We start from the raw sequence: 288,358 nt of genomic DNA on the forward strand, positions 1-288,358 counted from the left end.
ACAAAATGTTTTATTCCACTACACTATCTACCTGTACCAAAATATGTCAGCTTTACATTCCTGTGACTGAACGACCTGAGAAAATAATTATATATATTTTAAAAACACAAGTAGATTTTAAGAACTAAATGCTTGCTGGCCAGAATACTTGTTGATCATATCCAAATTTGCTAGATATTGTCAGATGTTTTTAAATTCAGTGGGTTTACAGAAATAGCAACATTTTAAAGACTTGAAGGAAATGGACATGATAGCTGAAAATACAAGCTGTAAGTAATTATTTATGTCTTAATAAAAGGTCTTTTTTCAGTTGTTTGAATTATTTGAACAAAGATGCAAGAGAAAGTATAAAGAATGCAGATTTTAAGTAACCGTGTTTGTCTTTCATAATAGCTGCCAGTTGTTAAACCCCATTTAAACAACAACCTTTGACATACATTATTTCTTTTTCTTATACTAACCAAATAAAGCATCCCATTTTACAGTGGAAGACATTCAAGCCGAGAGAGGTTCAACTTGCCCTAGATTACTTGACTAATAATTGCTAGAAGTAGGCTTCAAACTTGCAAGGGTATGACCTTAAACTTATTTCAACTTGCTGTCTTCCTATTGCTGTAGCCATTAAGATCTATGTTCAGTTTACTTTCTATATTTTCTAAGATTGCACAGAAACAACCTCTAAGCATCCTCAGAAATTGAAATTTTGACAAGAGCAAAAGCATGCCACAGATTGAAATGGAAATAGACTTTACAAAGCAGACAACCTAAACAAAGGGTTATGGACCAGGGAAAAACATTTTGACGTTTTCCGTGAAGAATTCAGAATCTGAAAGCACACCAAATAGACAATATTTATTTACCAAGGAAACCTAGGGGAAAACTGCCTTGCAGAGTAGGTAAGTAATAAATATTTGTTGGTTTGATTTTTTTTATTTGAAGGAAAAATTTTAAAATTTTTTGGTTAATCTCTCCTGAGAATTCTACTTTTACAAAGAGTTGATTTATTTTTGCTAAGCTAACAATTTGGTGAAGGTTTCTATGTCCTTCCTCCCAATGAATCTAATGCAAATATGAGATCTTAAATTTATATGACATTTTCTATCTCATTATTAATCCACAGATTTACAACTGCATTTTCAAAAAAGTAATAATTTTATTATTCTTTCCTATTTAGACATTGAAAATGGATCCCATTGGCAATATAACATAAGATTGCCTCGTGTGGTTTTTGGAGAATTTAGGTGTTTTTGTATGTTAACCTAATATGTCATTTATATGTATGACTTCAAAAGAGGAAAAAAATAAGATTCATATTAATTTTTTAAATATTTTCTAAATTTTCTTTTAGTTTTTCGGCAGACACAACATCTTTGTTTGTATGTGGTGCTGAGGATCGAACCCAGGCCGTACGCATGCCAGGCGAGCGTGCTACCGCTTGAGCCACATCCCCAGCCCCTCATTAATTTTTAAAAAAGGACAATTTTACATGTATAATCTGCATTTACGTGAACAAGATGTACTACAAAAGGTATTAGAAAGAAATAAGCCTACAATATCAAATAAATAGATGCATCATACATTATTGCACTTTGTTCCCTATTACTTTATACAGTAATATATGCAATGTATCCATTTATTTGATATATCTGATTATTTAATGCACAGTGTCCATTTACTTGCTATTTATTGTGTGTCTGTCTTTTTATTTTAAACAAATAACACCAAGAAGGATACTCACTGAAATGTTAATGAGGTTCCCTGCAAGTGGTAGGATTCCAGATAGTTTTTATTTTTTCTTTATTATTTTCTGAGTTATTTTGAGTTTTTACAATGAATGTGTGTATTTTTACAAAAATAATAGCTTTTCCAAAAACAAAAACAAGACATTATGGTACCAAATAAGCTATTCCAAACTCTACCTCAAGCAAACAAGAAGCATACATTGAATAAAACTATGCCCAATGCATGGATACCATCCATGTTGCTTTCCCAACTCCAACTGTTTCTTCATGAATCCTGCATATAGTTCAATAGCAGCTTGCACTCTTGTCTTCCCAAAGCATCATTCTTAATTTTTGTAGAAACAAAAACTGACTTTTTGTTTTCATAATTAATTTGTTTATATTCAGTCCAATTATAATAATTACATTAATAAGTCTAAGAGGTTGATAAGCACTAAGTAACTCAACATATGAGAGCAGAAATGAGTGGGTGGCTTAGATCAGGTTCCCAGAAAACAGATACTGAGATGGAATCTTGGAGATGAGGAGTTCACTGATAATTGTCAGTAAAAACATCAGTAAAAAAGAAAAGAAAGCCCAGAATCGGGCAGAGGGGAAAATGTAATGCAGTAACAATGGAGGCCCCCATCAATACCAAGAAGGGTTCTAGAGCTAAGATGATTCTTTAAAGTTGTACCAAAACAATGCAAGGATCATAAGCTCCTCTGTCTACTGACTGGTCTTTAGATGTGGGCTGCCTCTGGGGCAGGAGCATAACTTGAGCAAGGCAACTTCCTTTTCCTAAGGACAACTGCTGGAGAGGAATTCAACAGTGAGCCTTTCAACACTCACAGAAGCTCTTGGGATGGGAGCCTGAGGCCTGGAGATTGACAAGAGTTGTGCCCACAGCAACCACAATAGTCCAGGCTCACATTTGTTGGATCTACTTGCTTCATATAATGTAATTACCTTATATGGAGATGATTCCTCCAGTATTCTGATTGGTTTTATTTCCTGAAAACTTTATAAAAGGAAGGTTAGTGGAATGAAAGATATCTGCCACCATCACAGCTAATCTCAAGGCCACATCTGTTACTCATAGTCTCCTCTCTATTTCTCAATCTAGATTCTTCTCACTGTCTCTCAACACCTTGATCACTCCAGTGGCTGATATCTTGTGGCAACCCAGACTTTCATTCTAAAATGGACTGGATCCTTGTTAACATATCCTTCCTACTATATCCTTTGTCCATCAAAGTGAACAGAGGAGTGCTAAAGAAAAAGAAATATTCAACGACACTTGCTAAAGCATGATAAAGCTGACTATTCTGGAATATCATGATAGGTATAGGGACCAAGTGGAAATTTAAGGCTAAGGATCAGGGTAGGGATCAGTGTATGTACAAAAATTACTAAGAGGAAACTCAGTCTAAAGGGGAAATTCTGGCTGAACTGATATAACTAGATTCTTGCTGAAGACAGGCCAGATTGATTAGATGGACAACTTGGAGATAATGGGGGATAATGGACCAGACCAGAGATACAGGATGACCAGATATTGAGGGAGACGGGATCTTGCTAAACTGAGTTATTAGGATTCTTTGTTAAAACTGGATTTTATAAAGAAGCACAGAGATGGGTCTATGAGAAGTTTCAGGAAACTGATTAAAGTTTGGCCAAGCAAAGAATCTTTATCAAAAGTACTAAGAAATGCTTCTGTGGATTTCTTAGGTGTAAAAATTACTGTTTCCTGCTTTGGTTATGAAACATAAGTGCTATTTCCTTCTGGGAAGTAAGTTCAATTACTCTTTAGTAGGTTGATTCTTTGGTTATCTACTAAACTTTTAACACAAGGAGCCCTAAGTGACTGGACAATACCTGTAACTGGATATTTACTGGTTGATAATAATTCACCTAATGGAAGCTTTGAGTCACCTTTGAGAACCAAAACCTTTAGACCCAGACACAGCCTGTCATTGCAAGGAGAAGAAGGCTAAAGGCAGAGGCCAGTGTTCCACTCTGGTTCATCGTCTCGTCTCATACAGCCGACTTGCTGGGAACACAGCAGTATATCTGGTCACTTATTTGGGGTGCACACTGTGTCCTGGAATGTGGAGTTCCTTATTCACAGAATATCATGTGCAAGCTGACACATAGCTTCCCCTTCAAAAGACCATTTTATTATTCTCTTGGATTGGCAGCTTCTGGATGATGTGGCTTATGAGAGGTCCAGTAAATTAGGTCTCTTGTTCTGAAAGGATGTAGAGAGACTAGGTTGGTTATTTTAAGTTCAGATACTGGTGCTGGCTGAGGTCCTGTGATGAGAAAGTCAATATATGTCCAGAATAGATCTGGTTCCACTAAAGATAAACAACTTGTCAACAAGTGTTCAATTGATCTTCTTGAGGGATGATGCTGTATTGGGAACTCACCTTAGGTCTATCTGGATGGAAGGTTAAACTTTTTTTGGCCTTGGTAACTGGAAACCCATGGTGAGGGGCCCATGTATAGTTTTCTTTGCTGTCATCGTAGTCATTCAGTTCCTGAAGGCAATGTGCCACCACTGGGCTGGGTGGCTGAGTGATAGGCTGCCTGACATCAACTGACCTGGTCATTTTGTGCCTCCTCCATAGTGGGTACCTTCTGGGGGGTATGAACATGTAATACAAAGATATTCACACTTCATGCCTTATTCAATAGGCTTGCCCAGGTGCTTCCCCTCCAAGACTTCCTTCTTTCTTATTTTCTGAACTGTGTCCTTCCTGACTTCCCAGCTAAACTACACCCATGGACTTGTTGTCTATTTTTATCTTCAGCCCACCCCTCTTACACAAAGACAATGACAAGGTACACTAATTGAAGCTCTCCTCAATGTTTCCATTCACTACTGTTTAGGAGTTCCCCTGATTTAGGTTTAACCCAAAATTTAAAATTTTTTTTAGTTTACCTTTATTTTATTTATTTACTTTTATGGGGTGCTGAGGATTGAAACCAGTGCCTCATACATGCTAGGCAAACACTCTAACACTGAGCTACAACCCCAGCCCCAGTTTAACCCAAATTTTAACTATTCTTTTCTGCCTAAGATACTCCTAAGTAAGTAAAGATACTAGTCATAGACTGTAGAAAATATTGATCATAGACTGTAGAAAATACTTGTAAATTACATATCTGACTTATATAAAAATGAATAAAGAAATTTGAAAACAACAGTAAGCAAATAACTCAAAACAAACATGGAAAAATTTTTAATAGATACTTCACCAAAGAGGATATTAGGATGGCAAGAAAGTACACAAAAAAAAAATCAATCAATGTCATTTGTCCTTAGAGAAACACAAATTTAAATCACAGAGAGATACCATTATGTACCTGAGAACAACTCTAGAATGGATTCTTGATGATGTCAATACAAAACAAAACAAACACTGGGAATACAAGATGGTACAGGCATTTTGGAAAACAGGTTAGTGGTTTCTTATAAAGTTAAACAATACATTTAATCATTGGCCCAACAATCTCACTCAGATATTTTATTAATGATCACCCTGAATTGGAAGCAACCCAAAAGTCCTTCAGTTAGTGAATAAGCAAACTGTAATCATCCACACAATACAAAACTACTCAGTAATTTAAAAATGAACCACTGGTACAAATAAGTAATGGAACAATTTCAAAAGCATTTATATTCTTTGAGAATAATCCAGAGTTAGAAGACTAGGTACCACATGATTCCATTTATATGACAATTTGGAAGAGACTTTCAAAGCAGTGGTTGCCAGAGGCCCAGGGTGGAGAGTAGGGGATTGAGGGAATGGAGTGATTCTGCCTCTTGATTTTTGTGGTGGTAGCATGACTAAATGCATTTTTCAATACTAACAGCTGATGCTTTTACTGGCAGTAATCCACTATTTGATCTTACCTGAAAACCAGCATCTTTAAATCTGTTGCTATATAATATAGACCATCTGTTTTAAAATAGCTTTCTTATGATGTCACTTTTAAATATTGGTATGTCTAGAAATATATAGGAAATAAATTAGACTTGACCTCAAAGGGCCTACATGCTTAATTGTATTTCTTTCCCTTCATACTTGGAAAAATAAATTTAAGTGACAGATAGAGAAAAAAGATCATTCCTTTGTAAACAGTTCAACCATCCACCCCCGCAGCCCACCCAGTATTCTGGGGGTGACACAGCTTCCATTCTTGCAAAGTTTCCATGTCTTTCTGAGCTCTTGTCCCCAAGGAGGAGTATGCATCTGTTTGGAGGGGCTCACACACAACTCCGAATGCTTCTTACAGAGCAGTGGAACCCAGGACTCCTCCTCCATCCTGGAAAGTGTTCTGCTCAAGTCCCATGCAGGTTTATAAAGGTAATGGTATAACTTTCCAGTACAGTAGTCCTAGTGACCAGAATGGCTTTGTACAAAGAGCAAAATCTTGCCAGTTGCCACCCTCCCCCAGCTACTCAGCATATTTTGTTTTTCAGACTTGGATCAAGAGTAGGAACCGAATCTCTGTAGTGGTCTTCATATGAGGAAGTTTCCCTCATCTAACGATCCCTCATCTACGGGATGTTCATAATCCCTCAAAGCAGAGAATCATCCTCAGCAACTTCTGGTATCAGAAAGATACAAATAATAAACTGAATAACATTTCCCTCCCTTCCATTCAGATGTTTGTTAAATGCTTTGTGCCAGAAGCTTCGAAATATAAAAACTGCGACCCAAGTTCTCTAGCTCTAGCATGCTGATACCCCAGGTGTCCCCCTCCCAGGGATCTCCAACGGGCTCTGAGGCGGCTGGCCTTCCCGCCGCCGGGCTCCGGCCACCAGGGGGCGCTGCGGCCCGCTCTCTCGGGAGCGGCCGAGCCAGCCCGGTGGGTGTTTCTCTCTCCCTCTCGCGCTCTCTCCTCCCGGCCTCACATCCGGGTCTGGAACGCGGCCGCCGCTGTCAGTGTTGGTGCGGGCGCGTTGGGGCCGGGCCGGGGCTCAGTAAATGGCGGCGGAGGGAGGCGGAGCGGCGGCCACGCTCAGCCCAGAGCCACCGAAACTTTAGACGCGAATCCCCACAACTTTCCGGGAAGTGCTGCCGCTCCGGGGGCGTGGACGGAAGGGGAAGCCGAGGCGGGAAGTCTTGGGGAAGCGGCGGGGAGCGGGGAACCTCGAACCCGCGGCGGGGGCGGTGGCTCAGTCCGCCCGTGCCTCGCGCCGCCGCGGCCCCCGCCTCCTTCTCCGCGCTTCGCGGCTGCTGGAGCCGGGGCCGCGCGCCGTGCCTAGCCCGGGACTGCGCGGGGCCTCGCAGGCGGCGGCGCGCGGAGCCCAGCCGAGCCCCCTCCTCGCGACCTCCGGGCCCTGTTGCTCGGGCGCAGCCGGCTCGCCAGAGGCCGGGGCTGAGGCTCCGGGCGTCTGCGGGGACCGAGGAGGAGGCCGGGCCTCGCGGCCACGCGCAGACCCGCCGGCCCGGGGTCGTGGGGCCGGGCACCGGGTGTTGCATGCGGGGCGGGGCAGGGCGGCCGCGAGCTGGAGGCGAAGATGGAAGGCTTAACGCTGAGCGATGCGGAGCAGAAATATTACTCGGATCTCTTCTCCTACTGCGACATTGAGAGCACCAAGAAGGTGGTAGTCAACGGGCGGGTGCTGGAGCTGTTCCGGGCCGCGCAGCTGCCCAACGACGTGGTCCTCCAGGTAACGCCGCGTCCCGGGTTTGGCCGGCCGCCGAGGGTAGCTTCCCCGCGGCTCGGGCCTCCAACCTCCTTCCTTCGGGAGTGGGAGTGGGCGCCGTTTCCAGAAGGGCTGGTGGTGAGCAGGTTTCCCCCAGCTTTCCAGCTGCGGGCAGGGGCCGCAGGTGCCCGGGTGGCCGCGACTTGCGCTGCGGCCGAGGGGGAGGGGTCGTTCCTAATTAAAAGAAACTCCTGCGATGGAGGTAATGGTCTGAGGAGCCCTGACCTCTCATCCCTTGACTGCTCCTGAATCTTTGTTTTCCGAGCACTGGAAGAACACTTACCATGAAGAATCTTGGGTAGTTAATGTGTTTGAATCTTAGATTCTGGTACATGCATAGCTCTTCAGTTTCTGCAGGGTAGGTTATCGATATAGGCGAAACGTTATTTTAATTCTTGAAAACCATGATGACCTCATAACGTGATTTTTGTAGATTTAAGAAGATAAAAAGCAGTTTTTAAAAGGAGACAATTCTTAGGGAAATTAAGAAGTTCGAACTTTCAGCTAATTGTTTACAAGTAGATTTAAAAAAAAAAAAACTTGTAAGTACTCATAGAACGCGTGGCTGATGTAAACTGGACAGTGTTTTCCAGTGGACTTTGGATTATATTTGTTGAAATTTGTGGATTTAGGTTGGGAGGTAAGTATTCAGTAGCTTGAAGTGGAATGTCCATGCTTGCTTCAGTCTGTAGCCTTGGAGGTAAGCAGGGTAAGTTAAGACTTCTTTACCATATCTGTTTTTAAAGCAGGAGGCTTCCTAGAAGTTCTTATCTAGTGTATGTGGTGAACATCAATGTTACTGTTTAATGATTCATAGCTGCTAGTAAGAGTCTCACTACACGTCTAGAACATGTTTTAAGCTTTTATTGATCCAAACCAGTTTTTCAGATCTCCAAAACTGCAAGCCAGACACATAGATGTAATGCAGTGGACTGCAGTAGTCTTGAGGCCTGGGTCTTTGACTTCACCTCTTGTCAAGTAAAATTGTGACTTTGGATCAGGCACTTTCCCTCTAAGAGCATGAGCACTATATGTTCATTTGTAGAATAAAAGTCGCTTATCTTCTAATAAAAATTATGTAAAATATAAAAATATCCACACATATACTTCTGATTTAGAAATTACCTGTGCCTTAACTAAGTTTGATCATTTTGCATAATCTTGTATGTTTTATATTGAATTTTTTAAAACCTGGGGAGAAAAAGTTGAGTTTGTTAAGTGCTGTGAAGGACAGGTAGAAGGCCTAAATTCATGCTGTTGGAGAGACAAATGGTAAATATTTTAGTTGTCATTGGCTACATATCGTCTCTACTTTTTTCTTTTTTTGACTTTTAAAAATGTGAAAACCATTTTTAGCTCAGGAACATAACAAAACAGGGTTTGTAGTATGCTGACCCTGCTAAAGAATGGTGGTAGTGTGAATAACTGCACTGTCCCCATATAGATTTGAAGTAGGACTTAAAGAAGTCTGGTCAGAACATGCTCGCTAATGATTCTGCTCTTTTTATGGAACAAAACATACCTTCAGGTCAGTTAGGAACTAAAATGAGAAACCTCCCATGTTCTATTTTGGTTTATGTCTTTGGGGCAGGAAGAGTTGAAATAAACTGACTTTTCATCTTTTTAATGGTGCACAAGACTTGATGTTCAATATATTACTTAGGACAGACAAATTAGCATCAATTAACCTTTACTTGAAATATATTTAGTCTAATTAATCCAAATTATGTTTTGCTCAATTTTATTAACATTCAAAAATTAATTTGTCATCTTTTTTATAAAGCATTAAATTGTTTTACTATTCAGGATCCAGTGACAAATCAGAAGCTATAGTAATTCCCTGAAGAAGGACTCTTGTGGTAATATATACAGTTAAGCATCTGATTTGAAAAATCCAAAATGATCCAAAACTTTGAGGGCCAATATAATACCACAAGTGGAAAATTTCACACCCCAAAACTTTGTTTCATGCACAAAATTATTAAAAATGTTGTATACAGTTATATTCAGGCTATGTGGATATGGTATATATGAAACAAATTCATTTGTTAGACTTGGATCCCATCCCCAAGATATTATGTATATGTAAATATTCCAAAATCTGAAAAATAATGAAATCTAGACCATTTCTGGACCTAGTCAATGTAGATAAAGGAAGGATACTAACCCTGTACTAAATATCAATCTGGGCATTTTGAAGGAAATTTACTCAAGAGTTGGCCTAAGACATAAATGTGAGATAAAAGGAAAATATGAGTCCTGTTTCCCTTAGGGAATTGGGATTTTCTGAAAAGTTCTCCACTGCTTTCTAAATAAGTTATTTGGGGCAACTCACATACTATACTGAGTACTCAGCAGGACTAATGAGGAATAAGAAGCTCTTAAGGATCTTGTAAATTGTGGAAATAGTCATGTGTAACATAAAGTAGAAGGTGAAGAGAGGGGTGCAAAGTATTTTGTAAACACAGAGGAGATATGACCAGAAAGGGTTTCTTGATTTAATTCAGGTGGGCTTTAAGTTGGTGTGAGGGAGAGGAATACAATGAAAAGGGCTTCCAGGCAGAGAAAAAACATGACCAAAGGTGCACCATGGTCCTTTTCAAGGACTAGTAGATAGGCAAGTTTTCAGGATAATGGAACTTAGAGGCCATTTTATAGAAGACTGAAAAACAGGCAGGAGACTTCATATGTATTTTAGTAGGTATTGGAGACCTATTGAAAGTTTTTGAGGGTGAGGAAGGAGGCTTTTTGAGAGGTCTGGAAGGATGGTAGATAATGGCAACCAAAGGAGAGTAACAGCAGTATAATAGAAAAGGAGGAACTGGTTGAAGAGCTGCTGGATAGTCATTATATGAAGTGCCTTGTGGGAATAATGTTTAATTTTTAGGCCAGATTATCAACACTGTGTGGGTAGCTTTGAACTAATTGTGAGCAAAGGTAGTAGATTTAAGAGAAAAGACTGAATAGGGGTACTTTAAGAGGCCTTTGTCAGTGCCATGGTAGTTAGAGGAAAGCAACTGGACGGTGACTAATGTGTGGGCTGATTTTGTATCAGATATGAAGTAATGAGGAGTTGGACCAGTGGCACTCAGACATGGAGTGAGGGGTGTCATAGAGATTGATTTTTGCCCCCAGCCAAGGTGGGGCATTTGGCAATGTCTAGAGACATTTTCGGTTGTCATAACTGGAGAGGGGAAGGCCGAGTTCTACTACTGGCATGTGGTTAGTAGAGATCATAAATTCTACTAAATATCCTGTAAGGCACAGGATAGCACCCCACAACAAGAATTATTTTCTCCAAATGTCAGTATTGCTGACACTGAGAAATCCTGACCTGGATTCTGATGGTAGCAGTGGAACAGAAAATGAGGATAGAGATACAATAGTGATTATGAAGATAAACTTGATAGGTTGGTTGCCTGGCATTATTTAGGTGGGAGAAGAATGGGACAAGAATTATTCAGTGTTGGGTACCACTCACAACTAGAAAAGGGCAAGAAGAAGGCCTGACTTTTTAAAAGAGATAATGGTGAGTTTGATGTCAGGCATTTTGAGGTGTTGGTGCAAATCTCCAGAGATAGTTAGGGGATTTGTCTATGATGAATGTTATTTCTTACAGTGAAGTTCACATTTGGGGCGTCTTCCTCACGTAATTGTTGGGGGTAGGGGCTAGACAGTGTCTCACACAGTGGGCATGCACACACACATCAGGGCCTTGATTGATCCAGTAGTTCTTAGTATTGTTAATAAGCATCATGAGAGAGGGCTGAGTCATCTGGAGGAATGAGTGTAGGGAACAAAGAACTTAGAACCAGAGCTGGCAGAGGAAGGAGCTGGCATTTATTGGGTAACTAGAGTCCATTTATCAAGCAAATCATTTTCATTCTAGAACTCATTTGATCCTTGCCACCAACCCTGTGAAGTGGGTCTTCTGGTTCATTAACCAGAAACTTGATAGGCAGAGAAGTTAAATAACTTGTTTATAAGTAGTGAGTATTTCTCTCTTACTGTCATTCATTGTCAACTTCTAGCTCTATCTTCCCTTCACTGTTAATGTGATTCCGGGGCAAGGTGGGGAATAAAATTCAGTTAGATTTTGATTTGCCCATACTTTTTATGAAGAGTAGGGATTTATTTGGTTTTGAGTTATATGTGAATTTCCTCTTTTGCATAGTAAAGAGTTTAATGTATGAAAATGTCTTGAAACACAACAACTTCAAAGAAAGAGGGAGATTCTTGTTATCTTGGGTACACATAGAGACACAATTTTATATTATAGCTGTCAGACATCTTAAGGTATGTTCATTACACTTGCTTTAAAATAGCAGAGTAAAACTTATTTTGGATTAAAGGGTTGAATTTTGAAGATAATGTCAATAGACAAAATCAAGGAGTTAGCACTTTGTAAAATTGCTCCATGCCACAGAGCTGAATAAGGGGGAGAAAAATCTGGCTCATAGGATTTAATCATAAGGAATTTTAATGTGCACTGAACAAGAAAATATTTAATGTTGTGTCTTAAAACAACTTTTCAGAACGAATTTACTTTTTAAAGATTAGGAAAGGTATATTATTTGCCATATTATCTGTTTTCTTAGCTTTCACTCAAAAAAAATCTATTCTCTATTTTGGGAAATATCTTTAAACTGCATACAGACTTTGAATACCTAATAGCTTGATAAAAGGTTCTAGTACTAACTGTTCTTTATTGAAGTTTGTAAGCAGTGTACTCTATTAATGAAGCTGAAACTCTTTAGATCATTTGTGTTGAGCAATATCTTGGTAACATTTGAATTTTATGTATAAATTTAATGGGTGAAGGCAACAAGAACAAAATATAACCATTTTGTCTTTCCTGAAACTTGTTCAAGTTGGTTATAAGTTCTGTTCATTAGTGATAGGTCTAAAAATAGGGAAGCACAGTTTCATTTATGCATTGAAAGTTATAAACATTAAAAATGTCAGATGTGTTACTTTGAAGTAGTGGGTTTTTAAAATTTGTAATTCCCAAATCACTAAAATAATTGTAACAAAATTAAAAAATAAAATTATCTTAATCAGACATTTTCCTGTGTACGGCTGAAAAATGCTGTTTGAGAAAGAAGTCACAATTAATGTCTTTATGCACTGTCATTTTTACTTTTAAATTTTTCTCCATTTAGCTTCATATCATGATAGTTTTAGTTCATATGTCCTCCCCCCATCCCTCAATATCCCAGAGTTAGAGTTTTAGTATTTGGGGGAAATTATGCTGAGCATTTTGACAAAGCTACAAAAGAGCATAAGAAGTTGGTAAGAAACACTAAATAAACATGGGAGTCCTGGCTTTAGCTAGCTTTATGGACCTTGAACAAATCACATAATGTCTGAATTTAGTTTTAGCACATGAAATGATTGGGTTGGATTATTGTGATTTCTGACTCAAATGAATGTCATCGTGTAGGGGTGGTTACTCTTTTCAGACACACCCTAAGAAAGTGGCACAGATTTGTAATTAGTTGATTCATTATTTTAACACTTCATTTGGCTTCTTCACATTTCTTTGAAGGATTTAAAGAGGAAAGTCTTAAGCCTAAAATTTTGTAGTAATTATAAGAGGAAACTGAGGGAAGGGTCCTAAACTCCGGGTGTTTAATTCTTCAAGGTGTCAAACTGGAAAAAATTTGAAATAGGTGATAGAATTTGGCATTTCTGATACTTTTCTTCAGATAGGTTTCATTTTCTATAGCTTTTCCTGGGACAGATACATCTTTTCATTCATCTCTTCTGCCTTTACCTCATTTGTTTCATGGAAGTTAAATCATACACCACATGTATTTATTTGAGATTTGGTAAATTACAGAACTTTGGGTTTTTAAAAATAATACATCTGTTTTGTTTAAAAATGGGCTATATGTTGAAATTGAGTTCTAAATTGTTAAATATTACAGCCAGAATTTATTAGACTATAACTTTTGGGTTGTTGATTCCTTCGAGAGTCTGGTGCACATACTGGATATTGCTTATAAAACATAATTGCACAAAATTTTGCATATTATTTGAGGTTGTCGACCTCCTCCAGCCTAGTCAAGCTTGTCTCATTTGTCTCTACATTAGTATTAAGACAGAACAACTGGACCTGTGAAATGCTGAAGATAGAACTTTCTTAAATCAGTGTTTGTGATCACTATTTATATTCAGAGTATATATGTAGTTTTGAGAAATGTCTTCACTCCCTTCATGGATTATAACTGTGCTAACGTTAAAAAGGAAAAACTGTACAATAATAGAAAATCATTGGGTAAGGAGGCAGTGGGGACCTACTTGTATACAAGGGAAGGCCTCTCAAATGAAGCATGGACAGGGACGGGAGTGGGAGAGAGATGTTTTTAGTATAGAGAAAACTATGTGGAAGGGCTGAAACTGTGAAGAACTTAATATGTTTAAGGAAATGAAAAGCTAAAGCATTAGGATATGAAGGGAGAATGATATGGACTGCATATTGCATGGAGTTTGGATTTGAATGGGATTGTATAAGAGTTTTTATTCAGGGAAGTAGCATTGTTGGATTATATTTTTAAAAAGATCACTCTAACTGCTGTGTAAACAAGGAATGCTGGGGCAAGTAGAAACAAGTTGGCCAGCAGATATGCAATAATCTGCAGGTAAGCTAGAAGTGACTTAATTTTAGTGTGGTGGCAGTTGGATGGAGAGGAGTGGATATATTTAAGATTACTTGAGGTGATAGAAATAGTAAGGCATGGAGATGGATTGCATATAGAACTTAAGGGAGAAGAACTCAAGGATGTTGTTGCAAGTTGCCATTTTGTAATGTTTAGGAAAGGAATAGGTATTTGGAGGTTTTTAAGTTTTATTTTGGTGGATGGATAATGGTGAGTTCAAGAATTTCCCTTTGTTCATTTTAAATTTAGAAAAGCTTATGAGATTGTCAGTTAGGCCTTCACCATGGAGGATCTACAAGTCTCAAGGAGATATATGGCTTGGAGATATCAATTTGAGGACTGTCTGTACACTGGTGATTGTGTAAGCAATGGCAGTAGATAAAATAAAAAAGACTTTAAAAAAGAAAGGATTGTCTATAAATGGAGCTATGGAGAACACTGAACATTTCTAAGCTGGAAACAGGAAGGCCTCCTCTGGAAAGGGAGACTAAGGATAATAGGAATCGTTGGAGGACAGTGGGGGGGGGGGTGCCTAATGTAAATCATATCATGGATACCAAATGAAACAAGTGTTTTAAAGGAGGGGACAATCAACTGTATTGAGTTTGGTTGAGAAGATATGACCAGAAAAATGTGGCCATGGAACTTGACAACCTAGAGGTCATTGATAACTGTAATAAATCAGTTTCATGAACTGGATACCAGATTTAAGTGACTTGAGAGATAAAATGATGGCGGAGGAACTAGAGATGTGATGTGTAAATAGCTTATTAAAGAAGTTTGCTTATGAAAGAGAATAGATATAGAGCAGAAACTGGAGGTGAATGAGGGTATAAAAGAAATTTTGTTTACTTTATGAGAATAAGGAATATTGCAGCATGATTTTAGTTAGAATTGATAAAGGAAGGAAGGAAGCAGACCTTGAGAAAGCAAGGATGGTCAGGATCCGGATTCCATAGAGTCCTTTGATGGGAAGGGCACCATTTCCTCAGTTTTAACAGAGGGGAAGAAAAGAACAGGAATTCAGAGACAAGTAGTTATGTAGATTTAGTTGGGGGAAGTGATTTGGATGTTCTGGACTAATATCTTCCAGTTTTTCTACAAACTGAGTCAAAATAAACAATGTAATAGTGATATGAAATCTTCATATAATAGTAAAAAAAATTTACAATAGAACCAAAAGGTTGGAAATACTTAGGAATAAATTTAATAAGAAAAGTACCAATTTATTAATATGGCAAACTACAAATCATTACTTGGAAACCAAGATTTAATAAATGAAGAGATAATATATGTTCATTGAATGTTGAGATGGTAGTTCTTACAGTCTTTATCTGTAGATTCAACAAAATCCTAATTGGACTTTTTTTGTAGAAATTGTTGATCTATCCTGAAATTGATAAGGAAATAAGGACCCAGAATAGTTGAATTAAAAAAAAAATAGGAGACTTGTCCTACCCTATTTTAAAACTGACAAAAATGCTGTAGTAATCAAGACAGTGTAATTGGCCTAAGGTTAATAAACATGTAGATAAGTGGAACAAACTGAAAATCCATAAAATGCCTGACATTTATCATCAGTTCATTTTTGAAAGTACCTGAACAATTCAATGGGGAAAGGATAGTCTTCTCAACAAGTGGTTCTGGTACAGTCGGATATCCATATGTTTAAAAAAATATATTTAGACATGTTGTTTCTACTTTACACCATACACAAAAGTTATCTCAAAATAGATCATGGAGGCTGGGGTTGTGGCTCAGGGCTAGAGTTCTATCCTCAGCACCACATAAAAATAAAGATAAAATAAAGGTATGTGTCCAATTACAACTAAAACAATTACAACTGAAACAATAAATACTAAAAAAATAGATCATGAACTTAATTGGGAAATTATAAAACTGCTAGATGATAAAAACTAATAGAAGAAAAATCTTTGTGACCTTGGGTTCAGCTGAGTTCTTAAATACGACACTAAAAGCATGAGCCAAAAAGAAAAAACTGATTAACTGAACTTTATCAAAATATTTTCAAACTTTTGACACTTCAGAGGATACTTAAGAAAGTAAAAGACAAAGCACATATTGAGAAAATTTTGCATGTTATAAACATGATAAAGATCTCTAATCTAGAATATAGTTAAAAATCCTACTATTTCCGCTCTAAAGAGAAAAGGAGTTTAAAATGGTCAAAGTGGATGTTTCACCATAGAAGATAATATGAATGGCCAGTAAACATATGAAAAGATGTTCAACATCATTAGTCATTAGGAAAATGCACATTAAACCACAGTGATGTATTGTCACATACCCAGTAGAATGACTATAATTTAAAAGACCTGTAATACCTACTATTGGTGTTGTGGAGAAACCAGAACCTTTATACACTGCTCTTGGAAATGTTAATGGTGCAGCCGTTGTGGAAAACATTTTGGCCATTCCTTTTCTTTTTTTTTAGCCATTTCTTAAAAAGTAAATATACACATACAAACAAAATTGTTTGTAAATGTCTGTTAGCATTATTCATCATGGTAAAAAACTAGATAATTAAATGTTTATCAGGTGGTGTTTTAATAAATAAAACATGACATATCTATAGAATGGAATACTACTTTGTAGTAAAAAGGAACAGATTATTGATATATACTACAACAAAGATGAATGTTTAAAACATGCTAAGTGACAGAGGCTAGGCACAAAAGATTACCTATTATGTTGCTTTTATATGAAATGTTTGGAAAAGACAGATCTATAGAGATAGCCAAACAGTGGTTGCCTGAAGCCAGTGTAGGAGAAACAGTCTTGAGGGAAATATTTGGGGTGATAGAATAGGTTGGTGTGATGGTACACAACATTATACATTTGTTAACTCAGTAGGTTGTGCACTTATCATGATTGAATTTTGTGTTGTATAAATTGTATCTTAAAACAATAAAGTTAGCCAGGCATGGTGATACACACCTGTAATCTTGGCAACTTAGAAGGCTGAGGCAGGAGGATCACGAGTTCAAAGCCAGCCTCAGTAACTCAGCAAGACCCTAATTCTAAATAAAATACAAAGAAAGGACTGGGGATGTGGCTCAGTGATTAAGTGCCCCCGAGTTCAATTCCTAGTATGTATGTATGTGTATATATATATATATGTATATAAAGACAAAGCTGTAAATTTTTTTTTAATTTATGAAATACCCATCCTGAAGAATGTGAAGTTCGAGTGTGATGAATGAAGGACTTTGTACTGCATATATAATTGTAATTTAAAAACTGCAACATAATTTAATGTAATCTGGCTTTTGGTAAGGGACTTGTATTTTGAAAGGACAGATTTTATGTGTGGAGAAGATTGTCATATAAAGAGGGATTATAACTGAGTATATTTAAATGAAGCACCTATAATAATTTCAGTTAACATTTATTCATCTCTTTTTGTGTATCAGGGATTATTCTGTGTTTGTTACATGTATTAACTTTTTTTAAGACAGAATGTTGAAATGTTGCCCAGACTGAAACTCCTAGGCTCAAATGATTCTTCTGCCTTAGCCTCCTGAGTAACTGGACTATGGGCTATTAGCATGTGCCACTGAATCCCACTAACTTTTTTTTTTTTTTTTTTTTTTTTTTGACAGTACTGAAGATTGAACCTGGGTGTTCTACCACTTAGCTATATCCTCAGCTATTTTGTTTTTTATTTTAAGATAGTTTCTCACCAAGTTGCCAAGGCTGGCCTTGGACCTGTGATCCTCCTGCCTCAGCTTCCTAAGTAGCTGTGATTACAGGCGTGTGCCTCCACATCCAGCTGTGACTAATTTATTTTTTATAAGTATATTGTTAGATTAAAAGTGGCTGAAAAAATAATGAATTAAGGTCAATTTCCATCTATTGACTTTGGGTGTTATGCTGAATTTATGTACAATTAAGTTGAATATTTGAATTTTATGGGAAATTATAGAACTGTAATGCCTCAAAAATAATTTGAATTTGAATTAATCATGTCTGACAAGTAATAGTTTTAATGAAATAGTAATTTCAGTCCATAGAACTGCTTAGGGTTGCTTTCTTCCACTGGAGTGATTACTGTCACTATCATGATTATTTTTGAAGTCTAAAAGCTTCTGTTGTTACTTAGAGGAACTGATTGAAGTCTCTATATTTCTAATGGATGAGTATAAACTAATAGCTAGAGTTTGGATTCAATCCTTTAAATTCTATGAGCATGTTCCTTTGGATAAAAATCATTGTAAAGAGTACTGATCAAATAGTGATTATTGCTTCTTTTTGCCTGTGGATTATATGAAAGGTTGTATGTGGAATTTAGAAATATCTGTATCTTTGAAAAAAGAAATATTGTCTAGAAATTATTCAAGAGTATTAATGGTTTTTCCTTGATGTCTCATTGTGAGTAGGATGATTAGGGGCCTTACTATTTTGAATTTTATTGACATATTATTAATAGAAGAATTCATGGGTTTTTCTATTTTTCTAGAGTACTTCATTATATTTCATATAAAGCATTTAATTAAACACCCTTCTAATTTTCTGTGACAGTAAGCATTGAGTTTAGTCAAAATAGCATAGACTTTGGAATGAGACAGTTCCAGATTTGAATCTCTACTTGGTGCTTATAAACTTCTGATTTTTTTTTTCTTTTAGTACCAGAGATTGAACCCAGGGATGCTTAGCCACTGGGCCACATCCTCAGCCCTTTTTAATAATTTCCTTAGAGACAGGATCTCAGTTGCTTAGGGCCTCATGAATTTGCTGAGGCTGGCTTTGAACTCCCCATCCTCCTGCCACAGCCTCCCGAGTTGCTAGAATTACAGGCATTTGCCACTGTGCCCACCTAAACTTCTCACTTTGAACATGAGCATTTTACCTATGAGCATGTAACTTAATCTGTCTTGAGACTCGATAATACTCAGTCTGAAGGTTTTATAGTACCAAACTGAAATGTAGTGACAATTAGCATAGTACCTGTTGCTTAGAAGGTGATCAGATAAGTTTCATTTGCTCAAGTTCTACTCTACATGAGAAAACGAATACTTTATAGTATTTTGGTTTTAATGATAAAAACACTGTCGATTTTTATTCACACCTAACTTTATGCCTTTTGTGGTGTTAACTTAATGCTGCCCCAATCCTTTGATCCAGTCATTTGCATTTTATTTTTTCCTTTTACTGTGTAATTAAGTTGAGGGTTTGTTCTTCTGAAGTCATATTTACCACCAAAGACACATATAAAAGATGCTTCTGAGGTTTTCAGCCTATAGAGCTTACAGAATAGTGATGCTATAACAGAAATCAAGAAGTGAAGGGGAGGGTCTGATTTTGTGGGGAGACAGCATGCTGAATTTTGAACATTCTGAGTGAGATGTAATATTCATTTCATTTGGGCAACAAGGGTAGGTGGACATTTGAAAGCATGAGAGAAGCATTTGCGTAGCTTCAGAAGCTTGGGCAAAATTTGTTCTGCAAATGAGGCCATTTGCTGAAAAAACAAGAAATGCAAACTTAACTTCATTAATATTTGAAGTGTCCTGCATTTAGGCAATTAATTCAACTATTGCCTTAGTGCATTCCTTGGAGCATACTATTTGTTGAATTAATGAATGATGTAAATACAGGATATTAAATTTTTAAAAAATTAATATACAGAGAATAGCAATTCACTGAAGCCATCTCAAAGGCAGCATAGTGCTACAAGATAACTAATCCTCAAAGAGTTTGTATACAAACCTTCAAGAATCTGCCAGTTCTTGAGTGTCATAAAGAGCATACATTTTCTTATAAACAAAATGGGGATACCAACACCTGTCAGGCTTATTAAGATTAAATGAGATTCTCTCTGTCAAATGGGAAATGTAAAGCTGCATTGAATGCTGATGCCAGAGTATGGGCTAGACTTTGCTATCTATAAAACTCAATTCTCTAAGTGCAGTTTACTAAGTGTCCAGGGTTTTAGGAGTTACTTAAATAGCTAAAGCCTATTGTATGATTAATATCTATTTCCTACTTCCATCCCTTATCTTTACTCTCTAACATATCTTTAAAGTACTCAGAATCTTCAATTTATTTATTTATTTTTTAAATATTTATTTTTCTAGTTGTAGTTGGACACAATACCTCTATTTTGTTTATTTTTTTTATGTGGTGCTGAGGTTTGAACCCAGGGGCCACACATGTGAGGCGTGCGATCTATCACTGAGCCCCAGCCCCAGCCCTGTCAAATATAAATAAATAAAATAAAGATTTCTCAATAATTAAATTTTTTTTTAATTAATTAGACTTTTACAAGTCACATGGAGGGGCTCATTTGGGTGATGTAGCACTGTTGACCCTGCTTACAGAGTTTCTCAGAGTTATTTTGAATCCTGTTAGAATCTAATACTGTTTGTTGAATTAATGAATCCTCTGTCTTGTCTTGTCTGAACATGTCTTAGAACATTTTTAGATAAATCTTAAAATAGTTCCTTTTGCTACATTTATTTGGATGTCACTGATTATTTTTAATAATTTGCAAAGTAAATTAATTTTATTAAAATAAAGAGACAGTATTTAAACTTTAAGGACTGAAGTTGTGACTCAGTTGTAGAGATCAACACACATATAAATAAATGAAAATAAAGGTCCATCAACAACTAAAATTAAAAAAAAAAAAACTTAGACACATAACTTTTGAATTGATTGTTAAATAGAATTCTTTGTTTCAGCAAAGCAAAGTTAATCCAGAGCTACTTCAGTAAATCTAATATTCATTCATTTGTGTGATGAATTGTTAGGGATTTAATGCAGGGCCTCAATGCAGGCTGTGCATGGGCTCTACCACTGTGCTACACTCCCAGCCAGTTTGACATTTTTGAGGGTCTGCTTAGATCCATAGAAGACTGAAACTTGGGAGAAAGTTCCATAACATGATTTGGATATCCTTAGCATGTCGATGGCAGTTTATGAATAAGATTAGCCAGGATGAATTTGTTGAGTGAAAGAAAGGAGAGAATGAGAAAGAGCCTGAGGCAGCTGCCTGAGGCATTGGAGGGAAATGAGCAGAGAAGCAAGGAAAGGGTGTCATAGAAAGAATAGTTTGTCACAAGAAGCACAAGTCAGTATTGAACTTTTTGGAGGTATACCAGTGAGAGATTGCTTCCTGACAGTTTTGCATATTACTCCTTCAAAAATATTTTTTATTTAGACTTTTGACTAATTCCTACTACATTTTCCCTTACATTCTCTATACTATTAACTGAGGTTTTATTGAAACTAATGTATCTTTCTTGAGCCAGAGCAAATCCTCAAATTATATTCAGATACTTACAGACCAATTTATTTTTACTTAGTACTTAATTTCCTTCATAATTTTTACCCCAGGTATGTTTATGTAAATAATCTGAATCATTAAGTAACATCTGTATGAGTGTTATATGGCATTTCATGGAATTAGAAAGGTTTTTGAAATATTTAAATACTTTCATTTTAACAAAATTTTAAAATAATTTTATTTATAGTGGCATTAAGAACATTCACACTGTTGTGCAACCATCACCAACATCCATCTCTAGAACTCTTTTTTTCTTCCAAAATTGAACTTGGTATCCATTAAATAATAACTCCCCACCCTCTTCTTCACCTAGTCCCACATAACTTATTTTAAATTTTTTCATATAAAGTACCATGTTTTTGTTGTCATTGTTGTTGTTTGCTTATTTGATGTCCTGTTTTTTGAACTTTTCCCTGATCATTCCAACCAGATAACCCTTCCTCCTCCTGTAATCTTCCAGCACTGTCCTATGTTAGCACTTGTATATATTTTTTACTTTTAGGGTCCTCTACATGTATCTCTGTTTTCATTGATAGGTGGCAAACAACTTGAGGGCAAGTTTTAATTTAGCCTTGTTTTTTCCCTCAGGTCACTTTGTTTATGATAGGGCACCAAAAGCCTGTTAAGACTAGTTATTTGGTGCTTTAGAACTTCATTCCTTTAGTCTGATGGTGAATATGCACACTAAAGACTTCACCTTAAGGTATTGTTACCTCAAGGCTGTTTGCTTTATTTTATTTTTTAAAGATGATAAACTTCACTTTATTATTTAACTCACATGAGTTTTTTTGTGCTTCAAAGACATAGTTTTCAGTTGTTGAACTTGACAATGAGCAAGTAGAGGTAGACAAATAATGTAAATAAGGAAACAGGTCAATGGAATTTCTCAATTTAGTTAACTCTGTTGGAGGAAAAGTGAAACATTCTCTTAAAATACATGGTGGGAGGGAGAGCGTATCAAATCTGGCAGTCATGCCTACTCAGCCTTAAAAGCTTCTGCCAGTTCAGCCCCACATCTCAAGTCTTATTTCTGATTATTCTCCTAATGTGAACTTTGTGTTCCAACCAGCATATCTGTTTTCTGTTTCTCACATAACTTGCTTATTCTTTATCAGTTTCTTTTCATTGTTTTGCTTTCTTATCCTCCATACTCTCTCCCTACTTCTATGCTTATTCTTCCCTCCTTTTAAAAGCAGGACTTAACCTTAGACTTTGGAAATCCTGATCTGAACAACCTCAGTCTCACTCTGAGACTACTTGCATCCTACCCATTCTTTTATATATGTTTTGCATTGTGTTGATTTTTATTCATTTATGCTGTTGCCAATTTATGCCATTGACTAGATGCTTCTCCAGTATATTTACCTCAACAATATTAGAAGAAGGTTGTGAATAAAATTCGGACTTCTTTCCTCTCATGAACTCATGATGTTGATTGAGAGCAGCAAAAGCACAAAGAAAACATTGACAGTTTCTTAGGGCAAGCCAGTTGCTTAGCCTTGCTATATTGCTATGCATTCAGACAGGAGTGGAATGATAAAGTTAAGGCAATTGTGGGCTCTTCACCCAGGGGATTAAAAAATTGGGGTAGTGAAGTTTGCAGCCTTGAATGTTCCATTGCCTGGCACTGTGAGTACTCTTTCCCCACCCCAATCAACATTCTGGGCATGAGGAGAGAAAGAGGCAAGAACAGGAATAAATAGCACTGAATTCTGTGAGCTCTGACTTTGCTGGCAGACATTGCCAGTTCCTCCTCCTCCCTTTCCAGAACTAACTCTCTCTCTCTCTCGCCATTTTTTTTTTTTTAATAGTAGAGTGACTATAAAAAGTTTTAAGATAAGCAAAACTATGAGTTTATTGGCAACTGAAAATATAAATTAGGGTAATAGCTGAATATCTGACATTTATTTTCATTCACAGAATGTAATAGAGCACAACCTCTGCAGAGTTCTGTATTACCTGGCTTCAAGTGCAGAAACATAAATCAACTTAGAGATGAAGGTACACTCTTAACTCTTACCTGGGATCACAGGGAAAGCACATTTCCTGGCACAGGCCATTAGACTTGTGCCTTGTGCCATGTCAAAATTACATATTGAATTATTTGTTAAGTTTGTTATAAGTCTCATAGGAATATGAGAAACTGCAGTGATCCTTTGAAATCTAAGAGTGTATTGTGTTTTCTGTTTGCCTTCAAAAAAAAAAAATGATGGCTAGAGGAGTTAAGGTTAGTTTTTCTGTTTACTACCCACATTTTTGAACCCCTAGAGATAGAAATCTTTTACTTCTCTAATCACATTTTCCTCTAAGACTTGATCCTGGAGTAAATCCAAACCTAAATTTTCTCACTAGCTCTAACAAATGGCAAAACCAGGAATTATCATAGTTACTAATTGTATCCTGCTTATTTTCTACATAGTGTTCTTTTTGCTTCTGGTGTTATTCATTTGACCCTGCACATCCATCTGCCTTCCTATTTTTCCTTTATCTGCAGAATAATAAATGACCCAGATTTCTTCTTTCCTAGCCTGTACCCTGCCTACTCTCCTTAAGCACTTATAATTTAATATTTAAAAAAATATTAAACAACCCACCCCTCCAACTTTTAAAGGTATTTATAAAGTTCACTTTTATCCTACTCACCAAATCCAGAGACCTTTTATTAGGTCTTATTCTGTTTTACCACCTCCCTGGCAGTCAACACTGGATAACATCTTGGTGGATATATCTTTTTGTTCATTGTGGTGTTAAAGTATGATTGTCTTCATATTCTTCCTCTTACTCAGAATTGGCTTTGACGCCTCCTTCCCTTATATTCAGCTTGCAAAATCCTGAGATTCTTCAAAAGAATTCAGCTAATTGTTATTTTCTTTTCCTGTCTTTACTGTTATCCTAGCCCTGATCACCTGCATGCAGTGGCCTCTTAAATATTAACAGAGTTTTTCTGTAGTTACGAGTAGAATAGACAGGTGACTTAAAAATTATGTGATAATTTAAAAAAATGTTCAGGAAGATTAGCTTGGCATTTAGAGCCCTCCCTAGCTAGCTCTAGTTTACTGCCTAGTCCTCTCATCCCCGCTGCCCTGCCCCTCCCCAACACACACAACCATTGAATTTTCTACCTTGTTTTGACTTCCCCAAAACCTCCCCTGTACTTAGAATCAGATCAGATCAGGCTCCTTTAAGCAATTTTTTTCCCTAACCCATATTAACCTTTTAGTTCTCAGAGTAATAAGTACTAACTGTATTGTACCTATCATGAACCAGACATTGAGCTATTTGGTATAAGTTTAAATTTAGAGATAGTTATTTTCAGTTTTCAGCTATAAGAAACCTGGAACTCTAGAGAGGCTATATGCTCAACATGAGCTGGAATTCACATCCACCTCCATTTTATGGCAAAACTTATGTTCAAGACACTAAACACTTTGATTCTTAAAATTACAGCCTTATGTTATGGCTTTTTTAAAAAATCAGATTATGTGTTATTTGCAGCTAGGTAAGATTTTAGGGAATAGGGTTGTGTATTAGAACTGCATTAGAACTTTTTGTGTGTTTCCCCAGACCCAGTAGGTACTTTGAATATTGTATGTGAAAACTTAAAAACAACATTTTTTAGAAATTTCTAGAGTGCTGCTAAGTGTAATAATTAGTTCATCTATTTATCCTAGAGCATTTGATAAGATGTTTGGAATACAAGAAAGACTGTAGATATAGCTGCATACTTAATCAAAGGGAGGCAGCAGAGTGACCTTATGTTGTTTTCCAAAGTGTGAGATGTACCCAGCAAGATGTGAAAGCTTTTCCCTTTTTGTTTTTCAAATCTGATTATTTAAGGAGAAAGTTTCAGCTTGGTGCTAGTAAGTTAACACCTTTCTAACACAGGTTACTGTTAATAAAGGACAGGTAGGCCTTGATGTAGCACATTTAGCAATTGATGGTATTTGGCTGAAATTAAATAACAGTTTTGTTTTCATTGAGTTTATTATTTTTAAATTTTCTATTTCAGGAGATATTCATTTTCCATTTACATTATTTACAAAGTTTCTTTCTTGATTTAAAGAATAAGTATTAAGTCCATAGCAGTGAAGGTGTTCTATAGGCATGGCAGAATTCATGAAGGGAGGATGCAAGTATCTGAAGTTTGAGAAACACTGGCATAGAAAAGAAAGCCAGGCATTAGAGTTATATAGAGAAAAAACACTCATGTCTTGGTCCTTCTTGTTTCTAATTTGTGACCCTCAGGCAAGAATGCTTTCTTCCTCCATTTTTTTGATTTATAAAGTGAAAATTATGATGCCTACTTTTTAAGGGTCGTTTGAAGATTGTCTTAAATAAATTCTAGTACGCTACTCCATAAATGGGAGCTTTTAAATCATCATTTTTGTTATTCATATATTATTTCTCAGCTAAAAATCTTTGATAGAATTTTAAAGTTGCAGTTTAATTCTTGGGTGTTCTTACATTAAGTAAGTACTTAAATGGTATAAACCTTTTTCTCTTGAATATTGGGACTTATCACAGCAACTACCTCATAGGATTATTTAAAGATTAAATGAATTGGTAAAATAACAGGAATAGTGCCTGGTACGTGGAATAGTACTACATAACAGTTAACTATTATTATTTTTTCCCTAGAAAGAATAGATTTTTGGAAGACTTTTTTCCCTTTGTTCTCATCATCCTGAGTTGGAGTTGTTTGTATATGTTCTTTAAACACCTACTGAGTGTGACATGTTAACATATTGCCACTATAGTAAATAAGCAAGGGCCAATAAGATCAAAATTTCTTTAAGGTATTATTTGCATGGTTACATTTATTACTATTTTTGTTTTATAATTTTTATCTATTTTATGGGATACACCTAAGTTTAAGGACAAGAAGTGTTTTTTTTTTTTTTTTTTTTAATTTTGAAAAGTTTCTAAAATGTCAATTGTGAAACAAATGTGAGAAGCCAGACATTTTCTTCTTTGTTTTTTAGTAATTAAATTGGTGTTTTCTGTAGGGAGAATAATTGGTCCTAGTACAAAACAAATCACTTACAAAATACAAATGATTGAATTCTGTGCAGATATTTTTTTTTTTTTTTTCTTTTGGTACCAGGATTTGAACCGAGGAATACTTTACCACTGAGCCACATCCCCCATCCTTTTTTTTTTTTTTTTTAAATTTTAAGACAGTCTCACTAAGTTGCTTATGGCTTTGTTAGGATGCTGAAAATGGCCTTGAACTTGTGATTCTACTGCCTCAGCCTCCCAAACTGATGGGATCACAGAGGTGTGAGCTACCATGCCCAGCAGTATTGTTCCTTTGGAACTTGTTTTATTGGACAAGGTTTAGCAAATGACTTAATAAATTCTACATAATTTCCAACATTGTTGAATGTAATTCTTTGTTTGTTTGTTTGTCATAACTATTCATATTTAAGTATACACCTCTTTTTGTTTTGAGGGTACCTGGGATTGAACTCGGGGGCACTTGAACCACATCCCCAACCTTATTTTGTATTTTATTTAGAGTTGCTTTAGCACCTCGATTTTGCTGAGGCTGGCTTTGAACTCGTGATCCTCTTCTCAGCCTTCTGAGCCCCTGGGATGCAGGCATGCACCACTGTTTCTGGCACCTCTGTCATTTTCAGAGGATAGTTTGTGTTTTTGTTATATACATCATATGAAATTTGCATTCAGGGAAATAATATTTGCACTACACTAGGTCTTAATTATAGAATCCAACCCTTTGATTTTTTTTTTTAAGAAAGAAATTTTGGAATTATGACACTGTATTAATATAGCAAGCACCTATCAAAATTGAATTCTGTTTCAAGGTCCTGGTTTCAACTCCCAGTACCACAAAACAGCAAAACAAACTTGATTCAAAACCAGGTGTGGCGACACATGCCTATAATCTCAGGTACTCAGGAGGCTAAGGCTGGAGGATCAAAGTTCAAGGCCGGCCTTGGACAATTTACTTAGTAAGACCCTGTCTCAAAAATAAAAAGAAATGGCTAGGATATAGCTCAGAGGAATGATACATTGGATTAAATCCCCAGTACCACAAAAAAATGTAGTTAGGTAGGGCAGGTTGGATTGTAGCTCAGTGGTAGAGTACCCCCAGATTCAGTCCCTAGTTTTGATTCTGAAACCTGTGCATCAAAAACTTAACTTGTATTTTATGATATAACACAGTAGAACTCTTATAATGTAGCTTATAATATGTATGTACCACTGGGAAAATCATATCCCTTAAAGATCCCTTTATAAAATTTCTTATAAGGTAACACAGTAATGAAGAACATGGGTTTCCATCCAAGTTCTGTTACTTTCTGTTTGTTCTTGAGCAAGTTACCAGAGGGTCAGGTTTTTCTTCTGTAGAACAATAGCTAATCTCATAGCATTATTAAGATGATTGGATTAGTGAATGTGAGCATTTTATGAAGCTTAGAACAGTCCTTGACATGTTATATACATAACAGTTAATGTTAACTTTTACCATAATGGGTCTTTTTGGTCCTCATCCTCACCCTAAAGCATAGGTTGTTAGTGCATTCTCCTAACACCAGAATAAATAGGTTTCTCTTTATCAAAAGTAAATTCCCAGGCCCATGTTTGCTGCTGCTTGACTTCTGGTAACAAATATATACACCAGAAATTGTAACGGGTGCTTAATTCTGTTTGTCCCTAATCTGCTCTTCTCACTTAACTGTATACACTTCGTAGCTCACCTCTATTCTGTGTATTCATGAAAAATAGTGGGCACTTAGAGGAGTGAAAGTGGCAACAAGTTGCAATATGAACTCCTTCTGAAAGAACATGCTCTGGAGTCAACCTCATCACTGTGACCGTGGGTGGGGATGCTTCAGTTTTCTTATCTGAAAATAGGGATAAAAGTCCCTTTCTTTGGGAGTTATAAAGTGCCTGGCCCTCTTACTTAAATATTCTATTATGAACTATTATTATTTTTAAAAAACTTTGATTAACTAGGAGTTGTGGCTCTGAAATAGGTTTCCATGTAAGAAAACAGGGATTTATTCAGGTGTGGTGGCACACACCAGTGATCCCAGAGACTCAGAAGACTTGAGGTTAGAAGGATTGTAAGTTCGAAGCCATCCTTGGTAATTTAACAAGACCCTGTCTCAAAATAACAAGAACTAGGAATGTAGCTCAGTAGTAGAAAGCTACTGAGTTCAATCCCCAGTACAGAAAAAAATGGGGAAGGGGTGTTTGAATACTAGTAACTGATTTCTGAAAAATATTACTCATTAATCGGACATTAATATTTTGTATGGCATATTATTAGGAAACAGATTCTAAGTGTTACCTTATGCACTTTTATTGGGTAAAAGGGATCATATGTCTTCACTGGAATTTTAGAAGTACAGTTATAAGTCTAGTTTGTTTAGATTAGTCCCTGCTTGTGCCTCTTGTCCAGGTATAATTATAAGTAGTGTCCCTTTCACTCTTAAAAATGTCCAAGGTTTAGGGTTGGAGTTGTGGCTCAGTGGTAGAGTGCTTTCCTAGCATGTGTGAGTCACTGAGTTTGATCCTCAGCACCACATAAAAATAAAATAAGGGCATTTTGTGTTCACCTACAACTAAAAAATATATTTTAAAAAAAAGTCCCAGTTTAGATGTAAATTTTCTGGTTACCCTAAGTATAGTTTACTTATCAGATTTATTTTACTGGATGGTTCTCATGGCCCAATATTATCTTTAAAAGAAAAATAATAATATTTTATGTTTAAGTTTTAGATGGTGTATAATCTTTTTCAAATCCTTTTTTGTGATTTTTTTCCCCTTAACATTTAGAGTGTAATTGTGTGCATTTTTAAGTCCTTTTTGTCGTTGTTAATGTCAATAATACAAAGAATTATTTTAGTTGGAAATTTAAGACTTGGATTGAACTACCAATAAACTCAAAAAGTTATATTGTCATCCTCTCCCTACTGCTTGTAACCAGCTTGTTTCATAGTGAGTTATTTTTCCTGTGTCAGTAATTACCCATATTTTTGTTAAAAAAAAAAAAGTTCTTATTTTTGAAGCTTCCAAAGTGTTTTATTTAAACATCCAGTGACTGTGATACTAATGATAAGCAATTATATATATATATATATATATATATATATATATTTTTTTTTTTTTTTTTTTTTTTTTTTAACCTGTCTGAGGTTTTATTAGTAGGACTGTAGCAGCCAGTCACAGAAGAGAAGGGGTGGAGAGAGAGAGAGAGAAGAGAGAGAGAGAAAGAGAAGAAACAATAAAATATTTATTGCCCTATATGTACTATTATCAAGAGTAGACTGTCAATGGGATCTTGTATTGCCTGAAGCAAGCATAATTTTCATTTAGAGACAGGGCCTCACTAAGTTCTTGGGGGTCTCGCTAGGTTACTGAAGCTGGCTTTGAACTCGCAATCTTGCCTCGGCCTCCCAAGTCACTGGGATTACAGGCATATGCACTGTGCCTGGCAGCAAGCATAATTTATTGCCAAAGAATTAGAAGTCACACCTTGCTAAGGGGAATCTCTGCTATCTCATTCTAGAAGTGTACAGTCAAGAACTCCACAAACATTAAAAAGCTGTTTTAATCCTCTTTCCTATTGATTATTTGACACAACACATTCCTTATGGTTCCTGTCCTTAGCATGTAGAATAAAATCTGCCTTCCAGATATTAAGCTTCTTTGTCTTATAGCAGTGGTCTGTATTTTGATGGTGAGTTCTTGATAAATAGTAGGGGTAAAAGTAAAATAAAATATTCAAACTTTGTCAGCTAAAAAGTCATAGTAGACATTTGTAATTTTTCTTTCTATTGAGAAATATACCTTTTATATTTCTATTCAGATACTTATATTAAAAAAGTTATAATTATCTTTTGTTGGTGCTTTTTTCTTTGTTCATTTTTATTTTTTATGTCTGCTTTATTTTGAAGTTCACAAATAGAATTTTTATATTGTATAGAGCATGTTGTTTTGAAATATGTATATGTTATGGAATGGCAAAATTATGGCAATATGCATTTCTACTTTTGTGTGTGTGGTCATATTTCTGTATTTCATTGCCTGACATTAAACAAGAAAAGTCTGATGTTGCTAGTTAGCTCTAGTAACTCTACTAGGACAGATTTTATACATTTCTTTTTTTTAGGTGGTCTTTAAAATAATGTACCTCCTTTTTCAACATCACAACATATAAGCAGTTTATTATATCCAAGGACATACTGTTGGGGAAAGACTTACCCACACTGAAATAGAAGAGTGGTTGAAATGTAAAATGGAAGTTACCAATAAGGGTTTGGGTGACAGAAAGAATGTTTTTATAAATATTAAGATAAAATTGAAGCAGGAGACAGAAAAGAATATAGTCTCGATCTACAGATTTGAAAGCAAAGATCACTTGAGTTATGTAAGCAAAGGAATCAGGAATTAAAGATTTTGGATAAGAAAAAAAGTGAAAATGAGGTGAGATATTTGCTCTGCTACAATTGATTAAGTATCTCAGAAGGGTTGGGCCAATCGCATTTCATGTTAGAACTAAGTTTATTTTTACTTATTTACTTGTTACTGGAGATTTAACCCAGGGCACTTAACCACTGAGCTACATTCCCAGCCCTTTTTGTTTTTTATTTTGAGACAGGGTTTCACTAAGTTGCTGAGGATGGCCTTGAATTTGTGATCCTCCTGTAGCAGCCTCCCATACCACTGCAATTATAGGCATGGGCCACTGCACCTGGTTTAGACCTAAGTTAAAAGGAATTTGGCAGTGGAGTTGGTCACCAAGGGATAGCAAAACATCATTTAGGAATGCAAACATGATTGTGAATGCAGTAATGGATATGAGTTATCTGCTTAATTTGGTGGATTGTGCTTAGTATTTAAATTAAAAATATTCGAGATTGGTGTGTCCACAAAGCTAAATACTAATTTCTGTTTTGACAGCAGAAAGAAAATTAAGCCATTTTGGAGTAACCTGAGTTTGATGTTATTTCTTTTTTTTCTTTTTTCCTTGACCCATTCCCTTTGCAACAGTGTATTACAGTGCTGTCCATTCCAACCTCTGGGGGCTGGGGATGTGGCTCAAGCGGTAGCGGTAGCGTGCTCGCCTGGCATGCGTGCGGCCCAGGTTTGATCCTCAGCACCACATACAAACAAAGATGTTGTGTCCGCCGAAAACTAAAAAAAAAAATAAATATCAAAAAAAATTCTCTCTCTCTGTCTCCCTCTCTCTTAATTCCAACCTCTGGAAGCATTTTCCCTCTTTTCTAGTAGTTTCATAGTTTCACATGTGGAATTTCACAAAGTTGTGTAGAAGTTGAGTAGATGGCAGTTCTCAGAGGCTGGGAGAGAAAGAGAGGGGGAGATGAGGAAAGATTTATCACCAAGTTTTAAGCTATGTTAGGAGCAAGAAATTCTGGTGTCCGCAATAGGGTCACACATGATAGTAATCTGCCGCATTTCAAAAAGCTTGAAAAAGGCTTGTGAAAGTTTTCATCATAAAGAAATGATAAATATTTGAGAAGATACATATGTTTAGCTGAATTTAAACCTCATGCAATATATATGTATTAAAGCATCACATGTTATCCTATTAATATGTACAATTATTATGTTTTATGTACCAGGTAAAATAAATTTTATTTTTAAATATGAAAATGTTACAGAAAGTAGAGGGTCATAAAATGGGTTATGATGGAAGGGTATTCTTTAAAAGGAAAATGTGGGTATAATCTTGTGAGAGGGAAAAGGAAAACTACAGAGTCTGTGGAAGAGCCTAACCTAGATTGATTTTAGAAAGATTAGGAAGGAAGTTTGGTGTTATAATATGACTACTAGACTTAGAATTTTGTTCTTTAAAATTTAATAAAATTATTTGTAGCGATACTTGAGGACTATTGATTTGGTAGGCTATGTGTAGGAGTGAAGAGATTACAACAGAATCAATCCATAAATAACATTGATTCATTCTTTTTTCTAGCCACAAATATAAATTGACCCTGTCAGGAGTTGTTCTGGGTGCTAGGGATGTAAGTGGCCTTCCCTATTCTCTAGAGTCTTATTCTTTCAGGAGATACAATAAATAAGTTAACAGTACAGTGTTCAGGGAATCATCTGAGATCGTTGATATTTGAGCTGAGACTTGCATGACAAAGCAGCCAGCGAAGCAAAGATCTGAGGGAAAACATACTAAGGTTGTAGCAAGTGGAAAGGCCAAGAAGCAGGAGCAGTCTTATACTAGAGGAAAGAGGGTTTTTTTTGTTGTTGTTGTAGATGGACACAATGTTCTTTGTTTTATTTATTTTATGTGGTGCTGCGTATCGAACCCAGTGCCTCATGCATGCGAGGCAAGTGCTCGACCACTGAACTACAACCCCAGCCCCCAAAGAGGTATTTTAAAATGTACACTGTTGGAATATGTCATTAAGTACATATTCCAATGAGGGATATTTTAGAAATTACTGTTCCTTGGGTTTTGTGCAGTTGTCACAGTTCCTTGAGTTCACTATGCCAGATAAGATCTTACATAATATATAGTAATTCATTGGTGGTACCAGATAACAAGAGTTTACATAAAGCTAATAATATATAATAATTCACTGATGAGTTAAGAACAGTTTTTTTCTTGGGCATCCAGAATCTGCCATTATATAAGTAGGACAGTTTAATATAAAATATGCATACATACACATATATGAAGGATTACCTTTCATGAAACTTGGTCTCACTTTCTTTTCCCAGTCTACCTTTACCTACTCACTAGAGGACATGAAGGCCCAGTGTGGGAATTTCACCATTTATTTTATTGCTTTTTTTCCCCCAGTATTGTAAAAGACCCTGTGGGATAAAAAGTGTGGACCTGTGGTCCAAGTGTTTTGTTTGGTCTGCATAGTTTTTTGAGTCCACATTAGCATTTGAAAAATGGGAACAGAATAGTCTAGATATCTAGCTTTTAAAAAATCTGAAGATGGCATCGCGGGGAAAATGTTTTTGTATGGAGGCGTCTCTCTTTATACTTGCACTTAATTCACTGCTTTCCTCATCTGCCAATTTCATTAATTTATATTAATTGCTTGTATCCATAGACATTGTGTTTTGGGAGGCTATTCTAGATCAAAGTTCTTCTAATCACTTACTATACTCCTTTTTTTTCTCTCTCTCTCTCTTTGTAAAAGAAGAGGGTATGGTCTATAATAGCATTTTTCAAAGTGTGGTCTGAAAGTCCCTGTTCTGTGAAATCAAAACAATTTTTATAAAAATAATAAGACATTACTTGTGCATCCAGAATCTTTTTATTGTTTTGACTCTTGGATTGATGATGTCAAAGTAATGGTAGATAAAACTGCTAATTCAGTCAGGTGTGGTGGTACACACCTGTAATCCCAGCTGCTGAGGCAGGGGGATCACAATTCAAGGGTGGACTCAGTTTATTGAGACCATGTCTCAAAAAATAAAAAGGACTTGGGGGGCGGGTAGCCCAGTAGTAGTGTGTCCTTGGGCTCAATCCCCACTACCACAATCAGTTAATATCAGAAAACACTGCTGGTTCTTTAAGCATAGAACAAGGCAGTAACTCCGTACTATACCTGTATGGGATCCTGTGCTGCCATGTAGTAAAAAAGTCAGTTTCACTTAATTATATCCTTTATATAGCAGTGAAAATTACCAATTTTATTAAGTCTTGACTCTAAGCATACATATTTTCAATATTTTATGTGATTAAAAAGGGTATATGTGCATAAAGTATTTCTCTCCCATACTGAAGTATGATGATTGTCTTAAGGAAAAATACTTATTGAGTTAAATTAACCATTGAGCTAAACAAACCTTTTAATTTTTGTTCAGGGAGCATCAATTTTCTTGAAAGAATAGCTGAATTGGGTTTAGGGTATATATTTTCTTGAAAACGAAGGAAGTATGCTTGTTACTTCAGGGAAAATAGCTGATGCTCTTTATTGTTAATGATAAAATGCAAGCTTTTTGTGAAAATTAGAATTTCAGAAAATCTTTTATCCATCACATGTGTTTGACTGCTTCTCAGTGCTTAATGATTTAATTTTCTGATGAGATCAGTGATATTAACAAATATGATTTGCAAAAATATTTTGTAAGTGAAATGTGTCATATTTGGGAAGTCTCCATAATTCATTAGACCAGTAATTTACAAATGGTCAGTGTAAATGCAGTGTACCAAGACACACATGAATTTTATCATCAATGTATGCAAAATGTTTATTGATGTGGCTTTGGACTTTACATTGAAGCTAATGTGTAGGCAAGTACCACTTGTTGAGTTTTGATGTACTTTTTTGTTGTTGTTGTTTTGATGTACTCTTAATGAGTAATATCAGAATTATCTGAAAAGGCTACTTAAATACTTCTTTTTCTAATGTGTATCTGTGGGAAATTAATTTCCTTTTATACTTTAAACAAAGCAAATAAAAAGGGCTGTGGAGGTAGCCCAGTGGTAAAGCAATTCTGGGCCCAATCCCCAGTTCATATTAGAGTAAACTGAATTCAGAAAAGAGATAGAATATTCCAAACCAGGCATTGAGAAAATGTACACATAGGTGAAATAAGGCATTCTTCTAGCCTAGGTTTTGTTTTTTATAGTTTTATTTTTAAAGTTTTGGGAGGCAGTTATTTTCCTATGTGATAGGATTATTCTTGTTTTTAAAATGGATTTATAGATGTACTTTTGAAATTCACTGATTTAAATTATAATATGATATGTCAGTAACTAACACTGACAAAAGACATTTAGGAGGGAGTCTTAGTAATTTAAAGGATGCTGAGACCCAAAGGATTGAGAATTGTTGTTAGAGTCTACAATATTTATTCCCAAAGGGTTAAGCAGAGGGTCTAATATATGGATCACTGGTTCTGAAGCCTTTTCATAGGCCTTAAACTGAAAATGGATTTGTTTCTAGGCAAGGATTTTTTTTAGTGCCTTGTATAGAGTAAAAATGCATTCTGAAATCTTCAAGGATCTGTAATTTACGTCAACTTACTCAGCTATAGAGCTTTCAACTTGACTGATGTTCTTTGGAATAAATTTTGGAACTACTGCTCTATAAAGATACCACTGTAAGAGTTCTGACTAAGTATCTCCTGGAGGCAGCTGAGACAGAGAAGCTTTCAACCTCAAACTATACTGACTCCACATCTTGTTAGCTTCAGTTTTCTTTCCTATGAAATGGATTAAGGCAGCCAACATTAGAGAATTGTTAAATAGAATAACAGGTAAACGCCCTTCCTAAATAGTGAGTGCTCATTTTTAATTATTCCCTACTTTTTAAGTAGATACAAATCTCCATTACAAATATTCCCCATGTCACTAAAGCTAGTGAGTCACAGAGAATTGTAGGAACCAGCCTAACAAGTTGGTAGAACAGTAAAAGTTACAGTGTCTGGCTAGTCCAAATTGTTCAGGCTTTTGAGCCATCAAAAAGCAGCATATCCACTGTCCCTGTCCCATTTAACCTGAAGAATTTTTGCAAGAATGAAAGCAGTAGTGTCATCTCATTCTTAATCTGATAATAATTGGAATGGGAAGATCTTATTTTCTATTATACTTTATTCATTTTGGAGTTTTTTGTGTTTTTTTTTTTTTTTTTGGTGGGGGATCCACTAGAGATTGAACCCAAGGGCACTTAACCACTGATTGAGCCACATCCTCAGTCTGTTTGTTTGTTTGGTTTTGAGATGGTCCTGCTAAGTTGCTGAGGCTGGCCTTGAACTTGTAATCCTCCTGCCTCAGCCTCCTAAGCCACTGGGATGAGAGGAATGTGCAGCCACGCCCACAGAGTTTCATTTTGGAGAGCGATTGATAGCTTACTGGAATGATTCTATCATAGTATTATGTACAGTTTCAGAGTATTCCTCATTCCATTTTTTGAGTTCTTATTTTTCGTGATTCAGCTCATGGATTCAAAGTCATGCAGATTATTGAGTGTCTACTTCACTTCATCTTTTCTCATCTTAATTAAATAATTTCCATTGGGGGAGGGAGAAAGGAAGGAAGGGAAGTATTGAGAACTGAAATGGAGCAAACTTTGTTATATGCATTTATGAATGTCAAAATGAACCCCACTATTATGTATAAGTAAAATATACTAAGAAAAACATTTTTTTAAAAAAAGAAATAACTTCCATATACCTTTATTGTTAACATTCCCTGCACTCTGACATTCTGAGCATAGCAGTAGAGCATATTTCTGTACTTTACTACTCTTTGTTAGTGTAGAAGAACAGAAGCATGTTGTGGTAGAACAACAAATATATATATATATATATATATATATATATATTATCAAGATATTTTTTAAAAATTCATGTATTTTACTCCTTGGAAAGTTCCTTTGGTCATTATTCAAGAACTGTTTATTCTTGTTTTATACAGTTTAAAAAACTTGTTTGTGTGTGTGTGTATATATATATATACACACACACACTATATATATACTATATATAGTAGTTGGACACAATATCTTTATTTATTTATGTATGTATGTATGTGTGTATGTATCTTCATGTGGTGCTGAGGATCAAATCCAGTGCCTCACACGTGATATGCAAGCGCTCTACCACTGAGCTACAACCGTAGCCCACTTTTTTGTATTTCTAACACATAGCATACAAGGCAGAGGGCAACAACTAGAGACTACTGATAGAGCAAAAAATTATAGCTTGGCAAACGGAAAAAGTCACACATTATAACAAAGATAATAAACTTTGTTTATAGTATTATTCCATTATGTGAAAAAAAAATTTGATTTTTCTTTAAGACCTTGAATATACAATTGAAATACAGTGTAGTATGCCAATATGTGTTGCTTAAACCAGAAGTTTAGAATATTTGTGAAGGCCTTAGAGCATCTTATATTTTAGAAGGCTTCCCATCAAAAATTATAATAAAATTCAACTGGAAATGTAGCTCAGTGTTAGAGTGTGCTTAACATGCACAAGGCCTTCAATCCAATCCCTAGTGTGCAAAATTATAGTAAAGTTCCTGTGCTTAAAGGCTCTCAGGGAAATATGGTTTTCAAGAATGACTTAGTATTTAGAGTTCCTAACTATATGAAGTCTATTGTGGTTAGTGTAGTAAATGAAGAGTAATAGTGGTGATATTTGTGGACTGCTTTATTGAATATAGTTTCCTCACATCAGTAACCAAAGAGATCATATACTCTTTTTTTTTTCATTTTATATTTGAAGAAACCAAGGCACAGTAAAGTTACATAATTTAAAGTGTAGTCTCTCTTTTACCTAGTAGTTAGTGAACTATGGGACAGAACATTTAGAAAATAAGTCAATACTAACTTACATAGGGAATGATTCTTCTTGGTGGAGCCAGTAAAGCTAATGAAAAACATCTCTGATCATGTAGGTAGGATTCTGTGCTGGTCAGTTAAGTATTATAGACAAAAGTTTTTAGTGCCTGGCTGTGTTATATTTTAAAGCACATTCTGTGTCTAGAATTTTGTCCTGCAGTTAGTTGTACAAGTAGACAGAGGTATGTACACAATAATGTTTTTATTATTTGTAGTACAAAACTGACAAAACTCTAAATGTTCCTTGTGGGGGATTAGTTAATTTGTGACAGATACATCTATGTGATGAAATGCTATATAAGAAAGTGAGAGACCTATATATGCTGATATTTGTTGACCATTCGTATTATATATGTGCTTGTGTGTTTATATACATGTAGAAAACATTAGAAAAACATAGGAAAGGAATTATTAATTCTGATGGACTTGTAAGAACTTTAAACTTCATATCCTTAAGTACTGTTTTATTTATTTTACTATGATTATGTAGATTTTATAATGTCAGGAAAATAAAGCTTGGTGGTTTTCAGTAGCTATCAGTAATATACCAACAACCACTAGCTAGCCCTGGATTTTCTAGGTGAGTTAGAAATCTTAATATAACAGAATCTATGGTCAACAGAATCTATATCCTAATAAGTACTTCAAGTATTCTTCATCTTCAAGGTATTTAACTTTGCTAGACAGTGAGTATGCACATATATTTGCATAATTAAGAGGAAATTACCATAGAGAGGAAATTAAAAGAGTAAGACTTTGAAAGATGCTAAATTAATATATTTCATAATTTTAGAGATGATAAATGATTCTCTAGATTATCAAATATTTTAGAAATAAAAAACCTAGCTAATTTCAAATAACATGAAAGAAATGGAGATACCTATCAGCCTAGCCTGTAATCATAGGTGAATTCTTTCAGCTTTTCATGGAATGCATAATTTCTGATCTATTTAAAATATTTCTGAGCAGAGAGAAAAGAAGTAAAGCTTGCTAGTTAGGTTCACGAAGCCATCATAATTCCAATTAAAAACCTAACAGATTGATTTGTTCTAACAAAAGTTTAATTGTGGACTGGGGATGTAACTCAGTGGTAGAGCACTTGTCTAGGATGCTTTAAGCCCTGGGTTTGATCCCTGTTACTGCCCAAGAGAGTTTAAAGATTATGGTTAAAATGTTATAAATGTTATTTTTAAAATGTCATACACCATGATTAAATGAAATTCCTTCTAGGAACCAAAGGATAGCTCCACATTAAGAAATCTGTTAATATACTTATTGATAGACTAAAGGGAAAAATCTTGGTCTTTTAATTTTCTACCCAAATGCAAATGGTAACATCTATATTTGGTTTTTGAAAATATGAACCAAAACCAAACTCTTAGGAGAAGAATGGAACTGAGTAACATAACAGATATTAAGAGTGTTATACGGTATTATGCTTAATAACAAAACACTAGAGTTAATCTTGTTTAATTTCAGAATAAGACTGTAGAGTGCCATCCCAAGTAAAATCTCAATTTATTCTAACAAATGATTCTGAAGATTACTTGGAAGAGTATATGACAATATTTTATGTGCTTTATTTTACAAACAAAATTATCTTAAGATGTGTAATGATCCCCTCCGAGGCATTAGGTGGGCAGAAAAGAGTAGTGCTAAAGATAGTAATCATAATAAAAATGCCTGCATGGCGATAACCCTGTGTGGCCTTCCTTTGTTAACTCTGCCTTGTTTTTTTCATAGTTCCTTTAATGGTTAACCTGACTCTTAGAATTTCTTTTGCCTTTTTCAATTTCCTCAGAAGTACATGCCCCTTAGTGGCAGAACTAGGAATTTTTTCCAGTGCAGGTCAGTCAACAGATATAACTTTTCTTTTTTCTTAAAGACCCTGGATATATAACAGTGATAACATTGACAGGTACTTTTCTGAAATTCTTTATATACTTCAAACTTAATACTACAACATCTCAAGTGTACTTTAACTTCATTTGAATTTGAGAAAAAGAAAATCAGTGAAACATACCAATAATTTGTTTTCTTGGAAAAATGTGACAAGGATACTTAGTTCTTATTTTAAGATTAATTTATAATATTTGTCTAGCAAAAATTATACCTTTTAAAGTTATTATTTAATCTCATAATCTGAAATCCTTTTTGGGATATTGTAGTAGCCAGTTAAAGAAGTACTTGTTAAGAATAACTAGAATGATCAGTGTAGGTCCTTGAAAGCTTTTATGCTTAAAAAAGGGAAAGGGAAAAAAACTTTGTGTTTCAATCAAAGTAGTATAACTATATTAAACAAAGGAAAAAGACCCTGCTATTTTTTATTTGTCCTATTTTAGATACACATGACATTAGAATGTATTTTGGCATGTTATACAAACATGGAGTATAACTTATTGTAATTAGGATCCCATTCTTCTTGTTGTACATAATGTAGTGTTACACTGTATATTTATATATGAACATACGAAAGTTATGTCCAATTCATTCTTCTGTCTTTCCTATTCCCATCTTCCCTCCCTTCCCTTCATTCCCCTTTGTCTAATCCACTGAACTTCTATTCTTCTCCCCTTCCCCTTCATTGTGTGTTAATATCCACATATCAGAGAGAACATTGGGCCTTTGTCTTTTGGGGGGATGCATGATAGTTTCTAGTTCCACCCATTTACTGTCAAATGCCAAAATTTAGTCTATCAATAAGTATATTAACAGATTTCTTAATGTGTATATAATAATATATAATATTATTACGTATATGTACCACATTTTCTTTATTCATTCATCTGTTGAAGGGTACCTAGGTTGGTTCATAGCTTAGCTGTTGTTAATTGAGCTGCTGTAAACATTGATGTGGCTACGTTACTGTAGTATGCTGATATTAAGCCCCTTGGGTATAGTGCGAAGAGTGGTATTACTGAGTCAAATAGTGGTTCCATTCCAAGTTTTCTGAAGAATCTCCATATTGCTTTGCAGGGCGGTTGCACCAATTTGCAGTGCCAACAGCAGTGTATGCGTGTACCTTTCCTCCATTCTTGCCAACATTTATTTATTTTTTTTGTATTCTTGATAATTGCCATTCTGAGTTGAATGAGATAGAATCTTAGTGTGGTTTTAATTTGCATTTCTCTAATTGCTAGAGATGTTGAATATTTTTTCAATATTTGTTGACCATTCATATTTCTTCTTCTGTGACTGCCTGTTCAGTAAAGCCCTGCTATTAATCTTGCCTAACAAAATAGCTGATAGAATTTTGATAATTTCCAAATTTGTTTTTCTGTGGTTATAATTGTATACCTTGATTTTTTTCCTCCACTTAATATATCTTAGCATTCTGCCATGTTATCTTATCATTTTATAACCTTATTTTAAATGGCTGTGTAATAAGCTACTGGTTGCATGGTACTGTTATATGTACAGTGCTTATGATGAAGAGTATGGATGATATATTTCTAAAAAACAATGCGAATCTTAAGGAAAAATCATTACTCTAATAAAAGAAAATCGTTTACTACATGGATTTTGATAAATAGGAAAATGATAACTTTCTTATACAATCAGTTCTTTTTTGTTTTCAAACATATGAACCTGAAACTTGAAAAAATTGGTTACCATATATTAGAAAAGTATTTTTGGAGAAGTTACAAACAAGTAGGATAGCTGCTTATTTTTGAATGGAGAATTTTTGCCATAAATCTTAATGTTATCATTCTGTTCTTTTATAGATTATGGAACTATGTGGTGCAACAAGACTTGGTTATTTTGGACGAAGTCAGTTCTACATTGCTTTGAAACTTGTAGCTGTGGCCCAGTCTGGTTTCCCGTTAAGAGTAGAAAGTATAAATACGGGTAAATATGCATCACACTAGTAATTGAAATGAAAATAATCCTCCTACTTTCAAATGAAATCAATAGGACCTTTGAATCTTTCTGATATTTTAATAACATCTGTGACCTTTAAAATATCACAACTTTTTCTCACTACCTTGCATTTCTCACTTGAAAATGTTAGAAATATATGTCTAATATCTGTTAGGGCATAGAGTATGTACATCATATATATTTGATGATAACATTCAGATGGTAATTTTTTCAGAGTTAATCCACTAAAAATTGCTTAGAAAGAATTTGGATAATTCTATAAAGGTAAATGATAATTGTAGTGACCATCTTCTCATGTAACTTCCTTATTGTCTTCTTTTCTAATATAATAACCTTTTACTTGTCCTTTTGTTGTTGTTGTTTGAGAAGGCTACAGAAGCTCCATTGAATTAAAAAGTATCAGTTAATCAAAATTTTTTTTGATTAATAGAGATAATATTGAAATAATTGGAAACTGAAACCCGGTTACAGACATCTTAGCTACCAGTAATTCATTTTCAATTATTTGGAGGGTCGTTGATGTGGAAAAAGATAGAAATTCTATAAAAGTAGTTGCTTGTATGTAGAGGGTTCTATAGTTTTCTTAGAGAAAAGGGGAAAGGGAAATTTTTTTTTTTTTTTTATTGGTTGTTCAAAACCCTACAAAGCTCTTGACATATCATATTTCATACATTAGCATACATTAGCTTCAAGTGAGTTATGAACTCCCTTTTTTACCCCAAGTACAGATTGCAGAATCACATGGGTTACACATCCACATTTTTACATAATACCAAACTAGTACCTGTTAAGTTTTCTTTAATGTCAGAATTTTTATACTTTTAAATGTTAGCTCAGTTGATTGGTAGGTCAGAGGTTTTCATCGTGGACCTCTGATTTGCTACGTATTATTCTTCTAGTGTTGAGAATTTGCATTCTTTTCAAGTGATTTTGAAATCTCACATATATACTAAATAAAGTTAGTTATTTCCCTCCTTCAAGTGATGGTTCTAAAAAGAAAACAAAAGGGAGTTGTTGATGTAGCTCAGTGGTGTGGAGTACTTGCCTAGCATGCATGTGCACAGGCTTTGGGTTCAATCCCCAGCAGAAAGAAAGAGACAGATAAACAAAGGTAATCACATAGTAGAGGCAATGTACTTTGTTCCAAAAATGATTCTGCAGCTGTATTATTCTACCCCAAAAGAATAAGTTATGGTTGACCTGCAAAGAAGTTCTGTTTTTCATCTCCTCTGCTTAAGATTGATACCTTGATACCAAATAGGATACCTGATGTGGGAGAGTCATAAGCCAGACTAAAGGGGATATATAGAATTCCATCTATCATGTCCTTGGTAGACAAGCAAGATATTTTCAGGAATTTCTATTATAAAAATGTCTAAATTAAATTAAGCTAGTCTCAAACTTAGTGACAAATCTTGTGCTTTACTTAGAGCTCTAAAATCTTACTTTAGAGACCCAGTATGAGTAGAAGCATCCTAGGCTTTTAGTCTAATTGACTTGGGTTCAGATTCTGTTACTTGCTACCAGTGTGGCCTTGACAATCTCAGCCTTAGTTTCCTAATCTGTAAATAAGAGTGATGTTCATTGGGTTGAGATGAATATAAAGTGACAAGTAAAAAAACCAGACATACAGTGGACATTTAATAAAGCTGTTGTTGTCAATCCCTTAGAAGGACAGTTTGACTTCTTTCTAAGCAGGAGTCTCCCTAAACAATCTCAGCCATTTTATGCCTATTGTTTCTCTGTCAGTTTTTGCAAAAAATGTCATATCTAATTTCACTTTTTAATAAACGTGCCCTTTTAAATTTTAAAGTAATGTGGGTGGAACATCCCTAATGTAAACTCCAAAACCCAAAGCTTTGTGGGCATTGACATGATACCCAAAAAGTTTTGGATTTTGAGCATTTCAGATTTTGAATTTTTTAAATAGGGATGTTTATCTTGTAAATTCTATTCAGATATTCCAAAATCTGAAAAACTCTGAAATCTGAAACATTTCTGGTCTCAAGTATTTTGAGTAAGGAATACTGAGCCTGTAATTATTTTTGTTGTTAACAGTAAAGGACCTTCCTCTGCCAAGATTTGTTGCTTCGAAGAATGAACAAGAATCTCGCCATGCAACCTCATATTCTTCAGATTCTGAAAATCAGGGGTCTTATTCTGGTGTGATTCCTCCTCCACCTGGCAGAGGGCAAGTGAAAAAGGGATCTGTAAGCCACGATATGGTTCAGCCTCGTGCATCTGCAGATCAACAGGTAATCACATTCATGTAAACATTATTAGTTGAAGCCCTGTATAGGTGTTTATACTAAAACATTTATTAGCACCTGAATAGTTAAAATGTCACCTTATTTTAAAAATAGTTGTAAAATAATTATGTTCTTCCTAGGAACCTGCATCCCCAGTAGTTTCACCACAGCAGTCCCCGCCGACCTCTCCACATACATGGAGGAAGCACAACCGTCATTCCAGTGGGGGGAATAATGAGAGGCCTCTTGTAGGACCTGGGCCATTTTGGTCTCCTTTTGGTGAAGCACAATCAGGTATTTGAGATATTCCATGAGAATTATTTAGAATTTTCAATTTGACATTCTTTTAAGAACTGCTACCAAGATAATTTTTAATTGTAAGATTGATTTAAATAGAAGCAAAAGCTAGTAACAAAAATTTGTAAGTAGATACATTGCTTTGAAAAGTTGTGATTACATTTACTTAATATAGATATGATACTAGAAAAATATATGGATAACATTATCTGAAGGTAAAGTAAGTAATCATTTCCCAGAAAATTGGGAAAGTTTCGTTATTGACCAAAAAAGCAGAAAATGACTAAAAAGAGTTAAATGAGATAATTTTTAATTGAACAGAAAAGATTCCTTAGGAAATTGTATCATTTCTTTGAAGTTGGAATTTGACAGAAAACTTTTTTTTATTAGTGCATATTAATGATACAGAATAGTGGGTTTCAATGGAAAGAAAACTTTAAAAATGCAAGTGGTAGTTTGTTACATTCTTAGCTTAAAAACCTATTTTGTTTTGTTTTTCCCTTCAAATATGATTCAATGTGTTCACCAATTTTCCTCCTAGGTTCTTCTGCTGGTGATGCAGTGTGGTCTGGGCATTCTCCACCTCCACCTCAAGAAAACTGGGTCAGTTTTGCAGATACTCCACCAACCAGTACTCTTTTAACCATGCATCCTGCTTCTGTCCAGGTGTGACATTTTATTGGTATTGCATTTTTATTTGCTTCATTCAGAGTATTGCTGCAGTCATTATTTTTATATTTTGCTGTTGCAGATTTTATAAATGTAAGTTGACTCTTATTTAAAAAAAAAAAAAAATCCAGAACTTCTCTGTGTTATTTTTCAAGCCTGTTATCACTGGAATGTTTCACTAAAGGTTCTGGCTGATTTATTTGTTTCTAATTTCCTGGTAAAGCTTGGAAAGGTTTCTGCATCTGTAAATATATTTGCTTGGCTTCCTTAGCACATTTTTCATAACTTTCTGTTGCTTACATAATTGCTATCATTCTACACATTTATATAATCATTGTGCAACAACATATCCAATAACCTGGCTCTAACTAATGTGTGATTTGCTGATGACTTCTTAAATTTTAAATATCCACAAAAAAGTAAGTTTTACTATCAAGGATGAGTAACCTAGCAATCTTGGTCCATATAATCATATAGATAGATACTGTACTGAGGAAAAAATGTTTCATTGCAGGACCAGACAACAGTACGAACTGTAGCCTCAGCTACAACTGCCAATGAAATTCGTAGGCAATCCAGTAGTTATGATGATCCCTGGAAAATAACAGATGAACAAAGACAGTATTATGTAAATCAGTTTAAAACCATTCAGCCTGATCTAAACGGATTTATTCCAGGTGAGTTGTTGAAAACAGAAGTTCTCCTAGATGGGACAGGACAATCTCAATTTTATAATCTGAAAGACATTGTTTTATTGGTCCTAGATTTTAATTATAAAAGATCATTAATTCTGAGATTATTTATCTAAAAAGTTTATAATCACTGAGGACCAAAAATATGACATATTCACAATAATAGTTACCTTTTTCCCAATGAGAAAAAGTCTAAAATTCTTACCTCATATTCTGTTTTTAGATCTATACATTCAGAATAACATTAACACTGTTTTAATATTTCAGGATCTGCAGCTAAAGAGTTTTTTACCAAATCAAAACTTCCTATTCTTGAACTTTCTCATATTTGGTAAGTGTGGTATATCATTAGTTGGGTAACATGGGTTGTTTCAAAGGAGTTTCCAGCAGGTAGATTTCAGAACCTTAAAACTATGAGACTAATCCGTTCAAAAATGTTCTCAAAGAATTTAGTATGGCCTTACAATAGCCAGTTTCTCTCTCACTTTCTAGGAAAGAAATAAGTGATAGTGGACATCCTTTCATAGTAGAAATAGGTGATATGGAAATTTTTTGTATATTGTAAAATTCAAACAATATTAGCTCTTCTTGTTGCTAGCATAATGAATGCATAGAATAAAAACTAGTATACATGGTTGTTGCTTATCTCTTTTGGTTTTGGTTTTTATCAAGTTTAATAAGGTCTAATGAGAGCAGGCACATTCAGGGTTGTATGGCTATAGACAACTAAGTTCTATAGCAGGCCATAAGTTGAAAAGCAATGCTTAGCTCCTATGTTAAACATAGACTAAAACTCTCTAGATAGCTGCCACATAGTTGGAATTGGCCATTGGAACACAAAATACAATTTCAAATTATGTTTTGAAACTAATGACCAGATAAACATTATTTCTACTTGGTATCAGTATATTTCTCTGTTTTCTAAATTATTTTGTAAAAGATTTTTAGTAGCATGTAGAGTACTATAGTAGGAAGTAGGTAGATTATGCTTAAAACTGAGATACCAAGAACTAGCATGCCCTTTATAGATAAAGGCAATAAATACAAAAGTGGTGACCTTATATCTAAGAAGTGGTAGGGGACAGCAGTGTGGGAGGCCGTATTTTTGTATTGAGTGTTGTAGTTTTATTCAGTGCTTTAAAGTGCATACATGTTGAACTTTTATGATAACAGTAAAAACAAAATTTTAAAGAATGTCCATGGCTTTATATACAGCTTACTTTAAACTTTATTACTTAAATACATGGGCTAAATTAAATTAGGTCATTTTTTGGTGGCCTTAATTATTGGCACTATTTTTCAGCATTTTATTATGAGAATTTCAAGCATGTAAGAAAGTTGAAAAATTATAGGTACCCAGATGCCCACCACCTGCATTCTCCGATTAACATTTTAATTATATTTGCTTTATTACACATCTATGGGATTTTTAAACCTCATGACTTAGTAATTTTTGGAGGAAAGAACATCTCTTTCCTATTTTTTGAGAAAAAAAAAAAAAAAAAGGAATCCAAAGCAGAGTATGGTTGTGTTCATAGTAAGTTTGTCTTCTAGGGAACTCTCAGACTTTGATAAAGATGGTGCATTGACACTGGATGAGTTTTGTGCTGCTTTTCATTTGGTGGTTGCTAGGAAGAACGGCTATGACTTACCAGAAAAACTCCCTGAGAGCTTAATGCCCAAACTGATTGATTTGGAAGATTCAGCAGGTAAGATTGGGAGCCAGAGGGAGTTGTTTGCATGCCTTGATAAATAAAATTCTTGATTTAAAACAAAATCAAGATATATGTTAAAATGTAGCTTAATAGCTTAGACTTTCCATTAGGAGCAAATAGATTTGCCATTAGAAAAGACAAGTAGACTGAACTTGGATTTGTTTTAGTCAGCTTTTAAAAATAAAGAGGGGGTTAGAGTTGTGGCTTAGTGTTAGAGCACTTGCCTGGCACATGTGAGGCACTGAGTTCAATGCTCAGCACCACATATTAATAAATAAATAAATGAAGGTATTGTGTCCACCTACAACTTAAAAAAATATATAAATAAATAAAAACAAAGAATATATACCATTGTTTCATCTTTAACTTGTTACTTGCTGAGATTTGAAGAGCATTTCACAGTTTTGACATTTATCTTCTATTTTAATTGTATTATATATTGTCTGGAGTGGGTATAATCTGTCTTTGTTATAAACATCTTTCTATTTAATGCATCTTAATTTGTTGAAAGGAAATCATCTGATTTATCTTTAGACCTTTGCAATCACAAGCATTTTCCTTTAAAACACCAAACTTTTTTTATGCAGATTGTAAGGAAATCTGGAAGTTTTGAGTATGATGTTAGATAATATTATTTTGTTAACAAGAATGTTAAATGATTGTTTTTACTGATAGCTTTCTTTAAAAGCACATTGAATACATAAATAGGCACTTAAATGACAGAGCAGGTGGTTTTTAACTGTTCTGTTTCTATACACACTGATCACGTGTATCTGTTTGAGATACTGAAAGATATAAAGGGATGTGTTTCCTGTCTTTTCCTCCATAATCATTGCTGTACACATTAAACATGGGCATGTTTCATTGTTTTATCTATAGTGCATAGCTTATATTTCCCAAACTCTAAATAATGTTTTTTTTTTTCAAAAATCAGGGGTAAAACTTAGCATTCTTAAATTCTGAATGAATAAAGGGAAATTTGTTACATTAATAAGCTTCCTTAAAATCATTTTATTATCTTCAGTCTTCCCTTCTAAATTCAGAATTTGGCTTTCAAATGAACATTTATCAGGCAATATCTCTTTAACCCAGAAGTGTGTATCGTCTAATTTTATTGTCTAAGTTATACCAAAGGAAATCATACATATGATTACTTTTGTGAAGAGAATGACTCAAGAATATGAGTGTGCTTCTAGTTTTGCCAGTTATGTCTGTGACCTTGGACAAGTTCCAACCAAATACTCTACTTTTCCCTCTGTTTCTCTACCTAATATATGAAATAGATGCCATTCACATTGACCTGTACACTGACCTTTTGTCAACCGGTAGGTCGTTTAAAGAGTTTAGCATTGATTTTATTTTTTTAGGAACATTTTTTTTTTAATGAGAATCCTAAGGTTTTATTTCAGATACTTATAAAGTATCATTTAACCTCTAACTTGAACTAATGCTAAATACTCTGTCTTTATTTATGTGGTTTTGTTTCAGAGTACTTGATTTATCTACTTAAGAAATAAACAAATAACTCCTTTGTTTAGCTCAGATGATAGTTGCCAAAAGAAGAAATTGCAGTAGCCTCAGACTCCTGGTATTATTTGGTTTAAAAATTAAGCCTTAGGACAGTGGGTGTAGCTCAATGGACGAGTGTTTGCCTGGTTATGTGCAAGGCCCAGGGATTGATCCCCTGCACCTTTAACCAGTAACAACAAAAAAAAATTTGAATCTTGGATATAGAGTTTTTATATGACTGAAGCTTTTGAAAACTGATAGTGTAGTAATACAAGGAGATGATTTAAGTTAACTTTACTCTTTTGTATGTAATTTTCTAGAGACTTGTCTGGTTTTGTCATCTATATATGTAGGTAGCTGAATCTGGCTTTTGCATGTAATTAGTGGGTTTTTCTTTTATTTAATTTGAATAATATCATTGCCTTAGTAAATATCTACTGCCGAATTTTAAGGCAAGTAGTTCTTTTCTGGGCATTTTGTCCAATTTTATACTTGTTACATCTATTTAATTGTCTTTTTGTCCAACTTTATACTTGTTACATCTGTTTATCAGAGAGGCTAATATTTTGCCTGCATGTGTCTGTGCATTATTGCTTTTTAACTATGATTTTAGAGGTATCACAGGCTTAAGACTAAATATAATACATGGTTTTCTGATTAGCTTCTTCTTTTTTTTTTTTTTAAAGAAAGAGTGAGAGAGAGTGAGAAAGAGGGAGAGAGAGAGAGAATTTTAATATTTATTTTATTTTTTTTTTATTATTTGCCTGACACAACATCTTTGTTTGTATGTGGTGCTGAGGATCGAACCCGGGCCCCACGCATGCCAGGCGAGCGCGCTACCGCTTGAGCCACATCCCCAGCCCCATGATTAGCTTTTTTTAATAAACATTTTAACCACATAGATTCACATCTGTTTTGTCTATTTATAAATGATAAGTTTTGGAATTCTCTTAAGTTAGGGGTTGTAGGAAAGAAGTATATCTTTTTTTCCCACCTATGATAACCCTAGGATTCATATGACACAAAACCCGTTTAATGTAGAAATTGTCCTGTGCTACTATGGGTCAGTCAGTGTCCATAGAAATTATAAATAGCTGTGTTTTTAGAAGTGCACAAGGGAGAAGTAACCAGATAGTTTCTTCTGGCAGATCACAGTTATACCTGCTTTAGAGCTGTTTTGACTATTGGCCAAGGTAGTTTCTCTGTTTGATTTCTCATAGCATCTTTGCTTACTTTTCAGAATAGAATATATCACTCTGAATCTTGTTTCTTTCTTTGATCTTCCCCCCCACTTTCAAATACTATACTTTGAGCTTCTTTTTTAAAAAATGTATCATATTCATTATTAAGTATCTTTAGGAACTGGAGTGTTAGCAGCCATATACTAAATTGCTCAGTAAAGAATTATTAGAAGATTACTGCTATTAATGTGTACCATTTTCAAAGTAAGAAAGTTTTGTTGATACTTTCTGACCTTGAAAATATAGCAGTTTATTATATTTGTGATGTTGGGACATACTGAAATATTATCTGTACAAGTGTTCTATACTTAGAATTTAAAACTCTTAAGGGGTAGGGGACAGCTCAGTAGTAGAGTGCTTGCCTAGCATATTTGAGGCCCTGGATTCAATCCCCAGCACCAGGTAAATAAGTCCAACAGTCAAATAGATGGTAAACAGTGGTAACTTGAATTACAGCTCCTGGGAGTAACAAGTTGGCTTTCTTCAGATGTGTAGACATGGGTTGAGGTAAATATATATTTTTCAAAAATAATTTGAGCAGGTTTATGGGATTAAATAGCAGATAAAACAATTACGAATCAGAGGTAGAAGTACTTATATAGACAAATTAAAATATGTACTGTCAGCCCTGAATTTGGCAACTAAAATAGAGAAACTTGATATTTGTTTTACAAAAAAAGGCATGTAAAAAATTCATCCGCAGAAACAGTGTATGAAGCTGAATTCAAGAATGTTTATCTTTAAAAAAATATTAAAATAATCTACTAGCCTGCTACTGTATTGTTTCTTAAGGGGAAAAAATGTAGAGATGCTGTACATCTTAAATCCAAGTCTCCAAAGAATAATCTTCTTTGTAGCACAGATGCAGTTTTACAGTTCTTTTGTGATTGTATGATACATTTTCATCTCTCTTTCAAACTAGACTATAAACTCTGGGGATAGTAAGTGGATTAGTTTTGTTTGTTGTATGTCAGCACCTAGCAGAGTGCAAATGGAATACATAAATAGACAGTTACATTTTTTAAAGGACATTGACAGAGCAGCAGGTAGTTTTTAACTGTTCTTTTTCCATACACACTGATCATGTAAGTATCAATTTGAGATATAATGCATTATCTGTTTGAGATATTGAAAGATACAAAAGGGGTGTGTTTCCTGTCTTTTCCTCCATAATCATTGCTGTGCACTTGAAACATGGGCATGTTTCTTTGTTTTATCTATAGTGCATAGCTTATATTCCCCAAACTCTAAGCAGTACTTCCATCATGAATATTTTTAAAAGCCAGGTAAGAGAAGGCATGTGATACTTCTCATGAATAGTTTACTAGAAATCTATGTAAATTGAAACTACCTTTATTCAAGTTAATTACTGTGAAGAACTTCTCTTGTATACATCAAAAAAATTTTAACAAAACAGCCTAAACACACGCCCACACACATATCAATAAAAGTAACAATCTTGGTTTCTGAAAATTCATTATCCAAGTGCTGTTAATTACAGAGAAAAAAATAATGAAAATATGTACTAATACTCATCATCATTACATTCAAGGAATTATTTCTCAAACCACTCCATCAACACACACACACATTCTTAACTGTCATTTCTAGGTACTTATTATAGCTGAAAAATCAATACAATAAATTACAAATATTGGCAAAAAAGCACTATGTAATGAAATTGGTGGGAGTAATTAGAATTTCTCAACTGTAAGACATTGACAAACCAAGCTAGATAATACTTAAAGGAGAAAAACTATGAGGATAATTACAGTCAGGACTTTAAGAGATTATAGTTTCAGATCATGGAAATAATTAATGATCCCCGTAATTGTTTGTTTTTGCAGAAATGACTTTTTTATTTATTATTGTGCTATGAAAGTGAAAAGGGAATAAAAGGCAGTTCTGTTTTCTCTTAGAGAACTCTGTAGGAGAGGTGGCCTTGTCTTCTTGCTTAGTACTATATATATCCCAGGAGCCTGGAACCTTAATAGGCTCTCAGTAAGCATTCATAGACTCAATTAGTACTTTTTAATTTTGCCAAATTACACTCAGAATTAACATTTTTCATTCTTTGCTCTTAATACTTATTTCCACAATGTTCTGTGTGTTTAATACAAAGCCCCAATTATATTTCTTTTCCTCTTTTTGAAATACTAGTTCTTATTTTAAGTAGTTTAAATTAAATGGACTTTGTTCATTTTAAGCTGCCATTTGATAATGGGAACCTCTGCTGTATCTCTAGTAGAATAGCTGAGTCAAATTGTAGGTGCTATCACATATTCATCAATATTGTGAAAGAGTTAGCAGATAAAATATAATTAGAATTTTGGGTGTATTGTTTTTCTTTCACACCTAGTTGGGCACTATTTTATTTTCATTAAAAAAAAAAGCTTTGATTTTTTTTTTAAGTTAAAATGGGTGGATTTCTACATAGACCTTCTTAAGGTCTGTTTACTGAAAAAAATTTCCAATTTGTTGAAGTTGGAGCGAAGTGGAGTTCATTTTTAAAACAGAACTTAGTTTTTTGATGCCAATACAATCACTCAAGACAAAACAGAGCATATCTTAAATTCATTCTTTAATTTCCTCTTGCATATGCATTGCTTTTATCCCTGCCTTTTAAGTAAGAATGGAAGAGTTGCTATCAGTACATTTCCTCAAAAGCTTAAAATTCAGCTAAATCCATTTTTTCTTTATTTTAATTTTTTATTATAAGAATAATATTTATTTTGAATAAATAGTAGATATAGTTTTGCCTTCATGAAGCTTTTAAATGAAGTTGGAACCTTGAGCCTTCATGACTGAAGAACTTCCTAGATTTGTTTGCTGCTTGAAAGCAGAATAAATTTTAAACTATAAGACTTCAGGGGAGTGTATATATTTGTATAAGACTAATGAGCTGGCAGTCACTTTTGAAATAACTTTTAATATACTAAATATAATATAAAAATAAATTTAGGCTGGATAGTTACAAACTTAGAACAACACTGAAGTTCTCTAGTAAAGAAGCTTTCAGCAGGTACATTGTATTGGACTGAACCTATGAATTTTCCAGATTCTTTGAAAGGTAGAAGGATGAAAACTGCTGCCAGTGTTAATAAACCAGATATCATTCCCCAGTATGATCATACTAGTTTGTCTCTTCCTGACAAACCAGTTTTATACCTGGAGAGAAACTTTCTTTGCGTAAAAGCCCTTTGGGGGTTAGCTTTAACAAACAATTTAGGCTCATGCTCTTCTTTTTCAGCCCTGACGCTCTGATGGTGTCAGGGCAGAGCAGAACCCTCAGGAGGAAGGCAGGGTTGACACAGTGTTCCAGCAGGAGGCTAGGTTGGAACACTGCATCAGGTAAGAGTAAAACTACATCCCTGCCTCCAGAAAGATAGTCTTGAAGCCTGACTTGTGGGTGGGCAGTAAGCTCTTTGCTCAAGTGTTTACAGGGAGCAGAATTGAAGGAGGTGCATCCATATCTAGTGCTTCTCCTCAGATTCATGATTGTTGGTTTCTAGAATATAGGTAGTTTGCTCAATTTGCTCTTTGCCTACTGCTGTTTGTTGTTTTATATATGAAGTAGGAAAGAAACGATGTATAATTTTGCAAATTTGTCCCAGAAGTACTTTTTGGATTTGCTAGGACAGGAATTTTTTTCAAGTTATTAATCTCGGGACCCTTTTTCCTTCTTACAAATTGTGCCTCAGGAGTCTTTGTTCATGTAAGATCTATTAATAGTCATCCTGTTAGAAATTAAAACTGATATATTTTAATTTTTTCCTATCTCCCCAACCCCAACATTTAAAAAATACTTATTACTTAAAAACAACAGTAACACACTCTGTACATATTAGCATAAATATCTTTAGGAAAATAACTATTCTCTAGAATACAATTATGAAAAGAGTGACATTGTTTTGTATTTTTTGCAAATTTTTTTAATATCTATCTAATATAAGTCAACTAGATTGTCATATTTATTTCTGTGTTTAGTCTTTTGGATATCTTACTTTGTTTGAGGTAAATCTGGGCTCCAAACACCAAGCCTTGCAGCTCAAATCAAATTTGTTGCTTGTTTTTGTATACTGCACAAATTGAGTGGGTTTTTTTAATCATTGAAAAAAAACAAAAGGCTAATATGTCATCATACATGAAAATTATGTGAAATTCGTATTTTAGTGACCATAAATAAAATATTAATACAGCCACACTCATTCAATTACAAATTGTCTGTGGCTGTCTGTGTACTATAGTGGCAGAGTTGAATAGTTGTAGTAGAGGCTATATAGCCTATAAAACCTAAAAAATTTATTATCTAGACCTTTGCTTAAAAAAGAAAAGTTGCTAATTCCTAAAATACATAAAGAAAATCTAGCTTTGCATAGAAAAAGGAAATACTATTATATACTGCTTTCAGAGATTGTTGACTGTTCTTAGGTACTACATCAAACACAAATGGTGAACTGGGGGTGTAGTTCAGTTGGTAGAGCACTTACTTATTATGTGCAAGACCCCAGGTTCGATCCCCAGTACCACCACCAAACACACACACACACACACACACAAATTGTAATTTCTTAAAAGTTATTTGCAGTGTGAAAGCTGAAACCATATTAATGAATTTTTTGTAACGTTAATGTTGTACTTTGAATGAACCCTTTATCCATGAATGATTTTGTATCATAATATAGTGGTTATTTATAAAAATAAGAGTTTATTGAGTTATACAGATCTTTTACATATTGAGATGTTTCATTATAAAATATCAAAAATATTTTCCTTTTTTTTTTTTTTTGGCAGTACCAGGGAATGAACTATGGAGTACTCCACCACTGAGCTACTTCCCTAACCCTTTTTGAGACAAGTTCTCTCTTAAGTTGCTGAGGCTTGTGTCTAACTTGAAATCCTCCTGCCTTAGACTCCCAGATATCTGGGATTATAGGTAGGCATGACCATCCCTGGCAAAAAAGCATATTTGTTAATTTTGTAACTTGTCTCATCAGAGAAGTCTTTATGTGCTAGGAAACACTTAAGGTTATGGATATATAAGTTTTTCCTAAAAGCTTAAAATTTGTCATAAGTAACAAATACTGAAAAGAGTTGCTTGGGGCTGGGGATGTGGCTCAAGTGGTAGCGCGCTCGCCTGGCATGCGTGTGGCCTGGGTTCGATCCTCAGCACCACATACAAAGATGTTGTGTCCGCCGAAAACTAAAAAATAAATAATACAATTTCCTCTCTCTCTTTCTAAAAAAAAAAAAAAAAAGAGTTGCTCACTTTATTCATTTGAGAAAATGTCTGCCTAATACTCAAATCCAAATACTTATAGTTTATAAACTGTTCCCTCAAGATAAATGGTATTCTATGAAAAGTGATCAGTTCGGCTTACAGCTGAATCACATAGATATTTTTTGTTTGAGACAATCATTGTACCCTGATATGCAACAGAAGTGCTGTGCTTTATATATATTTCCCATTTTGTCACAGAGTATTATAAAGGTGTGTTTTTAGTGCTAAAATTTATCAAAATTAAATATTATTTGCTTCATTATGAAATTCTTCAGTGAGAGCAACATGCATTTTTTTGTATTATAGTAAAAATTTTGAATTTATATATGTGAGGGTGAATAATACATTTTGTCATCACTGCCGTGATTCTTCTTGATGAACCAGTAGTGCTTTTAACCACTGTTGCTTTTCAGAATCAGTGTCAATATCAACACAGGAAGAAAAATTACTAATATTATTACAAGAATAATTTTGACTTTTTAGGAGCCCCCCCCCCCAAAAAAAAAAAGAATTGTAAAGATTCCCAAAAGAAGTCAGTGATCCATTGTTTGAGAACTAAGATTGTAAGAAAATAATCATTGAAATGATAATAATTACTTGGGTGAGTAGTATTTTATTTCTTAGCCTTAAGAGGCTAGACCCACTGTAGCTTTTGTACCACTGATAGAGATTATCTGAAACTCTTCCCAAATTATAACTGCCTTGAGGTCAGGATGTGGTATAGTCTGTCCCTGAATTTGTAAAACAACATCATGAGAACTGAGATCTGAAAGCCAAATCAGAGCCTCAGAAAGCCCTAAGATGATGTTGAAGAGAAAAGAATAGAGTCTGGCTTTAAATTGATTCTTTTGGAAATTAATCCCCCTAGAGTTAATACTATTTAATTCTATTTATTTTTCTTTAATACTTAAGTGCTTTGGTGGGGGGCAGGGATCTCTCGTAAAGACCTTTCTTCATTTTCTATGGCCCTGGTAACTTTCACTTTTAGCAAATTTCATATTTTTAGCAGCTATCTTTCTTTCCTTAGTTTCCTTTCCCTTTGTTATGATGCGGGGGAGAAAGGTTTATAATGTAGGTTCCCACAAAAAAACACCAAACTATCCAATGAGAAATGACCTATTACTGTTTATTCTAAATAATTTTTCCACTAGTTCTCTAAGAACTTTTGAGTTCTGCAGTCTTCATATAACAATAGCTGAAGCCTTCCTGCCTCTGATGCTCCCACACTATACTGTGAATGTATAGGACTCAGAAAGAAATAGGAACATCTTTTCAATTTATAATACAAATAGAAGTCAAAATGTAATGCTAGACTGTAAACTAGAACTTGCAATGTAGTATAATGATAAAGGTATAATTACAGGGTACATAAAAGGGAAATATTTTGAGAGAGTCATGAAACACAGCAGGTAGAAGGAGAATTTTGAGACTTTTCCCAACTATTAGTTGTGATTCTAAGAAAATGACAGTAATGAAGAACACAAAAAGCAACTTACTCAATAAATACTTGAGTGCTATTCTGTATTAGATCCTATGTTAGGTACTAAAAGGTAAAAATTTATGACTAAATTGAAAGATTAAAAGCTATATATCGGTAGGTTTATTATATGGCTATATGCTTAGAAATCTGAAGTATAGAGCTAACACTTAATACCAAGTATCTTTCTTTCTGGTGGAAAAACTTGGGTATTATTTTATTTAACTTGTCCATGGTCAAATAGAAAGACAAAGACAGATATTGGAATTGTGGATGATATGTGGTCTAAACAAATTACATACTCCCTATTGATTGGGATTATATTCAAAGCTGTGTAAACCTTGGAAAAATTAGGGAATTTGGTTACCTTTGAAATTATATATTTTTAAGTGTAGCTTTAGAGAGATTTTAAATCAGGGCTTAAATAGAATTAAAATTATAGTATGATACTTTGACTTACATTAAAAATCATTTTGAATTAGTGTCATGGATTTGTAGCTATCGATAAGATAGCAGTGAGTGTAATGACAAAAGTTTTAAGGGCTGGGGGTATAGCTTAGTGGTAGAGGGCATGTGCAAGGTCTGGGTTCAATCCACAGGACTAAAAGAAAGGTTTAAGTTTCATATGGGCTTATGGATTTTTTTTTTTTAATGACTGGGAATTCCTTTTATTTTCCATTTTTTGGTATCAAGAAAGATTTGTAGAGGAAATGTGATTAATGAGTATGAATCAGCAGTTCCCAAAGTATATTTCAAGAGAATATTGAAGAATTTTATTTGATGAAAAGCATTTGTGTTTGAGAAAAACTGACTTACAAATGTTAAGTTTATTTACTATTGGACATAAGTAGTCTTGATATGCATGGGAGTTCTCCAACAGGAAATTAATAATATCCCACAAACTTATTTGAGCAAAAAAACCCCTAATTTTTGAAAGTCACCATAGTGATTAGTATTACAAGGAGTATACTTTCGGAAGCTGATAAAAAAATCCATCCCTGATATCAGAAACTGAGTCAGAGCATTTGACCTCTTTTATTATCATTGTGTAAAATAAACGTGTATAACACTCTTCTGCTTATTCCTAACTAGATTTTATTTTCATAAAAAGTTAAAAACCTGTGGTTTCAGGTAGACAGAGTACTATGAATGAGTATTGTCTGATGGTTAAAATGTTTATTTTGGGAACATAAGAAAAATCAGTTTATAAATTACTACTTAGGAAAATCATCTGCTAGCTTTTTTATAAGTAAATATTCTAAACTAAAATATATTGTTAATAGAGGATTCTTCTGTTTTTAAATTACAGATGTTGGAGATCAGCCAGGCTCTCCTACTGAAGCACCTCCAAGCAAGTCACCATCAATGCCATCACTAAACCAGACTTGGCCTGAGCTGAATCAAAGCAGTGAGGTTAGCATAGCTTTCTTTTCTTCTCTTTCTTCTCTTTTTTTTTTTCAATTAAAAATTTGCATTTTTAAGGTAAGACATTTAAACAGGTTAATGTCAGTATAAAGCTCTTTGAGCATGCATGCATAGTTAATATAACTGATAAATAAATGTTTGTAATGATGTAACTTTTGAGGTTTTTAATGTGCATACACTATCATTTGGTTTCCATTGTTTATCCCCACTAAAATATTGTGAATTAGTTGGGGCAGGTGAATGAAGTTAAAAGTCAAAGTGAATGACTTGGCCAAGATCTCATTTCCAGGAGATTTGAGAGCTAAGATTTTAATACAAGTCCTTTGATACTAGTCAGCTGCCTTGCCTAGTGAGTCATGCCATCTGAGTCCTTAGGTACATGATAATACAATTGGAATCTTGGGATTGGAAGTGATGTGATGTCACTAGGCATGCCTTCCACAGGAATAAGATATTTTCTGTGACCTTATTCAATATAAAATGGAGTGGTTTTGTCTAAATGTGACCAAACATAGTATGCAAAATAGAATTTGGGACAAATGCATTGTTCTTCAGTGACTTCAAAGTTTTATCATGTAAAACAATAAAAGGATCACTTTGCTTAGAATAAAGGAAGAGGGCCTTAGGCCCCCCTCTCCTGAAGCACCTCCTGAGGATGCTCTCTTGAACTTTAGTGTTCTGGAGGACTCCATTTGGAAACCACTGTTCCAGCCTAAGAGCATTTCTCTTTGTGAATAAATTATCTTTTTTTTTCCTTTAGGTAGTACTGCAAAAATAAGAATTTGTTAACTTTCAGAAAGCTTCTGTGCTTTCCATGTTCTTGAAAGCCAGAAAAATACTAGATTAAAGAGTACCGTAGTTAATTTGGGACAGTTGGAAAACAGAAAAGTAACTGGCAGTTTTATACTATTTTTACTGCTTTGTAAACACCCAACCACAGCCAAGACTGTGTCTTAAGCATTATAACATTATACCATATGTCCTACCATCAGATGTAAACCTATTAATATGTTTTTGTAGAGAAGGGGATTAAGCCCTTGAAAAATTGGCCAGTAGAACGTTTATGGAGAGTAGATAAGTGTTCTTGAAAATATTACTTTCACTGCATTTACATTTCTATCATTTTTTAAAGGCACAATCAGAATAAAAGGAGTATTGTTAGCCTACTTTTATCAGTTTGTAAATAAGAGCAGCTCTATAAGAGTCTCAACTCCTAAGCCCATGTTCATTTTAAATGAAATCACATGCAATTAACGCGTTAAAAGACGAGGGCTGGAAGTCCCTTCTCAATTCTGATTCCACTAGTTGCTGTCTGCCTGCTTGAATATTCCTATCAAGTTCTATTTTCTAGTATTTGCTAACAATACCAAAAAAGTGGTAATTTTTTTTCACTTTATATGAAATATCAAAAGCTAATAAAACATTGGTTTTAAGATGTATTAATGATACCTATTTTAAATGATACCTATTTAGCTACTTAGGATATAAAATTTAGATTTTATTTTCATTGTCTACCACCAAAACACTAATATTTTTTTAACTTTAATTTAGCACCTGTGGATATGGATTAGGTAGTATAGGGGATAATACTAATGATAATCACTAACATTTGTTGAACACTTAACTCCTTAAATCCTCAGAATACTCCTGTGAAGTAGATACTAATTTCATGTTACAGATGGTGAAACTGAAGTACAGAGAGGTTATGGAATATAACTGGCCCAAGTTTGCAAAGCCCAAATAGGATTCCAGTAGTCTGGTTCCAAAGCCTTGTGCTCTTAACCATTTACTAAAGTCATGAAGAGGAGAGTCTCGTCCCTCCAAATTGCTTACAGATAGTCTTGTAAAACCACGAGGACAAACCTCATGACACCCAAGCAGGGTGTTAGTATATATGCCTTCTTTTTGCCAAAGTTTTCTGTATTTGAACTTTTTTCAGTGAATTAGGATTTTAAAAATTCCTTATGAATCCTGGTGACAATAATTGTTGAAGAAGAAAACAGTTGTATTAACAGATATTGTAAAGTCACGTCCTTGAACTGATGTCTCCAGAAGTGAGTTATTATGGCTTTTCTACCTAAAATACTTTGAGTGCATCATTATTTCTGTTTATCTTATTTTTCAAGCTAAAACTAATCTGCAGAAAAAATCGATGAATGATTGTATTGCCCATTTCTGTAGATAATTTTTAATAGTGCACTCAATTGCTAACTTCTACATGTCTTCTCAAATTGAATATCAGTATTTTAAATAGTAAATTGAACTTTGAAGCATAAAACTGTACTTTCCCAAAGTGAATTATAAAAAGAATTTTGGTGAGTGGGTAGTTGTGTGTCTGTGTGTAAACATTTGTTTGTATATATTGTATATGTGTAGATGTTTTTCCCTCTTCAGAGGATAACTGATAAATTTTAAGAATCTGATTTAACTGACAATTTTAATATAAAAATTCTGTACCATATTACTAAGATCTCTACAACAAATGGAATTTACTGTAATTAATATTGAATTATCCACTATTTTAAGAGGTATGATATTTCTTTGTGTACCTCTTTTAGATACGTAATACTTCATATACATCTTCTATATATAACACATACTCAAATGCTTGATTTGCTCTCATTGTGGCTGCATTCTGATTTTTCTAGCATGGGGAGGGGGGTGCCTGATTGGCGATTCCATCTTGTGAACTAGCATGGCCCTGTTTGTTGTGCTGATTGCAGGGGTTGACTTGCTACAGGTTGACATAAGCGCAAACATATTAATTCCAGAATTCCTTGCATTTTATCTCAATTATATTTTATTAAATATCTATGCATATGTATAAAATATGTGCACGAACATAATAGAATCATCTTTCAGGGGTCGCACTGGCAAGTCACACTGACTTGCTTTGTTTTAATCAAAACTTTGTTACCATTTACCAAATCAATGCATTAACGTTTGAATTTTAAAAGAAGGATTATTCTTTCTTCCAGGCAAGACAAACCCCTTTACATTTTCACTTGGTAGCCATTTATATCACTCACAATATGGTCCTTTATTATGTTTTGAATCTTAATTCTGTAAGGCTGTGAATCTCTTTAGTAGAGATTGCAAAAAATTATTACTATTCAGTTGATATCTGCTTGTGACACTGTTTGCCTTTTATTCAAAATGACCCAAGATAGATAAGTATAAGATGTTCATGGAAAAATAGAAGTTACATAATAATGTTAGACCTATGAAACACAGCTTGCAGTGCAACCTCTGAATTACTTTGCTAAATCTTCTCCAGTGATCTTTTACTCCATCTTTCTCATCATGCTGACTTGTCTCTCCTCTGTCTGTTCAGCAGTGGGAGACATTTAGTGAACGCTCTTCAAGCTCACAAACTCTGACCCAATTTGATTCTAACATTGCACCAGCTGATCCTGTAAGTCAATCACTTAGCTTGCTTGTTTGAAATTAATTTTATTAACCCAAATTTCCATTCATTATGGTTTTTTAGCCAATATGCATGATTCAGTGTAGTGCTTAGAGGGAAATGTTGGCAGACTTTTCAATTTTTGTGTGTTTAATGGTGGAAAGAATTTTTTTTTCCATTCCTTGTATCTAGTTATTTTGGTGAGAAAAACTATGCTTTTTAAATCTGATACATGTGTCTAAAGAAGCATTTTGTGATAATTGATTTGGTTAACCATGTTGTCATTTGCTAATTAAATGTATGTTTTATTTAACATACTATGTATTTCAATGTAGTGACACTTCTGTAAATATTATTTGTATGCTTATGCATCATGTAATATGTACTGTGTATGTAAATATTTATGCAGTGTCATCTTTTTAAAAACGCTTCAAATGATAGGCTTTTGTTTAATTAGTATGTTAAGTTCTGTTAGATAGAATCAAGTTCAGTAAAACAATACATAGCTATTTGTCAAAAATTTCTCTTGTGCAAAGGAACCTGTCTTGTCTTCCTGTGGTTTACTGTGTTTTTTGAAAATGCTACAAAGTTCATATCCTGATTGTAAAAATAAATTTTATCTCTATAAAGTTAATTTCATCTATGCCCCTCCTGTCCTTGAAGTTGTTTGAAAACTTCAAAACTTTAAATTATTTTTCTCTCTGTTCATTTCTCTGCCTTTGCATGCTCGTGTGCATGCTCTCTTGTGCTCTCTCTCTCCCCTCCCTCCCCCCCTCCATGCTAATAAGCACTTTCCAAAAACAAAAGAGGAATTAAGTAGTAAGGGAAGAAGAGTGTAAAGGTAGGGTTTTTTTGGTTTTGTTTTCTTAAGTGAGCTGAGTAGAAAGCCATGTAGAAAGTGACACAGGCATTCTTAGATTTAGCAGCTGGCAATTAATAATTAAGTATTTAAATGGCTTCATCATTTAATATGGATTTGGAGAAGTGGCTTTAAAGATAAAATATCTTCAGTTTCAATCAGTGGATTTTGGGTGCCTATAAAATTTTAAAGAATTTGTATTGAGGGCTCAGTGAGGCTCAGTGGGAGAGCACTTGCCTGGCATATGTGAGGCACCAGCACCGGGTTTGATTCTCAGCACCACATATATAGAAATAAATAAATAAAGGTCTATCACCTAAAAAAATTTTTTTATAGAATTTGTATTTGAAACATAGAGGATGCTGTTACAGTCATTTAATTCAAACATAATATATTTTAAAAATGTTTATAGTCTATTAAAATATACAGGGACCAATTTTATATGTAGATCTTCTGTGCCTTTTACTTCTGTTAGTATATTTAAAGCATTTATTTTTTACTTTTATCTGAAAAGTGCAAGAGAAATAAAGCCAACAGTTGAAATTTTTGCTGCTTATTAGCAGCCATAATTAAGATCTTTTGGGAAGTGACAAGTTTTAAGCTTTAAGAGTTCCCTATTTTATTTCTACCTGCTAATTTTTTTAATATATAGTCCAGTTAATTTTGTTTACTTAATGAAGGTATTTTATAGAAAAAAAAATCATCTTAATCTCTTTGTGAAACAAAGGAAGAACATTATATATAAAAATCTAGAGCTCAGAGGCAAAATAAATTGACTCATGACTGCCAGGAAATATAGAGGAATGTTAAGCTTATTACAAGTGATGTTCTTACTTGGAAATAATATCCTAATTTATGAGTGTTTAAAAGTATGCTTTGTTATTTCTAGTGTGGTAGACAAGAGACTGTAGGAAAATAAAGAATGCTTGACATTTTAAACTTGAAGTTAGACTTCTGAATTTGATCATTTTAATTGGCATTCATAGCAGACATGGCTTTCCCTATGTTCATATGTGAATACATGACCAGCTAACTCCATATCATATACAATCACAGAATGGGAAAGTATACTCCATATATGTATAATATGTCAAAAGGCACTCTACTGCCATGTATATGTAAAAAGAACAAATGAAAAAATGGGGAAAAATTAAGTTGACATTCTTAAATATTTATACTCTGACATCTAGAAAATCTTTTTTCATTTATGTTGGTAAGCTTAAACCTGAACTTTGTTCTCTAACCTGTAATCTTTAATTTTTCAGTTGGGAGAATGCCTTCCTTTCTCCTAATTGTGTGCTTTAGAATCTGAGTTTCTTAACCTTCATTTAATACTAACTGAAATATTGACTATTTATAGAGCACAGCCTGGAGCCACAATCCCAGATAATCCTTTGCAAGGCTTATATAAATAAGGATTTTAAGTATGTAAAAGAGACCCTTTCAGATTAGAAGGGAGAAGATAAAAATAATAAAACTTAAGTTTTCATGTGAATTTAACTTACCTTTCAGTGATATATTTAGTGAGTTAGGGGATTGATCTCAAGTTATTACTCATGCTAGACGAGCACTCTACCACTGAGCTACAGCCCAGCCCTTCAGTGTTGAAAATATATAATGGAATATTAAAAAGGAACTAAATCTTGGTAATTAACCCTTTGCTCAATAAAATAAAAAATCTCTGAAAAGCTTCAAACTGATCTGTAGCACTTACATAGCACAGTGCACTTTCATGTGCACACTGGGATGGTTAGTTATTAGACTTTCAGAGTTCCAATGAAATTAAGCTTCTAATTATCTCATTTTCAGCTGAACAAAGCTGTAGGCAGAGAAAGGTTGGCTATGTGGGAAGGATTTCACAAGAGGTTGTAGTAGTATGCTTAGTCTTCACTGAAAATAGACATTGACAAAATGGACAAGGGTAGTCCAGGCAGGGAGAGTATCATAAGCAGGATCAGTTCATTGTGGTCATAGTATAGGGTGCATATACCTATGGAGGAACAGTGGGAGCTGAGGAATGTAGTTGAAAGTAGATTGAGAAAATCTTCATAAACTAGAGTAAATAGCTGAATTTCACCTTACAGGGTGATAGCACCAGGAGATAACACAGAGTACCTGAATGAGTGGGCAGGGACAGTAAGGGGAAGATCACTTAGGCAACAATGTGAATTAACTGAAGCAAGAGGGATCAAGAGGTCTAATACCTAATTCCCTGACATGAGAATGAAAAGTAGGCAGGACTGGATTCAGGCAGATAAGAATAGTAGCATTTAAGGCATGTAGAAAAATTAGATCTATGAGATACATATATATATAATTCAATAAAGTACTGCATTATATAAAATCACACCAAATACATAGCACAGATGTGCCATGAATGATTAGAAATGGATTTCCTGAAGGATTTGGGTAATCTGACTAGATAAGAAGATGTTGGCCAGTCAATTTTGTTTCCTCCTCACTATTTAAAAACACTAGGTTGGAGCAGAGAAAGTGTTACTTTGGCATCTTACGGCACATGTGTCTTAGGACTAAGAGATTTGTATACATTTTGGTTCTTCATATGGATGCTAAAATGCTTAAAGTGAAAGCTCCCTATCTTGCTGCACATGACAGTCGTAAATGCAACTTCTGATATCTTAATCTGAGGTTAGACGTGGTCATGTGTGTCAAGTTGATCAAAGCACTACCATGTTCTGCTGTCAGTAGATCCACTGTACTAAAGCCATTGTAGAACCACAGCAACCAGTAGTTGTATGAATACAGTGTGCTACAGAATATTGATTTGTTGGTACAGAAGACCTGAATGAAGTTACAGAACATTCCTGATTTTCTTGACCTCCCTTTTTTATACCACAAATGTATACAAATACTAGTTAATATTTCCAACTATTTTAAATTTTATAAATCTGATTTTATACACATAGAATATATATTAGATAAATGTTACAAATTTGAAGCATCTAAATTTGACATTTTTTTCCCTCTGATTTGTTTGGGTTTGGAATCAGAAATTATTTTCACATGTGCTATCATTTCTTTTTCCTTGATCTTGTCTTAGAATGGTGAATTCTGATTCTTATAACACTTATTTATGCAACTAAAATTGTAAATATACAGAGCTATATTTTGCCTAGTATGTACAATTAAATGACAAAATGCATAAGTTAAAAATACATAAAGCGAAAATTAACTAAAAGAAAAGTAGAAAATCACCTTCAGAGTCAGGTTTACCTATTTTAGCAATTTATATATTAATCAGTCAAGTAATCTATAATTTGTAAGTGATTAGAATGATATAAATTTATCTAAGAATAGAGTGAAAAATACATTGCCCAAGACTCTAGGCTACAGATTTTTTTCAAGAACATTTTGAGAGGAATAAACAAAACTGAACTTAGCTGCTTTCCTAGCATCACGTTTAAAACAAAAACCTTTCCCTTCTGATACAATAGTAAATGTAAGGGCAAGATTATAAAACATTGAGAAGAAGTCATGTATCTTTTAAGACTTTGAGAGAAAAGAAAAAAAAAATTTAAAGGTACCACTTGCACAAACTGTTTTTAAAAAACAGTTCATTAGGGCTGGAAATGTGGCTCAGTGTTAAAGTGCCTCTGGATCCAATCCCCGGTACCAAAAAAAAGCAGTTAATTAGGCTAAATTGAAATTATATATCAAGAACATAATAAAGGAAACTCAGTAACAAGAATATATTTATCATACACTGAAAAAAGCGAATGTAGAATGTTTTGAAGCTCCTGTGCATCAGAAAATAAATGAATACAGAAGTGTGTAAAAGACGTGCAGATTGCAAGAAAGAAATATACAAAAGGACATTCAAAACCATCAGCTTAAAAAAGTGTATAACTGGGGGTGGGGCAGTGGCTCAGTGGGAGAGCACTTGCCTAGCATATGTGAGGCACTGGGTTCAATTCTCAGCACCACATATAAATAAATAAGATAAAGGTGCATTGACAACTAGAAAATATATTTTTTTAAATATATAACTACAAAGAGAAACAGCTCACATCTACAGATTAACAAAGATTGAAACTCTGACATTATAAGAAATTATGAATTAAGAAAATAGTCATGTATAAAACCATGTTGTGAGTGTGTATTTACTTTTGTGGTGCTGGGGATTGAACCCAAGGCCTTATGCATGCAAGGTGAGCACTCTACTCCCAACCCCTAAAGCCATGTTTTTTATATTGCAACTATAATTTAAATAGTATCTTAAGTGTATTATTATATTTTGAGAGTCACTCATTATGAGAAGTCTCAACTTTGATCCATCTGTAATGTTGGTCTTTATAACTACAATTTTAGGATGTATAGGGGAAATATTAGGCTTCTTGGATAAATATTAACCCTATTTAAAATTCTCTTAGGTATAGGAGCAGGAAATTACTTTGAATGACTTTATCAAGATAGTGGCTCTAAAGAATTTGTTATAAATTGAATTTTAAGGTGATGAGAGTAAGCCAAGGAGGCTGGTCCAGTAAGAGACCATATGCAGGAACATAACTTTCCCTCTCAAGGTCTTGGTGTTAACTCAGTATTATCACCAAAACAGTGTCCAGTATAAACTAAAATTCAGCATCCTCTACACTAAATTATAAACTTAACTCATTAATAGATATTTGAAATTGAAGGGTCTCAAATTTGTTTTTAACTGCAGCATGTACAGAGTATGAACTGATTCCTCATAGGAGGAGCCAAGCTCCCTTGGCCATGTTTTTCAGCAGGTCTGTTGCTGTGAATTCAGATGCTTGACCTGGTTCTGATTCCTCTACCAGGGGTCAGGACGAGGCTTCTCCGTGTCCCAGGGAACCTCACTCTTCTCCCACCCTTTCTGAGATGTCTCCATTAGTCTTCGTCCTCTTCTTCCTTACCTTTGCTCTTTCATTATTTACAAAAGCCTATACAAATAGCTTCTTTATGCCTCTAAATCACCACTCACCAAGTTATATATATTGCCATCATGTAAATGGTAGGAAAAGTATTAGCAGATTAGACAGGGAGTCTTACTTGCTTTCTGAAATAATCAGTTCCTTTGTGGAAGTCTGAGCTAAAATTTGAGGCACTCTGTTTTTAACAATTTGAATTATTCCATAGAAAGGATGTATTGTACCCACTATCCCAATTAAATTGACAGCTCATTATCTTTGTTTTATAGGTGAAAAAAATCATCAAATTTTCTTAAGTAGTCTACGAAAATGTTTTTAGTCTGGGTTTTCATGAAATAATTTACTTTAACCTCGGGATTTAACAGTTGTATAATTTCAACAGACCATTTTAAATTGCTTTTGAATATTGTCGTGAACTGTGTTTTTATAAGAGAATTTTTTCATGTAAATGTTTAATCACTCAATTTAAGATGTACTTTTTATAAAAGAAATCAGATTATTTGACTTGATAAAATCAACTAAGCTTTTGATTATGAAAATTTATTTTCATCTTTACCTTAATGTAAGTGAGAAAATCTTTCTACTAGTTTTTGCATTGTTGTTAGTTTTGATTATTTAATGGTATTAACTTGACATTTTAAAAACAAAATCTATATTTACTCCCATTATCTTTAGGATACTGCTATTGTTCATCCAGTTCCCATTCGTATGACTCCAAGCAAAATCCACATGCAGGAAATGGAACTTAAAAGAACTGGCAGTGGTAAGGAAGATGTTACTAGATTGTATTTTAATTGCTTATTTTCCAAATCTAGTGCTTTCTAACTATTGTGTTTGTAGACACGTGTGTTTGCTTATATTGCAGTTTTTTGTTTTGGTTATGGTACTAGGGATTGAATCTAACCACTGAGCCACATCCCTAGACCCCCCTTTTTAAAATTTTCTATTTTGAGACAGGATCTTGCTAAAGTTGCTTGCAACTGGCTTTGAACTCTGATTCTCTTGCCTCAGCTTCAAGCTGCTGGGATTATAGACATGTGCCACTGCACTGGCCTATGTTGCAGTTTTTTAAAGGAAATTACTGATCTTAAAGTATAAGGTTTTAGAATAAGGGCATGTGGAAATGTGACTTTTCCAATAACCCTGGATTTATGTGATCACCATCATGAATTATTTAAAGTGTGTTCAGTTTTTAACTAAAAAAGATATGTAAAAGTAGATTTTGGCCTTTGTATAAGTTTTTAAATTGTCTGTTTTACTTGAACTTCTGGAATTTCCTGTCAGTTTAGACTAAATATTTTGGTTAAAGTTTCTGAAAGGTAGATTTTTTTTTTCTTGTGTGAATTAGTATCATTAATTAACTTATCTGTAGCCCAATATATATGGTGTTTTGTTTAAGCAATTGCACTACCAAGCTAAAATTGAACGTGCAGATAAATTCTTTCATTATCAAGTATCTTATTATGGCCAATGACGAAATTCCATATAAACAGGTTTACATTTATTTTTATTAAAAATATTATTTTGTCTAATATCTCATGGATTTATTTGCCACTTTTTTAGAATATCTAAATGAAGTTTTATATTCTAAACTTTATGAATTTATCAATTCAAATACTAGTATTTGTATTTTTACCTATTAATTCTCCACTAGATCATACTAATCCGACCAGCCCCTTACTTGTGAAACCATCTGACCTTTCAGAAGAAAATAAGATAAATTCATCTGTGAAATTTGCTTCTGGAAATACTGTAGGTAAGTAAGTGAAACATTTGCCTCACACTTTCCATTTGAAGTATATTAAGTGTGGATGTATTTAAAAGTCTGAGTGCTTCAAATGTGTAGCCATTTAGTGCTGTCTTCACTGAGTAAAGTAAAAGATAGTTAACTCTTTTAATCATCCTACCCTGTCTGTGAACAAATGGCCACCTTTCATTGCCACCTGCTTGAGGCAAGGCTGCTCCCTCCCAGCTTGGTCCATTGGCTCTTTTCTATCAACATTTTTTCTTTGTGTCTCACAAAACATTGTGGATATGTTTATTCATTCAGCCAGTGCTAATCAGATACTAAGTGCCAAGTTTTGTTCAAAGTACTGGGAATTTAGCAGTAAACAAAAAAGAAAAAAAATTTTTGCCCATATAGAGTTTATATTCTGTAAGAGAGATAAGATAATAAGAGAGAGGGAAGCTCTTAAATTAGAAGGTAATTAATACCATGTAAAAAAATAAGGCTGGAAAGGGAAGAAGGAATGCCATTTTAAATAAAGTGTTTTAAAAAGGCCTTACCAAGTTTTGAGTCAAAACTTGAAGGAGAAGAGTGATTCAGCTGTTTGAATCCTAAAAGAAGGATGAATTAAGGCACAGGAATTAGTAAAACCTTAAGAAAGGAAACTTGTTCCTGTTGGGACCGCAAACAGATGTGTAATAAAAGGTTTGGCAAGTCAGAGTAGTAAGTGGTAGAATAGTAGCAAGGAGCAGTGCAAGACTTTGACCTTTACTGAATGGAAAAGCAATTAGAAGATTCTGAATAGAGAAGTGAAATAATCTGAATTTACTTTAAAAAAACAAAACCAAAAAAACGAGGTCACTCTGGCAGTTCTAATAGTAATAGACCAAAAGAAGGCAAGAGAGACAGTTCAGGAGAGAGTTATAATAATTCAGGCAGGAGAAGAGAGTGGCTCAGTTTAGAGTGGTAGCAGTGGATATACTAAGAAGTAGTCAGATTTGGGGCTGAATTTTGAACATTTCCTAGAAAGCCACAGAGTTTGCTTACCTCTGTGGTATAAGATTGGAGAGAAGAGGCAGGGGTAATTTTGGGGCTTTTTATCTGTAGCTGGGAAATGAGGAAGGCTGTCATGATAGTAGGTTTGTGGGGAAAGAATTAAGACTTCAGTCTTATACATCTAAAATTTGACATATATGTTAGGACAGCTAAGTGGAAATATGTTCATTTTAGCATCGTTCTTTTACCAATTAAGTAATTCCATTATATGGCAAGAAAAAGTAAAAGGATAAGTTTTGAAATGAAATTAAACCTAATAACCAGTATCCTTAAAAGTGTATATAGTTTTCCTTCAGATTATACCTTGAGTTTCTATTTTAATTTTTTTTTTTTTAGTTGTTGATTGACCTTTATTTTATTTATTTATATGTGGTGCTGAGAATCGAACCCAGTGCCTCACACATGCTAGGCAAGTGCTGTACCACTGAGCAACAAACCCAGCCCTCCCTGCTGCTTTCTAAGTCTTTGAGGACATAGAAAAATCAAGGACCCCTAGCTAAAAAAATTTATTATTGCCAGCATATGTTACTTCAGGTTGTTTTATTTTTCACTTCAACAATTTTAAAGTTCATTTTCTTTATTTTAAATATTTTAAAATTTATTCTTTGAAGGTGACTTTTTTACATTACAAAGCAGTTCACATTTAACTGCAAAAATGTAAAAGATAAACAGAAATAACAAAATAACTATTCATACTCTATTTTACAAATGACCATGGTTAACAAAGTCATCATTAACTTTAGTTCTTATTCTGTGTGTGTATAATACAGGTTGAGCAATCCTAATCTGAAAATCAAAAATCTGAAATGTTTCAGAATCTCAAGCTTTTTGATTGCCAGCATGACACCACAAGTATAAAATTCGACACTTAAATTCATGTGATAGTTTACAGTCAAAGCACAGGAACACTAAAAAATATATATAATTACCTATAGGCTGTATGTATAAGGTGTATATGAAACAGATCTTATCTTTAAATATCCCTAAAACATCTCATTATATACATGTAAATATTTCAGAATCCAAAACATTGGAAACAAAATATTTCTGGCCCCAAGCATTTCAAATAAGGCATACTCAATCTATAGTTCTGGTTTTGTATAATATGAAATTGTAACATATATAACATTTTGTGACTTATTTTGAATAATTCTGTATCATTAAGTATTAAGTTTCTAGATAATGATTTGTTGTATACATATGCATGATTTATTTGATTGATACTTAATTTTTTACAGTTAATAACATTAGGATGAACGTTACCTATTAGCAGTCTTTGAATATTTTTTGATTTGAAACAGTCTCTCACTTATATTTGTGTGGGTTAGAGCAAAAAGTAAAGAAATGATTATTATTAAATAGGACATATCCCATTTATCAGCAGATGGTTACAGTAGTTCAGACTCTTTTACTTCTGACCCAGAACAGATCGGGAGCAATGTAACTCGTCAAAGGTCAGTATTTCTGCCAATTAAAAGTGTTAAAATATTTTAATGCATTTTTTTATTTTGATGCAGTTTAATACTTAAAATCATTTGGAACCACATACACATTATTTTGTTCTCTGAAAGTTGTTAGGTTACTTTTTGGTAATATGTAAAAGACAAGTAATTTTCATTCTTTCCAACTTAATTAGAAAAATCAATGAAATTCTGTTTTGTTTTTTTCCACATGTATTTTGTGGAAGTTCTAAAGGCTGATAACTTCTTCACAATAGAAGCTTAATATAGTCCTTTTTGTAGAGAAACAGAGTCTAAAGAAATAAATGAATAAGTTATGGCAAGTACCAAAAAAATTCTGTTTTAAAACAGCATCCAACACAGCCCAGCAGTGCAAGCCCCTGACCCTAAACTTCTGTGTTACATTAAAGCTTAGGCACAAACAATTTGTGTGGGATAGGGTGGGAGGATGGCAAGAGATTTGTCTGTGAAGACTTTGCCATTCACTAAAAGCTGTTCAGAACAGAAGCATATTTCTCTCCCCATAAATTAAGTCTGCTTGCTTCTTTCCAATTTTTCATGTAGTTCTTCCTGTGTTTCTTAAGAGTTTTCAGTCATCTTGGTTTTATTCTTTTTATCCCTATATATGAAGACCAGATTGCCAGTATCCATGGAGATCCTTTTCAGAAGAAGACTGAAAGTAGCAAAGACTTCAGTAGCAAAGAAGTGAATCTCTAGGGCGAGTTGAGCTCTTAAGTAATATGGTCTTTGATGAAACAGAATGGGCACCTCAGATAGTTTACCCAGGTTTGACCTCAGCTTACCAGACTCCAGTTTTTAATAAGTTTGGAAGATAAATAAACCAAGTTTGATAGTAGAGTTTCTCTTTTTGTAAAATTAAAATTTTAATTTTTTTTATTATTACCTTTAGTTGAATGGGAAAAGCAGCCTATGGTTTGCAAGTTTAGCTTGAAATCATGTTGACAACTTCTCCAAATTTTTAAAATACTGTTTATTGTTTTACTTTACAACATTTTAAAAAAACCACTTGTTTAGGACACATAATAGTGCTATCTTTACTGATGGTTATATTTAAATAGGTACTGCTTGAGAAAATGTCATGCTAGTAGGGTCATTTGCTGCTTAGCCAAGTTTGAATGCTTAAAAATTTTTCCAATATGAATAGCATGACCAATTGTTATGGGGTGAATTTTGCAGGTCTCATTCAGGAACTTCTCCTGATAACACTGCACCACCACCTCCCCCTCCAAGGCCACAGCCCTCTCATTCTAGATCATCATCCTTAGATATGAATCGGACCTTTACAGTCACCACAGGTAGGGGCCAAAGAAGCACAATATATATTATCATTTAATTTTAAAGTTAATCCAAGACATACAACATTTTATTTCCATTCTTGTTAATATGTCTTATTTATTGTATTTTTATGAAGAAAAAAAATCTGGATGTAAAGATACATCAAATAAAGGGGATGTTTTTTCTTAGTAACTCTCTTTTTGTGTGTTTGAATGGAAATAATACATATAGAAACCTGAGGTATAACTCAGGAAATTTGAAAAGAAGATGTAGTGATATCAGGGGTGGGAGAGTAATAGGCCTTCACTTGGCTAATGAAAGGGCAAGAACAGTCATAATTTGTTAAAATTTCAACTGACAGTATTGCTATTACATTGATTGAAATAGAAATGATGGGCAAAGGGTAATAAGGTCATGTTTTAGTCATTGTGAGTTTGAAATGGTAAGGAAAAATCTAAATAATCACCAGGTCACTGGATCTTCAAGCAAAGAAAGATCAATGTAATGTTTAGAATTATTTGCATAGAAATGGTAGAGTGAAGTGTTAAAAAGAAAAATTGGAAGTCTTTGTATCTGATAGCTAACAAGCAATCAGAAATATAGCAGGAAAAGATGAGAATATATTCTAGTATGGAAATAGGAGCTTATCAGGAGTCTCTCATGTAATGCAGTTCCCAAGAGAAATAAGGTCTGAGGAAAAGTCAAGAGATTTGGCCAATGGGTGACCTATAGACTGTTGTACAAGATAGTATTCACTGTCCTATAATTATCAAGCATTCTTAGAAATGTTTATCATGTGGTCACATTGATTCAGCCTGTTTTTTCTATTAGCAAAGTGACTATATATTTGCTAAAAAGAAGACTTGCATATTCACACAGGACAACAACAGGCTGGAGTTGTTGCCCAACCTCCTGCAGTGCCTCCAAGACCACAGCCCTCACAGGTAATTCTCCAGGGTACTCATTAATAAATGTTGGCTATTATTTCCTCCTGATCAGTTTGTCGGTTGGATATTCAATTCTATTATACATTTATTTGGAAGGTCAGGAATCACCTAATAATTATCCTTAATGAGTATTTCATTCAATGAAGATGAGGATTTTGGAAGAAAAGGATTTCAATAATAATATGGGTTATTTCCTGAAAGATCCTTTAAAGTGAAGTCAGTGAATTTGCTGAGAAAGAAATCAGGAACACTGTTCCATTCATAATAGCCAAAAAAAAAAAAAAAAAAAGGAATAAATCTGACAAGGTGAAAGACCTCTCTACAATGAAAACTACAGAACATTAAAGAAAGAAATTGAAGAAGACATAAGAACATGGAGAGATGTCCCATACTCATGGATAGGCAGAATTAATATTGTCAAAATGGCCATACTATCAAAAGCAATATACAGATTCAATGCAGTCCCCATCAAAATACCAATGGCATTCTTCACAGTTCTAGAAAACACAGTCCTAAAATTAATTTGGAAGAATAGACTCCCAGAATAGCCAAAGCAATTCTAAGTCAAAAAAGCAATGCTGGAGGCATCATAATATCAGACTTCAAATTATACTACAGAGCTATAGTGACAAAAAGTGCATGGTACTGGCATAAAAACACGTACATAAACCAGTGGCACAGAATATAAGATATAGAGACGAAAACCACACATCTACAGTCATCTGATCTTGATAAAGATGCCAGAAACATACATTGGACCCTTTTCAATGAATGGTGCTGGGAAAACTGGTAATCCATGTGTAGAAGAATGAGACTAGACTACACCCTTTTCTCTCACCCTGCACAAAAGTCAACTCAAAATGGATCGAAGACTTAGGAATTTGACTAGAAACTATGTAACTCCTAGAAGTAAACTTGGGGTCAACAGTCCAGCACAGGCACAGGCAATGACTGCCTCAGGAGGACTCTGTTTTACAAAAGGCACAAACTATTTTCTAAATCTTGGGGAAATAATACCCAAAGTTAATAAATGGGATGGCATCAAATTAAAAATCTTCACAGCAAAGGAAACAACTAGGAATGTGAAAAAACTGGAAGAAAGTTTTTGCTAGCTACTCTTTTTAACAGAGGATTAATATCTAGGAATTATGAAGAACTCAAATGCCAAAAAATCAAATAACCCTATTAATAAATGGACAAATGAACCAAATGACATTTTCAAAAGAAATATAAATAACCAACAAATATATGAAAAAGTGTTGAATATCATTAGCAATTATAGAAATGCAAATCAAAACTACACTGAGATTTTGTAAGTGTTGGAGAGGATGTGAGAAAAAGGAACAATTTTATATATTTGTGGGACTGTAAATTAGAACAACCATTATGGAAATCACTCTGGAGGATCTTCAGAAGACTAGGCATGAGAGTTTGGGATATAGCTCAGTTGGTAAAATGCTTGCCTCGCGTGCACAAAACCCGTGGGTTCAATCCCCAGTACCAAAGGAAAAAAGAGGACTAGGCATGGAACCGCCGTATGACCAGCTATACTACTCCTCAGTACTTATCCTGAAGAAGTCATACAAATGCCAGATAGTACACTGTGTCTACATGTAGGTAATTTTCTGCCCACAGAATACAGACTAATTAATTTGCTTATATAAGGCTTAAGTTTATGGTGTGGTTCTCCAGCCACTTGAGCTAATGAACTGTACATAAAAATAATGTCAGTTTAGGTGCAAAAAAAGTACAATCAGCCCTTTGTATCCATCTGTACTGCATCTATGGATTCAATTAATCATAAGTTGAAAATATTTGAAAAAAATGTGTCTGTACTGAAAAAAAAAATTAAAGTTGTATACCCATGTTTATAGCAGCACAATTCACAATAGCCTGGTTGTTCATCAATAGATAAAGGAAAATGTGGTATATAGACATCATGGAGTTTTAGCCATCAGCCATAAAGAAAAATGAAATTATGTCATTTGTAGGAGACCATTATGTCAAATAAAGTAAGCCAAACACAGAAGGCCAAGGATTGTATGTTTTCTCTCACGTGGAAGCTAGAGAGGAAAAGGAAAAGAAAGGTGGTGGTGATGGGGGTGTCTCATGAAAATCCAAGGGAGATCAGTAGAGTAAAGGGACAATGTGTAGAAGGAAGGGAGTGGGGAGAAGAGATAGGGAGTGATATTGGCCAAATTATATTGTTAGATTGTGTGTATATACGAACATATGATAAGAAATCGCATCATTATGTATAGCTGTAATGTACCAATAAAAATGTGAAAAGAGAAAAAATAAAAATGCATATACAGAATATTACTCATTGTACATTTTTTATAATGAAAAAAAGTTGGAAAAAATTAATAATCCTATGAATAAAGCAATTTAATAAACTTGCAATTTAATAAACTTTTAAACTTAAATAAAGTGAAGCAAGTAATATATCTTGATAAATGAGGGCTTAGGAGAAAGAATAACAGATTTTAGGAGATGGGAGCTGTCTGTCCATTAATATTCTGCAGTCTGGCATTTACAAGAGTAATCCCACTGCATCTTTCTGGATGTGTTCTTACATAAGTGGAAGAAGTGTTAAAGACCTCTGCATTCCTTTCAGGGAGAATTGAAATGCTGCAGTAGATATATTTATAAAATGCTTTGGAACAGACTTAGTGGCTAGTAAAATCAAGATTAACATTGAGAAGGTAAAGTAAAATGAAGGAAGAAAGATTTGAAGAGGGACTTGAAAGATACAGTAGTATTTACTGGGGGGAGGACATGTGCAGTAGCCTGGCTTTCTTTGGGGGGAAAACCAGTTAGTTCACTATAACTGGAGTGGACATGTGGAATAATGAAACAATGAAACTAGAGAGGAAGGGAGGAGGCAGAGTATCTTCTAAGTGATGGAAAAATTTTAAAGGGTAAATAGGAAAGAGACATCTAAGATATTCCTGTAGCATGTTTTAATTCCTTGCTTGCTTATTATCTCTTATCCTGTACTGGACTGTCACCTTTATTAGTGGATGAGCCTTGTTTTCTTCCCTATTATATCCGTAGTGCCTGGCACAAAGTAGATACTCAATAAATATATTTTTATACTGAATATTTTAGTATCATTGGTGTGGTGTAGGACAGATTGAAAAGAAGTGGGAAGTGCACTTGATCTTGGGAAACTAATTCTTTTGCACTTCAAAAATAATGACCTTTTAAAAATAATAATAATAATAATAATAATAATGACCTTTTAAAGAAACATAAGGAAGCATTTTTAAAAGTAACTTTTTAAAAGCATAAACTATTGTGCAATATCCCAATTAAGGAAAAAAAATATGGGACTAGAGTTGTGACTAAGTGGTAGAGCACTTGCCTAGCATGTGTGAGGCATTGGGTTCAATTCCCAGCACCACCATAAAAAATAAAGATATTGTGTCCATCTACAACTAAAAAAATACTTTCTAAAAAACTGCAAGAAGAGGAGTTGGGTAGGACCAAACCCTCTCCTGTCCTTTAATGTACTTTTAAGTTTTTTTTTAAATAAAAACTTTGTGGTATTGGTATCCATGTGTTCTGACAACTAATTTTTGTCCCAGTATTGAAAAAAAAAAAATAGTGGGGGAAGGGACAATAGGATCCTATAAATTGTACATTTGAAAAATTTATATAAAATTATAAAATTCAAACGTACAATTTATAAAATTCTTCAGATGAATAAAAAACATTCTAATAAAAAAACTTTGAAAAAGTATTTTTATTGGAGCTTTATCATCTTAATGCTTTTGAGTGTCTGCTTTTCACTTATGAAGGCTTATTTATAACTAAATGTCATAGTAATATACACCATGGATTTATAAATAATATACTATTTATTATAACACAGTTTAAAATATATTACAATACAGCTAATATGTTGTATTGTAATATATTTTACAACATATTTTCAAAGAAAAAGTAGACTGTTCTATGGTATTAATATACCCCCCCCCAAAAAACAATGTATGTTTCTCTGTTCTAAACCATTGTCCAGGCTCCTGGTCCCACTGTACATCGTCCAGTGGATGCCGATGGCCTAATGACTCACACTAGTACCTCACCTCAGCAGATACCAGAGCAACCAAATTTTGCAGATTTCAGCCAATTTGAAGTATTTGCTGCATCAAATGTAAATGAAGAACAAGATGATGAAGCTGAGAAACATTCAGAAGTCTTGCCGGTCAGTTTTCAAAGGCTTAGCTAATTCATGGATTCTCTTCCCGTGTCATTCTCTTAAAGCCTCTCTGTGAACAAGAACTCCTGATAAGGCAAATAGTAGATGGCACACCATTGAGTAAAATATGTGCTGCTACCTCTTTGGGAGGATTCATATTCACTGGGTCAGTGTTTCTCAACTTTTTTCTTGCCCTCTTAATACCTGCTTGTTGCAGTATAATGCTAAGAATTTGAATCTGGTATGGTATGAAAAGACAGAAACACAACTAGCTGGTCCTGGATGAAACATTTGTCTGGAGGTTCAATGTTGAGCATCTGATTGTATGATTTAGTGAAGATTTCCAACAGAGAAGAAGCCATGGTTACTATAACATATACCCAGTTTGTGTAAGTCACCTTAGTCAGGTAAACTTACAAACCATATAATGCCAAAATGTGATCTTAGCAGATTGCATTCTAGGAGACTGTTATAGTTCTAGTGGCAAGGAGCATTAGTAGGAGTGTCTCAAACTACTAGGAATAAATATGAAGTGGAAGGGACTAGAAGAATTCTGAAATCTCTGTCCTAATTGTTGTTTTAACCCATATTGAGCCTCTCTGTCAGATTAAAAAGCCATGTTTATTTGACTAGCATGGCTTAGATAAAGGTTTTCTATAGATTTTATCTATGGAAAATTTCCTACTGGTCACTAATTCCAACATATAACTTTGTGCCTGGCCATTAGGTGAAAGGGCTGCACCGAGGAAGACAGGAGCAGGTCTGAGGGCGAGTGCAGATGTGTCAGAGTACTGGTACTCACATCCCTGGGTGGGTGAATTCCCTCCCCAACCGAAGAACTTTCCAGCCACCACCTAGATATTCAGTACAATGGCTGCATCCTTATTCACCCTTCCCTCCTTCACGGATGTTGACCTTCCTCCTTTGCTTCCTTTTAGTACTAGAGAAAGGACATTTAATGTGGTGTTTCCAAGTTCCTTCTCATCTCTGAGCTCTCATTTTTCTTGTCATAATATTTTCTTGAAGTTTTACTCTGATTTGTTACATATTCTATATTTGTGCATAATTATATATTATATATCGTTAAAATGGTAATGTGTTCATCTTAGGTTGAAAAAGCTTCTGATCCTGCAAGTTCTCTTCGAGTTGCCAAAACGGATAGTAAAATAGAAGAAAAGACAGCTACTAGTGTTCCTGCCAATGTGGTATGCAAAAAGTATTATAGAGAAAGAAATTTATATTGTTCATCAATAAACCCCATGTTGATTATACCATTAACATTTTATTATATTTGCTTTCTAATATCTTTCTCCATTCCTCTTGTAAATTCTTCTCCCTTGTGCATTTCAAATTGTAAATTCATTCATTCCACTCGAGGGAACAATTTTGGTAACTTTTTTTTTCCTTTTATTATTCATATATGTCCAAGTTATTTAAAACAGATTGTGTTGCTATAAAATGCTTAAATTCTGCTTTTTGGACACTTAATTTTTTACTATGTTAGTACTTCTGTGATATTTTTAAATAATTTTATTTTTTATCAATTTATCACAACAAATTTTAAAAAGCACTTAAGAGATGACAGTTGACTCTTTTTTTAATTTATTTACTTAATCAGGTTATACTAAACATTGAAATACTCTAGTGTTAATGGATTCTATTGGAGGCAGATTCACAATCCCCAAAAAAGTGTCCACTCATTTTCAAGAGTTATAATTACTGTGCATTTTAGTGGTATTTATTAATTATGTAGCCTTCCGCATGTTCATAATGAATTATTTTATTCTTAAAGATGTTATATTTTAGTATTTTTGAATAGGATTTCCTATGTTGAAAATGAATATTTTTGGAGATTTTCTTTACTGAATTGGTATATGTTGAATATGTATCATATTTATGTTAAAACTGACTTTTACGGTCTTTTATCAGATTTGGACTCCAAGGAGCTTATTTTACTCTGTTTAAAAAATTTGTTATTGTAGATATATTCCTGATTGTGGGATCAACTAGAAGCATCCTTTCCTGTTGCACTTTAAGTTAGCTGCTGACAAATAGATGAATTATTTTAAAGTAGGACAGCCAACTTTTAATTGTTTTAAGAGCAAGTAGCTTAAAGAAAGCAAACAGGGTTGGCAGAGTGTTAGCTAATCATGAACATCTTCAGGAAATATCCATTATTAATGGATTTCTTGTCTTCCAGAGCAAAGGCACAACACCTCTTGCTCCACCACCTAAACCTGTTCGAAGAAGATTAAAATCAGAAGATGAATTAAGGCCAGATGTCGATGAACACACACAAAAGACAGGTGTCTTGGCTGCTGTTCTTGCATCACAACCTTCTATTCCCAGGTAATCAGCATTATTCTTAAACATTTAATTACTAAGAACAAAAAGCACAATAATTAAAACACCAAACTGAAAGAAATTAATGGTCAGACTAATTCTCAGTTTTTAGTTTTTCATTCCTGAATAGGTAGATCATTCTTCCTACGTTTTCCCCCCATTATTATTATTAAATTCAATTCCAATTCCATTTTAACACCCTATTGTAAACTCTGGGGTGGGAGTTTTTAAAAACGATAATGTAGAATGAAACTAATATTTTAATTCTGGTTGTTTAAGATCAGGGTTTGGCAGACTGAAACTCAGGGGCAAATTCAGACCATGGCCTATTTTTGTATAGCCCATGAACTAAGAATGGTTTTTACATCCTTGTAAAAAGAGAATAGAAGGAAAAAGGGGAAAAAATAGAGTATACAACAGAAACTGTATGCCCTTAAAGCCTAAAATAAGTCTGTTTACAGAAAAAGTTTGCTGGGGCCTGCCCTAGACTGTTTAACTTTAAACTTGGGATTCTTGCTGAGTGCGGTGGCTCATACCTGTAATCCCAGCTATTTGGGAGGCCAAGGATCACAAGTTCAAGGGTAGCTGTTTAACAAGACCCTATTTTTCAAAACAAAAGTCGAAAGGGCTGGAGAGTTATAGGGCTGGAGTTGTGGCTCAGTGGTAGAGCACTTTCCTGGTATGAGGAGGCACTGGGTTTGATTCTCAGTACCACACAAATAAATAGATAAATAAATAAAACGAAAGTTCATCAACGACTAAAAAAAATATTTAAGGGGGGGTGAAAATGTGATTCAGTGGGAGAGCACACCTCGGATTCAATCACCAGTACGATGCAAAGGAAAAAGATGGAAAACAGAAAAAAAAAAAATCTTGGGATTTTCAGTAATTAAAACAATAGCAAAAATAAACAAAAGCTTCTGAAGCTTATATGTTTTTAGTTGATCATTGAAACTGACTAAGTGAGGTTTTGAGCTGTGTTAATAAGGAAAAAGATGTTCCCTGTTCTTTCCATGCTCAAAAATATATCAGGGAACAATGAGTTCAGGTTAAAGAAATAAAGGTTTTGGTTTTTGTCCTCTTTACTTCCTCAGATCCATTGGGAAAGATAAGAAAGCTATTCAGGCATCAATTAGACGCAATAAGGAAACCAACACAGTTTTGGCGAGATTGAATAGTGAATTGCAACAACAATTAAAGGTAATATAGTTTGTGATATGTTATTTGGGAATTTCCACAGGCCCAGAGTTGTGGAGGAAATTAAAGAGAATCCAACAGGTTTTATGCTTGCATGAAATCTCCCTCATATCAAGAGAACTGTATATCTAAAATGTTGTATTAGCCATTGAATTTTTTAGTAGTAAAAGAAATTTTTGAAACTCAATTCTGATATACATTGCCTTATCCTATATAGATATAAGAATTACAGTTCCTATAATGTTCCTTAACTTTCATATAAAAACTTAAAAGAAACCCTGTAACCTCAGGCACACCATACATCACATACATAGCTCTTTGCATTCTAAGTAATTATTAGATGATTTGACTGCTTGTAGTTTATCTTTTTACCAAAAACAACTCAGATTATATTAAAGGAACTTAAAGATGACAAGGAGTGGAGAAAATTTAGATTATCTTACATGTAGAAATAGAAAAGACAGACCTTAAATAAAAATGATATTTCCATGTAATGTGTTCTACTGTTATCTAATACTTGAGATGAATGAAGGGTTTTTCCCCATTATGCACTATGATTTATTTGAATGAATAAAATAATTATACTCAGAATCACTCACATTATTAAGCCCTCATGTCTTATAAACCAGTGGTTTATAAACTTTAATGTGTATATAAATAATCTAGGGTTGTATTAAAATGCAAATTCTGATTTAGTAGGTCTGGGATGGAACCTGAGAATTCTACCTAAGGTTCCAGAGAAGAAGAAAAAATTAGAATTTGTGGCTACTTGAAAAGACTCCTCAGAATCTGGGTTCCAGATTCTTCTCTGGGTTCCAGAGAAGAAGAAAAAATTAGAATTTGTGGCTACTTGAAAAGACTCCTCAGAATCTGGGTGCAAAATGAATTTTTCCTTTGGGGACCAGAACTTAAGATGGGATCCAGAAGTTGCTATAACTGAATGACATCACTAGGGAAAATAATCTTTGTTAACTAATTCATCTACAGTTTATTCAGGAGGCTGGCTTTATATAAAATTTTTATAGAAATACCCATTCTTTGCAAATGTTAACTTTCCTCATAATTGGCTTAAAAACATTTCATTACCTGATTTACATAGTAAGAAAGATTTAAGTTACTAGGATCATATTTTCAATGTATAAAGAAACTACCTTTCTAAAGTGATGTATACTTTCAAAATATGAATAGTTAGTTGTCCATTAGTCTCCTTGACCAAAGCAAATTGTTTTCAGAGTTGTTGTTAAGTGTGTCTTTGTTTTTATATATTTTTGAATATAACTTGGACTTGATGTCTTTTTCAGGATGTTCTTGAGGAGAGAATTTCCCTGGAAGTTCAACTGGAACAACTTCGACCATTCTCTCATCTATAAGCCAATTGCCGTTAACTGTGAACATACCCCATTTTTAAGCGGTTTTGGGTTCAAAGCCAATTTGGAGGCCCAAATATTCAGCTCACTGCTTAATTCAAAATTAAATTTTATGATTCTGTTTTGCCCTGTATGTTCACCATTGTATTTAAGTATCTCTTTTTTTTTTTTTTTTTAAATTTCAACAATAAAAGGGTCAGGATGACTTTTTCTGGAGGATACATTGTGTTTGTTGGCATATCCCACCTCTGCTCTTTTGCAGCATCAGGAAAATATAATATTGGTTCATCATATTTATATGGCAAAACCACATACAGATTTGATTGACAGTATGGGCTCAAGCATACACTCAGAAATCTTTGCAATAAGGAAATAAGGAAAACAAAAATAAACTTGATTTATCCTTTTAGGCTTAATATGTTATATAAAACGTCTATATTCTGTAAAAAAAAAAAAAAAAAAGCTTTAAAATTAGTTTTCTATTTAATTTTTACTTCAAAGGACTACGTTGGATAAGATAGTTTTTACCAGAAGCTAATTTACTGAGCAGAGTCCTCCTATCTGCAATATTCTACTTTCTTAAATACCCAGGTGATTCTTTAAGCATCGTTTATATATCAGTTTGGGGGTCAGGTAATAGTTTTCCTTGTCATATTTTGACCAGTTTCATCAGAGACTTAGAATCTTTCAGCAGCAATCATAGAAACTTATCAGCTGTCTATAAGGTGGGTCTTTTAAATTGTCCCTTCAAGATAAAGGAAAACTGTGAAACCACTCCATAAAAACTGCCCATTCAGAAACATTGTCATGTCAATTTTACATGATTGATGCTGTCAACTTTTTTAGAAGTTATTACCGAGATTATTTTAAATTAATGTGCTTCTAAATTTCCAAGGATATCAGTTATAGAAGAAATGGAAATTCCTTAAGATTTCTTGTTTACCTTTCACTATCTTCTCACTTGTTCTTTTTGCCATATAGATAGGTTTTCCTATTACAAGTTTCTGGAGTATACCCTATTTGGGATAATATACTATCTTACAGTTTGTTTTATATCATACATTGGGATCACATGTGTAAATTTGCATTCTTGCTAACAACAGATATTGTCTTTAAAGTTATTCTGTCTGTTGGATCATAGATGTTAAACTACAGGGCTATATCATAATAGAATCAGAAGTGTGATTTCACACTAAAAAAACAGTACATACGTATTTTAACTTTTGTATATTTTTCATAAGAATTTAAATTTTTAAGAATTAGAAGGAATTAGTTTCATTGTTTAACCCAGGATAAAAATCCTAAACTGTACTAGTAAATTTTATTACTTTATCAAGCCAAAAGGAATTTGGCAACCTAAAGCTTCCAAGATTATATAACTTTCATTTATCATTAAGTAGATATAAATATTACTACTGCATACATCAGCTAAAGTTTCCAGGTGGCCCCAAGTTATAACCTTTATTAGCTAAACATGCTAATAAAGGCTTTAAAGGCCCAGGAAACTTCTGTTTTGCTGTTTCTTTGTTTTAAACAGAGCTGTCTTAATTTATTTGTTTTTATTAAGCTAAGTCCCATTACAGGCAGTTTCACTAGGTTTCCATTTATTTTTGTTTCTTAAAAATGGCTTATTTTTCAGTGGCCTTCTAATTTGACAATATCAACAGTATTTTTAAACCTCCTTATTTGGATATTCTAAGTTTTGCAGCAAAAAAAAAAAAAAAAAACTAAATACAAAAAAATCTAGTGCTTTGTAATGGTACTTTTTTATGTTTGCTAGAGGATTGCATTCATATTAAGGATGTAATTAACAAGTGTTTTAGAAAGTTGTCACTTATATTTCTTATGTATTTTTTAATCAGTAATTGTTCAATGAAAATTTTAAAGATTGCAAATCAACAAATTAAGCTTTCTAGAATGGTCATTTAAATTTTTCATTCTAGTGTTTTTTCTTTAGATGATTAAAAAAAAACTTTGCACAATATGCTTGCTCTCTTAGGACTCATTACATCAGTCAAATTATTTTAAATAATGTCCAGGAAAAATAACTACCAAAAGAAATGGTTCAAAAGTTTAAACTGATTGTTCTTATGTTACACATGACTGTGTTATAATAACCTATTTTTTTTTTTTTTTTTTTTTTTTTTTTGTGGGGGTGGTGGTACTGGGGATTGAATCCAGAACCTTGTGCATGAGAGGCAAGCACTCTACCAATAGAGCTATCCCCAGCCCCACAAAACTTTATTATAGATAATGAAGTTCAAAAGTTGGAAGGAACCTTATGGGTCATCCTAGTTCATCTTCTCATCATCCACAACAGATAATCATTCTGCTTTTTACTGGATACCCTAAAACAGAAGAACAACATTTTCCGTCTTTGCCAGGGAGAATTGGCACCCCTGATGTTTTCTTCAAGTCCAGTCTCACTTGTCCATACTGCTTTTGATCGTATTTTGGAGTACTGACAACCATAGGAATTTGTCATCCTCTACTTCAGTAGCACAAATCCATTCACATTTTGGACCTTGAAGAATAAATGCATTCTTGACATCTGTGAAAGCATTTGAGGTACACAAATTATTCTTTACAGTAACAAAAAGAGAAAATGTTTTAAATTTCAAGGACTGACCAAGTCATCTTTAAGAATTCTTTGAAACCTAAAATTAAGGGTTCAACACAAACACAAGCCTAGTTTAGAACATAACTTCCTGAAATTAATGATTAAATATGTCATAATCTAAAATAATCTTTATAATTAGCAATTATTTGAAAGACTAAATGGTAGATGATGTGGTATTCTTTAATTCCTTAATCTCAGTCACTCCATAAAAAACTGGAATTGATAAAGATCTTTACTAATAGTTACTATAATTAGACATGCTGAGAGCTAGACCTAGACAACTTTGTTATGAGGTGCCAGTGACAAAGCCAGGTACTGTACTTAATTCAGTGCCTGCCCACTGTTAGGTTATATAACAGTGTCACAGAGAATAGCTGGTTATCATGAAAGGAAATGAACTGAAGAAAAGAAACGTGTTTCATACACTAACCATACAATATGATTATGGGTAGTTAACCCTTTTTACCTTCAGATACTTTCTAGGTAGAAATATTTATTCCCACACTTGGCATTCTTTTTTCCCTAAGGCTCAGATTTAGAATGGGGATGAAGCTATTGAGAAATAGTTTTTTCATTCAGGTTAATTTCTTCTCTAAGATCTTGATTCCTGCTTTAACATTAACTCCTCTCTTTACGTGCATTGGAAAATATTGGAATGAGAGTGTTACATTTAAATTGGCCTAATAAGTATAGGAAAGAGATTGGTCCTTTTAAGTTAAGAAGTAGAGTGCAGGATAACTGAAAGTAGGCATAACAGGTTAAGTAGGATTTCTTTTTTGTGATTTCCATTGGAATTAGTATAGATAAACTGTTCAAATTACTAAGCAGCCTATGCAATTTTGTTAATTCCTTTATAGAAAAACTCCCAACTTCAATGTGAATTTTAGGAAGAAAAAGTACAATACAAGTTTGTAATAGCTATGTAGTCCTAGTAGAATAAAGAAGTAATAGAGGAAAATCTAAAGTAGTGTTTTAAGTCTCTAACATCTTCAGACTTTACAGCTTAGTGGTTAAGAACTCTAACTCTGAACTCAACTCTCAAAGGAATTCAGGATGACGTGGGGTCTTGCCTCCCTTTGTGATTTTGAAAGCTCTGTTCCTGATATCTAGGGGACTTGTCTGATAATGCCAACATTCTTTTTTTTTTTTTTTTTTTTTTTTTTTTTTTTTTGCTATTTCAGAGATAGATGAAAGTTTAACAAAATTCTAATGTTTAGGGAATTATTTGCAAGCTAGCAAGTTGTAACTCCAGTCCTTTTCTATTTTAATAGTTGATGAACCTTATAAAGATATTTGCTCTTAAAGGAATAAATACATACACTTGGAATCTGGAATATCTTCTATCAGTAACCTGTGAAGGGCCACTGATGCAATGAACTGATAGGTTGTTTTTGAAGTCCTTTCAAATGGAGTGTGAGATATGCCCCGGCTAGAAACAAGCAGTGCATCATTGAAGAGGAAGAAGCTGAGATCACGAATTTGTTCATAGAGCCTGTGTTAAAATGGAAATGGGAAGAGTTTTCATATATGCATATATGTGCTTTGTTAAACAATTAAGCCTCTTTAATAAGTCCTAGTTAAGACTTTGACCCCACTCCAGACTTTTCAAGTGCATATCACGTTCACAGTAAGATTTTCCTCCTGATGTGATTATTTCCCACTGTCTCTCAGACCAATATTGGGAGCCATCAAGTTACTGGATGGAGTCGTTCATAATCAGTGTGGGAAAAATGAACATTGAATTTTCGCTCCTTTATGAAGAATCATATTATGGTTCTTTGTTTTGAAATTATAGCTCCTTTTATTTTCATTTTACAAAGCATGTAGTTTTTTAAATTTTTTATTCTGATTTGTTATATGACAGCAGAATGCATTACAATTCATATTACACATATAGAACACAATTTTTCATATCTTTGGTTGTATGTAAAGTATATTCACACCATTTGTGACTTCATACATGTACTTAGAGTAATGATGTCCATGTCATTCCACCATCTTTTTTACCCCCATGCCCCCTCCCTTTCTCTCCCACCCCTTTGCCCTATCTAGAGTTCATCTAATCCTCCCATGATCCCCCTCCCAAACCCTGCTATGAATCAGCCTCCTTATATCAGAGAAAACATTCGGCATTTGGTTTTTTAGGATTGGCTAACTTCACTTGTCATTATCTTATTATGATTCGCTTTTTAAACTTGTTTAGTGTTTTGTGCCAGGCATATTTGGGCAGTGTGAGAGAAATAAGTTTTTGTTTTATCTCTTAGGGAAACATGAGTGTGGCACAAGGTGTCTTTAAGTAGAGGGGAAAGAGATTTAAATACTAGGTAGAAGTAAGTTTTTCATTTTGATTGGAGAGAAATTGATCAGCATGCAAGGTAAAAGATAGTTCTTCATTTTTACTGGGGTTACTAACATGGTCAGCTGTAGGCATGTTTTTCAAGAAGCAAAATTTGGTGTCCTTAGCCAGTTATACTTTTTAAATTTTTTTAAATTGTTGGTGGACACAATACCTTTATTTATGTATTTATTTTTATGTGGTGCTGAGGATTGAACCCAGTGTCTCACCCATGCTAGGCAAGAACTGTACCTCTGAGCCACAACACCATCCCCCAGTTATGCTCTTTGATTTCTGTTGGAGCAGTTCATTGGTGGGTTTCACTATGCTCTAGTGTGGGTTATCCTGTGAGAGTACACTAACAGAGCATCATACTTGAGAGTAATGATGTCCAGTAATAGACTGGGGAGGAGCTCAGGGACCCAAACCACTCCCCATGGCTCCCATTCAGGAATGGCTACATGAAGAAAGCTAAATGTTTGGGGTTTTTAAATATATTTTTTTAATTGTAAATGGACACAACATTTTTATGTGGTGTTGAGATTCAAACCCACTACCTCACACATGCAAGCAAACACTGTACCACTGAGCCACGACCTAGCCCGAAACCTAAATGTTTTGATAGAGAATATAATTATTTTACGACTGTCAAGCAACCCTTGGGAATTTAATGAAGGGAGTCAATTTGTGTATGCTTATTCAAGGGAAGTCTCATTCTTCAGTATTAATTTCTAAATTGTCCATTTAGAGCATACATTTTTATAGAAATTTTTAAGTGACACCAGTCTTGCAATTGGTTCTTATTTAATGTACAAATATGCTTTTTCTCCTCACTTTTTCCATTGTGCTTGGCTCACTCCTCCCTCTACTCATGTGACCCAACTTTCCAACCCAGTGCATATCCTTCAATTTCTTTGTATTGCTCAGGTAATCACGCATGTATACACACATCTATTTATAGGGAAATTTCCATTATTTTACAAAAATGATCTAAATAGTACTTAATGGTGTGAATGGACTTATTTATTTCCACTACAGATGGACATTTTACCTTGTTTAGAAGTTTTGGTCCTCTTCCCCCTTGCCACCAACTAATTCCTAGTTCCTTACACATAAACAAATTCCTTACATTTGCTGTTAATTTCTATCAGATAGGAATCCCAAGAGTATGGATTAGTCCCAAGATAGATTAGTCAAATGAGTTCTGTACTTTCATCAAAGAATTCCAGGTTCTCCATGACACCTGCATAAGACTGCATTTCTAGTAAGCTCCCTTGTGTTGCTGATTCTACTGACGTACAGGCCAGCCACACTTTGAGAAGTAAGGCACTTAAGTCATTTATTTATTTACCATACAATTTATTTTTATTTTTTTTTAGTCCTACATGAGAGCAGAATGTATTTTGACATATAATACATACATGGAATGTACATACATCAATCATAATGTCTATTCTATTCTGCTGCCCTTCCTATCCACCCTATTCCTCCCCTCCCCTCCCATCACTTCTCTCTATCCAATCTAATGTGACACACTTTTTTTTCTTTTTCTCATCACAACATCATATATGTATTCTATATAACAATGAGGTTCTCCTTCCATCTTCCGTGCAACTCCCCTTCTCCCTCTTTTTCCCTCCCACCTTTCTTCCTACTTAGTGGTAGTCTTCTTCTCATGCTCTTCCTCCCTATCCCATTTTGAGTAACCCCCCTTATATCAGAGAAGACATTCGGCATTTGTTTTTTAGGGATTGGCATAATCCCACTTAGCATAATCTGCTCTAATGCCATCCATTTCCCTGCAAATGCCATGATCTTGTTATTTTTTAGTGCTGAGTAATATTCCATTGTGTATAGATGCCACATTTTTTAATCCATTCATCTATTGAATGGCATCTAGGTTGGTTCCACATTCTAGCTATTGTGAATTGTGCTGCTATAAACATTGATGTGGATGTGTCCCTGGAGTATGCTCTTTTTAGGTCTTTTGGGTATAGTCCGAGAAGGGGAATAGCTGGGTCAAATGGTGGTTCCATTCCTAGCTTTCCAAGGAATCTCCATACTGCTTTCCAAATTGGCTGCACCAATTTGCACTTCCACCAGCAATGTATGAGTGTACCTTCCCCCACCCCCACCCCGCATCCTCGCCAGCACTTATTGTTGTTTGACTTCATAATGGCTGCCATTCTTATTGGAGTGAGATGGTATCTTAGAGTAGTTTTAGTTTGCATTTATCTGATTGCGAGAGATGGTGAGCATTTTTTCATGTATTTGTTGATTGATTATATATCCTGAGAAGTTTCTGTTCAAGTCCTTGGCCCATTTGTTGATTGGGTTATTTGCTTTTTTGTTGTTTAACTTTTTGAGTTCTTTGTATACTCTAGAGATTAGAGTTCTATCTGATGTTTGAGGGGCAAAAATTTGTTCCCAGGTTGTAGGCTCCCTATTCACCTCACATAAGAGCTGAGCAAAGGACTACATCCAGGAGTTAAAATTCCACGGAGTACTACTATACTTTAGGTTTCAGCTATTTGTACAGTATTAAGGAAGTATGAGGTTTGTGGGTGTGTGGATAGATAGAAACACAGTAGTATTCCAGCTCCTTGACCCAGCTATTCCTTTCAAACTTTTCCTTTCTGTCTTTGGTTATCCCAGACACTCAGGAAGGAGGCTGAGGCAAGAAGAATCACGTTTCAGGCCAGCCTAGGCAATCTAGCAAAACCCTGTCTCATAATAACAGATAAAAAAGGCTAGGGATGAGGCTCAGTGGAAAAGCCCTTTTGCATGAGACCCTGTGTTCAATCCCAGTATCCCATAAAAAGTTTTATACATATTTAAATACATATATGCATATATATATATATATATATATATATATATATAAAATTTTAATCTAGAAAAAGTTTTTCAAAAGCCATTTACTAAATTAAGCCCCTCAAGCTCTCCAACAATTTTCATCCATAGACAAAAAGCACCAAAAGGTTTTTAAAAAGTTTTAATAACTCTTTTAAATATGCAAAAGCAAATAATTTGACCTTTAATATCAACCTAATGGAGCAAGTAGAGTGGAAATTATGGATCCTATGGAATGTTTCAGAATGCTACCAATGCTTACACTCAGAATCAACTCCAAGGTTAGGGAATTTGCTTTTTCCCTGAATTTTGACAGGATTTCTTTGCTCATCTATAAATAATGAATGACTCAGGAAAATGGAACACAGTTACTCTAGTGTAAATTCTTAACTCCATTCTAGGAGTTCTGTGTTATTTATGCGTTAACTAGACCACACCAGAAGACATAAAGTACATAACTCCTATAACACATAAAACTTTAAAAGAAATTTTCAGGATGAAAGCTTTAGAAGTAATGGACAACAGCTTTTACCGTGAGCTGATCTGAGCAGAACAGTTGACAACTAGCATCTGTATCCACACTGACTTGGGGATCATAGCTCTTGGGTCCCTAGAGTAGGACTCAATTCAGAACCAAGAGTCTAGTGTCTCCAAAAAGTCTGGGTGTTTCCCTTTCTCCAATGCATAGTTGCCCTGGTAAATAACCACACTTAAAAAGATTAGCAAGCTTAAAGTCACATATATGAAGATTGGTGTTTCTGGAAAAAAGTTATAAGAGTTCCAAAATACATAATACACTATAAAAGCTAAATATAATCTAAAACTACAGTTTATGTCCACAATGGAAAAAATATCTTCTGAAATTCCTAGCTCTTCATATGACTCTGGACTTCCATCTCTATTTCCAGAGGAATAGAGAATTGTTTAGAATGCAAACATTTACCCATTCTTTCAGTGTCAATTATTTGTTTAGTACTTGCTGCTACGTTGGTAAATTTATTATGAGGGAGGCTCAGTTCATCTTTCCACCTGCCTATGATCTGTGGAGACAGCCTGTGCATTGAGAGACTTGGTTGTGAATTCCTGACCAGCCTTTAATAGTTCTGTGACCTCAGGCAACTTATTGAAGTTGGATTCTCCAGGATCCTGTCCTACCTTCCTCACCAAGAGATTATAATGAATTTATCAAGTAGAATAGTTAAATACATGGTAATCTATAAAGCCTTATATTCCTGTCAGTGTTATACCTATAAGTATAATGTATTTGCTTTAAGTAAAAATCTCTGATGGAAATCATGGGAATGGCAATTCTTTTATTTTATGTGATTTTCTAAAATGACAGAAAACAAGATTGCAGGCTAAATATTGTGCAATATTTTAGAATATAAGCCAGTTTGCAGTTATTTAATTTCAAATGTTAATGTGAAGTTATATGTTTATTGGCAAATAGTATAAATGTAATCAGAAAACATGCCTACTTGAATATAAATGTACCACACAAAGTATAAAATAATTTAGTATTATTTTAATCTTCTTAAATGTACTCTCATCTCTTGTCCAAGACAAGTCTAAATTCTAGTAATCAGGACTTCCAGTTTCCAAATGACATGTAAAGGGCTTGGAAGTTGTCTTTCCTAACCTCATAACAAAAAATAAATGGAAAAAAACCCTCAGAATTGACAACTCTTCTCAGATCTACCAGAGAACTGAGGTCACAGAGTTAACCACCACCCCAAAAGCTGGATAGACCAATACAATCTTAAACCAACTCCTGGCTAGAGCCAGTATCAAATACTTAAAGGCTCATCCACTAACTATAGGAGATTGTGGAAAGAAGAGAGAGAGAGAGAAAACATCAGGGGTTCCCACACTGGTCTGAGTTTTACCCACAGGTTCTTATGATGAAGGACAGAGAAAAATCCCTTATTCTTCCCCAGGGCAGATGAAAAGTAGCCATTTTGAAATATGTCCAGAGAGTTCTGTTCTCCTTAACCAAGTCCTGCCCCCAAGGAGAACTTTTAACAGAACTTAACTAACTTGGGCTTTACCAAAATCTAACCATTGCAGGAAAAGGAGAGTATCTAACTCCAACCCTCTCCATCCTTCACGCCTCATCTTAGAGTTGAAAAAATGCTGAGAAGCACTTACAAAGGTCACATCTCAGGCAACAGGCTCATTAAAAGACTGAACACTAGTCATAGAAGTACAGAATGCTTCCCCTTTCCTCACTTTACTACCATATCAATAGTACCCTCATATAATACAGCTGACAGAACCACAAGGGTCAGACCCTATTTAGATCTTCCAGGAAATCCAAAAACAATAGGGGAGACCAAAACAAGGACACTAGGGAAAATTGCAAACTCTGACCTCAACCCAGTAAACACAGCCTACCTCCTAGCCAAATAAACTAAAACCTCACACTAAAAAGGCCTATTTAGCCCAGTTCCTTTTGCTGATACTTTGTGTCTGTCCTTCAACAAAACATTATAAGGCATCCTAAGAGGCCAAAAACAGATTGAAAAAAGGCCAAGTATCAGAACCAGACTCAAGAGAAGGTAGAGATATTGAAATAACTATGATTAATATATTAAGTGATCTAATAGGAAAAGTAGACCACATGGAAGGAGAGAGGTGTCATGTAAACAGAAATTTTTAAAAGAAAGTTAAAAAGATATATTAAAAATAAAATCATAAATGAAGAATGCCTTTCTTTAGTGGGCTCATCAGTAGACTGGACACAGCTGAGTTAAGAATTAGTATATTTGAAGATATGTCAATAGAAACTTTCCAAACGGAAAAAGAAAAAAGACCAGATTGGAAAAGAAAGGAACAGAATATTCAAGTAATGAGTACATTTCAAAGCACATGTGTGTAATGGGAATAGTAAATGGAGATGAGAAAGGAACAAGAAATATTTGGAGTAATAATGGCTGAAGTTTCCAAAATTATTGACAGCAAAACACAAGCCCAGGAAGCTCAGAGAATACCAAGCAGAATAAATACCAAAAAATCTATATCTACACATAATACATTCTTAACTTCAGAAAACAAAGAGAAAACCTTGAAAAAATCCAAAGAACAACAAAACACCTATTTATAGAGGAACAAGGATAATGATTACTTTATACTTCTCTTTGGAATTATTCCATCATGAAGTGAATGGAGTGAAATAAGTATTAAAAAAAAAAAAAAAAAAAAAAAAACTCCAACCTAGAATTACATAGCCTGCAAAATTTTCCTTCAAACATGAAGTAGAAGTAAGAATTTCTCAAACCAAAATTGAGGCAATTAATTGCCAGTAGACCTGCTTTGCAAGAAATGTTAAAGGAGGTTCTGCAGATAGAAGGAAAACAATACAGAAACTTGGAAAGGAAGTGCTCACAAAGGAACACATGAAGGTCAAATAATAACCCAAACTGGAACAATTCCTGGCATGTGTCCTACCACAGCAGTTTAGAATTGCTGCTTTAGGCTCTAGTTTCTCTAGTGTCACTAGCCAAAAACAGCACAAAAGAAACAAATACTGTGACAATGAGACACTACTGTATAATTTGATTTTCACTAACGATCTGCTCAAGGTGGAAATAGAGGTAAATATTTCTTCCATCTACACCAGGGCTCTATGCTTTTGGAAAATGGTTGCTGAAATATTCATTGAAAAAAAATCAGTTTTTTACCTTTACTGCAATGGGATCATTTGGCCACTTGGGTCTTCTTTCAATAGAAAAGTGACCATCCTTGAGAAGTTCTGCTTAATTATGTGCTAGGTCATTATCTTTGCTATTAATACTGGAAAATAGTTTTTTAAATCTATTTTTAGTTGTCAATGGACCTTTAATTTATTTATTTATATGTGGTGCTGAGAATCCAACCCAGTGCCTCACACATGCTAGGCAAGCACTCTACCACTGAGCTCAGTTTGATAGTTTTCTAGAGCAGAGATAAACAAACTTTATAGCCCACTACCTGTTTTTATAAATAAAGATTTATTGGAACAAAGCCATACATATCCATTTATATATTGTTTATGAATAGCATATTTTTTTTTGCATTATATCATTTATGTTAGGGTTTTTTGCTACAATGACAAAGGTAGGTCATTGCCACAAAGATCATTTGGCCAGCAAATCCTAAATATTTACTCTCTGAACCTTTACAGGAAAGAACTTGTCCATCTTGTTCTAAAGGAGGAATGGAACACTAATTTTTGGACATTGGCATTCTTGCACTACTCTGAGCACTGTGCAAACTACATGTGGTGAAGTTGTTGTTGTTGTTGTTATTATTATTATTATTATTATTATTATTATTATTATTATTATTTTGGTACTAGGGATTGAACCCCTGGGCACTCAACCACTGAGTCACATCCCTAGCCCTTTTTTGTATTTTATTTAGAGATAGGGCCTCACTGAATTGCCTAGAGTCTCGATAAGTTGCTAAGGCTGGCTTTGAACTCAAGATCCTCCTTCCTCAAGCCACTGGGATCACAGGTGTGTGCCACTGCGCTCTGCTAGGTGAAGTCATTTTTAATACCAGCCTCAACAACTATTTGAGGATAATAAGATGTTCCCCTCTTTTGTATAGTTGAGCAGATGATTGGTGTGCAATCCATAATACTTGAATCTTCTCTCAATAGGAAAGTAACCAACATCTAGAAGTTCTGCTTCTATGGAGTTTGTGGTCTTGGTAGAGATAGTTTATTTTCTCCCATCTGCCCAAGAACTGCATAGAACTTATGCAAGGTAATAGAGTACCTTGCACTACATCAGAGGGGGTGTATGTAGCTTCTTTGTTCAATGCAAAGATTTATCATATACCTATAGTATGTCAGGCACAGTAACTGAAGGCCACAGATGCGAAATGAATAACAGCCACCAGCAGCCTTAGGGGAATTAACTGCTACTTACCTTAAAGAGAAACTTATCTCCTCATCACAGCAGTGGAGTTGGACTACATCTTGGACCCTAATCAGGTATCTGTTTATTTCAAATAGAGTCTATAAAGTCAAAAAATTAGAAGCATGTATAAACATTTTAAAACAAATAACATCACTGCAGAACCATTTTATATCCCAGAACATGCAAGTGTTGACTAGAACTTGGTTCAGTTTTGAAAAAGTGAATATTTTCATTGTTTATAAAACAGGCTTTCTTTAGAAAGACCACAATTGACAATAAAAACTTATTTGGGGATGTTGTCAAAGTTTTCAAACTACCAAAATTGGGCTGGGATTGTGGCTCAGTGGTAGAGTGCTCGCCTAGCATAGGCGGGACCCGGGTTCGATCCTCAGCACCACATAAAAATAAAGACATTTTTTTGTGTCCATCTACACCTAAAAAAAAAAAAAAATTTAAAAAAACTACCAAAATTATTTTTTGTAAACAATTTTATAGTATCAAAAACAAAGTGAAGGAGGGAGATAAAAAGGAAATTAGTAAGAAAAAGAAGCATGGGGCTGCGGTTGTGACTCAGTGGTAGATCACTTGCCTCACATGCTTGAGGAACTGGGTTCGATCCTCACCACTACATAAAAATAAATAAAATAAAGATATTGTGTCCATCTTTAAAATATCTTTAAAAAAAAAGAAAAGAAAAGGAGGCAAATGAAATGCTACAAATTAAGATTTCAGGCCTTTGTATTGATCTCTTGATCATGAGAATAATATCTTGGTATGTACAGTGAGTCAGAGATGAAGTTCTAGAGACTCTCTGACTTGCAAAAATTTGGGCTTTTGCTGTTCAACCAACTCTTTTCTTTCCATGCAGATTGAAATAATGACAAAAACTCCATCTAGCTCCCCCAGTTTGACCAAATAAAAATCATATCTCCAATCCACTGATACTTCAACATAATTCACATAGGGAGCTCCTACTAAATGCCAGACACCGGAAGATAAGTGAGTCAGTTCACACATGGTGGCTCTCCCAGCTGTGTAAATAGAGGGTCTCAGTAACATGTCAGGGATGGTCCAGGGCTGTGAAAGAAGGAAACAGCTCACAGCTGGAAATGTTAGGGAAACTGCATGAAGAAGAGTATGATTGATCTGGTTTTTAAAGGATGAATAGCATTTATCCGGTAGACTAGGAAAGGAAGGCAATTTCAAAGAAGAGTTTGTACAAAGAACAAATGCAAGACAAATGAAGAAAGGCTACACTACCAGAGAATGGCAAGTACATTTGTGGTGTGATCCTTAGTAGGTAAGAGAAGGTAGGAGGACAAGTTGATAGTCAAGAGGTAACAGCTAACCACAAATAAGGACCCAAGACTGCAGAAAAAGTGATGGGATAGGGCCAAGGTCACGTGTGCCTTTTCTCATGGAGCATGGCTGCAGATAAGGAAGATGTGAAATATGAGAGGTTGCAGTGAGCCCCAGCAGCAGCAGATGTTCCATACATTAGCTGCAGTAGGATCTTTATGTCTTCTGCCAAAGATGAGATTATACTCATGAGCAAAGAATACAGAAAGTACATCAGAATACTTACAGGGCACCCCCAGATGATTCTCTGTATGTCTGACAGCTGCTCCTTCATTCTGATGTTTTCTTTCATCTAGAAAACAAACTGATTTTAGACCAACTAAAATTGTGACACTTTTAATCCTAAAAGAAATGGATTAAAATATTTTTGTGGCACTTGGTGCATGGTTTGATACTTTACTACAATAAAAACTTCAATTTTCTGTACCTGCTGTTTTAAAACAGTGTTTTATTTTTTTAAACAAATTTTAATATGTAGTTGGACACAATACCTTATTTTATTTATTTGTTTTTATGTGGTGCTGAGGATCGAACCCAGGGCCTCACATGCTAGGTGAGTGCTCTATCACTGAACCACAACCCCAGCCCCATAAAACAGTGTTTGAAAAGGCAAGTAACATTACTATTTATGAAAGCATCTTCAGGGCTTTGATATGGTAACAGGAATAACAGGTTATATTCAGCCCAGATTCCTATGTAGTAGACACAATCGATGATGATGATGTCTACAACATGAGAGTACTGTACTCCAAGATGCCAATGTCTTTCAGATTGATTTCTGTACTTACTGAAGCAGAAAAACTAATTAATACTTTAAAAAGTAATTTCAGAATCAAAGGATTATACACATCATTCTTTCTTTTTGTTATCAAGAAAATAAAAATTTCAAACTTTCATTTTAGTAAAGGTTTTATTGGCATTGTACAGCTCTCTGAAAACATTCTATTCCATGTTGCTTGGGTTAGGATTGATGCCCTTAGTGTTCAAAACAATTGAATACAACTATCTATTTAGTATTTGAAAGAACCAAAGACTACAAAAACACCACAGAAGAGAAGATATCTCAGGATCTTTGAGAGTGCCACAAAAGCATTGTGACATTTGTGAAAGACAGATGCTTATCAGCAACGAACCTGATCTATATAACCTTTGTATTTTTTGATTTGGCCAATTGCAGTAGTCAGGTCCCCACGGTCAACGTGTTCCGCAGCAGTATGAAGCCTCAGAGCATAGAGAAGATTCACGTATTCGTCAAATCTCCGAGATGGGAACAAAAGCAGCTCCGGCAGGCTGTATGAGGCACAGAGAAGGGAGCCTGGTCTCTGCTTGAAAATTGAGGAGTACCCTGTCCTTGGGACCCAACTGTGCTCTCCCTTGGAACTCACCTCAGCATTTTAGTAACAGTGCTCTTATCATGCCTCTTCAGGAAAGCTCGGAATGCTGGTGTCATTTCTCTGCACTAGAAGGGAACAATTGTCAAATCCTTGCTGTATGGACAGCTTCAAAGCCTTCTGTTCTACCTGGAGAGTGACGACCTATCGAACACTCCAAGCAGGACAACATCTCCATCTATTCCAAGTACTAAAGGCACCCCCAGTGTCTCCTAATATATTAAGCAGAGTATCTTAATAATATCATAGATCTAGCCCTAGCCATTGAACTTAATCAATAAGACAAATAATACTAGACTTTTCAATGGGCCTGGAGTAGAACTAGAATAAATCGACATTGTCAAGTTAACTTCTTTCACCTTTAGCTTTCTCATGTGTAAAATGGATCTCACACCTAATTTAGGATGAGAGGGATAATTCTATCAATAAAGTACCTGTCAGGCAGTAGAGGTTATTTCATTGTAGTAAGAACTTGACTAGTAATAATAGTCACTTTTAATACTGCTATTAATCATGTTTTCATAACATTATAAAAGCATTCCACTATATTTAATATCTGTTTTTAGATGTATTAATTCATCTCCATTATGCAACCATGAACTTACCTCCTTCCACTCAGTAGGTACATGTCTAAATGATGTCAGCAGTGCTAATTTCTAAAAATTCTGATTTCGATAATTATAGCTAACAATTATTGAATATATACATATACACTATGCTAGTGGAGCAGGTCTCATTATTAAACATAACTATAAAAATTTTGGCACCAGTTTGTTTCTGGTAACATGTGTCTCTGCTCCAATTCTTGTCCTCAAGATCAGATCTATGAAATTGCCTTATTCAAGTGCACTTTTGTCCAAAGAGCTGAACTCATCCGAGCCATATGGGATTGGGCTGGAGACTAGAATCAAAGCTCACAGTCTTTCTTCTACCTAATTGTTTCTCCTGTAACTGAGCCACAGGGAGCCAGGTAAGATGTAATGGGAAGTGTGTATGAGGATTAGTCCAGTTCAACCTAGATAATGCTGTGTGTAAAGCACTGTCCTAGCTCTTTGTCAGAGTCCCTGTCCTCAGAGAGCTCACAGGACAGGAGAGAAGACCTAGGAGAGAAAGGCAGAGAAGCAGCCCTTCCTGTTAACCCTGGTCCTTTGGATTGCATTCAGTGCAAGCATAGGAGGTCTAATCAAAGGATGGATGACGAGTCAACCATTTACCTTCTCGATGGTTTTCAGAACAACAGGGTAATTATTGAAGAAATTGGTATATGTGTTCAAGTGGCCTCCAAACTTTATGAATATTTCTCCTACACAGTGGGCTGAGCTCCATTCCTGTAGTCTGTCTCTTAGGTTATCTAGAAACTGCCTGCAATATGGAGAAAAATGTAATTGTGAATATAAGCCCATGATAGCTTGCAGACTTAATTGTTGCTAGTGTAGACTTTTGCGGCCTAGTCTTTTATGATGGTACTTGATTTTGATCAAGAACTTTTTTCTTAACATAGAGCAATGGAGATTTGATGGACCAGAAGTAGGGGTAAGGGTGTAAGGAAGTAGGCAGGCTGTGGAAGGTCCCCCTCTTTGTCCTAATTCCTGGAGTCAGAACCCAGGCTAGCTTCAATACAGCTGCCCCTGAATGTCCCACCTTCAGGGAACAACAACAGCTTAGACAGCTCCAACTCTAAGCACCATATGTCCCTGGGCCTCTAAGGTAGTCTCTCCCAGCTGTCCCAGGTCTTGAAAACTGGCAGAGGCCTAGCCAACCTCTTCATTTCATGGCAGCAGGGACCTATAGAGGGTGGACAACTGGTCCCAAGTTACCTAAAGAGTCACTGTCAGAGCAGCATATGCTCAATTTTCTTACTTTACAACAGGTAGAGTGACTGTTCTCTCTTAGGTTATAGACATGAAGCACATGTTATTAAACTGATCTGTCTTGGGATTTCTGGGTAAAGTTCCCTGTTATGTTGAGCCTGTTAAGTTCTTCTGCTCCTCTCTCCCTGATCTATTAAGACTTGATGATTAAGAATGACTCCACCCAGCTCTCTTTTGTGCAAATATTCTCCTGATACAGAAAGCCCCAGCACTGGACTCTATCTTTGCCCCTAGCCTGGACCTGGGGAGGAATGATCACTTCAAGTTGCAGCCCAGAGAGTGAGGTGCTGAGGAGCCCTCCCCTCTGCAAGATGATCAGTGTACCCAGGAGGAGCAGAGAAAGACGTTCTGTACAGCTCTTGAGACAAAATGTGATTTACCTGTTGAGACTTAAAATCTGCAGAATATCAGAGAAAATTATCTGTATGTTTGCAGCACTCAGAATCGCTCTGTTTGATGCCAGTGCTGCTCTCAGTGGTCTCACATAAACATCCCGCACAATTTCCAGCATCTGCACATACTTTCTCTCACTCTGTAAGAGTTCCCTGGCAGCACTAGTTCGCTTATCTGCTGAGTCTCTCTGCAGCTTTCTCTCCTGCAGAAAGGCATTAAGAACTCATAGGAAAAGCATCATGACTCCAACCCTCAAGAAGCCCTAGGAAGAGGCCAACACTAAGAACAATGAGCATCCTAATTGTTTCTGTGGAGTGGTTTAAGATTGAGAGACTACACTGTTTAATGAACTAAGGAAAGTCTACAAGGAACCACAGGGGTTTGTCGGAGTCCAATTTGACAGACAAATCTTTTCAGTCGCACCTAGAGGCTGAAGCTGCAGCAGATGGGAGGTGTCTCCTAAAAACCGGAAACTGCTCTTCTCCAGAGGGAATACTGTTCTCACAGGGAAAGAGCACTTCCTCAGCTGGCAGTTGCCACTGGGCTTCACCACATCCCACTACTAGAGCAGTGTAGGTTTCCCTGTTCTTTCAGCTTCCACTTTCCATTGCTTTATTAAGCGTACAGTAACTAGGGTATATACACAAGCTTCCTCCTCCTCCTCCTTCCCCCTCCCCTCCTCTTCCTTTTCCTCTTTTTTAATTTGAAATTTTTTGTTTGTTTTAATTAATTATACATGACAGTAGAATGCCTTTATGCATTTCTCTCCTCTTTTTTACTAAATGGGCAAAGGTATGTTTTGATTGACATCAAGTAGAGATGGAATTGGAGAAAAGCCCTTCTCCATGAGTAGCATATTCCTTCAGCTCTCACCTTTATATTACAGTAAATTATTTTGTTCTTACTGTTTTAACAAAACAGCAACAACAACAAATCCTTGTATACCTTGTTCTAGTGGAGAATTTTAATGTTTTTCATTTATTGTTGTAAAACCAAGAACAATTTTGTAACTTTTTTTTTCCTACATAACTCTTACATGTAGGATAATCTATCTTTCAGTTGGTATAGATTACTCATAAAAATGAATACTAAATAGCTCATTGATTATGGTTCAAACAAACTTCTTGTTTAAAATGAAAAACAAAATATGACAATATGAAGTGTAAGGCTATGTGGTCTTTACTAAGATGAGCCAACCATAATTTTAAGAACTAAGACTGAAATTTATAAAGTAATTTAAAAAAAAAATAATAAAATGCATTCTCTTTGAAATACTATAAAAACACTGCTCTGCTGGGCATGGTAGTGCACTCAGGTAATCCCAGTGGCTCCAGAGGTTGAGGTAGGAGAATTACAAGTTTGAGACCAGCCTCAACAACTTAGCAACTTAGTGAAACTCTGTCTCAAAGTTTAAAAAAAAAATTTTTTTTGTTTTGAAGTCTGTGGATACAACTACAAGAATAGGATCCTAATTAGAATAAGTTATGTTCATGTATGTATAATATGCCAAAATACATTCTACTGTCATGTATATCTAAAAAGAACAAATTTAAAAAATAAAAAAGTCTAGGGATGTGACTCAATGGTTAACCACCCCTGGGTCCAATTCCCCATACCAAAAAACCCAAAATCAAACAAACAAAAAACACTACTCTTGGTTACTTAAGTTTTATGTTTCAAACACATGATCTGTGTGTAACGTCTATTTAGACATATCTAATAAATTAAAAAATACATCTGCATCTCAATCAGCAGTTGGTTTGCAACCCTATGTTATATTTTTATGTATATTTACATATGTATATTATTTTAAATATTGACATTATTAAACATTTACAATCATTGTGACTTAAAGTGTCAACTGCCAAACCTGTTGTTTCAAAGCTGTTGTCAGATGTTCTTTCCACAAGTCTTCTTTTGTTTTTTTCCCAGTTTTTCTGACCTTAGGGAATTCATTTAACTTTTCTAACTCTAGTTCTTCATTTCTAAAAAATGTGGCTACTAACATCTACTCTACAGGCTTTTGAGAATGAAATATGATAACAAATGGGTGCATGTGTTGAAGAATGCAAAATGATATGTACATGCCACATATCCTGCAGGACAGGACCTCTGAGTTTATGCAACTTCTTTTATGTACTCTGCCTGTTTTACCCCAAAGGACAGAGCCCTAAACATTACATTGATTACAGTCAACATCTGAAGTCTAACCACAAGTTGATGGATCAGTTAGAAACTGTTTATTTCCATTTATCCATTTCTTTAAATGATATCTGTTATGGTTTGGATATGAGGTATCCCAAAAAAAATTGTGTGTAAGACAAGGCAAGAATATTCAGAGGTGGGACTGGGGATATAGCTCAGTTGGTAGAGTGCTTGCCTTGCATGCACAAGGCTCTGGGTTCAATCCCCGGCAACACACACACACACCCCAAAAGTTCAGAGATAAATAATTGGATTATGAGAGTTCTGACCTAATCAGTAGATGATTAACTGGTGGTAACTTTAAGCAGGTAGAGTGTGGCTGGAGGTTACTGGGAGCATGCCTTTGGAATTAGTATTTTGTCCCTGACGTGTAGAGTCTTATCTCTGCTTTTGGTTGCCATGTTCTGAGCTGCTTTCCTCTACCATTACCTTCTGCCATAATGTTCTGCCTCACCCGCCAACCAAGAGCTATAGAGTAGGCCAACTAGGGACCTGAACTTCTGAAACTGTGAAGTTTCAGAAGTTTTCCTCCTCTAAGTTATTTTTGTCAGGTCTATTGGTCACAGTGATGCAAAGCTAACTAAAACAACATCTAGTATTGGAAAATCATGACAGCACATACAGATTAGTTTTCTTAAAGATGTTCTGCTTTCTCTTTTGGGCTCAACTTCTTTTCAGTTCAGGGCTTAATTCAGGGGAGGAAAAATTTACCAGCTGGATTCCCCTCAATTATACTTAGTGTTTTTTTCTTTACTTCATAAGGGAAATGTTCAAGGACAACAAAGGACTAACCAGAATAAAGACTGAAGCTTCATTGTCAGGAGTAAAACAAATGGGAAATTCACATTATGTTATTACTGACTTACCAGCTTAAGCAGCACCTCAAAATCCAGATCACTTTTGTTGAGGCTTGATTCTGCGTCCTGAGAGTTGTCTTCTATAATGTTTCTTTCCTGAAGATTAAATGGAACTTGATTATTTGGAGGTGAGCCTTGGGATCTCTGGAAAGGCAGTACTCTGCCGTAAGAGACGTTGGGAAGCTATCTGCCCTAACCACGATTCCCTAGTGAGAGCCTGACAAATGTAATGCCTCTCTTAACTTAAAATTTGTGTTTGAAAAAACATATACCCTTTACCTTCCTTTCAATGGCTTTCTACTTGGGAAACTAAAGTCATTGAACCTCATTCCCCTGGAAAGTAGTGGGGGTGTTTTGTCCTGAATTCAGGGGCTCCTTTCTGGCATAGAGAATTGCACATATCTTGGGCAACAGGCTTCTGCTTCAGTGCTGCTGTCACTTCACAGTAGGGGATAAGTAGGTTAGCTCACTTTTAAGATGCCAGAAGGAAAATAACACTTTATGAAATTCACCCTTTTTTTTCAACTAATGCGAACGTGTCATAAACAATTTGCATCCCCTTTCCAGACTTGTCCGTTTCCACATTTAAATATGGCTTATTCTTTCTTCACTTTTCCTTGTCAATTGTTCTTCTTGTGACCTCCTTACAAATTAGCACATTAAATTTACCCTCCCCCACATGCCTGCAGCATCTCAGGGCTCACTAAGAAACCAGTGGACCTGTATTTAATTTGAGGAATAATCATGACAAATGGTTATTATTGTTGCCCTTCCTAGTCAAAAATAAATGTACCAGGGCTGACCCCGCTAATGTCCAGGCAAAAAAAAACATCAATTTGTTCCCAAGTTGCTTTTGTCTTACTCAGGCAAAAGTGAATTTTTATTTCATAGCTACAGGGTTCCTTATGGCAGCCTGAATTCTTTGTGAGGGAACCCTGGTCCCTGGACTGCAGCCACCAGCTCTCTTCTTATTTTGCATGAAATGCCACCTGAACCTGGCACTTGTCTACTCAGAGAGTCTTTCAGTCATTTCCTTTGTCCTCCCCATGTGTGGTGACCTGTGCCAGTCTGGTATGTATTTACGCTTTCACTGGGGGATTATGCCCCCCCCCACCACCCTGTGTGCACAGTGGGGCTTTGTTCCACTTCTGGCTCAGCATCAGCTATTTTTCTTTAAATATAAATTGTTCTTTGAGGATAGGGAAATGATTTGGTGTAGTAATTTTGTTTAAACCAAAAATAACAACTTCTCTCTTTTTATATTTTACAGTTATAATTATTAGGATTTTTAGAGTCTATTTTTAAAATGAATATGCTACCCCTTATTTTGTTTTTTAGGGATGAATTCAGAGGCAGTAGCAGAGGCAACCAACTTTGCAAATATATAAGAAAGTCATTATTTTGTGTTGGTGGGCCTTTTCCTTGGCTCTCTCCAGGACCTATAGGACTACCATAAGAAATAAGCTCACAGGGCTAGGCCTCCATCATATGACAGTAATTTTCCTCTAGGATAGAGTGCAAGCAGGCAGTGTGTTTTCCAGTCATTCAAGACTTGGCTAATGCTTTTCCAAGAAGACACTCTGCTGCCTGCACCAGGGGCCAGAAATAGTTGTGGAAATGACAGGTAGAGCTCAGGAATAACTATGATTCTAGCTGTGTGACCATCACCAAGGTTGCATCATTCAGGGTAAACACCACAGGCCCACAAGGACCAGAAGTAACTGCTGATTGGACATCAAGACGATAGTGGATAGATGGATGGATAGGTGGATATATAGATAGAGAGATGGATAGATAGATAATAGGTTGGTAATAGAATAGATAGGTGAACTAGGAAGATGATAGGTAGATAGAGGGGGAAAAAAGAAAGGAGGGAAAGAAAAGAAAGACATATGGAGTCCTGAATTTGACAGACAGCCCTGTTACACAGGACTTAGGGGAGATTCTTGAGAACAATCATCTTAGAGAAGCTACTATTTCTACTCCTATGGCTGAAAGTTTGGGTGCTCTTTGGTAAAAACAGCCAGGTTTAAAAACACACCCCAAGATGTAAAGAAAGTCAGATTCTCTGTTTTATTTTTTAATTTTTTATTTTTTTTAATTTTTATTGTTGGTTGTTCAAAACATTACATAGTTCTTGCTATATCATATTTCACACTTTGATTCAAGTGGGATATGAACTCCCATTTTTACCCCGTATACAGATTGCAGAATCACATCAGTTGCACATCTATTGATTTACATATTGCCATACTAGTGTCTGTTGTATTCTGCTGCCTAGATTCTCTGTTTTAACGTAAGTCAGCACTTATGTTTAAACTGGGTTTTTTTTTCCCCTCTAAAGAGTGCCCAAGTTTGTTTCATAAACCTGTGAACAACATATTAAATGTTAAATAATAAAAACAAAATGAGAATCTAACACATATTATTTCTAACTTGACATTAAAAAAGAAAAGCTATTAAAGATATTCTCAGGTATCAGGGTGATCCTTGTTGATGCAGTTTTATTACAGGCAGATGACATAAGGAGAGTAACCTGATTTCCAGCCACAGGCAGCTCTAAGCCCACACTTCATGCATTATTTTATTAACATGACTAGATGTTTCAGTCAACAGTAGGTTGACAAGACTTGACTCCAGTGTGGATTTTATTTGGCAGAAGAAATTTAAGAAAGATCAAGGAGGAAAGCATCTTTGAAAGGAATTGTTCTGGTGACCATTGCTGAAGGTATAGAGATTCCACAAGTAGTTCTCCCAGTAGTTAGGTCTTTAACATGTAAAAGTGACACTTCAGAGGAGGAAGATGTACAGATTTGTCCTTACTGCTTTCTTCAAGTTTGCCTGCTTCACAGGCAGGTATTATTGGGTTGGTAGCGGGTAAAAGAAACTCCAATAAAGTTTCCAGGGAGTCAGGATCACTCAAGTCTCATAAGGACTTTGAGAGAATTTGAAACCTGTGTGATACAGTCACATGTGGATCATGTGAACGGAGGCAAAATGAGTAGGATTATTTTTAAATGGCTTTCCCAGGCTGAGAGATAGATACAGACTAAACACACACCCAAATCTCAGAGAGGAGGCTGCCCTGACAAGGCAAAAGCAGCAGTCTCTGAGAAGTGGAAAAGGGGGTGTGCAGGAACGGCCAGCCCTGGTATGTCCCCCAGCCTGCACATTCTGTTAACCACCACCACTTACCATCAGCTGTGCTGCTGTCAGCCACTCATAGAGACTGTGTCTCATTGAGCTCTCTATTCCCAGAATCTAGCATGGCACCTAGCAAATGGTTAGCTCCTGTAATTATTAGGAAACTGAACTGAGAAGAAGGGAGTTGTTCTCTGCCTAAGAAGTGGTCTAGGAGTGTTTCCTGAAAAAAAAAAACATACTTAGCCTGGGCAGTGGGCCAGCAGAGGTCCATCCTAAAAAGAGTTTAGAGATCCTGCAATATGTTTATTTATGACTCCTCTCAGGGAGATGATTGGGTTTGGGAAGAATAAGGAATTTGGTGCAGAACAGAGGTGACTCAATCTCAGTTGGGTGGGTTTTAATAATTGAAATCTTTTGTTTTGCTAAGTCAGTCCAGGGCACCTTAGCAAGAGGGGATACTTCCCTGCAATCCCCCATGTCTGCTGGCACTAAGCTATCCTTGAACAAAGCACTGACAAATACTTTCAGAATATTGGGTTAATAAAGCAACAGATGATTCACCTACTAAGGAAACCCTCACATCTATTCCTAGTAACAGTCTAAATGGCAAGTTTATGTTGTGGGACTTAAGCCTTCAGATACCAAAGATGGGTGACTTTTCTTTGAACATAAAAATGGTTCGAATTTGACCTTTTCCCCTATCTAGAAATCATCTCTGTGAATGACAATGTGATTCTCAGTGTTTCCTGAATCCTGATTATTTCATGTAACAAAGAATGTGTGGATTTTGAGCTCAGTACTGCCAAAAGTATTTTTTTTTCCTGAAGAGCTAGCTTTAAACCTAATTTTTTTTTTCTTTTATAAATATGAATCTCAACCTAAGGAAAAAAAAATTCTCTGGCTCCCCCCTAAAAAACAAAAGTTTAAATGAAAAAAAAAAAATGTTTCAAGTTATCTTAGGACCCAACAACAGAATAAGTAACAAGATAAAATGCAAATTTCCAATTTTTTGATTGTACTTTTCTCCCACAACCAAGTATTGTTACTCAAGCAGTTGAAATGGCTTAAATGTTACTCATGCTACGGAACAACAAAATGCCTTTTTTAAAAACAGTCCATGAAAAATGAAGTTCTGAGGAGAAATGACAAGTTGAAAGTTTTCCAGGAAAAGCTAGCATTATTACTTACTAATTTCTTCCCCTCATGTGCCTAAAACTACAGTAAACAATGGCATCAAGGTGCAACTTTACCTTTGTGAGCAAATCAAGTGTTTCTTTTAGGTCACATTTTGTCAGAATAACATTTCCTTCATCTTTGCTCTTTTTACTACATTTCTTCAGCAGAAAACATGCCAAAAATTCCAGAGGCCTGTCCTGAAAAATGCCCCCCCCCAAAAAAAATACAATTTAAAGCATTCATCTGAAATATGGGTAATCAAGAGTACAGCAGAAAAGAGAACACTTTTTAGCCAAGTTTTCAGATTTCTACCTAATTAATGTATATATCCAGAAAAAAAAAAATAACTCTTACAGTGGGCAAATGGGACTTTCTAATTAATTTCATTCTGGCTATAATATATGCTCCTTGTGCTTGGCTTTTTGTCACAATGTGATTAGCAGGTCAACATCTTGTGCAATGGTCTTTCAAGATCTTCAGACCCAAAGTCGTCCACACCAACCCCTTGGCCAAAAGAGGACAGGGAGCAGGAGGGATCCTGCTGTCTCTCAGGGAAGGAGGTTGGCCTGGGAGAGAGGCAGCAGCTTCAGGGTGGCTAGGAAACACACCCTGAGGCTCCGCTCTCACACTATGGGCTTTCGCACCCTCAAAATTATATCATACATAATTCTTTTTTAAGTAATTAGTGACAATGAGTTTTCTGAACCTACACCAAACATGTTTAGCAATTCTTTGGTGTTTGAGAGAAAGTGCAGTATCTTTCCAGGCCTTCAGGGTCAGCCCTGTGAACATCCCTGCTCATTTTAGCAACAGAGCTCACCAGGGTCTTAACTCACTGGGCTGGTGCACCTTGACTTAAGTACTGCGAAGCTAAGCCTTCAGAGAAAACAAATCACAGCTAACTGCAACTCCACTGTCCTTAGCAGTACAGCTAAGCCTGCATCATGCATAAGTCTGGTGCTGATCCAGGAAGCCATCTAGAAATCAGAGGAGATGCCCAGTAACATAGAGACAGAATGTGTGCAAAGACAATATGCAATTCCCCCACAAACTAGCGTAACCACAATGGAAGAGGACTGGAGAAACTTCTCTTGGAAACTGAAGACCTTAAGACAGTGTTGAGAGTCAACATCATTCTTATTTCCAGTGGCCCCCAAACAGCCAACAGCACATTTCATTTTCCCTGAGCCTCACTATCATCTTGAGGGGAGAAAGAGGGAACCTTCTGTCTAACTTCTCCTCATTGTCTTCTGAAATGTGGACTGACTTTCCTGCCATAGCATTCAAGATTTGGTTTTAATAAGAATACTTCTTTGGGCTCCGCAGACCTGCCACCAACCAAATTGCTGATTTGTTTATTTCTATTCCTTTGTGTTTTCTTTCCCATCCCCTCATCTAACCCCCTCGTCCTTCATCTTTCTATGTCTGGTTTCACACATTTTTCCCTTATACTAATGATGTTTTCACTATGTGAAATATATATTGTGTTGTATAAAATTAACATCTTTTTTAAAGAAGTCACTTCTGACTGAAATTAAGCACAAGACAAAATAGTGCACAGTATATTTTAAGTATCCAGAATATGTTCTTGTTTGTCTGTTTTGTGTACTTAACACATCTCAGGTCTAGAGTCTCTCCATGGCTAATTTTATAAACTGATGTAATTTCTCTAAGAAATTATGGTTTAAAAATGACAAGTGCAAATTAAGAATTTAAGTATTGGGGTTTTTCTGTTTGCTTTCTTCAGTGAAACACTTACAGAATTTTCTTTTGACAGCTCCATCAGACCATCTGCCAGACCTTGTGCAATGTCTTGGTTATTCAGAATGCTTGTCATACTCATGGAGTCAAACATAAATTGCCCTGTAAATACAAGGTCACGTGTCCTCTAATTAATTTATGTAAGATATGCAAACAAAAAGGAAACAACTCAGTCCTCACTGCTGCTCTTTAATGGACAAACAAAAATGCAAAGAATAGAAGTAAAAATTTTTATAAGTCCATAGGAAAAATATATATTTTAAATTTTAACTTATATTTAATTTATATTTAAATACATATCTAATTTTTTTTTTATTTGAACAACTTACTTTTATTTGAAAACAAGTTTTTTTCATTGGCTTATCACTGAATACATATATCATCAAAAACATACTTCTATAATCCCAGCAACTCAGGAGGCTGAGGCAGGAGGATTGGAAGTTCAAAGCCAGCCTCAGCAACTTAGCAAGATCCTGTCTCAAAATAAAATATAAAAAGGGCTGGAGACGTGGTTCAATGGTTAAGCACCACTGGGTGGGTTCAACTTTTTAAAAAAAAAAAAATTCTATCTTTAAAAATCTACCTTTTGTGCTGGGGATATAGTTCAGTTGGTAGAGTGCTTGCCTCACATGCACAAGGCCCTGGGTTCAATCCTCAGCACCACACACACATAAAAAGTCTATCTTTCCATTTTTCTGTCTGCTCTTTATATGTGTGAAAGAACCAGGGGAAATAATTCCTTCCTGTGATTAATTTCATAAGTACTTAAAAATATTGCTGGACACCTCCCAAAGTACAAGAAAATAAGAGGAAAAGCCCTCTGTTAATGAGAGGCATTTACAAAGAGATGTAAAACGTTTATTGATGGATAAAATACCTGTGTGCATAGGTGTTACTGCTCTTGTGCAGACAGTAGCTATGTAAATAGACATTTAATCAGGGGAGGAAAGGGAAGAAAGGAATACAGCCATAATGACTCCAGTGATGCAGGGCTTTAATCAGATGGAAAGTACTGGGAAAAATTGAAAGAGGTTATAAATGAGGCAGAGGGGAATTTATCTAGATGATGAAAAAGACTTCATTTTAAAGAATGGACTGATCTAGTTGAAGATTCAAAGCTGACACACTAAGTTATTCCCCAAGATTGACTGTGATATTTTGATCATGGGAATGGAGTCTGAATGGGAAAATAAGTTAAGAGATGTCCACCAGGCTCTGCTAATTGGAGCTATCACCAAATTATATCATTTAGATAGATAGGAAATAGAACTTAAACTTTAGAACAATTTATATAATAGGTGCAGTAATGTAAAAGCGGCTTAACTAGGATGTTAAGTGCCAGGTGTTAACTTTTAGAGCAAACTGTTTGGTCTGGCTCAGCAAACAGCAGATTTGGTCTAGGCCAAATTGACAGACACAGGAATTAATAAGATGGTATATTTTAAAAACAGAAACCATGGATATATTTTTTTCTTAGTAGGTATTCATTATTTTGAAATAAAATATAAAAAAGGGGATAAATGTTTTACTGAAGATGTTCAAGAGTTAAATTTTGCTTGTACCATTCCTAATGAACTTCATAATGGACCTGCGTTAGAAGCTGCCAGCGTACTTACCTATCATCCTGCCACTGATGCCCTTCTGCAGCTCCTTGAAGAGAGGTCTTAACTCTCTCCTCACTGATTTCAAGGAATCTTCCAGGAAGTCTGTGAGGTTGGACCACATCTGTAGCTTGGCTTCATTGAAGTAGATGGAAGGAGGAGGCCCACCCTGCTGAGGTCCCAGCCAGTCACTAAGAACTAACATTATTTTTTCCTTTTATTATTGTGGAGTTGAGCTCAGATGAAAAGATTCTACTTCTTGTTTAAAGTATAACAAAGCCCCAATTGTACTAGGTTTATATCCTTCCCCATTAGAAGACCAAGATGTTAAGAGTAAGATTCAAAACTCAAAAGGACATAAAGAATCATTTTAAATGCCTGTCTATTCATCATAGAAAGGTTGATATATTCTACTTGAAATCAAAAATTAAATAGCTTCTGCATGTGCATTGGGAAGCAGAGCAGTCAGCTTAGCAAGAATGTATTGCTTTATCTATTCATCTTAAAAGTGAAAATACTAGAAAATTCCATTCATCATTTTCCATTCCCCAACATGCCATACAAAGCCAACTCTGTATCTTTCTTAAATTAGGGCTCTCTTTTTCTGCAAGTATCTCCAGTGGGTGCTTTAAAAAGTTTTCTTGAGGACTGGGGTTGTAGTTCAGAGGTAGAGCTCTTGCGTCTCATGTGTGAGGCACTGGATTCAATCCTCCACACCGCATAAAAATAAATAAATAAAATAAAGATATTGTGTCCATTTACAACTAAAAGATATTTTAAAAAAGAAAAAGTTTTCTTAAAAAGCAAGACTAGAAGATGCAGGGTATGATAAATCTGCTTTTTCTGTCCTTAATGAAGAGATAATCTTACTTGGGTTGTTTCCCAAAATTTCATTGATAAATGTGAAATTTTTTGTAATAGGTTCTTTTATAAGGAGAATGAGAAAAAGAGAGGGAAAAGGAGGAGAAACCAGAGGAAGGAGAGGCAGAGGACGAGGAAAAGAAGAAAGCCTGTTCCACACTGTAAATGACAATGCCCACGCCCTGCTCTGCCCAGCTAGGCCGATTCCTCTTGCCACGGGGCTGTCATAGGGTGGTGTTGTTATTTGAACTAAAATTAACAAGTAATTTCTGCTTCAAAACTATAAAACAATGTGCTTTTTGTTACCTCCGCACAGAGTCCTTTCCCTTACAAGTTTCCCAATCATGCCAACTTTCCTAGTCTTGAATGGCCCCTGGCATTTGGGGAGTAGAGAAGTAAAGCTCTATATAGTTTCTCCATCATCCCGTGTTAATAGAAAGCAAGGGAGTTTTAAAGGGAAAAATGACTCATGTTACTGTAGCAAAGCAATTTTGTTCTCTTGTTGTTCAGCCAATATTACATTTTGATCTAATGTGTGAAGCTTTAGAATCTAGATGAAAGTTTGCTTTCTAGTATATTTTCTCTTTGTTTCTCTTCTCAGATAATGCTACTGAAATGGGATCTAAATGGGACTCTGTTAACATCTCCTTATAGCTACAGTTTTGTTTTTCCAAAGAAACCCATTCTGATTACATTTTACCAAGAGAAACTATTATTTGTACTTTTTTGTTTTTCTAGATCAGCAGCTATACATCTTGCTTAACTCTTGCTGGTGATAATTTCAACCAAGGTTTTGAAAATGATTTCTTGAAGGAAAATATTTGTAATAAATAATCCCCTCTAAACAAAAGACTCAGTGATATGAAATTACATAATTTGGGGAATGATAGCATTCCTTTAGAGAAGGGATGAAATGCAGATGTTGACATTGGCCACGGCATGATTATCAAGTGTTCTTGTCTTCTAGTGATCCTGGAGTCGGTGTATGTTGTTGGGCATAGTCACCAGTCAAAAGCACTTACTGTGTTGGTAAGAGCCAGTTGCAATCCCAGTGGGGGCAGTAAAGAATGTGCCAGTTAGTTGAGACAGCTGAGAGAGCACTTCTATGCCTGCCTCTGCATAGCCAAAAATACTTGTATTAGTTTACTCACAGGTTTTACCAGGTACTGTTAAATACCACTTAGAAGCACAAAGGGCTCAGCCAAGAAAACTCACTAGGAGTTGTCACCTTCGATTCAAATCCTGCCTTTAAACAGTCCATTAAAACTTTATGTTTAGCTGGGCATGGTAGTGCGCCTGTAATCACAGTGGCTGAAACAGGAGAATTATGAGTTCGAAGCCAGCCTCAGCAATGGCGAGGCACTAAGCAACTCAGTGAGATTCTGTCCCTAAATAAAATACAAAATAGGGCTTTGAAGAGGCTCAGTGGCCAAGTGTCCTGGGTTCAATCCCTGGTACCCTCCCCCAAAAAATAAAACTTTATGTTTCACCCCTTAACACTGAAGCTCAACCCTTTAGTTCATGAAGACTAAACAGTAGAGTGGGGAAAGAGGGCAAGGAGCTGGGCTATTTACAAATTTGGAATTCTCAGCCCAAAGACAGGGAAAAGCTACATATATTTTTTAAAAATAGTCTGACTTAAAGGAGAGTTCTCATTGTAAGAGGATAGACATAATTAAAATACAAATCAATACAGGGACAAAATTTAGTTTCCTCCCTACCTCAATGACACAGCATATAGATCAGATTATTGAATTTAGTGTATAGATTGAATCATTTGGAATAAAATAATATAACGAGTAATGCATTTTAGTCCTTTGTGGACCAAGAGTAAATAACTACTTCAAACTGTTCAATTACTGTTTGGAACAAGATGAGAGAGGTGGAAGTTTAGATGCTTCTGACTTACTGACGCCTAACGTTTCAAGTACAGAATCCAAGCGTGGACCTCCATGCATGGAGTCAACTGACTTCAACAAATATGCTAATGAAATCACTGTGGAGAGAGCAGTCTTTAAAAGGAATGGTACTGGAAAACTTACATATCCATATGTTAAAAAAATTTAAACTCAACCCATGCCTCATAGTCTACTAAAAAATAAATAAATCAAATGGGTCACATACCTAACTGTCAAATTAAAACTATAAATCAAGTCCTACAAATCATAGGGGAAAATCTTTATGACCTATGAGTAAATGAAGAGTTTTTAGATATGATACCAAAGGCATGATTTATAAAATTAAAAATGATAAATTTGATTCATCAAAATTAAGAACTTCTACTCTTCAAATGATACCATTCAGAAAAGGAAAATATTAGTCACAGACAGAAGAAAATAAACAACATTGTTTTTCGAATATGTAAAATATTTGAACAGAAACTTCACCAAGGTAAGTGAATGGTAAATAATTACATGAAAAAATGCTCAGCATCATGAGTCATTAGGAAACTGAAAATTAAAAATACAATGAGATAGGCCAGGCATGGTGGCCCAAGGCCCAAGTGACTCAGGAGGCTGAATCAGAAGGCTTGCAAGTTCAAGGTCAGCCTCAGCAATTTAATGAGGTTCTATGCCACTTAGCAAAACCCTGTCTCAAAATTAAAAACAAAAATGACTGGAGATGTAGCTCAGTGGAAAAGGTTTAACCCCCAATACCCACCCCACAATGCAACAAGATACCACTACACATTTATTTGAATAGTTGAGACAGCTGACCAGATCAAGTACTGGAGCATTGGGCAACTGGAGTTCTCATATACTCCTATTGGAAATGATAAGTGGCATAAGTAAGTAGTTACTCTGGGAGATAGTTTAGCTGTTTTTTAAAAAAGTTAAGCACACACTTATCATGTGACCCAGTCATTCCACTCTTAGATATTTATCCAAGAGAAATGAAAGCATATGTTTACAGCAACTTTAATTCTAAAAGCCAGAAACAAAAAATAACTCAATTTTATATCAAGAGATAAATGAATGTGTCCATCTGTTAATAGATTATGAAGTTACCCACATAATCTGTCATTGTCTATGATTATGGTATATCCATGAAAAGTAATAATTCCTAGGAGTAAAAAGAAATGAGCCATTGATTGCATTCAGTGGATGAACCTAAAATAATTATTCTCACTGAACAAAGTTGGACCAAAAAATATATACTACATGATTCCATTTATAGAATATTCTAAAAGATGTAAGTTAATATTTAGTGAAAAAAAAAGTATATCAGTAGTGGTCTCAGGTTGGGGAGAGGAGAAGCAGGAGAGAAATTGTAAATTGGAAAGGAAATTTTGGGTTGATGAACATGTTCATCTCCTTGACTATTTTATGATCACAGGGCAGGAATACACAAGTCAAAATTTATCTAATCACACACTTTAAGTATATGTGATTTATCATATACCCACTACTCTTCTATGAGCTGTATAAAAATCAGGCACGGTTGTGTACACATATCCACAAATGAGAAGCCAGCGAAGAAGACCTAGAAGAAGAGGTCACTGAGGTGGGAGGGAAACAAGGAGAGCATGGTATTAGAGAAACCCAGAGGAGTGTTTTGAGCAGGCATGTCCATCTACATCAAATGCTTCCAAGAAGTCTAAGCAAAGGGATGAGGAGGAAGGGACCACTGGGATTTGAGTATATGAAAGTCACTTCTAGTCTTCCAAAAAGGCAGAAGTGGGTAAAGAAGAGACAATCAGTGTAGATCAGTAGGTGCCAAAGTGGGGCTGCAGCAACATCTCAGGGGAACCTATTAGAAATAAAAATCCTCCTGATGGGACCAAAAACTCTAGGGTGGAGCCCACTGATGTGTATTTTAACAAACCCTCCAAGTGATTCATATATAGACTGAAGAATCTCTGAGGTGACTATACTTAAAAAATGATGAGGGAAAGTTTGTCTTTTTTAAAGACAGGGAGATGCTAGAAATGCTCCTGATTTTTTAGGGAGTTTATGACAGAGGGAGAATTGAGGCTCTGGGGAAGGATCTGAGTGTGGGATGAAAAGTCTACAGGAGAGTGATAATGAGGTATTGAGTGAGCAGCCGATCTTTGGGCAGGGACCCTTCTTCCGTGGTAAAATATGGGAAGAGTAAGAATGAAGACAAGGGTGGGGAAGGTGGTGGGAAGAAAATTAGGGAGTTTCCAAATGATTCAGCTTTCTTAGGAAAATAAGAGGCAAGGTCAACACAAAGAGATGGGTTATGAAAGACGGCCTGGAGAGAAAGGATGAAATTGTCATCTCAAAGAGTGGGACAATGAATCTACCAAGGAAGTATGGAAAGATTGCTCATCAGTGTTGCTATCGCACTTGATATTTATGTCATCCCAGTAGAGTTGGACTGGTCAGAACAATGCTATTACTTTCCCCAACCATCTTCAGCTGCTTTAATGCAAGTGGGCGAAGTGTATGCCCATGGTTTATTGTAACCAGCATTGGGATTTACCAGGAGAAAGAGGCAAGGAAGTTCCAAATCTTTGCAAGGGTGTGTTGAAATGTGGGATATGCTCATCAAGGAAGGAACCAAGGAGGAAAGAGAGGCAATAGAAGGAAAAAGTGGGAGTGTGTGGACTCGAGGGCTTCAGGAAAAGAATGGCTGAGTGGGAATATTTGAGCACATGATTTAGAAGTGGGACTCAGAGACAATCCCTGCAGTCACAGCTCATGGGGATAATAAGCTCAAGAGTGATGCCAGAAGCCAGGTGTGGTGGGGGCACCTGTGGTCCCAGATGCTCAGGAATCTGAAGCAGGAGGATCACTTGATCCCAAGAGTTTAAGACCAGCTTAAGCAATTTAGCAAGGGGGGGAAAAGTAATACTTAAGATGGTAGGAGGCATATTTTGGGAGACAGATATTTGTGGGTCTTCAATGGTTCATCTAGGAGATATTATATTTGATGAGAATTTTAGGGATGTTGTTAGGGCCCAAAATGTAAGAAATGTATCTTTGGGGTTATCATTAAGCTTAACTTAAGACGATATTTATATTGATAAATCCTCTCTTTGTTCCTCACCTTTCCATATTGTTGCTATTTCTTCTTCTCCAGTTAAAAATTTTGCTCTGTGGGCTGGATCTGGGTTTGATCCCCAGCACCACAAAAATTTGTTTTGTTATCATTATGAAAGTAATATTGTTTTGTTCTAGAATATAGGGACAAACTAATTATTTTTAAAAGTTAAAAAAAGATAAAAACTCAGCTATCATTCTATTTGATTTCTATTAGCATTGTGTACACATTCTTCCAAACCCTTTTCTATCCATACACCATCACCACCCTGTCTACCTCACATGCACAAATGTCTTAAACAGTGGGATCAAACAATCCATGCACTTTGTAACCTATCTTTTAAAAGTTTCTAAAATAGGGAATTTGTAAAGCACATACAGAAATGGATGCTGCTTGCTAATATTTTGGTACATTTCCTCCTAGGTTTTTCTATATATATTTTCTGTATGGTTCACATTGTGTGTGTGTGTGTGTGTGTGTGTGTGTGTGTGTGTGTGTGTGAGAGAGAGAGAGAGAGAGAGAGAGAGATAGAGAGAGATAACTTTACAGAGGTAGTTATTTATGTTATTTATAATTTTTGTACATTATTTTGTACATCTTGGGGCGGGAACGCACTGGGGACTGAACCCAGCCCATCCTTTTTTATCTTTTATTTTGAGACAAGATCTCACCAAGTTGCTTAGGGCCTCATTAAGTTGTTGAGGCTGGTCTTAAACTTGTGATCTTTCTGCCTCAGCCTCCTGAGTTGCCGGGATTACAGATATGCACCACCACACCCAGCACCCAGCACTTTGTTTCATTTTTTACCCCTCTCCATCTTTTTCATTTTTCCTTCCCTTGGCATGTATTAAATAGTCCTGTGAAATTTGAGGATTAAAAAGAGCTTCAAGCTGAGTGTGGTGGTGTACACCTGTAATCCCAGTGGCCTTGGAGGCTAAGGCAAGAGAACTGTAAATTCAAAGCCAGCCTCAGCAACTTAGCGAGGCTCTAAGCAACTCAGTGAAACCCTGTCTCTAAATCAAAATACAAAAAAAGGCTGGGATGTGGCTCAATGGTTGAGTACCCTAGATTCAATCCCCGGTATTAAGAAAAAAAAAAGGTTCAAAACTCACAGTATTTTCAAGAATGACAAATAAGAAGCATTCTGAAAAATTTTAATTTCATGCTCCCTCTCCTCTTCTCTGCTTCATAAATTCCAGACAGGTAGGCCATTTCACTGATCACCAACCATGCTTATTTTTATAAAGCACTTCACTGTTTTTAATATTATCTATTTATTTTTAATTTTTATTATTTAAATATTTATAATTTTTAACATATTTTTTACTTGTATTTGAACACAATACCTTTATTTTATTTATTTATTTATTTTTAGGGGGTGCTGAGGATCAAACCCAGCGCCTTGCACGTGCTAGGTGAGCGCTCTACCACTGAGCCACAGCCCCAGCCCAAAATATTTATATTATTTTGATATTTGCAAGTCCTTATGGTCAGGTAAGTTACTAACTCCTAATTTCTGTGTGAGGAAATAGCCACAAACTTGCCTGTGGCCACACGGCTAACAAAAAGCATGGGCAGACTCAGGTCCAGGACCTTGTTCACCAAAGTCATGCTCATTCAAGGTTCTAAGCACTGAAGGGGCAGTTTTCCTCAGACTGTTGATAATTGTTCCTCTGGTGACCAGGTACTTTCCCCCATATTATGGATACTGATTTTTTGTTTCCAGAATAAATAGAAATGACGCTGCTGAGTCTTACCTGAAGTGACTATTTCTGCAGAGATAGGTTATTCTGATCACTATCCCTAACCCCTTCTTTCCTGGGTATATGGCATATAAAGAAAAATAAGAGTGAAGTGTGACTGAATCATTTGCTCTAAGAGCACTTCACAAATTCACAGAGGAACATCATAAAGTACGTGTGACCACTTCTTTCTAGGGTATGTCAAAAGCTCACCTGATGCTCCAAGAGGCACAAATAAGTCCACATGACCCCCTTCTTCTTTGGTGGCTACAAAGCTGCCTAATTTCTCCCAGAAGTCTCTCACTTCAGGCCTCAGTAAATTTTTAATACCAATTTTATAGCCTGAGGGGGACAAATCAAAATGTCATATTAGTTAGTGAAATTATCATGAACAACAGTGTGAAAACACAGATTCAAAAAGCCAATATCTGCCCATAAGACCAAGATCTCCGGACTTCATGCTGCACCATGTTCAGGCCACTAAGATGCCACTGGACACCCCCATAGCAGAGTGTCCTTCACACTGTGGAACAACTGGACATGGTGCGCTTTGGCTTTGGGCTTTGCAGTTCTGCCTCCACCTTGCAGCGGTGTGAGTCACCAGGCTCACACAGAGTTCACAGGGAATAGCCGGTCAAGTCCGGGGATCTTGCAACCAAGTTCCAAAGTCAAAATACTTCCCACAATTATCAATCAAAACATAAGTAGTTCAGAGCAGATGTACGCTCCCAGAGTCAGCAAACATTAACTGCCACTCTCCTCTGCTTCACTTCCTGGGAAGTGATTCAGGGACTCACTTCACCATTTTGTGGATTTCCTGCCCGCTGGATCTTTGATCATCTTGTTCCCTCCTCCCTCAAACCACAAGGATGGAATATTTGATGACAGTAAATCCTTCTTTGGGTATAGGCAGGGGAGAATCCAAGTTCTATAAGGGAGAAAAGAAACTAGAAGTTTACTTCTAAAACTCATCATTTCTCCCCAGCCCCCAAAAGGGTGACTGTTAGCCTAGCATGGTGGCACATGCTTATAATTCTAGCAACTTAAGAGGTTGAGGCAGGATAATCTCAAGTTTGAGGTCAGCCCCAGGAACTCAATGAGACCCTGCCTCAAAATAAAAACTAAAAAGGGCTAGGTATGTACCTAAGTGATAGAACACCCCTGGGTTCAATCCCAAGTACCACACAAAAATATATATGTAGACATAAATAGATACATAGATATAGGTAGATAAATCGATAGAGACACCAATGGCCAAATATCACTCATCACTCAATATCACAGAAATGCCAGTCAAAAACAATGAGGAAGGGCATTATTCAATAAAAGAAAAGAGCCAGGCGCAGTGACATACACCTATAATCCCAACAGCTTGGGAGGCCGAGGCAGGAGGATTGTGAATTCAAAGCCAGCCTCAGCAAAAGCAAGGCACTAAGCAACTAACTCAGTGAAACCCTGTCTCTAAATAAAAATACAAAACAGGGCTGAGAATTTGGCTTAGTTATCTAATGCCGCTGAGTTCAATCCCTAGTACCCCCCCACACACAACCCTCCCCCCACCCCGAAAAAAATGGAGAGGAAAGAACAAATGAAGGATTTAGAAAAACTGAAACACTTATGTCACGTTGACAAAACAGCTATGGAAAACTAACTATATGGGGATTTCTCCAGAAATTAAAAATAGAACTACCAGGTGTGGTGACACATGCCTGTAATCTCAATGTCTCAAGAAGATAAATTAGAAGGATCATAAATTCAAGATCAGCCTCAGCAATTTAATAAGACCATGTTTCAAAAAATTCAGGGCTGTGGATGCAACTCAGTGGTAAAGTGGCCCTTGGGTTTACTTCCTAGCACCAAAATAAAAATAGAACTACCATGGGAGACCCAACAATCACATCCAAAATAATTATGAGCAAAAACTCAGAGAGATATTTGCAGACCCCTATTCACAGCAGCCAAGATATGGAAGTAACAAATGGATGGACAAACTGATTCGCAAAATGGGGCATAAACATACAATGAAATATTATGCACTTTCAAAAGAAGGAAATCCTGTCACATGCTACAACATGGGATGAATCTTGAGGACATTATGCTAAGTGAAATACATCCGTCACAAAAAGACAAATGTGATTCCACTTGTAGGAGGAATCTAAAGTGCAGTAGAATGACGTTTGCCAGGGATTACGAGAAAGGAAGAGAATTAGTCACAATTGAAATTATTGTTGACTAGACACAGAGTTTGAGTTGAGAACATGAAAAAGTTCTGGACAGCTATTTCGCAACAATGTGAGTATGCTCTTAAGCTAAAATCAACACTTCTTAGCAAGTTGAAAATTAATATTAAAGCTATTCAGTGGACAAACACTGCATAAGTGCAAAGTTGTCTGGCTGTTCTTCACCAATCCCCAGTCCCACCTTGAAGTAAATTGATTTCTCTGCTATCGCCATCACTCAGGATTCCTATGCTCTGTGCCTTCCGCCCCTGCAGGGCTTTCCCTATGAGGTAGAGAAGGCTCTCCAAGGTCATGCCACCGTGTTCACAGACCACAGAAATGACACCTGCCTTCACGCTGTCCACCACCATCTAGAAAACAAACACAGCTACGGGACCAGGGTCTGTTATTTTAGAATGTTTACTAATAGGAGAATTATAATGGATATATAATGTACTGTGACTGCTAAGGAGGTTTTTGTTTTTCGGAAATCATGGAAGGAAGAAGCTAAGTTTCCTTCGTAATTGATTCCCTTTAAAATTATTGTACTCCTTTTCTAATTTCAAGAGGAGAAAATTAAGTATACTTGCATCTTCATCACTCAGAGATACATGTTTTTAACAGTTTAGGTTATTTTCTTTTAGTCTTTTTACCTTTGTACACTCTATGCACAAATATATACATATATATTTTAATTTATATTTAATATTAATATATATTTTAAAATATATTTATGTATTTTATATACTCATATATATTAAAATGTATATAAAATATATAAATATATCATATACATATATAACTTAAAAATGATAAAATCAAGATCATATAATACTGCAATGAACTTCCTGGATTTAAATTTTCCTTTTCACTATGAATTTTTGAATTATCAATATCAGTTTATAAATATTTCCCATTTAAATCAATGTTTAAAAATGCTGTTAATTCAATAGCCAAGCAAACTTTTCACCATGATAAAGTTAATTCATAGTGTCAGACAGGTTGAGAAGTCATTAAAGCTGCTGCCTTTTCCAAAACCTCATACCACGTTCTTGATTCAGTTCAACTGACCAGAGAACTACCATGTGGTTATGTTCCACTTTTTACTTAAACTCCCCAACATTCATAGTCAAATAAACAATTGTGCCATTGTCTTACGTAAAAGAGGACAAACAGGGAAATGGACTTGACCAACTTATTAGTGCACACAGATAAAACAGGCAATATTTTATTAACTACCACAAAGAAATCAAATCTGGAATTATCAGAAATATAGAAAATGTAGAGATTTTTGTGGACTAGGATGATATGGGCATACTTCTGAGATCGTAAGCTATAGGTGGACCTTGAAAACAGGTGGCATTTGGATAGGTGGAAAGGGGTCATCAATGATCCTCTGTGCCAATGGTACGTTTTTTAGCATTAGGGGAACTACTTGTGGCCCACATGCAGATCACAGCTCTGAACTTATTCTCTCATAGACTTGCTGAGCTCACCGGCTGACAAGGATTAGAGCCACTTCCTCCATGCACTAAAGAAGCAATTTCACTTCTTCAAAGCAGCCATTTTGTTACAAATAGGAACTTTCTGGTAAACTTTCTAAATAGGCCAATGAATGTAGCCTGCTGAATGTGATTCTCTTCATCTCTCTGTGTGTATTAATACAAACACATCCATATATACAGATGCTCGCCAACTTACAGAGTTATGCCCCAACAAACCCACTGTAAGTTGAAAACATCTCACATCAAAACTGCATTTCATTTCATACCTCTAACCTACCAAGCATGCCTGTCTAGCAACATAGCACACACAGCACACAGAGCCTGCTGTGATCCCCATCGCAGGGCTGACTGGCAGCTGTGGCTCCCTGCTGCTGCCACCTAGCATTGCCAGACAGGATCATACCACTTATGACCAGCCCCAGAAAAGATCAAGATTCAAAATTCAAAGACTGGTTTCTACTGAATGTCTCTGGCTTTCATGCCATGCACGAGAAAGTCAAAAACTCATTAAGTCAAACTGTGATAAGTCTGAATACAAATGTATACCAAAAAAAAAAAAAGTGTGTCTTCTACATATTCATTTTTTTGTATTCATATTAAAATTAAAAATATATAAGTTTATTATATATAAAGCATATTTTAATTGATTGATACCTTCATGAACTAGATCAAAGAATACGATTTCTCACATTCTTCTTCTGAGAGATGGTGGTTATGTAATATTATTAAAATCTTTGGGAATTCCAGAGAAGATCTTAAATAAGTCTTAATCATCATGCTGTTTTTTTTTGGATTAAGTGCAACAGATTCATTTCAATAAGACTATTCTGAACACCTATTAAATGTAAGTCAGTTTGTCTACTGCTTTTTCAAAGTTAGTTTGATTTATGGTTACCTTTATTGTTTCTGGTTTTAAAAATGTTTGGGGTTTGTAAATTTCCACTTAGATCAGGCAATTTTCCATTTAGGAGATGAATCATTTTCGTACACATCGTGGCCAAACCTTGCTATACACCCTCTATGCAGATGAAGAATGACCATTCAGGAAAGGGCTGGCCTCACAAGAGTCTGTACCTCATACGCGGGAATCCGAGATGATATTATGATGACGTGTAGCTGGGAAGCATAGGAAGAGCTGTCATCATTTTGAGCAACTCCACGCCAGGTTTTCTTTTTTGATAATAAAGGGTATGGATGACTTCCAGAAACATTGTTTCTGCAGAGAAAGAGAAGGGGTGAGTGAAGTTCTGCTCTTCTCTTAGCTTGACTTCGGATAAGTAAGCATCTGTGTCCTCTGAACTTCAGCTGCACTGCATGGGACACCTGGCCTGTGTGTCTCAGATCTCCCTGTGGCTTGGGGGACAGCAGCAGAGCAGAGTCACATCTGTCCTCCTAGGCCTCCTCTCCCCCACACCTGGGATGTTAGAAAGGTCTTGAAACATTATGGCTTTTGTTGGGCCCTTAAAGTTAATGTGATGATACACTTAGGGGTTAAAAATGAGCAATCAAGAAATTTTAAATTTCCTTCTGAGACTTAGGGGTCTTTGAGTCATGTCTCTATTCTCTCCACAGCCACCCCGACCCCAACATTACCCTACGACAAGTGCTTTAAAAGGTGCAGCCTAGTGGAAGGGAGTTAGGTCACTGGGTGTGTGCTTTTGAAGGAAATATTGAGATCCAGCCCCTTACTCTTTCTGCTTCCTAGCCTCCATGAGGCCAGCAGGCCTCCTCTGCCACTCACTGGCCATGATATACTGTGCTGTCCACAGGCCCAATGCAGCACAGCCAAACAACCATGGACTAAACCCTTTGAACCCATGAGCCAAAAAATAAACCTTTCCTCCTCTTAAGTTTATTTATCTTGGGTATTTGTTACAGCAACAGAAAGCTGACTAGTGTGGAACCACATTTAGATATGTTTGTTCCATCAAAAACACGTGTGGGAAAACATTATTTTTACTCAAAAACTTTATACAGAAAATGTACTACATCCACAATATAACCTCTTTGCAAGGTTAAGAATACATCCAATTCAAGGTTTCAGTGTTACACATTTCCCTCTCCAGACAGCATTTTCAAGAATGCTGTTCTGGAAAATGTAATAATTGTTTCCATAGATGGTTAATAGAATATAAACCATATAATTATTGAAGCTCCTTGCAGTTTATCTAAATTATTCTAGAATGGATTATTGGTTATATGGGTAACAGTAGATGGAAATGTGCTTACTGTTTGGGCAAAGCTTCTATTGATGCCAAAACAAGCTGTTTCTCCAAAGCTTCATGTAATCCCACTCGATCCCTCACCGTCTGGGAGAGATGTGGTTGGTATTTGGATTTTAACAATCTGGAGCAGCATGTTCCAGTCACCCAAGGGGGTCGAACTTTGAATAACTCCTCTGGAAAACAAACACCAGCAGGCTCGGCTGTTTACTTCAAGCTTCTTCCAGCCAAGTCGACATAGATAAAGGCATCAATAAAGCTATACCAGGGCCGTATTCCAGATGACAACAATCACAGCCATTTGCAAACACTCTTAGGTTTTCTCATCCTTACAGCACTGTGTCTGTGACTTATCAGTCATTTCAGGTCAAGAAAAAAAGCGCAGAAGATAAGGAACTCTTCTTGTGGAGAGCAGGTCATCAATTTATAGACTTCCCATCCATTTCTGCCCTTTTTCTGGGTTCCAAGCAATTTCCCATTTGTTACAATCTCCCCAGAGGATGAGTCAGTGGGGGGAGGGGGCGGGGAAAGGGAGAACTCAAATCTGTCCAGTTGAATCTATTTATTTATTTATATACCAGGATTGAACCCAGGGGTGCTTAACCACTGAGCCACATCCCCGGCCCTTTTTATATTTTATTTAGAGACAGGGTTTCCCTGAGTTGCTTAGGGCCTCACTAAATTGCTGAGGCTGGCTTTGAAGTCACAATCCTCCTGCCTCAACCTCCTGAGCCACTGGGATTATAGGCGTGCACCAACTACGACTAGCTAATTGCTTATTTTTAAAATAAGCAATTATGTGAAGCTGGGGTTGTGGCTCAGTGGTAGAGCCCTTGTCTAGCATGTGTGAGGCACTGGGTTCGATCCCTCAGCACCACAGAAAAATAAGATCAAGTATTGTGTCCACCTACAACTAAAATATATATGATAAAACACACTGTACAGGCTAGAGGACTTAGCTAAAAATATGTCTTCATTCCTACTTTCTCTTTGCCCTTTTAAGAAACTTTTTTTTACTGCCATCCCTTCTGCTTCCATTCCCATTTTTATTTCTCCTCTTTTATTTCATTTGTTTATTTTTATGGGTCCTGAGGATCAAACCCTGTACCTCACATGTACTCGGCAAGTGCTCTACCACTGAGCCACAACCCCGGCCTTTATTTCTCCTCTTTGAGCATCAATCCTCGCTCTTCCATCCTGAAGCTCTTCCTTGACTCTCAGTGTGTATATCTTTCTCCTCCTTGTTCTTGGTCTTAAAAATCTGAGAGGAACAGTGATGGAGGTGCTGATTCTTGACTTTATATATTTCATCTAAAGTCTTTTGGTTTTTGTTACCCACTCACTTGAAATACACAATAAAGGAAAAAGAATTGGCCCTGAGCATACATGAGAGAAGACCCGGCAGGCTGTTCCAGAAAGACAGAGCTATCCTCCTCTGTAGGAATCAGTCTGTAAATCCATTTGTTTCTACAACACTTGAGTAAGACACAATGTTTTTAAATGCTACTCACTCTTGTGTAGAGCAATTTTCTCCCAAATTATTTTCCTTAGGCATCTTTCTCTCTGTCTCTCCTGAAACTCCTCGTCCTCCGCTTTGGGTTCATTCAGTGTCCCATAAATAGCAGCGGCCTCCCTGGGAGTTAGCCAATCTAGGTTGGACACACAAGCAATGTAATGGCGCTTCCAAGCCCCATACTCGTTGTCTGTTGGTGTATAGGACAGAAACCATCCAAACTTAATACATTTGGGCATCCATAAGCAATCCTTCAAAAAATCATAAAAATAAAAAAAGAGAACAATGAGTTATAAAATTTCTAAAAAATAGTTTTCTAGCAATAACATTTTCAGGTATCCAGACAATATTTTTTGTTACATTTGAGATTTCTGGTATAATTGACTTGACCTTTCAGCTTGACCCTGAGAAATATGAAGCATACCTTACTCCATAGGAAAAATTCTTTGGTAGAAAAGAATATCTATATGTCAGATGGATATATGTATTGGTCATATCTGTGACACTCTTCCAATGTTCCCATTGCATTTGGTTACACTGACCTTAGAGTCATACAATTCAATTTCCTGCAATATTGTAGTGGTTTGTTCCAAACCAACCCTCCCACGAGAACACTTGTGATTGAACCATATGATATTGCAATATGCAACCATTTTTGACACATGCAAACATCGAATTTCATGGGATTCAATCTAATCACTCATCTAGACAAAACATCATTTTTCAAAAACAATTATTTGAAGGCATTATAGAGCTATCAATGGAACAAAGGAATTGCCACCAAGACCTCAAGAGAGAGAAAACCAGACAGATACGCTTGATATTTGTCAGTACTTTTTACTTCAAGGCATTTTCTAGTTCTGAAGTAAATCTTAGTAGGCTAAGAAGCTGAGAAGAAAATTGTGGCTGAAAGATTTAGAAGCTATAAAGAACTTTAGGGATTTTTATAAGAAAGAAAAGAGACAAGTAAAATTCAGGGCTCAGTAAAGGGAATAGCACTGGTAACCACCCCAGGCCTTCAGGAGAGACCCTTTCAGAAAAAAATGATGCAAAATTAGGCAACCTATCACAAGAACAAAAGCCAGCTTTGAAAGAGTTTGTTCTCTGATTGAATTTACATGATCTGTTCCCAGCCTAACCATATGCCAGAGGCAAAAGTAAATTCTCTTGGAGGAAAATAACATCATCTAGAGACTCAAATTATCACATCAATGTTTTATACTCAGTATCTAGTGCCCAAACAAAAATAACCAGAACATGGAAAAAGACAAGGATTGTTTGTTTCTTCTTTAGTTTTTAGTAACCATAGAGAGATCCTCAGGAGAGCCAAACATTGTAATTATGAAACTTTGAAAAATTACACCCTGTAATTAATATATCTGAAGATATAAATGGCCAAGTGGAAATTTTTGGCAATAGAAGTACATTGACATTCTAGAACTGAAAAATATAATAATTGAAATTTAAAACTCAGTGAATGAGGTTTAAGAGAAGATCAGAATCCAGCTAAAGAAATAATTAGTAAACTGAAAGATGGATCAGAAAAAAAATCTGGATTTAAACATGGAAAGCTAAAAGCATAGAACATGCATATAAGAAAATAAGGAACTTATAAGGCATGGTGAATCAGTTTAACATAAGTATCAAAATCCCAAGAGCAAAAGAGACATACTAGGGCAGAAGCAATATATGAAGAGACAACACACAGATGAAAAACACTAAATATGAGATTAAAAACTGCAAGGGCTGGGGATATAGCTCAGTTGGTAGAGTGCTTACCTAGCATGCACAAGGCACCACAAAAACAAACAAACAAACAAAAAAAAAACTCACTGAAAAATACAAATACAAAGCTGTATAGATATAGATACATCAACACACATATATACCCGGGTATATCAAAATATAATTGCTGAAAATAAAAGAGAAAGAAGTCTGATTGGCAGCTAGAGACAAGAGAAAAAAAAAATATCTTTAAGGGAATAACGATAAAACCAGCTTCTCAAGAAAAAGTTGTGGAAGCCAGAAGACAATGGAACATTCTCAAAGTTCTATAAAAATTAACTGCCACCCTATGTGCATATATGATTACATGACCAGTGTGATACTACATCAAGCACAAGAATGAGAATTTATTCTTCATTTATTCATGATGTGTCAAAATGCATTCCACTTTCATGTATAACTAATTAGAAAAAATAAAAATAAGTTAACTGCCAAATTAGAATTCAAATTCCCAGTGGAAAATATCCTCAAATATAAAGATAAAATAAATACTTGGTAGACAAACAAAAATTAAGAAAATTTTATCATCAGCAACAGACCTACACTAAAAAGGAATATTAAAGAAATTCAGAAAAACATGATCCTAAAAGGAGCTCAGAGATGTCAGAAGTTAGCAACAGAAAAAATAAATAGGTAGTTACATATAAATAAATATTGATTTTATAAAACAATAGCAATAAAGTTTTGTGAGGTATATTACATATTATATATAGTTATATATACATATATATATAGTCACACACACACACATACACATACACACATAAAGTTTATATATACAGATGGCTCTCCATGGTATGGTTTGGATCTGGAAGTCTCCCAGAGTCTCATGGGTTGAAGGCTTGATCTCCAATCCAGCAATGTTTGGAGGTGGGACTCTGGGGAAATAATTGGATCATGAAGCCTCTGACATCAAGAATGGATTGATCCACTAGATTGATTCATGATTTGATGGCATCATTGAAAGATGGTAAACTGTAGTGAGTGGGGCCTACTTGGAGGAAGAGGTCATTGCGGGTGGTGCCTTGAAAGAGTGTATCTTGTCTCCTGCCCCTCTCCACCCTGTTTCCCAGCTGCCATGAGCGGATCAGCTTTCCTACACCCTGCTCCTCTGACATGATGTTCTGCCTCAACCTCAGGCCTAAAATAATGGTGCTGGCCATTGGACTGGAACCTCTGGAACCCTAAGCCAAAACTAATGTGTCCTCCTTTTAAGTTTTTTCTCAGGTATTTTGTCCCTGCAGTGAAAAACTGACTAATACCAGGGTATTAGATACTATACATAACCTAGAGATGATATAAAATAGGAGAATTATAGTGTAACTACTACACTACTATATCATCTTATATAAGTGACTTGGGCAGCCATGGATTTGGGTATCTGTATGGAGAGAAGGATGTACTGGAACCAATCCCCTGTGAACTCAAGGTCAATTGTATGTTTGTTACACACACACACACACACACACACACACACACACATTATACTTGACAACAAAAGCACAGAACTGAGAAAGGTATCAATGAAATTAAAGGGTTCTAAGTTTCTTGCTTTGTCTTGAAGTGGTAAAATAACGAAAGGGTGCTTACTACAGTCTCTGTGGTAACTATGAAAGAACTTGTAACTTGCAGTCAAAAAATATTTAAAATATGAAGTTAATCCAAAGAAAGATGTAGAGAGGAAAAACACACAGAATAAACTAAAAAATAAATAGTAAGATGATGTATTTAAATCCAAATATTTCAGAATATATACAAATATAAACAAAATAAATACTTCAGTTTAAAATAAGAAGTTGCAGGCTGGGGATGGAGCTCAGCAGTAGAGTGCTTTCCTAACATATGTGAGGCCCCCAGTACTGCAATCAATCAATCAAAAATTATCAAACCTTAGAAAGAAAGAAATTGCTGCCACCATATTCTCTTCACAACATATACCTTCAGTGTAAGGACCTACAAAAGTTAAATGTCAAAAGACAAAAACAATACATTGTGCAAACACTACCCTGAATTCTGAAGAGATTTTTGAGGTTCTGTGAGCCCAGGGCTCATAGTGGGCTGTGCCTGTGACCTCTCCATCAAGAGCCAGTTAGTCTCACAGACCAGGGTCTTGACACAAGCCCACCCTGGACATTTTGCATAATCTAAAGAGAGGAAATTATTGACTTGGATCTTAAGTATGTCTGCCATTACGTTGCATTGAATCTTTTCACAGAATAGGAAGAGACAAAAAGACCAGAACCAGAATTTATGGCAGAAGATGTTGATTTTAAGCAGCTGCTGTGAACTGCCTTTAACTGCTGTTAGAGGATCTAGATTAATACTCTTCAACAGATATCAGCTGAAGAGGGATCTGCCAAAGATATGGTTGTGTGGCAATTTTCTAGAATTGAGTTACCATGGATAAAATAATATCAGATAAAAAAACCCAAAGCTTAAATTGTTTTTCATGGAGTATAATGAACTCCTCTAACAAGGTAAGGTGTTTTCTATATATTGAATATTTCAAGACTATTTAAAATTATGTGAAGTACTGGAATCATGTATATTGCCTTAGTTGCAAAACTAGTTGTTGTGCAGTGGCACATGCCTGTATCCCAGTGTCTCAGGAGGCTGAGACACAAGGATTGTGGATTCAAAGTCAGCCTCAGCAAGGGCAAGGCACTAAGCCCCTCATTCAGATCCAGTCTCTAAATAAAATACAAAATAGGGCTGGGGATGTGGCTCAGTGGTGGAGTGCCCCTGAGTTCAATACCTAGTACCAAAAAAACAAACAAAAAACAAAAACACCAAAAAACCAATTGTTGGATTTCGCTTGTCCTTATTATTTTCATTCAGGGTGACTTAGTTGTGCTATAGGCACCCTCCGCTCTTATCTTCAGGGAAGACAGCTAGCAAATTGCCTCATCAAAGATCACAGCTGCCTTTGAGTTCTGTTACTAGGAAGTGACACACACTAAACCTGTTCAGTTAAAAACTTCCAGGGCCAGCTGACTTGGGCTGCTGCACACAGGTCTTTTGGGTTCAGAAAAGAGAAGATATATAGAGAAATGAAGCGTGGTAACACAGTCGAGAAGTCCACCCTGGCCACTTGCGTCCTTTCTGAAAACCAGTCTTGGACAAACCTAAAAAGAAAGATGCAGAAATTTAGTTCAGAACCTTGATATCTAAAATTGACTAAAAATCTATATAATCTTTCTCCCATGTTCTGCCTATAAGAATTAAAGTTTGGGGACTGCAGTTGTGGCTCAGTGGCAAAACACTTGCCTCGCACATGAGAAGTACTAGGCTCAATCCTTAGGACCACATAAAAATAAACAAACAAAATAAAGATACTGTGTCCATCTGTATTTTTTTTAAAATAAGGTTTTTATCAGAGGATAGCTGTGTACTTCAGTGGTAGAGTGCTTGCCTAGCATGTTCAAGGCCCTAGGTTTGATTCCCAGCACCATAGTAAATAAACAAATAAATAGCATAAGGTTAGATTTTCCAAAATACTGTATCCACTTTTAATTATCCATTTTAAAGAGAAAGAGGGATGACAAAAATATGTAAAATTCACAGGAACAAAAAAGTCTGAAATAAATTCACTTGTTTAAACCATAAACCTGATTTCCCCCCTTCCCCCTAATTTAATGATTCAGAAAGTACTATTAGCTCTATGTCCAAAATAAAGCCCCCAATCCAACTGCCTCTCTCCATCATTACTGCTGTCCCTCTGGTCCAAGGCACCTGCACCTCTCTCCTGCACTGTGGCAACAGCCTCTAGATTGTTCTCCCAACGTCCACTCTGGTCTTCCTTGAGCCCATTCTCCTCCACACAGCAGCCCAAGAGATTCTTTAAAAAGGTATATTGGGTAATGTCACTCATTCAAGTAAAATCCTAAAATGACTTCCCAACACAATTAGAATCAAAAGCTGTAGCTGCTTCACACCTGCCACAACATGAGGAGCAAAACAAGAATGTCCACTCTGCCTACTTCAGTTCGCATCTACTGGAGGTCCCAGCCCATTCAATAAGGCAAGCAAGAAACAAAAGTAGAACTGTCTCAATTCATATGCCACATACACAGAATCTACAAAACAACTATGAGAGACAGATAAGGAAACTTCAAACTAAGTTGTTGACAACTTCTTATTTTTAGCATCTCCTTTTTCATTCCTGATATTGATTATTTATGTTCTCTTTTCAAAACTACTCTTGCTAAAAGTTTATAAATTGTATTACTTTTCTAAAAAATAGCTTTTGTTTTCATTAATTTTCTTTGTTATCTGTCCATTGTCTATTTTATTGACTTTCACTCTTTTTCATTTCTTTCCTTCTGTTTATTTTGAGCATAATTTGCTATTTTTCTACTTTCTGCTGTCTGAAATTCAGATTGGTAATTTTAAATCCCTTTATTCTTTTTTGATATAGTCATCCAAAATGATAAATTTCCCTCTAAGCTGTGCTTTATCTGCACCACACACCTTTAGATGTGTTGAGTTTTCACCATCATTCAGTTTGAAATATTTTCTAATTTCCCTTGTGATTTCTTCTTTGACCACAAGTTATTTAGAAATGAGTGCAAATGCTACAATACTATCATGGTACTTAAAACATTCAACAATAATTCTTTCATGTGACATCTTTTCAGAATGATATATATCAGGTCTGTGCATTGCATTGCATTGTCTGCCACCTAAGCACAAATGAGTCCTAAATGGGTACAAAATCCAAAGCCCCATCAGTGGCCTTCTTGAGGGCTGTGCATGTCTTGACAAAAGAGGCATTCCACAGCCCTTGAAAGAAGCAGAGCTGCACAGACCTATTGCCTCCAACCACATAAAACATATATATATATATATATATATATATATATATATATATATACACATACAAATTCTTAATTCCTAATTGTCCATACTGGTGACCAACAGGTTCTACAGTCCCAAGACACCAGATAGGGGTCATGTTTGAATAACAATTGCTAGAGCAAGAAGGTTTGGAAGCAACCCAGGCAGCAGTAAATCGGGGGCTTTTTCTGGAACCCTTATCTCCTCCAAATTCAGTGAAATTACAGACATCTCTGGTCTCAAAGCTACTTAGAAACTTGCTAAAGAACCCACCAGAACTCTTTACCTCAGGACTTTGGGACTATGGAACCTTCTCCCACTGCTAAGTGACTATGCTGACCAGTGTTACTGGACACTAATGAACACAGATTAAGTCATGGGAAGAGAACCTGGGACTGAACAAGCCTCATCTCTGACTTAAATTCCCATAGTGTGGCTTAAGCCTGAGTAAGCTTCATGTGAGAGGAAAATGGCATCTCTAATTAAGAAAAAATAAGACATTAGTTACTGTTGTAAACAAGTGGCTAAATACCCTGCAGACCTAGAGATAGTCGAAACCACTACTTTACCCAGACAACTGGCTTAAAGTGAATCCTCACCTACAAGTCTCAAACCCTGGAAACAGCAGAGCTCACTAATGAAATAGTCCACCATCCAAAGGTCCACAATCCAGCATAATGGCGAAATGTTGATCACCACTCATAGTACTTGATGCTTAGCAGTCTGAACTCTAGTGGTACCACTAGTTCCAACACACTGTCTGAGACCAAGTTTTCCCCAAACAGACCAGTTGGTGAACTAACTGTTGAGCCATGCTAGACCATACAAAGTGGCCACATCTTAAAGAAAATGCCTCACTTTAAAAATAGTTGCAGAGTGCTCACTTTGGCAGCACATATACTAAAATTGGAACAATTTAGTATATGGAGAAGATTAGCATGGCCCCTACTCAAAGATGGCATGCAAATTCATGAAGTGTTCCATATTTTTCAAAGTTATGATGTTTACTGGTAAATGGATGGAGCTGGAGACTATCATGCTAAATGAAATAAGCCAATCCCCCAGAATCAAAGTTCTAATATTCTCTCTGTTATATGGATGCTAACACACAATAACAGGGGTGGGGAGAGAAGAATAGAAGTTCATTGGATTAGACAAATGGGAATGAAGGGAAAGGAGGGAGGATGGGAACAGGAAAGACTATAGACTGAATTAGACATAACTTTCCAATGTTCATATATGAATACAGCATCATGGTAACTCTACATCATGTACAACCACAAGAATGGGAAGTTATACTCCATGTATGTATAATTTAACAGAATACACTCTAGGGTCATATTTAACTTCAAAGAATAATTTTTTTAATATTTATTTTTTAGTTGTAGTTGGACACAGTACCTTTATTTTATTTATTTATTTTTATGTGGTGCTGAGGATCGAACCCAGGGCCTCGCACATGGGCGGTGAGAGCTCTAACCACTGAGCCACAACCCCAGCCCCAAGAACGAATTTTTTAAAAACCTAAAAAAAAAGTAGTTGAAGAATAGTTCTGCTTAAGCTCGCTTGATTTATGCTCAAAAGAATTATAATAGTAGTTAGGCTGGGGTTGTAGCTCAGTGGTAGAGTGCTTGCCTAGCATGTGTGAGGCGCTGGGTTCAATTCTCAGCACCACATATAAATAAATAAATAAATAAATGTCCATTAACAACTAAAAAAATTTTTTTAAAAAAGAATTATAATAGTAGAACTACTCCGGGCTGGGTTTTGGCTCAGTGGTAGAGTGCTCACCTAGCACGTGGGAGACCCTGGGTTCCATCCTCAGCACCATATAAAAATAAGTAAACAAAATAAAGGTACTGTGTGCACAACTAAAAAATAAATATTTAAAAATATAATAGAACTACTCTATGTGATTAGACTACCTGGCAAGATTTTTTTTAATTTGTGTAAAACCTATTGTTATCGACAAATCCTGTATAATTTATCAACTGTGCCAAACTTGGATGAAGACCTCTATAAGCCTATCTCTTCCATGTGTCTTTAGTTATTATAAGTTGCATATAGCTGTGGCCTCCATCTTCCAGGGCTGAGCTATTTCTATGTACAGGAATCCGGTGGAGTGCAGAGAATTTGAGGAGGGAGAGTATCCTTCTCCCTCCTTTCTTGAATAGGACTCATGAAAAGGAAAAGCAAATTCTCTTTCTTTTGTCATGCTTGGTTTGATCTCAACGGATAGACAATTGGTATTGTTCCAATTGACATGAATCTGGACACTGACTTTGCTATGGGTGCTTTTATGGTCACCCTTGTCTCTTCTCAGAAGTCACTCATGATTGGAAAATGGTAGCTCCTGAGTTTCTGGGGACTCATAAATTAGGGAAAGGTTATCTGGTCATCTTGGAGGGGAGGCTATAGGCCTTGTATGACGAGCAAGGAAGCAGAAGTAGATGAGAATGAGGAGGGTACAAAAACTCCATTCCTATTTTAGATACAGATTAATCCCTGTTTCCCCCACCCCACCCCAGATGCTTTCCATAACTCTCTCAGTGTTAGAGAAGTCTTTCCCCACTGGATCCAGCTGTATGAGATATTATTGACACCCCACTTGAGAACAGAAACATAAACCTGCTATAATTGAATGCCAGTTAATGCAAAGGAGTACAATAAATGAAGGTTCTAGGGGTTGCATTGAGAGGGACAGACCCAAATGGCCCCTTTTCATAAGCTTAGCAGAGCGTTTTGCAGGAGATCTGAGTTCCAAGTTTCAAAAAATAGTGAGTTCCAATGTTAAGGTCTGTAAACAAGTCAGATTGGCACCTGTTATTTTGCCAGAGAAATGTTAAAGTCTGTAAACAAGTCTGGATGGCGCCTGGCCAAATGCCAGAGGGAGTGGTTTGTAAAGTAACAAAAGCAAGCCATTAAGTGTGGAGATTCCTTATTGGTTGACTGCTGTATCTATTTTATGCTAATTAGATAAGCTATGTAAAATGTTTAAATACCACTCCTGTCCTACAATAAAAGGCTTCCATTCCTGCTGCATCAACGTACACAAGTTATTCGTCACCCCCCCCCCCCCCCCCCGGTTATTTTGCTGCAGCCGGACTGCGGCATTCCAAGATTCCTGTTTTAATAGAGCAGATATAAAATGTGTGTGTGTGTGTGTCTGATGACGGGTGCAGTCTCTCTCTCCCCTTGACTCTATCAACCCTGGATCATGCAGCCCATCTCCACATTGCCTAAGCCTTGGGATGGTGCAAGTTGAAGAGATTGTGTGTTTCTGTTTCTCTGTTCTTAATGATTTTCCCAATAAACCCTATTCTATACATGGATCATGATGAATCATGTATTTCATTGTAACCCCTTTACATAGCAGAGGATGATTCTTGGTAAACATCAGGCACTCAATAAATATTTATTGAGTAAATGTGTGATAGGAAAAAATTGTTAAATCTTTCCCACCATCTGCTAAGAAAAAGCCAGTGTTGGAAAATTCGTGTCCTAGATTTTTTTTAATTTTTTTTTTTTTGGTGCAAAATTATAGAATGGAGAGAATCCTACATGCTTAATCCTACATGATTAATTTACAATGGAAAGGAGAGATAGGCATCTTAATGGAGAGATACAGTTGAGAACTGGGAATTTACCAGGTCCTTCTGCAGACTTGCAAATAATCTCTCCAATTTTAGCCCCCAATTCCCAATTTCTGTCAGGAGTTTGTACAGTGAACTGGCTTCTCATTCATTCTCTCACTGTGAGTGTTAAGTGTGATGTGCTTTCTGTTATTCTGTTGTTCACTGTTTCTCCATTCAATCTCTGCTTGCACATTTGTGATTTGTTACAGACATCTTTTAGTTTCATCCATTTTGTGTTTCTTGTTCTTTATTGTTTGAGGGTGATTTTTCAAGAGAAAGAGAGCATAGAAATGGCTTTACGTTCTCAATTTAAAACTGGAACTCAAGATTTTTAACAGAGTTGGAATTCAAAGTAAAGGCATTTCACTCAGATTTTCTTGCAAATTTTATTTTAGATGGGTCCTGTTGGAAGAAATCTATTTCTTTTCCCTTTTAAATGGCAATCTCTGATACAAGACTAAATTTCTTCCCTACTGGAACTAAGTGAAGACACTATATTATGTGGTACATTTAATCCTAACTTTGATATCCAGGTTGGCCACATTCTGAGATGCCAATCATTTCTCCTGATTGGATTATGGCTGTAAATCTGCAAGTTACAGAAAAAAAAAAAAAAGACACACAAGCCTGCTGTGCATGGGTCAGCGATAGGATACGCTCAGCCTGGAGAGGGCTGAATGAAAACCAAGGATCATTTAACAACTGGCCTGTCCTCCTCAAAACTGTCAAATAAGAAAAAAAATGAGGAAAACCTGAGCAGTTGCTCCACATTGAACATGGACACTGAGTACAATAGGTCACCCTGGAGTGGATTCTGAACCAAAAAGGAAAGAATGCTAATGTAGGACATTGTTGGAGCCATAGGGAACATTGGACTCAGGGGCATGGGTGGGATGTTAGCAACGTAACAGTATTATAGCTGCTCGTACTTTGACTTTTCCTTGTTTGTTAGGAAACTCATATTGACATGCTTAGGGGTTAATGAGTACCATGTAATCTCAAATGATTCAGGGTAATAAGGCAAAAATGGTAAGATGTTAATTATTCAACTATAAACTATTAAAGTTTAATTAAATGGAAGAATCCAGGTGGAAAGGGTGAAGAAGTTATTTGTACTCTTCTTGCAACATTTCTGTACATTATAAATTATGCAAAATATGATTTTTTTTTAAAAAAAGCTGTCTGCTCCAGTTCCCAGATATTGCTGGTATATGTTGTATGTGCCTACTCCTCTGACATTGTTTGAAGTCACTGTTCCTCCCTGATCCCTGTCCTTGTAGCCTAGTTACATTTGAGGTAAAACAGAGTGACTTTTAAAAAAAACCTGTTGGCATGTCAGTCTGAGGAAAGTGTGTGTGTATGTGTGTGTGTAACCAGGGGAGCCAGAGTAGAGTTGTGCCTGTGCTAATAGTGCATGGTATTTACAAAGAGAAGTTCACTTGGTGATCTTCTCAGTATTAATCACAAATCACATGTATAACTGCAATTTCCTTAGAAATTAACACTCAAGCTGAAAAAGATTGTGACATCACCAGGAACAGTTAATCTCCAAAGCACAACTGTCCCAACTCATTGTCTGGTAGGCTTCAGAATCTTTTTTTTTTTTTTTTTTTTAAGGCTTTGACACAACATTTACTTTCATTTTCTTTGGAATTACAAAACAGATTAGTAAAATAAGATTCAAAACACAAAAGCTTCCAGCCACATTTCCGAGAAGGATCTCAGTATCTTTAGAACTCTCATCTCCAGGACTGGCAGCGTTGCTCAGTAGTAGAGTGCTTGCCTAGCACGCATGAGGCCTTGAGTTCAATCCCCAGTGCACCCATGTGGGTATGTGCACACACACACACACACACACACACACACACACACACATCATTTCCACCCCCTTCCCTCCTCACAGAATCTACTGTTCCATCTCAGGAGAGCAAAAGAGAAGAACTGAATATGAATTATTATAAAGTAAACCTCAATTATACATGTTTTCTATTTGTTGCTAGTTTGCACTGCTGCAAGAACACATTCAAGGATAATGAATCTTAAGCAAAAAAAAAAAAAAAAACAGAAAATGCTTCAGTTACATTTTTTAAAAAATCAGTGCATGAGCAGCAGAACCAGGGTAGTTTGCAGTAATGGCATTGCGGCTTATCACATTTTAGTTAATGTTGCAAAGTAAGAAATCCATGAAGAGAAATAACAATATGTAAGGAGAAAATGAACAAAATGTGCTTTGCTCATTTCTGCAACACGGATAGTTTCGTTTAAATAATTCATGACCAGGCCTTTTCAGTGTAGGACTGAATGTACAATGTGTACTTTCAAAAATAACAGAGCTTAGTAATATGAGGCTTGAATTTAATTCTCTGCTCTTGAATTTCTGATAAGAAGTGGAAAGGAGCAGCCAGAAATGTGAAGAAAATGTGCAGGAGAGCAGCATGGAGAGGTGGCCTGTAAGGGTGAGTGGCTTTGGCAGAGGTCCCAGTTTTCTAGTTGCCTAGGTAGTCCCTCTTAGTCTTGTCTAGTGGCCTCTTACAATCACTGTATGGCATGTCTGGAGTGCAGTTCACGTCTGTTTCAATCCCTACTGCACTTCTCAAGAGGCCTCCAGGAGATGACCTGGGGCCCATGGAGCATCCACAACTAGAACCATTGGGATCTGAGTAACTCCAGAGTTTCATGGAACAGGAAGATGAGTCAGCAGGGTGACAGGTATCAACCGTCATACAAATGTGCCTGTGGATCCAACAGCCCATCTTGTGGGAGTTTTTCCTAAAACAATGATTAAGGGTATGTCTAAGGATTTAGCTGAAAGTTGTTCCTCTATGTGTTTTTATAGAGCAAAAGCCAGGGGGAAACATACTAAATGTCTAAGTTACTGTATATCTACAAAACCTAATAAATCTTTCTGGAAATCAGTAGACTGAGCCAAAAGGAGAATCTATGCACTAATTTCAAACACTCAGAAGTTCTAGAGATTATAACAAGGACACTTTAAAGCATAATAATAATCTTTTCAAAATGATACATAAATCTGCAAGTTACAGAAATAAAAAAGGAATATAAGTTAAAACAGTGAGAGGGAGTTGGAATTGAGATATTCACAAAAGAGTTGAGCCCTTGAACTTTCCCTCAGACTCTCCTAGACCCCAGGGGGTGGGGGGAGCAAGAAGAAAGGAAGGCCTGGGGGAATAAGGCCTGCACCCCACATGGATGCAAGGTCCAAATGAACATTTCCTGATGTTAGAGACCACAAACTACTATAAAAACATAAGCTGGTGAGAAAATGAAAAACCTGTGGAGTTCCAGAGAGGGAGATGAAATGTGAGACCACTCCAACACTTCTACAACACAGGGCATATCCCCATGGAAGATAATCTCCAGCTAAAATACCATGAAGGAAGAACAGCAAATGAGACAAATAAAACTCTGCCACCTTGGGAACTGGAAGTAATAAAATAATCCAAATGAGACTTTAGCAAAACTATATTTAAAATATCCAAAGAGAAATCAAGGTAATAACAGAAGTAAATTTTTAGATGTTCATTTGGAAAAGAAAAAAAGATATTTTAGAAGTAAAGCAAATATAGTATATCTAATGCTTGAAATAAAGAGAAAATTAAATAGATGAGTTGGAATAAAACACTTTAAACATGGAGGAAATGAGAATCTTAAGCAGAATCTGGACTATGGAATACTATAGAGTCCTTAAAAATGATGATGAAAATTTAAAATATTTAACTTGGTATCAAACACTGATATAGTATGGATCTGAAGTTCTCCAAAGGTCCACGTGTTAAAGGCTTTGTAACTCCAATGTGGTACTATCGGGATATGGGGGAACCTTTAGGAAGTAGAGCCTAATGGAAGTTAGATCACTGGGTGACTTCCTTCAAAGGGGATAGTGGGAACTCAGTCCCTTTCTCTGTCTCTTTACTCCCTGGCCACCAGGAAGTCAGCAGTTTCCTCTACCAGGGGCTCCCACCAGGACTTGCTGCCTCACCACAGGCTCAAAAGCAACATGCAAACTGACTATGGAATGGTAATTTCAAAACTGTGAGCCAAGATAAACCTTTCCTCTTTTTAAACTGATTATCTCAGGTATTTGTTACAGTAAAAACTGAATATCACATGTACTGTTGTCAATATTCATGGAGCATACAAGCTTCCTAAAATTTTGGGCAGATTTGGCATATATATGCATGTGTGTTTTTCTGGGGAGTAAATTTATATATATACTTATATATATATAAGTAGTTTGAATACTACTTTTCAAAGGAGTATGTGATACAAAATGGTTTAAGAGCTTAAATGTTATATGCATATTTGCTGTGATTTGGTTCATTGCTTAATTCACTAAACCAATATTGATTGGATTCCTTTTTATATTCTGGAGTTATAATGATGAGACAGAAAAAGATGAAAAGAACATTATGCAATTTCTGTCTTTATGGAGTCTATAATTTGACTAGAAAGACAGCATTAATAACTAAAAATTTAACAAAGAAATATGAATTATACCTGTAGTAAATCTTAGGACAAAACACATACACACACACACACACACACGCACACACACAAACACACACACACACAGTGCTATGACCATATTTAATTGAAAAAACTAGCTGGGCAGAGAGGTGCAGAAGGGCTTCCCTGCAGGAGCTGAGTGGGTTAAAGGTAACTTGGAGAAGCGGGCAGTGGAGGTAGAAGAACTTTCTGTGCAGACAGAAGGTTCAAGGGCACAGGCAACCTGGCACTACTGAGAAGCTGGAGAAAGGCAAATATGGCCCAAGCCCAGAGACTATGGAAACGAGGTAACGAACACTGAAGGGCTGGGCTGGAGTCCATCCCTGCAGGGTCTGCGGTGCCATGTTAACATGGCAACACAACTTTTAAGGCAAACAACTTTTACAGTTGTGACAGGGTCACAATGCAGTGTTAGAAGACAATGCTAACTCCTCAGCAGGATGAAGGGAACCGGAATAACAGGGAGATCAGTTAGAAGCTTCTGGCTATAACTACACAATGGTAGCCTGAATGGATTTGAGAGATATTGGAGATAACTTGATAAGTGACTATCAGGTTTCTGACTCTTGAAACTGGGTGCTTTGTGGTATCAGTTATTAAAATAAAGAAAATGGTCAGGTTTTACCTGAAATAATTATATATCCCCAAAAATGTTGGTTTCAAAATCTCTTTAAGACACCAAAAAAATAATATGAGATAAGCAGTTGGATAATATGATTAAAAGCTCAAAGAGCATTCCAGTCCAGAAATAAATTATCTGATTACTGGTATAGAAATCATAGGTCTGAACTAAACAGCCTAGAAAGAATGTAGAATGAAAAGGGATGCAAAGTTAAAACACACTGGAGGAATGCCCACATATAATGACTGAAGAACATTAAGAACATTCTGTGCAAAGATAATTGAGAGGTCCAAGAAGCAAGAAAACCAGATGAGTGTTACAACATGAAAACCACAGCAATACAATGTTTCAAGGAGTGAATACTTGGTACTACTCCATACTGCAGAGAGATTGACAAAAATAAGAACTTTAAAAGGGGTGGGGGTTGGGTTTAGCCACATGGACTCAAAGTGCAAACCAGTTTGGGATGGGTAAAGAGTGAGTTGGAACCATCACTAGGGACAGTCAGCACAGGTGACTCTTGAGCAGGGTTATGACTTGTAGACTATCTCAATGTTTTTCTATCTCTAGTTTTTGCAAAATTTCTTTGGAATGCAACTACATCTATTCATTGACATGTTGTCTATGGCTGGCTCACAGTATCAGTAGAGCTGAGTAGTTGCAACAGAGATGATTTGGCCCACAAAGGCTAAGATATCTGTAGTTTTGATATCCTTTATCTGAAATGCTTAGGAACAGAAGTGTTTTGAAATTTTTCAGGTTTTAGAATGTTTGCATAAACATAATGGTCCAGGGTATGGGACTTTACTTTAAACATGAAATGCATTTATATTTCATAGATATATCCTATATACATATCCTAAAGGTTATTTCATACAATATTTTAAATTATTTTGTACATGTAACAAAGTTTCATGGCTTCACGTAAAATTCCAATTTTCCATTTGCTGTGTCATCTTGGTGCTCAGAAACTGAATTTTGGAGAATTTCTGGGTTTGAATTTTCAGATGAGGGATACTTAATCTGTAATATATGATCCTTACAGAATCTGCTTACCCCTATTTGAGAGAGATTTAGAGGAAGGAAAGAGAGTAGAGGGGGTACAAGCTAATTTTCATGATTATATCTTGTTTTCTAGATTTGGCTTCTTGAACCATGTCTTTTAGGTACAAAATTGGATTTGAAAAATACAGTCTCAAAACTTCAAAAGCAAGGAGCTGGGGTTATGGCTCAGAGGTAGAGCATTTGCCTAGCGTACATGGGGCACTGGGTTTGATCCTCAGCATCACATAAAAATAAAATAGAGATATTGTGTCCATCTATAGCTAAAAAATAAATATTTAAAAAAATTTAAAAGCAAGGAGCTGGGGTTATGGCTCAGAGGTAGAGCATTTGCCTAGCGTACATGGGGCACTGGGTTTGATCCTCAGCATCACATAAAAATAAAATAGAGATATTGTGTCCATCTATAGCTAAAAAATAAATATTTAAAAAAATTCAAAAGCAAAATTAAGCAGATATAATTGTATATCAATTTCATCATATAGCCACAGATAGAAATTATTTCAATTTTTAATGTGGCATATCTTAAGGATGAAAGGAACTGAAAAAAAAACATTTTAACAGGTTTCAATGACTGTATTGTGTATATGGTAATGGTTTTGTTATTCTGGGAGTGTTGGGCATGCACTGTTATGGAACAAAGAAAAATGGATAATTATATTGGTGTCCCAAGATTTCCTATGTGAGAGAAAGTAGATACAGATGCAATATAAAAAGTGTTAAGTAAAGACTGTCAACTTGAATTTGAATAGTAAATATGGATCTGAACTCACGATGCATTGGGACTTTTTTAAGAGTTATTTTCTAGTTCTGTCTATTGAAAATGCTTAGAAAGTATGTGTAATCTAGATAGTTAGGTATGCACTTAAACCATACTTCACTCTAAATACCATTTCCCCCAAATATACCAGGGCTCCTTGAATAAATGTTGATCTTAAGTCTGGGGCAAAGAAGAACAAGATGAGCCTGGAATTTCTTGTTACACCGGAAAGAAAAGAAAATAATTTGCCAAGATGGATCAAAAGTATTCAAGTTTTCTTGAAGAGCCTCCAGAGCCAAGGATAGAGCAATTTGAACAATAATAAGAAAAAGAACTGAATTGGATTAAGTCATATCAAATTACTTAAATTCATAACAAAAATACTTAATTCATAATACTACAAAGAACTCAATGATCAATTATGGAGGATGACGAAAAACCAAATTATTGTTTAGAAGACTGGCAAATAGTAACAACATATGCCTTCGCTTTATGAACAACACCTCAAGAGAGAGCAAATCTGTAATGTCAGGATGCTCCTATTCCAACTAGTGAACACAAAAAGGAAGGACATACTAGGAAGTCAACATTCTGCAACTTTTAATGAATAATGGACCTGTACAAAGAATGGCAGCCAACAGCCCACCAAGAAACACCAGGAAAACAAGCCGTGGAAGGAAGGAGGAACTTAACACCGCTGGTCAGGTGTTCTTATCATAGAGTCAAACCTGATCAGGCCCAAACTACCAAATTTAGGAAACAGAACCCAGGAGGGTACGGTCAGCAAAGTGGAGACTGTGGGAAACTGTAGGAAACCTATATATTAAAAGAAATTTAGGAGTCACAGTGATCAATTGCCACGTACGCTGCTTGAGTTCTGATTTGAACAAATCATTTTTAAAGCAAGAATTTTTGACACCCTTGAGTAAATTCAAACACCGACTAGATAGTTGGTGTATTAAGGACTTTTTATTAATTTTATCAGATTATCCAGGCCCAGTGGTACATGCTATAATTCCAACAACTTGGGAGGTCAAGGCGGAAGGATCTCTGGTTCAAGGCCAGCCTTAGTAACTTAGCCTGACCCTGCCTCAAAACATGAAAAGTATGGGGATGTAGTTCAGTATATATCACCCCTGGCTTCAATCACCAATATCACAAAAGAAAAAAAATAATTATTAGGTTAATAAGGTTAATATAATAGCATAATTGTGATGAAAAATGTTAAGAACAATTATTTTTTATATGCTGGAATATTAATGTATAAACCAACATATCTGGAATTTGCTTTAAAATTATTCCTGGTATCTAGCAGTTGTAACTTTGGGAAACTTGATGAAATAGTAAGAACCATGACTTGATCATTGTTAAAAATGGGTGTTGAAAAAGGTACATTCATTATTATTAATTTGCAATTTGCAATTAAAGAAATGCAAACCAAAACTACATTGAGATTTCATCTCACTTCAGTCCGAATGGAAAATATCAAGAATACAAGCAACAATAAATGTTGGTGAGGATGTGGGGAAAAGGGAACACTCATACATTGCCGATGGGACTGCAAATTGATGAAGCCACTCTAGAGAGCAGTATGGAACCACCATTTGACTCAGCTATCCCACTCCTCGGCTTATACCCAAAGGAATTAAAGTGAGTATACTGCAGTTATGTAGCCATATCAATGTTTATAGCAGCTCAATTCACAAAAGCCAAGCTATGGAATCAGCCTAGGTGCCCTCAACAGATGAATGGATAAAGAAAATGGGGGGCTGGGGTTGTAGTTCAGTGATAGACTGCTCACCTCACATGTGGAGGGCACTGGGTTCAATCCTCAGCACCATATAAAAATAAAATAAAGGTATTGTGTCCATCTACAACTAAAATTTTTTTAATTATTAAAAAAAGAAAATGTGGTATATATACAAAGGAATACTACTCATCCATAAAAAAGAATGACTTTATGACTTTTGCAGGTAAATGGATGGAGCTGGAGACTGTCATGCTAAGTGAAATAAGCCAGTCCCCAAACCCAAAGGTTGAATGCTCTCTCTGATATGCTGATGCTAACACACATCAAGGGTTGGGGGAGGGAAGAATAGAAGTTCATTGGATTAGACAAAGGGGGAAATAGAAGTTCATTGGATTAGATAAGGAATAGGAAAGTCAATAGAATGAATCAGACATAACCTCCTGTGTTCATGCATGCTTCCGACTGCACCATAAATATCACACCCTCAGGCAAGCCTTTCCTGATCCTCTGGACTTGGCAAGGCCCCCATTATTTTTCCTTTGTCACTTAGCACAATTGTAGCTATTTATTTGCTACCAGGCTAACTGGCCCTGCCTTGGATCGTAGGAAATCAGGAAAATGCATACATGCAAACTTGTTCTGTAGTTCCTCTGTGTGAGGCAATGTGATGCTGAGGATGAAGAGATTCTATTTGGACCCAGTATGGTAGGTAGGTTCAAGTCCTGTGGCATCTGAGCTGACAGGAGAGTTTCAGCCTAGGATACGGTCGGATCCCCCATCTCCCCAGTAGCTGATGGTTCCTGCTGCCCCAACACATGCCTGCAGGAGGCTGACCTGCTCACTGGCCACTAGGACTCCATGTCATTGCATAACTTCTCCTGAAATCTGTATCCCTTACACCTGCACTATAGTATAATCTGTGTTTGTGTCATATCATATTTGTGTTCTCATTCTTGCTGACACCTAAACTCGGTATTATTATTATTATTATTTCTTCATCATTTAATGTCACTCGTCAATGCTATTTTGTACACTTCTCTGTCCCCAGCAGATGGCATGGTGATTGTAGTCTGGCTGGGACTACATAAATGGATGTACAATAAAACAAATAAATTTTTTAAAATAATAAAAGATAAAAAATATTTTTAAAAAATCACTGTTCTTGTGTTGGTTTCCTATTGCCAAATTACCATGAATTTAGTAGCTTAAAGCAACACAAATGTATGTTCTTACAATGTTGGAGGTCAGAAGTCTTGAGTCAGTGTCACTGGGCTGCTATGGAGGTGTTAGTATGACTGGCCCCTTGCCTTTTCCTGCCCTAGGGGCTTCCCACCTGCCTTGGCTCAGGGCCTTGGCTCCATGTTCAAACTGGCAGTGAAGCATTGTCAGACCTTCCCGTCTCTCCCACTGCACCCACCAGCACACCTTCTCCTCTGGCTCTGACTCCTCTGGCATCACTCTTGTAAGGACCACTCTGATTTTATTGGATCCATTCAGATAACCCAAGATCATCTCCCCGTTGCAAGATTTTACACTCAATTACACCACAAATACCCTTTTCCATAGACAGTAAGATCCACAGGTTCCAGGGACGAAGACATGGACATATGGAGGAGGGGGTGCCACACAGCTGCCACACAGCTCAAACATCAGAGACATCCCATGGAAATAATTACTGTGGTGCTACTTTGCATTGTCAAATACCCTGTGAGAAGAAAGGATACCCCCCCTTTTTTTTATTTTAGGACAGAATTCATTCTACTAGAATATAAATTACAGTGGGCTGGAATTTTTATGTTCTGTTCACTGTTGAATCTGGTGCACTCTGAACTGTATTTAGTCCATAGTAGGCACTCAGTCAATGTTTGTTGAGTACTAAGTAAAAGAAACTTTAGGTTTTGCCACTCTCGTTTGCTTACACATTTTTAGGTGAAATAACCTCAATTTCTATTTGGTAGTGCATTCCTAGCTATAAAACAAACATGATTAAGGTCAAGTCAATTCATGTGGGTCAATTTCCTGGCTACAGGAACTGGTCAGAAGCCAGCATGAACCTAAACCAGTATGAAGCCCAAACAAAGAAAATCTCTCAATCTCAATCTCTCTCTCTCTCTCTCTCTCTCTCTCTCTCTCTCTCTCTGTCTCTCTCTCTCTCTCTTTCCTTGGACACAATTGAAAGAAAGTAAGAATGAATCCATGGGTTACTGAAGGCAGAACAGAGAGGGGGAGAAGTCATTGGTTTCATTATTAAACCACTGGAACAAGGTTTAACTGCAGCCCAACCAGCTGGGTTTTTCAATTACAGGAGAGTAGAAGGTTTCCTTAATTATTTGTATCATGTTTAGAGCTAACTACAGTGAAGCACTTTCTATACCCACTAAGTATAACCACAAGGATGAGATTAAAATGGTACCTACAAAACCTGAACAAATAATATGGTTTCATTACATTGAGGACAGAAGGGATGGGACAGGGCTAGTGGTCAGAGTTCCTGCCTCCAAGGAATAGGATCAAGAGGCAAGGGACACCTCAGGGCCTTCAGGTCACTCATATCTGTGCCTTAACTTGGCTATATACCAAATCACTGGAGGAACTCAGTCCAAACAGTGTCCTCAGCCCATTCCAGATGTGTTGAGCCCAAATCTCTATCATCTAGGCTCAATATCTGTGTTTTACCAACTCCAAGTGACTCTGATGGGCCACACATTTTCAATGTACGTGGACAAACTTGACTTCCCTTGGTAGAAGGAAGAGGCAGCAGAATGGATCCTGTTTCTGATCAGCATCAGCTGACATCAGTTACAAAGCACTGAATATTTGCATGGTGGTCTTAGGAGTACCAGTAATTCTGTTTCAATTCACATTATAAAAGCCCCATATTAATTCACTATTTAATTATGCCTGCAGGTCTGAAGGGCTCTATCACACCCATTCCACAGCCAAACACTTTTTGCTTTTCCTTCCTTGTTCTCGGCTATATTCTGGAGAACTGAGATGCCCAGAGAATTGACTATTAGATAAATGGACAATTTTGAACCATTTTTAAACCTGTTATCTTCCTTGTGTTTTTCACAAGTAATAAGGAAATCAGGGCAGCTTCAGTGTTAGTATCATCAAGGACTCAATGATGTTATCAGGCTGAGGATTTTCCATTTGCCATCCTCTGGCTTATGGTCTTCAGTCTTGGCCCCTGAGATGGTTTTCAAATGCCTAACTGCTGCAAGCATCAGTCTTCATGCAATAGAGACCACAAGCTAGCAAAGTGGAAGACAGCATGTCCCTTCTGCCAGTCCCTTCAAAAGTTCCTTTAAATTTGAAGAAAACTGTCAGGGCTTACTACACACACCTGCATTCCTAGTGAGTCAAGAGGCAGAGGCAGCAGTATCTCAAGTTCAAGCCAGCCTAGCAACTTAACAAGACACTCTGCAACTTAGATGAGAGAGCAACTTAGTGATACCCTATCTCAAAATAAATTTTTAAAAAATGGGAGTATAACTCAGTGGTAAAGCACTTCTGAATTCAATCCCCATTACACACACACACACACACACACACACACACACACACAAAAGAATTGAAGAAAACTCCAGAAGCTTCCTAACAGCCACCCCTTTATTTCAGGGGCAGAATTAATATGTCCTAAACCAGTTACCACCAAGAAATGTAATGATCATTATGAATTCAGTTCACCTCCCCGCACCCTTGGTGGGGCAGGTGATCAGCCCGGAGGCATATAATGCCTGGGGAACAGACAGAACGCCTGTCAGGAGGAAGGAGAGGAATGTGGAAGATGTGGAGCAGGCAGGTGACCAAGTGTCTAACCCACTCAGAAGGAAGGGAGGAAAGACCTATTCAGTCTATTTCTGTGCCTTTTTGAGCCCTTACTGATCTCAGTCCCACTCTACTCTACACTTGGGAGTATTTCTTAAATGGATAAAAATGCTTTTTAATGACTGGTAGTGAAACTCTCTTGCTCATTTTTTCTTTGTATTTAATTTTTTTCTTAGCCATTGTTGCCCATCTTCTTTTCCAGATTAGCTGTAGAATCAGTTTTTCAAGTGCATAAGAAAAGCTCACCTGTGGATTTGGCACGATTAATTTGGAAAGGAGTGACGTCTTAAACATGGAATATCTATCCATTTACCCAGATTTGTTTGTTGTTATTGTTGCTATGCCTTAATACAAATTTGTCATTTCCTTCTTGAGGGTCTTGTGCTTATCTTTTTAGTTTTAGGCCATGCACACAGGGAAGCAGACCTGTGAGAAGGCGGAAGGGAGAGAGCCCTGGCAACATTGCTTTAATCTAAGGATCTAGGCCAGCCTGAAGCTAGATGAGTTGTAAGTCAGTAAATTCCTTTTTTCTTCTTAAGCTGCTTTGAGTTCAGTTTCTCAGTTGTGTTGGAAAGCCTTCTGACCAGGAACTTGAAAGAACAGCTAGAGAGGTCAGGAGGAAAGAGGATCAACATTCACTGGATGCTTGCTGTGTTCTGCAGATGTGATACTTCTGCTTCTAAGACTTGCTGAGCCCATTTGGATCTCATGAGCAGCCCCTTCCACTCTTACCCTGCAGTAATCCTCCTAGACGTTTCCTAAATAGCTTCTCTAATACAGAGTAAGGCAAATGGTTTCTTCAAACCTTGTCTCGAGTTTCCAGTGAATTATATCTGAATCAGATGTTTCCTATGTAGAAAGTAAAAGAATACTTGGTAGATCTGGAAGCTAACATCATGTATGATATAGAGAGAGCAACGGAAGCATTTTCTGAGATGCTGCATTTAATAAATTGTGCAACGAGCAAACATCAGAGCTGCCAGTCATGGGATAACAGGATGAAATAGCATCTTGTGGAGTTGTGAATCCTGACACACTTTGAGTATTATTACTGTTTGTAATTCCTTTTGGAATTGCTTTATATGTGGTCTTTTTAAATTAAAATATATTTTTAGTTGAAGATGGACACAATACCTTCATTTTATTATTATTATTATGTGGTACTGAGGATCGAACCCAGTGCCTCACATAAGCTAGGCAAGTGCTCTATCGCTGAGTTACAACCACAGCCCCTTATAGTGTGGTCTTGAATTAACTAAATAATGAAAAGTCTTGTATCAGTTAACCTCCTATATTTTAAAACTTATCTTTAGAAAACTACTCCTGCCCAGAGAACCACTAAATGAAAAATTTTCTCAAGTATCTACCTTTTTTTTAATCATTTTTGTAATTGAGCATGATTTAGATATTTGCAATCAGTCAATAAGCATTTATTAAGTGACTCTTGTGTGCCTGACATTTCTGTAAGTGTGGAGACAGAAAGAGGCACCCAAGTCGTTGCCCTCGCAGAGCCTGCCTTCTAGTGGAGGGGACAATAAATGAAGCATTGCACGGAATATAATGCAGGGGTTGCTAAGTGCTATCCAGAGACGTTAAACGTGACCAAAGAGAGCAGCACCACTTGCAAAATGGGAAGTGAACTTCAAGTGCTTGTACTTCTCCTCCTGCCGACCTTCCCTCTGTCTAATGACCCTCTGCCTGCCCCTCACCCCCATCCAAAAGCTTTGGGTTTTGGTTTCTTCTTTCCTTTTAAACTCAAGAATTTTATTTTTTAACCTTCATCCCCCCGCCCTAAACACCATCTCAGCAACAAATGAGAATATTGTCAATGTAAGCTCCTACCCAGCTACCCTCCGGAGGATAGAACATGACCGGAATCCTGGACCTAAGGGAAAGAGTCAGAATGCCCTGCCTTGACTTTTCTTTTCCTTTTCCTTCCTTGCTTACTTTCTTTCTTTTTTCATTTTTTGATTGTTTTAATTTTTTTCTGTTGTGCTGCAAATGGAAGCCAGGGCCTCATACAGCCTAGTCGAGTGCTCTACCACTGAGCCACACCCTCAGCCCATCTTCTATATTTTGAAAACAGTAATTTTAGGTAAAAGTAAACAGTTTATCTTTCAATATTTTCCTTTCTGACACAGATTCTCTGCTTGACCAAACTTTGGTCAGGCCCATCGGTGCACTTCCTTGTAAAATCCTGTTTTATCCAAGAACACTGCTAAGTCAGTTTAGTAGAAACTCCGACCTCTTTATCTCTAATGACCCTGGATATCTGATCAGGTTCCTCATTCTTCACCAGCCTCAGGAAAGGTCTGATCACCCAGGCCTGTCTCTGGCAAGAGTTCCGCTCGGTCCATCTAGACAGGACCCCCCCCCCCCCACTTGCCTCTAATGTTTCCTCTTAGTAATTTTCCCACTCAGCTCCTTTGTCTATAAATTTCAACTTGCCTGTGCTATATTTGGAGTTGAGCCCAATCTCTGCCTGGCTGCAAATCCCATGGCAGTGGTCCCTATGCCCATAGCAATCGTCCTAAAGAGTCTGCCTCACCATGCTTGAACAAGTACCAAGGGATGATTTTTTTTTTTTTTCTCTAACATCTTCACCACCTTCACACAGAAGTATTCTCATTTCAAATGGACTTCCCATAACTCAGTTACGTGGCTGTTCTGTCTTCCAAATTAAGCTAGAAGTATGAAAAACTACACATCAGATTTCCTCTACAGATCACAACTGAGCAATCTCCGCAACCGACGCCCTCCAGGGCTGCTTGGAAAGAGTGGGTAAGGGTGCTGAAGTGGGCTGGGGGGTGTTCTTTCTTAAATGTACTTTGGTGGGTACATTTTTCTGCTCTCCTTCCCCACTTCCAGTCTGCCCTGAAGGGAGCAAATGATGAATGCTAGTGCCTTGTCAACCATCCATGTAACCTTCTTTGCCTTTGCCATATCTCTCTCTCTCTCTCTCTCTCTCTTCCCCACCCCCACCCCCTTCCCCCCACCGACAAGCTATCTGCTGTTTTGAGACTGCAGCTGCATGATCGTTGCCCCACCTGCCCAGGAAAGCTACAAGTTGAAGCAGCTCCAGTCCTGGAATGCCAGGCCTTTGTGTAAGGCATTGAGTTGCTGAGCAGAAGCAACTGAAAACCGGTTCCACCAGTGCAGCAAGGAGCCGGATTCAACTCCTCCTAGGTTTCTCCAAGTGTGACAGACACAAACAGCCAGTTTCCTTTAAGGAGTCACAGGAAAGGTCAGTTTAGACAAGTGGCAGAGGGAAGACACCGATGGGAACCATTGTATGTGTTGACACATAAGCATAATGTACTGGGGAGAATGCCATGATGAAGGTGGAAAACCTTCGGAGCACAAAAGACTAGCAAAGAAGGCTTCCCAGGAGGGCTGACATTTAAACAGAGGTGAGAGGAGAATTTGCCAGAAGGACAGTTTAGTAAACTGAACCTTTGAAAGATGTCCTTAAAATCATAAAATTCCATTTAAGGTCCTCTACCAAGCCACATGTGGTGGCACACACTTGTAGTCCCAGTGACTGAAAAGGCTGAGGCAAGAGGCTCACAAGTTTGAGGCCAGCCTTGGCAACTTAGTGAGACTCTGTTCCAAAACAAGAAAAAGAAAAAAGAAGATGGGGCTGGGGATGAAGCTCAATGATGGAACATCCTGGAGTTCAATCCCCAGTATTGCAAAAAGGAAAGAAAAAATAAGTTCATGCTAAAACTTAACAGTATGGACTATTGGAATATGTTAAGACAGGAAAAAAGTCTTAGATATTTAAATGTATTCCATAGAGAGTAAGGAGAAATTTTTTAATTTTTAATTTTTTGGTATCAGGGATTAAACTCAGAGCACTTAACCACTGGGCAACATCCCCCTTTAAAAAAAAATTTAATTTTTTACTTGGAGACAGTATCTTTCTAAGTTGCTTAGGGCCTTGCTAAGTTGCTGAAGCTTACTTTGAAGTTGTGGTCCTTCTGCCTGAGCCTCCCAAGTCTCTGGAAGGAGAAACTTTTAAAGAAAATTCTGATGAAACATTTCCTACCAATAGTTGAAATACTATATTAATAAATGTAACTATCTGAATTATAATAAAATTATTTGAAAATCATAAAACAAAATTTTTAAAACTACGGGTTCTCTGACTTAAAAAAAAAGTATAGTCAAGCTTACATATAAATATTTCAGGCATTCAAATAATGCTTATTTCTTTCATTTATTAATAAGTATATTCACAGGTATGAGGGAAAATAGAGTACAAGAATAAAAAGAACTCAAAACAAACTGTTAATATTGCACGTAGTAATTTTACTCCTAGATATATACCTAATAGAAATAACAACATCCATATACAAAAGCTTGGAGATGGATATTCATAAAATCATTACTTACAGCAACCAAAATGAGAAACAGCCCACATGTCTGTCAATTGATAAATGGATAAATAAATATGACACTTTTATACATTGGGATGCTATTGTCAATAAAAGGTAAGTATTGCCAGCAACAGTGGCACACACCTGTAATCCAGGTGTAAGGCGGATTGCAAGTTCGAGGCCAGCCTCAGATATTCAGCAAGACCCTGCCTCAAAATAAAAATTAAAGAGAGGGGGGACACCGGAGGTATACCTCAGTAGTAGAGCACCCCTGGGTTCAATTCCCAGTACCACAAAAAAAAAAAAAAAAAAAAAGGAAAGTATCAGTGATATATACTACATACTACAAAATGGATAAACCTTGAAAACATATGAAAGACATCAGTCACAAAGATCACATACTTCATGATTCCATTTATGCAAAAAGTCCACAAGGGGCAAATTTATAGAGACATAAGACCATTAGTATTTGCCTGTATCTGGGCAGGGTGAGGGTGGGGCTCAAGATGGGGAGTGACTGTCAACAGGTAGGGAAATCATTTTGGGGTGATGAAATGTTTTAAACCTAGATTGTACTGGTGGCTACACAATTCTGTGGATGTATTAAAACCACCGAATTGCATCTTTAATTTGGAAAACTTTATTATATGTGAATTATATCTCAGTAAAGATGCTTAAAGGAAAGTTCACTGTATTAAATTAAAAATATGTATGTGGGGGGCGCTGGGGTTGTGGCTCAGGAGCAGAGCGCTTGCCTAGCACATGCAAGGCATTGGGTTTGATCCTCAGCACCACATTAAAATAAGTAAATAAAATAAAGGTATTGTGTCCAACTACAACTAAAAAAATTTTTTTAAAGTGTGTGTGTGTGTGTGTGTGTGTGTGTGTGTGTGTGTGTGTGTTTGGCTTCTATTTTTAACTGAAATTGAGCACAGCTGTCACTAGGTTAGACCACCAACATGCAGTGTAACAGAAATCAATGGGAAAGAAGAAGTGTAAAAAAGACTTGACCAGGCTTTGCGGAAGGAACTGATTGATGCTTAACAACAAAAACCATTAACACAAATTAAAGGTGGGTTCTGAATGCCAAATCTAGACACCAGACACATATGAACAAGTTTCCCTGAAATCAGCTGCATAGAGCTATTTAGCCCATACGGCTCTCTGTGGAAACACAGCTGCCACCAGACAAAGAAAAGTAATTTCACTGAACAGGTTAGTTCCACATTCTTTTCCCCACAGAAAGTTAAGAATTCGGGTACTAGAAAAAAGATGCAATTTCCAGAGACAAAATGTCAGGCCTGAAGTTCAGCAGTCTCAAAATACACTACAAGAGCTCTAATGACCCCCAGTGGTTACAACTGAGATTGCTTGGTTTATGATACGTGAGACAAGAACGTAATGCACGCAGCAATTACTAATATGGGGTTCCACCTATTATTTTCTTATCTTGAAAGCAGTAAAGTTTGAGTAAAAGTAAACATAGCAAATGACTGTCATAAATGTCCCTTCCCCTGATTTCTACGCATGAACTAAAGAGCCCATTTCGCTGTAGCCTGTCCATAGCCTGGTTCAGCAGAGCCAGGAAGATGTTTGTCTCCTTCCAGTGACTGGTCAGGGTGAGTCAGTTCACAACCTGTTTTGCACCTGCAGATGCAGGAGAAGCTGACAAAGGAGAAGAGAAGAGAAATGCCTGATCAAATGAGATAGGCAGGGAAAGTGGAAAAACATAGCGGGAGGCAGGTTGCAAACTGAAACAAGCCAGTTTGGTCATGAACAACTCTCAACTTTTTGGTAGCTGCCTAAGAATCAGAAGGTTAGCCTCACCACTAGGTTATATGGAAAGCAACTAACACCAAATGATGCCATTCCTAGGGTTTTCCTAAACAGACCTTAATAAATAAATATAAACCACTTGTAGAGTCCCCTGTGCAGGCTTGATGAAGCTTCTATCTGCTGGGTGAGAGTTTCATCCAATGGAGAAAAAACAATGTTCTCCCAACAGCATCCTATTATTACTCTAGTAACCCAAGACTGACCCAAGGTCATTTATTTGGGGATGAAGCCTGGGAAACCACACACACGACTTTCCACTGGCCCAGCTGGAGTTTTTTCTCAGGTCCAGGTGCACTGAAGTATATAAATATCCTCCTCTCTCCTGTATTTCAGTCAGTCCACACCCCTTGAATATTCCCAATTTCACGAGAGTCTATGTCTAACAAGGCACTGGTTGCTCATACAACAGGTCTGATATTTGCTCTAATAATAACTAAAGCATTGGGACCCTTCCAACCTAGAAAGAACTAATGACCCCTAGAGTATTAATTCCCAATCAGAATACTAGCTGCCCCTGGGTAACATTTCAACTAACAAATGTAATGCTGTCTATGCTGCGGTATTTGAAAGTAAATTACAGATAGAACACCAGGGAAGGGGAAGAGCAGGGGCAGGACCCATTGGCCACCACTGTCCATTGCTGTCTACCTCGGCCACATCCCTTTACGTCACTGCCATTGTCCGTGCTCATGTATTTTTCAGATCCATCATTTAATAATCATTTACAAAGGGTCTAGCTGTGTACCAGCTATCCTTCCTATATGACACTTCCAAGGAAAATTTAATAATCCAAGAGCATATTAAAAATTCATTGGCTGAAGCCACTAACAAATTTTGCAAAAACAAAACAGCTTCATAATGGTGTGATGGTGTTCATACCCGCCCCCCATGGCTTCATTGCAGCCTCAAGGAGGAAACAAGCATTTGAAGAGTCTGTAGATAAACCTTCAAGTATTAATTGTGTGATTTTTTAATAGGGAAAAAAAGACTCGTAAAGGTTATATACACATTTTACAATGTTTTGTTTTCTTTAAGGACCAATGGTAATTACATCAGTAAGCAACCAATTTACCTTAATTGTGATTTAGTGCATCGTAAAAGAATTGTGAATAAGAATTCTTGACGTTGTTTGTTGGTCCAGAGGTCAAACCAATGACTTATCAAAGCAACTCTTTCCTGAAAGAGCTGTAAGGGGGGGAAATGATATTTTACTGTTCCTTTATATACATTCTTGGTTGCTAAGCAATCTTCAGATGATCTACTAACAACCTCCCAGCTAATATTTGCATAGCACTTTACAATTCACAGGGTGCTTTCATGAATGTGTAGGGGTCTCTCCTTTCGGCTTAAACTGTTTTTATCAAGGGATAAGAGGAGCCTGGGCTTGTTGGGTAGGTTGCTGGGAAAGGGTGGTGGGGATGTAATTACAGAGAAGGAGGGAAAACAAAGAGGTAGTGTGAACTGGCTCTTGTTTTTAACCTAGACTACCATGACCCAGGGAAACAGATTCCACACGTTTTTGTCTTGAAAACACATATATGAAAAAAAATGTGCAGTATCTCTAGCAATTAAAGAAAAGCAAATCAAAACTACACTGAGATTTCATCTCACTCCAATCAGAATGGCAACTACCAAAAAATATAAGCAACAATAAATGTTGGCGAGGATATGGAAAAAAAGGGTACACTCATACATTGTTGGTAGGACAGCAAATTGGTGCAACTACTCTGGAAAGCAGTTTAAAAATTCCTTTAAAATTAGGAATTAAACCATCCTTTGACCCATTTATCCCACTCCTCAGCATATATCCAAATGATTTAAAATCAGGATCCCACAATGTGTGATTTAAAATCACACAGCCACATCAATGTTTATAGCATCACAATTCATAATAGCTAAGCTATGCAGCCAAACTTGGTGCCCTTCAACAGATGAATGGATAAAGAAAATGTGGTACATAGACACAATAAAGTATTACTCAGCCATAAAGGATAACTTTATGACATTTATTAGTAAATGGATGAATCTGGAGGCTATGATGCTAAGTGAAATAAGCCAATCCCCCAAAATCAAAGGTTGAATATTTTTGTTGATATGTAGAAGCCAAACCACATAAATAAGGGAGCAGGAGAAGAAGAGAAGTTCAGTACATTAGACAAAGCGGAATGTAGGGAAGGGAAGGGGATAGCAATAGGAGACAGTAAAATGAATCGGACATAATTTTCACACACACACATATATATATACATATATATAAATTTTAAAAACTTAGCAAATTCATCATTGTGTATATCCAGAAGAATGGGGTCCTAATTAGAATAAGATATAAATATGCATGTGTAATTTTATCAAAACAATTCTACTGTCATGTATAACTAAAAAGAACCAATAAAAATAACTTTCTAATTATTAAAAAAGAAAGAAAGAAAACACATATAGGCCTCACTCATTCCATTGCTAAAATAGATTCATTTAAGTGGATATGACTTTATTGATCCACAGCCATGGATCTTCATAACACTCATGAAACTGACCGTGAATAATTATTATAAAATGCTATTGTTAGTTGTGACTCTAAGACAGTGTTCCCAAAGACCAGTGTCCCCAAAACTGGGTTCCAGTCCAGCTTTGCTAGATAGGCATGTACAAACTCACTGTCTTTATTACAGGTCAGGCTTTAACCCCAGCCAGTCTTGTAAAAGAGGTTGAGCCCACGTGAGCTCTGGGGACCCACTATGCTAGCTCCATTAATGCCTTGCAGACTGCCCTCCACCATTCGATGACTTCTTCCTGAATTACTGTTCAAGGGACGGGCATCGCCAGGCCACATAGAACCATATGGTGGGCACCAGAGAGAAGGAGTATTAAGTTCACAGTGAAACATACACACACACACCCTCACCACCACCACCCAGAGCATCTTCTTTCCTTCTCCTTCCCCATCACCACAAACCACAGGGGTCCTGGGGAATCTCTATTTTGTCTCTGGATTCACAGAATAAGATGGGAGGCAGATTGGGAGACTTGCAACAAAGCTAGAATTGTTTTTTGTTTAAACTGACTCAAAAACTAAATTCTTTAGAAAATTTTCTTTAAAAGTATGACAACGTAAGACTCACTATTTCTTTAAAAGTATGACAACGTAAGACTCACTACTCACCATGTAACTCACCTGTCTATTTAGCGACTTGTTGCTAAAAGGTGTCCAGGCACTGAACCTCGTTTGCAAGCTCTCCATTTCCAGGGTTTTCCAGGAAGAATCCCCAACTGACATCACAGCAAACTAGGAACTACAGGTATATTTCAATAAATGTATAATTTAAGCAGACTTATAAAAATCCAATACAGCAGGCAGAGTGGTACACCCCTGTAATCTCAACTACATAGGAGGCTGAGGGAGGAGGATCGCAAGTCTGAGGCCAGCCTGGGCAACTTAGCCAGACTCTGTCTTGAAATAAAAAATAAAATGGGCCAAAGATATATCTCAATGTCAGAGTGCCCCTGGATTCAATCCTAATACTGGAAAACAAAATAGAAAAGAAAGAAAGAAAAATTATAATGTATAATTGTACTGTACACACTTAATACATTAATGCTGTGCCTGTAGAAATTTTAGAATTAGAACATATATTTTAGAATTAGAATAATCCCTTTGTATGTATAAACTGTTTATAAAATTATAGTTCATGGAAGCATATGTATATGTATACACACACAGAGGATGAACCACATAAATATACACTGAGTCCATGGATTCCTAATCACTGCAATTATTCTGGCCTTACGTACTTGCAAACAAATCTAAACCTAAATAAAAGTTCTTTTTTACTTTGCTGGAAAATGGAAGAGTAATGAATATGTTTCAGAAAATGCTATTAATAACTCAGACATTGGTATAATTTTTTTTTTTTTTTTTGAGGGGATAGAACCTGAGGCCTAATGCTAAGCAAGTGCTCTGACACTAAGCTATATCCCCAACCCAAAGCATGGCTTGTTATCTGCTAGGAAGACTGACTTTTCCTTTCCTTGGAAAGCAAAAATTTGAAGTATTCAAACAGGACACCCTACCTACCCATCTTTTAGGGACATAAGTCAGAGAGGATATAAAGGGGGAAATTAGGTTCATGTATTAGTCATCTATTGCTGCATAACAAATTACTCCAAAGTTTAACAGCTCAAAATGACAAGCATTTATAACCTCAAAGTCCTGATGGTCAAGAATCTAGGTGCAGCTTAATGAGTACTATATTAGTTTGCTGGGTCTGCCAAAAAGAAAAAAAAAAAAAATCCACAGAACAAGTGGTTTAAAAAACAGAAATTTATTTTCTCTCAGTTCAGGGGGCTAGATGTCCAAAATCAAAGTGCCATCAATGTTGGCTTCCTAGCTTGTAGATAGCCACTTTATCACTATGTCCTAACACAACCTTTCTTCTGTTGAAAAACCAGCCTCTACCTCAGAGCAAAGCCTGTCCAAGGAAGGGACATGACCTTTGTCCTTGGAAAGACCCACAGAGCACTCCTAGGCACATTCCCACCCAGCTAAGTTATTTATCTACAAATGAGATCTGCTGAGCCAGGTGTCCTTGACTTAGGTCCCCACTTGGTGGGGACCCATAGCAACCCCCTAGCAGCCACCAATCAGCATGATACAGGGAAATACCTGGGATGTCAGATGACCTTCCCAGTAGTTTATGGTGTTGGGAAACCACATAGCTCAGCACGAACACCCCTCTTGGCTTAAACCAATCAGTTCAAATGAATCCCCCTCTTGTAGTAACCAATCACCCCTACCCAACTTGTTCCTGCCAGTGAATGTGCTAATCATGTTTTAGAGTTGTTATTTGATTTTCCTGCGGTGTGTGATGATTTGCTAAAAGATGCTATGATGTATATGGAGGTCCCTGCCTTCTCCAAAGAATGTATAAAACTGCTGCAAACCCTGGGCTCAGGGCCTCTCAGCGTCACCAGTTGCTGTGGCGCTTGGAGGACCGAGCTAGCTCGCAATAAACACCTCTTTGCTGCTTACATCGATCTTGGGTCTGTGGTGGTCTTTTGGGGGTCCCGAATTCAAGCATAACACTGTGTGTACACAAAGGGAAAGGGGTAACTCTGTAAACTGGGCCCACTATACTGACCAACCCCCACATGTTTTCTTTTGAAAAACAATTTACCTGCAGCCCTTCCTGGCTTCAGCCAATAGACAGGCTACATTCCTCAGCAAAAGACCTGTTGTCTGCAGGAGAAATGCGGGACCCCAAGGCTCCTTCCTGCTGATAAGAACACAAGTTACCCTGAAGTGGGAGACTTTCTTTATACAGACCAGATTCCAGGACTGAAGGAGACAAGATAATTAAAAGTAAAACCCCCTAACCATTAAACCTGTAAAAAAAAAAAAAATTCCAATTGGAACCAGTCATCAAGGTGACCCAGAGTTGCCTTGGATCTTGAGATTTTATAGTAAAATCTCCCCTTCATGAGGTAAGACCATAAGACCATATGCACTGGAGACTTGAAAGTCTGATGCAATCCTACTATCAGTCAAAAGTCAAGAGGAAGACCTGGGCAGACTCTTTGGAAACTTCCTTGGGAACCCCCAAAAAATAGGAGGGTAGGAGAGGTGAGCCATCACTCTCCTATCCGATAGGATCTACTCTCTCCTTTGAGAGCTTCCCCCTTTCCCTTTTCCTGTCCCTTCTAATAAACTCATGCCTGCCATTATGTGCATCTTGCCCAAATTCCTTCTAACATGGTCTCAAGAACCAGTGACAGAGGATATCCATTGTTGCTTCAGCTCCACAGAGGTTCTCGTTCTGCAAAAGTATCAGGACCTATTTATTATAAAGCTAGTGTAAACTGGGTGCAGTGGCAGGAGGAGCACAGGTTCAAGGTCAGTCTCAGCAACTCAGTGAGGCCCTGACAATTTAGCAAGATCCTGTCTCAAAAAATAAAAAAATAAATAAAATAAAAATAAAAGGACAGGGGATGCATCCAAGTTTGGACAGGGGTGTCCAAGCATCCTTGAGTTCAATCTCCCAACCTTTGCAAATAAAACAAAAATAAATAAATAAAGCTAGTGTAACTAAAAACATGAAATACTGGCACAAGAATAGACAAGAAAACCAATGGAAGAGATAATTGAGTCCAGAAACAGGCCATATATGTATGGACACTTGATTTATGACCAAGGTGGCACTCAGAGTAGTGGAAAAGATGAGTCAGTGAAACATGGAGTAGAACAACTGCCCAGAGCAGCCCTGCTGGCCTCAGAATCACCAGAAATGATCACTAATGCTTTACAATACTACATTTTGGGGAACTTTTTTAATCAGAAACAACAACAACAAATTAGGGGTAAATTATTACCATAATTGAAACACATGGCACTGCCATTGGAACTGAAAGGGTGGCGAGGAGACTGCCTAGTGGAGTTGAGGAGAGCAGTCAAATTGCTAGGAAAGGATAAGCCGCAAGAAGTCTTGCATTTTGTAGCAGTTTAGTAACACCATTGCCTGCGTTATTGTGGATGATAGAAAGGGTACCAATGAATATGTAGGGCTGACTAGAGAGATTCCAAGCTGATTAAACGAAGTGCTGATGGAATTATTGAGCTCCATATGGTAAAGTCTAGTAGGAGAGAGATGAACTAACCTGAAAGATCTGTTTAGTGTGGGGCAAATGTTAGTGGAAATAGACTATCCAGCACAGTCTCCATCAGACAAAAGTATCTCAGAGTAATAAATGGCCTTATGTGGGGAGCCATTTGTGAAAAACACATGAGGATCTTCTCTTGGCTTGAAGCCAGGAAGATTTTAGGTTTAACCTTGGGAACTATGGTGGCTCTCATATGCAATAGATGGCCCAAGGCATATGACCTTTATCTTTGCTCTGTTAGGAAGATCTCTGTGATGGTGGCTCCAGAGATGGGCAAAACCAGTTGGGAACTGGACAGCCCACCTTTAACATTTTTTGGAAAAGAACATTCTATGAAAGGCCTTCAATGTCCCCTGACATATATAAATCAGGCGCAGGCTCCATTTTGCCATAGAATAAAAGCTCGATCCGTGTATCAGCTTGTCTGTTCCACCCCTGCTTTTGAAAATATTTTCTGTGTCCTGTGGTTCTTTCCCATTCTATTTTTCCTAGCTTATATTTCTCAGCCAGCCCATTCCACCAAGGGGAACTCCAGCCCCTTTGGGCAAAGATCAAATGAAGGGTGTGGCTGTAAGACTGCTTATTAAAAAAATTTCAGCTGATTCCTCATAAACTCTCATTTAGGGGTGAAAAATATTTCCTAAGAATCTTAGCATTTTTGTTCCACATACCCTGTTTCACAGCCCAAGTCAGAGAAGAACCTATCTCATAAGGAGTTTTGGATTTAGCTTGTGTTGAAAATAATTACAATTAGACACATACAAAACCCATAAAATTGTCAAGAGGATAGTTCTGCTGAAAGTATGATCAGCTTATAATAAAGCTACCAACATTGTTTGAAATAAAAATCTCCAAGCCACCATAGTAATCTGCGTGTCTCTGGAGAGTTCACAGGTCTCCAGATTAGGAGGAATTATGGACAAGGAGAGTTATTTACAGTTGGATCTGATGCAGATCACAAGAGACTGGACCTTCAAGCCTAATTCTATAATTGGATGAGACTTTGAATGTCTCAGGGTGGAGTAAATGTATCCTGTACACTAAAGGCATGTGAAGGCAAAAGGTAATCTGTTTCCTTATGTAGGGCCAGGAAAAACTGCACCCATTCCCATACTTCCATATCAGTTATCCCATCAGGAGGTGGAGTCTGTTCCTCTCCCTCCCCTTAAATCAGCCCTAGTAATGATTTATTGTAACCAATAACATGTCATGAAAGTGATCATGTATAACTTCCAGGTACAGCCTTAAGAAGACTTGCAGCTTCTATTTTTGTACAGTTGCAAGGTGAATAAATCCTGGCTTGGATTCTGAATGATGAGAGATCACACTGGGAGAGAGAGGCTAAACTACCCCCCAGCTGTTTCAGCTATCCCCAAGTGCTAGCCGCATGAGTGCAGTCATCTTGGATATTTCAGTTCCAACCAAGCTCCTAAGTGAATGCACCACATGAATCACCCCAGCCAACAACACAGGAAATGAAAGAACTGCTCAGCTGAGGGCAGCCAACCCATAGAATTGTGGGAAATAAATGATTTCTGTTTCATGCTGCTAAAATTTGGAATGATTGTTTTCAAGTATAGACTGATCAAATCATGTGTCGATGAACATGCAGAGCTTTCAGCTGGTAAAAATGAAAATTGGTATTAAGTACTTTGGAAAATTGTTTGGTATTATTTCATAAAGTTGAACATATGCATTTACTTACCCCCACAGAAAAAGGTACACATTTGGATTAAAATATATCCACAAGAATATTTATAGCTAAACTGGATAGCTCCAAAATAGAAACAATCCAAGAATCCGTCAACGGTTGAATGGGTAAATATATTGTAATTAAATCATGTAACAGAACTCTGTTCATCAAAAAAAAATGAAGGACCTGGATAAATCATGCACATATCACATTAAACAAAAGAAGCTAGGAGCAAAATAATACATTTAATATGGATCCATGCTGAGAGCCATGGCCAAGTCTGTATGGCCCCTGGCATTTTGCCAGGTGCCATCCAGATGCCAGGGGTCATACAGACTCGGCCATGGCTCTCAGCAGATCCATCCATACAAACTTCTAGCATTACAATGCTAAAAGTTAAGATAGAGATTAGCTTTGGGTGGAAAGAGGGTAATGTTTAGGAGAGGGCATAAGAGGTGACTCTGGGTGCTGCTACTGATCTACAGATGGGAGCCCAGGTCCACTCACTTTATAATTCATTGAGCTCTACACTCATGATTGGCATATATTTCTAAATCCTCTATTTTGATCAAGTAGTGTATAAAATGATTCAGTTTAAAACTTCAAGAAATATAAATTTTATAAAGAAAATTGTTAAACTTTATTAAAAATATTTTTTTTCCTTTTGATATTGGGGATTGAACTTAAGTGTGCTCTACCCATGAGCTACATCCCCAACACTTTTTTGGTGGGGAGGGGACTAGGCATTGAATTCAAGGGCACTTTACCACTGAGCTACAACCTCATTCTTTTATATTTTTATTTTGAGATAGGTTCTTGTTAAATTGCAGTAGCTGTGATTATCCATGTATGCCACTGCATCCTGTTTTGAACAACAAATTTGGAGTAAATGGAGAAATATGGCTTGTTCCTAGAGGACTCATTAGGGTGAAGAAATTAATTCTCTCAAATTGATCCACCAACTCAATGTAATCTTGGTAAAAACAAGATTACATTAGTGTAGACTGTGCGTGTGGTGTGTGCGCACACACATGCACATGTGTGTGCATATATGTCTTCAAAAAACTGATTCTAAAATATTTATGGAAGTTTAAGGGCCCCAAAATACACAATAGCTAAGCATGAAACCAACCCTAGGTGCCCTTCAACAAACGAATGGATAAAGAAAATGTTGCATATATACAATAGTAGAATAAAAAGAATTTATAACTTTTGTTAATAAATGGATGGATCTAGAGACTGTCATGCTAAGTGAAATAAGCCAATCCCCAACAAGCAAGGCTGAATGTTTTATGACATGTGGATGCTAACACACAATAGTATGGGGGCAGGGTAGAAATTCACTGAATTAGGCAAAGGAGAATGAAGGGAAGGGAGGGGTTGGGAATAGTAAAGATAGAAGAGTGAATCAGACCTAATTTTTCTATGTTCATACATAAATACATGACCAGTGAAACTCCACATCATGTACAACCACGAGAATGGGGTCCTAATTAGAAAAAGTTATACTCCGTGTATGTATAATGTGTCAAAATACACTCTAGTGTCATGTATATCTAATAAAGGCCCCAAATTGTCAAGACAATATGGAAGGACAAGGGAGGGAGAAGTGTTTGCCGATATCAAAACTTACTTTGAAGTCATAGTAATAAGATGATGTGGCATTAGTTTGGGGGTGACACCTATAGCAGTGGAATAGAAGTGCCAAAACAACCTGGGTTACACTTACTGGTTGACAAATCAAGAGGCAGAGTTTTCCATTTAGGGGAAACAGATTTTCTGTCTAAAAAGGAAGAAAGAAATCTGACCCTTTCTCACACTTACACTGACAAGCATCAACTATCTAAAGGCTTTTCATATATACATAATCAATTACACATGGTTTGTAAAGCACCAGAAGACAAAATTATGAACAAAGGATGATGTCAGAGAAGATGATTTTGGCTCAGTCTAAGTGGAAGAAAAATCAGTTCAGCAGCTCTAGGAGATTATGTCCCATGCCCATTACCGGGGATGGTAAAGCTCAAGTTGGCCTACCACTTGTCAGTGATATTCTAGCTAGGATTCAAGCAATTTAAATGTTTCTAGCCACCCTCTGTTACTATCAGTTCCAAGGAGAGAGCGAATGCAATGTGCCTGGCATAGCTGAAGAAATTTATTGGAGTCAGGAGAATTTCAGCATAAGACCAACATTTGCAGCCCCTCCACTCAATGAGAGAGAAGCACATTTAAAAGTGAACATAGTTCAAAGCTATGCATCATATTAGGAACAATTTTGGAAATGTTACTGGAAGACAGCATGATATACTGAGTAACTGATTTGAATCCTTGATCCAACTTTTCAAAATTGAAGCTTTATAATAATTCAGTATCTGAGCCTCAGTTTCCTTATGTGTGAAACAAGGTGGTGATGTGTCTTAGCTAATACATTATAATAATGAATTGTTCACAACCTAGATGCCCTTCAGTAGACATATGGATAAAAAAAAAAGTGGCATATATACACAATGAAATATTACTCAGCCATAAAAGAGAATGAAATCATGGCATTTGCAGGTGAATGGATGGAGTTAGAGAAGATGATGCTAAGTGAAGTTAGCCAATCCCCAAAACACAAATGCCAAATGTTTTCTTTGATATAAGGAGACTGATTCATAGTGGGGTAGAGAGGGGGAGCATGGGAGGAATAGATGAACTCTAGATAGGGCAGAAGGGTGGGAGGGGAAGAGAAGAGGCATGGAGAAATGATGGTGAAATGCGATGGTCATCATTATCCAAAGTACATGTATGAAGACACAAATTGGTGTGAATATACTTTGTATACAACCAGAAGTATGAAAAATTGTGCTCTATATGTGTAATATAAATTGTAATGCATTCCACTGTCATAAAAAATCAATTCAAAAAATAATGTGTTGTTCAAATAAAAACTTCATGGTGAGGTGGGAAATTAAATATCTACTTCTGAATCAGCATTAAATCAAAACAAATCCCGAGTTTCATAAAATACCTATTTGTTATGTGAAACTACTCCCCCCTCCAGGCCCAGAGCTATCAGAAGGGATTTTTACTTAGCAAATTCTTGAAATTGTTATTATCCTCTGTGTTAAGGGGTTAGTAAGTTCCATAATGAGCTGCAACTTAGTAGAACCCTGTCTCAAAAATCAAAAATAAAAATGACTGGGGATGTTGCGCAATGGTGGAGTACCCCTAGGTTCAATCCCTAGTACCACAAACATAAATTAAATAACAATTTTGCTGACTACCTATTTCAATTCAAAGGGAAGGCATATATTGGTAATCACTACTTCATTAGTATATATTTTTTTTCTTATTCTAGCATTTTACATTTCTCCAAAAAGTAGTTCCATAGATATTAATAGATGTTTCCCCAGAAAACAGAATCTGTGATTGAATATGACTGGGAAATGATTGAACAAAATTAAGCATGTTTCTTTTATGGGGGATGTTTTGGAAGCGTTGACATACTGAGGTTCACAGGGAATTTACAAGAGGAGATAATGTGTAGCATTTTCCCTCTTTTATTGTTATATGGATCCCATAATAGTGTGTATTGATTATTTAATATGATTATCACAGTGTTTATCTAGTGCTGTCAAATTATCCCCCAAATCACTGGTTTAAAATAATAAACATTGATTATCTCAGAGTTCCTGTGAATCAAGAGGATAGGCACAGCTTAATGGGGCCTTCCAGCTCAGATCTCTCATAGTCTAGGAGTCAGCAGGGGGCTGTAGTTATCCCAAAGTTGGCCTGGGGAAGGATTCCCTTCTAAACACATTTAAGTGGTTGTGGGCAGGATCTAGTTCTTCCCAATCTGCTGGAACAAAGGCCTCAGTTCCTTGCTGACTATTGGCCACAGCATCCTCTATTATGTTGGCATCTCCATAGCTTAGCTCACAAAAATGGCAGCTTACTTCTGTTCAAATGATCAAGCAAGAGAGCAAGAAAGGGCAGGCAAGATGGGAGCTGGAGTATTTGGGTAATATAATTTCAGAAGTGATGCACCATCACCATCATTTTAATTAGTCAGAACAGGGGGCAGCTAACATGTTTAACAGATATGTGGCCCACTACCTAATTTTTAAATCAAGTATTATTGGAACACAGCCAATCCCATTTACTTATATGTAGTCTATGGTTGTTTTTATACTACAACAACAGAACAGAGTAATGGGGAGAAAGACCATATGACCCACAGAGCCAAAAATTTATTTTTTATCTGGAACTTTTCCAAAAAAGCCAATGCTTGCATTAGAAGCAAGTCCAGCACATATTTAGGGGGAGGAAATTCACAAGGGTATTAATACAAGGAAGTCTGAGGTCATTGGGAGCTATTTCAGAAGCTGCCTGCCACATAGTGTCTGCAATAGAATAGATACCTCACATATTTGCTGAATGAGTAAGTGAATAAATGTTCATGGTTTGAATGGGTCTCCTTTAAAAGTCAGGTGTTGAAACTGAAGCCAGAATTAGATGGAAAGTCAATATAGCTTTTTTGGAATTATGACCAAAAGACCTGAAAAGAACAATTTTAGAGGAGGAAAAGTTTATTTGGTGCTCACAATTTAGAGATCTCACTTAGTCCACAGACAGCCAACTCCATTGCTCTGGGCCCAAGGTGAGGCAGAACATCATAGTGGAGGAAAACAGTTAAGACATGGCAATCAGGAACTAGAGAGAGCTCTGCTCACCAGAGACAAAATATTAACCTCAAATGCATCCTCCCCAGTGAGTCACCTCCTCCAGTCACTGCTCACCTGCCTCCAGTTACCCCCAGATAATCCACATCAGTGGATTAGTGCACTGATTAATTTAAAGCTCTTATAACCCAATTATTTCACCTCTAAACTTCCTTGCATTGTCTTACACATGAGCTTTTGGGGACACCTCATGTCTAAACCATAACGTTCTGCCCCCTGACCCTCCTCCCCAAACTCATGGCCATTTCACAAGGCAAAATATGTTTAGTCCATTCTCAAGAGTCCCCACTGTTTTAACAGTTCCAGCATTACCCAAAGTCCAGGTCCAAAGTCTCCTGAAACTCAAGGTGAACTTTCAGTATGAACCCCTGTAAAAACCAAAAGCAAGTTACACGTGTCCGATATATAATGGCATGGAGTAAACATTCTCATTCCACAAGGGAGAAACAGGGGCACAGAAAGAAGGTATGGGACCAAAGCAAGACCAAACTCAGCTAGGCAAACAAGTCCTATAGCTCCATGACTAGTATCTGGGGCACACGGCATTGTTGTGTTCTCTCCAAAGGACTTGTGTAGCTCTTCCCCTACGTCCTGGTTACAGTCCATGTGACCTCTCTTTTAGCTTGTTTCTGCTAAATTCCTACAGCTTTTCACAGCAGACATCCCACATTATTGGCATCCTTTAATCTTGAGCGTCTCAAATGCAGCTGTAGCTTCCTTTTTACTTTTTCACCCATCAACCTCTTGGGGGCAGCCCACAGGGACTCCAACACTGCTACACTTTGCCTGGCCTCCCAGGCCTTCCTTTGATATCTCAGTGGAAGCCTCCATGACCCAACTCCAGCATCCTACATTTCTGCAGAACTAGCACCATGTGGTTGACTACACGGTTTGCCACTATCTTGAATAGTAGTCAGGCCTTCAGGGACCATGGCTGCAGCAGCCTCTGAGTGCCTGGGTGGCGAACATGGTGAAACAACTTCCCAGGTGCACTCAGGTGCTCCCATGGTCTCTTCTCAAAGAAATTTTACTTTTACACCCTTGAGCCTGAGATGTGTGTGGTCTTGCCAGTTCATAAGATGTCCTAAGCCATCTTTCTACTGTCTCTGGGTAAAGTATTTAGCATTATTTTAGTACTATAATTCCTTTAATAACCACACCTTCCTTAGCCTCAACTTTACTTGCACTTTTCTGGCCAAACTGTAAGTTTTTCAAATCTTTCTTGTTGCTCTCTGCTCCTGATTATCACAGTAAACTTGGCTAAAAGCCACCAGCAATATCCATGCCACCCCTGAATGTGTGCTTCCTTGAAATTTCCTCCTCCAGATTACTGAGTCCATCACCCTTAAATTTAGTTTTACAGAAAATTTCAGGACATGGGCCACAATATAACATGAATAGCCACTGGTCCAATTTCCAATGCATTTCCTACTTTTCTGAAACTTCATGAGCACAGTCTTTACTATTCACAGTCCTATCAGGATTCTGGTCATTTGGGTTCCCACTAGAATCACCCATTAAGCTCTGCTTACATTGTTCTAAAGCTTTTCCAGTTACCTCTCTAAACTATCCAAAATGCATCCCCCAACAAACCAGCTACAAAGGCTTCTGAACCATATGGTCAGGTTAGTTGCAGCAATGACCCACTCCTGGTATCACTTTCTGTTTTGGTCAGCTTTTTCATTGCTGTGACCAAAAGACTTGACAAGAACAATTTTAGAGGAGGAAAAGTATATTTGGTGGTCACAGTTTCAGAGATGTCAGTCCATAGACAGCCAGCTCCATTGCTCTGGGCTCTAGGTGAGGCAGAACATCGTGGCAGAAATGCATAGTAGAGAAAAGCAGCTCAGGATATTCACCAAGGACAAAATATAAACCCCCCACAAGCATGATCCTAGTGACCCACTTCCCTACCTGCCTACACTTATCCCCAGTTAATCCATATCAGTGGATTAATGCACTGGATTAGGTTAAAGTTCTCATAACACAAATATTTCACCTCTAACCTTTCTTGCACTGTCTTACACATCAGCTTTGGGGGGATACCTCATATCTCAACTAAAATGAGTAGTTCACAAGGGCTCCCCTCCATTTGTGAATGGGATTAAAGCCTTATGAAAGAGACTTCACATAGCATTCAATTTGCTTGCCCATCTGTCTCTCATCATGTGAAAACAGAGGATTCCTTCCCTCCAGAGAATGCAGCAAGTGCCAACTCAGTTGGCAGACACTTTGATCTTGAACTTCCCAGCCCCCAGAACTGACAAAAAGAAATTTCTGTTCTTTATAACTTACACAGCCTCAGTTATTTTGTTGTAGCAGCAAAAAAGGACTAAAATGTGCATCTATCAATTTTCCAAATTCAAGAACTAAAAATCACGTGACTAATAAGAAAACATTCCTTCACTGATTATTAGGATTTGACAACTGTGAAAATTTACCAACTTGTGTGAACCTATGAATAATTTCTATTATAATGCTAAATTAGCTATATGGTAAAATGTGCTAAGAATTGAATTAAAATATAGATCTGACAGGTTATTCTTTCATGGCATCTGTAAAGTAGAAAAGGGGGAAGTATTTTAAGGTGTTCATTTGAGATGAGAATTCATTCTGAAGCATAGTTCACAACATTATTGTGAATTATGTTTACAACATGGCAGTCATGAATAAGTTGCCAATACCTTTTCTCTCTCTCTCTCTCTTTGGGGGGGGGGGGTATTAGGGACTGAATCCAAGAGTGTTTAGTCAGTGAGCTGAGCCACATCCTCAGCCCCGCCCCTTCTCTAGATTGCTTACAGCCTTGTTAAGTTCCTGAGCCTGGCTTCATACCCGAGATCCTCCTGCCTCAGCCTCCTAAACCTCTGGGATTACAAGTATGCACCACCATGTCCTACTACCAATACCTTCTACTACCAAGAGAGACTCAAAACTTAAGTGTACATACAAAATCATATTCTCAGTCACTTTTCATCTTTTCTATGTGTCCTTTTTCCAAAAGCCAAAATATTCTACCATGAAGTTTTTTCTGTTATCACTTAAGAATGATCTTTTTCCTATGCAAAGTGGCACCTCACTACTGGAAATGGTCCTGGGTGCCATCTCACTGTCTCACTTAGCAGCTGTTTCCAGCTTTGAACTGTAACTCTGTTATCTCTGTTAAAAAAAAAAAAAAAGAGCCCTAAATGTTCCTAAAGTTTGTTGCAAGAAGGGAATAAAATAGGAAACGCCGATCTGTAGCTGTTCTCATTTGTAATGGGATCCAATAATCATACTAAGTAATAAAATAAAAATGGGGAAGAGGGTATAATAAACACTGTATTTCGCATCTTAATTCTTGCCAGAGAGGCTAGTCCAACTGGCACTGTTAGTAAACCTCTTCCCTATACACTTAGCTCATTGAATCCTCACACCCACCCTGGAATTTACAGAAGAGTAAAACCATCCAGGGTCTCATAGGTAGTAATTGACTACCAAATTTTAAAATTATACTGGATTTTCCCTGGAGTGTTACTATAACTTGAATTGGATAGAAGACTGCTATGGGTTTATTTGTAAATACAATTTCTATTTTGTGGCTGACTATCCTTAAGAACTGGTATATTGATGAGAAACTTGGCAATTGATGTTGGCACTTCAGGGTGGTGGAGAGGCCTGTTGTGTGACAACCTGGAATATTATGAAATAATGAGAAATAAATATATATATGGACCTTGTTCTGGATTCCCAACACAGAGCTCCTAAAACTCTTATGGATAGGGTGCTGGGAGAATCTTTTGTCCTAATATTTGGTTTGTGCTATGTTCCTGACAAAGAGTTCCTAAATCTCTTGTGATTTCCTGGGTGACAGGAGCATCTTTTGTTCTAATAAATTGATTATTGGTGAGCTTCTGAACAGCCTCAAGATATGGCTCACTGTCAGGACAACCAACCATGTGATTAGAGGGTTGAAACTTTTAATTCCACCCCCTGATACCCAGGAAAGGAAGAGGGGATGAAGTTTGCATCAGTCATCCATTGCCAATGATGTAATCTATCACGCCTACATAATAAATCTTCCATAAAAAAACAAAGGGGGACTTTGGCTTGCTGAACACATGGAGGTGTCTGGAGGGTGGCATGCTTTCCCACACACCTTTCTCTGTGCATCTCTTTCATCTGGCTATTCATCTGTGTCCTTGGTAATATCCTTTAAACAATAAATGTACATAAAATATTTCCCAGACTGCTGTGAGCTGCTCTAGCAAATTAGTCAAACCTGAGGAGGAGGTTACAGGAACCTATATAGCTGGTCAGTCAGAAGCCCAGGTTCCAACCTGGCACCTGTGATTGGCATCTGCTATAGTTTGAGTCTCGATGTGTCAAAAGCCCCCAAAGCCCCTGTGTCAAAGGCTTGGTGCCCAGAGCCATTCTACTGGTGGTGCTTAAAGATGGTGGAACTTTCTGAGGCAGGGCCTAGTGGGAGGTCTTTAGGTCACTTGGAACATTCCCTCAAAGAGGATTGTGGGTGCTGGGGATATAGCTCAGTTGGTGGAGTGCTTACCTCCTATGCACAAGGCCCTGGGTTCAATCCCCAGCACCACACACACACACACACACACACAAAAAAAAAAAAAAAAAAAGTCTCCTAATTTGGGCTGGGGTTGTGGCTCAGTGGTAGAGCACTTGCCTAGCGTGTATGAGGCACTGGGTTTGATTCTCAGCACCACATATATAAATAAAGGTCCATCAATAACTAATAAAAATATGTTTTAAAAAAGAGGATTGTGGGACCCCAACCCCCTCCTCTTCTTCTTTCTCTTTTTTGCTGTCTGGCCATGAGGTGAGCAGTTTTGCTCCACCATGTACTCCTGCCAGGATGTGTTGCCTTGCAAAAGGCCCAGCTGTTCATGGACTAGAGCCTCCAAAATTGTGGCCCCAAATAAACTATTTCCCTTTATAGGTTGATTTTATCTGTTATAATGATGGAAAGCTGACCATGTCTTATGGGGCTGGGTCTTCAACCTGTGGGATCTGAAGATAGCTCCAAATAGACAGTGTTGGAATTGAGCACAAAACACTGGACTTTAGGGGCCACTGGAGAACCTGTTATTGGTGGGGAGAAATCATACATTTTGTTGAACAGAGACGATGTGTTGCATTGAGCAAATGTATGGGAGTAGAGAACATCCCCCCCCGCCACCAAAAAAAAAAAAAAAAAAGATTGCTTTTTTCTCTCAGAACAACCAAAGCCAGATTAAAGGATGAGATGGCTGGGCAATAGTCAGTCCATGTGAAGAGCTAAACTACCACTGGAAAAAAACCTTGTTGTCAGGAACTGTGTTTTCATGTGTGATTAGTTACACAGTTGGAGAAATGCAAATTAGGATGGTCTTGCTCCATTATGGTAGACAAAGTGGCTTAGAGAATTAATAACAAAACTGTGTTCCTTGGTTCAGAGTTACTTACATTTACCTACTTCTGCAATTCCCACATGCAAGTTGTGCAATGATTCATTTATTACCGAAAATTTAATTCCTTAAAAATATGCCTTCTTCCTGGCATGGTGGCACAAGCCTATAATCCCAGGGGCTCAGGAGGCTGAGGCTGGAGAATGGGGAATTCAAAGCCTGCCTCAGCAAAAAGCGAGGTATTAAACAACTTAGTGAGATCCTGTCTCTAAATAAAATACAAAATAGGACTGGGGATGTGGCTCAGTTGTTGTGTGCCCCTGAGTTCAATCCCCTGTACCAAAAAAAGTAGTACTAGAAAGGTGAATGTAATCAGTGAAAAACAAAAGTGAAAGTCAGCTCCAGTTAAGTTAGATATCCTACGTTCAGAGCATGTAAAAACATGGCCTATTTTGAACATAAATCAGTATGTTTTTACTAATTACACAAGTAAAAAGTAAACAGTGGAAGTGATGGTATGTTTAGAGAAAATCTGGACATCAATAGCATTAATGGTGATAGGAAATGCCATATTTGTGCTGGTATTCTTGAATGCTGGATGGGCTCTTTGATTTGTAAGTTTAAAGCTATAAAATGAAAACTGTAACAAACAAGAAGTAACTGCATGATTTAAACTCATTCAGGAAAAGTAATATTCTTGCTCTAGAACTTTCAAGTCTCTGACTTCTACTTTATGTCAATGAACATTGTTTTTAAACCAGTTTTGAAGTTCCCAGGAGCACAAAAGTTCCTGCAGAACAGACTTGAATGCAATTAAACGACCTGAGTGAATTGAATGGGCTTCACAATGCCCATTCAATTGCACTGAACTTCACTACAGATGTCAGGATGTTCTGTTCTGATACCTGTGGTAACATCTATTAATGAGCACTTTAGTATTTTTTAAAAAATATACTTAGCAGTACCCTGCTTAATTTGTCCTATTTATCAACCGTTAAGAGTTGTAACCACAAACTGTGTTCGCTGTAGGGTCTCTGCATTTCCCCTTCCCTGTCCCTCTACCGGCTTCTCCATATTTTTGGACCCCAAAGTAGGAAAAAGGGTGAGAATAGGCCCCAGGAGGAAGGGAGCTGGAGTGCCATTTTGGAGTCCTATGAAAATCAGTGTTTTCCAAAGTGCTCAAGAACTTTTTACTTCATTTCCGCGAGTGCTCTGGAGGAGGTAAGCCTTTGCTCGCCAGCGCCCTACTCAAATCTGACCCTGCGAAGTGTGTACAAAGCCGTCCTGGGAGGGCGCAGCGCCCCGCCACCGCCCTGCCACCGCCCTGCCACCGCCCTGCCACCGCCCTGCCACCGCCCTGCGCAGGGTCTTTCCCACGCAGCAAGGTGAACTAAGGCGTCCCCAACTTACTGCCCTGAGAGGCCCTAAGCAAAGAATGCGGCCAAGAGGCCCAGGGCTTTACCTCGGGGAAGTGGCAGAGAGGCCCAGCACGGTGGCGGCTGTCTCCTCTTGGGACCGTGCAGTGACTAGCGAGAGCCAGCTCTGCAGCCCGCAGCCCCAGGAGACTGGTGGGACAGCCCCATCTCCAAGGGGACGACAACACGGCCCCGCCACCCCGCCCCTCCGGGGCCCGCGGCCCCGCCCAGCACTGTGTTCGTCGCCAGCCTTGGACTGGAGGACCCTGAAGCCGCGCTCCGCGACAGTCCTGCCAGGCTTGAGTCCAGGCTCCTTCTCCAGCCTCGAAGGTGTCTACGGTGGGAAAACTTTTCGGTGGGATCCCGCGGGTCACTGCACGTCCCTGAAGGGACTTGATTACTGAACCAGCGCTTGCCTGGTCTCACATGAGCTATCAATTTTAAGGCCTGGTGGTGGGAAGGGTGGTTTCTTACTATCATATTTATCTTCGGCAAATCCTCAGAAAATTTTAATTCTTATTGCCAGTTTTAGTTGTACAGAAGTTAAAAATTTTTTTGTAAAACAAATACCACCACCGCATACGCAAATAAAAACAAACAAAAAAAGCCCAACTCCCACTCTAATTATTTTAATTAGTTTCCAATGGTTCTGGTCAAAATAATTTTAAGTATTAACTGTGAAACCTTTAAATTTTTTTTCTTTTGTAATAATTATTTACCTCTGTGAAAAGATGTTCAAGATAAGTACAGAAAACTGGTTAGAAAACTATCTGAATACTATAATACTGAATACTGAGACTTCGTTTTTAAAGGGATATTAAAAAGACCAATTATAACTGGGTATGCTGCCACACACCTGTAATACTAGTCACTGGGGAGGCTGATATAATAGGAACACATGTTCAAGGTCAGCCTGAGGAACTGGTGTAGCTAGATCTTGTCTCAAAAAAGCTGGGTGGAGGGTCTACGGGTATAGCTCTGTGGTAGAACAATTGCCTAGCATGCTTGGGGCCCTGGCTTCAAACCTGAGTACCCTGCTGAAAAAAAAAAATTAAAAGTGAATCAAAATTCTTTGAATTTAGACTATCAAAAATTACTAAAATCAGTTGGGCAATGGTATACTCCCAGTGACTTGGGAGACTCACAGATTTGAGGCCAGCCTCAGCAACCTAGCAAGATCTTGTCTCAAAATAAAAACTAAAAATGAGCATCTTTTACAATATAGAGGTAACTGAGCTATGCACAAACAAAATGTGGTATATATACATAATGGAATACCTCAGTCATCAAAAGAAATTTAACAACCTGGATGAACTTTGAAAGCATGCTACGTGAAAGCAGCCAGCAACAAGAGACTACATACTGTGTGATTCCTTTTACATAAAATGTTTAGAAAGGAAAATGTATAGAGACAGAGTAAATTAAGTTGCCATGATCTTAAGTGTTTAGGGATTGACAAGTGACTGCTAATGGGATTATATTTGAGGTGATGAAATGTTCTAGAATTAGGTCTTGGGGCTAGGGATGTATCAGTGGTAGAGTGTTTGCCTAACATATGCCAGTTTTACCTCCAACATAGCAAGGGGAAAAAAAGAATTAGATTATGATAATGGGTATATAACTCTATGCATCTACTAAAACCCACTGAATTATATATATATATATATATATATATATATATATATATATATATATAAAATTATATTATATAATAAAATTCATAAAATATGTGTACAATTCAGTGGTTTTAGATGTGTAGAATTGTATATTTGTCACATATATATATATGAATTTAAAATATATATATTTGGTTTGTGTGTATGTGTGTGTATGCGCATGTGCACATGGAACTAAACAGATGGAATTGAACTCAGGTGCACTCTATCACTGAGCTACATCCCTAGCCCTTTTTATTTTTTATTCTGAGATAAGGCCTTGCTAAGTTGCTAAAGTTGGCCTCCAATGTGGGATCTTCTGCTCAGCCTCCTGATAACAGGCATATGCCACTGCTCCCAGCTGAGCTGTATACTTTTTTAAAAGGGTAAGTTTTATGACATATAAATTATTCCAATAAAGTTGCTATTAAAAAATAGTGAGTTGGGTGCAGTGGTGTAAATGTACAATCCCAGCAGCTTGGGAGGCTGATGCAAGAGGATCACAGTTCAAAGCCAGCCTCAGCAACTTAGCAAGACCCTGTGTCAAAATTTTAAAAAAGAAAGAAAAAAAAAAATGCCTGGGAATATGGATCAGTGGTTAAGTGCCCCTGGGTTCAATCCTGGTAACAAAAGGAAAAAAAAATGATAATGAAGCTAATGTTTGCTGCACTTTACAGATATCAGCTACTATGCTGAGCATCTTTTATGCACGTCTTCAATTACACCTCATGCAACCACTATCAGTTGGGTACTAACCTCATTTTCTAAATCTAAAACAAAAATTAAACTCAACCTGAGTAAATGTATATGTGCACAAACTAAGGGGCAGAATGGGGATCCAAACCATGGTCTAAGTAACTTTAAAGCCCATACTCTTTTATTACATAGTATATAAATATGTAAAAGGCATAAAATTTACAAGAAAGTTACAGAACCTTACATTTTATAAACACAGTTTACTTTTGAGAATTGAACCCTCATATTTGTAGATTGAAAGACTACCCAATCTCCCAAACAGACAACAGACTCATTTTTAAAAGAATCATTTTATTAAAAATAGCAAATCTCACAAATACTTATTTAACATTTTTGTCACTGGCCATTGGAAAACACACCTGAGTGTGTACTGATTGTCTAGTGTAAACTGAAGCTGGGCTGCCACAAGAGGCCTGTGCAACATCAACTTACGATCAATACTGGAATAAGTTTGATGAGCTCAGGAAGGATAAATCCCTTAGCCCTATCAAGAACATTTAGCACAAATGCATTTCAAGTATAACCCCATATAAGGCAACAGTATCAAGCACAGGAGTACAACCTCTGCATTGCATTTCCTGATTAAGCCTTCATCAAGGCCTAGATCTCCAGTTACCGTGAATTACAGTGAGCACATTTACTAAAAGCAGTATGTGGATACAATCATTGCACTTGCACTTTAATTACTTGAATTCCTATTGTGGAAGATGATTCTGGATTCAGCTGGAAAATTAAAGAATGCTGCTATGGATTCAGCTGTAAAATTAAAGAATGCCGCTTCTCTGCAAATCCCAAGAAAGCAAAGTGCATTTCAGATTAGCTGGTAGAAGTATTTGGAACATCTTGTGCATCCGCCAAATGGAGTTTTTGTCTGAATTCATCAGTTAAGAAGATTTTCATTCTATAGTATGTACTTCTTTTAAATTTCAGGAAATTGGACCTAAGTATTTAAAAAGAAGGAAAGAAAAGAAGTATGTTTAAGGGAAAGCTGCTATGTTGCTATTGGGATCCTTGGATGTGGAAAGACAATTTTTAAATGCAGGAATTATACTCTGTCTATGCTTAGTCAATCACTCCTAAAGATGATGTTCCAGATTCCAACAGAGAATTATTTTTTAATGCAGCAATAATCATTTTTATGATTTAGGAGCTAATTAGAGTCAAATATGATGACTTACTGGATTAAAATAAATATCTGAGAAGACATCTCTTTATCATCTTTAGGAAAACAACTTCTTTGTAAGAGTCCAAATTAATATAATCATATCTCTAAAATATATTCTATAATCCCCTTAATCATTCTTTGAAAAAGAATAATATATGCAGTAAATCTGCATATAGTATTTCTTGCATATATTATTCTTTTCCTTTCTCATCATCACCTCTTATTTTCCTTTCTCCTATACTACTTGTTACCTATTTTCTAAGACCTAATTTAAACAATAATAAGGATACACTGAGGACAATGCTAGCAATACATGAATGGCAGAAATTGCAAAATGGATAGATGTAAGCACAGCCATAAAGGCATTCTAGTTCAGCTGGAAGGATGAGCCTTAACATAAAAAGCTACAGTTAAGCTACATACAAAAGTTCAGTTAAGCTACATACAAAACACTTTATGGAAACCGCAGGCTTGAGTGTAATTTGATAAGGAGGAGAAGGAAGCCAGAGCAACTCCAGGCAGGAAGTACAACCTTAACAAAGGCATGCGGAGAGAATGAATGAATATGGTATTATTAAGACATTCAAAGAACCAGCTTCATGGGGATGAAAAACGTGATGTATAGGCTGTGACTAGATTACTTAGAGTCTTTAAAAAGTTGGACATGGTTTTAAAAATTGACAAGAAGAAAGTAGTGATTTAGGAAGATTAATTTATTAATAGTGCTATCTGAAGTCTAGAACAGTATTATTCAATAAAATAATACTGCAAGCAGGGCACCGTAGCTCATGCCTGTAATCCCAGGGATTCAGGAAACTGAGTGAGGAGGATCATAAGTTTGAGGCCAGTCTCCCCTATTTAGCAAGACCCTGTCTCAAAATTTAAAAAAATAACTAAGGGTCAGGAATGTAGCTCAGAGGTTAAGCACCCCTGGGTTCAATTCCTACCACCAAAACCTAACAAAAACAAAACAGAAAAAAATTTTAAATTTTCTAGCTGTCATATTAAAAGGAAAAAGAATGAAATTGATTGTAATAATATATATTTTACTTTAATATATGTTTAAAAAATCATTTCAATATGTAATCATTACACAAATTGAAATATTTTCCATTCTTTTATGACAAATCTTTGAAATCAGATGTTCTATTACACTCATAACACACTGCAATTCAGCTACATTTCATGTGTTCAATAGCCATGTGTCTAGTAGCTACTATATCGAACAGTGAAGCTCTAGAGTAGGAACAGAAAATTCATAAGTTATGAAAACAGGTAATAAATAAATAAATTAGGTAACCTGTGTTATCATACAGAGAATGAAGAAAGAATGAAAGCAGACTGATGATACCTGACAGCTGCAGTTAAGAGATGGCAAGTAGATTTCATGTCCATGTCCAAGCTCAATAGGCAGAAAGTGCCATGACTGATTAATAATGTCAGCTATGGTTAGAGAATGGATTTTGAAATATTCATGGAGACTGGAACAACAGATACAGTGAAGACAGAGAAAGCAATTAGGAGGAGAAAGATTAATTACCACTAGAACATTTACCATATATGAGGAAACCAGGGTTATCGCACTTTGTTCAAGGTTATATGCCATTTGCCAAGATTTAAAACCAAGTACTCCAAAACCTATACTTTTGTATTATCCCAGGCTGCCTTGTTTGTGGTGGACAAATCCCACCAAAGGTTGAATCAAGGAAAGTGATAAAACAAGTAAGCCTAAATGTTTAACAAAAACTCAGATAAGAGGATAGGAGATAGTTGGGTGTCTTGGGCATAGAAAGAACATAAAACATAAAAGGAATACAGTGAAAAAAAAGAATAAGGAATGACTTCTAAGCAAGTCCCTTATTTAATTCAAATCTTACCCCCTTTTCTTAAAGTCTTTCTTGATAATAACATCTTATATTTATCTATTAATCTCTCCCCATGGTTGATGTGGCTTCTCAAAAATTTATTTTCCTCATCAGCAGAATGGAGAACATAAATAACAACACCTGTGTTATGGTTTGGCTGTGAGGTGTCCCCCAAAAGCTTATGTGTGAGACAGAAATGACTGGGTGTGAGAGTCTTAATCCAATCAGTGAATTAATCCCCTGACATGAATTAACTGAGTGATAACTGAAGTGATAGTGTGTGGCTGGAGGAGGTGGGAACTGGGGTATGGCTTTGTGGTATATATTTGTATCTGGCAAGTGGAGACCCCTCTCTCTGCTTCCTGATCATCATGTGAGCTGCTTCCCTCTGCCACATTCTTCTTCCGTGACATTCAGCCTCACCTTGAGCCCTGAGGAATGGAGTCTCCTGTTTATGGAATGAGACCTCTGAAACCGTGAGCCCCTATATAAACTTTTGCTCCTCTACATTGATCTAGTCGGGTCTTTTGGTCACAGCAGTGAGAAAGCTGACTAAAACAACCTGCTTCCAAAGGTAAGACCAAATGAAGTAATATGTATAAAATCCTTCACACAATAATTAGCAAATAGTAAGTATTTATAAAGGCTAGATGTTAATTGTTATTACTGGATTTGTATATACTTCCTTATTTCTTAATTGTTGTTACTACACAACTGAGTAATTAATAACAGTATATAATGTTATAGAAATAGTAATTTACATACATATATATTCCATATAGTTTGAAAATTTTCACATATACGTTCACATATTACAGAGATCTTTGAGATGTTAAACAACTTGCCCAATGTTACATCATCAAAATATGGAACTAACTATCAAATGATAAAATCTCTAGATGAATAGCCAGTATCCTTTCTATCTCATTATCTGGTTTAAAGGGGATGTTTTACTTCTCAAATTAAATATTCTGTACATATTCTATAACTGGCATCATTTCTTATTACTCTAATGTTCCTACCATTATGTTCAAAAATACATTTTGAAAAGTTCCTCAAATAATTTTTCTAGATTGAAATATTAAATCCTGAATATTGGTAAGCATTGGTGTTTTCCTTTGAGCTATTCCTATATTACGCTTAGCACACTTAATTGTGAAAATGTTGGTTCATAAGTTACATACACATCCCTCAAGGCTGTAATTTGATGATACCTAATTTTCAATTTTATATATTTAAAATAGTCTAGGTAATGTTATTAAGTTAAGTATAGTATATTTTCTCTAGATCCAATAGCCAGTTCACCTCAGAATCTAAGATTCAAATAATTTCTATGGCAATTAGCCTAATCCTTAATTATCATGACTTAAAAAATAATTAACTTAGTTTTTAAAGAGTTCAAAAACAATATAAAGCAATGCAGAATAAAGCAGAAACAAAATTTCAGCACACAAAACATTGAGGAAATTCCATTTGGAAACCAAAGGGGAAGAGAGGTGGACCTGGTAAATATTTTGTATCTTTGTTCACTATACTTAAATAATACCTTTTTCTAAAATGTGATAGGGATTATAAATTACAAAATTATAAATTTTATAATTATAACTATAGGCTTTTCATTGTTGATAGTAGGCAAAGGATACATAGAAGAATTCAATTCTTCCAACTGTAAAACAAAGAAACAAAATTTTTATAAGATAAATATAAGTAATTATAAATATAAGTCATTATTACCTCTATATTTTTAAGGATTTTTTTCATTTAATATTTCTTAAGAAAAACATTCAAAAAATTTCCAATCTGGGAAATTCCCTTTTGCAAATTAATTAAAAAGTAGCTTTAGCTGTGCAGTGGCACAACATGTCTGTAATCCCAACAACTCAGGAGGCTGAAACAGGAGGATCATGAGTTCAAAGCCAGCCTGAACAATGGCGAGGTGCTAAGCAACTCAGTGAGATCCTGACTCTAAATAAAATACAAAATAGGGCTGGGGATGTGGCTTAGTGATCAAGTAAAAAAAAGGTAGCTTTATCATTTATGCAACATAATATGAGAAGAAACTGAAATCAAAGGATAAAAACTGGAGTTTTGTAAGTATTCCCAAACCCATCCATAATTATAATAACTTCTAATAATAACTTTTAAAAGAAAAAGTTGCCATTTTAATTACACTATCTTTAAAACCTTTATGAATTACAAAACTATTTTATGTCATTCAGTTTTAAAGTATAAAGTATAATTTATCACTTTTTGTCTTAGTTTGTTTGGATTGCTATAACAAAACAACATAAACTGCCAAATATGGTGGTCTAGACTGTAATCAGTGACTGGGAGGCTGAGAAAGGAGGATCATAAGGATCACAGGAGGATTACAACACTGGGGATGTAACTCAGTGGTAAAGTGTCCCTGGGTTCAATCCCCAGTAGCAAAAAAATAAATAAATAAAAAATAATTACCATAAACTGGTGGCTTGTGAACAACAGAAATTCATTTCTCACAGTTCTGGAGACTGGAAGTTCAAGATTAAAATGTCAGCAGATTTGGTGTCTGGTGACCTCCCACTTCCTGGTTCCAATATGGCAACCTCTCATTGTGTACTCACAGGTAGAAGGGGTAGGGGTCTCCCTCATGCCTCTTTGAATGGGCACTAATTCCAGTCTTGACCTTTTTACTCCCAAAGGCCACCTCCCACTACCATAACCTTTGGGTTGAGAATTTCAACATATAATTTCTGGGAAGACACAAACATTCAAATCATAGTACACCTAACTTTACAGAAGGAAAAATCTGAATTACAAAGATATTAAAATTGTTCAGTGTTACACAGTATAATCTAAATATAAGCCTTGAACTAAACAAAGGTTTTTCTGGCTTCAAATTCAGTGTTCTTTTTACCACATCATAGTTATTTTCCTACAGTGCATAGCAAACTAAGTTATATTTGCTAAGAGGAATAAAACAAAACAAACTGGTAAAAAGAAATGCTTGCAATACTGCATTCAAAAAACCTGAAAAATAAAAAGAATAGAGGCTTGAAATTTAAAGTATGGGCATACAGTTTCCCTTGAATTTGCTTATTCAAATGACAGAGAAAAGCAACAGTAGACCCTTCTTATCATTAGTAAATATGAAATTTAAAACTAAAGTATGTTGAATTTGTTTTATTTATGTTTGTCTTGAAAAGCATTTAAAGAGACAAATGAACTAACAATTCTCAGTCCAACAAAGTTACAAGATGATGGGGCTGAAAAGTGACTACTCCCAAAATTCATGTTTTAGTGCTCACCCATAATATTTCAGAATGAGTATACTTGGAGACTAGGCTTTAAGAGGTAATTAAGTGGGGCTGGGGATGTGGCTCAAGCGGTAGCGTGCTCGCCTAGCATGCGTGCGGCCCGGGTTCGATCCTCAGCACCACATACAGACAAAGATGTTGTGTCTGCCAAATACTAAAAAATCAATATTAAAATTCTCTCCCTCTTTCTCACTCTCTCTTTAAAAAAAAAAAAAAAGAGGTAATTAAGTCAAAATGAGGTACTTAGAGTGGGCCCTAATCCAATGTTACAGGTGCCCTTAAAAAGGAGAGGAAATTTTTACAGGTGTGCACAGAGGGAGAATGCCATGTGAATACGAAGGTCACTATCTAGAAACCAAGGACAGAGGCTTCAGAAGAAACCAACCTTGTCAACCCCTTGAACTCCAACTTTCAGCCTCCAGAACTGTGAGAAAATAAATTCCTGTTGCTTAAGCCAGCCACCCTGTCTGTGGTACTTGGTTATGGCAGCCTACCAAACTCATATACATGGCAATGTACTAAATTACCATAGACACCCAACACAATTCTGTATTTAAAAATAGGTAACCACCACCTAAGTAAAAATAACAAAGAATATTAATCATTTTAGGTAAAGTTCTTTTTTTAAATTTTTTTTAGTTATTAATGGACCTTTATTTATATGTGGTACTGAGGATTGAACCCAGTGCCTCACATATGCTAGGAAAGCGCTCTACTACTGAACCACAACCCCAGCCTGAGGTAAAGTTCTTTGACTACTATCGTCTCTAAAGATCTGTACATATATATGTAAACAACATTTTTACATGTAATATCTGTGCATATATAATATGTGCATCAGCAAATATTTCCTTTTTAGATTTTCCAGTTTTCTGAAGATACATGTTTAGACATAAGTATGATTATTTCCTTAGGATAGATTTCTTTGGAAAACGTACTTTTTAAAAAAGTAAAGTACAACTTGGATAAAACCTGAAAATATTAAATCAAAGAATACCCTTAAGGCACATATTTTGTATAATTCCATTTATATAAAATTCCACAGTAGGCAAATCCATAAAGGCAGAAAGTAGACTGGGGGTTTGTAAAGGATGGGGAGAGCGGGGGGAATTGAGAGGTACAGGCTTCTTTTGGGGGTAATTAACATGTTCTGAAATTAAGACAGTGATTACATCTGCACAACACTATGAATATACTAAAAACCAGTAAATTGTACACTTTAAAGTGTTTAAAAGGTGAGTTTTGTAAAGTGAACTTTATTGCCATATTTTTTTTTTAAAGAATAACTATACTTACATCAGACAGAAGCCTGTCCAGATTGGAATCACTGGCTGTTTTTCTCTTATCCTCAGGAAGTTCCTCTAACTCCCCATAGAGCTCCAAATTCAAGCGAGCTAATTTCTCTTGCATTCCCCGAACATGTTCCATCTGTTCTATGGAACATTCATTTCCTGGGGAACATTCCAGAACATTAATAAAGATTAATGTTAAAACTAATAGCCTTGAGGAAAAACATATAAACTCTGGGTGCTCTAAAAGAAATCCATGTTTTTTCTTTTGTAAATTAGATTTTTAATGATTGCATATTTTCTATGTATAATTATAAATCAAAAACACCATACTGGGGATTGAACTTGAACCCTGGGGCACTCTACCACTGAGCTTCATCCCCAGCCCTTTTCATTTTTTATTTTGAGACAGCATCTCACTAAGTTGTCAAGGCTGTCCTTGAACTTGTCTCAGCTTCCTGAGTTGCTGGGATTACAGGCATGTGCACCATGCCTGGCACAAATCAAATTTTTGATCAGGAGAACAATAACCAACCTAATAATTGACCTTGTTCACTAAAAGAAAATATGTATTTTTTAAAAAAAAAAAACAAAATCTTTCCTTAAGTAATAAAAATATTTTTATTCAATAGCAATATAATATATAGAAGCAACAGCACCGTCTAAGTTCAATTTGACAACTAACATTTGAATTGACTGACCCAACATTTTATAATGAGTGAAATTAAGATTTCTATCAGAACTTCAACCATGAATCATTTTTTCTAAGCACTTATATATTCTTCCTTTAGAAAATATTTATGAAGTATGAAGAATGTTATGAAGCAAGAACAGCATAATGTAATTTTTTTTGGCGGAGTGGGTACTAGGGATTGAACTCAGGGGTACTCAACCACTGAGCCACATCTCCAGCCCAATTTTGTATTTTAGTTAGAGATAGGGTCTCACTGAGTTGCTTAGTGCCTCGCTTTTGCTGAGGCTGGCTTTGAACTTGCAGTCCTCCTGCCTCAGCCTGCTGAGCCATTGGGATTATAGGCATGCACCACCATGCCCGGCTATAATGTAATGTTTTTGATCATATACACATTAGTGCAAGGCAACTTGCTTGGTAAAGGATAGATCTTACATGATTTACTGACTACAGTGACATCATCTGCCCACAAGAACAAATTTATGTAAATATTACATAGTACACATCCTTATCCAGTTTAAGTACAGCCTCTGCAAACTCATGATACTATAATTAAAAAAAAAAAAAAGTGTTTTCTATTTTTCCTAAATGTACTAAACAGGCAGTTCAGCTAAAGTTAAAATACATATCTTGAGTCAATATGAATTAATGTAGATTATACTATAGTTTCCTGTAGTGAGCTTTATAACTTAATTAACTATACTATAGTATATTAAGGACTACTAATATTTAAAATTAGTTACAATTCTTTCAAAATCATCCTTTATTCACAGTAAATGATTTCTATTTTAACTATTAGTAACATGGAAGAACAAATACCTCAAGATATGTGTGTGTGTGTGTGTGTGTGTGGTGGTGTAAGGGGTGTGTGTGTGGGAGAGAGAGAGAGAGAGAGAGAGAGAGAGAGAGAGAGAGAAAAATATATTTAGTAAGAATAAAAATATAAAGCAGTTGAAACCACAAGGGAAAAGATGAGTGAGTCAGAAAATGGATGAAGGTAACCTAAAAGCAACAGATGCACCAGAAGACTAAAAAGTAATAGATGGAAGAGAAACAATAAACAATAGAAAAAGCATTCTGCAAGATGAAAGATGAGTCAGCAAGTAAGAAAGCCTTACTGAATCCCAGGCAGGACTGACGAGAAAAGACAAAGACCTAAGCACATGTTGATAAATGCCTAAACTTTAAAGATTAAAAAAGATCTTTTAAGTATCAATGCAGAAAAAAAATTATTACCTACTAAGAAAGAATCCAACTGGCAAATAAATCTCATGGTGACACTTACAGAGAGCAGTAGAGTACCAGACACATAAGAAAGGACTTCAGTTCAAACATATAAAGTTACCTACATAGCAAGAATTGTGTAGGGAGGTAGGAAAGAAGTAAAAGTGGTCTAAAGGGAACATCTCAAGGATGGGAAGGAAGAAAGAAGGAGAGAGGAAAGTCAAAGAATTCTTCAGATACCACCATACCGGGATGAGGTAGTGCTAAAAGTGATGTGCTTTTAATGTATTCTTTTCAACATACTATATAAAAGACTACAAATCCAGAAACAATAAAAGAAAAGATAGACATAGTTGAGTATGCAAAAAATTAAAACTTTTACAAAGTTAAATTGCTCTTGGCAATTAACAACAGGATAAATAACCAAATTCAAAACTGAATGAAATACTAAAAAGAGCAATCCAACTGCTTACCAAATACACATAAATACTCAAATTCAGTAGAAATTTTAATACTGTTGGCTCAACACAGTGACACCAAGTTGAAATACTGGTAACTCAGAAGGCTAAAGCAGGAGGGCTACAAGTTTGAGGCCAGCCTCAGCAACTTAGTCAAACCCTGTCTCAAATACCTGTCTGCCTTCCTGCCTGTCTGTCTATCTCTATATCTACATATCTACATATATATGTACAGAGAGAGTTGGGGTACTGGAGATGTAACTCAGCATCCATGGGTTTAATTGTCAGTACTAAAAGCTTAAAATAAATAAATAAATTTAAAGAATCTTAATTGATGCCAACAGAGTAGCAAAAATTAAGACACAATACCATTAAAGACACTATACAAAACTGTTCTTGATGGGAATTTGGGAAAAAAACCCTTTTTTTCTATACCTTTTCTTTACTCAACAATATTTGATGGAACTCTTTTGTAAACTGCTGCTAGAAATGAGAAATGTAAGGGTTTTTTTTTCTTTTTTAGAAAGCAATCTGGACACTTCAATTAAAATTAAAATTACATATATGCCTTGACCCAATAATTCCACTCATGGTAATTCTTTGCAAAGAAATAAAAGTACCAGAATAAGAATTAATCTAAGAATCTTCACTGTGGAAGCCAAGCATGGTGGGGCACATCTGTGATCCCAATTACTTAGAAGGTTGAGGCAGGAGGAACCCAAGTTCAAGGTTAGCCAGGGAAACTTAGTGAGACCCTATCTCAAAATTAAAAAAACAAGGGGCTGGGGTTGTGGCTCAGTGGTAGAGCACTTGCCTAGCATATGTGAGGCACTGGGATCGATCCTCTGCATCACATAAAAATAAATAAGTAAAAATAAAGATATTGTGTCCATCTACAACTAAAAAAAGTACTTAAAAAATAAAAAAATAAATAAAAATGGCTGAGAATGTAGCTCAGTGGTAAAACGCCCATGTGTTCAATCCTTAGTGCCACACACACAAAAAAAAGGTTCACTATACCTTTGCATTTAGTGGCTCAGAGATGTGAATAGGAAAATGATTGAAATAAAGTAGAGCATATTCATAACTTAGAATACTATGTAGCAATTAAAAGGAGAATGTATTAGAGCTGTGCAGAGAGTTCCATCAAATATTGTTGAGTAAAGAAAAGGTACAGAAAAGTATACATAAGGTCCCATCTATGTAAAACAATGAAAACAAAAATCTGTGCGTGTGTCTGCATGTCTAAATATTGACATTCATGCAGATTATAACCTGGGGAAAATATACAAAGATGTAACCTAACTGTTAACATGGTTAACTGGTTGGGGAGAAGAGGAGAGATGGAAGAAGCAGAAGGCATAAGAAAGGGGAGAAGGAAGTCAATCAATAAAAACATGGGTGAGGGAAAGTCCACGCTTCCATAAATCAATATATATGTTAACAACAAACATCTTAAAAAATAGTAAAGAGAAATATTTACTGCTTACCAAATGCTTGAAGTTTTCCAGAGTGGAAATCATTCAGAAGACTCAGGAGCCCTCGCTCCATTTCCTGAACGTCAGAGACATCAGTGAGGAAAGAGTGCTGAATGGGAGTTGACTGAGCACCTTTTCCTTCTCCACTCTGAGGTTTGGTCTTTTCTTTCATCACTCTGCAGAGAAAATGCAATTAATTCTAGTTACAGCTTTTCAGGCTATTCTAGATTTAATTTTTGCTTAATTTTTCCCTTAAGAACAAGAAATCAGAAAAAAGTCAATACTAAATAAAACCAGTAACCTCAAGCCATAGACCAGGAAAAAAACAATCAGGGGATAGGAAGAACAGGTTGTGAACATCTCAAACAAATGCATGGAATACAATTTCTTATTCATATAAAAGCTGTGGGGTTTTTTTGTTTGTTTGTTTGTTTGTTGTACTGGGGATTGAATCCAAGGGTGTTTAACCACTGAGCAACATTCCTAGCCTTTTTTGTTTTTTTAATTTTTTATTTTGAGACAGGGTCTCAATAAGTTCCTTAGGGCCTTGCTAATTTGCAGATGCTAGCCTTGAACTTGTGATTCTCCTGCCTCCAATGGCTGGGATTATTGGCACGCACCCCATATCAGGCAAGAAGTTTGATTAATACATTTATATGATACACTATTTCTCTGGACTATAAAAAATTGAAAAGAAAATTAGTCTTTTTTACTAGCTTATGTTTCATTATTTCATTTTTCAGTAAAACATCTTCCCCTTCTGAACTTTGCCCTATTTGTTCCTTGAATTATCAGTAATTCCACAAATGATTATGGGGTCCCTACTCTGTAGCTGACATACCAGAAGTGCCCTGTCTAAGGACAAAAGAAGACATTTAAATATATAGTCACCATATGATGCAGTGCTAAAAACCTCTTGTAATCCTTGACCCCTCCAACTTCATAAGGCCCCCACAAACTATCATGAAGTCCTATTGATTATACCCATAAATTATCTAATTTTCCTAGTTCTCTCCTTTGCCACTGCCTTCTTCACCCCCCTCCCTTCTTCTTCTTTTTTTTTTTTTTCTCTCTCTCTCCCTCCTTGGTGCTAGGGCCTCCTGTGTCTAGGCAAGGCCTCTACCACTGAGCTACATCTCCAGCCACCATCATAGCTCTTGTCCTAATGACTCCAGCACCTTCCCAACTGGTCTCCCTATCTCTGTGTGTGGTCTCTGATCCCCCTTCCTGCCTCACAAGGCAGCCAGGTCCACTTCTTAAAAATCAAATCATATCATATAATTTATACCCTTCAGCTTTGCACTGCTTCCTAAGTCCCATATCCTTAAGAAATCCTATCTTCTCCTGTCTGTGATCTAACTACTACCCTGAATCTCTTTAGTTTTCTAGAAACAGTCTGTCTTCTTACATGCTAATCCTCTGCCTACATTCACATATTCTGCTACTGCCACCCTTGCCAGGCGACCTCCCACACATCCTTTAAATCTGTTTAAATACTGTTTCCTCAGGAGGGCCTTTTAGGAACCCCGAGACTAATTATCACTTATTGCACGTCTGGCATATGCCAGGCTCTCAACTACTTGAATGACAGTGCTATGCACACTGCCATATAAAAGCAAAGAGCAGGTCATACAGCCCAGGGTAATCTAGGAGGGCTTCCTCAAGGTGATATGTGAGTGAAGGCTTAACAAGCAAGGAGGGGTTAAATAGGCAAAAAGGAAAAGGTGTTGTTGTGATATCTTTAAAACCCAATATAAACTACAGATTCTTGGTGTGTGTGTCTGTGTGTGTGTGTGTGTGTGTATTACTCAGTTTTTTTCTTTTATTTCAGTACTTGGGACTGGACACAGGAATGCTTATCACTGAGCCACAGACCCAGCCCTTTATATTTCTTATTTTGACACAGGGTCTGCTAAGTTGCCCAGAAGTTGTGATCCTCCTAACTCAGCCTTTGGAGCTACTGAGATTGTAGTTATATGCCCAGGTGTACTTATCACTGAGCCACAGACCCAGCCCATTTTACTTCTTAATTTGACACAGGGTCTTGCTAAGTTGTCCTGAAGTTATGATCCTCCTGTACCTCAGCCTCTGGAGCTACTGAGATTGTAGGCATATGCCACAGCACCCAGTCTCAATTCATTTTTATATAACACTAAAGACATCTTATCCACAACTGTACTTGAGGATAATATAAATATGATAATATAAATACATACATATATATATATATATATATATATATATAGTTGGTAAAAGCACTGGACAAAAGAAAGAAAATAATAATTCTTAAGAAAAAATTTAGAATTCAAAGGCTGTTGTTACACTAACAGTTCTTTACAAAGTAAAGTTTACATTTTCTGTAAGTTGTGTTAAATCACATTATCCAGTACTTTGCTACTACTCAAAATGCTGTCCATGACCCAGTAACATCAATCTTACCTGTGAGCTTACCGGAAATGCTCATGTGAGGCCCTATCTCAGACTGATTTAGAATCTATATTTTATTTTTGGGTACTTGGGATTGAAACCAGGTGGGCATTACCACTGAACTATATTCCTTATCCCTTTGTATTTTACATTTAGAGACAGAGTCTTGCTGAGTTGCTTAGAGCCTCATTACGTTGTTGAAGCTGGGCTTAAATTTTCGATCCTTCTGCCTCAGCCTCCCCAGTCACTGGGATTATAGGTATGCCTCACTGCACCCAGCTAGAATCTGCATGTTAAAGAAATCCACATTAAATTCTGAGATAAACCACTATAAAATGTAAGGTTTCAATATAATAAATATATTTTTCTCCTCTCAAATTTGGAAATTTTATTGAAGAAACAGTTTCACATCAATTCACTGTTTAACAACCCTCTCAAAAAAGAAAAAAACCACAGAAGATAAAACGAAACCAATTATTCCTACTTCAATGCTTTTGTTTATGTCTCATTGCCTCACTTTATGTTAAGACAATTTAATACCAAAAATCATACAATGAAATTACAATATTGCAAAGCCCCACTGTGAATATAGTCAGGCACACAATGATGATCAATACAGCTTTAGTCCTCAGCAAGCCTACATTCTAGAAAATAGGGGAATAAAATTACCAGGTAAAAAATGACAATAATATCAGTTTTTAAACTGCTATTAAGAATTTAGAGAAAGGCAAGTTGTGGTGGGGCACACCTGTAATTTCAGCTACTCTAGAGGCTGAGGCAGGAGGATCCCAAGTTCAAGACCAGCCTGGGTAATTTAGCATAACCCTGTATCAAACTTAAAAATTAAAAGGACTAAAGATGCAGCTCAGTGCTTGGTTGGCATATATAAGGCCCTAAGTTCAATCCCAGTACAAAGGAGGGAGGGTGGGGGTGGGGTGGAAAGAATGAATGAATTAATTTAAAGAAAGGAATTCTTGCCTTAAAATTTCTTAGCCTTCTTTCTCTACCAATTATAACTTTATTCAAAATCTGACTCTAAAACTGGGCACCTGATTTCCCAGCAACTTGGGAGAGGTTGAGATAGAGGGATCAGGAGGATTACATATTTGAGGCCAATCTCAGCAACTTAGTGAGTCCCTAAGCAACTTAGCAAGACCTGTCTCAAAATAAGAAATAAAAGGAGCTAGGGATATTGAACCCTGGATTCAATCCACACTACAAAAAAAAAAAAAAAAAAAAAGGAGGAATTGACTCAATATTTAATAGAATTTTACTGTGAAAATGTGAAAGAAGAATTCACCTTTTTAACTTTGGTCGCTGTGAAGTTGACTGAGATGCTGGATTTGAAAACCCTGTGCTCTTACTAACTGGAATGGCATTTTTTTTGGCATTAACAACCTGAGTAGAATGGGCGCTAAAAGATTTTGGACTCCTCCTCTTCACTTTCCTCTCTTCCATTGCTTTAAGTTCCTTGTTGCACCAAGGCCAGCTTCTTAAGACCTAAGTAAAGAAACACAGTAATTGTATACATTAGCTATAATATGAAAGAGATTCAAAGACCCACTCAAAGGAGGATTAAGAATTTCAGAGGTCATTAGAAAGTAAGAATAAGGATCCCTTAAGTTTGTGTGATATACTTTATACTTTTTTTTAACCATTTTCTTAATTCACTTTTCCTACAAATATTTGCTGATTCTCTCCCATGAGCCAGGTACTATTATGAATATTGAGGAGACAGCACTAAATACGACAAAGTTCCTGCCCTTGAGAAGCAAACATTACACAAGGTGCACAATATATATAAACAATAAAACAAGTCATTCGTGTTATATCCCAGCCTGACTCAAGTTAGGTGGCCTTTAGGTCTCCCTTTCAAAATGTATTCTTAGAAAAAACAACTCAGATTCAGACAGATGTATAATTTTCAGGGTATCAGAATTTTAAATAACAACTATAAGTCTTATTTCAATTACCAAGCAAACATTAGTTTGTACCTGGAAGTAAGACTGATTCTAGCTAGATTCTAGCTCTATGATCAAGTGCAGTTCTATAAAATCAAGCTTGTTTCTCGCCTATTTTGAATACTTAAATATACTACCAATGTCTAAGGAAACATGAATCATATCTTTGGTTTTGCTCATATTTTTAAAATTAACACTATAAAGTTACAGATGTCCCTTTCATGGGGAATATATGTGTAAGGCTTTATATTTATCTCCATACTGTCCCATTACTTCATATATTAACCAGTTTTATTTCTTAGCTATCCCAAAATTTCCTTCTACATTTCTGTTTTATTTTTGCATAGGTTAATTTTTTTCTTAATTCCATTGACTCCTTTATCATAAAAATGAGAAATTCAGATGGCTATATACCCTATCAAATTGTATACTGCCTCAGGAACATTAGACCTTTTAAAAAATATCTTGTTGTATTTAATTATGCTGTGACTGTTCAAAAAGATTCAAACCCTGCTGTCACTCCTAAAAGTTATTTGAGAATTTTAATGAAAATAGATTTTCTTTCTTGCTATTGTCTGGACTCAGTACCATTAGCCCTGGAAATTAAAATGCTGAGTTTTGATTGACTCTAGACAATCACGAGTTTAGTTATGATACCTCCAAAAAAGAAAAGGCTTTCTGGGAAAGATGCCAGTGCCCAGTCTCTAATTCCAGACACCAACTGTAAATCCATTTAAATATTGGCAAACAATATTTCTCCTAACAAGCATTTTTAGGCCAGGTGCCTTGGCCAAAACCTGCAATTCCAGCCACTCAAGAAGCTGGGACAGGAGGATCACAAATTCCAGGCCAGCCTTGGCAACTCTGTCTCAATCAATCAATCCATCAACAAAAGGAATGGGGAATTAACTCAGTGGTAGAAAGTTCCTGGTTCAATCCCCAGTACTGGTGGGAGAAATGAAAGCATTTTTAGTAATAAAACACTCATTTGGGGTTTGTTTCAACATGCAAATTAAATGGAACTGTAAAAGGCAACTGAATAGAGACAATAGGGTATCAGTTCTCCAAAGAGGCAAGGGTCTGCATACATTTATGATACACATAAACACATTGGCCTTCAAATTTTAAGATGGTAATAATACAGCCTTGTATGGTGGCAGATGCCTGTAAATTCCGGCCACTCCGGAGGCTGAGAATGGACCTCCTCAGCAATCTGGCTAGATCCTATCTCAAAATTAAAAATAAAAAGGACTGGGGACGTAGCTCAGTGGTAAAGTGACCGGGTTCAATCCTCAGCAACCCCTCCCAAAAAGGATGCTAACACATTTGGCGACCCACGATCAAGGGAGGAAAACAAACAAACAAACAAACAAACAACAAAAAAAAACCCTAAGAAGTAAAGTAACGCAAATAAACCGTGGCCTCAGGCAATGGTGTTCTGCGGGGCCAAGGCTTGAGATTTATTCGTTTAGTGAAGGTAATATGTGTCACAAAACCACCGAAATCCTTCTTATATACCAAGCAGCATGGAACGTTTTAGACAAGGCGCAAACCGTTCAGGCTTACAAACTAATTTTGGGTGCCAGACCCTGCCTCCAAGCAGGACCAGGGAAAGTCCCTCTGGACTTCACCCCATTCCCCTTTCCCAGTCCCCCAAAGCGATGACCCATCACCATCCCAAATCTAGCACTGACCTAAGGGGGCCTTAAGGAGGGCGTTGCGGGGTTTCCTTTGCTTTCATTACCTACCCGAGGAAGCAGAGAGTCCGGGTCCCTTTCCTCAACCCGCAAAGATCCGGGAACCTCGGACGCCACTGCCGCAGCTGCAGCTAGATCCCGGGTCACATCTCCCGACCCGCGGCAGCGCAGCGCCCCTTGTTTACGGAAGTGACACAAGGAGGCGGTGCCTTCGTAACCTGGGCGGGAGCCCCGCCCCTTCCTGCACCAACAGTGTCTCTCGGGTCTCCGCCCTCGGCACCTCATTGCTTCCCCCCGCCCTTCCTTCAGCTGTGACTCTGAAAGGCGTGGAAAGGAGGACCCATGACCGGCCGTTGCACTTTAGGCTCTGTGGCCCAGACACAGGGCGTGATAAAGAGTGGCGGTGGAGCTGGGAAAGGTGAATGTAGCACCCTTACAGGACGCAGCCCCGCCCCTGAGGCGAGGCTCAGCCCCACGCACTACAATTCCCAGCATGCTATTCGTATAAAGCCGGGGGCGGAGCAAGGTGTCGCCATAGCAACGGTTCCTGATTGTTTCTGATTCGCTGCCCCAACTCTAGTAGGCTAAACCGACTGCGGTTGAAGGGCCGCGGGAAAAACGAGGTTGTGATCAGGTCGCTGAGACCCTAAATGAGGTTATTGTTACTACCGTTAGTAGCAGCTCTGTCCAGATACTACACTTGCGTTATCAATAAAACTCACTACAATTTTATGAGGTAGGTGTCCTAATCCCCCCACAGGAATCTCTGAGGGGAGTCAATCCAAGTAGCCAGAGACGGTCTCCTACTGTACTTCTCCCCTGGACAAGGAATTGCGTGTTGAGAGAAGGATTTACCCTGAATGGGAGAAGAAATCCATTTTTCATTCCCTGGTCTGGGTAGCCTTCCCTGTGTGGAGATTGCAGATGGGAAATTTTAGATTCTTTCAAATTGAGGGGACTTTGAAGGAACACCGCCTTGGCTATTTGCTAATGAGGTTATGTCAATGCCAGAGAGAAAAGGCAAAGATGAATCCAAGTCTCCTGGTTTCTAGTATGGATTGTTCTTCCACCACCCTCCATTTTAAAATTATGATTGATTTGGGGTGTGTGTGTGTGTGAGGATTGAATCCAGGGGAAGCCTTACCACTGAGCTACATCCCCAGCCCCCTACATTTTTTTTTTTAGACCCCGAGTTTCACTAAATTTCCCAGGCTGGCTTCTAATTGGCAATTCACCTGTCTCAGCCTCCCCAAGTAGCTGAAATTAAAAGCGTGTGTGGGACACTGCCCCTGGCAGACAAAACAAAACAAAACAAAAAAATTTAAAACACAGAGCAAACACTCACGTACTCAGTATCCAAAATGAACAAATGTCAAAGTTTTGTCATTTTACAGTTTTAGACGAAAGAAATAGAACACTAGAGTAAAAGTGGGTGCCCAGTCTACTAATCTCCCAAGAGGCAACTAGGATCAGGAATGAAAATGAATCTTTTTTTTTTTTAATATTTATGTTTTAGGTGTAGATGGACACAACACAATACCTTTATTTTTATGTGGTGCTGAGGATTGAACAGGTCCAGCCCGTGCTAGGCGAGCGCTCTACCGCTGAGTCACAATCCCAGCCCCTGAAAATGAATCTTAATAAACTAGGTTTCTATATTTAAAGCATTACTATGTGTTTATAAACAATACATGAAATGGCTTTGGAATGTTGAAGTTTTACATGAATGCTGTTGTATTTTGTGAATTGATCTGCAACTCAATATTTTTCACCCAATTCTATGTTTTTAGATCTATCTATATTGCTTTATATATTTACTTCATTTTTTGCCTATACAATCAAAATAGGTTTACTGCAAATTATTTGGAACTCCTATATTGATGAATATTTAGATCTTTTCCCATTTATTGCTATTACAATCAATGCCTTGGGATACATTCTTATCAGTATCTTTTCTCAGAGCCCTTCAGTGCTGGGCATGGTGATTCACACCTGCAATTGCAGCTACTCAGGAAGCTGAGGCAGAAGGATAGCAAATATGGGACCAGCCTGAGTTACTTAAGGAGATGCTACCTAAAAATAAAAAGGGTTTGGATGTAGTTTAGTGGTAGAACACCCCTGGGTTCAACCCCTAGTAACAAACAACAACAACAGAAAAAAAACCCTGTAGTCAGAGATCTGTATTCTTGATAAAAGAAATTAACAATAAATTAGGAGGCAAATAAGACTATCATTTGATGGTTAAATGCCTTGAAATAGCAGTTTAAAGACATAGGGAGTTATTGTAAGGAGTGGGGTACTGAAGGATGAATATCAGGTGAGGCCTTCCTGAAAAGAACTTCTAGGTTGAGATCTGAATGAAGCTCACGATTCAACCTTGGAATGATCTAGGAGAGGAACATCCCTGAACAAAACATATCCTGAAGTTCAGGTCTCAAGGCACAAGTGAGCTTGGCATGTTTGAGGAAGCAGTAGATTGGCCTTCCTGCCAAAAGATCTAATGCTTAGAAACTAAAACTTAGTTTTAGTTCTTAAAACTTATCATTTAGGATAGTTTATGATTCTAAAAATTCATGTTTTAATCCAATTTCAAACTTATTTTTCCTTTTAAAGCCAAGAGTAATTGACAGGATTAGGGGATGGTTATCACCAAGGTAGGTGGTCATTTCCACAAATTCTTGTAATAGGAGCACTCCAGTTTCTGAAGGCTGTGCTAACCAGAAAACAAAATATATCACGGGTTATACTGCATCATGACCCTTCCTTCAGTTTTCTCTCCTTTTCTAGAAGTTTAGACCAAGTTCACCAGTATTCGCATGAAGTACCAAAAGACTGCCAAGAAACACTTGAAGGATTAACTCATAATATGTTAATGGAAGTGGAAGGAAAGAAGGGAGACAGGGAAGCAAGGAGGCCACCATGACACTTTATATCTCTGTGTAACAAGTAAGTTTGTGAAATGGTAGGGAGATAGCTCAATGGTAGAGCCCCTGCTTAGCACAGATGAGGCCTTGGGTTCAATCTCCATTATTGGAAAATACATATACACACCAAAGAAGTTTGTTTAAAACCCAAATTCCTACCCTTCTGCCTTTTAAGAAGTTGGCATGATTTCTGTCACTGGAAAAATAAATCTGTATGTAGAGGCAAGAAAGGAGGTAAAACTCAAGGTAGATGACCTGTTATGGGGTCACAATGACAACTGGACACACACAGATATGTAGGAGGCTGAGTTTGAGGATATGAAATTGAGAAAGTCAACTTGCCCTGTGTAATAAAGGAGGAAAAATCGTTCCCTGGAGTGTGGGGGATGAGTGTTGTTGCTAAGAAACAGCAAAGAGAGGGGGGCAGAAGAAGAAAAACTGGTTAAAATGATAGATAGAAGGAGGACTTTTAAAAGAGCAAGGAATCTTAATTTGTAATTATTAGTGTTACTGTAAACACACATACATGCTACTCATACTTTGAAATGTCATGGATGAAAAGCTTTCTGTGGATGAGTCATTATAGAACTAAAGTGAAAAAGGTTGTGCTCTGTATCCTTGGAGATATAGTGAACAAAGACAAAATGTATATCAATAGTCTATACCCTGAACTGCCTCATATGAAGTAGAAACTTAGCATCCACAGTGAATGGGAAAATTGCAAACCACTTTCTACCCTACACTTAGAAGGACACATATGTGTTTTCTACTATATACAGGTAAGGTTAGTTTTAATTGAATTTTAATTTTAAGGGGCAGTGGTTCCTGGGATATCATCTGATAATCTACCTGTCTTTTTAAAAAATATATTTTTTAGTTGTTGATAGACCTTTATTTTATTTATTTGTATATGGTGCTGAGAATCGAACCCATTGCCTCACACATGCTAGAGGCAAGTGCTCTACCACTGAGCCACAACCCTAGCCCCAATCTACCTGTCTTTACCACTAGTCTGTTAGTTATTCAAGGAGGGAACTAGGTTATATAATCTTTATATTCATGAAATCTAACATAGTGTTTGGCATATAAAAGAAACTTAGCAAATATTTATTAAATGAATGGATAAATGAGAAAAAATTAGGCCTAGATTAGGGCAGGGTTCCGAATGGCATGATTATATCACATGTCACCATAACTCAGGCTTTCAATCCAGAATTATGAAGATGCTCTTAGCTATACCTGCTTCTGGTCTCCAGGTGGCAGTATTTTATCACATTAAATTGTTTTGAGAAACCAGAGAACATAAATGCATTAAAATAAAAATTCAGTTCTGAGCTTATTTCTGTAATTGTATACGTAAAATAAGTGATAAAATATAATTATATGAGATTATGGATTTCTTCCTGAGTTTCAACCCAAGTCATTACTGGTAGTTCTTGCCTGGTGTACACCTATAATCCTACAGCTCAGGAGACTAAGGCAAGGGAGTTGCAATTTAGCAAGACCTTGCCTTAAAATTAAAAACATAAAAAGGATTGGGAGGTAGCTCAGTGGTAAATTTCCTGGGTTTAATTCCCAATACCAAAAATAAATAAATAAATAGAAAAGAAAAAATCACTGGCAGTTCTGGAATTCAAGCAGTTTTGCATATATACAAATTAGTGTTCTATTTTGTTTACAAAACACCTGTAGTATACTTCAAAGTGTGAAAATCACTGTGTTGGGGGGATGGATAGAGAATAAGGGTGATGAAGATTAAAGAGAAGGCAATAATATGTTTAGAAATAATTTATCTCCCAACAAATGAGGTGAACAGATTAAATACAAGGTGGCCAATTAAATTTGAATTTCAGATAAATAAGGAAAATTTTCTTGTTTTTTCAATTTTACAGGACATACGTATAGAAAAAAAATTGTCATTGTTTATCTGAAATTCAAATTTAACTGTGAAACCTCTATTTATTTGTTTGTTTGTTTATTGCTAAATCAAGCAATCTTACTAATAATTATCTTGTAGTCATTAATTCCAAAATAAAAAGTACCAGGTCAATAGGCAAAAAATGGGGCTTCCTTTTTTGGAGAGATAAAAAGGAAGCAGCTGATAAGGGTTGGCTTCCTTATTGGAAGTCTAACTTTATTGCTCTTTGTATTCTACCCATGCAGGCTGGAGTTCCTCAGCTAAATAACTTATTTTCAGGAAACTGAGGTCCAAACTGTACCTTTAGAAAGTACAGATGGTAAAGCCTAAAGTATTTTATATAAATACAGTGTTTTGTGCAACTCTGCAAAATCCACACCCTGGGACTGAGGGTGTATCTCTGGTAGTCAGTGCTTAGGAGGCTCCAATCCCCAGCATTTAAAAAAAAAAAAAAAAAAAAAAAAAAGCAAACTCTTTTTATGATGGAGGATATTCTAGACCACTTTACCTCTCATTTCTCTTTTCAGGGAAACTTGATGCATAGTAGTGATGACAACAGAAATAGCTGAATTCCTTATGAGGTGAATCCTATTTTTAATGAGCTTTCATAGTTTTATAACATTTGTATAGTCAATAATTATTTCCTATCCTCCAGATAGATTGTTCTTCAAAATTATATTTATAAGCAAAATTTTTAATTAAAAAAATTATGGGTACAATGGCACACGTCTGTAATTGCAGCTACTGGGGAGGCTGAAACAGGAGAATCACAAGTATGAGGCCAGTTTGGGCAAATTGGCCAGATCCTGTGTCAAAATAAAATAAAAGGGCTGGGACATGTAGCTCAGTGGCAATGTTATTGCCTTGTATGTACAAGGTCATTTTAAGTAAGTAACTATGAATTTAACCAAAGTTATGTAGCTACAAGTGGAACTGGGACTTTTTTGTGTACATGCGGTGCTGGGGATTGAACCCAGGACCTTGTGCATGCGAGGCAAGCACTCTACCAACTGAGCTATATCCCCAGCCCCCATGGCCACATTGTCCACTGTACATCATAGCCTCATTAGTTTAGAAGAAATAAGTAAACTGCCTGACAAGGTTTTGAAGAGGACATTTGATCAGTTTCTGGAATATAGTACACATGGCATTCTTCTCTGAGTCCAGAAAAATTCAAATGAATAGCTAGTCTTTCCTGTTTAGGTGTATTATGAATATTACTTTTGTGCTTAACCCGAAGAATGGAGCTGTTCTAGAGTTTATAAAAGGAAGAAAGAATGTTGGAGAGTGGGAGGAAGATTTACCTGTGGTTGGGTAATAATTACAAAAGATGGATGAGGATTAAAGAATACATGTATGGATGTATGAGAAAGAGATTTCTAGCGTAAAGCTGAGATTTAAAAAGAAAATATGACTTTGCATAATTATCTACATGAAAAGGAAGGGGGGAAGTGGGAGGGACATTGCCTCTAAGAATCTTAGATTTGTGATAACCCAGATTGTGCATGTTCCACAGTCATGACAGAAGTGAATTCTCAGAGGTCATGATATACTACCCAACATGATAGCCTCCTGCTAAAGGAGAGTTTCACAGAGAGCAAGAACAAAATAAACATATTGTTGATATGTCCTTAAACATGATTCGAACCCAATTAGATATTTTTGGACATTCCTTCCATCTTTTCCTCTTCCAGAGGGAATATCTGTGAAGTAGTCAGGGCAGAAGGGAAAGAGGTCTGGACTTGTTAGGGGAGCAGAGTTCTTACCCTGCTACCTAATTAACTCTCTAACCACTGGTGAGTTATAATCTCTGAGCCTCTTTTTCCTGAACTGAAAGTAGCAATGATTTTACCCGCTTGATAACATTGTCGTTAGGACTGCACCTAGTACTATATGTAAGAGCAATGAATGCAGAGCATGTGTGGGGGAGGCAGTCATTCCTCACGACAGGTATGTGCCATGGCACCCGGCTAGGACCTAGATCTTCATTTACTTTCTACTTCCTGTATACTCCAATGTCTCAGTATTAGCCAGGAGCCTTAATTTCAGAGATGGATTGCTTGGGTTCAAATCCTAGTTCTAGCAGTGTCATTTTGAATATATAACTTGATCTTTCAGTGCCTCATTTCTTTCCTATAAAGTGGAAGTCATAATGGGGATTTCTGCAAAGCCTTGCTGTGACAAAGGGGACATAGTCTACAAGAGCTTATTATAGTCTATCAAGAGAGGCTGGTTTGTAAATAAGTGATTACAGTGCCCTGTAATAAGTACACTTATAGAGATATGATTAAAATACTTCCCTAGAACTAGGCACAGTGGTGCATGCCTGTAATTCCAGTTACTTGGGAGGCTGAGGCCAGAGGATCATGAGTTTGAGGCCAGCCTTAGCAACTTGGTGAGATCCTATCTTAAAATAAGGATTTTTTTCTTTTGATACCAGGGAATTGGACCCAGGAATGCTTAACCATTGAGCACATTATCAGTCCTTTTTATTTTTTTATTTTGAGATAAGATCTGGCTAAATTGCTTAGGGCCTTTTCTAAATTGCCTGGAACTTGTGATCTTCCTGCCTTGGTCTCTGGAATAACCGGAATTATAGGCATGTACCACCACACCCGCCTCCAAATACATTCTTTTTAAAAATGGCTGGGAATGTAACTCAGTGTTAGATACTTGCCTACCATGTGTGAGCAGCTGGGTTCAAGCTCTAGAACACAAACACACACACACATCCACACACACACACACACACATCCACACACACACACACACACACAATCTTTGCTAGCGTGAGGAATAGACCAACCTGCCATAAAATTTAAATCTAAAAGACAGGCAATTTGTGTGTGTGTGTGTGTGTGTGTGTGTGTGTAAGAATTATTTGTGTGTGTGTGAGTATAAGAGAGAGAGAGAGAGAGAGAGAGAGAGAGAGAGAGAGAATGAATATGAATGAATGTGAACAACAGAACACTTTCTGTTCATAGGCTTAAGGATGAAGTTCAGAATGAATTGCCATGATCTTCAGGCCCAGACTTTGTAATATTCCCACCTTATTCTCTTGCCCCTACTTGACATTTCCTGTCCTTGGAGGTACTTCTATGACTCTGTGCTTTTGCACATTCTGTTCCTTGACCTAGAATGCCCTTCCCATATCTAAACATCTCTCTGGAGCTCCACAGTGATACTGCTGATATCATCATGAGAATGAGAATAGTCAAATAAATACAAAAATTTCAACAGCTTAAATTTAATGAATGCCAATGACTTATGTGTATGTTTCATCTGAATCTTGGAACAACCATTTTTTTTAATGAGGAAATTGAGGGTAGAAGATACTGAAATAACCCTCCCAAAGTCATATAACTTGTGATTTTTCCTAGCTGTGGCCTATCCCAGAGCCCAACTCAGTTGTCTGTCAAAATTAACTCCTTAGTGAAGTAATTCTACAACTTAAATATCTTAAGACAAAATTTTCCTCATATGTACTCTATTAGTTTTATTTCCTTATTTATTATAATACTCCTTACAATTTGTTTTGACTTTTATTTTTATAAATAGCAAAAGTAATGCTTATTGTAGAAAATTAGGAATTATAATCAGGATAACAAGAATCAGGAAATTATTGCCCATAATCCCATATTCTATGGGAAAAAAACAATTTGAATCAATATAATAGATCCTGTTATAATTCTACTTATATGACATTCTGGAAAAGGCAAAAGCTAGAGGGAAACAAACAGGGTTTGCTAGGAGCTGTACTACAAAGGGCATAAGGGCTGATGAAATACCCTTGACTGTGAAGGTAGTTACACAGCTATGTGTGTGTTTATATATGTATATATGTATGTGTGTGGTAATACTTATACATATTGGTATTGGGGATTAAAGCCAGGGCCTCATGCCTGCTAAGGATGTACTCTACCACACAATCATATATACTTATCAGAACTAATAGAACTCTTCATAATACATTTTACCATATATAAATTTTATCTCAATAAATCTGACTTTAAAAAATGAATGCCTTCCTATGTATCCTTTCATACTTTTTCCTGTGCAAACATATTGTTAATATGTCTTTTAAAAATATTTTATATGGTTGTTAGTAAATATGCTCTATTTTAAAAAACATTTCTGCATGCACATTAAAAAACATGTGCATGCACACTGGAGATCAAACCCAGGCTTCATGCATACTGAGCAAGCAGTGTACCACTGAACTACATGCCCAGACCACCCCCCAACATTATCAACATCTGGTTAATATAGCACATTTGTTACAATTCATGGGCCAATGTTGATATATTAACTAAAGTTCATGATTTATCCAGATTTCCTTTTTAAGTTTTTACTAAATGTCTTTTTTCTGTTTCGGAATCCCATCTAGGACATCCCATTATTCTTAGTCTTCATATTTGGGCTTTGCTTGATTGTGACAGTGTCTCAGACTTTCCTTGCTTGAATCAGCTTGATAGTTTTGAGGAGTACCGGTCAGAAAAAATGTAGGATAACCTGTTATTGAAATTTGTGGGCTGGGGTTGTAGCTCAGCGGTAGAGTGCTCGTCTAGCAAGTTCGGGGCCCTGAGTTCAATCCTCAGCACCACATAAAAATAAATAAGCAAAAGGTATTGTGTCTAACACAACTAAAAAATAAGATTTTTTTTAAAGAAAGAAATTTGTCTGTTTTCGCTATGGTTAGACTGATATAGATAGATTTTTCTTGCAATGTTGCCCAGGCTTGTCTTGAAATTTGAGCTCTTGCCTCAGTGTGGGTCTCTCTCTCTCTCTCTCTCTCTCTCTCTCTCTCTCCTTTTTTCTTTTTCTTTCTTTCTTTCTTTCTTTTTTTTTTCTTTTTTTTTTTTTTTTTGTGGTGCTGTGGATTTGTGCACAAGGCAAGCACTCTACCAACTGAGCTATATCCTCTCTTGAGTCCCTGGTGGCTATAGGTGCACCTGACTATATGTAATGTTTTATAAGGTACTTTTTCACTCAAAAATGTGTCCAAATATACATATTAAATCTAAATTCTTCTTACTGGTGGTATTAGTATTCTGCTTTATGGATGTAATAAAATTAGTTTAATCATCGCCTATTGGACATTTAGGTATTCATTGTAGTGCTTTAACTATTATGACAAATGGCATAGTGTATATATATATTTGTGCAAACAAATATATATATAAACTGTGAGTGTTTAGGATAATAGTCAGCTATAGAGCTGTTGAAGCAAACTACATTCATTTTATTCCTTGCCCCACACATGATGGGGATTGAACCCAGAGTCTTGCAGACACTAGACAATCACTCTCCATTGAGCTCCACCCCCAACCTTTTTAATTTCATTTTGAAGCAGGGTCTTACTAAATTGTTCAGGCTGGGGTCAAATCTGTGATCCTCCTGCCTCAGCCTCCTGAGTTGCTGGGATTACAAGCACAGACCACTGCCTGTAAAATTTTTTTTAAGGATTTATTTATTTATTTATTTATGGTAGTAGGGATTATACCTGGGGATGCTTTACCACTGAGCCACATCCCTAGTACTCTTTATTTTTTTATTTTGAGACAGGGTCTTGCCAAATTGCTGAGATTGCAATTGAACAGAATGCTCTGTCTCAGCCTTCTGAGTCACTGGGATTAGAGGTGTAGGTCACCATGCCCAGTTTTTTTTTTTTTTTTTTTTTTTTTTTAAGGCTTTTGATACAAAAGATTTCCTTTTTAAGGCTTTTGATACAAAGTACCATAGTATCATATTGCCCTCCAGAAAACTTTTTACCAGTTTGAGCATTAGCAATAGTGTTTCAGCATTCTGATGCTTACAGTTTAACTAATACTGGATATTATTATTCTTTTCAAACTTTCTCAATTGGAGTAGAAAAAAAAATATCATGTTGCATTGTCCTTGTTTCTCTATTGGTATCTTCTACTAGACAGTGAGCTCCTAAAAAAAAAAAAAAAAAGACTTTATCATATTTTCCAGATATTCAGTCTTAATTGCTGCCCCCCCCCCAACAAAATAATAGTGAGCATTCAGCAGAAAGGATTCAGGTAGGAGGAAAGGCCTGATCCAAATGTGATTGTGTCTGTGCCTTGGAGAGCAAGGGTTTTTGGGATCACTGGGTGCAATCCTATCCTTCAGGGCCAATGCCCCATATGTATTAGGTAATCTGAAGTTGTGGCTCTACTAATGTGAGCTTTAGACCAAGCAGGAGAGAAATCTACACCAGACTGAAAGAGAGTAAGCAGGATCTTGCCATTTCTCTTAAACAAGAACAATTACTGGGATTTAGTTTATCAACTCTGAAAAAGAGGATTGCCTTATAATTCCTTTAAGCTATAATACCATTCATGTAGTTCCAGTAACAGCTTTTAGAAATAATCAGGTATGTTTGTGATTTTCAGATCTTTTCCTTTCAGTCAATACCATTTTATATTTGTAAATTGCTGCCAAATTTTTAATGTTTATCTGCATACTTCAATATTATAGCTTTCTGTATAGAACCTTTTATTTAGACATATGTACATATATTTATTTTATTTAGTTCCAGGCCAGCCTCAGCAACTTAGCAAGGCCCTAAGTAGATACAGGGTCTCACTGAGTTGCTGAGGGCCTCGCTGAATTGCTGAGGCTGGCTTTGAATTCACAATCCTCCTGCCTCAGCCTCCTGAGCTGCTGGGATTGTAGGTGTGCATCACAGCACCTGTGCGCCCCACTCTGTATAGAGCCTTGACCATACTTTGCTCTACCTAAATATTGATGTTAATTTTATTATATAAGCATAGTAATAAATGTTACTGTTTCAATTGATCACTGGGTGAGGACACTACAGAAAAAGGAATATGTGTTTTTATAATACGACACTTTTAGTTTTGTTTTTCAGTGCAGCAAGGTTGACTCATTTAGCAGCGTCTGAACAAAAAAAAAAAAATGTTCTTGGAGGCCTGATGTCAATTTAGTAGATTTCTATATTTGTTGAATTTTTCAATTTGCAGTGGGACATGTTCTTGAGGTGATGCTATGTAGAGTATACCTCACATAAGAATTTCCATATGTGCTTCACAGAGTTTCTGCCAGTTATTCCTTAACCCTCTCCCTGGGGTGTGGGAGTGCCCTTACAGTTCTTCCAATCTAGCCTGACAAAGATTAGGCCCCAAGTTGTAAGATGGGGTTTATTTTCTGCCAAGTAAAACAACCTTTCCTACAAACATAACAATATAATACATAAAGAGAGATCACATCATAAGTTAGGACATGATGAAGGAGAACTCAGAGCTAGTCGTGTTTCTAGAATTAGAAGTACTGTATAGTATCAAAATCAATTTCACAATTTGTATTTTTTATGATCCTAATGAATCTCCTAATAGCTAAATCTATCAGCAGAAGGAAATGATTGATGTTATTTTATTATCTTAAAAATAAGTTTTACAGTATGGTGATAAAATATTTAAATAAAGTATTTTGTAATGAAACAATTGCTCCTTATTATTCATCAGTTAATTTATCATGATGTTATTTTTCCTTTATACACTTATGAGCTATAGACATAAGTTTAATGCTTTAAAATTAGGTCTTCAGCTGGGTGTTATGGCATATGACTGTTAGCCCAGTGACTCTGGAGGCCGAGGCAGGAAAATCACAAGTTCCAGGCCAGCCTCAGCAACTTAGAAAGGCCCTAAATAACTTAGCTAGATCCTGTCTCAAAATAAAAAGGACTGGGGATGTAGCTCAACTGGGTTCAGTCTCTAGTACCAAAAAGATTTTTTAAATAAAAAAAATTATGCCTTCAATTTTTGTTTTTAGTAATTTCTCCTATTTTCTTAGTTTGATTACTTAGAAATTAAGTTATTCCTTTTATTAAAGCATTATCAAGCTGGGCACAGTGGCACTTGCCTGTAATCCTAACAACTTAGGAGACAGAGGCAGGAGAATCACAACTTCAATACCAGCGTCAGCAACTTAGCAAGACCCTGCCTCAAAAAAAAAAAAAAAAAAAAAAAAAAAGAAATACAAATAAAATAAAGGATTGGGGCTGTAGCTCAGTGGTAAAGCACTTGCCTCTCATGTATGAGGCACTGAGTGCTCAGAACCACATTAAAAAATAAATAAATAAAGATATTGTGTGTCAATCTACAACCAAAAAAAAAAAAAAACTAAAAAAGAAAAGATGGCTAAAGATGTGGCTCAGTTGTTAAGCTCTTCTCGGTTCAAACCCTGGTACAAAAATTAAAAAAAAAATTATTAATAATACGTGTGAGACACTAGGTTCAGTCCTCAGGATAAATAAATAAAATAAAAAATCATGGTACTTAAAAAGGTGATAGTTTCTATTGAAGATGACAAATTAGTTTATGTTTTATTAACACATTTTTGTTGTTATGAATTAGTTATATTTATTGTTTTTCTAATAATGTTTAAACAATAATCTTATTAACTCCAAGAATCTAGAATCTAGTATTGTGTTAAAATGAATCAAAATCAAATGAAATAGGAGATGAGAATCAATGAACCAATTAAACATTATTTAAATTATCAACCTTGTCCACCTGAGACTGTAAATTGAGAAGGAAGGAAGAAGATCTGAATTGAATTTCAAGAAGCAGCCTCTTACCATTACTATCTTTAAAGGATCAACTTGATAAGCAATCTAGAGGGTTTCCTTGATAATCTGAGAAAGGAGCTTTGGGCTCATAGCTTCCTCTGTCATGCTTGAGCTTGGAATATCAGTTGCTAATCATCATTTAGGCAAAATGAAATGAACATATTGACTGAATACCATTACTTCATTTCAGAATGTTAAATTCTTTAGAATAACAGAGGTTTTATAGCTACATTAAACCTGTCATGCTGGGTGTGGTGGCATATGCCTATAATCCCAGTAGCTCAGGAGGCTGAAACAGGAGAATCATGAGTTCAAAGCCAGCCTCAGCAAAAGGAAGGCTTTGAACTCACTAAGCAACTCAGTGAGATCCTGTCTGAAATAAAAATACAAAATAGGGCTGAAGATTTGGCTCAGTGGTTGAGTGCCTCTTAGTTCAATCCCTGGTTACCTGCCCCCCCCCATCGTGCCCCCCCCCCAAAAAAAACCCTTTCATATATGAAGTTAGGCATACAGAGTTCCCAAAAAAAGTATTTCTGAAAAGAGGTTTTCCAGGCCCTGTTGAGCTCTTTGTTGGAATAGCATGCAGAATGATTTAAGCCTACTCAAATATTTTGATCAAATAAGAACTCAAAATGGAATTATAAATTCATCCATGTGTAAATCAGTCAAGATTTTGAATAACTTTAATGTTAGACAATAAAAAATAAAACAATAAAAGATCTGAAGTACTCCCTGTCCCTGTATGCTGTTTCCATTATATTGCTACCTTGCTCTAAAGCCTCCCGTTCTGCACTTTTGCTAGAAAATAGTCCTGTCAAAAATGTGAACAGCAGCCTCATATTTTGTAAGTGGGAATACAGGTAAGTACCATTGGGGGTTTTTGTTTGTTTTATCTGTGGGACTGGGAAATGAACACGGGTGCTCTACCACTAAGCTATGTCCCCAGCCCATTTTATTTCTGTTTGAGACAGGGTCTTACTCAGTTGCCCAGGATGGCCTGGAATTTACGATTGTCCTTCCTAAGCCTTCCCAGTAGCTGGGATTCTAGCCCTGCACCACTGGGCCTGGCTGCCATGAAAGATTTTTAGAGGCTTTTGTTTACTTTTTTTTCCCCAAAGTATGAGTTACATGCACAAAAGTTCAAACATCTAAACACAGAGCTCAGTGCATGCTTAATGTGTATATACACCTTTAGAATTACTACTTAATCAAGATACAGATGACCTCTATCTTTCCAGAAGGCTTCTTCATGACTAACCCAATCGACATTTTTACCATAATATTAACATTATTTGACCTCTTTCACCTTAAGTTAATTTTTTTTTGGTGGGGGGTGGAGCTTACCAGATATTTAACCCAGGTCTCACCAAATTGCTATAGGCCTCCTCAATTACCGAGGATGCTCTTGAATTTGTAATCATCCTCCTCAGTCTCCCAAGTTGCTGGGATTATAGGCATAGGGCACTGAGCATAGCATGTTCTTCATTTTCATATAAATGAATCCATAGTTTGTAGTCTTGCTCATATTTGTGACTGTTGTGTGTTTGTTCCTTGTTCATTGCTGTGTGGTATGATATAATTTATCATTTTCCTATTGCTGGATATCTGGGTTATTTCCTGTTTGTGATATTAAGATAAATACTGCTGTGAACATTCTTACACATACCTTTGGAGGATAAATATTCTTATCTTTTAGGAGTACATTTTTCCATGAAGAGAATTCACTTAGTCATTGGCTATATGTACATATAACTTTAGTTCAATCCTCAGCACCACATAAAAATAAGTAAATAAAATAAAGATATTTAAAAAAAAAAAGCATCACTGAAATATTTAGGGACTGGGGATATGGCTCAAGTAGTAGCACGCTCTCCTGGCATTCGTGAGGTACTGGGTTCGATCCTCAGCACCACATAAAAATAAAATAAAGATATTGTGTTCACCTAAAGCTAAAAAATAAATATTAAAAAAAAACTTTAGATAAAAATTTCCAAGCAGTTTTCCAATGTGGTTGTACTGACTTAAATTCTTCCACCAGCATATATAATGTTCCAGTACTCCACATCCTTAGTACATACTTTCTTTGGCAGGACTTTTAAATTGAATCTTTTTATGGTTATGTAAACAGTAGCAAATTATAGTTTTTAAAACTTTTTTTTAGTTGTAGATGAACACAATACCTTTATTTTGTTTATTTATTTTTATGTGGTGTTGAGGTTCAAACCCAGTGCCTCACATGTGCTATCACTGAGCCAAAAACCCAGCCCAAATTATAGTTTTAACATATATTTCTTTGATAAATCTTAACAATAACTGCTTCTTAATATGCATTTTGCCATTTTTTTATCCATTGAAAAGAGTTTGGGAGGCATTTTGTTTGTTTGTTTGTTTTGATGACACTGGGGATTGAACTCAGGGAGCATTTAATCCCTGAGTGACACCCAGCCCCTTTTATATTTTTTATTTTTGTTTATATTTGTTCTAATTAATTAAACATGACAGTAGAATGCATTTTGACACATCATACATAAATGGAGTATAACTTCTCATTCCTCTGATTGTACATGAAGTAGAGTTATCATATTGCAAGTAGGATAAAAATGTCTGATTTATTTTACTATCCTTCCTACCTCCTCCTGCCTGCCACTTCATTCCCCTGTCTAATCCAAAGTACCTCTATTCTTCCCTAGCCCCCCCTCCTTATTGTGAATTAACATCCATATATCAGAGAAAATATTTGGCCTTTGTTTCTTTGGGATTAGCTTATTTTTCTTAGCATGAAATTCTCCAGCTCCATCCATTTACCAGAAAATGCTATAATTTCACTCTTCTTTAAGGCTGAGTAATAGTCTATTGTGTGTATATATATATACACACACGCACACACACATGCACACTACATTTTCTTTATCCATTCATCTGTTAAAGGGCATCTAGGTTGTTTCCATATTTTAGTATTGTGAATTGAGCTGCTATAAACTGTGCTGTGTCACCATAGTATGCTGATTTTAAGTCCTTTGGGCATAAACTGAAAAGTGGGATAACTGAGTCAAATGGTGGTTCCATACCAAGTTTTTTGAGATATCTCCATACTGCTTTCCAGAGTGGTTGCTCCAATTTGTAGTCCCACCAGCAATGAGTACCTTTTTCTCCACATCCTCACCAACATTTATTGTTGCATGTATTCTTGATAATTGCCATTCTGACTGGAGTGAGGTGAAATCTCAGTGTAGTTTTAATTTGCATTTCTCTGGTTGCTAGAGATGTTGAACATTTTTCCCTGTATTTGTTGATCAATTGTATTTCTTCTTCTGTGAAGCATCTGGTCATTTCCTTAGCCCATTTATTGATTGGATTATTGTTATTATTTTTTTGATGTTAAGTTTTTTTTAGTTCTTTATATATCCTGGAAAGTAATGCTCTATCTGAGGTCCCGGTGGTAAAGATTTTCTCCCATTTTCTATGCTCTCTCTTCACATTATTGATTGTTTCCTTTGCTGTGAAGAAGCTTTTTGTTTGCTTTCATCCCATTTATTGATTCTTGATTTTAGAAGAAAGAAATTAATGGAATGTGAATAGGAAAATAAGAACTCAAAAACTATCACAATTTGCTGATGACATGACTCTATATTTAGAAGACCCAACAAATGACACCAGAAAACTTCTAGAACTAATAAATGAATTCAGCAAAGTAGCAGGATATAAAATTAACACTCATAAATCAAATGTGTTCCTATACATCAGTGATGAATCCACTGAAAGAGAAATTAGGTAAACTACCACATTCACAATAACCTAAAAAAAAAAAAAAAAAAGATATTTGGGACTCAATCTAAAAAAAGAGGTGAAACACCTCTACAATGAAAACTACAGAACACTAACGAAAGAAATTGAAGAAGATCTTAGAAAATGGAAAGATCTCCCATGATCTTGGATAAGCAGAACTAGCATTGTCAAAATGGCCATACTACCAAAAGTGTTATATAGATATACAGATTTACTGCAATTCCTATTAAAATCCCAATGACATAGAAAAAGCAATCATGAAATTCATTTGTAAAAACAAGAGACCCAGAGGCTGGGTTTGTAGCTCAGTGGTAGACTGCTTGCCTAGCATATGTGAGGCACTCACTGGGTTTGATCCTCAGCACCACATAAAAACAAATAAATAAAATAAAAGTATTGTGTCCATCTACAACTTAAAATATTTAAAAAAAAATAAGAGACTCAGAATAGACAAAGCAATCCTTGGCAAGAAAAATGAAGCAGGAGACATCACAATACCAGACCTTAAATTATATTACAGAGCTATAGTAACAAAAACAGCATGGTATTGACACCAAAACAGACAGGTAGACCAATGGTTCAGAATAGAAGACACATTATAACACATAAATACAGTTATCTAATACTAGACAAATGCACCAAAAACATACATTGGAGAAAAGATAGCCTTTTCAACAAATGTGCTGGTTAAACTGGAAATCCCTATGTAGCAAAATGAAATCAAACTCACATCTCTCACCGTGTATAAAACTGAACTCAAAATGAATCAAGGACTTAGGCACTAGAACACAGACCCTGTAGTAGGCCCAAATCTCCATCATGTTGGCTTAGGAACTGACTTCTTTAACAAGACTCCTAAAGTGCAAGAAGTAAAATAAAAAATCAATAAATGGGATGGAATCAAACTATATTTTTAATTTTGAGAGAGAGTCTTGCTAAGTTGCTGAGACTGGCCTGGAAATTGTGTCCTCTTGCCTCAGCCTCCTAAGTCACTGGGATTACAGGTGGTTTTACTGTACCCAGCTTGGGACAGTTTTTAAAAATTTGGCTATATGTGTTTTATTTACTTGCTGATTTATAGGAATTCCTTATCTATTCTGGATCTAAGTACTTTGTTGAATTGTGCTTCAAATCTTTGCATTGGTGTGTGTGTGTGCGTGTGCGTGTGCGCGTGCGTGCGCGGGAGTTGGGGGATTAAACATAAGGCTTTGTTCATGCTAAGTACATGTTCTACTACTGAGCTACATCTCCACCCCTATTGTTTTTTGAGATAATGTCTCACTAAGTTGTCCAAGCTGGCCTTGAACTTGTAATCCTCCTGCCTCAGCCTCCTGAGTCACTGGGTTTACAGCTGTGCATTGCTACTCCTGGCTTTTAATAGTGTCTTTTGATGAACAAAAGTGCTTAATTTTTTTTTTTTAATTTTTAAAAAATATTTATTTTTTAGCTTTTGGTGGACACAACATCTTTGTTTGTATGTGGTGCTGAGGATCGAACCCAGGCCGCACGCATGCCAGGAGAGCGCGCTACAGCTTGAGCCACATCCCCAGCCCTAAGTGCTTAATTTTAATGATATTCAATTTATCAATTTTCTCTTAATGTTCTTTTTAAGTCTAAAGTCATCAATATGTTCTCCTAGTATTTTCTTCTAGGAGGTTTATTGTTTTACCTTTTACATTTAGGTGAATGATTCATCTGGAATTAATTCAGTATTTGATATGAAGTAGAAATAAAAGTTTGTTTTTCCCATATGGATATTCAATGGATCCAGCACCAATTATGAAAAAGACCATCTTTTATTGGAAAGTCTCTTTACACTATCATGGAGGACTTCTTATTTTATAGAGGGACTTGAGTTGATAGTTGAATGCTATAAAGATGTCATTTAAGACTTAAAAAGTAGTTAACCAAAGCCAAACCATTCTGTAATTCTTACAATTGCTCCTACCACCTCTTTAAGTGCTGAAATACCACATAACTCATGCTTGCCTTTCACTTGTACTATATTCCAGTCTAAAATCGTAGGTGACTGCATTTGTGAAGCCATTTTGGAAAACTAATAAAGATTGTAGCAATCTCAGGGACAGGCAGTAGTGGGGTTCTGTAAGCTGCCTGACTAGTTTAGAATCTCATCTTGTGAGTTTTCTTTCCATGGTCATTTCTGTATATATATATATATATATATATATATATATATATATATATATATATATAAAATTTATTTATTTATTTTTTAGTTGTAGTTGGACAAAATACCTTTATTTTATTTATTTTTATATGGTGCTGAGGATTGAATCCAGGGCCTCGCACATGCTAGGAGAGTGCTCTACCGCTGGGCCACAACCCCAGCCCTTTCCATGGTCATTTCTGATATCAATCTTCTCATTCTGGTTTCTTCCAAAGCAGAACTTGGACCTGGGATTCCATGCAGGTAGTTTCTTTGGGATGTGGTTCTAGGGAGTAGGAGTGAAAGAAAAGGAATTGAAGCTTGTGTGGCTCATGTATATCACAATAAAATGTACTCTAAAAGTTTCCAGTGATAAAAGGAGAAGTACACAAAGGTTTCCAGTGTATACATTGATATAGCTCATGGGACCCAAGGGTAACAATGCACATGGATATCTGAAGTATCAAAAATCAAGCTGAATACGGGGTAAAAATGGGAGTTCATAACCCACTTGAATCAAAGTGTGAAATATGATATATCAAGAACTATGTAATGTTTTGAACAACCAACAATAAAAAAAAAATTAAAAAAAAAAAATCAAGCTGATTTTCACTGTATTAAATTCACCAGATTCTGATCCTCAGCTTTGTGGATCTGTAAATTCAATTTTTTTTTTAAATCTGTAAGATTAAAATTGAACAAGCTAGGGAAACTGATTCATTATTACTAAAAATCACAAGAGACTGATTTGAAGTGGAATGAAAATATATTATTTTATCATCAGTGGTAAGTCTGTCCAGTTATAGGAATACTTGTACTGCCTATTTAAGGTACTCCTTCCATAGCAACCAAGTAATGAGAAAATTGCTTGTAAGCAAAGAATTAGCACAAAGGGAATAGCTTTGCCTTCTAATAAAAATACTCATTCTCAGGAACCAAAATGCCCAATGACTACAAAATAGAATGTTACTTTCTCTTGGATAAATATTAAACATTTTGATGTTCTACCGTTTAGATCTCTACTTACCAGGCTGTTTTTGAGCTGGAAGTTGCAATGTAATTATAGCAAGTTTCCTTGTTTTTTGAGCTTGAAATTCTGAAGATATTTTAAAGTAGGAAATAAATATTTATACTTCTTATTTATACCTGGCCAGTCATGACATGAAATGTAAAAAAACATTCCCTTATGTTCTGCTGTGGATGTACATTCCTGAAGAGTAACCAGGTCAATTTCAGCTTTACCACATGAGAAAAGAAGCAAGATAAATGACACATTTTTTTTTTTAAGAGAGGAAAGTTCCTAGTAATCTAATACTACATTTAGAAGTAGCATGCTGAGTATGTACAGTGTATAGGTTTCTTGTCTCTTAATCATACAAATTTATATAATTATTTAGTGTTTCTGACTTCTTTTTTATTCAAAATAAATTTTTACAAAAAAAAAAAAAATCAAGCTGAGCCAGGTGTGGTGGGGCACTCCTGTAATCCCAGTGGCTCAGGAGGCTGAGGTAGGAGGATCACGAGTTCAAAGCCAGCCTCAGCAACTGCGAAATACTAAGCAACTCAGTGAGACCCTGACTCTAAATAAAATACAAAATAGGGCTGGGGATGAGGCTCAATGGTAGAGTGCCCCTGAGTTCAATCCTCAGTAGCCACCCCACACCCCAAAATGAAGCCATGCATGGTGGCATGTGCCTGTAATTCCAGTGGCCTGGGAGACTGAGGCAGGAGGATCTCAAGTTCAAAGGCAGCCTCAGCAATTTAGCGAGGCCCTAAGCAACTCAGTGAGACCCTGTCTCTAAATAAAATACTTAAAAAGGGCTGAGGATGTGGCTCAGTGGTTTAACGCTTCTGGGTTCAATATCTGGTACCAAAAATAAATAAATAAATAAATAATCAAGTAATTGAAATCCCAGTAGGTACTCTCTCCATATTTGCTTTGCTTTTTTTTTAATGGAAAGATCAAAATATCTTTTAATTCTATAGAACATAATGTGACAAAACCATTTTCAGGTAAAAGAAGAAATCAGAATATAAGTCCAAAATACATAGGAAAAAACGTATCACACAGTTATACCAGGCAGTTCATTAATTTTCAGAATCATTGTGAGTTTTTCAAATGTATCATTTGTTGTGACTTTTTTTAAAAATTTAGTATTGGGGATTGAACCCAGGGGCACTTAACCACTGAGTCACATCCCCAGCTATTTTTATATTTTATTTTGAGACAGGGTCTTGCTGAGTTGCTTAGGGCCTCACTAAGTTGCGGAGGCTGGCTTTGAACTCAGGATCCTCCTGCCTCAAACCATATTTGCTTTTCTTTGTGCATCTGCTTCACTTTTATCTCATGGCTGTGTAGCTTTCTTTGTTTCACAAGAGCAGCATGAATGGGAAATGACCATTCCATCTCTTCCATGTTTACATATTTCCATTGAATGTAGCATCCAGACTGATCCTGATTTTCTTTTCTTTTCTAGTGCTTGGCCACACCCCCAGCCCCCTGAAACTCTTTATCCCAAATCTTAATTCTCTGTAAAGGAAATCTGATTGGTTTAGTTCAAGTCGGTTAAGGAGAGTCAATGGAACAGGATTATATGGTCCCAACATTGTTGTTGAGAATCCAATTCTATGGATTGGGTGTAGGGACTACCTTTTGAAGTGTCCGCTACATAAATCTGTCAAAACCTTATGGTTCTAGCTGGTTGCAGTGGCACTTGCTTGTAATCCCAGGGGCTCCAGAGACTGAGGCAGGAGGATCACAAGTTCAAAACCAGCCTCAGCAATTTAGTGAGACCATAAGCAACTTAGTGAGATCCTGTCTCAAAAAATAAAAAAGAGCTGGGATGGGGCTGAGTGTCTAAGCACCCCTGGGTTCAATCCCTTGTGCCAAACAAAGAAAACAAAAAACCTCATGTTTTTATCTCTGGTGTAATGCTAGAAAAGTCTTTCTCTATTCCATGATTATGTAAATGTGCATTTTACATTTTCTTCAAATATTTATATCATTTTTATTCAAATATTTAATCCACTTGGTATCTATTTAGGTAAAAGTTATATAAGAACTAAACTTTTTTTTAAAAATGATAAATCATTTATCATTAGAAAGGATAGATTACTTATAAATGTTGATTTTTTCACATACCAAATATTTATACACACACACACGTGGATCTGTAGTATTGTTTATGAACTTCATATATATATGTGTATATATATACATATATATATGTATGTTTCTGAACTTCATATGTATATATATGAAGTTCAAAAACAATGCTACAGATCCACTTGTGTGTGTATTATATATATTATATATGTATATATATTATATATATATTCTGAACTTCATATATATATGTATGTGTGTGTATATATATGTATATATATACATATATATATAAATAAAATAGTTGTATGTGAACACAATGCCTTTATTTTAAATTTATTGTTTTAGTTGTAGTTTGACACAATACCTTTATTTTATTTATTTATGGCAAGTGCTCTACCACTAAGCCACAATCCCAGCCCCGTTTATTTTATTTATATGTGATGCAGAGGATTGAACTCAGTGCCTCACATATGCGAGGCAAGTGCTCTACCACTGTGCCATATTCCCTGCCCCATGTTTCTGAACTTTTCTACTGGTTAGTTTGTCTATCAAAATTTTAAATTATACATGTATAAAGGCTGCTGAATTAGTATGCTGGCTATGAAAATATGTACTCACATTGGTTTTAAGTTCCTTTAACGAAACAACTAATTACATATGTGTGTATGCATATATATACACACACATACCCACACACATATGTCCATATTGTCTAGCATAGTTTCTTGTACATGGATAATAACTATCACAGTTTATATATAAGAATATATATGCATGAGTAAATACAAAAAAACATTATCTTACAGTTTTTAGTGTGCTTTCATAAATCACACATCATCAGGAAAAGATCATATTGATTTACTAATACATTTTTCTCTTTGATGCAGTTTCCATAGAAACCTGTAAGTTTTATTATCGTTCTATGAGTAATTTTGCCTCCTGTGAGAGGATTATATATCCCTGCCCACTGAACTCACAATGCCTTACATGGAAGGAGTACACATCCCACTCTATTAACATCAGTCTTTACTCACATAGTTTGTTTTAGCCATCAGCAAATTAATGGATGTCACGTTATTTCTAAATAAAAATACTAATTATCATTATACATTTTTGCAACTCTTTCTTTCCCTCTGATATAAGAATAGCTCATGCTAAGTAATTGCTCTAGTATTGAACCACATCCCCAGTCCTTTTTATTTTATTTTATTTTATTTTGAGACAGTGTCTCACTAAGTTGCCCAGGCTGGCCTTGATCTTGGGATTCTCTTGCTTCAGCCTCCCGAGTTACTGGGATTACAGGTTTGCACCACTGCATCTAGCTCAGGTAGGGTTTTAAATTTTTTATTTGTTTGTTTTCTTATTTTTAATTATAGCCTAATGAATGTCTTTAACACAGAATCTTTACAAATATAGCTAACAATAGTTAGAATATATGTGACCTCAATGGAGATAAACTGCATAAATTTTATTCAACAATTATCTTAAATACAGTCAAGCTGCTAAGCTCTCCAGGTTATAAGTAACAGAGACATTCTTCAACAAGGTCTAGTAATGGTGATTATTATAAATAATATTTGGGGGGCTAGAGATGTAGCTCAGTGTATTATGACATACTTCTTTACATTGTGCTTGCTTAGCAAGCCTGAGGCCCTGGGTCCCCTCCCTAGCATAAAGAAATAAAAAAGAAACAAATATATATTTGGCAAAAAAAGAGAGAATCTCAAAGAAACTTAGGATTAATAGATATCTTCAGAATCTGCAACACATCCAAGGCAGCTATAAGAGTGTTCTTTATCATTGTCACTTGAGCGTCTGTCATTACTAGTATGGCTCTGATACTTTTGATTTATGCTGTTCTTACTGTCTTTTTGCTACCAGTTGATTTCCTTAGAGTCTATTTTGTACCTTTTCTCTTCCTAAAATCTTCTACTGTATCTCTCCTTTCTGCTTGTTCATACCTTCAGCTTGCTTTTAAGTTGGAACATTCTAGGTTCTTCTGCCTGTTCCTTCCTTCTAGGACATCATTTAAACTTCAGCTCCCAGTTCCCTCATGGATACTCTTCTATTACAAATTCCCCAGAGTGTGATTTTTGTTTATCCCAACCATAGTGGGTTGAATAGTGTTCCTCCAAACTTCATATCTACCTAGAACTTTAGAATGTGACCTTCTGAAATAGGAGATTCTGTAAATGTAACTAAGACAAGCATCTTGAGATCATGCAGAGTAGAGTGGACTCTAACTCCAATGATGAGCATCCTTTTAAGAGACAAAAAGACACAGAGGAGGAAAAGGCCACATGAAGATGGAGGACAACCAAAAGCCAAGGAGTGCCAGTTTGCCAGTAGCTAACAAAAACTAGGTGAGCAGTGTGGAAGAATTCCCTTTCAGAGTTTCTAGTAGGAACCAACCCTGCCAACACCTTGTTTTCAGATTTTAGGGCTGCAGAACTATGAGAGAATAAATTTCTATTGTTTTAAATCACCCAGCTTGTACTAAATTGTTATGGCAGCTGGAGTAAATTATTTTACTTAGGATTCTCTGGAGAAATAGAACAAATAGGATATGTGTATGTATATGAAATATATTTAAGTATAAAATATATGTAATATGTACATACATATATAATATTATATATTATGTATGTATATTATAAGGGATTGTCTTATGCAATTATGGATGTTTGCAAGTCAAAATCTGCAAGTATGGGCTAGTAAACTGGAGACGGAAAGAACAATTGGTACTGATAAATTCAAAGGTGGGCTTCTGGAAAACTCCCTCTTACTCAGAGGAAGGGTACCTCTTACTCAGAGGAAGGGTAGCCTTTCTGTTCTATTCAGGCCTAAACTGATTAGATGAGGCCCATCTGTATTATGACACACTTCTTTACATAGTCATATATTTCCAATGTTAATCTCATTCAATACACCCTTATAGAAACATCCAGAATGTTTGACTAAATATCTGGGCACACATTGACCTAGTCAAGTTAACACAAAAGTGAACATCATAGAAGTTAATAGATCAGCTCATCTCTGGGGGTTTTCATATTCATAGGCCATTGATTAGGCAATGGTTTAGTCATTCCTGGATGAGGTGCTTAGAGCATAGATCATCAGCATGGCTGCGTACAGGGAGACTTGGACATGAGAGACATGTGACTGACATGTCTACAATGTTTTAATGCTTAATGACACACATCCATATTCTTTCATTAGGGGCAAAAATGTCTCACCTGATGTGATTATATCCATTGTGGACATGTGAAACTGATGGCACAGGAGCATTCTGAAATTTACTTTCTATTACTAGAATCCTCATTTTCTGAGAAATGTACAACTTATTGAACCCTTGTGTTACTTTTTGCTATTCAGCATCCTATTGATGAAACTGAGGTGCTGTACTTTAAAAGGAAAAATACTGCTGAGGACTTAAAGCAGTTTAACAATGATGCTACCTTATTTGTACTAAAATAAACCAAGTTGAAACCTACAAAGTAGGGAAAATTTTTCTTAAGAGTGAGATAATCGACGTTTTCAGCTTCATGGGCAGAGTCTGTTGTGACATCTCAATGGTGCATTGCAGTGGCAATGGAATCACAGACAATATGTAAATATTGATGAATGTGGCTGTGTTCCAACAAAATTTTATCTATGGACAATGAATTTGAATCTCATATAATTTTCACATGTCACAGAATATTCTTTTGGGGAGGAGTCAGGTGGGAGGAGATTGAACTCAGGTCCTCACACATGCTGACAATGTACACTACCACTGGACTGTACCCTCATCCCCTTATGATTCTTTTGAGTTTCTCCCCTAACCATTTAAAAATGTAAAAACCATTCTTTCCTTGTAGGTTCTATAGAAACAGGCAGCAGGCTGGGCACAGGGGTGCACGCCTATAAGTCCAGCAATTTGGGAGGCTGAAGTAGGAGGATAGGGAGTTTGAAGCCAGCCTCAGCAACTTAGCAAGGTCCTAAGCAGCTTAGTGAGAATCCTCTATCAAAATGAAAAAACAAAAAGAGCTGATATGTGGCTCAGTGGTAAAGCACCTCTGGGTTCAATTCCTGGTACCAAAAACAAAATGAATGAACAAACAATAACAACAGCAACAACAACAATATAAAGGCAGCAGGACAGGTTTGGCCCATGGGCCATCATTTGCCAACTCTTGCTAGGATATACTTGCTGGTCCTTGTCCACCCCAAATCACCCCTTGTTTTGCTATTATGACCCTATTTTCCTTCTGGAAGTCTTCCCAGACAATGATCCTTTTGAAAATGATCACATAGTGCTTCAGGGGTGGGGACTCCTGGTAATGGTAATTGGTTTGATTGAAGTGAATATTGTAGTTGTGTGGGGGTCTGCTTTTTTTCTTTCCACAGGAACTTGTAGCAATAGGAAGATGTGAGTCTGGAACTACCAAAGGCTCCCACATGAATCTCTAGAGTGAAGCTGACACAGCAGAAGGCAGAACCAAGAAACAAAGGGAAACTGAATTTTGATTACATTTTTGGAGCTCCTGGATCAAGATGTTCATAACACTAAAAACCCTGAGGCTTTTCCACTACTACTCGGATAAATAATTTTTCTTAGCCAGGCATAGTGGCATGCACCTAGCCCAGCTGCTCAGGAAGCTGAGGCAGAAGGATTGTTTCAGCCCAGGAGTTCCAGGTCTACATAGTAAGACCCTTATAAATACATAAGCAAGACCCTTACAAATGTGGACACATGTTATATGTTATATATTATATATGTTGTATATGTTATATAATATATATTTATATATACATATTTATAAGGGTTCTATAATATAGGGAAAGAAAAATTATATAATATATATGTTAACATTTTTTCTTTCCCATTGAAGTGAGTTTGAGTTGGGTTCTCTTTCAATCACAACAATAGGCTGGTAGCTAAGGGAAAACCTCCAACTACTTAAATTTTAAAAATTATTATTATTGGTACTGGGTATTAAATCCAGGGGCACTTTACCACTGAGCCACATCCCCAGTCCTTTTTATTTTTATTTTGAGACGGGGCTCACTGAGTTGCTTAGGGCCTTCCTAAGTTGCTGAGGTTGGCTTTGAACTTATGATCCCCCTGCCTTAGCCTCCCAAGAAACTGGAATTACAGGTATGTGTCACCGCCAGCCATCTAAGTTTATTAAACCTGTAAAAGAAAACAAAATTTAAATTTAGGTCCTAACACAACTAATAATCTGAAAATTCAAAACAATAATATTATGGGCAATGTTTTCCTGAAACTAGATTTCTTCTCCCAGTATGAATGTAACTAATATGTCATGGGTTGTTTTTGAGTTCTGCTTGCCTTTGTGTCCCACACATAAGGTGTGTGCCATGTAAGGAATCATTTCTACATCATTTCTCTTGGTTTGAACTGTTGCAAAACTTTCATTCAAAGAGCTCAGCCTTCTCTTTGTATGCATGTGTAATTTGCATAATAAGTGTGCTTCTGTTCTTTGTTCAGTAGCTAAAACAAAAAAAGACATCATTGGCTTGCTTTTCAAGTTATACTGATATCAAATTAAGGTCTCATTTTATTCAGTTTCTTAAGCCAAAGTCTTTGATCTATGAAAACATGTTTCATTTATGAATGGAAAAAAGAACCTTTGTATTTTTAACAGGAAAAGAATTCAAGGGTAATGATTGTTGTCAATTTGCCAGTGGGACATACCAACTCCTGGTAATTTAATAGACAAGCCTGTGATGTATTAGACTGGTTTTATTCATTCATAGCCTTGCTTCTCCTGGCTTTCTATTGACTCCCACCTTTGTCCCATAATTCTTTACATTGGCTTGGTTCATTACTTCTGTTCAGGATTTTTAAACTAATTGCATAACTTGTTAGAGACTGTCTACAATTGCACAAAGTCCTCATAATATTATTAGCTGGTATATCAAAAGCTGGACTTGTCAATATGAACAAATACATGCTGCGTGTTTAAATTGGAATGGTGTGTTAGTCACCTATTGATCCCCTCAAATCCTGCGTTCAGATCCCAAGAACACTGAGTAGTATTTATAAATAAATGAAGCATCTTTTTTTTTTTTTTTTTTTTTTTTTTTTTTTTTTTGCACATAGGTATGCATGTCAGCTTGGGTAGCTCTTCTTCAAGCTCCAGCTCATCTTGGCTTACCTCTAGACTTTGTAGACTTTGGGTGAAATGTAGGACTGTTGTGTATCTTGCTCAGGGCCAAGATTGAAAACGCTGCAGCTGGCTGTTATGCTGTCTTCATGGTAATCACAGGGGTATGAGCTGCAAGCCAAAGGACAAAAGAACCTTTAAATCCTTTGGACATGTCACATTGTCCTTGGCTAGAGCAAGTTACATGGCTCAACATCAATAGAATGGAGGAATACACCACACCCACTCTAGAGTTTTGTAGGTGTATGTGCTATGGAGAGATGAGGGATGGAGAGAATAATTGTGGACAATAATCAAATCTAGTGCATATGGCTTCACTTTGTATGAACTATGTCTTTGCCCCTTCACCCTCCCATCTCAATTTTATTGCTAATATATCCTGTGGGAGTAAGAAGGCTTTCTATAACTAGTTTGAATTTTAAAGGAAGAGAATAGCTTCCAGATTGCTTAATGGCCATAAATCTAGACGCTCTTATAGCTGATATTCTTTTTTCTGTTCTGTTTTTTTTTTAATTTTTATTTTTTTAGTATCAGAGATTGAGCCCAGGGGGGGCTTTACCACTGAGTCACATCCCTGTTCTTTTTATTTTTCATTTTGAAACGGTCTCACTGTTTCAAACTCACTGTTTCTCAATTTAGCAAGTTGCTCAGGGCCTTGCTAAGTTGCTGAGGCTGGCCTTGAACTCAAAATTCTCCTGCCTCAGCCTCCTGAGCCACTGGGATTACAGGTGTGTGTAACTGTACCAAGCTGATTTTCTATTTTGGCACAACCTCTAGCTTCTTTCTTGATTTATTTTAAGATAAAAATTAATATTAATATTTTAATTTTTTTTTCCTTCAGTGTGTGGGTAAGATCCAGGGCTTTGCACATGCTAGGCAAGCTATCTACCACTGAGATATACTCCCAGACCAAATTTCGTGTTTTGATGCAGTGTACACATGAGTGTAAATATACAATGAAGTTACTAAGAGATAAGTGTTCCTATTTACTGCCAGATTTAGAGGGCCTAAAATAGTGCTAAGCATATAACAGATGTTCAATAAATATTTGTTGATTGAAATATATTGTTTGCTTATTTACCATTGATTATTACTCATAAGTGAATAATAGTGAGGTATATATAATCAGTATCCTCTGATTTCTTAGTGTCTGTTAACCACACTGAAATGGTATTTATAATGTTACACATTGAAAAATGATAATTGCATTTGCTCTTTTCAGAACTTAGAAAAATTATTAGATGACTTTTATCTCCCTTGTTTTTGAAAAATCATTTGTTTACATATTTTTAACTTAGGAGACAGCAGTTTTGCTATATTAGCCAAGACAGTCTCAAATTCCTTAGCTCAATCAATCTTCCTGCCTCAGACTCCCAAGTAGCTGGGACTACAGGTATAGACCTTGCTATTTACAAAATCCTTTTGATGTGATTAGAATCCTTAGAACACCTAAATGGACAGAAATATGTATCAATATAACAAAATTTACAAATTTTCAAGATTATAAATGTCAGTGAAATATCATTTAAATTAATTTTAAAAAACATTTAATATTAAATTATGTATGATGTAGACATACTAGTGTCCTGATACATGAGAAAGTAAATGTAAAATGAAAAACTGCTTCTCAAAAGATTTCCTTTTGAAAAGGAAGTGAATTAATTCCTGGGGTTGATTTTATGAAAACCGAACACATTATAAAACAAAGAACTTAATTGAAAGACATTTTGCATGTTATCATAGGTCATCTATTTTGGGAAGAGCAAGACCAGTGCCTTCTAGGGCTTTCTTCAATGATTCTGAAAGTTTGGGCTACTTCCTCTGCTTTCTTACAGGAAACATTTTATTATAGCTTAAATGTGCACTAATGTCTTACATTATAATCATCTTGCCAGACATATTAATGACAATAAAAAAGAAAGGAAACTAATATTCATGAAGTATCTACTAGATGCCTGTGCTAAAAGCAAAGTCTTTTTAAAATGAGAAATATTCCCATTTCAGAAAAAGAGAAAACTAGGCTCAGAAGTTTGTGGCTGAGTTTTTTTGACACTGGAATCATGTTCTTTTACACGAGCCAAAACCTAAGAAAACCGTCCTTTGGGTAGTATACTGACTGGCTGGTATGAACTCCTCTGTAAATAATTGCAGTGTAGTAAAACAAAGCTTTATTTAGAGATAAACAACGACTAAGTACATATATTTTGCAATAGACAAATCACAGTGGTGCAAAGTCCTATGGTGGGTATTCCCCAACACCACATGAGAGGCCTCAAGAAAAAGATTGAATTCACATCCACTTTCTAAGTGCTCCCCAGGCGTGGGCTGAGTTGATGTGGGTTTCTCCTGGCTGGAATTCCTCCTGTGGTTATTCCCACAGGGTCTGCAGCAGTGACCTTACTCTTGGCCTCAAAGTCCACTTCCTCTTCTGGTGTTGTTTTGTTTTTCTCATGCTTCTAGACCTGCTTTCCTAGCCTAGTGGAGCCTTAACACTTTATTCTTTGTGTGTATGGGGGTGGGGGGACGGGGAGTGAGTTGTATCAGAGATTGAATCCAGGGCCACTGTCCCAGTGAGCTCCATCCCCAGCCCTTTTTATTTTATTTTATTGGTACAGGGACTGAACCAAGGAGTGCTTTACCACTGAACTATACCCCTAACCCTTTTTACTTTGAGACAGGGTCTCAATAAGTTGCTTAAGCCCTCACTAAATTGTTGAGGCTGGGTTCAATCTCTAATACAACTACTTTCTCTCTCTCTCTCTCTCTCTCTCTCTCTCACACACACACACACACACACACACACACACACACACTTTATCACTGAGTTACATCCCAGCCCGGCAATCTGCTTCAATATGTCCTTTTTTTTTTTTTTAATCTGTCCTTGTTTATAATCAATGTAAGGAGAAAACCAATTTTATTGCCATAAAAATAACAAGAGGCACAGATTAGAATAAGTTAAAAGCTGGGAGACTTTATAGGAGAGAAGGATAAACAGATTCCTACGGTTCTGAGGCAATGCAAAGTGGAGCCAGCCTTGAAACACGTACTGACTACAGGTCAACCTAACATCATTCTCTAGGCAGATGTTAGAGGAGGCGTCAAAGATGTAAGGAGCACAATGGGGCTGTCATTCGGGTAGAACAAAGGCATCAACACTGTTCTGAGTCATCTTTCTCTTCCTTATAGAACTCTAAGAGGGTTTTCTTTCTTCTTGGACCATGCCTTCACTTTCAGCCCTGAGCTTATGAGAAAAAGACACCTTGGCCTTGCGTTGGGCCTAATGCAAAGATGTTCTTGTGGTTCTACTTTGTCTACTCCCAGCTTGGAGAGTAAGAAGTGACTATCAGGCAGAAGCTCTGACCAGAAGAGTAATGAATGTGCGCTTCACTAGAAATGGCTCTCTGTCATCTCTCTCCAGAGACGCTTACAGTATAGCAATAGTGAGTGGCTAAGGATTTGGAAGTAAACAGACCTTCTAACAGTTCCTTAGATGATTGCTCTAAGTATAGCAGGAAGAGTTGAGAGAGCCCCAGCAGACATCAGCAGGGCTGGTAGCAGAATTTGGGAAAGTTCTAGAGGATTGTGCCATTATCCTAGGTAAGTTTATGGTACTCAGTGCTCAGGATACCTGGGGTCAGACACTTTCTGTGCTAAAAGGGGCTTCATGTACATTCATGGGAACATCACCTGGTAAAGAGTAACCCCATTTATATGAACCAAGCAAGTGAACGCATTTATGAAACTATTAATTGGTAGACTGTGAAGTAATATTAATAATAAATAAATAAATAATAAATATAATATGGCAAGCATCTTGAGATAAGATCATTCTGGAATACAGTGGACCCTAACTCCAGTAACGAGTGTCCTTATAAGAGACAAACAAGAAGATACAGAGACACAGGGGAAAAGGCCGTGTAAAGATGGAGGGCAACCAAAAGCCAAGGAGTACCAAAGATTGCCAGCAGCTACCAAAAACTAGTGAAAAAGCCTGGGAGTGTAGCTCAGTGGCTGAATACCTCTGGGTTCAACCCTCAATCCTGGGGGGAAATTAATGATCAAAGGGTCAAATGAATAGTTCCAGACCACTCCACTGCCTCAATTTACTAACCCAGGTTAAATTTTTTTTTTTTTTTTTTTTTTTTTTTTGGTACTGGGGATTGAACGAATTGAACCCAGGGGTGCTTTATCACTGTGTTAAGACTCCAGCCCTTTTTGGTTTTTAGTTTGAGACAGGATCTCCATAAGTTGCTGAGGCTGGCCTCAAACTTGTGCTCTTCCTGCCTCAGCAGGATGGGATGACAGGTGTGTGCTACTACCCCTAGCTACCCAAGTAAATTATAATGTGTATGGGAATATTGGCTAATTCATGTGTTACCCTCCACCCCCCCCCCAAGTTATGTATTTGCATTTATAACTGGCATCAGAATATATCTTAAGTTATTGCTTGTTTTTATTTTTTTTTTCTTCAAAGCAGTGTAAACTTGTTGCAAATGAAATCTTACCCAAAGCCCGTTAAAGCTCAGAAGCTCAAGTTCAAATGTGGTGGCATGGGATGAGGTCAGGAGAGGTGGTAGTCTTTCAAGGTCTTTTCTTTCTCCATTTCTGGAGAAATGAGTAATCCCAGAGGAGCCCTATGTCCTAAATTGAACATGTGATAACCAACCACTAAAATAGTCCCAAGAGAGTGAGAACTTTGTTCTGGAAGATCTACAGAGATTTTAAAGTGGATGTAGAGTTCTTTCATGATAGGCTTTGCCAGAATTTACTTCCTTTTTTTGGTACCAGGGATTAAACTCGAGGGCACTTGACCACTGAGCCACATCCCCAGCCCTATTTTGTATTTTATGTAGAGACAAGGTCTCACTGAGTTGCTTAGCTCCTTACTTTTGCTGAGGCTGGCTTTATACTTGTGATTCTTCTGCCTCATTTTCCCTAGCTGCTGGGATTATAGACGTGTATCATTGGGCCCAGCTCCAAGATTTTCTTCTCGAGATAATCAACTTACTCGAGATAGTAGGGATTATTTTTTTCAGCTTAAGATCCAATTAAATAATTTGATTATAAAAATTATACATAATAATTATACATAATAAACTGAGTATAGCAGCACGCATCTATAATCCCAGCAATTTGAAAGGCTGAGGCAGGAGAATCACAGGTTCGAGGCAAACCTTAGCAACTTAGTGAGACACTTCTCAAAAAATAAAAAGGTTTGGGTATGTAGCTCCATGGTAAAGTGCCCTTGGGTTCAATCCCTAATACAAAAAATAGAAATAACCCAGAGCTTTCTCCAAAATCTATATTGCCTCACGAGTAAAGGATCAGGGAAGGGAGTGGTAGAGCTTGGAAAATTTCTATATTTGGTTGTAAGAGATGTACACATTAACATACCATCTACCCCACCCTACCTCTGGAATGAAAAACATTATATAATTGTTATACTGTGATATTTCAATTTAGTAGTGAAGGATGTTATTAAGTTTTTTTTTTTTTCCAGAGACAAAGATTTATTTAGGAAAGCAGATACACACTCAAGGGAGAATGTGGACTATCTTGAGAGTCAGAAACCTGTTTTTAAATTTTTAGGAAAAAAGAACAGAAAATACTAACTCTATTATACACCACATTACCATTTCATTGATAATTCTTTTGAGAATATATTTTTCCTCCATGAAAACAAAATACGTTTAAATGATAGCTTTATGTTTTTGTTAGAACTGATTCTGTTAATATGTGCAGGAAAGAACTATTCACATTGCACATCATGCAATTCAGATTTTTCAGGCATTTCATGTGCAATTTGATAAACTATCTTTTATTAGGTGCTTTATACTTTCTGGAATTACTATTGTCAGAGAGCAATCTGTCTTCCCTGATATATTACTCATCTTGGTTGTAAATGTATTTGTCTGCAAAAAACTGTAGACCCAAGAAAAAGAGGCTTATATAAGGGCTTATCTGCTTCAAGCAACATGATATCTGGGGGCACACTTCCAGTGCCGAGATGGTGACATGACCATTTTTTTTGTATGGCTCTCATTTTCATGGTCAAAAGGTAATTTGAAACTGGGTGCAGTGGCCTACACCTGTAATCCCAGCAACTCTGGAGGCTGAGGCAGTAGGATAGCAAGTTCAAAGCTAGCCTCAGTGACTTAATGAGGCTCTAAGCAAATATTAATGAGACCTTGTCTCAAAATAAAAAATAAAAAGAACTGAGGATGTGGCTCAGTTGTAAAGCACCCCCTGCCTGGTTCAATCCCCAGTAGCAAAAATAAAACAAAGGCTAGGGATGCAGTTCAGTGGTAAAGCACCCCTGGGTTCAACCTCCCCAATACCAAAAAAAAAAGATAGCTTTGCTTCAGGTATTCCCTTAGTGTTCTAAGTAGGAAGAAAAAGAAAGAAGGAAGTACTAAGTTACAAAGTGGAAAGGAAATTGCCAGCCCTGTGCTTAAAAGAGATTTTCTGGAAACTTTTCTCAAGCAGAGAGACTTCTGTTAATACTTCCTTGGCCAGAACTGGGTCTATGGCTGCCCTACTTCTAAGCAAGCGTCTCACTTTCCAGCGTGTGTATGAGTAGAGTCGGCTGGTTAGAAAAGTGATAAAATGGCTGTTGAGGGAGCCAGCTTTTAATCTATCACCATTGATGTGGGACTTCTACTGAGTCCTTGTCATGTGGAATTACTTTAAACAAACAAAAAGTTTTCAGTTCAGAAGTTCCAGTTTAAGAATGCAGTGTCCTCACCACTTATTTCCTCTTTCAAATGATAGATTTGGGCTGTCTTGTCTCTAAATAGCTACTTATTGTAGCTTGTGTTTTTAGAGCAGCATATCTAAGATCAAATGACAAAATGAAGGGAAACATCTTGTGACCTTTTTGGTTTTGGTCATTTGGAATGTATTTCTTGCCAGGACAGACAGTTCAGTATTTTGAAATATTCTGGTGTTTATTTGTTCAAGACCAAGACAGAATCACCATGAAAATGAATGTAGATATATAGATATAATGAAAAAAGAGCCAAATAATGGGATATACAGTTTTGAAATTATGTAAGTATAAAACTAAGACAATTTCAATCAAAGAAATATATATTAACTTTAGAGAGAAAAATTTTATTGATATATGGGTAAAATTTCACATTGTGGTTCTTAAATGTTACTAATGACATCTGACCATGTTGATCATAAAAATATCTAACTTGAGTAGCAGATCCTACTATAATTCTAGTATCAGATTATTTTAATTCATAGCTCTAAAATATTCTTTATGATTAGAATAAAATACTCTTTATAATTAGAATAAAATACTCTTATTAGAGAAACTTTGTAAATGATGAGCGAAGAGTCCTCAGGCATCCACTAATATAATAGTTAACATTGTGATGTATTTCAGTTTATGAACAGAAAATACTGATGGCCACTATTTATTGAGTGAATTTTTCTATGCAAATAATTTTATGTATGATTTAATGATCTCAAAAACTCTACAAAGCTGGGTCTGGTGGTGCATGCCCTGTAATCCCAATGTTTCCGGAAGCCAAGGCAGGAAGATTGCATATTCAAGGACAGCCTCAGAAATTTAGCAAGGCCCCAAGCAACTTAACAGGACCTTGTCTCAAAATAAAAAAATAAAAAGGGCTGGAGATGTGGCTCAGTGGTTGAGCACCCCTGGGTTAATTCCCTATTACCAAACACACACACACACACACACACACACACACACACACACACGGAGCTGGGTACAATTTTTCTTTCTCTCTTTCTTTCTTTTTTCCCTCCCTTTCTTTTTTCCTTCTTTCTTTCTTTCATTCATTCTGTAGTACTGGGAATACAACCCAGGGATGGAGGGATAATCTACCCCTGAGCTGCATACCCAGCTGTTTTTTAAAATTCTGAGTCAGCATCTCACTAAAATGCCTAGCTGGATTAAGCTGGCATCATGCCTCAACTTCCTGAATCGCTGGATTATAGATGTGTGCCACCACACCTGGCCTTATCCCCTTATTTACAGATGAAGATGGTTATGCTAAATTAGTTGCTCAAAGTCACATGGTAAGGAGCACAGCTAGATGGGAAATCAAAAAATCTTCAAAACTTCCATATTCTCAGAAATGACCAGGTAGTATTGGGCCTCTAGGAGAATAAAAAGTAAAGTAGATGGTCTCAAGGTTTTTCTAACACTTATTTTTCCAGGTATTATTTGATTCAAGATTCTGACAGTCCAGAAAGACTGATGACCAAGCTGTCCATAAGTAGCCTATATCTGAGAGCTATATTGGTTCTTACTCTTCCTGAGGGATAAAATTTTGTATCTCTTTAGATTTGGTGAGCTCCTAGCTCCTCCATCATGTTCAATGCATTTTCTTTGGCCTTAATTTCCAGACCATTTCCAATGCACCCTATCAAAGAACATTGATGTATAGTAGTTTGTTATTTCCCTGTGCTGGGAAGTGAACCTAGGACTATGTCCATGCTAGGCAACTATTCTGCATTGAGCTGTATCCCGTCTGTCTGTCTATCTATCTGTCTATTTTTGTGTTATTGGGGATTGAACCCAGGAGTGTTCTTTCTACTCCTGAGCTATATTCTTCAGACCTTTCTTTATTTTTTATTTGGAGACAGAGTCTTACTAAGTGTCCAGGCTAGGCTTCACCTTGCGATCCTCCTACCTTACCACCAGAGTCACTGGAATTACAGGTGTGTCCCACCACACTAAGCCACATCCCTCTTTTTTTGGATACCAGGAATTAAACCCAGGGCAGCACTTAACCACTGAGCCACATCTCCAGCCCTTTTTATTTATTTTTTTATTTTGAAACAGAGTCTTGCCAAGTTGCTTAGGCCCTTGCTAAATTACTGAGACTGGTCTCGAACTTGAGATCCTCCTGTCTCAGCCTCCCAAACTGCTGGGATTACAGGTGTGCACTACTGCACCCAGCTATTTTTTTTTTTTCTTTTGAGATAGGGTCTTTCTAAATTGTTAGAAACTGGCTTGGAGCTTTTGATCCTCCTGCCTCGGTCACCTGAGTTTCTGGGATTACAGGTATCTATCACCATGAAAAATACAACAGATTTTTTTTTTTACTTAAAAATCTCAATGGTCTTTCCATGGGAAAGATAGGTTTCCAACAAGGAACCTATAGATGAACTTTTTAAAAACAGTTGATTAGTCAGAAATTTCATTAATAAATGTAGTTATATTGTATATTCCTTGTGTCCTGTCCTGATTGACCTTTTGTAAAAAATCTCTTTCTTAGTTCCATTTGATCACTTTATTATTGAAAGTTATGTACATAGGTCCCTAATAATTTGCTAATTCAAATTTAGCCATTACCACTTGGCAGGCACCTTACCTGTTTTATATTCTAGCTGGTATACCATTTAGGTTCAGTAAAAAATATTCATACTCTTTTGTTTAAGGAAGTTCTAGCTGTGCAAAAAATTGAAACAAAAAAAATGAAGTAAAAGCCCCCTTAAACTGTTTCCAATTCCCATTCCCTCCCAGAGGTAAATTCAGTGATCAGTTAGAAGGTTTGGCAACGTAGCTCAGTGGTAGAGTGCTTGTCTAGCAAGGCCCTGGGTTTAATACAGTAAAAATATAAAAAGAGCCAGACATAGTAGTGTACAGTTGTAATCCCAGAAACTCGGGAGGCAGAGGCAAGAGGACCATAAGTTTAAAGCCAGCTTCAGCAGTTTTGTGAGGCCCTAAGCAATTTAGTAAGACCTTGTCTCAAAATGAGAAAAAAAAAAAAAAAAAAAAGAGGGGGTGGTGTGCTGGGGATATGGTTCAGTGGTAAAGCACTCCTGGGTTCAGTCCCTGGTCAAAAATACAAAAATAATAATAAAATTTAAAAAGAAATGATCAGCTTGAGGTAGAATCTTCCAGTTCTTTTTCGGTATACTTACCTACATAAGTATGACCACATACAGAAATATAGAAAGTTTTTTGGAATGTGTTATTTAAAAATTCAAACATGCTAATCAATGTGATTTGCTTGTTTCTCATAATCATATGTCTTGGAGCTCTTTCCACAACAGTACAAAAGGTTCATCTTATTCTTTCTAATGGCTGCCAGATATTACACGATATGGATCTACAATGGATTACTTAACTAGTCCTGTTTTGATGGACGATTTAGTTGTTTGTACTTAGGAAGCTGTAGGGAACATCCTTAGACATTTCTCTTTCTACACATGTGCCAGCATTTCTGTAGGGTAGATATCTAGCAGCCATTTTCTCAGGTTGAACATATACAACTTAAAAACTTTAATAGACACAATAAAAAGGACTCATAGCCAAGTACATATCAGTTTATGCCACTGTTTTCTTGTGATCACACCACAGTTTTGTTTCTTCACAGATATTCCTGCAGAAAATCATTCTTACGTTCCATCTCTCGTTTTCTCTAAACCCTAAGTTTTAGATCTTACTTTTAGGTCAGTGATCAATTTTGAATTAAATGACTATACTAAAGATGTATTTTTAGTTGCAAATAATAGAAAAGTTACTTGAACCAGCTTAGATAAAAATAGCAATTTATTGGCTCATGTAACCAAGCTCTGGGGAAGGCCCGTTTAGCCGCATCTCAAGGCAACCAGCACTTAGGGACAGAGCGCTGCCAGAACCTATTTTGTTTCTTAGCTTTCTCTTTTACTGAAGGGCACTTTCTTTGACAGTTCTTCATCTCCTGATACAAATCCTTTATTAGATATAAGGTTTGCAAATGTTTTCTCCTCATTGAAGTTTTGTCTGTAATTCTCTTAACACTATACTTCAAAGAGCAGTTTTTAACTTTGATGAAATTTAATTTATTAGTTTTTTTTTTAACTGATCATGATTGTCATGTTTTAACCAAAAAAAAATTGGATAATTAAAGTCCCAAAGACTTTTCCCCCAAATGTGGTATTGAACCCAGTGATGCTCTATCACTGAGCTTCATCCCCAGTGCCGCAGTCTGGCTGGGCACAAAATCACGAGCCACTCAAGCAGGAACAAACTTTATTTCCAAAACTCCCGCGAAAAATGCCACGCATGCGGCCTTCTCCCCGACACACTACACCAACAGGAAATCCCTCCTCCGGAATTCCCTCCTACCGCACTTTCCCAACCAATGGGAACTCTCTGGGAGTCCTGCAAGAGTTCCAAAGTAGCGGGCCTAGGCAGACAGCAGGGGTCTGATCTCCAATTGAATGCACATCTTAACATAATCATTATCATCTCAACCTTTCAACCAAAAATGCCAAGCGTCATTCCTACTTGGCTATGGCTCTCAGCACCCCAGCCCCTTTTATTTTTTGAGAGTGTCTCACTAAGTTGTCCAGGTTGATCTTGTACTTGAGATCCTCAGCCGCAGCCTCCTAAGTCATTGGCATTACAGGTGTGTGTCACTGCGCTCAGCTCCAAAGATTTTTTTCCCCTATGTTATCATGTTTAAAATTTGTATAAGTTTGAGGGTTTACTTAGATTTGATCAGTGATGAGTTTTGAGCTAATTTTTGTACTTAAATGTCTTAGTCTATTTTTCTGTTGCTATACCAAAACATCAGAGACTGAGTAATTTATAAAGAAAAGATGTTTATTTAGCTCATAGTTCTGGAAGTCCAAGAGCATGGCACAGATTTGCTCAGCTTTGGGCAGAACGTAGTACAGCTCCAACTCATGGTGAAAAGTGGAAGAACAACCTGGCATCTGTGGAAGAGAAGCACACATGCAAGAAAATGCTTGCTTTATAACAGTCTTCTGTCTAGAGAACTAATCTTCCAAGTACTAATTAATGCCCTCATGAGGGCAAACCCCCCATGACCTAAAGAACCCACTTCCCAATACCACTGCAATAGGAATCAAATTTTAACATAAGTATTGGTAAGGATAATCATATTTAAATCCTACCATCCTATAAGGTATGGATGGAACTTTAAAAAAATTATCATTATTATTATCATTGCTATTATTATTATTATTTGCATATGGATATCCAATTATTCTAGCTCATTGTGTTGAAAGGATGATCTTTTCTCTGCTGAATTGTCTTTGTTGAAAATCAGTTACCCAGTTATATATTGATCTTCACTGTGTTCTATTCCATTAATGTATTTGTCTACCTTTACTTCAATAGAACACTGTCTTGAATACTGTAGGACCTCACACATGTTAGTCATGCACTCTACCACTGAGATACACTCCCAGACCTTGAACCACTATACCATTATAGTAAGCATTGTAATCAGGTAGATCCAGCCCTTCAGCAGTGTTTTATCAATTACTACCAAAGTGCCTGCTGGTTTTCATTCTCTTAAGTAGATTTTTAAAAATTGAGATAAAATTCACATGACAAAAAATTCACCATTTTATCTATTTAAAAATATACAATGCAGTGGGTTTTAATGTATTCACAAGGTTGTACACCATTACCACTATTTAATTTCAGAACATTTTCATCACCCCAAAAAGAAAACTTGTAACCATTAGCTTCCCACCAGTTTCTAGTAAACCAAATTCTACTTCTATGGATTTGAATTTTTTGGATGTCTTATATAAATAAAATCATAAATATGTACTTTTTTGGGGGGGGCAGTACTGGGGATATATCTTATACATGCAAGGCAGGCACTCTGCCACTGAGCTACATTGCTAGCCCTGTGCCCTTTTGCATTTTCTTTGATTTAACATAATGTTTCCATGGTTCATCTATTTTGTAGCTGGTATTACCTATTAGGATTTTAATTGAGAATGCATTGAATTCATAGATCAATTTGAGGAGAATTGGTATCTGAATAATGTTAAATATTCTGACCTACAAATAAAGTATCTCTCCATTTATTTAGGTCTTCTTTATCTTCTTTCAGCAGTGTTGTAGAGTATTTTAGTGTAGAGGACTTGCACATTTTTTTTTCAGATTTATTTCAAAGTATTTTTATAAATTTTTGATGCTACTATAAATTACATTTTTTAAAAAATTAGAAGCTTGGCATGATGGTACAAGTCTGTAATCCCAGGAAGTTGGGAGGAAAGAGGATAGCAAGTTTGAGCCCAGCTTTGGCAACTTAGCCAGACCCTATCTCAAAAAAAAAAAAAGAAAAGAAAAAAAAGGCTGGTGATGTAGCTCAGAGGTAGAGTACCTGTGGGTTCAATCCCAAGTGCCACAAAAATAAATAAATAAATAGACAAATAAATAAATATGACAATAGTCAAATGTTCATTCTAATATAGAAAAATACAATTGATTTTTATATATCGATTTTCCTGATTTTCTCTATTGTTTTCTATTTCTTTTATTTCCTCTATGATCTTAATTATTTCCCTTTTCTGCTTATCTGGTTTTAATTTGCTTTATTTTTATAATTCCTTAAATTAGTAGCTGGATCATAGTTAAGACCTTTGCCAGGTTCAGTGACACATGACTATAATCCTTGTTACTCTGGAGGCTGAGGCAAGAGGATTGTGGGTTTGAGGCCAGCTTGGGAAACTGAGTTCCTGTCTCAAAATTAAAACAAAACAAAACAAAAAGTTTTTTTTTTTTCTTTTAAAGACTGGATATGTTGCTCAGTAGTAGAGTGCCCCTAGGTTCAATCCCAATCTCACCTACAAAACACACAAAAATAAGCATGCTTACGGTTTTTATCTCCTCTGCAGGAACTGACTTTTCATCATTATGAACTGACCTTCTTTTCACAGTAATAATTAGGTTATGTTTCTTGTAAGTAGCAGAGAGTTGATTCTTCTTGTTGTTTTAAATTCCATCCTCATGATCTCTGCCTTTTATTAGGGATATTGGGTCATTTACATTTAATGTGATTATTGGCATGCTTAGTTTTAATTATATTACCTTGTTTTCCATTTGTTTCATCTGTTTTTTCCCTTTTCCTTCTTTTTATGTCATTTTTTAAGTACAGTTAAATGATTTTTATGATTTTATTTTATTCCCATTATTAGTCTATTAGTTATAATTGTTATTTTCATGGTTGCTTTTGAATTTATAATGCATCTTTAATTTATCCCAGTCTACCTTAAGTGATATTATATTACTTTTTTTTTAAAGTAAGTTAGAACAGTGAACTTCCATTCTTCCCCTTTCAGCATTTATGTGATTGGTGACATACATTTTATTTATGCATATGTTATTAACTCTGTAATACATTACTATTATATTTATTTAAACATTCAATTATCATTTAAGTAATGAGAGGCCAAAAACTTATAATTTATCCATGTAGTCACTATTTTCAGTGTCTTTATTTCTTTACATAGATCCATATTTCTGTCAGTTATTATTTTTCTTCTCTCTGAAGAACTTCTTTAAATATTTCTTAAACAGGTGATTGCTGGTGGATGAATTCTTTCAGCTTTGTTATATCTCAAAATATGAAGTTTGTGGTAAAAATGATTACTGTTTGATCTCTAGATTAATTAGCAACTTATTGTGGATTTGTATATACAGTGTATATTTATTCATATGTTTGTATTTGTACATTTTAGCATAATAAGGTCTCTTTTTTATTGACCCTTTTTTTGGGGGTGGGGTACCAGGATTGAACTCAAGGGCACTTGACCACTGAGTCAGCCCTTTTTTATATTTTATTTAAAGACAGGGTCTCGCTGAGTTGCTTAGGGCCTCACTAAATTGCTGAGGCTGGCTTTGAACTTGCAATCCTCCTGCCTCAGCCTCCCCAGCCACTGGGATTACAGGCGTGTGCCACGGTGCCCAACTTAATTGAAGTTTTTTTTGTTGTTGTTAATTTTAATGCCTGCAGTGAGCACTGTGTTCTGGACAAAAGGACAGTCTCAAGTACAAGGGACACAGACTCTTCCTGCCCTCCTGGAGTTTGTAATTCAGCCATAGGATAGATCTTTTGCATCAGCTCCATTTTATGATAATTGTGCCTATAATGCCCAAAGATAATATTTTCCTTTTAAATTCTGGAAAAACCTGCATTTATTAAATTATGCTTTAACTTCTCTCTATTCCCTTCTCAAAATTTGGAATTATTAAAGTGCTATATTTCAGTGTTCATTTAAAAGTTCTTATACACAAACATCAGAACAGCAGAGAATAATGTCAGTTTTCACAATGCATTGTTGTGATTATATAGTTTATGCTCATCCAAATCATCAGCAGACAGCTGCTAGGTCTCTGTAGAATCCTCTTTAGAATAAACCCATCAATCAGACAATGAAACAGAGATTAGGAGAAAATAAAAAGTTATAAATAAGAGAGAAGTACAATTTCTGGGAAACTACAGTATCAAAGAGTTTCAGCCACTAATAGTTGAACCAAAAGATGTTTAGGAAATTCCTGGCAACAAAGGGGCGGAGCATCAGAGGCCTGGAAGTTGATATTTGCCAGGAAGTTTGATTAGAAGCAGCAATAAAAAAAGAAGCTGCTATAATAATTTATCAAAAAGTCAGTGGCTCAAAACTACACAAATGGATTCTTTTACAATTTTAGAGGTTAGAAATCCAAAATCAGTTTTGCTGAGTTGAAGTTAGGGTGTTGATGAGGTGCCGTTCCTTCAGGATGCTCCAGTGCAGGGTCCGTTCCCTTGTGTTTTTGGTTTCTGATGGCTAACTCCCTTGCTTGGTTTGCGTCTTTGTCACTCTGTCTTCTGCTTTGTTTATCTCCTTTTTTTCCCTGATTGTCTCTTGCCTCCCTCTTTTCCTTTGTAGGTACCCTGATAATGCAAGACCATCTCCCTTAATTAAACTCAAGTGAGCCAGTCACAGAGACATGTACTTATAGTCTCAGGTACTTGGGAGGCTGAGGCAGGAGGGTTGCTGATGGCCAGGAGTGCTTAGGCAGCAACCTAAGAATTGGTGGTCTTGCTGCCACCCCTTCTCCAAAGTCAAGTATTTAGGGACTTTAATGACATTTACAAAGTATCTTCATTGCAACACCAAGATTAGTGTTTGATTGGATAACTAGGGATGATAGTCTAACCATAAAGGTGATTATACATAATAATTTTCTTTAAATAAGCTCAGCATTTAAATATATTTGCTGAAAAAGAAAAATTTGTTTCACAATGTTATAAAAACCCATGTCACTTTCTATAAACATGAAGTCTATGAAAAACTAATACCATGAAAATACTTGTTAAATTCTAGTTACATACCACACTGCCTGCCAAAGGCTAAGTCCTAGCTCCATCTCAGGGAGAGATTAATGAGTTAGCACCAAACTGAGCCTTTCTCCTCAATAGGAAAAAAAAGCTGGAAAGATTTCAAAAGAAATGGCTTTTTCCCAGTATGATGATGCACCCTTGTAATTCCAGAGACTCCGGAGGCTGAGGCAGAGGATTGCTGGTTCAAGGCCAGCCTCACCAATTTAGCAGGACCCTGTTTCAACATTAAAAAAAAAAAATTAAAATAGGGCTGGGGCTGTAACTCAGTGGTAAAGTGCCCTGGGTTCAATCCCCAATGCCAAAAAAACAAAGAAGTTGATTTTTTTTTTCATTCAAGGCCCTGGGTTTAATCCCCCAACACCAAACATATGTAAAATAAATGACTTTTTAAAATATTTAATGTGTACTAAATAAAATCCTGTCACACATTGCCAGAGATGTTTCAAACTTTGGGGAACATTGGCATAATGTTTCCAAGTCCAAACTCCTGCGTCTGATAGGCTGAGTTTAAACCCAGATCGTCTTCTTGCATATAGTTGTTCACTGTTACACTATTTCCCTGAATCTGTTTTCTTACCTGTAAAATAGAAGTAAGAATAAATCCTACTTTACAGGCCTATTTGTCGATATTAAATGAGATAAGGCATGCACAACCCTTGGCATCATGCCCAGTGGTATGTGCCTTGAAAATGTCATTTTAAAGCAGGAAGTCATAGTCGTAACTCTAGCATCAGGATACTTTCTGGAATTATTAGCTTCCTACTTTACCTCCCTAACCTCAACTTTAAGATCCTTGGCTTTGACATCATCTCTTCACTTTCCAGGTGCAAAAGTACTTCCCTGAAATTTTTATTTCAACTATGGAATTAGGAGAATAATTCAATTAAAAGCAACTTATGGGAGGGGCACAGAAGTTTATGACCCAGGTGGGATTATGGGTAAAGTTATCCAGGTAATGTATAGTCTGTATGACTTCCCATAATCTTCATGGGTTCATAATTCACAGATATTTTGGGGATGAAAACCTACTGTGTGTACAACTCTATGACAGTTTCTGTGCTGATGATGGTCCTGGTAAATTCTGGGCTAATGTCTGTAACACACTCTAAGGGGCTGACTGAGCTATGGACCATAAAAACTAGAGCCACTTTCAGTGGAGAGGAACAAACTACAAGGAATAAAATTATAGCTTGCTTAGAATTGTACTCTACATTTCCCTTTGGCTTCTGATTTTTTTTCTCAGTATAATTTGAGGTGTTGACAATGGACCACAAAAATCTAAGTGGTTTTGGATACCAAGCCATCTTGGGAAGTACCTTTCTCTCTTTTGAATTCCTGCTCGCTAAAATTAGCAAGCACAAATGAGATTAGAATTGCTGGATGTAAACTACAGAAAGACTGATTTCTGATGAAAAATGCTCATTTATCATACATGTTCTGATTTGATAAAACTATAGTATCATTACTAAAAGGTAGTAATAGATGTATAACTTTCTATGGTCTTAACATATTGGTTAGTTTAAAAAATGCATAGATTGTTCTGAAAGGGGAAATGTAAAAGGTATTTTTTCAACTTTTTAGAGGCACAAATTTTTAAAAATCTGGTCATGTCTGTGACATCTTAATAGTATATTGAATTATTGCCAGGTTTTCCTAGTTAATTAGCTAATGTGAATTATGGCTAAATTATTAATAGAAGTTAAAAGTTAATTATTGAAATTATAGTGTAGCTTATTGGATTTTTAAAAAATTCTCTCCAGATTATATTTCCATATTACTTTTATAATAGTCTTGTATAAATGACCTGAATAAACACAGTTTTTCTGTAGTCTTATGCAATAAAACAGGATTCTATAGAAGAGAGCTGGTTTACTGTAGATATAATCTTTAGAGAAAAACACCATGCTGCATTGCTTTTCATTTGGATGATACATAGATCCAGGTTTTATGAAACATAAAGCTTATATAGTTTTGGAGTACTTCTTCTAGAAAAAGAGAATACCCAAACAATTGACTTTTGTAAATAAAAAGAAAGAAAGAAAATGACCCTGTGAACATATAGCAAAGTCTCTTGTATTATCAAAGAAAAACAAAGGGAGGGACCCCGAGGCTTCACCCTCATCATCTTTGTAGTAATAGCACCTCTGATTAAGATACATTACCATGGAAATTTCTGAGTGCTCTGGTTTCCAAATTAATGAAAAAGCTCTTTGAGTTTGATCCTTGGGGATGGCCAGTCTTGCCAACAATCATTTACCTGCACCAAATGATGAATTGTTCTGACAGTGTTCTCTTTCAAGTTTTATTTTTTCAGATATGATAATTATCAATTTAGCATATGCATTTTTCAAAAGAAATTGCCAAAATTATAATTAGCCACTTTCATGAAAAATAAAATGAATTTGTCTCAGAGACTAATTTGTCATAGAAATCAAAGTGTAAAGAGAACTAGGAATAGTTATGAATTTTTAGGAGTGAGGATGTTGCTCAGTGGCAGAGTGTCTTCCTAGCATGTACAAGTGCCTGGGTTTGATCCCAACACCAGAAAAAAAATTTTTTTTAATCATGAGAGAAAAAAAAATTGTTTCTCTGGAAGGCAACACTGTTTCTAAAACTACTTTAAAAAATTAAATTATTTATTTTAATTTGTATACATAATGGCAGAATGCAATTCACTTCATATCCCACATATAGAGCACAATCCTTCAAGTCACTGATTGTACACAGAGTATTTTCACACCATTCATGTCGTCATACATGTACTTATGATAATGATGTCTAACTCATACCACCATCATTCCTACCCCTTTGCCCCCTCCCTTCGCCTTCCTTCCCTTTGCCCTATCTAAAGATCCTCCATTCCTCCCATGCCTGCCCCACCATTGCCATTATGAGTCAGCAGCCTCATATCAAAGAAAACATTTAGCCTTTGGTATTTTGGGGTTGGCTTTCTTCACTTAGCATTATATTCTCCAATTCCATTCATTTACCTGCAAATGCCATGATTTTACTCTCTTTTAATGCTGAGTAATGTTCCATTGTATATAATATATACCAAAGTTTCCCTATCCATTCATCTACTGAAGGGCATCTGGATTGGTTCCACAATTTAGCTATTGTGAATTACGTTGCTATAAACATCGAAGTGGCTGTATCCCTGTAGTATGCTGTTTTTAAGTCTTTGGGGTATAATAAACCTGAGGAGTGGGATAGCTGGGTCAAATGGTGATTCCATTCCAAGTTTTCCAAGGAATCTCCATACTGCTTTCCATATTGGCTGTACCAATTTGCAGTCCCACCAGCAATGTACGAGTGTACCTTTCCCCCCACATCCTCGCCAACACTTTTTGTTGTTTGTATTCTTGATAGCTGCCATTCTGACTGGAGTGAGATGAAATCTTAGAGTAGTTTTGATTTGCATTTCTCTAATTGCTAGAAATGTTGAACATTTTTTCATTGTTTGTTGATTGACTGTATTTCTTCTTCTGAGAAGTGTCTATTCAATTCCTTGGCCCATTTATTTGACTGGGTTATTTGTTTTGTTTGGTTTGTTTGTTTTGGTGTTAATGTTTTTGAGTGCTTTATATGTCCTAGAGATCAGTGCTCTATCTGATGTGCTTGTGGTAAAGATTTGCTCCCATCTGTAGACTGTCTATTCACCTCACTGGTTGCTTCTTTTGCTGAGAAGCTTTTTAGTTTGAATACACCCCATTTATTGATTCTTGGTTTTAATTTTTGTGATTTAGGAGTCTTGTTAAGGGATTTTGGGCCTAATCTGACATGATAAAGATTTGGTCCTACTTTTTCCTCAGTTAGGCACAGGGTCTCTGGACTAATTCCTAGGTCCTTGGCCTACTTTGAGTTGAGTTTTGTGCATGGTGAGAGATAGGGGTTTGTTGCATATGTTCTCCCAACAACATTTGTTGAAGAGGCTACCTTTTCTCCACTGTGTTTTTGGCGCCTTTGTAGTATGGGATAACTGTAGTTTTGTGGGTTAGACTCTGTGTCCTCTATTCTGTACCATTGGTCTACATGTCTATTTTGGTGCCAATACCATACTGTTTTTTTTTTTTTTTTTTTTTTTTTACTATTGCTCTGTAGTGTAGTTTAAGATCTGGAATAATAATGCCACCAGCTTCACTCTTCTTGCTAAGGATTGCTTTGACTATTCTGGGTCTCTTATTTTTCCAGAAGAATTTCATGATTGCCTTTTCTATTTCTATAAGGAATGTTATTGGGATTTTGATTGGGATTGCATTGAATCTGTATAGTGCTTTTGGTAGTTTGGTCATTTTGACAATATTAATTCTGCCTATCCAAAAATAAGTTAGATCTTTTCATCTTCTAAAGTCTTCTTTAGTTTATTTCTTTAGCATGTTGTAGTTTTCATTGTAGAGGTCTTTCACCTCTTTCGTTAAGTTTGTTCCCAAGTGGTTTTTTTTTTTTTTTTTTTTTTTTTTTTTTTGAGGCTATTGTAAATGGGATGGTTTTCCTAGTTTCTCTTTCAGTGGATTTGTCACTGATGTACAGAAATGCCTTTGATTTATGGGTTTGATTTTATATCCAACTACTTTGATGAATTTGTTTATTAGTTATAGGAGATTTCTGGTGAAATGTTTTGTGTCTTCTAGGTATAGACTCATATTATATGCAAATAGTGATAATTTGAGTTCTTCTTTTCCTATTTATATCCTTTTAATTTCTTTCGTCTGTCTGATTGCACTGGCTAGAACTATGTTAAATAGAAAAAAAGGGCACCCCTATCTTATTCCAGTTTTGAAACTGGAAAGGGATGTTCCAGTTTTGAAACTTTGAAATTGAAAGAGAATGCATTCCATCTTTCTCCATTTAGAATGATGTTGGCTAGGGGCTTAGCATAGATATTCTTTACAATGTTGAGGTATGTAGCTGTTATCCCTAGTTTTTCTAGTGTTCTGAATAAGAAGCGATGCTGTATTTTATCAAATGCTTTCTCAGCATCTATTGAGATGATCATATGGTTTTTATCTTTGAGTCTATTGATGTGATGAATTACATTTATTGATTTCCATATGTTGAACCAACCTTGCATCCCTGGGATGAACCCTACTTGATCATGGTGCACTATCTTTTTGTATATGATTTACCAGAATTTTATTGAGGATTTTTTCATCTATATTCATTAGAGATATTGGTCAGAAGTTTTCTTTCTTTGTTGTGTTGTCTTTGTCTGGTTTTGGAATCAGGGTGATATTGGCCTCATAGAATATGTTTGGAAGTGTTCCCTCTTTTTCTATTTCATTAAATAGTTTGAGAAGTATTGGTATTAGTTCTTCTTTAAAGTCTTGTAGAACTCAGTTGTGTATCCATTCAGTCCTGGGCTTTTCTTGTTTGGTAGGCTCCTGATGGCATCCTCTATTTCCTTGCTTGAAATTGATCTGTTTAAATTGTGTATATCATCCTGATTTAGCTTGGGCATATCATATGCCTCTAGACATTCGTTGATAACTTCGATGTTTTCTATTTTATTGGGATACAAATTTTCAAAATAATTTCTAATTATCTTTGTATTTTGGTAGTGTCCGTTGTGATATTTCCTTTTTCATCATGGATGTTAGTAATTTGAGTTTTTTCTCTCCTTCTCTTCGTTAGCATGGCTAATGGTTTATCAATCTTATTTATTTTTTCAAAGAACCAACTTTTTGTTTTGTCAGTGTTTTCAGTTGTTTCTTTTGTTTCAATTTTATTGATTTCAGCTCTGATTTTAATTATTTCCTGTCTCCTACTGCTTTTGGGGTTGATTTGTTCTTTTTCTAGGGCTTTGAGATAGGTCATTTTTGTTGACTTTTTCTTCTTTGAAGGAATGAATTCCATGCAATGAACTTTCCTCTTAGAACTGCCTTCATAGTGTCCCAGAGATTTTGATATGTTGTATTGGTGTTCTCATTTACCTCTAAGAATTTTTAAATCTCTTCCTTGGAGTCTTTTGCAACTCATTGTTCATTCAATAGTATATTATTTAGTCTGCAGGTGTTGGAATAGCTTTTATTTTTTATTGTATCATTGATTTCTAATTTCATTCCATTGTGGTCTGCTAGAATGCAGGGTAGTACCTCTACTTTTTCATATTTACTACTCTTTGCTTTGTGGCATAATATATGGTTTATTTTAGAGAAGGATCCATGTGTTGCTGAGAAGAAAGTGTGTTTGCTCGTTGATGGATAATAAACTCTATATACATCAGTTAAGTCTAAGTTATTGGTTGTATTATTGAGTTCTATAGTTTCTTTGTTTAGCTTTTGTTTCGAAGATCTATCTAGTGGTGAGAGAGGTGTGTTAAAGTTACCCAGAATTATTGTGTTGTGCTCTATTTGACTCTTGAACTTGAGAAGAGTTTGATTGATGAATGTAGATGCTCCATTATTTAGGAATATATATTCATAACTGTTATGTCTTGTTGATGTATGGTTCCCTTAAGCAGTATGAGATGTCCATCTTTATCACTTTTGACTAACTTTGGCTTGAAGTCTACTTTATTTGATATGAGGATGGAAACCCCTGCTTGCCTATGTAGACCATGTGAATTGTATATTTTATCCCAACCTTCAGTCTGTGGGCATCTTTTCCTATGAGATGAGTTTCTTAGGGGCAGCATATTGTTGGGTATTTTTATCTACCAGCCTATGTCTTTTCATTTGTGAGTTTAGGCCATTAACATTAGGGTTATTATTGAGACATGATTTGTTTATTTTTGGTATTTAGCTTGACTTGGTTTCTTATTTGGCTAGCTTTCCCTTTATTGTAGTTCTTCCCTTTGGAGATTTTCATTGTTGTTTTTCATTTCCTCCTCCTGGAATATTTTGCCAAGAACGTTCTGTAGTGCAGGCTATCTTCCTGTAAATTCTTTTAGCTTTTATTTATCATGGAAGATTTTTATTTCACTGTCAAATTTGAAGCTTAATTTTGCTGAATATAAGATTCTTGGTTGTCATCCATTATCTTTTTGAGCTTGGTATATGTTGTTCCAGGATCTCCTGGCTTTCAGAGTCTGGGTTGAAAAATCTGCTGAGATATGAATTGATTTTCCCTCATAGGTAATCTGATTTTTCTCTCTTGCGGCCTTTAAAATTCTATCCTTATTCTGTATGTTAGACATTTTCATTATAGCGTGTCTTTGTGTAGATCTGTTGTAATTTTGTGCATTTGGCGTCCTATAGGCCTGTAGTATTTGATTTTCCAATTCATTCTTCATCCTTGGGAAATTTTCTGATATTATTTCATTGACGAGATTGTGCATTCCTTTGGTTTGAATTCTGAACCTTCCTCTATCCCAATAAATCTTAAATTTGGTCTTTTGATGTTATCCCATAATTCTTGGATGTTCTGTTATGGTCATCTTTATTGTGAGGTCAACTTTATTTTTAAGACTGTATATTTTGTCTTCACTGTCTGAAGTCCTGTCTTCCAAGTGATCTAGTCTGTTGGTTGTGCTATTGAGTTTTTTAATTGTCTTACTGTTTCTTTCATTTTGAGGATATCTGGGTTTTTTTCTCCAATATCTCTATCTCTTTCTTGAAGTAATCTCTTGCAACCTGTATTTGCTCTCTCATCCCTTTGTTGGTTGATCAATGGTCACCTGAATTTGTTCTCTTATCTCTTTGTTGGAGTAATCAATTTTTGCCTTATCTGCTCACTTAGGTCATTCTTTAATTCCCAAATCATTTTAGTTACGTATATTCTAAACTCCTTCTCTGACTTTTCACCTACTGTGCTATCTATGGATTCTATTGTTGTTGTATCTTGGTTTGTTTTGGATGCTTTTCTCCCTTGCTTTTTCATGATGTCTATGTGTTTCCCTCTCTTACAGTGTAGATATGAGGTATTACAGCTTCTGCCTTATTGTCTTATAGTGTCCCTACAGGTTACAAATACCTCACTTTTAAGGGAGAGATGAATATTACAGCATTCAATGTACCCAACATGTAGCCAGGTAGAAGCAGTTAGCATCTATTTTTACATTTACAGTTTTGTTACTATAATCAGAAATGAGGAGTTTGGTTATCTTCTACCATATAGTCAATAGGTTTGCATAATGGTTTACGGTTTCTGATGGTGGAAGGGGGTACTGGGGGGTTGGCTGGGATGTTTATGAGGTAGGATGTGAGAATATGGAGGTATTAGATTATATGACTAGTGAGAAGGGTAATCCTAAGAAGTTGGCTGTTAGTAGGAGAAACAAGAGTAGGTATGCAAGATTCCCTGTTACCTCAGCAACAGGATAACTGTAGCACCCCAGTAGAGAAACCTCTGGTGCCACCAGGCCCACAAGGACCTTGGTGATATCTTACCAGGTCCTTATTATTGTCCCTTGATATAAGCGGCACTATCCCAGTTTCATGTTGTGTCAGTCTCAAGCCTGTATGTTTCCTGATGTTGGGCTATAGAGCCACGCTTTGGTGAATAAGGAACCCCAGCATGGGTGGCTCTCTTCATGGGCTGGGGGTGGCTCTCCCCCAAACTCTGCGCCACAGTGGCGTGCGGCAGGCAGGCTCTCCCTCCCTAACACTACTTGTTTTAATTTTGGTACCAGGGATTGAACTCAGGGGCACTCAACCACTGAGCCACATCCCCAGTCCTATTTTGTATTTTAGTTAGAGACAGGGTCTCACTGAATTGCTTAGTGACTCACTTTTTTCTGAGACTGGCTTTGAACTCGTGATCTTCCCACCTCAGCCTTCCAAGCTGCTGGGATTATAGGCATGTGCCACTCCGCTTGGCCCTAACATCACTTTAAAAAGAAAGTTCTCTAAACACTATTCACAGAAATAATGGGTTTATTAGTTGTTTTGAGTATTGTCAGTTGACAAAGGCAGCTGAATTTTTAAATGGCTACTGGGTGGAAACAGCTCTGCAGGGAGTAATTCATAGGATGGAATGAACCAGAAGCCATTTACCAACCAATTAGCCAAAGCCTAAATGTGAAAGCAACATGCTAAAAAAAAATATGAACTATAATCCTGGTACTTCCAATTCCTTCTTAATAAGTGTTGGTGAAATTGACTGGAAGAAATGTTTTTTGATTTTGTTCTACTTTAGGTTTTCTTTGCTCTTTGTCCTTGTTCTTTGTAAGTTTCATGGATAATTAGGGGAATTTTGTAGATGAACACAATACATACCTTTATTTTTTAAAAACATTTTTTAGTTGTTGATAGATCTTTATTTTATTTATTTATATGTGGTACTGAGAATTGAACCCAGTGCTTCACACATGCTAGGCAAGTGCTAACTTATTGTAGTCACAACTCATTTATGATCTTTTCCATATTGTAGATACTTGGCAAACCCTTCCTCCTGGGCCCACTCTCCCCCACGGCAGCTGGTTATCTACTGCTTGCTGCTTTTTCCACCCACCTAATACTTCATGCCTTAGGAGACTGATTTATGTAACATCATTCAGTTTCCCTTGCCACCTGGCTTTTGATTGGAAGATTTTTGTTAATAAGAAAGGCAAGAGCCTTTCGCTAGAGAATATGGCATGGTCCCATTGATTGGTTATTGGGGAGCTCCTTTTGACACTGTATGCACTGGTAGATTACTTACGAGAAATTTGGTCATTTCTCCAAAAGATAATGAAAAATTGTCCTCAGACTCATATCTTGTAGGGATAAAGGTTTAGTTTGTCTCAATAGGTGCTGATGGGGTGGGGTTGAAAAGAGAACATGGATTTCTTCAACTGGTGATGAAGAAAGGAATTCTGATGATTGGCTTTGATCCTCAAAATATAATTTATGCTAAGTGATTTTTTTCTTCATACTTCTTCATCTCCTGCTATCCAGTATGAAGTACCGAAGGTATTTAACATGATGATTTTGGCTGTTCTCAGAACATGACATCATGTCATGATGGACCAAGGATGTTTCCCAGATGTTGGGTGTCTAACAAATGTTGGAGGGAATAGCAAAAATAGATGCTGAGGCCAGGTGCAGTAGTGTACACCTATAATCTCAGTGACTTGGGAGGCTGAGACAAGAGGATTATAAATTCATGTGGACAATTTAGCAAGATCCTCTGTCCAGAGGAAAAAGAATGGAGGGATGGGACCTAGGGGTATAACTCAGTGGTAGAGTTTCCCTAGGTTAAATCCCCAGTTTTACAACAATCCAGGAGAATTTACCTTTGAATTATTTTGATTCTATTCCAGGAGGATTTTCCTTTGAATTTATGTTACCCAGTGGCTTCCTCTAATGGGAGGCATAGCTGGAGGTGGAAAGGTAGAGAGGGAGGCTTCTTTCTGTATTTCTCCCTGACTCCCTCCATGCTCAAAGTGTTTCTCTTACTGGACTTAGGTGATAATACATTTTTCCCCTAGGCCCCTTCTCTAGGTCAGTCTCACTGGGAAGCAGTCTCTGAGTCTTCCCCAGTCCAAGGTTTGCAGGGAAGTGCTCTTGGGATGACCTCCTGAGGTAGGGGAGTGAGGGGAAGATCTTACTGAGCAGATGGCTGGGATAGCTCCGTAGTTGGTTGTCCTTACTTGGGGCAAATGAGCTGGACCCGTATACCTCTACCAGTCTTGCATGCTGGCTGTTGCCCTTGGGGAAGGAAGTGTGCCCTTGAGTGCTGAAGTTTCCTTTAGCGGAGGACAGGTTCCAGAAAACAATTTGGCTGAGAACTGTTGGCCTAGTATACTCAGGTATTATCAGATGAGTGTTCCAGTCATGGAGGGGCATCTAGGTGGTGCTCCCTCACACCCCTTCAACCCAGGGGTGTTAATAGCTTGCTGTTGTTGCTAGTTCCTGGGTACCCAGAATCTAGGTTTGGTGTCTCTTCACTCAATTCTCATAGTTGAACCATCTGAGTTGATCTATTTCTTTTCAGGACCCTGATTAATATTAATACAAAATCATACAAACATGTAAATACACACTCTCATATGTTTAGCAGTTCAGTGTTCTATGATAAGGAGACCTGTTCTGGCCTGGGAGGTGATGGAAATATCAAGGAAGTGAGATTTGAGCCAAAACATGAAGAATCAACTGAATGGAGAAGACAGAAGAGAGAATGTTCTCAGTGAAGAAAACATGGACTCTGTATGACCTGGAACATAAGGAGGCAGATGAGGCAGTTAGAGGAAGAAGAGGGGAGACAGGAAACCTGGCGGCAGGGACCACATCCTCCTGGCCTCAGCTTTGTGGCCACTCAGCTCTTAAGGACGAATCCTAAAGGCAATTTAAAAAACAAAAGCAAATAAAAAACTTAAAGCTGAAAAGCTTTGGAGGTTTTTGAGTTGGGGAGGGACACAATCAGATTTGCATTTTAAGAGGATCGATCTCTCTATCAAGGACCAGAGCTATTATTAATCTGGGGAAAAATTAGTACTTGCCTGTCAGTGTCTATTAGAAGCAGAAAATACTCTGGTTTATTAAAGTCTCCAGACTGGACAGAGGTTTCTGTCCCTTGGCCAATCTGGTTCACAGGCCAGAGTACTTCCTGGGCAGAAGGATGTTACATGACACTCTCCACTGGGCCTATTGTAACTTTTCACATCATGATAACTTATTGCTTTTATTCCCTAGTAGGTTAGATGATACTTAGACTTTTAACCTTTCTTAAATTGGTACATTACAATTACACCTAATAGTGGGATCATTAGACTTTTTTAAAAAGTACAGTACCAGTTTTTACTATATATCAAAGATTTGGAAGATGTATACTGTTTTAGTGAGCCTTTTTGCTGCTATGATGAAAAAAAAACCCAACAAGATCAATTTTAGAAGAGGGATAATTTATTTTGAGGGCTCATGGTTTCAGGGGTCTCAGTCCATAGACATCGGCTCCATTCCTTGGGACTCAAGGTGAGGCAGAAAATCATGGCAGAAGTTTGGTGGAGGGAAGTAGCTCACATGATGATCAGAAAGCAGAGAAACTCCACTTATATAAAATATATATCCCAAAGGCATACCCCCAATGACCCACTTCCACTTCCTGCATCCATACCCTACTCAGTTAATCCCTGTCAGAGAATTAACACTGATTGGGTTAAGGCTCCCATAATCCAATTATTTCACCTCTAAATGTTCTTGCAATTGTTTCACATGTGAGTTTTTTGGGGGGCACCTGATATCTAAATCATAATATATACTCTGTCTGTACTTCTTAATTGTTTTTGGTCTCTCTCTCTCTCTTCAGAACTTTGGCCTTGGAATTGATTTCATAGAATTTCTTATGCTCTCTTCAGGTATGTGAATGGAGAACTTAGAATGCAGATTACTGGTCACATCTTACATCTGCTTGGTGCTTAGGATCTCAGGGCTCCAATGGCTTTTGAGCTGAGATCAATCATGTCATTGGACAGAGCCCAACCACTTAACAATAAATGGAAAAATTTTCTTGAAATAGGTTGGTATGTTTTAGTTCTGTTTTACATATTACTTGAAGGGATGTTGAATAAAAAGTTGTGATTGGTATATAAGACAAGACACATAACTGATACCAAAATCAATTATGAAGATTGCAGTATAAAAATTTCAAAATAAATTGTTGAGGATCTGGTAGACACTCATTCCAAAAAGTACAAAGAAGTTAAGTGGCTAAAGTTCAAGGAGGGCTTTTTGAGGATTTGTTTGGACAGAGCTACTACACTATGAATCCTGCCTGCAAACTGCATGTGTTTTGTTCAGGGATGTTCTTCTCACAGATCATTCCATGACTAGTCTAGCCCTATTGAACCCTTTTTGCTAGCAGAGTCCTGAGGTGGCACAAGGCATCACATGGCAAGAGACAGGGAGGAGTATATGTGTGTCTCTTTAGGTCTCACTTTCATAAAGCCACTTGGATTCAATAATGGGGGCTTTGTCCAAATGCCCATATCTTACCCCAATCATCTTCCAAAGGCCTCACCTCTAAACATCATAGATTATATTTCTACACATGAAGACTTGGGGTGGAGTACACCAAAGTCATATCCAAATCATGGCAGAGGTTTCTCTAGGCCTCTGAGAGCTTGTTGGATGCTCCTGACCACCACTGGATTGGTGGCAACTTCCACTTGAGGAAAGCACTCCATGCCAGCAGAGAGGAGGGCTATGCTTGCTAGGTGGTGTCTTGTCTTTCAACCAGTCTTTCTAAGTTACATGACCCTCAGAGAATATATGTGGAATCCACACTAAGAAGGTTGGCCTGAGATTATTTATATATATATATATATATATATATATATATATATATATATATATGATGTATATATATACACACACATATAGAACATATATAAATATATATTTATACATATATATGCACATATACATACAGTACATATATACACATATAGAATTGAACACAGGAATGCTTTACCACTCAGCTACATCTTCAGTGCTTTTAAAACAGTTTTTTTTTTTTTTTTGAATTTTGAGATAGGGTCTCACTAAGATACTGAGATGGGCCTTGAATTTATGGTCTCTTGCCTCAGCCTCCTGAGTAGCTGGGATTACAGTTGTACCCCTACAACTTTTAAAATGAACTGAAATCATTTTAAAAGAGATCCTTCCTAAAAAGTCTTACTGGAGGATTGATAGGATGCCAATAGCAAGCAGCCATGTGGAGTGGATGGAAGGAAAACCAAGGTTTGGGTAGAAGAAATAGTTAGAGAAAATTCATTGCCTATGGCCCAACATTCCCAGTGAGCAATGTGAAAGTGTCTGTTTGGAACATCACGCCCGTAAACCCAGCAGGTATGATACCATTTCATCAGAGTACCATTCCAGTACTCCAGTCCAGTATAAACTTTCCTCCTTTCCCATATGGTGGTAGCAAACTGGCTGGGAAAATATGAGAGGGAGTGGGAACAAGCTCCTTGCCTATAATTCTGCCCACAGAAGGGCCCTGCTGGGAAGTGGGAAAGATTTTATTTATAGAAAGCAGGTTTTATTTCTTAAACTAAAAGTAGGATGTTCTATTACTTGAGAGAGAAGAAACTGATGGGTCTGCTCAAGTTGTCATGCAGAAGAGGAAGACCTATCCTTACTGAACAGGTCTTTTTCCCTTTTTCTTTTTTTGGCTGTGCCTGGGGATGAATCCAGGACCTTGAACATGCTAGGCATGCACTGTATCAGTGAGCTACACCTCCAGTTCAGAATGAATAAACTAAAGAAAAAATGCTTAATTTAACTACAACAAAGTAATTTATTAAGTAAATGTTATACATGGCAAGGGACATGTATCTAGAATATATAAAAATTTGATTACATCTTAATGATAAAAAGACAGTGATCTGATTTTGAAAATGAGTAAAAAATCTGAGCAGAAATTTATTTGAGTATATCTTTTTTTTAAAGAGAAACAAGTGGCCAATACGTACACACAAAAAAGATGCTCAGTATCTTAAGTGATCAAGGAAATGCAAATCAAAACAATCACACCCAGGAGAATGGCTGTAATAAAAAAAGAAAAATAATAACAAGTGTTGGTAAGGAAGTAGAAAAACTGAAGCCCTGAGTCATTGCTTGTAGGAATGTAAACTGGGCCATTGCTTTAGAAAATAGTCTGGTACTTCTTCATAAGCTTAATCATAGAATTGACATATGATCCCATGATTCTACTCCTAGGTATATAACTAAGAGAAATGAAAACATGTCCACAATATCCTGTACATGAATATTCACAGCAGCATTACTCATAATGTCTAGTAAGTGAAAACCAAACTGGCCATCAACTGAGTAGATGAACAAAAGTTGATATCCATACAAAGAGATATTTATTATTTAGTCATAAAATGGAACTGAAGAGCTATACATGAATAAATGTTGAAAACATTACACTGTGAAAGAAGTCACAAAAGATTGTTTGATTTCATTAATATGTCTAGAACAGGTAGATATATAAAGATACCTAAAGTGGTTTGTATATGGCTAGTGAAGGGTAGTAGAAGGTAAGGGGAGAATTAAATTTTTTTTTTGAGGGGGGTGAAATGTTCCAAAATAGATTGTGTTGATGTTTGCATAAAATGTGAATATACTAAAAACACTGAATTGCACACTTTAAATCTGCAAGTTATATTGTACGTAACTGTAAAATATTATGCAGGTCTGCTACTAGACTGGAAGTGTCCTGATGGCAGGGATGATTTTTTTGGTAGTGGGGACAGAACTAGGGGCAGTTTACCACTGAGCTATATCACCAGCCGTTTTTATTTTTAATTTTTGATTCAGGGTGTCCCTCAGTTACCCAGAAAACTTGGGATCCTCCTGCTTCAGTCTTGGGAGTCACTGGAATTACCTGCATAGGCCACCAGGACCAGTTGCATGTTACTTTTCTTTGGGCAGTTACAGAAGCACTCAACATATATTTCTTGAGGAATAAGCACACTTTCATACTGTTGCTGATGTTCACACAATGTTTCAAAGCACTCTGCAAATTTCAAAGCATTTTTTTCACCCACTGCAGCAGTTCCTTTGTGCTTCATTAACAACCCTGAAGATGATCCCAGTAGGTGGAGTTAGATTATTACTGATGCATATTGTAAAAGCAACCATGCAAGAGGGAAAGTGCAAAAACAAACAAATAATAAATAAATAAAAATACATTCTGTCTGCTCAACTTTATTCAGTGGAGCTCTCCTCAAGTGCATCTGCCTTGCATTGCTCCTGCGCCTGAGAGAAGGAATACACTTACATATTTTACAATCAGCACCACTCTGGGAGACTGATTCCCAAAGGGCCATGTAACAGTACAGCAGTGAGGGTCAGTTGCGGGGCAAGAAACCAAAGAACTGAGATTCCTTTTCTGAGCAAACATAGCGATGAGGCCAGTGGGATTTTCGCTTCGGGATATTGGACCCAGTCTCCTCAAATACTTCTTACCAGAAGGTTTGAGTTAGCTGGGTGTCCCATGACCACCATCTCAACAGCATTTAGTTTAACAGTCTTCCAGGCTCGGAATTCAGCAATCTAGGTTTTGGTACCCCGCTGGCCAACTCTCAAGCTTGGGTAAAGAAACAGATTAGGCACACATCAGCCAGGACTTTTCCAGTTGGAGGGGTAGGAAGCCTCAAGCTCTCTGAAGAGGACTTCGATGGCTTTTCCAACTGGGACTAGGTAGGACTCCTGGTTGGCTACAGAATCCCTGGCCACAGGATGATTTAATGACGTCTTCTCTCAAGCCCACCGAAACGGCCCAGAAACCTTGGTCGCTTTCCAGGGGTGAGACCTGTGGGACCCAGACAGGGCCCGGGACGTTCCCCGTGGGGCGGGGCGCGCCTGACTCACAGCTACCAGGGGGCAGGAGCGCAGGTGAGCAGCAGGAGCGGTCCCAGCGCCTCCGCCTCCGCGGCGCCCGCGCAGCGCTCCACCCCAGCCTGGGGGACGGGCGGAGGCTCTGGCCCACCGCCCTTGGGCTTCGAAGAGGAGTGGGCGGCGACGTGGGAGCTCCCGGACTGTGTGGCCGTGCGGGCCCCGGCAGGGTGCGCAGAGGCACCCGGTCTGCCACCGCCCGCAGGCGCTGGGCGCTGGGCGCGGCGGCCGCGGGAGCCGCAGGTGGTTCCCCGGGCCGGCCCTTTTCTCCTCCCCCTTTCCTTTCTTTTGCCTCCCCTCCCTCTCGCCCGGTGTCGGCGGCACTTCCCCCGCTTCCTCCTCCCTCTCCAATCCGGAGGGAGGGAAGGAGCCACCGGCTCTTTCCTGCCTGCCTGCAAACTTCAGCGGGACTCCCGGCTCCACTCGCCGCCACGGCCACTGCCGCCCGCTCGGGAGCTGCTCCGGGAACTTCCTTTCGCTGCGCGGCAGGGCAATCCCGGCTGGTGGGAGGACGCCACCAGGCGCCGGGCGGCTTGGACCCCCGATCCCTTTCCTGGGCTACTGCCTGCCCGCGAGTCCGCTAGTCTGTCGGTGCGTCCTTCCTGCCCGGCCTCTCCCCCGCCGGCAGGAGCCGCGGAGCTTCCCCTCGGCGCCCAGCCGCTGCCGGGGACCTTTCTTTGTGTTGCATGCAGACTCGCGCCCCGCGCCGACGGGGGGCGGATTAAGGGCTGCGCTCGCCCGGGGCGGCCAGCGGCGCCGCCGGCCGGAGCCGCCCCCCGCCTCGCGCCATGCCCTTCCACCAGAGGACCGTGGAGCCCGCGCGGTTGCGCCGGCCCGAGTTGGCGGAGGCCGGGGCCGCGGGCGCGCCACTCTTCCGCTCGCTGGAGCAGGTCAGCTCGCATGCCCTAGTCTGCCTCCTGGCGCAGCTGGCTGACCTGTCGCGCTGCGCCGGAGACATCTTCGGCGAGCTCGAGGGCCAGGCAGCCGCGCTGGGCCACCGCACAGCTGAGTTGCACCGCCGCCTCGACGCCCTGCACGCCGCCGCCGCGCGCCTGGACCACCGCCGAGTGAAAATCCGTGAGTGGCCGGCGGGTCGGGGGAGGGGAACGCGGCGGGAGGCGCGGCCAGATGCTCCCTGCTGCCCCCTGGCGGCGCGGGTTCGGCTCTGGGGCCGCTGTGTGAGCCAGGAGCCCCGCGAGTGTAGGGTTCTCGGGTGGGGGCTGCCTGACCTGAGAGGGAGGCAACGCAGGTAGCAGGCGAGTGTGGCACCCTAGGTTTCTCGGCTTCTGGGAGATTCTTGGCTACCTTGGTGGAATGGGCGCGGAGTGTGACAACTGGGCTGTTCTGTCCTCTCTTTCAGTGAGAGAAGAGCCGCGGGTGCTGTATACAGAGGAACAACCATGGGAAAGTGGCAGGGGGAGAAGGTAGCCTATTTGAAAAGCAAGGGTAGAACACTGACATGGATATACATTCTTTAGACTTTATCTGGAGGATCTTTTTGGAAAAGTCGGGGGATCTCAGCAAGCATTGAGTCTGCTTGTTACCTTTCTGCCTAGCTGCGTGTTGTACCTGTGTTCTTACCTACAAACGAAACTGTAGATTTTTTAGTTCAGGTTTTTTTCCTATTGGCCCTGAATTTTGTTTCCTCTCCCAGACTGACCCATCAGCTCTTTGTGATTCAGAGGATCTTGACCTTGAGCTGAGACTCTTTTCATTCATCTTTGTCTGGCCTCCTCCAACCCTGAAAATCAAGTCTATGTCCTGACACGGTGATCTCCCTAAACACCCATTTCATCTCAGCAGCTTAACTGGCTCTGGTGAATGAAGCAACTGGAATTTCCTGCTGTCTCAAAGCAGAGAAACTTTGTGTGATGTCTATTTGGTTTCTCCCTTTTATGTTCGTGGACTTGGTCATAATCCTGAGTGTAAACTGGAGATGGTTGATGGATTGTAGGGTGGAGGGGAGATATTGGTGTAACGCCTAGATTTCAGCAGCTCAGGATGAAATATTGCCTCACTTAGAATCACTTCATAAGCAATCTTGAATAGCTTGTTTTCCAACTTGCTAGAAAAACTTAGGTATATATATATATATATATATATATATATATATATATATATATATATATATATTTATTTTTAATTTTAAAAATACTTTTTGTAGTTGTAGATGGACAGAATACCTTTATTATATTTGTTTATTTTTATGTAGTACTGAGGATTGAACCCAGAGTCTCATGCATGCTAGGCAAGTGCTCTGCAACTGAGCTACAGCCCCAGCCCTATATTTTAACTACTCTACAGCCTAAGAATTCAAACTTTCAATAAGTTAATTCCAGTAAGATTGCTTGCTATAATACCATCTTTCTCCAAGTTGTCCAGTTATGTGATGGTCTTACATTTTTATAGTTCACCTCTTTGATTGTGCTGTCAACACATTCTTATAAATTGTTGTGGACAGCTCCTAACTTAGGTGAGTGGGAGGGGATGAGGATGGGAATCAGTGATCTCATGAAGTTGGACGCAATCGGAATATATCTATCTAATGTGAATAATGACCTGTGCATAAGGATGTATTGTACTGGAGGAATGTCACAGTCAACATGGCGATCACTAGTTGCTTCTAGGTCTTTTCTGTTGGATGTGTGTACATGGGTGAATGAGAATTTCACCCTTGACCAACAATGTGATGAAGCAAATCTGACTACTGGATGAACTAATCTATTGTGGGAATTAAAAACAAGAGGAAGCACATTCTATTTAATGGAATGAAGTGTTGCCTGATTCTAGAATCAGAAAAGAAAGCCAATTAAGATCTTTATTTTTTATTTTTATTTTTGGCAGTACTAAGAATTGAACCCAGGTGTTCTCTATACCACTGAGCTACCTCCCAGCCACCCCCTCACCCCTTTGCCCACTTTTAAAAGTTGGAAACAGGGTCTTGCTGAATTGCCCATGCTGGCATTGAATTTGTGATCCTTCTGCCTCTGCCTCCTGAGTCACTGAGATTACAGGCGAGTATCACTGTACCCAGCTCCCCAGCCCTTTTTTTGTTTTCTTTGGTACTGAGGATTGAACTCAGGGACACTTTACCACAGAGCTAAATACCTAGTGCTTTTTAAAAAACATTTTGTAGTTTTGTATTTTGAGACAGTCTTACTGTTGTCCAGTCTGGCCCCCAGTTTGCTGAGGCTGGCCAGTTTGCTGAGGCAGGAGGACTTGAGATCCTCCTGTCTCAGTCTCCCCAATAGCAGGGATTACAGGCCTGTGCCACTGTGCTCTGCCAGTTAATATCTTTAAACAAAATAAAACCAAAAACAAACAAAAAAAGCAATGGGCTGTGGGTTTAACTCAGTGGCAGAGTGCTCAACTAGCTTGTGCAAACCCAGTCCCTGGATTTAATCCCCAGTATCTCTAAGAGGAGGGTGGGGTGGGTGGGCCAAGGTGGGAAGGAAAGCAGAACCAAGAAAAATTCCTGAAGGTCAAGAACTGCTTTGTTAGTTTTGTTTTGCATTTAAATATATGACTTTTCTCTCCTTTATGTGCATAAGTCTTAGTGGGCTACATGTCCATAACCAGAAATTACCTAAATTCTCTAAGTTAACTAAGGTTGTTCTTATTATAATGACTGAAATAATTCATTTCAAAACTTTTAATAAGTTGAATCTTAAATGGCTTTGATTTTATACCAGAAACCCTGGCTAATCATTTTTTTTTATGATCACAAAAGAAGGCTTTTATTGAATATAATTATGCCTAAGAGTATAAGTGCATATACAGAAGAAAGCTGAACTATAAAGACATTATTAGTCTTTGTGGTTTTTTTTCCTACCTTTGCATGCTTTTTTATATGCCAGAAAGCAAAGAACTGCCTATTCATTCTTTCTATTTAGCATCTGTTATGATTCTTTAAAAACAATGCTTCAAACCTATTCCTGCGTAAAAGTTACAATTTGAAGTTATTTTAGTCTTGTTTTAGGCAGGTCTTCAGAATAATATACTCCATTAGTATGTGTGGACATCTAGATTCTTAGACTTGGAATTGACTGTGAAGGCCATTCATCTGTTTCACGTACACCTAACCAGAGAGGAAATCCAGGCCAAAAGAGTTGGAGTGGTTCACCCTGGATTAAGAGATGATGAATAGTACATCCCTTCTAGACCCCAACCTTCAGATTGAGCTGTCCCACTGCTTATGAAGCTTCCCTTTAGGTCTGTGTCCAAATAGAGAACAAAGTGTAGATACATTTCATAAAAGATCTCCCTCGGAGCAAGTGATGTTCCAGCTAGCTTCCCAAAAGCCAGGGGGCAGGACAGCACAATCATTGGTTGATGGGGCTCTTCTGTAATATAAGATGTCATTGAAATGATTTTTAAATGTGTAGACTATCTTTGCTATATACAAACAACATTTTGGTCCTATGGGTCAGTCCTGCTGGCCTCAATGATTTTTTTTTAATATTTATTTTTCAGTTTTCGGTGGACACAACATCTTTATTTTATTTTTATATGGTGCTGAGGATCAAACCCAGCGCCCTATGCATGCCAGGCAAGCACGCTACCACTTGAGCCACATCCCCAGCCCATGGCCTCAATGATTATTAGGAATATTTCATCAAGCTTATTATTAAATGTTATGGATAACAAGTCATCCAAAATAGATTTTTGTTGTTGTCACAAATTGGCAAAGACACACATTACTATTCTCCTAGTCATTGAAGGCTCCCCTTATGATTTCTTTGACATCTCCAGGCTGGGAAAAGTATTCCTATGGCACTCCCCTGGCCCCAGGGTGAGCATCAGTATGTGTCTTCATCATCCATTCACCAGGGGCACTGAAATAGTATATCCATATCAGCTTCTCTCTGCCAAATAGCAAGCTCCTTGAAGCTAAGGATTGCCACAGTTTTGTTTTTCTTGAGCATAGAATAGTGCCTGGAATATAATACCATAATAAATGTTTGTTCTGAACTAATACAAATGTTTCTTAGTGCTTTTTGTCAGGAAGAATAACTACAAAAGCTTTGGGAAAAAAATACTATTATTTTTCTGTTGCAAATCTAAGTGAGCAAGACAGTTACTTTAAAAAAAAACTTTAATTTCCTATATTTTAAAAGTTTTGAACTCAGCTGCCAAAATCTCCTTTCTGTAAAAGTCAGACTTCATTAATTTTGCTGACAAAATAAGGCCTCATTGAAAATGAATAACTTGGGAGGCTGAGGCTGGAGGATAACAAGTTCAAAGCCAGTCTCAGCAATTTAGTGAGGCCCTAAGCAATTTAGCAAGACCCCGTCTCTAAATAAAATATAAAGGAGGGTGTTGGGGGCCACAGCCAGTCGGAATGGCCCCTGGCATTTTGCCTGGGGTGGTGGTGGTGGTGGTGGTGGTGGTGGTGGTGTGTTGGGGGGGGTGTGGCGGCACCAGCAAGCCATTGGGATGTTGGTGGTTAGGTTGGGCTGTGTGTGATTGCTGTGGCTGGATGGTGCTGGATTGAGGAGGGCTGTGTATTCAGTTGTGTATTGGACCCCTGCTGCCTCTGGCGCCCACTCGTAGTTCCCATTGAGTTCTGGTTGAGCTCTCCTGGGGATTCCTGGAGAGTTCACGTGGTTGGTGGAGTTCAGGTGGAGTGAGTTGCGGTTGTTGTGTGGTGTTCCTGGAAGGGCCGCGTGGGTGGCGTTTGCGGGAGTTCGGAAATAAAGTTTGTTCCTGCTTGAGTGGCTCCTGATTTGTGCCCAGCCAGACTGTGGCAGAGGGTTAGGGATGTGCCTCAGTAGTTAAGCACTCCTGAGTTCAATCCTTGGTACCCAAAAGAAAAAAAAAAAAGTAGCAACCCCTAGAAATGTGAATAGTTATATCTGAGCTCTGTGAACAGTCAAAAGAGACTTTGCTATGCAGAAATCAATGCAAACTGAACCCAAGAGCCTTGTTTGTTTATTTATTTATATATTTATTTGTCTATTTATTTATTTTGATGCCAGAATTGAACGCAAGGACATTTAACCACTGAGCCACATCCCTGGCCCTTTATAAAAATATTTTTTATTTTGAGAAGGGCCTTACTAAGTTGCCGAGACTGGCTTTGAACTTGCAGTCCTCTTGCCTCATCCTCTGGAGATGCTAGAATTACAGGCATGCATCACCATGCCTGGCTTCTGTTTTAAATGTATATTTTTAATCTGTGTGTATGTATGTGTGTGTGAGATAAATAGCTTTACTGAGATAAAATTATTACACTATATAATTCACCCACTTAAAGTATACAGTTTGGTGGTTTTTAGTGTGCTCAGAGTTGTGCAATGTAACCACAGTCAATTTTAGAACATTTCCATCATTCCAAAAGAAAGTCTCATGTTCATTAGCAGTTATTCTCCATTTCCTTTTAACATTTCCACCCCTAGACAAACGGTGAATCTACTTTCTGCCCCTATAAGATTTGACTAGTCTGGATATTTCATACAAGTGGAATCATACAATATGTGGTACTGACTTTCTGCACTTAGTACAGTGTTTTACAGTTTAAGTCCCCCCTGGCCCCCTTATTTTTCTTTCTTTCCTTCTCATGGGGCTGGGGATTGAATCCAGGGCTTCATGTTAAGCAAGTGCTCTACCACTGAGCCTAGATTCTTAGCCCCATGATTTATTTCTTTTTATAATTAATACTAACACTTCTCATGCAATTCTTTCATGATTAAAAAAGCATGGTGGCACACCCTTGTAATTCCAGCTACTCTAGAAGCTGAGGCAGGAGGAATGCAAGTTTGAGGCCAGTCTCAGCTATTTAGAAAGAACTTGTCTCAAAATAGAAAAGCTAAAATGGCAGAGGTTCAGTAGTAGAATGCCCCTGGGTTCAATAATAGAGGGAAAAACGAACAAACAAACAAAAAGTGAGGCTTTACAGAGGAAAAAAATGGAAGTTCTAGAGTTGGTAAGAGGTCTATACAAGACAGACTTGAGTCTTCTGATTTTGAATCAAAAACTCTTTTCACCTTAAATGTACTATCTGGGATTTGGGGGGTTAGCTCAGTGGTAGAGCTTGTGCTTAGCCCTTGTAAGCCTCTGAAGCGTTTCCCTGGATGAATGAAATGTAATTGTTGCAAAAGATTAGGAAAAGATGGTTTGTTTGCCTTAAAAATAAAAGTTTTTAGAAAACCAGATTTTTTTTTTTTTTTCCTGTTGGAGTCTATTAGTGAGCCAGAAATGGTGGCTCATGCCTGTAATCCCAGTGACTTGGGAGGCTGAGGCAAGTTATAGGCCAGCCTTAGCAACTTAGAGAAACCCTATCTCAAAATAAAATAAATAAAAAGATGGGATTGTAGCTCAATGATAGAGTGCCCTGAGTTCAGTGCCCCCTGCCAAACAAACAACAAAAAGCGGATTCCAGAAATGTTCCAAGTTGAGAGAGGTTGGCTGTACTGCACAACTGTGGGGACCTCTTCACATCATAGTATGTGCTCAGCCTGTGCACCTGTACATGATGGCCTTGGAACACTGTATAGTTTTTAGAGGTGAGCTATATGTTGTTCAAGATAACTGGTTACCTGAGGGTGTAGCTTAGTGGCAGACATGTGTTTAGTATGTGTGAGGTTCTGGATTCAATACTCAGAACCCACCCCACCAAAAAAAGATAGCTGGTTGGCAGAAAGATCCTATAGGCCCTGTCTTTACATAGACAGGTATGAGAATTTGACAGCGTAGGCTCATACTTCTGAGTAGTGTTCTAGGTGTTAAGTGCATTGTCCTAAGTCACAACAGACTGTCCTCTGACCTAACTAGAAGTTTGGCTAGTCCTGATGTCAGAATGTCTTTGCTTCCTCAGAACAAACCTTTTTTGCAAAATAATTGTCAGGGTTCTAAAGATAGCATAGAGACTTCTCTGTTGTTGTTGTTCTTCTTTTTTTGGTACTAGGGATTGAACCCAGGGGCACTTAACCACTAGCCACATCCCCAGCACTTTTATCTTTTCTTTTCTTTTTTTTTAATAGGATCTTGCTAAATAGGGCCTCACTAAATTGTTGAGGCTGGCTTTGAACTTGCAATTCTCCTGCCTTAGCCTTCTGAGTTGCTGGGATTACAGGCATGCACCACCAGGCCTGCCACTTCTCTGCACTTCTAAGAACTAGTAATGTGGCTAATTTTGTGCCTGCTTATAAATGTTTCTCTCCAGTGAAATTGGCATAAGACTTGATTTCATTGAAACATTGCATCTGGATGCGTGCCTATAACACCAGCCACTCAGGGCTGGGAGTGGCGGTGGGGGTGGGGGTGAGACAGAAGGATTGCAAGTTCAAAGTCAGCCTCAGTAATTTAGTGAGACCCTGAGCAATTTAGTGAGACCTTGTCTTAAAATAAAAAATAGAAAGGGATAGGGTTGTGGCTTGGTGAAATGTGCCCCTGGGTTCAATCCTTAGTACCAAAAAAAAAAAAAAAAAAAAAAAAAAGAAACACCACATACTATAGAGAATGTTTGTGAGGATGTGGCTTCCACCCACCTCTAATCCCTAAATAGTCCTTAAATTTATTAACAAAAACGGATGGTAGCTAAGTGGGCAGTTGTACCATTCAGTTAAAGAGGCTGTGTGAGATCAAGCAGTGTTTCCTACTTGCCTAGAACTTATGTTAAAAATAGAGATTCTTTAGCAGGGCATGGTAGTGCACATCTGTAATCCCAGGCTGAGACAGGATAATTGCAATTGAGACCATTCTAGGCTCATTGAGACCGTATCTCCAAATAAAATTTAAAAAGGTTTGGGGAAGTACTTCAGTGGTAGAGTGTTTACCTAGTAATTGCAAGATCCTGGGTTTCATCCCTAGTACTGTAAACAAAACAAAACAAAATTCCCAGACCCTTTCAAAACCCTTTTGAGCCTGTCTCTAGCATGTTTAACAAATGCCACAGTGTTCTCTGAGCAGGCAAATTGAGGACCACTGCAATGGGAAGATGGACAGGAGAGCTTTGTATACTGGGAATTGAGAAACTTGAGTCTGACTTCACCTCTGCCATGTTCTGTTCTTTTCTTCTTTCTTCTTTCTTCTTCTTCTTCTTCTTCTTCTTTTTTTTTTTTTTTTTTTTTCTGTACTGTTGATTCAATTCAGTGCACTCTATCACTGAGCTACGTCTTTAGTCCTTTTTTCAAGTATTATTTTGAAAAAAGGTCTTGGCCTGGCTGACCTCAAACTTGTGATGTTTTTGCCTCAACCTCCCAAACATCTGGGATTATAGGTGTGCATCACTGTGCCCAGTTTGTGCTAGTATGTGGATTTGGACGAATTTATTCAATGTTTCTAGCCCTTGATTTCCTTATCTGTAAAATAGACATTTCAACTAAAATAATTACTGCAGGCTTTTACAATTTTTGGCACTTTGTGATTTAATTGATAAATTAAAAATTCATTTACTTATTTTAAAATCAACAAATGAAGGTCAAATAACATTTATGGTGTACAACACGATGTTCTGATATAAGCTGATATACATTCTGATATACATTGTGGAATGGCTAAATACAGCTAAGCATCATGTCTTACCTCACTTTTTTTGTGGTGAGAAAACATATATATAATACATTGTTACTAACTATAGTCACCTTTCTTCACAGTAGGTCTTTTGAAATTCTTCTTTTTTTTTTTTGTACTAGGGATTGAAGCCAGAGCTGCTTAACCACTGAGCCACATTCCCAGCCCCTTTTTGTTTATTTATTTTTATTTTGAGACAAGGTCTTGCTAAGTTACTTAAAGCCTTGATAAGTTACTGAGGTTGGCCCTGAACTTGCAATCCTCCTGTCTCAGTCTCCGGAGCTGATAGGATTATAGGCGTGCACCAGCACACCTTTATTTCACAGCACAAATTTTGTATCCCCCCCCCCCCCATCTTACTCTACCCACCCACCTCTTCCAGCCCTAGGTAACAACCATTCTCTCTGCTTTTATAAGTTAGATTTTACTGTTTGATAATCAGAAGTTTTACTATTTGAAAAGATAAACTTGTGAATACAATTTTGATAAATAATCTCTCTCAGATTCTTAGGAAGGGGAATTTAAATAAAATCTTTGTGTCTGAAATAAACTCTATGACCAGAAGGACTCTATCAAGTAAAATCACATTTATTTATTGGTTGCAGTGCTAAGGATTGAGCTCAGGGCCTCATGCATTCTAGGCAAGTGCTTGACCACTGAGCTGCACCCTCAAGTAATATTTTTAAACAGAGAGATCATGTGGATCTTTACATGTTGGGGGATTATTTATATCTTCCCAATAGATCGGTCAGCCATTTGTTCAAATTTGTGTATATTCTGCCTACAGTAAACTAGATTCCTCCTCATCTTTAAAAATGCTAATAGCCTTAGGGAAAGAGAATTGCATTTAAATGCATTTGCCATATGTTCAGAGTTCTAAAAAAAAGTGTTAATTTTTGAATTATGAGAGTGTGTCTTTTAGGTCCAAACATCAGTCTACTCATGATTCTTTGGAATATAATTACCTGGCATAAAACACTACCTACATTTAGGTTGAAATTCTTTATTGAGAAATAATCTGGTTTTTCTTATGTTAGAGCAAAACCTCATATTAAAATTTCAACTGTATTGTTTTAGGGTTAGGACTAACAAAGAAATTTAAATAAAGAACTATTTAGTTTGTTAATATCTGGAAAGAATATTTGGAAGCAGAAAAATAATGCAGTGTTTTGTTTTGAGACTGGATGTGATGGCGCATGCCTATAATTCCAGCGGCTCAGGAAGCTGAGGGAGGAGGATCGCAAGTTCAAAGCCAGCTTCGGCAAAAGTGAGGCACTGAGCAACTCAGTGAGACCCTGTCTCTAAATAAAATGCAAAATAGGGCTGGGGATGTGGCTCAGTGGTAGAGTACCCCTGAGTTCAACCCCTGGTACCCCACCCCCATACACACACCAAAAAAAAAAAAAAAAAAAAAAATCAAGTTTCTTTTTTGGTGTCAGAGATGGAACCCAGGGGTACTTCACCACTGAGCCACATCCTCAGCCCTTTTTATTTCTTTAAATTTGAGACAGGATCTGGCTAATTTGCTTAGGGTCTTGCTTAGTTGCTGAGGCTAGCTTTGAACTTGTTATTTTCCTGTTTTAGCTTCCCAAGTTGTTGGGATCACAGGCATACTCAGCAAAAATAAAGTTTTTTTTTTTTTTTTTTTTTTTTTGTGGTGCTAAGGATTGAACCCAGGGCCTTGTGTATGCTAGGCAAGCACTCTACCAACTGATCTATATCCCCAGCCCCCAAAATCAAGTTTTAAGAATAATATGAAATGGCTTGAACCTAACTAGGCACCTAGTAACTTATTTAATTATTAAATTCAATTTCTCCTCAAATTGGTTTATATCCTAAGATGAACAAATTCTGCAGAAATTGAAGTTCAGAACCAACATGATGGTGGTGTTGGCTTGTTACTTTTGCATGTCTTTCTCTAAGTGTGCCCTTCAGCAGTACTTCAGAGAAATGCAGTAGGGGAGCCAGAACTTCTCCTTGGGGAACTCTAAGGAAAGGGCCTGGAGATCCCAGCCATCAGTCCCTCCCTCCCTTCCTTCCTTCCGTCTTTTCTTTCTTTCTTTTAAATTTATTTATTTGTCAGTTGTAATCAGTTATACATGACAGTAGAAAGCTCTTTGATTCATTGTATACTATGAAGCAGAATTTTTCACTTCTCTGGTTGTGCATGAAGTAGAGTCACGCCTTTCGTGCAATCATACATGTACCCAGGGTAATGATGTCTGACTCATTCCACTGTCTTTCCTACCCCTTTGCCCCCCCCCCTCCATTTTGACCCATTCAAAGTTTCTCCACTTATCTCATGCACCCCCCGCCCCCCAGTATGGAATAGCATCCACTTATCAGAGAAAACTTTCAGCCTCTGGTTTTTTTTTTCTTTCTTTCTTTGTGGTGCTGGGGATTGAACCCAGGGCCTTATATATGCAAGGCAAGCACTCTACTAATTGAGTTACATCCCCAGCCCTGGGACCTGGTTTATTTTGAGATTGGCTTATTTAGCTTAGCATGATATTCTCCAATTCCATCCATTTACCTGCAAATGCCATAATTTTATTCTCTTTTAATGATGAATTATATTCCGTTGTGTATATGTACCACAGTTTCTTTATGCATTCATCTATTGAAGGGCATCTAGGTTGGTTCCATAATTTAGCTATTGAGAATTGTGCTGCCATAATCATTGATGTGGCTGTGTCCTTATGGTATGCTATTTTTAAGTCCTTTGAATATAAAACAAGGAGTAGGATAGCTGGATCAAATGGTGGTTCCATTCCCAGTTTTCCAAGGAATCTCCATACTGCTTTCTAGATTGGTTACAACAATTTGCAGTCCCACCAGTAATGTAAGAGTGTGCCCTTTTTTCCACATCCTCGCCAACACTTTTTGTTGTTTGTATTCTTAATAGCTGCTATTCTGACTGGATTGAGGTGAAATCTTAGAGTAGTTTTGATTTGCATTTCTCTAAATGCTAGAGCTGTTGAACATTTTTTCATATGTTTGTTGATTGATTATATATTCTCTTCTGAGAAGTGTTTGTTCAGTTCCTTGGCTCATTTATTGATTGGGTTGTATTGTTTTTATTTTTGGTGTCAAGTTTTTTTTTTTAAGTGTATTTTTTTAGTTGTAGGTGGACACAATACTTTTATTTTTATGTGGTGCTGAGGATTGAACCCCGTGCCTCATGTGTGCCAGGCAAGCACTCTACCACTGAGCCTCAGCCACAGCCCTGATGTCAAGTTTTTTGAGTTCTTTATATATCCTGGAGATTGTGCTCTATGTGATGTGTGTGTGGCAAAAATTTGCTCCCCAAGTCTAGGCTTTCTGTTCACCTCATTGATTGTTTCTTTTGCTGAGAAGAAGCTTTTTAGTTTGAATCCATCCCATTTATTGATTCTTGATTTTATTTCTTGCGCTTTAAGAGTCTTGTTAAGGAAGTCAGGGCCTAATACGACCTGATGGAGATTTAGGCCTTTTTTTTCTTCTATTAGGCATAGGATCTCTGGTCTAAATCCTAGGTCCTTGATCCACTTTGAGTTTTGTGCATGGTGAGAGATAGGGGTTTAATTTCCTTTTGCTGCATATGGATTTCCAGTTTTCCCAGCACCATTTGTTGAAGAAGCTATCTTTTCTCCAATGTTATATTTTTGTTACCTTTGTCTAGTATGAGATAATGTCTAGTATTTATGTGGGTTGGTCTGTGTGTCTTCTGTTCTGTACCATTAGTCTCATCAGTCCTTTCTTTGTGGATAAATGACACATCTGTGAATGTCTTTGGCATCAGACTCCAAAAAATGTCGTTACTGGTATTAGGATCTAGGCGGCATCTCACATCCAAGGGGAACTGTCTTTTGCATGATTTTGTATTGTCTTCTGATGCTGATGGCAAACATTGGCATGTTTGTCACGGGCAGAGTAAAGTGTACAGCAGCTCTCTGAGGTGGATTCTGCTCCGTTATTTCAGTGTGACAGCTGATAGCACTAAGGCACAAGTAATTTGTTTGCACACATCCACAGCTCTAAGCAATGGAGCTGAGCTTTGAACACAGACAGGGCTGCCTATAGCGTTAGCCTGCTTTGACATTGTGTGGTACTGTCTCTGGACTATCTGCACCAACTTCAAATCATGACGATCAGAGACTCAGATGGGGTAAACCAATGCCAAGAAATATGGTGAAAGCCTGTCAAATACCTGAGGGAAAAACACAAAGTCTTTTGGGCTTTTCCCTTTTCCTTCTCTGTTTTGAAACCTCTCAAACCATGAGCAGATGGCCAGGACTTACTGAGCTCAGTGCTGGGCACACAGCTAACATTTATTTAACACTTGTTGCTTTTGTCTCAGTGGTAGCAAAGGCCGAGGTAGCCCCACTTGCACATGGCCCTGTATTGCCATGGGTGCCCCCCACCAGGGATGCTGGGCTACCGAAGCCTGGAAGATGAGAGCTGACCAAGTCCAGAGGAGAGATGGTCTCAGAGATAAACATAAAAATATTTCTGATTGGAAAACCAAAGTGTTCTGCACAGGCATCTAAAAGTGTCAGTGGTCCCTGACAAGAACATGTGAAGGGCGGGGGCTTTCTCTCTGCCTCACAGGGATTCAGCTTGTTGGCTGGAGAGCCTCATGTGGCTGTCCTCTTTCTGTCCTAGCGCCCTTTCGCCTCCATTTCCTCCTATTGTGGGAACCAGAGAGCAGGCTCAGATCCCATTCAGCTTCCCCACTGTGGAAGAGCTGTCCCTTCTTCCACCCTTTCCTGGGAGGTGGCAGGGTGGCAGGAGAGGAGATACTAGAACCTCCACCCAAACCCAGTTTCTCAGCACCTGACGGGTTTGTGGACTCAGACCTCCTGCTTTCCTTGTTCCTCTTGGAGTGCAGGCAACTATTAGCATACTTCATTCATCTCCCCGGTTCCCACACATTCTGAGTCATCACATTTAGCAGGGGCCTGGCTAAAAACAGATTCCCAGACCCGCCCCTGGAGATTCTGAATCAGCATGGCTGGGGTGAGGCCTGTCTTGGCCTCACTGACACGTGCCCCTAGGTGATTCTGATAAACTGAGCTGTGGAAACACTGGTCTCTGTTGTTCTGTGTTTGGAATCTTGTTCATGAGGTAGCAGGACATTCATCCACATGATGCATATTTTGAGTTATTCCTCTAGAACTAAGTTGCGAGGGTCATAAAATGGGTCTCCCAGGGCCCTTCCTTCAGGTATGTGGCATATTTATGTGGATGATTTTATATAATTAAATAATAAGGAACCAGAATGAGCCATTCTTTATAACATTTCTAGAAGAAAGTTTTGATTCCAAATTGCCACTTTTGATGATATCTAACTTAAAAGGCTTACCTCTAAGTGGAATGGTGGCACCCCCATACATATAAAGTAATGATTTTAATGTTTATAGCATATTTTGTTCTAAAAAAAAATTCTAAAAAACAAGTAGAAATCCTTCGGGGATAAGATTTTTTCTTCCCTGTGAAACGGTGGCAATTTTCTTCTGTTGGCACCCTTTTATTTTCACTTACTCTTCTGATTTCTTTCATAATAATTCTCTGCCCATGTAGAAAAGCAATATCTCACTTTGAAGGGACACATGACTGTTGCAGATTATTCCTGCGAGGAATCCTTTATTATACTTTCCTCACCTTTTGCCTCCTTCTGATTAAAAATTAGTAGTCATTGTCAGTAATATGTGGAAGATTGTGTAGTAACTAGCAGATTTAAATTGCAAAAATATTCAGAAGAATGTGAGGGCTTTCTGACAACATCAGCCACTTGATACAATGTTCTGAGGGCTGAGGCTACAATGTGTATGTAGCAAAGGCAAATGAGTTAAGCAGGGTTTTGCTGTGCCTAATCATATTGGGCCTGATTATGTTGGCCTCTGGAAGGGCTGTTGAGGTGCTGTGTGGGCTGCTGTTTCCCAGCTGATGGACTGGCCACAGGGAACACGTCTAGACAAGGAAACCAGCCTATATTTTTCAGGATATCCCAGTTGTACTAATTAACTAGCTGGTGAACTCTCAGCTCCAGGCATCTCGTGTTCTTTACCTCTACATGAGGGCTTAGGCTGGGGGAAAAATCATGATGCAGCTCAAATAATATTAGTGTAAGTTTTCATCTATTTTATTGAATAGGCAACACATTTATATTGTTCAAAAATAGTTATAGCAGAGACTATGCAGTAAAAAGAGTCACTCTTGCTCTTGTCATCCTCTGCCTTGTCCCTCCCTCCCCTACCAGATGACTACTTTTATTAGTTTGTCTGAATTCTTTCAAGGTTTCTTTATACAAATATAAAAAATATTATTTGATGTTGTATTCCTTCCATTTTTCATGCACATAATTTCTGTTGTTGTTCTCCATTCATTTGTGATCCAAACTATTATTTTTTTAGCTGATTTCTTCTTTATTTGTGAAATCCCATTTACATTTGCTGTTGCTTAAGAAAGCAACTGATTTGGGAAAAATAAGATTAATATCACTGAGATAATTGTGTGAGAGTTTCTCTCTCTCTCTCTTTCTTTTAATGGTACTAGAGACTGAACCCAGGGTCTCATGTGTGCTAGGCAAGCACTTGACCACTGACTACTGCATATTTTGAGTTATTTCTCTAGTACTAAGTTGTGAGGGTCATAAAATGGGTCTCCCAGGGCCCTTCCTTCATCCCCTGTTAAACTTTTTTTTTGGTACCAGGAATTGAACCCAGGAGCACTTCACCACTGAGCCACAGTCCCAGCCCCCTTTTAAAATTATTTATTTATTTATTTTAAAATTTTTGAGACAGGGTGTCACTAAGCTGCTGAGGCTGTCTTTGAACTCATGATCCTCCTGCCTCAGCCTCCTGAGTTGCTGGGATTATAAGCATATGCCAGTGTTAAACTCTTTTTTTTAAAATTAATTTATTTTTTTTTTAATTAGAAACTTTTTTTTGTAGTTGTAGATGGATAGAATGCCTTTATTTTATTTATTTTTATGTGGTGCTAAGGACCAAACCAAGTGCCTCACACATGCTAGGCAAGTGCTCTTCCAATGAGCTACAGCCCCAATCCTATTTATTAATTTTTATTAATGCAAATGCTTTGAATTTTAGGTATATATGAACTTCCCAAGAGATGATTAAGCTTTTTCTGTATTCAGAAAGGAAAAGGGAGGAGGGACTTGTATTGAATGTCCGTAATAAAACAGCAAATTGAGTTTATTTAAAAACAGGCAGTATCTGTCTTTTTTCCTGAATATCAGAAATGTTGAATGTGGATTACTTCCTGATTTGGGAGGGGATAATTATGATCTAGGACTTCATTTAATTTCAGTGTGAAATGTTTTATTCTTAGATGATGAAGTAGAGTTTGCTGAATAAATACATTTGATCATGAGGACTATTCAGTGTATTTAATTTTACAGGGTTGGTTATAACTTCCTGGCTAAAGAAAGGTAGCCATTTGAATGAAGCAACTGTGGTTATTGGAATTATTTTTCCCTAGTTGTTATCCCCAGGCCAAACCTAAGATCAAAGATTTGTGCTGAATTAGTGCAGAAGTGACTGATTAAAGCTTTATCTCTGTAGACCCAGAAACATAATAACTGAATGACATAGTCTACCATGTCATTTTTGTGTAGATAAAAAGTAAATTAAAAATTTTTCAGTCTTATAAAGTGTGACATAAAATAGTTCCGATTCTAAAATTAAGATATATTTGTCCCAAATTCTAAACATGTAAAATGCAGAAAATACAAAGAAGAAAAAAATTCACAACCTAGAGAATATTACTTCAGTTCTTCTTTTTGCTAATGTAGCTATACATTTGGATCTGTCTATATTTAGGATAGTTTTTCTTTTTCTTCTTCTTCCTGTGTTGGGGATTGAATTTAGGATCTCATGATTGCTAGGCAAGTGCTCTACTATTGAGCCCAATCATTTTTAACCAACTGGGGGCATCATTTTTGTAGTCTGATTTTTTTTTTTTTTAAATCTTAGCTTAAATTGTGACAATTTTTCCAGAGACTGAAATAGGAGAGTCACTGGGGTACATCTCTCTGATAATCTCTTTATCTTGTCTTTTGATGTTCCAGGCGGGAGAGGGGGTGGCTATGTATTCAGATAGGAGTTATCAACTGGCAAAAGTTCATTATTCTTATGACATTTCCTTGGGTTTCTTTTCTAAGTGTTTAGTTCTTTGCGGACCTTTAAAATGCACTCAGGAGTAGAGACCAGGAGTAGGTATATTGAAGTTCTATCAATAAGTGAGTCATACTATTAAGTTGTACAGTTAACTCACCATCTTCTGGAAATGAGCACTATACCCATTGTACTGGTAAAATATAATGATACTTTGTCATTAAAGTTATGTTTCCTTTTTCCCTTCAAAAGCAAATAAACTGGACTGGGCATGTAGCTCAATGATAGAGTGCTCTAGCATTGTGTGAGTCTGTGGGTTCCGTCCCCAGCCCAGCAAAACAGCAAGAGCAACCAACCAGATTTTCCCCTCCCGCTTCACCAAGTGGCAATCAGACATCTATCTCTAGTTTTGTCACCTTGGTAGGTGCCTGCTTTGGCAACATATAGGAGTTGTTTGGATGTAGTTCAACACTTTTAAACAAAGGACAGACAATTATCTCTTTCTGCAACTTTGTTTCATGTTTTGTGGCAATGTGAGCCAAGATGAATATTAAGCTCAGATCTCTTATTTTAAATGTTGGATAGTTGAATTGAAAAATACACAGGCTATGAAGAGTAGGGGTCCTATTGGCTGGTTAACTCTTGACAAAGGTGGCAGGGGATGGAGGTGTGTCATAGGGTGGGAGAGATGTCTTTGAGTGCCATTAGTATGTTTTTCATAATCTAAACTTATTTTTTGCAAATTGGAAGACCTGATAAATATTAATATTATTAATAATTAATATTTATTGGATAGCATTTATAGTATACTTCATATGTGTGTTTCTAGTATAATCCTAGTAAAAATTGTGTCAGAAAGGCATATTATTCACCTTACTCTATTTTATTGATGAGGAAACTGTGGCTCAGAGAGATAATAATTGTCCAAGGTCACACAACTGGTAAGTGATAGAGCCAAATTATGGTACGTGTGATTTCTTACTATCTCTATAATGTGTTTCAATACTTTACATGAAAAGAGTTGCCTGTTGGTATCTGTGGGAGACTGGTTCTGAAATCTCTGTGGATACCAAAGTTTATAGATACTCAAATGTATAAAATGGCACATTCTTCCCCCTCCTCCAAATATTTTTCGGTGTGATTGGTTGCATCCATAGATTTGGAACTCATAGATTTAGAGGGTCAACTATAAATGCGTGTTTAAATGTTTTCAGAACTTTATTATTATTTTTTTGGCAGTGGGGATTAAACCTAGGAACATTTTACCACTGTGCTACATCTCTAGTCCTTTTAATTTTGAGACAGGGTCTTGAAAACTTGTTGAGACTGGCCATGAACTTGAAATACTCCTGTGTCAGCCCTCTGTATGGCTGAGATTATGGTGTGTGACACCATGCCTGGCTTTTTTTCTGAACTCTTAAGTTCATTTTAATATTGAAAAAATTTCAAGTTTGGCTAGGGTTTAATAGGTAGTTTTTCTATTTTATTCTGGTTAATTAAAATTGTGTTGCTGGGCACAGTGACACATGTCTGTAATCCTAGCTACTTAGGAAACCAAGGCAGGAGGATCACAGGTTCAAGGCAAACCTTGTCTCAAAATAAACCCTGTCTCAAAATAAAAAAGGACTGGGGATATAGCTCATTGGTAGAGCACTTTGCTTGTGTGCATGAGGCTCTGGGTTCAGTCCTTAGTACTGCAAAAATAAAGTTAGATTGTTGTGTGGCTAGCTCAATGGCATATGACCCACGGAAGCAAATTAATGGCTCATGTGACAATGCAGTTGTGAATCTGTAGAGGATTAATAAAATATGGTTCTTTGAGCTGCACTGATGAAAGATACTCTCATCTCAAATACAAAGTCTTTTTGTTAGTGCTTCTCATCCTTCTGGCCTCTTTTCCTTTGCCAGACATTCATGATTAGTGTCAGAAGGCAGGTGCTATAGGAACAAATTGGGTTTCTGGCTTATTTTTATTTAGTGCTGTGTAAGGGGTAAAGTATTCTCTTCCCTTTCTCCTTTCTCTCCAGCCCCCTCGTACCCTTCCCTCTGTGCTGGGGACCTAACCCAGGGCCTTGTGCACCCTAGGCAAGGGGTCTATCATTAAGTCACATTCCCAGCCCCAGACTTGCTATTTAACTACTGTGACACTGCAGAAGGCTATCTCAAACCTGAACCTCAAGGGAATTGCTTAGTTTTACTTACTTGCTGGTGAGTAGAGGATGAGAAGTGAGTGGAGGATGGTAAGACTAGCAAGCAGTTACCTGCTCTGTTTTACTGACAGATAATCCCTTACTAAATGTATGCTGCTTCGTGGTGACACCAATCCACCAAGAGAATTGTGACCCATAGCCATTACCTTAAATCATTGGTTCTCAAAGATTGGTCCTGGAATCAGCATCATCAGCATCTACTGGGAACTTGTTAGAAAGGCAAAATCTTGGCCTCACCCCAGACCTACTAAACCCAAGGTGGGCTCCACAGGCTAATGCACACTGGGGTTTGAGAACCACTGTCTGCAGGGCAGGACTTCTGCTGGCCCAGGGCCAGAGGAGTGAGTCTGTTTGGAGACCCTAGCACCTGTGCCCTGCTCAGGGCAGTGACTGGAGCTACCAAAACTAAATTCCTAGTGGTACCTTTAAAGAGCTTCTGCCTCTGGTCAGGACAGTAAGGGCTTAGGAAGGAATTCTTCATTATCCTCCAACAATCAGAGTCCTGGTTTAACACTTGGTAGCAGGCCTTCACTGTTTGGAGATTAGGATCCTAGCCCCAGGGTTGTTCCTCATCCCAGGGGCTGAGGGCAGCTTCTCTATTCTCCTTCTCCCCAGGAGAATAGAGAATTTGAAACAGCATCCAGAGAGTGAGAGGTGACTCAACACAATCACAGGGTAGGGACATACTTCTAAACAAAGTTGAGGAGAAAGGATTATTCTTTCCAAATACTGATTAAATAAAGCCCCTGTTTCCATACTTAGAGTGCATTCTAAAAAATGCTAAGTAGGAAAACTTGAGGCATACATGGGAAATTTTACTTGTGCATGAGACAAATATTTGAATAAACATGAGAAAATTCATGAGCATGATTTACTGAGTAGCTGTTGCTTTCTTGCTTGGAGTAGAATCCTGTTTTATGTTAGCCCAATAGAATTCAGCTTTTCAATTTATTCTTATTTATGTAATCTAGCCATAAGTTACTTGTTAGTATGGGAAAATCCACTACAATTTTTAGAGGCTTAAATAATTATGACTATGTAAATACTATTCATGTATTGAGCCATGTGATATAATAAAATAACTTTCCTTAAAAAAAAAAAAAGGTAATTGAAATAGTTTGATAAAAAGCAACAGAGCATAGTGGTTAAGAAATAGCATTTACTTGCTGGTGACCTGAATAAGTTACTCAACCTCTCAGTGCTTAAACTTCTCCTCTATAAAATGGGCAAAAAATTTCACTAATACTCCAGATGGTTGTTGTATGGATACAATAACAATATATACTAGGTGAGACTTTCGACTGAATCTTACTATAAGTTAACTAATATTTTTACCTTTTCCGAATGCACTTTAAAATCTAAATATAAATAAAGTGTTAGAATAAAGGATTGGAATTAATTATTTTAGGCGACTTTAATATCATCAAGTTTTTCAATGAGTATGTTTATATTCTGTTGAATTTTCTAGAGAATTGATGGTTAGGTTTGTAATTGACTATTTCTGAACTTTGGGATTATTGTTTTGGATAATGTGGTAATTCAGTTGTGAAGTTATAGCATATTGGATTAAAATGACTTAGCATGTTCTCTAAAAATTGTTTTGAGGACATCTCTGATATTTTATTTTATTTTGGAACTGGGGATTGAACTCAGGGGCATTTGACCACTGACCCACATCCCCCAGGCCTCTTTTTTTTAAAAATATTTTATTAGTTGTTGATGGTTATTTACTTATTTGTGGTATTGAGAATCAAATTCAGTGCCTCAACATATGCTAGGCAAGCACTCTACCACTGAGCTACAACCCCAGCTCCCCAGGCCTATTTTGAATTTTATTTAGAGACACAGTTTCACTGAGTTGCTTAACACCTTGCTTTTGCTGGGGCTGGCTTTGAACTTGAAATCCTCCTGTCTCAGCCTCCTGAGCCACTGGATTACAGGAATCTGCCACCACTCATGCCCAGCTTGATATTTTTGATATCATTTTTGATATCATTTTTGATATACTTTTTCTCTTTTCAGAAGGAGAGCTGGTAAAATTAAATTGGTTAGGGGTTTTGATTTGCTGAATTCCAATGAGTTGGTTTTCTCTAATTCAGAAACCTGTCAAGTTACAAAAGTTGGTTGGTAAGTTGTTATGGGCTCATAATACATTTTTTTTCTTATAAACCATGTTTCCAAAACACAATCAGGCAGAGGGTAGCCTAGAAAAGCCTTTCAACCTGAAATAAAGCCAAATCATCATGTAAGAATTTTCTGGGGAAAAATGGACTATAAATGAACAATCTGAATACAAAGATGACATTTTTCTGCTCCTCCCAACCCTTTTCCTAAGCCGAGTGACCGGTGCTTCATCTGTAACATGCATGATTTTGATCTGGACTCCAGAAGTCTTTTTTGGAACAGGGGCATGAAAGGAAAAGCTTTGTCATAACAAGAGAGCAAGAGGTGTGGGTACGAAGCTTTGGAAGCTGGATGGGATAGTCTCCAGATGCTTGGGTACATGGGACTGGGGACTGTAGATCTTGTGCTCAGCTGAATCTTGACTATGGGTGTTCATTATAGGTGAGCGCTCCAGGTCAGGTGAGGGAAGGTGAGCCACCCGCAGCAGCTTTGCAGGATTATTATGGGACAGTTGGCAGCTCTCTGCACAACATTTATATCTGATGTTTAAAAGCAGAAGGCTGCTTGAAGTGCCTCTTAATTTTTTCCTAGGGGACTAGCTGAGTTTTGTCACTTTTAAAAGCCCACTTAAATTTTGTTTCTTTGTTTTACTTATCTCTGGTGCTGGAAATGGTTATTTTCATGTGTATATAGTTTTATCCTTATCTTGAAAACCATACCTTATAGTCTGTAGCTTAATATCTATAAACCCCTTCTATCCACTGATAAAACATTCATTCAGTTTTATATGAGCATGCATTTATGTTTGATTTCTGTTCAAAGATTGGTGTGTGGTGTGTGTGTGTGTGTGTGTGTGTGTGTGTGTGTGTGTGAGAACAAGCAATAAACAAAGCATTAGAAATCTTTTCCACTTCCACTGTGCATTCTTTGTAAAAGGATCTGAACTGTTTATAGAATCCAACAAGCTTTTGGTAAAGTTCATGTTTTAAAAATCATGTTGAACTTGTTAAAAAATATTTCTGTCAAGTCCCATGTAGCTTCACATGTCAACCATGACTTGAAAATGTTTTCCCCAAGTGACCATGTCTTAACAATTTATGTTCTTTAGGGAGTTCCTTGGAAGGAATTACATTCTGGGAGGTCACATTTTTCTTTCAAGTTTGATTTCCAAAGTGAAAATGAACTTCTGTTTTTTAACTTGAACTTGAAAAAAAAAAAATCAACGGAAAGCTTTTAGAACTGGGCAATGATTTCATTGTATGGAACTGGGTTTCTCCATCTCTGCAGTCAGAAATGATACTTGACAGTTCAAAAAAAATTTTTTTTTGTAACTATAAATATGAAGAGAGAAAGGGAAGAAGAGGTAAAAAAATGCTGAGTCTGGGAAACTGTTCTGTTCACTTAAATCTTAGCTACATAAATGTCTGTTTATGTTAATGGGGCAGGACTAAATAAGAAGAGTTTTTTTTTTTTCCAAGTTAAATATTCCTCCCGTGGGATATCACTTTGCAAATTCCTCAACTTTTTCATTGAAAACATATGACTAGCTAAAAATTAATATTTAGAAGAATTAGGAAATATCACATAATTTTTTACAGTGACATTCCAATGAAGTTATTGTATTCCAAGTAACTGGGATTTCAAGTTACTGGAATCCTAATTAATTGGTTATTTGGGTTAATGGGAGGAGGGAGATAATAGAATAATCTAGAAACATTTTCACCAAAATTTTTTTCTATATAGTGAGTCCTTGGAAAAGGAATATATCTTAAGTTTTGAGTTTAATGTAGTGCTTTAAATTGAGCCATGATGTATGTTTCAGAAAGAATTGGAAAGCATTTTGAATTACTTATTATATTTCTTTTCCTCAGGTATTTTTCTTCTATACCATTACATTTTCCTCCATATTTTTAGATTGGTGTATTATAGTTGTATATAATGGTGAGATTTGTTTTTACATATATGCACGCAGCATAACAATATAATTTGGCCAACATTATTCCCCATTATATCCTATTACATATTAAAACTAGACCATCTTACTCCTCGATAACTTTTAAGATATAGACCAGGCTGAAGTATTGTTTTAAAGATATGCTGTGGTTTTTCAGCCTCAGCAAGGGTGAGGTACTTAGCAACTCAACGAGACTGGGTCTCTATATAAAATCCAGTGTCGCTCAGTGGCTGAGTTACCCCTGAGTTCAATCCCTGGTACAAACACACACACACACACACACACAAAAAAAAAAAAAAAAAAAAAAAACCTGTGGTTTTTAATTTTCCTGCATTATCAATAATATTAAATAATTCCATGTTTTTAAAGTCCTATTTTTGTGTGGTGGGTGGTGAGAGGGATAGCTGTGATGGGGAAAGAAAGTCATAAGGAGGAGATAGTGATCAAATCCTTTTTTGACTAATAGTTATTGCAATACTTTAAAAGGTAATGTATCCTTCTTAGCAGACAAAGATGGGGTTGTTAAAATATCTTTCCCCTTTGACCTTTTTCCCCAATGGCTATAGAAGACTGTTGGTGACTCATTTCAGGCTGTGTAATATCTCTCCATGAATGAGCTGACTTCATGACCCTGGCAACAAGCAGCTGGGGTAGGCTCTATCGTCATGGTAGTCACTTAAAAGTTTTATGAAATTTACTTGCACATCTGCGCACATCATGCTTGTTTGCCAGTTCATGTTTTTTTAGTTTTGCGTATTGTCTGTTACCTTGACTTCCCAGGATGAGGATCCACCTCTTTCTCAGTCTACTCACACAGGGGTGCTTCCCACCCCACACCTCCCCTGTGCGCCTCTGTTGTTCAGTTCAGCATTCATTCAGTCTCCGAAGCATGGTGACAACATATGCCACTCAGAGCAGAGCTATATCGTCAAACTTGACTACTTTTCCTTTATTACACAAAGTTTGTCTTCCTAGGCAGTAGTAACATGTGTGTGCTTATGTGTATGTTATTATTTCAACTTAAAACTCTGTCCCCAAAGTCTCTTGTTCCTACTTTAAGAATTCAGTCAGTTTCATCCTTGTGAGGGGCGTTTGGGGTTCTGCCTTTCTGATCTCATTGAACCCAGAGCCGTTTCTGTGTGCATTCTGGGGTCCCCTTCACCATCCTAGAGATTGCCCCTCCTCCAGAATCTTCTGGTCTACTGCTTCGTTTTGGTAGAGCCCTGTCCCTGGAACTTCCTGAGAAAGATTGGAAGAGGTGTATTTTTGGCGTGTGTACCCTGCCTCACCTTTGGTAGTTTTGCTGGGTGAGGAGTTCTAGTTAAGAACTCCTTGTCCTTTTTATTTTGAAGGCTTGGCTCTCTGCCTCTTTAGACTTTTAGTTCCCAGTGTTGCTGTTGAGAAACGCAAGCCTGTTTGATTTCTGATCCTTTCATGTAACTTCCTTTTCAATCTAAAAGCTTTTGTGGTCCACTCTTTAATTGTTTTGAAAATCTTTAGGCATGTTCTGCGGTATTCCTGTGAGTGTTTTGATTAATATTTGTTGGGTGTTTAATGAGTTCTTTGAATCTAGAAACTCCTTTAGTTTCTGAAAAAAGTTTCCTCATTAGTCCTTAATTTCTTGTTAATTTTTTTCTCTGTATTTTCAGATGCCAGATCTTATAGACCAATCCTCAGACTTTCTTATTTTTCTCCATGTTTTTGCATCTCATTGTCTTTTTGTTTTACTTTTTAGAGTATTTCCTTTTATTTATTCATTTATTTTTTTGGTGATATGGGGGATTGAACCCATGGACACTCTACCACTGAGCTACACCTCCAGTACCTTTTAAAAAGTATATTTTGAGACAAGGTTTTGCTAAATCGCTGAGGCTGGCCTGGAACTTGAGATCCTCCTGCCTTGGCCTCCCAAGTCATTGAGGTTACAGGTGTGCACTACTGCACTGGGCTTCTGCCACATTTCTTTTTCTTCCAATCCTTCTATTGAACTTTTTTTTTTTGATGGTGCTTGGAATTGAACCCAGGGCCTTGTGCATGCTAGGCAAGCACTATACCAACTGAGCTGTATCCCCAGCCCCTCTATTGAACTTTTCATTCTACTGTCAGTGTTTTAATTTACAAGAATTTTTTTTTGTTGTTGTTGTTCTGAGTATTCCTTTATATAACATCCCGATTTTACTTCATTGTCTCTTGTTATCTCTTTGAGGATATTAATGAGTTTTTAAAGTTTCCTTACCTTTAATAGTGTTTCTTCCAACCCCCTGCCCCATGTGTCTCTGTTTTTCCTGAGGGTGATTTTCCTGAGATTCCCCTAGGAGTCTTGAGCTCTCTATTCACTCAAGTGGGAGGAAGGTCTGAGAGTTGGGATGGCAGATGGATGGAAAAGCTCTCCTATTAGTAACTTGAGGTCATCCTAGGCTGTCCAAGTTTCCAGAGAAGATTCTTCTACTCTCTTAGCTGAAGGGTGCGGCCTACCTGTTAGCTTCCCACTATCTGTGTGGAAAGAAGGTTAAGGTCTAAGACTCAATGCATATTCACTTAATCCCTCTGCTTGGTAGGTTCTCAACTACAGTTTGTAGGGTTCAAACTGCTTCAGTATTTTTTAAGCTAATCCTTATTTTAGCTCTTCCTCCCTCCCCAAGAAAATCAAATTCCACCTTGACTTACAGAAGAAATACTTGCTGCCATCAGTACCTGAGCTTTGCAATGAACTCTGCAATGTATATTGTGTGGGTTCATAGCTTTCCCCAAGCTGGTTTAAGATTGGCAAATCTGCTGCTAGTTACTGCTCAAACTTTGGTTTTCCAGTTTTCAAAAAATTTTCTTGTCATCTCTTTCCCATTCTCTCCACTTCACTTATTAGGTAGTAGAGAGTGAACCCAGGGCTTGTGCTTTCCTGGCCTTCCCATTCTGTTAGGAATAAAGCTATTCCAGCCATCTGAAGGCCAGCCTGGCTTTTCCATTTCCCTTGCTTCCCCTACACATCAGGTTGATTAATTAGCAAACTACTTTTAAAATAATTTCGTTCATTTCTTTCTTTCTTACTTACTCAGCAGTCACCTAATCCCCCTTCAGAATTTGACCCCAAAGATGAAAATGAGCAGCCAGCACTTAAGGGACATATTTTTTAATCAACATTGGGCTGAAAGTTTTTTTTTTGGACTGTGTTATCATATTTAATCTTCACAGTAGTTTCATGTGTTGTATTCTGTTCATCTTGGCTGACTATGGCCAGGTGGCTATATCTGGATCCCCTCTCACCTCTGTCAATAAAGTGGCTTGGGGCAAAACAATTTTTTTAACAAGATCTCTCTCACTTGGTCTCACAAGTCTCAGGGCCCCCATATTCCTGGAATGGTCATACAAGTTGCAGAATGAACAAGGACTGGATTTGATAGTCCTGTTCTAGGGAATCTAGATCCATTCTTAAACTAGATACGTTATTTGCACCAGGTGGAGAGAAGGAAGCTGGACTTTGGTTTCTCTAACTTCCCCCCACCCCCTTCTGTATTAGGGCTTGAACCCAGGGCCTTGCACAAGCTAGCCAAGCACTCCATCGCTGAGCTACACTCCCAGCCTTTCTAATTCATTCTTTTGAGGCTGTGTTTTGTTTTCTGCATAGAATGACTACTATGCCAAGGACTGATACAAGAGAGAAAATCCCTGGACGATGCAGGGTGAATTTGTCAAGTTTACCACCAGGATTGGAATACCAGATATGGGCCCCAAATACCAGATTTGCCTAGGCCTGGAATTTGGGGGTCACACTTTGTCAGTTATCTTTGAAAAGTCTTTCCCTGTTCAGTCATTCCTTGGTTCATTCAATTATCTTTCACTTTGCTTTCAGAGGGAATGTTCCTAAAATAGCCTTCTTTATGTGGCTTCCATGTTGAAAACTCATTACCTGTAAAAGTCTGAAGTTTTGCCACACAAGGCACTTTCTGTGACTCACCATGATCTACAGATGGCTCTTGTCTTAGCTCAGTTCCTTTGCTGACTGTGACCTGGGCCAAGTCCCCTCCCTATCCCTGGTTTCTTCTTCTGCTACCTGGAAGGACTGTAATGCTCAGCTTCCAGGACTGTGTGCTGATTGAAGGAGATAAGTGTAATGAAAAAATGTTTATGCCCTTAAAGTCTTAGAGCTAAGTTATTTTTATTCATGGTAATAGATGTCCAAGTTTCTCTCTCTTTTTTTTCCCTCTGTGGCATGAGTGCCCTCCCTTTTCTAGCTGTCTAGTTTGTTATTGTTGTCTGAATGCAACTTGCTCATTGTTGCTTCTGCATTTTGTTTATGCCATTTTTAGAACTTATAAACAACTAGATTAGTGATGGGTTGTTTAGGAAGGACATCTGCTGTGGTTGGGCCCCATTCTGAGTCTTGCTATGTGTGCCAAGTGGATTGTTGAATGTTTTGTAACACAAGTTATATTCTGTACTAGGATGATTGCATTTTCCTTTTTATGTATTTAAAATGGTACCCATATTTCTAGGCTTAGATCAAAACTCATTTCTTCTCATATATGTTTCTGGATGGCAGTAGCCTCTAGTACTTGGATGCTCACTATCTACTTGAATAATAATAAAATCAGAAAATAGTTTTTTTCAGCCATCCATCCATCCATCCATCCATCCATCCATCCATCCATCCATATTTTAAGTCCAGCTAAAATACCAGCTCTGAATACCAGTACTGAATGAGTATATGTAATACACATACTCACAAATGGTCATACTCAAGAGAACTCCACACATAATGTCCCTGGGCACAGTTGAGTGTTGAAATTTTGATGATTTTGGGTTCTACTGCATGGTATTATGACACTAGAGCAAGCTGTCACCTTGCTAGGCTTGTTTCCTCATTTGACATATAAGTGAGTGAGATTATATCATCTCTAGAATCTGAAGTAAAATAAAATTTGAAAAATTCCCATAGTTATGAACAACAGATAGAATGAAAGAATAAAGTAGGAATTGAATTCTGGCAGTTTGCTTAAATAGCATGGCTCTGTCCACTCAGCTAACATTTCTTGTTTGTTTGTTTGTCTATTTATTTATTTATTTATTTATTGGTACTGGGGATTGAACTCAGGGGCACTCAACAACTGAGCCACATCCCCAGCCTTATTTTGTATTTTATTTAGAGACAGGGTCTCACTGAGTTGCTTAGTGCCTCCCCATCACTAAGGCTGCCTTTGAACTTACGATCTTCAGCCTCCTGAGCTGCTGGGATTACAGGCATGTGCCTCTGTGCCTGGCTGACATTTCTCCTTTTGGGTAGTGAAAGAGAGTTATTTTTTCCTAGGAGTTGGGCTCAAAGTCAAGGCTGTTGCTTGCTGCTTTGACATTTGGAATGCATGTCCATATTCTATGTTTATCATAAAGATGCTAGAATTTTTTTTTTTCTGGCTTCAAATGAAGAGTAAAATATTAACTGTTAAAATATAGAACTTATGGGGTAAGTAATGGGCTTCCTTTGTGGTCCTAATTCCCAGATAGAACTGCTATTAATTATAGGCATAAAAATCAAGGATATTTTCTAATTTTCAATACTTCACTTGATAATTCTCTTCTAAATTAATATTGATGAGATTGTGGGCAGAATATATAGGGTGGACAGATAATGAACAAAATCAAGGAAATTAAACGGTCTGAAATTCTGTTAGCTGTTCTTCATTTAGAATTTGGTGAGTGAATGTAATTTTAGAAGAGAACTGAAAACATTGTGGTTGAACAAACACTGACATTTTATCTTCCTTTCCTCCCCTCTTTAGAATAAGGTCGCAAGTATATGCATTTCATTGGGTCCTTCCTAGGAGAATCTGTGTTGTTGAGTGATGGTTATGCTGTCCTCCTTAATTTTTTATATACTTACATGATTTTTGCACTCCTCAGATTACCACATATCATTTGAAAATCTGAAATTTTGATGTAGACTACAAAGTGATTCCTAATGTTGAAACTGTCTCTTATTTCAAGTTGTCCTTGAAGAATACCCAAAGTTTCTTCATTTAAAAAATTATTTTCTTTATTTTTGTCTCCTATTGCCCAATTGTAGAAAAAATTCTATAATTTTGGTAAAAAAAGATTATATGGCGTAATATACCCTTTTCTGTTGTAGAAAAAGCCTTTAACTAAAGAATCGGTGTGGTAATCCCTGGGACTTGGGAGGCTGAGGCAGGAGGATCAAAAGTTTGAAGCCAACTTAGTGAGACAAGCTGGAAATAATCAAAAGGGCTGGGGATGTAGCTTAGTGGTTAGAGCACTTCTGGGTTCAACTCCCAGTACAGAAAACAACAACAAAAATAAGAATTGATATGAATTATCATTGGACTTTGGTTTCTGAAACAGGCCTGGAATAAGCCTTTTAGAATTATACTTTGGATTTTCTTTTTATGCTTGTGTTGTTCATTGAATTTAGCAATGAATTCTCTTGCCTGATCCTGCATTTAGAACTCCAGTTATGGGGTGCAGTTCTATTTCTTTACCTTTGCTAAGGAATTACCATATTAAAGGGATGTTGACAGCAGTAGTATCAAGGATCCCAGATTATACTCTAGCACACAGGTTTGGAACACTAATGGTTACAAACGGAAAGATGCAATTTGACATTTAAAAACCTGACAAGAATATTATTCTGTACAACTCAGTGGAAGCATTCTTTTCATAATAATCACATTGAGAGAGTATGTGTTTAATCCAGTGTTGCTGGTGTTGTGAAAAACATGCTTGATTTTTTAAAAAATTGAATCTGGAATCTGTTAGTATGTATAAAAACCATATTTTTGGTTTGTGTTCATTTTAGTTGTATGATTAAATTCCCATTGAGAATATTCCAGTGTCACAGAGCTCTATTTCCCACACTCCTGAGTCTCACTCCTCTCTTCAGAGTTTATTAATTTGGTATCCATCCTCACATTCTGGGTATCATCTGCCTTCTGCATATCAACACACACACACATTTCATTTCTTTTCTTGTAAAAGTGATGGTATTAGCTGTGACACATTACCCGAAGTCCCAGTGGCTCAGGAAGCTGATGCAGGAGGATGCAAGTATCAGGTCAACCTCAGCAAGTTAGTAAGACCCTAAGCAACTTAGCAAGACCCTTTTAAAAACAAACAGACAAAATAAATAAAAAGGGCTAGGGATGGAATTCGGTGATAGACTAGAATACCCCTGGGTTCAATCCCTGTCTCACCCCACCACACACACACACAAAGTTTTTCAGTTTATGTATAAATTGCAATTTGAATTTTTTCTTTTTCTAACAATATGTTTTGCAGTTTCCATGTCCATATAAATTTACCACACTTTCTTTCATGATTACTGGTTTGCCATTGCAGGAGGGTCATGATTTGCTTAGTCATCCTCCTATGGGTAAACATTGGGTTGCTTTTCAATTTTGACCAGTTCTTCTCACGTTGCAGCGAACATCCTGGTATAGTACACCTCATTGTCTAGCACACTCTCTATAGTGTCTGACAGTACTATAAAGTACTTTGAAGATGATGGATTTAATATGGGAGCAGCCAACAGTTATATGGCAACAAATCTGGTGGTCAGACTCTTTCAGTCCTATTTTTTGGCATACTGTTGGGTTATGGTCTGGATCTGCAATGTTCCCCAAACCTCCTGTGTTGAAAGCTTGATCCTCAGTGCAGCAGTGTTCAGAGGTAACTGAATCATGAAAGTTGTCTGACCTTATGAATGGATTAATCCTTTTATAGGTTCATGATTTAATGGGCTATTGGGAGGTGGTGGAAACTTAGGAAGTGGGGCTTAGTTGGAGAAAGTAGATAACTGGGGATATGACTTTGAAGGGTTGTATTTTCCTACCAGCCTCTTCTTTTCTCTCGTTTTGCTTTCTGATCACCATGAAGTGAGTGGTTTCCTCCACTGTGCTATGCCTGCCATGATGTTTTGCCTTGCCATGCCCAAAGTGTTGGGCCAAGCAACTCGGGACTGAAACTTTTAAAACCATGATGAAAACAAATCTTTCCTCCTCTTAGGTGGTTTTTCTCAGGTATTTTGTCACAGAGATG

The 288,358-nt window shown here is 36.9% G+C and overlaps 3 protein-coding genes and 1 pseudogene across 13 annotated transcripts; 2 read left to right on the forward strand and 2 right to left on the reverse strand.

The window, feature by feature from the left end:
* The first annotated feature begins 6,663 nt into the window (after window positions 1-6,663).
* On the forward strand, window positions 6,664-83,073 carry Reps1 (RALBP1 associated Eps domain containing 1). Of its 7 annotated transcripts, none has more exons than XM_076858198.2 (20): window positions 6,664-7,410; window positions 41,465-41,588; window positions 43,680-43,876; window positions 44,011-44,164; window positions 44,709-44,833; window positions 45,351-45,513; window positions 45,796-45,859; window positions 47,083-47,237; window positions 58,061-58,164; window positions 61,511-61,591; window positions 68,027-68,114; window positions 69,006-69,107; window positions 71,515-71,587; window positions 72,791-72,909; window positions 73,769-73,833; window positions 77,861-78,046; window positions 79,150-79,245; window positions 80,241-80,389; window positions 81,478-81,583; window positions 82,882-83,073. In XM_076858198.2, the coding sequence occupies exons 1-20, from the start codon at window positions 7,258-7,260 to the stop codon at window positions 82,948-82,950; spliced, it is 2,373 nt and encodes a 790-aa protein (XP_076714313.1). In that variant the 5' UTR covers window positions 6,664-7,257; the 3' UTR covers window positions 82,951-83,073. The 7 variants fall into 7 exon arrangements, with proteins under 7 accessions (XP_076714313.1, XP_076714314.1, XP_076714315.1 ...); XM_076858199.2 differs by having other exon boundaries at window positions 71,518-71,587; XM_076858200.2 differs by having other exon boundaries at window positions 44,709-44,770.
* A 2,297-nt stretch (window positions 83,074-85,370) lies between these two features.
* Ect2l (epithelial cell transforming 2 like) lies at window positions 85,371-158,783 on the reverse strand. The gene is made up of 20 exons (XM_076859685.2): window positions 158,682-158,783; window positions 156,582-156,694; window positions 131,234-131,396; window positions 126,485-126,737; window positions 124,981-125,149; window positions 123,826-123,967; window positions 121,449-121,617; window positions 119,241-119,369; window positions 113,301-113,393; window positions 111,433-111,615; window positions 109,815-109,918; window positions 103,745-103,831; window positions 100,661-100,875; window positions 99,624-99,771; window positions 98,404-98,477; window positions 98,152-98,308; window positions 97,245-97,310; window positions 95,669-95,757; window positions 86,887-87,059; window positions 85,371-85,498 (listed from the first exon to the last, which is right to left on the reverse strand). Exons 1-20 carry the CDS (start codon window positions 158,781-158,783, stop codon window positions 85,371-85,373), a joined length of 2,757 nt encoding a protein of 918 aa, XP_076715800.2.
* LOC143402731 (U6 spliceosomal RNA) lies at window positions 133,984-134,097 on the forward strand (annotated as a pseudogene).
* Window positions 158,784-178,067: 19,284 nt separating the features above from the next.
* Ccdc28a (coiled-coil domain containing 28A) lies at window positions 178,068-195,474 on the reverse strand. 5 transcript variants are annotated; one of them, XM_076858206.2, is made up of 6 exons: window positions 195,396-195,474; window positions 192,987-193,186; window positions 189,272-189,435; window positions 185,416-185,570; window positions 182,467-182,489; window positions 178,068-178,664 (listed from the first exon to the last, which is right to left on the reverse strand). In XM_076858206.2, exons 2-6 carry the CDS (start codon window positions 193,142-193,144, stop codon window positions 178,610-178,612), a joined length of 555 nt encoding a protein of 184 aa, XP_076714321.1. In that variant the 5' UTR covers window positions 193,145-193,186; window positions 195,396-195,474; the 3' UTR covers window positions 178,068-178,609. The 5 variants fall into 5 exon arrangements, with proteins under 5 accessions (XP_076714321.1, XP_076714324.1, XP_076714323.1 ...); XM_076858209.2 differs by lacking the exon at window positions 185,416-185,570; XM_076858208.2 differs by lacking the exon at window positions 182,467-182,489 and having other exon boundaries at window positions 178,068-178,733.
* Between the last annotated feature and the right edge of the window lie 92,884 nt (window positions 195,475-288,358).

This window comes from Callospermophilus lateralis, chromosome 6, assembly GCF_048772815.1.
Source record: "Callospermophilus lateralis isolate mCalLat2 chromosome 6, mCalLat2.hap1, whole genome shotgun sequence".
NCBI classification, from domain to species: Eukaryota; Metazoa; Chordata; class Mammalia; order Rodentia; family Sciuridae; genus Callospermophilus; species Callospermophilus lateralis.

Coding starts and splice junctions, on each gene's coding strand:
- Reps1 (XM_076858198.2), top strand. CDS start 7,258: ATGGAAGGCTTAACGCTGAGCGATGCGGAGCAGAAATATTACTCGGAT. Junction 45,514..45,795: donor TCTAAACGGATTTATTCCAG/GTGAGTTGTTGA, acceptor TTAATATTTCAG/GATCTGCAGCTAAAGAGTTT. Junction 72,910..73,768: donor GACCTTTACAGTCACCACAG/GTAGGGGCCAAA, acceptor ATATTCACACAG/GACAACAACAGGCTGGAGTT.
- Ccdc28a (XM_076858206.2), bottom strand. CDS start 193,144: ATGGAAGAGAGGAAAGTGAAGAGGAGGAGTCCAAAATCTTTTAGCGCC. Junction 185,571..189,271: donor TGGAAAACTTCAAGCATTTG/GTAAGCAGTAAA, acceptor AATGTTCCCCAG/GAAATGAATGTTCCATAGAA. Junction 182,490..185,415: donor TGGACAGGCTTCTGTCTGAT/GTAAGTATAGTT, acceptor TTTGTTTTACAG/TTGGAAGAATTGAATTCTTC.
- Ect2l (XM_076859685.2), bottom strand. CDS start 158,783: ATGTCAGTTGGGGATTCTTCCTGGAAAACCCTGGAAATGGAGAGCTTG. Junction 119,370..121,448: donor AGAAATCAATTTACTTCAAG/GTGGGACTGGGG, acceptor TGTCCCCCTCAG/GCTATAAAATTGGTATTAAA. Junction 103,832..109,814: donor AGCTGTCAAAAGAAAATTCT/GTAAGTGTTTCA, acceptor TTTAATCTTCAG/GAAAGAAACATTATAGAAGA.